At 38.7% G+C, this 288358-nt stretch overlaps 2 protein-coding genes and 2 long non-coding RNA genes across 14 annotated transcripts in view; 1 reads left to right on the forward strand and 3 right to left on the reverse strand.

Annotated features, from left to right (window-relative positions):
* Positions 1-5446: 5446 nt before the first annotated feature.
* LOC111094064 lies at positions 5447-19435 on the reverse strand. Of its 2 annotated transcripts, XR_005384382.1 has the most exons (4): positions 18883-19435; positions 16553-16609; positions 15727-15867; positions 5447-5500 (listed from the first exon to the last, which is right to left on the reverse strand). It is a non-coding gene; the product is annotated as an uncharacterized LOC111094064 (long non-coding RNA). The 2 variants fall into 2 exon arrangements; XR_005384381.1 differs by lacking the exon at positions 18883-19435 and having other exon boundaries at positions 16553-18833.
* Positions 19436-20422: 987 nt separating this feature from the next.
* Positions 20423-129006, reverse strand: LOC119867668. Of its 8 annotated transcripts, XM_038584257.1 has the most exons (7): positions 128904-129006; positions 64554-64640; positions 54310-54399; positions 43471-43570; positions 42904-42954; positions 42678-42827; positions 20425-20974 (listed from the first exon to the last, which is right to left on the reverse strand). In XM_038584257.1, the coding sequence occupies exons 1-7, from the start codon at positions 128957-128959 to the stop codon at positions 20963-20965; spliced, it is 546 nt and encodes a 181-aa protein (XP_038440185.1). In that variant the 5' UTR covers positions 128960-129006; the 3' UTR covers positions 20425-20962. The 8 variants fall into 8 exon arrangements, with proteins under 8 accessions (XP_038440187.1, XP_038440185.1, XP_038440183.1 ...); XM_038584255.1 differs by lacking the exon at positions 42904-42954 and having other exon boundaries at positions 20432-20974; positions 42678-42823; XM_038584254.1 differs by lacking the exon at positions 20425-20974 and having other exon boundaries at positions 42345-42827.
* On the forward strand, positions 27463-28861 carry LOC102156980. Its single transcript, XR_005384384.1, has 3 exons — positions 27463-27712; positions 28500-28556; positions 28660-28861. It is a non-coding gene; the product is annotated as an uncharacterized LOC102156980 (long non-coding RNA).
* A 76225-nt stretch (positions 129007-205231) lies between the features above and the next one.
* MBOAT1 (membrane bound O-acyltransferase domain containing 1) overlaps positions 205232-288358 on the reverse strand; it is a 115026-nt gene continuing 31899 nt past the window's right edge. For all 3 annotated transcript variants that reach the window (XM_038584262.1, XM_038584263.1, XM_038584264.1), the window contains exons 2-13: positions 261846-261991; positions 260536-260613; positions 254813-254908; positions 231823-231878; positions 229807-229861; positions 228146-228329; positions 225679-225871; positions 219763-219866; positions 217412-217476; positions 215293-215425; positions 212767-212918; positions 205232-206557 (exon numbers count right to left, since the gene is read on the reverse strand). In XM_038584262.1, coding sequence (XP_038440190.1) covers positions 206431-206557; positions 212767-212918; positions 215293-215425; positions 217412-217476; positions 219763-219866; positions 225679-225871; positions 228146-228329; positions 229807-229861; positions 231823-231878; positions 254813-254908; positions 260536-260613; positions 261846-261991 — 1389 coding nt within the window. In that variant the 3' untranslated portion in view covers positions 205232-206430. The remainder of the gene's footprint in view (positions 206558-212766; positions 212919-215292; positions 215426-217411; positions 217477-219762; positions 219867-225678; positions 225872-228145; positions 228330-229806; positions 229862-231822; positions 231879-254812; positions 254909-260535; positions 260614-261845; positions 261992-288358) is intronic.

The following is a 288358-nucleotide window of genomic DNA, read 5'->3' on the forward strand; positions in this document are numbered from 1 at the left end:
ATACCCAAAATCAGTTTGCTGGTCCCTTACACCAGCATCCCAGAGCTTTTGTGAAGATGATAAATAATCTAGACACTCACTAATATGTGATCTGAATATGCCAATTCCTTAATCAGGCAAAACTTCACATACTTTACGAGTATAAGATCTCCTTCTACATGTCTCCTTCAACAACTCACAAGGACCACCTCCAGTACGGTGGTTATACTTCGACTCTCTACTGATTGAGATTAAATAGGACAAAAAGATATAACACGTTACATACTCACAAAAGCATCCGTGCCCAGTTTATACTTTATCTGTATCATATCAGTCTACAGAAAACACATGGCGTGCCTATGGAGTCTCAGGTTCCACGTGCAGTGATTCCAATTCTTCCTGGAAGTCTGATACCCACAGGCCAAGAACTATTAATACAGGATGCACATACCTGCAGAGCTGCTGCATGCTCTGTACAACTAAAGCAAAAATATGCTGTGACAGCAGTAAAATTAAACTTCTCTCAGAAATTCTGTGGTTTGAAACGCCATGGTCCACCTTCAAGATCCCAAGCCTTAACCAGGGTGTGCTAGGCCCACTGGGGATGGCAATGCTTCATCTCTCACCATGGGATGCAAATAATGCAAGCCTCCTTGATTAATGGACATGACCAGCTTTAAAAAAAAAAATTGAATATGGTAAATTATTAGGAGGTCACAGTGATGTTAACCTGACATGAACTCAGCATGTCAACTTGGTTTCAATTTGGCTCATATTATCAGTGTTTCTAGGCAGCCTAATTTGGTTTAGATGTTTATTTTTAATTTGGTTCTGTAAAGCACTGGGGGATGAACATATTTCCCAAAAGGAAACAAATAAAGTTAATTCCAAGGGACTTTACACTTAGCAGCAAAGCATTCTCCAGAACAGGAGAGATGATAAAGGAAGCTGAAAATTTGTGTTCCATTTGCTTTGCTACCCTGTTAAAAAAAAAAAAAAAAACTCTCTGTGAAATATGCTTCAGGTTCTTTGCTCTGGGAGGTCTGGTTCCTGTTTGTCTCTCTCTTACTCTCTTACATTTCCCAGTGTGCTCTGCCTTCCTCATATACTCTTGCTACTCTGTTCTTCTTTCACCCCCTTATGTATACAATGTTCCCTCCTACCTCAGGACCTTTGCACATACTCTTCATTTTATTTGGAATGTACTCTCTTCTCCTTTTCACTCTGTTAGTACCTACCTCTCCCTGAGACTCAACTCAAAAGCATTCATTCTCTAGGAAATTTTCTCCAATGTCCCTGTTGTCACAAAAAAAAAAAAAAAATTGTGTGTGTGTGTCTGCAGGGCTTGGGGGTGAAAAAGCAAGGGAAAAGATATAACTTCTCCTGGTATCCATGTCTCTTACCCTCTTTGCACTTTTCACAGTTTCTATTTTACAATCATTTGTGTAGTTATACTATTTATATGTGTCCCCCACTAAATTCCAAGTTCTATAAGGACACAAACCAGGTCTCTATTTGTTCAGTATTTTTTCCCCAACATGTGAGACACTGTCCAGAACATAGAACAGCCTCAAGAAGGGGCATGGCCTCATTTGTTGAATGAATGAAACATGTGTTATTATTTGCTCTATGCTGAAAATCATAATCAATAGAGGGAAACGGAAGAAGTGGTACTGAGCGCTCCTGACATTGCTGGGGGCGACGTGGTATGAGGCAGGTGGGGTTGAAAGCCAGGCCACGACTCGGGTATTTCCCAGCAATGCCAACTCTAGCAAATACATTTAACCTCTCTGAGCTTTGGCTTTCCCTCCTGCAAATTGTAATAATAATGTCTACTTCAAAATATTGTTGTGAAGGTTTAATAAGATGTATATAAGATAAAAAGTGATTGGTTTCTCTCAATTGTATTATTTTCTTACATTTTGCTTTGCAAAGACAAAAGTGCGAAATTCGGCTGTGCAATATCATGTCCCCAAAGGGACCAATCTAGCTGGTCAGCCTCTGGGGAACCCCCAATTCACGTTCTACTTCTTTCGGCAGAATAGACAGATTTTCAATACGGGAGGACACAGAATGAGACTTCTTAAGACAGAAGCTTCAGGAGTTAGAGACCACGTGCAGACCACTCCCTGAATTTAAAGACACTTTGAAACTGGGAGCCCTTTGTACGGAGGGACTACGGAGGGACTTCAACAGCATGTCTTCAAGTACCTCCCGGTTCCTCTCTTTCCAAATTCATGTGTCATTTTGGAAAAAGCTTCAAAATAGCTTTGGAAACAACTTTAAAATAGCATCAGCGATTCCATTTATTTTAAGTACACACACAGGCTAATCTAAGCTGTCGGAAGTGGGGGCAGTGGTGACTCTTGGGGGAGGGGCCATGACCAGAAGGGAGAATAAAGGGCACTGGAAGGTTCTGTTTACTGATCTGAGCGCTGGTTACCCAGGTGTGTTCCCCTTGTGAAAACTCATAGCGCTGTTCTCACAAGACGTGCACATTTTTCCATACATGCTATGTTTCATTTAGGCTCTGTGGAAACTGTTGAGACTTGAAATTGCCCTGTACCTCTGCTATGATGGCTGTCATTTAAATAGTAGGGTCTGGAAGTCAGTTTGTGATATTCTCTCCCTCCATCCCTCCTTCGCCCTCCCTCTCCGACCCCCACACCCCTGCAGAAGCATGCACACATACGTATGTGCACACACAGACGTCTTGGTCACTCACCTTGAGGACCCATTTGCCACTTAGATCCACAACAGACCCTACCTGTTTCTAGTTCTAACTCACCAAGACCCAGACTCTAGAATATTGTCCTGTCCTTAGTAAAAGGGATTTATTATAAAAGTTTAAGTAACTTAGTATCTCAGACCTTTAGCATCCCCTCCTGCCCCACCTAGCCCACACATACCTATCCACACCATACATACATATCCACCTTCATCCACACCGAGCAGCCAACAGATAGTTCCAAAATGTCAAGTCACCCCTCATTACAGAGGAAATGTCAGCGTCTCCCCAGATTCATATGCTGAAGCCCTGACTTCCAGTGTGATGCTGTTTAGAGGTAGGGCCTTTGGGAGGCAATGAGATTTAGATGAGGTCATGAAGGTGGAGCCCCCATGATGAGGCTGGTGTCCTTATAAAAGGAAAAGAGACCAGGGCTCTCCCCTAACACCAGCATGAGGGCATAGGAGGAGGGCAGCCATCCGTAAGCAAGTCAGAGGGGCCTCACCAGAACCCAACCACGTTTACCTGACCAGGGATTTTTAGCCTCCAGAACCATGAGAAATAACTTTCCACTCCTGTAGAACCATTCTCAGTACCAAAAACCATCCTCTTTCCTAAACTTTCACATGTCTTTCCATTTTGCCTTAGAATAAAATTCAAATCCCTTGTCATGTCCTACAGACTCCATGAGGTCTGGCTCCTGCCCCCTTCTTCAGCCTCATCTTGGAACACAGACCTGTGTCACGGTCCTCCTCCTACCTCTCTCTCCTGTCAGTTCCTCACTGGGCCTTGTCCTTTCCTCCACCTGGGCCTCGTCATTTCCTCGGCCTGGACCTCACAACTTCACACACATGGCCATGTTCTATCCTTCCAGTCACAACACAGAAGGTTCTGCTCCTGCTTGACCTTCCTTGGCCACCCAATGGTCCCTCTCATTATCCAGCATTACTTCCTTAACAGCACTCACCTCTGTCTGATATTTTTCTTCCCCTTTTTTTCCCAGCTTTATTGGGGGGTATGATTAACAAATAGAAGCTGTCTACATTTCAGGTACACAATTAGATGTTTGATACATCTGGTATTTCCCAAATTATTGACATATTTACTTTTCTATCTTATGCTCTCTCTTGCTAGAATGTGGGGGTCCATGAAGTCCAGAATCTTGCTTTTCTGATTGCCTTTCCCCACCCTTCTGGTCTAGTAACATGCCTGGCACATCTGGTCCACAGCTGAAATGTATGGAACGAGAGAAGGACTGAATAAACATCAAATCCTGTTTTACTCTTGCCTCTGTTTTTTATCTGTGATCAAGTCCCCACCCTGTACCCAGCTTCTTATCTGACACTGCCATGTCTGGGTCTCTGCCCTAAAAATCCTGCCCCCTCTTCTATTCTCCCAAACTGGTCCTCGTCTCACTCCTGCCAGGCCCCGCCCAGGAGGCCCTCCCATCTGCTGCCAGTTCCCCAGGGAGCTAATCCCACTCACCCCCCCCCCCTTCCTGTGCTCTACCCCACCCACCTCAGCCCTGCCTCTTCCCCACGCCCACCACCTGCCCGTGCTTCCACATGCCACCTGCTTCGTATCTCCACCCCAGGGGCCCCACCCATCGTCCTGCGTGCTCCCCACAGCCTGGCACTGGCAGGTGGGGCCCGCAGTTTGGCCTGCTGAGTCCTGACCCAGCAACCCAAAGGACTCAAAACTCCAAGTTGACCAGTACCATCTGCTAAATGTCACCCACTTCACCTAGCTTCCTCTTGCCCCACTGTCCCTGCTTTCATGGAGGCTCCATCATTTCTCCTAAACTCTGGCAATAGCCTCTTTACAGGACTCACTTCTCCTGTTCCCCAGTTTCTCAACTAATCTTTGAATTACTTTCAAAATTAGAAAAATAATCTATGAAAGCATTTATTGAGCATATATTTTGTATGATGTCTATTGCTAGGCACTAGAAAGGGTGCAAGGAGGGTACAAGATATGACCCTTGCCATTCTGGGCTTCACAGTCTAATAGGGGTGGATTAAACCAGCCTTAAGGAGCTGGTTGCAAGGAAAAGATGGCAAGCAGCATAAGAAGGGAAGTAAGCTAGACCTGCAAACATGAGAAAACAGGGGTTGGAAAGGGGTAGCAGGGACGAAAAGAAGAAGAGCAGATTGTGAGTTCCAGCATGGCGAAGACCAGGGCTTCCCATTGCTTCCCTCCAAGTAGGTGCTCAGTTAATGCATGGAAATGAATGAGTAACTCTAGTACAAACCCTTTTATTTTATGCATTAAAAGAGTCCTGAGGTCCCCAGAGTTAAATTACTTGTTAAAAAGTCATAAAACTGATTAATATATGACCAAAGCCCAAATCTACCTCCCAGTCAGGGCTCTGTCATCTGCACAGCACAGCTGACCTCAGCGCCTTCTTCTCTGAGCTGAGGCCAATTTATTTTTCATCTCAATGTCATCTTCATATCCCTTTAAACATCTTCTGCAATAGAAGAACAGTTTGGATCATCCTTGGCACTAAAAATAAACTTTTCCCATGTTCAAAAAGTTGATTATAAAAACACAGGGTATCATGCTGTCATTTAGCACGTGGCTTTGGTATGTGAGTATTAAATATAAAATAAATTCAACTGGACGTGGTGCCACTTTGCTAGAAAGAACTTACACACTTTGGGGATCCCTGGGTGGCTCAGCGGTTTAGCTCAGGGTGCGATCCTGGAGTCTGGGGATCGAGTCCCACATCGGGCTCCCGGCATGGAGCCTACTTCTCCTTCCTCCTGTGTCTCTGCCTCTCTCTCTCTATGTCTATCATAAATAAATAAATAAATAAATAAATAAATAAATAAATAAATAAATAAATAAATAAATAAAAAAAGAACTTACACACTTTAATGTCCCCCCACCCCCATACCAACTTCTATCCTTTTGACAGGGTGTTTTTCCAGAAGGGGCCTACATCACTGTAATATACTACTTAATCTGCATATCATGAGCTTTCAAAGCACACCTACTAACATACCTGTGTGTTGTTTATTTTTATTGTGGTAAAATATACTTGACATAAAACTTACCATTTTAGCCATTTGTAAGTGCACAGTTCAGCGGCATTAAATGCATTGACAAAATTGTGCAATCATCACCACTGTCCATCTCCAGAACTTTTTCATCTTCTCAAGTAGAAACTCTGAACCCATTAAGCAGTAACTCCCCCACCTCCCATAGCCTCCAGGTAACCCACCATTCCACCTTCTGTTTCTTGAGGAGTTTGACCATTCCTGGGACCTCAGATAGGTAAAATCATACAATATTCATCCTTCCGTACCTGGCTTATTTCACTTAGCACAATGTCCCCAAGCTTCATCTATGTTGTAGCAGGTGTCAGCATTTCCTTCCTTTTGAAGGCTGAATAATATCCCCTTATTTATACATATACATCACATTTTGTTTATCCTTTTATCTGTTAATAGTTAATTTGTTTCCGTCTTTTGGCTATTGAGAATAAAGTTGCTATAAACATTGGTGTACAGGCGTCTATTTGAGTCCCTGCTTTCAGTTCCTTTGGGTATATACCCAGAAGTGGAATTGCTGGATCATATGGGAATTCTATGTTTAACTTTTTGAGGAACCTCCATGTTACTTTGCACAGCAGCTGCACCATTTTACATTCCCCCACCAAGGCATAAGGGGTCCACTTTATCCACATCCTCATCAACATTGGTCATCTTCCTTTTTTTTTTTTTTTAATAATTACCATCCTAGTGGGTATGAAGTAGTATCTCATTAGTTTTGATTGCCTGAGTGTTTCTGTGTGTGTGTGTGTGTGTGTGTGTGTGTGTCGTATGTGCATACAAAGATAGAGATAGCTAAAGATAGAGATAGGAAGAGAGCAGCTGACTCTCTTGAGGCTGGAAAAGACCTCTGTTATTAGATCTGGAGCCCCATCCTCTCAGTAAGGCCAGGACAACAGTCCCCAGAGAAAGGACATAGCTTTTGATCTTGACCCAGGGGCCGTGAGCAAGTCCACAGAGCTTCCAGAAGCATGTTAGGCTGAGAAGCTGGCATCTTTCCATGCCTTTTCAAAACTCACTTCCTGAAGATTGTTCAGAACCTTGGGGTGAGAAGGAGAAGGGAAGAGGAGACAGAGGATTAGGAAGCATGTCAGAACCCAACATGGCCACGCAGAGGGTCATGCAGGCCCATGAGTATCTTCATTAGGGGAAGGGACTGGGCTTCTCAGTTGCCAAAGCTAATCATACAACAGCCAGGGTCCAGCTTGGACTCAGAGACAGAATCAAATACTAACAGGGAAAAATTCAAAATCTGGATAAAGTTACTCTGGAGGTCAGAATCTCAGAGATTAGGATCTAGAGGGAAGAAGGGGCAAAGTAACAGGAAACAAGGTCAAAAAGCTAAAAAACCCAGTTTGTGTTTCTAAATTGAGATCAGTGACACAGGAAATGAAAGAAAAATTGAGGCAGGATGGTTCAAGTTCACTAAGACCTGTGATGTAGAGAGAAGCAGATCAGGACATGTTGATGGAATCCCCAACACCTCTGGCTAGGCCTGGTGGCGTGCCTTCTCTCCAGCTGACAGCCATTCCTACTCTTGCCCTGGAGGATAATAATACCCTCGAAGTCTTTCTGAATTGCTCTTAGGCAAACCGTAACATTTATTTCCCATTTTTTCAGTGGAGTGAGCAAACAGATCAACCAAGGGTTCTACCTCTGTCCAAAATGAGTCTGCCCCCACTGCCAAACTAAAAGGAGAAAAAATTTTAGACTGCTTATAGGAGGCAATGGACCCTAGAGAGAAGTTAGTAGGGAATTTGGAGACATGGCATGGTACGTGAGATGCCCACCTCCTAATGTGCGCACCCTGTATAATCCCTTCTCCTTGAGGATGGGCGGGGTCTGGGAATATGAAGGGATCTCATCCTCACACAAAAGGGGGACAATCCTGGGTGGGCCTGACCTAATCAGAGGAGCACTTAAAAGCAGCAGTATTAGAGAGCATTCTGCTAACCACGTTGTGAACTGCGGATAGAGGCCACATGACAAGGAACGGTGGTCATCCCCTGGAACCTGGCGGCCTTCCTCTGCCAAAAGCCAGCAAGAAAACCAACACCTCGGGCTTAAACCACAGGGTGGTGTATTCTGTTAAAGACCTATGAGCTTGGAGAAGGACCTGAGCCCCAGATGAGGGCCCAGCTCCTGCTGATACTTTGACTTCAGCTTCAGAGACCCTGGGTGGAAGATCCAGCTACCTAAAGGTAGGCTTCTGACCCATGGAAACTAAGTTTGTGGTAATCTGTTATGCAGAAAAGGAAAAAAAAAAAGCCCCCAGAAAACGAATGCACCTTGCCAACTGGGATGAAAGACACAAGCAGCAGGTAAACCTGAATCTTGAGCTTCTTTGATTTGCTCTTTGTGATGTAGAACAATAGATCAATCCCCACTTCATAGATCCGTAGATCCACGTGAGACCTTAGAGAGCATCTCATCCACCCCTCGGAGAGGTTTAAGTGGCGCGCTCAAGGCCACGCTGCTAATGAGTGGCAAACACAGTGGTCAAACTTAAACATGCCCATATTTGGAAGGAGTTCTGCGGCAAAATGGGTCAAGGATGTAGAGACTTAGAAACTGCAGGAGTCCTAAATATCATCCTCTTGAAGCTCCTCTGTTTCAGGCAGGAAGAAACTGAGGCATAGGCGATGAGGGGATCTGCAGCGTCCCCTCCAGGTAACAAACCCAGGTCAAAGCACCAGGTGCGGCTGCATAACCACCCCATGCACGCAACTGCCCTTCCAAACAGAGATCAGTGTGTGCCTCACCGTTGATCCCCAAATAAATAAGCAGCAAGTAAGATGCAGAAGAGATACACCGGCTCCTCGACAGCCAACCGGGTTGTTTCCAGCTCACGTGGGACAGAGTTACAGGGCCACCAAAATGGCCAGGGCTTTATCCTTTGCAGGAAGGCTCAGCTGCATCGAAGGACAAAGTGGGGAGGGCTGGGAGGTGCAGGGAGGGGCAGGCTTGTGAGGCTTTTTTTTTTTTCTTTCTAGAAGCTTAGAAACAAAAGAAAATATTGCAGCTTTGCTAGTCAAGGACCTTTTGTGGAGGTTGATAGGCGTCGGTCAGATTTGGGGTGTGTGTGTGTGCATGTGTGTGTGTGTGTGACCGAATAGCTTGTCAGAGCCTCATTTTCCACGATGCAAGTCTCCCCGAACTGATAACACTCTAAATAACAGGTGAGTGACTCCTGGCAGGAAGGAGATTGTCTGACCTCATTGTTTGCCTTTTCCCCCCTCTTTGTTCTTCACAAATAAAGGTTTTTTAATAAACTGAAAGGTCCTCCGCTCTTGCCTGATGATAAAATGAAAGGAACCAGTGAGGTATGGTACAACGTGGCAGCAAAAAAGGAGAAGCTCATCAGAAAATAACAAAGGTGCAAGGTAAAGATAAGGCAGCTGTCAGAGATTAATCCTGCCCGCCTGATTGTTTTCTTTAATACCAAAGCCTGCAATAGCAAGCGATAAGTTTGCTGAGTAATTTGGTTTTTGGTGAGGAAATAAAATTCAGGTAGGCCCCATAATTGATTTCCCTTTCTTTAGTTTTCTAAACATTAAACAACAACAACCACCACAGAAAAGCCCTGCTCCGGCGACTCTCGCTTCTCCCCGGCGGCACTGCCCCCGCTGCCCTCTCGACCCAGCCCACCTTCTCCATCAGCCTTGAGCTTCTAGAAGGCGGGTAGGAGTGAGCAAGGAGAGGTCCCCCCTCTCGTGGCCACCTTCGACCTTCAGTGCCGTTTCTATCCAATCCCGGAATCCAGGTGTGTTATGGACTGAATGGTGCCCTTTCCCCCACAATTTTGGAATCCTTACCCCCAGTCCCTTGGAATATGACCTTATTTGGAAATAGGATCTTTGCAGGGGTAGGTATCAAGTTAAAACGAGGTGGGTTCTGGTCTACTAGGACTGGTGTCCCAGACACGTGTGCACGGGGCAGGGAAGAGAGGGGTCGTGGGGACATCCGGGCACACCCCAAGACAGAAGGGCCAGATTGCCAAGAAACCACCAGAAGCTGGGAGAGAGGCACGGGACAGGTTCTCCCTCGGAATCTCCAGGAGGAACCAACTCTGCCAAAGCCTTGATCTTGGACTCCAGCCTCCTGAACTGCGGGACAATACATTTGAGGCAAAATGCTGAATCTCTGACTCCCCATCTCCTGAATTTGCGAGATCCTCGTGAGCGCTTATAGACCAGCGCTCTCCAAATTTGAGTGTGCGTAGGAATGAATCACCTGGAATCTTGGTAACAGGCCCACTGACTCAGTCTGGGGTGGAGCTGCAGAGGCTACAGTCCTCACTAGCACCCAGGGGAGGCAGAAGCGGCTGGTGTCTGGGCCACACCCGAGGAGCACCTTAGATCATTGCAGAGCGGAGGTGTCAGTAAGGAGGCTTGGGAGAGCGGGACCCTGTGGTTGCCCAGAAGCAAAGCTGAATGGGGCTGCACAACTCAGCCAATTCAGAGGTCTTTAGGCTGCAAAAATCTTCAGCAGGGTCAGAGGGAAAAAACACAACAGGCAACATCTGTAGGGGTGAAGCTGGGGAGCTCTCAAATGAGAAAGTGTGGCGTGTGCACGCGCACCCAGATGCACACTCACAGCAGCAGAAGCCTTATTTATTGTGACAAAATGAACAGCCCCCAGGTTGCTCATCCAGCAGCTAATTTCTCATCTTATCTATTATGTGAATGAGATGGGAAAACAGTTTCCTGTTTCTCAGATATCACTGACATGAAAGATACTGAACGAATTCCCTGGAAAGCTGTGCAGTCGCCTCCATCCGCAGGCTCACTGGTTTTAATAGGAGGCACTGATGTAGCCAGGGCTGCTCCCAGATGGAGAAACGAGGACCGAAGCTTCTTTGCAGATGCCCCATGTTGAAACCACCTTGGAAGATGGCTGAGAGGATGGTAGGTGTTTTTTGGTGGTAATACTCCACAGCAGATACTTCTTGAGGCCAAATGATTGGCCTGGGAGTGGTTTGAGACCGAGGTCCTACATGGCCCACCTCCAAGCTGGCTGTGTGATGGGGTGAAGGATCCTCATCAGGAAGGAGGGCCAGCTAGCAGCCGCCACTTCCTCCTCCACCCTGCCCTCCCACCCGTTCAACAAGCCCAAACAGCTCCCCATACACTCTTCCCAAGGCCCCAGTGATCACAAAACTCCTCCAAGAAGGATGATGCCTCTGCTCTGGTCCAACTTAGCATGCCTTGGGCAATCGTACCTCTTCACGAGCATTTGGTTCAGTTCTCTCTTATTAATGATGAAGAGACTGAGGTCCAGAGTGGTAGAGAGATTTGCCCAAGGACATCTAGCAGGTAAGTGGCTGAGCCTTTGGGGTCCACGCAGTGGTCAAGGTCTGCCACAAAGGCAAGTCAGAGATAGAGAACAGCATCACGGGGGGTGAGAGGGTTGTCTAAAGAAGACAGGACAGCCAGAAAAATCCTCCTGACTCAAGAGGCTCCAGGTTTTGACCCAGAAACATAACCTATCTGAGAACAGATGACGATGTGGAGAGAGAGCAGGCAATCCCACAGGAAAGACTCCTGGCTTGGGCTGCTCACTGCAATCATCTGAGTGGGTTTTTTTGAAAGCTGATGCCCGGGCTCCACCCAGATAAAATTCATCTCAATTTGTCAGGCCTCATGGCTGGTGAACCTGTGAGAAAGACAGACTCTCAGGCCCCACCCAGTCCAACTGAATCAGAATCTGGGTGATCCCCAGGTGTGCTAAATTTTGAGAAGCGCTACATGGACCTCATACTTAAACTACAAGATGCCCAGGTGTGAAATTGTGATTTATAATAAGAAATGTCTTTGGTCTCCCTCCCCAGTTCTGGCAGAGAGCCCCTAAAATCTTTGGAATTTCCTAGGCGATCAGAGTGATAAAGTTGTCTTTTGTTATGTTAGTGAGGCAACTTCAATATCGCATCTAAGGATGGGAGCTCGTTGCCAGGGGCCCCAGGTGCATAAGTAGAGGGCTGGAACTCTCAGGGGAGGCTAGAGGGGCTTGATAAATGGATCAACCATGACCAAGTAGTGAAGCCACCATAAAACCCCAAAAGAACGGGGTTCAGAGAGCTAGAACTAATATCTGATGACTCGATGTTCATTTCGAACCAGGGTAAGAACAGAGAAATAGCTCGGAAGTCCCAGCATATACCAGGTAAAGGTCATGAAGCAGCTGCTAGAATCAAAACCAGGTTCTACTAGTTTCTGCAGCAGCTGTAGGACACTGGGCAAATTATTTACCCTGTAAGCCTCAGTTTGCTTATCTGTAAAATGGAGAGAACTCGTGGAGTCCTGGCAACCTGTCAGGAGAGCTAAATGCGTAATAAAGCTCTTGACAGAGTTTCTGGTACGGATGCTGAAAAACAGTAGTTTTCTCATTGGTGATTCAATGAGTGATTCAATTTCAACCCCATGGTCTTTCTGGGGAAGATTTTGAGCAGAAAACAGACAAGATGTGAACAATAACCCGTTCGCAGAGTATAAACACTAATGTCGCCGTTTATAAATAACTCTGGTGGCCGTGGAGGACTATTTGTCTCCTCAGGGCAAGCCTCCCTTAATCCACCACGCTGGCTTGCTACAAATGTAAAAAGAAGAACAATGACAAGGAATATTACAAGAAAACATAGGGAGGCATGAAAATCAAAAAGGCCTTAAGTGATAGGAAAAAGGAACAGGAACTAGGTTAATATTATGCAGAAGACCCTCTAGATAAATACCAGAGTGAAAAGACAGCTAATTGAAGAATGAGAGAGTTTTCTTAACCAGTGCTAGCTGAGTAAAAATATAATTATCTTTGATTCATGAAGATTGCTACAATATGACTCATTTACCAAAACAGTTACTAGCAGAATTACATTTGTTACTGCGGGGAGGCCACGTGGGAGCTAGGGCTGTAGTAAACACCAAATCTGTTTGTACTTTCACTGAGGCACCTTGAAAGAGACTTTTGTTTCTCCTGAGCAGTTTTCTGTGCTGCTGCTGGGGCTCTCAGGTGATTATCAGGAACGCAGGGGCCTTCCGGGGAGGTGGGAAATGCTAATGCCACTGCTCCCAGCTGGGTCCTGGGAGGACTGGGTCTGCTTTCCTGGCCCGGGCAAGGCCCTGTCTGCATCTCCAGCTTCTTGCCTTCTGCAAGTGAAGTCACAGCTTCTCAGCAGCTGTGCCCTTGGCTTTCATGCATATCCAGTTGATGTCTCTCTCCTCAGAGATTACACACAAACCTAGAAACTGGGAGACACTCCTTTTTGTTTATTAGTTGTCTGAGTGCTCTAAGAAGAAGAAAACTAGCCTCTGCTGTTCAGATGTTAACCGTGGTGGGCTGGGTGCTCATCTGTGTAGCCCAGAGCCATTTAAAGATCGAAGCCCTCAACAATCAGTGCGTAGATGATGACTGCCAGGTCAATGCCCTCCAACAGGTGGGAACATGCTGGGCAGAGGGAATCTCAAAGGTACAGGGGGTCTTAGAGGTGTTCTGGCCCCACCTCCCAAGGCTGGGGGTGGTTCCAGGGGAGTGATGAGTGTGTAAGTGATGAGGAGACCCGTACGATTTATAAAAATAGAATGAATGGCACAGGAAGAAATAAAAAGTTGCATTTCTGACACAGTACAAGAGCGCTGCAGGGAGAATGGTCCAGAAAAAGGCAGCGGCAAACAGTTCTGCATGTACAAGAGTAATGAAAATAAATACAGCTTACAAGCCTAATGACGACCATTTCAGAGCAGGTTGGGACCCTAACTGATACAAATGAGGATCATTATCATCCCTGAGCTCTCCTGTGCAGTGTAGGACAAGAACAGAGCAAATAGAAGGAAATGACCAGGGCTATCGTGGTAGAATGATAACCCCACACCAGACCTGGGTCTCTTAATAAGAAAAGCCATTTTCATCTCCAATCCCAAAGCCACATGAGGCCCCAAAGACCATCAGTATAAATGCTGCTTAGCTTGTCCTCATCCTAGGGTAATTAATGTTTTAAGAACCACCCACATCTCTTTGCTTCCAATATGCATGAGTACGGAAGTATTTCCTTTCGGCCTAGGAGCTGAAGATGATTCCACAGATGATTCTCTCTTCGGCTGAGACTGACCCAGGTGCTAGGCAACACCTTAAGTACTTTAAATACATTATTTCACTAATTCCAAAGCACAGGCCTAAGAGGCAGGTGTTACCAATATCCCCATTTTATAGAAAAGGCTATATGAGGCTCAGAGAGGTCGAGTAACTTGCCTAAGGCCAAACAGTAAGTGACAAGTCAGAGATTAAATCAGCTCTGATAGGCTGTTTTTAGGGTCAGCCTCTGTGAGGAGGTGACAAAGACTTAAAGCAGCAGCTATGTCAGAGCAGACAGGAAGGGAAGAATCATTCTATGCAGATAGAGGACCTATGCAAAGGCCCAGGAGTAGAAAGGAGTTTGGAAGGTATGAGGACCATTCAGGCGGCTATCACTGAATATCAACCCACTCTAAAACTGGGGCTTAAGACAACAGCACTCGTGCACTTGCTCCGAGTTTTTCAGTTTGGGCAGGGCTCATAGGGACAACTTATTACTGTGCCATGTACTGTCAGTCATGACAACACAACTGGAGCTGCAGCATCCACTTGTTTTAAATTATTTTTTAATTAAATTCAATTTAGCTAACATATAGTGCATTATTAGTTTCAAAGGTAGAATTTAATGATTCATCAGTTTGCATACTACACCCAGTGCTCATCACTCACTTGCACTGCTTAAGGCCCATCACCCAATTACCCCATCCCCCCTATTCCCCTCTAGCAACCCTCAGATTGTTCCCCAGAGTTAAGAGTCTCTTATGGTTTCCCTCTCTCTTTTGTTTCTTTTTTTTTTAAGATTATTTATTTATTTATTTATTTGAGACAGAGGCAGAGACACAGGCAGAGGGAGAAGAAGTCTCCCCATGGGGAGCTCCATGCGGGACTCAATCCCAGGACCCTGGGATCACAACCTGAGCTGAAAGCAGATGCTCAACCACTGAGCCACCCAAGTGCCCCTGTTTTTATCTTATTTTTCCTTCCCTTCCCCTGTGTTCATCTGTTTTGTTTCTTAAATTCCACATATGAGTGAAATCATATGGTATTTGTCTTTCCCTGACTGGCTTATTTTGCTTAGCATAGTGCCCTCCAGTTCCAACCATGTCATTGCAAATGGCAAGATTTCATTCTTTTTAATGTCTGCATAAGTTTCCATTGTATATCTCTACCACATCTTCTTTATCCAATCATTTGTGGGTGGACATCTGGGCTCTTTCCATATTTGGGCTATTGTAGACATGGCTGCTATAAACATTAGGGTGCATGTGTCCCTTCAAATCACTATTTCTGTATCCCTCAAATAACTAGTAGTGGAGCATCCACTTCTAATGTTGCTTACTCTTGTGGCAAGAAAGTTGGTGCTGGGGGCCTTGCTTCTCCTTCACCCGGCCTCTTCACATGGCTGCTTGAGCCTCCTTCTGCATGGCAGCTGAATTCCCAGAGGGAAAAGATAGAAGCTGCCACTTCTTTCAAAGGCAGGGCTTGCAACTGGTAAAGTGTTATTTCTACCATGTTCTACTGGTCACCTCAGTCACAAGCCCAGCCCCGATTCAGTGGGAGGAATGACACAGTGAAGGGGAGCATAGTTGACTAGGGGTGGAGGAGCAGGGAAGGGGTGGGTCCTGGAACATGACAATGAGGGAGAGATTTTGCAAGGCTTTATTGGCCATGTGAAGGAGTCTTGATCTCACTGTAAGTTTAGTAAGAAACCTTGCTTCCTTCTAGGCCCTTGCTATTATCTCAACTTTAGTAGAAGACTAACAAAGTAAGTACTCAAGGGATTTCAATTTAAGGCCATAGAGCAAATCTGTATGCACATAAGATGCATTTAGTTCAGGCATTAATGAATATCAGGCATTGGTACACTGTCATCCTCACATACTAGCTCCCCTCAAATTTTACCTGTTGCTGAGTGACCCAGATGACACATCAGGTTTCCAGGATGCAGAAACAATGTCAGTATGCCTCACCAGATACCATAGTAGGTCACACCACCTTCTCGTGGAGAAATGACTGCTGCACATTTCCTTGTCCACACACCACCTTTAAATATGTTATACTCCTGAAAACCAAATTCAGTGCCTCCAGTTTTGTCAGCCATCTGTATACAAGCATCCCTTTGAGGTCAGGAAGCTTGGCTGTGCCCATGCAATTTAACCCTCAGATCCAACATGACCCCTCAATGTCTCAGTATCTTCAGGGTTTGAGAAGTAGGTCCATTTGTTCCAGTTAGAGTCATTAGATGAGAGAGAAAGAGGAATTGTTGTTGTTTTTTTTTAAGATTTTATTTATTCATGAGAGAGAGAGAGAGAGAGAGGCAGAGACATGCAGAGGGAGAAGCAGGCTCCATGCAGGCAGTCCAACGTGGGACTTGATCCTGGGTTTCCAGGATCATGCCCTAGGCTAAAGGCCATGCTAAACCACTGAGCCACCTGGGCTGCCGAGGAGTTGTTTTTCTTTGTTGATTGGGACCTGAACTTTTCTGAATACCAGGGGGTATAGATGTTAGGATACTATGGAGACCAGAATGATGCTACTCACCCAGTATTAAATATCTTTTGCACTGAGATAAGTTATACAGAGATAAATTAGATACCACCCAAGTTCTTGAGCTGCTAAGTACAGTGAAAGCAACTACCCATAAATAGAATTTTTCAATATAGTGTAGCAAATGTAGCAGCAGAGGCTTTCAAAGGATACAATGAGAGCAGAGAAGTGGGAGACCTACCTTAACTTTTTGGGAGTAATGAGGCTGGAGACACTTTCTGGAGAAGGTGATTTGGGCCTGAATTTAAAAGGAGGAATAGTGGTTAGGAAAAATTGTTGAGGCAGAAATAAAACTGAGAAAGTGGCTCACTAGTGTGAGACATCAGGCATATGTGTGTTTAGAGGAAAGGGATGCATGGCAAAGCAACAAAACTAAAAAACTTTAATGCAGATCATGGCAGGGGAATGGAGAAGGCTGATCACAGAGGGTAGTGCATGCCATGTTAATGAACTTAGCATTTATTCTGTAAAGATCAGTGATTTCTTAGATCTGATTTTTGTTTTAGATAAATTATTCTGGCAGAAAAAGGAGGAAAGACAATATTGAGGCAAAAGTGAAGGAGGGGGGGGAACCAATAGGAAGTACTAACTGAATTCAAAAGAGAAGGATCTATGGCGATGGGGGGAATGGAAAATATGATATAGATCTGAGAAACATTTATGAGGTTGAATGATCAGAATTTAGCAATAGATTTGATACAAGGGGAGACGGAGAAACTCCGGAGACTCCTGGACTTGAGAAAATTAAAAAAAAAAAAAAAATGAGAAGAATGCACAGGGAAGGAGTTGTGTCTAGACTAACACATTGAATCTGAGGCATCTGATGGTATTTCAAATTGGAGATGGCCAACATTCATTTGGGTGATGAGTTCAAGGTTGAAAGTAGATGTTGAAACTAGAAAAGTAGGGATGCGTGCTCTCATCATATAGGATGGTTGAGACTCTCTAGACCCAGAAGACTAGTGACCATAGAATGGAATCCTGGAGCTCATCAAATTTTAAGGGAGTGGCCAAGAGGAGAAAAGGTCATAGAAGCAGCAGAAGAATCCTCACAATCCAGCATAATTAAACCCAAGGAATTCAAGATTCAAAAAGGTAATTGGGGTGATCAACAGAACAGAATATACCAGAAAAGTCTAGTGAAGCAAACAGTCGATGTAAAAGTGACCACTGGATATATGGCCTGATGGAATTAGAAAACAGATTTTAAAGGTTGAATAATAAGCATGAGATGAAGATGTTAAGATGAAACAGCATAGGATAGACTTGAAAGAAATTGGGCTGTGAAGGGGAAGAGAATACTAGTGAAATGGGAGTGGGGTAGTCAATTGAATTTTTTGCTTGTTTTTTGTTTGTTTCTTAAGGCTAGGAGAGACTTCCTCATTAATGAGATGAGGGAAATTAGCCACAGAAATGGGAGACATTTTATGATGCAAGATCCAGAAATGATATGAAAAGTTGGAAGCAGAGGGTAGGCTTAAAGAGCCTTCTGAAGAGCACCCTGTCCTCTGAGGCAGGAGAATAATGGGTTCAGATCTACTTCAGCCATGAAGCAGAGGAAGCTCCTACCTGGTGGCATCCCACCCCTCGCATTTTCTGAGCCCAGGGCAAGAGTACAAAGAGATGCTCACATATCTATGTCCAGATATCTAAAAATTAGAAATCAAGCCCCAAACTTAAATGAAACTTGTTTGATAGATAAGATGCATATGCTCAATAGAACACTCCTATCTTGATAGAAATGCCTTCTTTAACACTTAGGAATTCAAGTTCTAATTTAGGATCTTGTACTCCTCTCAACTCCAAACTGAAATGTGAAGGCAGATGGGAGCCACCACCAGCCTATGGAGCCATGTCTCTGTTCCCACCACTGTCCAGCCCAAGGGGCCACTTCTCTGTTCCCACCATAGGCCCCACTGTACAGGGCAAGGGAGCTGACAAGTACATGTGAGGACACCCAAGGCTATGTGCCCAGGGTCTGTCCACATACTTGGATCTGTCCATTCCTTGGCCACTGCTTGGGCCTAGAGCTTCATCCACAGTGTGTTCATCTATCTTGAGGAGAAAGGATTTGGGGAAGAAGCCCGCACAGGCCATGGAAGCAGGCTCATGGCAACCTGTGCAAATCACTCTGGGTCCTGTGAACTTATCCCATGTGGGAAGAATGCACCGGGAAGTGAGGGGTGGCCCTGGGTGAGCATGTCCCCTTAGCTCTACACACTCCTTGCTCTATAGGGAAGAGCCCAGGTGACAGAGGCCAGAATGATGCTCTCTAAAGCACAGGACACAGGCCAGGGGCCCCTCTTGCCTGGGCTCAGGGGTGGTACAGACTGAGAGCCTCATTTTCTTGATGAAACAAAAAAGCTAAGACTCTGGTGGGACCAAAGTTGGGTGGGAATCCTTCCAGAGGTATCAACACCACCTTGCAGATTTGGTTCTCTTAACTCTTGAGAAATGGTATGCAAGCTGTTTGCCATGAGAATTTGTTTAACTTGAAGTAGACCCACATACCAGGCAAGCAAATGTTGATTGGAATCTTTGAGATACTACAACTTGTAGGCATTTGCTTGGAAGACCTTTCTATCTTCCTTGCCAACTTGAATGGGCATGTAAGGTTTGCTTTGTGACAAACATGTAAACTGAAAGAAAAAAAAAAAAAAAAAGGTGCCTCACATACTCCACTTCAAAGCCAGAGGGCTATTAAACCTGATTTTGGCTCAGGAGTCCCCAGGCAGTGTTGAAAGCAGGTCACCTTCAGAAAGAGATCTGAGGGGTGCCTCGGGGACTCATTGAGTTAAGCATCTATTTCAGCTCAGGTCATGATCTCAGGGTTGTGAGATTGAGCCCCATGTGGGGCTCTGCACTGGGCATGGAACTGCTTAAGATTTTCTCTCTCCCTCTCCCTTTGCCCTTCCCTGCCTTCTAAAAGAGAGAGAGAGAGAGAATGAGAAAGAGAGAAACAGAGATCTGGTCATCCTGAAGGCTGCAGGAGAGTCTTCTCTGAGTTCAGACGACACCAATGGCCTGCAGAGACAGGGACCAACAGAAGATGGGATGTCCAGAGAGCATTTGTTTTTAAATCTCAAAACAATATTAACTTTCTTACAAAGAAAATGAAATTGTTTGAAAAGAAAGACAATGGCATAAATTGAATAGTGCAGAAATGACAAAACGTTTAAAATATCTTCATATATTTATAAAATTTTCATAATGTTTCTTTAAGGATATTTTATCTCCCTGTATAATTATACCTGAACACTGACCAAATGATGCTTTTTAAAAAATATTAGTTTTCAAAGATCTGTTCAACCATTAATTTCCTGTAACAGCTGCTGAAATCTTATAATCTGCATTTTATTGCTCTGAAAACTAAAATATGAAGCAGTTAAGTGACTACCCAGTGAACAAGTGGCAGAATTGGAAATAGTACCCAATATGTCATCCTCCCTATTAAATCATGCTTCTTGCTAACCTACAGGTGCCTCTTCCCACTCTAATGTACTTTCGAGTCATGACTACTAAATGTGTAAGCCTACTAGGAACCTACAACCACGCTGTATCTAGCTATATGTTAGATGCTGCTAAACAGCTTCATCGCAAGAGTCAGAGGATAGAATTTGAGACTTTTTCTTTAAGGACAAAGTAATTTAAGACATGTCATCCAATGTGCCACATGTCAATAAAAGGGAGTCCTGGTTTAGGATAAAGACAGTAAGGATTTAGATAAATTAATGTACAATGCAGGCACCTGGGTGGCTCAGTGGTTGGGCGCCTGCCTTTGGTCCAGGGCATGATCCCGGGGTCCTGGGATCGAGTCCCACATCGGGCTCCCTGCATGGAGCCTGCTTCTCCCTCTGCCTGTGTCTCTGCCTCTCTCTGTGTGTCTCTCATAAATAAATAAATAAATCTTTAACAAAATTAATGTACAATGCGTTTACAATATACGGCTTCATATCAAACATCTGTGTTGTCTGAATACCACTCCCCAACTTTAATTTGCCCCTCTCACAGCAATTATTATCAACTACCTCATATGTAAGTCTATTTATGCACATTTTATTTTCCCTACTAAATCCTAAAGGCAGGGATTGTGTGTCATATCCTTGTGGGTCCTTCACAGTACACAACAATGCCTTTCTCATGATGGCCGTTCAGTAGGATGTGCCTGAATGACAGCAACAATAGAATGACTATTTTGGATCACATCACTAGTCATTTGAAATTGATAGCACACAGACCCAGTCCTCCTGATCACCTCAATCTTGGGATCCCTGTCAAAGACAGAGCACTGGGTAGGATGAATGGCAAGTCAAAACCAATAGCAATTCTCATGCTCTTGAACCACAAGCCCAAGGAAGGGTTTTGCATTACAGAGATACTACTGTTGAGATTTCAACAGTCAACCAAATGAATACACATCCCTCACTTTCATTTCCGCGCTGACTCATCAGGCCAAAAAAGACGACTAACATAAGAAATAAAAAGCTTAAGTGAAAGATATTTATTTCAACTATATGGGGAACTCCTTACTGGTGAACTTGTAGTCAGGGAAAATCTGTTTATTGTGAAGTAAAAGGAAAGTCCCAGATCATTAGGAAGCATCCTGCAAACCCAAAGAAAGGAAGTCAATAGCAATGTTCCAGTGTGTGTTGTATCTAAACTAAACTACAAAAGTAGCTTTTTACCATTGCATGTAAATGATGTCTGGAAAATAGCCTCGTTTACATAATTGCACAGCTGTGGACAGTCTGGCTTCCAAAATTCAGGATGCATATTGATAGCATGTGTCAGACCCATAAAAGGGTTAATTTTGAAAACAGCCACTTTCATATACAGATGGAGACAGAGTGCCATCATCAATGTTTAATCAATCAATAGGCATTTATTCCTATGATATAAAGTTTACATTATCCTCCATCTGGAGCAAGTGGAGGAATAAGGAAGAGAATCTGTCAAAAGCAAAATTACTTCTTGTTAGCTTCGCCCCTGTAATTTCAGTTCAGCTTAGTACATGTTAATCTTTTTTATGACTTAAATAAGGCAATGAAAATGATTATACTTTAACCCTCTTGTGACTTTCTCAAACACTTTAATTGAAACCCAACATTTAGATCAGGCTCTGGGATAAGCTGTCAGACCTCCGTCTCATATCATGATCAGATAATTGGCCATTTACTTGGTAGGTTCCATTTCTTTACCAGTTTGGTTAAGCTCTGTAGTTCTAGATTTCTCAACCCCTCTCTTTCTGCACAAACTCTGCTCTCTGTTTAACTTCTAAGGCTGGGAGACACTGTCGTAGAGTACATGAGTGTTCATGTTAGGTTAAAATAAACCCATGTTTAAATTCCAATTCCATAGAACTGCCTGTGTGAGTCCCTAAATAACATTCCAGCCTCCCTAAGATTGTTTCTTGATCTGTGGAATCTGTAGAATGGCTACACAAGTGCCTGCCTCATGAAGTTGTTGAGATTAAATGAAATCGCATATATGAAATGCCTGACACATGCAGACTACTTAATTCATGACAATCTTTCCCCTACCCTCAAATGGAACCACTTGTTTTCTCTGCATGTGGAGTAGCATTTTGTCAGTCTTGTTGTTTGTTTGTTTCATTTGCTAGACTGTGGCTCATTAATTCACATGGTCAAAGCACAGTGTAGAAGAAGCACATTTGTGTCTTTCATTTGTGAAAAGACTAATTAGTAAAAGGGGGGGAAGGATCAACCATGCAAATGTGGTTAGTTGATCACCAGGGAGGATAATTATTTATTATTATGTTGATATATTGTTTAAATTATTATTTATTGTTATATAAGTTTGATAATTGCATTACTGGGAATTGAGTTGGGGTGAAGGGAGGTTAGTGAAAGTCTGTACCCTCCAGACAGGGTAAATAATACAGAGAAAGGCATATTGCCTAAATGCATGTATCATAGAATACACGTGCTATTCTCCATCGTATCTTAGCACCTAAAATTCTTAGTAAAGAATCAAGTGGATAAGAATTTATAAATTCTCACTGTGGCCACTAGGATTTCTCCATTCATGCGTAGAGTATTAAAGACTCCCAGAGGAAAGGTCTCGAAACACCCTGTACTTTCAGTGACAATCGTCTATGATGTGCAGAGAATCTCCAGGAGGAACATAGAGAGCTCCCGCCATTGTGTTTAAGCTCCCAGATCAACACGGGCAGTTTAAGATAAGACAAAAACCTAACTCTCATTCTAGCAATTTGTGTGTGGTTCAGGGCAACGTGGGCAGCCACTGCAGTGCAGCATAAAATCAGGAGGTACTAATGAATAATGAATAAAGGTGCACTCCCAAACCAGACCATCAAATGGCAAGTCTAACTTGATTTCACAACCCAAACCATTGTTCACCCACATGGTCTGCTTCTTACGATCTCTACGCCCTACTTCTCTGTTCACCACCTGCTAAACCACTAAGCCAGCTGATCACAACAGATTCAACCTGTTTCTTTCCTCAAACCTAGACTTTGCATCACAATCAGGAATTCTACAGTAGGAATCCAGAGTGCAGGTTCTTAATATTTGCTAATTCTGATGCTCCGAGGGTCCCACGAGGTCATCCACTGGGCATTGCTCACAATGCAAAATCAAACGTGTTGAGGTGGAGTGGCTGTAGTTTTATTTCTGAACACCCCACCCACCCCTGAGAGATGCACCGACTGAACAGAGTGTAGCCCATAACCAATCCCCCAGGACAGAGAGCGCATGAAATAATTGCATTTCCTCATTTTTCTTTTAGTCAGCCTAAGTCAAATTCTAAGCTCTAGCCCCGTGATGAGTAGAAAAGTGGAATTCAGTCATTATGAATGAATTCAGTTGGACCACACAAAAGTCACTGGATCTTAAGTAGGACAGAACCTTATTGAGGCCCCACTGATCATGAGACATTGAAGGACACAGGATATGGTGGGGTCTCCATGGTTCTAGCCCTTTGGGATACAGCAGTTCACTTGCTCTGCTCCACTCATGGGACTCAGAAAATCTTTGATGTACTGGAAGCCCCATGCTTCCTGATGAGTGTTCCAGGCAGACATCTCTCTGAGTGGTACCCCTCCTTTTGGCGACTGCCCCTGCTCCCCGCCACTATTGAAACCCATCAGCCTCCAATCTGCTTCCAGTCCTTGGTGGAAGATCTCTCACCTCCCCTCTCAATACTCTCAAAAGCACTCTGGCTCTCCCCTCCTTCTCTGGAGATATCTGATCTCCTCTGAGCGTAGGCATTTACAAAAATCAGGAAGAGCTTCCACTTCTGAGGCAAGAGAGGGCAAACCCTGAATTTCTGTTAGAAAATTCTAGGAAGGGTGGAAATGACCCCATAAAAGGAAGTAAAGCTAAAATCTTAGAAAATTCTCCTGTGCCACTGGTCCCATAAGCAAGCAGGCGATAAGTGTTGTCCTTGACTTTTTGGCCTGGGAGCTGGCTAGGACCAAATGTTCCCAACGGAGAGATAGGAGCCACAGTTAAATGTCTCAGCTCCAGGGATGCTGGCTGTGTGAGAACCGAGAAACAATCACGGGTGTTTCAGGGCAGTGCCCCTGTGCGCCTTCCCACCCATCCCTCAAGTGATTCTGGGGAGAGGTTCAGATGGGTTGGAGTGGGAGTGGATTGCATGGAAGAGGGAAGATGAAATAAAAGAGTCGTAATACAAAGAGCATGGCAGGAATCTCCAAACACAAGCCATCCTGGGATGCTTGGAGCCTGAAATCCATCAGGATATTTGGAAGGGCCAAAGGGATGACCAGATAGATGTCTGCCAGCAGGGGGCTCTGAGAAGGAAGAGAGAAGCCTTGCCACGGAATACTGTTACTGCGCAGAGCTAGCCTGGAGCCAGAAAAAATCATGTTTCCCTGGAGCTACACAGAACCATGCAACAGATACACGGAGGACAAACAGCAAAGGAAGACCACAAGGCATGGATCAAGAGGACAGGTGAGGCAGACACACTCATCACTCAGAGACTCCATCAGGAAACTGGGGCTTCCGTATCCTGGGACCCATTTACAGAAGGTTCTGGAAGAGTCCACATCGACTGCCATTTGCCAATGCAGAGACTTCTGACGCTGCCCTGTCAGTCTGGTATTGTTGAAAACACACTGCACTCGATGCTTCTCAAACACAAAAACCTCTTAATACTATAAGAAAATAGTTAATCTTCTTAAATGACAAAGTATCTCAGCCTGGTGCTGATGTGATTTGACAGAGATTGAACTTAAGCAAATGTTTACGGGAACAGGAAGCAACGATTAACAAATTCATTAATTCAATTACAGCACAGGGTAGCTCCTCAATAAATGTTTGTTGTCGCTGCTGCTGATAATTAAAATCCTGTTTATAGATGGGTTGTGATGTATAATCATTTCATAGCTATCTAAGTCCTTATGCCTTGATGAGAACTATCATTATGTGTAAATATTGACTAAGGCTGAGCCTCACACATGCCATTGAAATTCAAGTTTTTAATCTCCTACTAACCAACAATAATGAACTAAACTGGGACCTCAGTCCAAACAAACAACAAGCTGGGCTGGTGGTGGAAGTGCAGACATGATCCTGAGTCAGTGTATCTTGTGGTCATTGCTCCATATTCTACAGACAATCTGGACTTGTCTGACAGAAATTTTACATGAAGAAATACTTCTGGTATTTCTTTGTCATTTAGTGGCTTTGGGGATTTCTCGTGGTGAAGTTCTCTCTCCAGTTGGGCTCCCCCACAAAGTACCAGGAGGAGGTTGTGAGGCTCCAATGGGCGGCTGGTAGTCCCACTGCCACCAGCTGGAATCTCCTTAGAGGTAAAGAGGAGCAGTAGGTTTTTCTTTAGGAGACTGTCTTGGGCTCAGCAGGACCCAAAAAATTAGTTTCTAAATGCCAGCCCAAACTGGTGAGAATCTAAGTAGCCAAGTTTGGTTCCTTCAAGCATCCACACATTTCCTAATTTTGAGCAGCAAGTTGTAGATCACATGGATAGAAATGGGTCCCCTTTAGACGCGCACGTAAACTGGTTAATAATTCACTGGATAGAAATGATTTACAGGCCACCATTTGTAAGGGACCTAGAATAAGGCAGGCAGCAACTTTAAAAATCAATAAACTCAAGCCCAGACTCACAATATGCCACAGGTTACCCTTCAATGTCATCCACCCCTGAGAAATGAGCTGAGGTATTTGCACCACCAGGTCTACCAGAAAGGAGTAGCTGCATTTCCTCTGCAGAGAGTTTGGGGGAAGGGGGATGGTCTCTTTTACAGGCATGAATGAGATTAGTATGAAGGGGGCACTAAATATTAATGTGCTTTTCTCTTCTGCGTTTCTGTACACATACCTTCTCTCATTTGGAAGTACTTATTGAAGGGAAAGGGTAGGGTAGAAAGCATTAGGATTATTCGAACAGAAATTCTAAGAGAAATAAAAGTGTTTGTATTTAGCTTTTGGCATTCAAAGCTGAGAAACACAATAGGTTGAAAAACAGATTTTGTAGTGAGGGGAGAGAAAGAAAGCACACTTTCTGATTTCCTTTAGTATATCAGAAACCAAGCCTAAGGGCTCAGATCTTAGATTTTTTTTCCTTCCATAATGCAGAGAAAATTCCCTTTCTGCTAACACGTGTTGCCCTCACAAAGAAAGAGGATGTGTCATAGAGGAAGACATAGAGATGGAAGATTCTGAGCATCTAAGAAAAATTTAGAAGTTGCCTTTTCTAGGAGGGAATTATGAGAAGAGCCGAGAGAGGCCAAGAAAGCAAGTACCAACATCAAGATTCTCATGGCCTACTCCTTATCCTCGGGGTGACATAAAATTTGTGAAATAGCCAGAAAAAGTACGGGAGATCCAGCAAACTCTGGGCTAGTGGCATATTCCCAGGGTATAGTAGGGAGTGACAACAAGTCTTCCCCTTGGCCCTGCAGAATGAATAATCCCATCAGTGGAAATGGTATGATGGGTTCTCTGACTTCCCCCTTCCTATTAATGTGCAAGGGGACTCAAGAGGAACTTTTTGCTTCATGCAAGTATTCAGAGGGGACTGACAGCCCTGGTGGCTCAGCAGTTTAGTGCAGCCTTCAGCCCAGGGTGTGATCCTGGAGACCCAGGATCAAGTCCCACGTCAGGCTCCCTGCATGGAGCCGGCTTCTCCCTTTGCCTGTGTCTCAGCCTCTCTCTCTCTCTCTCTCTCTCTCTCTCTCTCTCTCTCTCTCTCTCTCTCCCCCTCTGTCTCTCATGAATAAATAAATTTTAAAAAAATTCAGAGGGGGACCAACAGAGGTGGGTTGAAGTAATAAGGCTCTCAGATGAGGGCTTTAAGAGAAGGGGCAAATGGCCCAAACCAGTTGTAGACACTAGTACACCAGCACCCCGGGAGCTGGATGTACCCAGCTACACCTCAGTGGTCACCAAACCCATAAGACAGGAAAGGCAATCACTCCATCTTGGAAGACAGTAGAGATACAGAAGACCTCACCTCCAGGAGGCCATATGCCATCTGGGGGACAAGCAGAGCCACAGATGGGAAATCTGAGAGACCCAAAGAGGCAGAGGCTTAACCTATTCATCAGGCAAGCTTAATGGAACTTTACTACAAGGTGGGGTCCCCTGCCCTCCCACACTACCTAGTAGACTAGGGTTTGTGATAGGTAAGAATAGTAAAGAGGTCATGTTTTCTGTGGGCAGAGGAGGGTAGCATGAGCAAATTTGCAACTTAGGTCAGGAGCTTCAGGAAAAGTCTAAATCAGTTATATGTCTAGCTGGAAGATTCTGAGCCTTGGGAAGAGTCAATGTTACTGATTTCAAGAACATAAAATCCCATTCTTTTCATTCATTTAATAAAAGTAGCATTTTATATTGTCGTATTGGTTTTACAGTATATTATAATCTATGTATAACCCATAAGTTTTTAAGATCTAAATTTTTTCCAGTTGATGAGCAAAGGTGCCAGGACATTTCTTCTCCTCCTCTTCCTTCATGCCATGACTGGGCTGTCCCATACAAACACCTCCTCTGGGGCAGATCAGAACTCTCCCCGTCTACCCAGGGATGAAACAGGAATGGAATAATTGGCCACGTGGTAATGTGGGGCCAAGGAGAGGAAAAGGGACCTCAAGAGTCTGTAGCAAAGAAATAAAGGGAGAGGATACCCTCAGGATGAGAACTCCCAAGGTCCAAGGGAGAGGTGGCCGTGCAGGTGGCTGGGAGAAGAAAGAGGGAAGGCTCCCAAGTGCAACATGTGGAGTGGCTGGAGCCATCTGAACAGGTTGAGAAGCCACTTCCTACTCTCTAGCCAATGGGAATTAGGAGTTACAATGGGGATTTTTGAGCCAGAGGTAAGGAGCTGTATTGTACATCTACACATCCTCCTGGAAACTTTGTGTGTGTGTGTGTGTGTGTGTGTGTGTGTGTGTGTGAGAGAGAGAGAGAGAGAGAGAGAGAGAGAGAGAGATTGAGTACAGTAAAACTGGCCAAGTAAGACATTTCCTGGGAATAGCCATAGTGTCGCTCCTTCCAATATGAAGAACAGGGTCACGAGTTATACAACACAGAGAATCACTCCAAATACATTTAAAAATGGTCATCTTATTTTTTGTTGTTGCTATAATTTGGAGCAATTTCCATAGCTAAATAATATTTAACTCCAACTTTCTTTTCAAACCAGGAAAGCAGTATATATATATATTGCTGGTCAGAAACAAAGTCATACAATTTTTAAAGTTACTTTAAACCAGATCCATTGATGTATCTGGATGTGTGTGTTTATAGTTACCGTGCTTTCCAAAAATTAAAATATATTGAAGAAGAATGGAGAGTGGAGGTAGCAGAGATGTTGTAAGGTGGGGTGGAGAAGAACACATCAACATTCCCAATTCCTGGATCAGTGCTCCCCAACTGCTAGTGAGATGTTGGACTGTGTGCAGGATTCCAAATGTTCATGCCTGGACACCCTGTCCATTGTTTTATTTTACTACCTCAGTTCAAACAAAGGTCTTCACACTTTTCTGGTTTGCTCCTGAATCTCTATCGCAGGAACAAATATTAAGAGACAGGCAAGCAGTCCAATAGAGCAAAGAGTGATTACTGCAAAGAATGATCTTGAGGTTCACTTGGGTTTTTCAGAAAGCAAGAAATGGTTCGTGGGGCTGTGAGCCGGCATCTGACTTAACTGCTATAAACGTAAGTGGCTCTTCACCCAGACACACTCTCCAAAAAAACACCCCTTTTCTGGTGCATGGGACATACGAGGAACCACCTAAACTGTCATATAAATTTATTTCAGCATCAACCCATTCCAGCATGAAAACCTTGACAATTTAAATCTGCTCTCCAGGGAGAAAGAGGAGAGAGAGAGAAACAATGTTCTTCCCTTTAATTTGGTGAGAATAAGCAGCAAGTATGATGTGAGGAACCTCCTGTTTTGTGCTGTGCCTTTGAAGAAAGAACAAAACACAATGTCCAGAGATAAATTGTCCTGTTCTGAAGCTACAGTTTTCTTACAGATTCTTGAGGAAATGTTGCCACCTTCTGGACAAAAGCGCAATAAGCAGTCATCACAACCTTGACATCCAGCCTGTTTATAAACGCATTTACTGGGTTAAAGAAGGATTTTGCTTTGGCTTTCCTTCTCTTCTGTCATTATGCCTGCACAACATTGATATACCAAAAAAAAAAAAAAAGTCCCTATAAAAGCACTGATCATACGCATAATAGAACAGAAAGCCCATTTCACAAATTAAGCAGATTCTTCAAAGGAATAATCAATCACGCTGACAAAGTTTACAAGATTTTTAAAATATCCTTTGCAGACTTCTTAACTCTTACAGGACTTGGAGAAGGGTAGATAGATTCTCATCCAGATTTTCTCTTTGGTTTTCTTTTATTCATTCTTTCTATCTTCCGAAAATGGGTTTAAGTCGGCCTAACTACATGGTCTTGAACTTGATTTTTTGAAAATCTATTTTACTTTTTTAAAGTCATCAGTACAGTAATATCTTGAGCATCAAAAAAAAAAAAAAAAAAAGAAAGAAAGAAAGAAATGCCGGTAGTCATATCTTGATCAGTTGTAAAATATTTATGTCTCCTTTGCCCTTTCAGTGGGTCCCCTTGCATTAGTCAATCTCGAATGTGAAGAAGTCCACAAGTCTAGCACCTTTCTTTCTCAGCTGAATGAGCACAGGATAGAGGACCTGCATCCCTGCTCCTCTCATCCTCTCAGCATGTAGGGCCCTATCCTCCCTCATTCAGAACCTGGCAGGGAAGGTGGCCTCATCCTTCTGAGAAGTTTACTCTTGTCTGTGAGGCCACAGTGGGTGGTGATTGACAGCTCCGTGCACCTGCAGAAGCACTGTGCCTACTTATACCAGGGGAGGGCCCATGCTGGGGTCCATGCTCACTCCCTGCCCCGTGTCCCTGAAGCTGTGGATGGATCGTCCTTGCTCCCTAAACTGGGGGGGGGGGGCACAGGCATCCAGAGGCCTGTCACCCCATCCCAGAGGAACAATTCTGCCCTAGAACCTGCCCCTCCCCCCCGATTTCTTCTATGCTGGTCTCCTGGCTGAAAGGCAGCAGGAAGTTTCACAGCATCCTTGTGAATGAGGTAAGTGGACAGGAAGGAGGGGAGGCAAATTTCTTCCACCAAGTGGCAGGCAGTTCTTTTTGTCGTCCACCAGACACTCGCAGAGATAACTACATCAAATATCACCTGAGAGGCCAATGCTCGGATTGCATGTCAGGACAGATTCCCTGGAGTATGGCGGGATCCTGCAAGGGGGTGGGGGTGCTTAGCATGCCTGCCTCCACATAAATCTCAAATTGCTAGCTGCAGTGCTGACTTTAAAAGCACAACCGCAAAGGCCGACTAGCAGGCTTCCAGTGTTGTAGCATCGCATGGGAGGTTTGAGTGACTGCTCGGAAAAGCACAAAGAGAAGGAAAGGGGGAAATAGGGGGGAAAAACGTGTCCTTTTTAGAAATATTCTTGTTTTGAATTGGGAAGTCCCTGGTACAGAAACATCTTTGGTGCTGGTGATTATCTGGACCTGCAAGTGCTAAATTGATTCACTGTCCTGCAGACACCCAGGGGCTGAATATCAAGGAACAAATGCATTAATCACGGCAGAGCCTGTGTGCCAACGTGCATAAAGACCACTGCTCCCAGCCGCGGCGATAGCGTGAACATTTCCACAGACCACACGCTCCGAAGTAGCTCTCTGAAGTCTCATTACTGAGTGTGTGGGTTTGGGGCAGGGGGTGAACTTGACTTTCTCTGAAACATGCATTTAGAAATAAGTGTATTTACATTTAGGCTTGTGTTTAAAAAAGAGAGAGAGAGAGAGACTCTTTGGACCAGAGTCATTACAGATGAAACAAACACACGGACATACACGCGCGCGCGCACACACACACACACACACACAAAGTGCACGCGCACAAAAGCTTTCAGGGAGATACAGAAAATAATGTTTAGCAATTACAGTCCACAGCTGCTGCAGCTCCAATATGCGCGTGCTACACAGGTGCGGCCATTATAACAATGAATAGCACACATTAAAGGTGCCATCCATAGGGGTAATAATACTAGGGTTGAAAAGGTATTTTCATTTGCAGCCTGATGTTAGGCAGAAAATAAAATAAGGTGTTTCACAGCCAGCCTGATGGCTCAGCTGCCACATGGGAGGCCCAAGCCTGAGATTAATCTAGGACTCTTATGTGTGTGTCTGATGGTGGGAATCTGGCAATGGTTACCTGGAGAGCCCACCAGATCTTCTCTTCTGGGGTGGGGGGGGAAGCTGCTGATTGGGGAAACTGAGGCACCTCCTCACAGGTCATAGAGTTAGTAGCATCAGCCAATATGACCTCTATCCCTGCCTAGTACCTCCTAGTCTCTGAATACTAGAAATATTGTTGGGAAAGCAATATCATTTTAAAAAAGCAAAATAGGGTCCCAATGGATGGGGAAGGGAGGCTAAGAAAGGCTACCTCACTCCTCCTCAGGCTTTGTCTCTGGATGGTGCCATCACTGTGCCCACTTCCTATCACAAAAGTGCCCTTCCCAGGGTCTGGCTTTGAAGGTTTGACCAGCCTGCTTTGCTCACCTCTCCCTTTAAAGGCCCAGAAGCTGATGGACATAGTGTCTCCTTGGACTCACTGGCCAGAGCTTCTCATATCACTAAACTCTTCAAACACGGTGGGAAAATAAATTTAAAGCAACCCACACATTCTTGCAGATCGACAGCTTTAGAATCCGAAGACAAAGGACCAGGTCTCTGAGCTCCTACGTGCCACATCGGTGACCTCAAGCAAACTGCTTAAGCACTTTGAGCCTCTGCAAAATGGGGACAATTGTGTCTGCTGCAGAGGGTTGTACTGAGGTTCAGATGAGACCCAAGTATATAAAAATGCTTGACACTGAGCGTGGCACGTGGTACACACAAAGTAAATGGTAGACATAATTTCAGTAGCTTCCATTTATCTGTATTTATCTTCCTGAATAACCTATAAGTGATGCTAGGCAAGAACGTGGAAATTGTTTTATCAAAGAAGAAAAAGCGCACTCTGCATGTTTTCAGTGCCATAGAATCTACTTCCGACAAAAGCAGACTGTAAAAAAAATTTTAAGCACAGCAGGATAACTATTTTCATATTGTCTACTTTTAACAAGAGCTGAAAGCAAAAGATAAATAATTGTGTTGTGGGGTGAGTTCTGAAAGCGGAGGTCCGTCAGGCGCAGGTGGCCGTGGGTCTGGCTGCTGTGGACTGGCCTTCTTTCCCAGGGCCCAGGTGGAGAGCTGCCCACAGCTTGGAAGTCTGGAAGCTGGCCTGGCACGGAGAGGCCCCGGGAGGCAGAGGCACGCAGCCCTCGCCAGGCTGAAAGCTGTCCTAGGGAATGGGATAGGCCCCAGCTTACCAACGAAGGTGGGAACACCACCTCTTTATAGAGGCCTTAAAAGTGAGGAGAGGATTAAAATTAATTTGAAACTTCCCAGGAAGCCTGCATAATGAAAACAAAACTCGATTGCGGTGCTGGCTGGCACACTCTGGATCTGGAAGGGCTCACAGCAGAGCCCTAGTCGGTGGAAGCCTGCTGGGGAGATAAACAACAGCAGCACAACTGTGGGGAAGGTGATGAGGATGAGGAGCGTGGGCAGGGCAAAAAGTCTTGGTCGGGCTCCAGTGGGCCGCAGATCCTTGAGGCGCTCTCGTATGTTCATTCATTCATTCAACAAAAAGTATTGGCCATATAGTATGAACAGGCACTACCACCCCAAGCCCATTAATATGACCTCGGGCTCCGTGTTTAAGAAGCAGGGTCTGAAAGCAGAGGCAGGCATATCAACACATGATTATAGGATTGTCTGTTAAAGTGACCGGAGAAAGGGGTTCTGAAGAACACTTAAGAGGGGTACCTAATGCAGACTGGGGCTTGAGGAGAGGCTTTTAAGAGGCAATTGCACCTGGACTAGGGAGGGGAGATCTTTGAACCAAAGTCGCTGTAGATAAAACACACACTAACGTGCATGTGCATGCACACGTGTGTGCAGTAGTAACAGATTCTAAGATGGCCAGCAATGATCCCCACCTCCTGGTATGCACACTCTTATGCAATCTCCGCCCATACAGTCTTGGAATTGGTCCATATGATCAGTAGAATATTCCTGAAGTAATGGCATGTGCCCTCTAAGATGAGGTTATAAACGATATTGCAGCTTTGCTGTCTCTGTCCCCTCATACTTGGTGAAACCAGCTGTGGTGTCTGGAAGCAACCCTGTGCAGATACCACATGCAACATCTGAGGCTTCGTGGGTTTAGAAGCAAATCTTCTGCCCCGGTCAACTTTCTGATGCCTCCAGCCCTGGCTGGCATCCTCACTGTACTCTCACGACAGACCCTGAGCTGGAACCCCAGCGAAGGGGTGCTTCTGACCCTCAGATACTGTGTGAGGAAACAAATGCTTATTGTTTTAAGCTGCTAAGTTTTGGGCTAATTTGTTACATGGCAATGGATAGCTGATACACCTAATTATATGAAACAAAAACATACATTGTTATGTGTAAAAGCAAGTTATAAAGAAAAACCTATGCCAGTTAGGACCCTACTTTTTATACATAATAGACTGGTGTGTTTCATTGATCATGATGAAGTTTCTTTTTTATTCATCTCTCTATCAAATTAAACATAAAAGTAATTTTTTGACCTAAATCTCCATGATAATATAAATTAAAGTTCATAAATAGCATTAAAAATTGGATCACCAGAAGCATTTTACAACTATAAGGTAATGCTTTGCAGTGTTGTTAAGCTACAGAGGAGGCCTGCTTCCTCCATGTGCTGGGTCTTGGTTGCAAGTGGGAGGCTGGGGGCAGAGAGGAAACCGCTTTTTCAACAGGGAAGAATAGTAACCAGAAGAAGCAGGAAAAGAGTGCTAGAGCCGGATAATTCCCAAGGCCATTTTTGGGAGCAGAGAGGCAGGGCAGACACCAGGAAAGGACCGCATTATTTCAGAGAAAGTGAGAAGGGGCATTGTTGGCAAAGGAGGAAAGCAGACCTGTTCAAGGATTCCCAAAGCTGAGAGAAAGGCAGCCCTTACCTGCTGGCCTCAGCAAGAAGAGCCAGCAGTCCCAGTAGCTATGAAAGCACATGCTCCTGTGTCACAGAAATGCCCCTCAAGGTGGGTCTGAAGATGGTTCAGCATGCCAACCTCTCAGATGTCGCTCAAAAGCTGTTAGCCTACATACCCTTTCTACCACATTGGACACAACATCCCTTAGTTGTCAATTGATTAAAATGTTAAGTAAGGGTTTCCTTGGCATCTCCATATCTTTTCTCCTGAACACTTTTGTCATCTATGGAACTTTTTTTTTTTTGTAAAGATTTTATTTATTTATTAGTGAGAGACAGACAGGAGCAGAGGGACAAGCAGGCTCCATGCAAGGAGCCCGATGTGGGACTCGATCCCACGACCCCAGGACCATGCCCTGGGCTGAAGTCAGGCGCTAAACCGCTGAGCTACCCAGGGATCCCTATGGAAGACTTTAGATGTTATAGAAGTGGTGTTTGGGGCTCCAGGGTTGCTCAGTCGGTTAAGCAGTGACTCTTGGTTCTGGCTCAGGTCATGATCTCAGGGTCTTGGGCTCTGTGCTCAGCAGGGAGTCTGCTTGGAGATTCTCTCTCCCCTTCCCCCTTGCCCCTCTCCCCACTCATGCGCGTGTGTGTGGGCCTCCACTCTTTTTCTCCCCACTCCTTTCTCTCAAATCTTTAGAATATAAGCTGGTATTAGTGCTGACAGACATTTTTTTTTTAAAGTGGTGTTTAAGTTCATACTAGCTCTTCCTTTTTTTGGGGGGGGGGGCGGGAAGGAGGTTCTTAAAGTGTATTATTGGCCACAGAGATTTGAGAAACTCTCCCCAGCTGGGCCTCTGAGTGAAGATGTCCTGGTCTCAGGGCATTGGGGTGATGGATCCTCCTCTGAGCCCCAAAGCCCTGAGAGTAGAACAAACTATATTTAGCAGAGAGGACGTTGCCACAGTGGGTGGGCTGCTGTCATTCCCCACCACCACCCCCTGCCTGAGCAAACTGGGGAAAAGTGAAGCCCTACTCTGGTCCCAGTTTAGAAAGCCCACTGGCCAGCAGATGCCAAAGTCTTTGTTAGGGTTTCAAGTGTGATTGTGAATGACAGTGTCCACAAAGGAAAGGTGGAGAAGACATTAATTACATGGATATTAAATAAATCATGGGCATATATGCCAGGAGAAGACTTTATTAAGTTTTTAGCTATTGTGCTTAGAACAAAGCCATGTTTTTCAAATTAACTTTGAATCCATCCTTAGCTTCAATAGCTTTTGCCCTAAAGACCAGGCTTTAGAAATATGTGCCTAATCCTTTCTCACTAAATAGAACTCTATTTTCTAGAGTAAATATCAGATTTATTTTTACTTGGGATAGAGATATCATTAATCTCAGGTCATGCCATCATGCCTTCTACAAGGTACTGGGAAAGCCCTCAGTCCCCACAGTCCGAAGTGTGTACCTACAAAATTGCTGTTTTCCTTAAAGGGAAGAGTTCCTTTGGTCTGATACCTTACATTAAAACAGCACAAATATAGTGAAACCTAGTTAAATCACACAAAACTTTAGTAACTACCCAAGCAAATACTACTGTCAACATAAAAGACCATTAAGAGAAAAAGGAGGTCCTTAACAGTGATGGTTCATATTGGTTATGGACTTAATGACCACTTTAAATGAAAAAAATATATATTTTTCCTTACTATGACTATACCATTCTTTGTCATCGTTCTCCGATATACATACTTGCATCATGTCATTCAAAAGGACCACAGAATGAGAGAATTTTGTATTCTTTTTCCCCAAGTGTGATAGGCTTCCAAATGTCTTTCTCTTTAAAAATGCCTGAAAGGAGTTTATATAAAGTATAGTGAGTCTGTTAAATGAAGAGGGACAAATTTTGCTTCATTCTATATATAGGCCAGTGGTAGAAGCTCGCCTCTCTCAGATGGCTTTGTTGTCATTTGGTGGTGATCAAGATTGTGGTGGGAAGAGGGGTTTTTCGCCAGATATCTTGACTTTCAAATTTGGCTTACATTGAAAATTCAGCATGTTTGTGGTACATGGCGATGTCTTTTCTCTTTCTCACCTATGCCTTTGTTTCATTTGTATAAATATGCAGTTCTCACTATTATTGGTAGGAATGTTAGTGATAAATCACAAAATCTATGGTCTCTTAACCTAATGTGACATTAGAGCTACTAAAATCCCTTTAAGAAGCAAAACCCAAAAACCTAACTTTGCTTTGAAATAGATTCAACCCAGATGGTGATGAAAAATGTCAGCATTTGAAAGACCTGGCTGGAATGAGTAAAGTCTTTGCTTCTTGGATGTTGCCTGTTTCTGGGAAGAAGTGTGAAAGCTGAGCTTGGGGCTGCCAGTAGAGAGGACAGGGTATGGTGACACTGTGGAGCTTCAAAGCTGCTAACCAAACACTAATGTCCTGTTTAACCAAGTTCTCAGGGGCACCTGGGACTTACTGCCTTCTTGTTGTAAGGTCCATCACAGGTTATTAAATATTAAATTAAATTTCAGCTTACACAGTTTATGAAAATCCTGCCTATAAAGCAGCTTTAGCAGTAAGCTGATACTTTTCCCACCTAGCAGAGCCCACTAGGGAAGTGGCATTGTTTCTTGGCCATTGGGACATACTCTCTGTGGGAAGCTGCTTAGCCACTTAGGATTGATTTATGGCCTTAGTGTGATAGGCTTATGTTTTTTTCATTTCACAGATATTGAGACTTAATTCACTAAAGTTTATTCTAAGTGAGATGGGGATATTTGCTTCTATACTTTTTAAGATATCCTGTATTTTAGCAGCTTCAAGGGTAATGCCTCAGTTTCCCCTGAATGTGGCAAATAAAGTTGTATGTGAATAAGCACAAAAATCTTGGTGACAAAATAAATTACTGGTGCATGAGAAAGAACAGGAGCTTCTGAGTCTGGTAGACCTGGTTTTTAAATCCCAGGTATCCCACGTGTCTTCTCCGGGCCTCAGCTTTCTGATCTATATGATGAGGATGGAGCCCTTCTTTATGCCTCTGGGGCTATCTCCATGATGCTCCTTATAATACATGCTACTTTGGATGAATTCTTAGGACCAGAGATGATTTGGATATTTCTAGCACAGACCAGGCATAAAGTAAGAGTTCGAAATGTTTGCTGATTTGAATTAAACTGTTGGGCCACTGGGAGGCTGTGAGTTCATTTTCTCCCTATTTAAGTGCTGGTGACAGATTTTCCTGCCAAATAGAGTTATGACAAATAGGACTCCATGCTCCCACCAGTAAAACAGAGGAATAATGGCTCCAGAGAGGGTCCTCGGGTCCCCCAAAAGTCATTCCAAATTTCTAGTGGCAGCATGAAACAGTAGGTTGGTTTGTTTACATAAACCTTTGCCAAGTGTGAATTTAACACCCAGAAACAAATAAACAAAATAATGGCTACATGTATCTGGACCAAAGCTCCACTCCTCTAAGGGTTTTGGCACCACAATCAGAAGCAGGGAAGTTCACAGGGTCTGTGTCCTGACCAGGGTATCAAAACCCAAGATTTAAGTTTTGGTTTTAGCTCTTGGATCAACAACTATGGGACCAAGGGAAGGCTATGTAATCATGGCAAAGGTAAGTGACCAGAGAGGCATCTCTGTGTCAGTGGATTAAAGATTATCACCCTCACTTTCAAAATGAAAAAATGCCAGGTCGTTATGCAGTTATTTACCATGCTCAGAATCTCTTCTCAAAAAGGAATATAGGTCTTGGGTGCCTTAAAGATAAGGCAACTATCTTAAAAAATTAATTCTCAAGTAATACATTCACAGTTTTTAAAGCTATAGATATAGATAATAGACACTTCACCAAGGATATAAGAAATAAGAATGGCAAAGGACCTAAAAATGGCAAATAAGCACCTCATAGTCCACAAGGAAAATTCAAATTAAAACCAAAATGACCTATTAAAAATGCTAAAATTTGAAGTAACTGACCATACTAAGCACTGTTGAGGATGTGAAGCAACTGGAATGTTCATACATCATTGGAGGGAATGGAAAAAAGGACAGCTATTTTGGAAGAGAGTTTGCCAGTCTCTTTAAATGTTTATATACACTTGCCACACCACCTAGCAACTCAACTTCTGGGTTTTTACCCTACAGAAATGAAAACCCATTCCTACAAGAACACCTATGTACATGTTTATAGCAGCTTCATTCACAATTGCCAAAAATGGAAATAAGCCAAACAAACATCTTTCAACAGGTGAATGGATAAACTATGGAACATCTCATGAAATAACTACTCAGTAACAAATAGGACATACTGTTTATACACACAACAGCTTGAATCTCAAAGGCCTCCTACTAATAAAATAGTTGTCTATATTTCTGCTGTCTCAGAAGATTATGTGTAATATTCCATTTATAAGATATTCTCAAAGACAAAACTATAGTGATGGATAACTGATCAGTAGTTGCCAGTTGTTGGGGGCACTGAGTGAAACTACAGAGGAAATTCTGAGAGAGGATAAAACTATTCTGTATCCTTACTATGGTGGTAGTTTCATGATGATCCCATGTATTAAAATTCATGGACCGGGACACCTGGGTGGCTCAGCAGTTGCACGTCTGCCATCTGCTCAGGTTATTATACTGGGGTCCTGGGATCGAGTCCTACATCCAGCTCCCTGCATGGAGCCTGCTTCTCCCTCCACCTATGTCTCTGCCTCACTGTGTGTGTGTGTGTGTGTGTGTGTGTGTGTGTGTGTGTGTGTCTCATGAATAAGTAAAAAAAATTTTTTTTAAATAAATAAATAAAATCCATGGACCTATATACCCCAAGAGTCAACTTTACAGTCTGTTAACTTTTATTTATTATTTTAAATATTTATTTATTTATTCATGAGAGACACAGACTGAGAGACAGAGGCAGCGACATAGGCAGAGGGAGAAGCAGGCTCCTCACAGGGAGCCCAATGCGGGACTCGATTCTGGATCCTGGGATCATGACCTGAGCTGAAGGCAGGTGCCCAACCCCTGAGCCACCCAGGTGTCCCCGGTCTGTTAACTTTTAAGTAAAACTTTGAAGTACAAAAAAAAAAAAAAAAAAAGAATGAAAAACATTCTCACCTTTTTTTTTCTTTAATTGAAGTATAGTTGAGTGTTTCTCTTCTTTAACCTCTGCCTAATTCCACATTATCACCCAGAGAAACCTACCAGTTTTTCTCTCAAAATCTTTATACCTGTGCAATCAGAAAATTTCTTTCCTCCTTCTTTTAACACAAAAGGTAGTTTACAATACATTCTGTTCTGAACTTTGCATTTTCACTTAATGTATCTCAAAGACCTTTTCATATCAGTACATAAAAGAACATTCTCCTTTTTTTTGTAACTGTATAATAGTTTGTTGTATGGATGTACCATAATTTATTTAATCTCTTAATGGTAGACATCTGGCTTGTTTCTAATCTTTTGCTACTAAAAGCATTAATATAATGAATAACTTTGTATATATATAATTTCACATATGTGCACATTTATCTATAGAATAACTCCCCAAAATGCAATTGTTGAATCAAAAAGGTAAATGCATTCATAAATTGTAATAGATAGGGCTAAATTGCCCTCCATAGAGGTTGTATGAATTTACACTCCCACCAGTGACATTTATAATCCGAGAAGCCATTTTTGAGAACTAAGAACAAAGAGGAAATGAAAAACCATGGAATAAATTACATTTGGAAAAGTATTTGTTACAGAAATTAAATGCTAAGTAACCTTTCCTTCAATAAATTGTAACAAGTATCCACTGTATTCTTTTTTTAAATTTTTTTATTTATTCATGAGAGACAGAGGCAGAGACACAGGCAGAGGGAGAATCAGGCTCCTTGTGGGAAGCCTGATGTAGGACTCGATCCCAGGACCCCAGGATTATGACCTGAGCCAAAGGCAGACACTCAACCACTAAGCCACCCAGGTGTCCCTAGTGTCCACCTTATTCTTTAGCAGAGGGCTTACTTCAGATGAGATGCAGTAAGAAAGGTAAGAAACCATCCTATCCCTCAATTTATAGTGTAGGAAAGCAACAAGATACTACAGAAAGCTATTGGTAGTTCAGAACATATTCAGTCACTCACCGCCTCCAGAAAACTCTCTCTGACCAGGTCTCTTTGTTGTGCTCTTCTAGCAAAGTCTTTTAACTCATCATACTTTAAATTATCTAGAAGCTTCTGAAGTCAGGGACCAATTCTTTTGCATCACCACATCTTTTGGGGAACATTTCTGGTTATAAATATGTGTAAGTAATACAGCACTGTAACACCTGGCACAGTGCCTGGCATGTACTAGGAACTCAATGTTTATCCAATTTCAACATTGGATGGAACGAGGAGGAAGGAATTTGAAAGCCTAGAATTCTGTCACAGTGATAACTAAAGTTTGGATTTTGCAACCTCCAAATAATGCATGAAAATTTCATAGTATCCATCAGTTGCCAAAGTTCCTGCTCACCCATTGTTGCAGCATCTTCTCCTCTTCCCCTTCCCAAAAAAATGCATAAATTTCAAGCACCCCCAGAACCGCTGGACAAACAAAATGTCACATGACATGGAAATCTGTTAATGATAACAATGGTCCTTGTTTTTTGAAATACTAGGAAGAGTCTTTTTGTTCTACTTGCCATTCCTATGAAATCATAGACTGCTATTACTTTTTTACAAGGTACCCAGATTAAGAACTCATAAAACCCAGTATCCTAGACCCTGGGAGCTTCTGATTACTCTTTATTCTCCATACTGCTTCCACCTTAAAGAGATTCCTCTAGAGCTACTTAAAACAGTGCAAAATCTTACCTTTTAACTTAATGACAATCTTACAAATGCTTTGGCAGTTTCAGAACCTGGTTTCTGGTGGTGGTGATGGTGGTGGTGGTGGTATGAGCTTTGGCAGTATCCATATTGGCAGCTAAAAGCCCCTGATTCATAATCCTGTGCTTTATTTGCCAAGTGTAGACACAACCCAAATGCTAAAAGAGCCCAAAGGAAGGGGGCTGGTCCCTTCAGCATTGTGTGCTTTGCAGAGAGGAAATGAGTGCCCATGAGGCCAGCTTCTTCCCCTCACCCTATCTCCTGAATGCAGTTTTTCCAATAATTTAATAACATTCACAGGGATATTAGATTAATTGGATTTTAATTCCAAATGACTGTGAAAGCAGAAAAATGAGTCACCAGCTCATACTAATGAGAAGATCTATTAAGGGCTCTTCTCTGATAGACACATACAGCAGGGTTATAAATATTTCATATCCAATTAATTGAATTTTGCCCCCTATATATGACACTGCCCCGAAACATCAATCAAATCGGCCCAGAGAAAGAACGGAGGGATAGAAGAAAAACCAAGAACTTCTTTGGAATAGCAAATACATGATGATCAGCCTTCCCCACCCCCAGCCCCTGAAATGCCCCCCCATCTAGAGAACCCCTGCCATTCACACAGGGCCTGCAGAGAGAAGCTGGAAGCGTTCACACCAACTGCAGCTGGTTCCATACGGCGGGGAAATTAATGTTAATTAATCAGACAGCAGTTTTATACAGAGCTATGTGCAGAAGGTTATTCAAGTCCTGCTGCAAATAGATTTATAGGTGTAATTGCCATGTTGAATGACCCTCTGTAAATAGGCTCATTAAACTGGCCATCAGTCAAAAAGTCTAATTGAAGCCATGCAGTAGCCTGCAATCGAGAACATGCGGCTCTCGATAAACAGAGCTCGCCCATGGCAGCCTGCACTCTGGATGGTTTAGATAGGACTGCTGGCCATTCTTCAGATGGCCCCAGCTTCTCCTGCCTCCTCCAGTTCATTATCTCATAGGAAGGCAGAAGCATGCCTCCTGCATAGCCTTACCCTCTTGCCTCCCTGTCAGCAACCAAGAGAGCCCATAGAAGTCTAGTATGACAAGGACAGAGTGGAAACCCCGTGTGTGGCAGGCAAACAGCATTTTCTGAAAGGCATGAATGATCACCACCTCATGCTCCATTATCTTGCCAGTGTGGTAGTGGTTGGGCAGGGACAAGTGGTGGGATGTGTACAGGCCCCATTTCTGTGCATCCCCACAGCCATTTACAAATTCCTTGTCAAATTCCTATTCATTCTACTCCCAAACTCTCATGTATGAAGAATAAATGCAAATTACTTTTCTCGGTAATATAACAAGCTATTGGGAATCAGAAAGCTTTTGGGGGGGGTGAACTGTGTGTATTAAAATCCTCTTCATTGATGTTCATCACAGCATTTCGTATAAAAGCGAAAAATTGGAAACAACCTAAATGTCCATCAATAGGAAACTGGGTATTCAAATTGTGGTATTTATAGACCATGAAATAATAAACAAATATTAAAAATGACTTCTAGGGAGAACTATATTTATTAGTCCAGAAAGCTGTCCGTGATATATGTTTGTATGGAAAAATCCAAGACAACAGAACATTAATAGTGTGACCACACATAATAAATCTTTATCTGTGACTGAAGATGCTGAGAAAATGTAAATTTTATTTTCTTAGCATTTATCTATTCCCTCCATCTAGTCAGTGGGATGAAAAGAAAAAAATTAAATCTCCAATATTGATTAAATATAATCCAATCTGATCATGTAAATAGCCCCTTCAGCTAATATTCTATCTCTTTTAGGAGAACTTCTGTTTCTTGATGGCTCCCTGTGATATAGCTAATTTTATGTGCTACCTTGATGGGGCCACAGGGCACCCAGAGATTTGGTGAAACATTATTCTTGGTGTGTCTGTGAGGGTGTTTCTGGATGAGATTACGATCTCGTCGGTAGACTGGGGAGAGCAGATTTCTGGGGAGGCCTCGTCCAATCCAATAAATACCTGACTGGAACAAAAAGACTGGATAAGAGAAAATTTGCACTCTCTCTGCCTCTTTGAGCAGGACATCAGTCTTCTCTTACCTTCAGAATCAGAACTACACCATTGGCTCTCCTGGGTCTCCAGCTAGCTAACTGTAGATAGCAGGAAGAGAGACTAAGAGAGACACAGATACACAGAGAGAGCTATCTCCTACTAGTTCTGTTTATCTAGAGGACCCTAACTAATAGGTCCCCTTTGCCCACTTCCCTTCCTCAGGCATATGAGCTGAGGGCTCTGTATTATAGTACAGAGAAGAGTCAGGTCTTTAAAGGTCTTTTGAGTCTGGTCTCTGGTGCATTGTCTCCTTGCCCCCCACCCACATCCTTAGCTAGCTCTGGTGGATGCTGATCTATTTCTCCATTTACTCAGAGGTTGGATCTCCTTCCTGGATGACTTGGGCTTTCATAGTCCTCAGACACCTGCAAAGGCCTCCAACCACTCTCCAGGCCCAGGGACCCATCCTAACCTCTGCAGCTGAGTACTTCAATTCTCCTTGCAAAAACTCCCAAAGCAGGTTCTCTGGACCTCCATCCAGGATCCACCTCACATGGGAGTTCAGAGGGATCAGGAAACAAACCTCAGGCCTCCCTTGGCTTGACTGCACTCACCTCCCAAATGGCACAGCTGTCTCTAGGCTGAGTAGGCCTTACTGAGAGGGAGCCTCTTCGCACAGTCCTACATAAGGAGTCAGGACAAGGGCTACCTTCCCTTATGAAAAAAAATGAACATTTCAGGGACTAGTTTCAGGGACATCAGGACAAGATGGTCAGAGTGTTACATATCTCATTAATTACCCTCGAAGAAGAGCTTCATTAGCTGTGCATGTGTCTCTCCCCTACCTATATGCCACTCTTTAATGCATTTGCTCCTGTCATTTATTTAGGACAGTGAAGCATAAAAAACTAAACCACATGTTCATAAGCACACAAAGGTGGGAGAAATGATGTCTGAATCCCAGTTTACAACTCTAGACTGCCCCATTGTTTACCACAACTAGAGGTGAAGGATGCTTTTAACCAGTTATACAAGAATAACTTGTTTATTATTTTAAAAATGTTTTATGACATCTGCCCATTGTAAATAATTCCAAACAAACAAAACAAAAGTATATTTTCTTTTGGTTACAGGTAATGTATCAATTTCAAACTCATTGAAATAAAAAAAAGACGGAAGGGATGGAAAACTAGAAGAGAAATTAAAATTCCTGGGGTTAAGCTCCTATAGTCCAAGAGCAGGAAGGAAAGATGGTCTCCCAAAAGAACTGGGTCAACCAAAATCTCAGCAAAGAATAAAAGAAGTAGTATAGATGTCCAATTTTTCAGGAAGGGAGTTGGTTGCCTATATTCATTGATTCAGTCAACGTTGATTGAGGGCATCTCTGTGCCAGACATTGGGAACACAAAGACAATGGTGTTGTGTTTTCATGGTCCTTGCTCTTAGAAATTTCACCGTCTGAGATCTAGGTCCCTCTGGAGCTGTGCCCTTCTTTCTTTGGGACTTCATGTAGGTTGATGACTGAGCAGGCTGCAAACACCACCTAGACCACACCCATTCCAGAAATTGGGCCTCCTTGCTCTCCCTACTAACCCACTCCTCTGAGATGTAGGGCCTTCCGGTTATAAACTAAGTCACAGAGATGAAAAGTACCCCATAGGAGTATAGTCAATAACATTCTAATAACTTTCTATAGTGACTTCACTTATGGTGAATACTGTATATATAGAATTGTCAGATCAATAGGTTGTACATCTGAAATATTATGTTAACTATGCTTTAATAAAATAATGGCAAAAAAGTGTACTTAGAGAGTGATGTGAGAAAGCGATCCGGTTTCATACTTTTCAGGTAGTTGTTCAGGTTTTCTACCACCATATTATGAAAAGGCTGTCTTTTCCCTTCATATATTCTCCCCTCCTTTGTCATAGATTACTATATAGTTGTGGATTTTTAGCATCTTGAATATATCATGCCACTCTCTTGGGCTTGCAAATTTTCTGCGGAATAATCACCTGATAACCTTATGGGCTTTCCCTACCATGGAAGCCAAGATATGTAATGTTTTTCTATTCTGTGGCTACTTTTCAAATTTTCTTTTTATCAATTTTTTGCCTTTTTAATTTTTTATGTATATTGATATGGACCTCCTTGGATTCATCTTGTTTGGGCTACTTTGTAATTCCTGGGCTTCAACATTTCTTTCCCCAGATTTGGGAAGTTTTCAGCTGTTATCTCTTCAAATAGGATTTCTGTACTCCACCTCTTTGTCCTCTGGGATCTCTATAAGGCAAATGTTATTACATTTGATGATGTCACTGAGTTCCCTTATCTTATTCTCATTTTTTATTTTTCCTTTTGCTACTGAGCTTTGTTGCTTTTCATTACTTTGAATTCTTTATCAGGCATATAGTTTATCTCCATTTCATTTAGCTCTGTTATTGTGATTTAGTCTTGTTCTTTCATCTAGGACATATTCTTTTATCTCATTTTATCTAACTCCCTGTGCTTGTTTCTGTATATTAGGTAGGTCATCTACATCTCCTGGTCTTGAAAGTAGTGGCATTGTGTAAAAGAGATTCTATGGTGCCCCCATAGCACAATCCCTCTATAGTCATCAGAACCAGGCATTTCAGGGCTGTCCCCTGTGTGGGCTCCACGTGCCCTGCTTTAAGTCAGACAGGTTGGTTGGGATGAGTTATCATCCAACACTGAAGCAGGGCAAGCAGTGCTAGCAAGGCACATGAAGGGTGTTACTGATGGCTCCTATAAGTGCCCAGCTATCTGGGTAAAAAGGAAAAATGATATCTACCAACACTTTTGTTTTAGGAGAAATCTCCTGAAGATCACTGCTCCTTTAGCACATGTTCTTAAATTAGTCAATAAATCTCTACAGACACTCCAGGTACTTTAACTACTGCTTCTGTGCTGTGCCTCTGGCCAACTTATTGATTATGCTGGCTCTTCAAGGATAGAAATTCAGTTTTCTATTACCCTCCAGCACTTCCAGAGTTAAGCCTGCTGATTTTTAAAGTTCCCAAAGATAATCCCCACTGATTTTCAAAAACCAGTTATGAGGATGTGTCTTTCCAGATCTTCTAGCTTCTTAGTTAAATTTATTCTTAAGTATTTTATTGTTGATGCTTTGTAAAGAGGATCTTTTAAAAAATTTTTTTTAGATAACTCATTTTTACTATATAAAACCACTACCGATTTGTAGGCAATTTTATATTTTAATTTTTTTTAATTTTGTTCTACAACTTTACTGAATTTGTCAATTAGATCTAACAGCTTTTTTGGTGGAGATGTGAAGATTTTCTATATATAAAATTATATTACCTGTAAATAGAGATAATTTTACTTCTTCCTTTCCAATTATAATGCCTTTTCTTTATTTTTCTTGCTTGATTGTTGTGTCTGGGACTTCCAGTACTATGTTGAATAAGAGTGGTGAGAGTGAGTTCATTTTTCTTGGTCTTGTTTTTATAGAAAGAGCTTTCCACCTTTAACCTTTAAGTATGTTAGCTTTGGGTTTGTCCTATATGGCATCTATTGTGTTAAGAAGTGTTCTTTCTATACCTAATCTGTTAAAACATATTGCCATAAGTAGATGTTAAATTTTGACAATATTTTTGGCATCTGTTGCCATGGTTTTTTCTTCTTTCATCCTGTTAATGTGATGTATCATGTTGATTAATTTGTGTCCTTGCATTCTGTGGATAAATCCCACTTGATTTTGGCAAATGATCCTTTTAACATGCTGCTGAATTCAGTTAACTAACACTTTGTTGAGAATATTTGCATTGATATTCATTAGGAATATTGACCTATAGTATTTTTTTCTGGCTTTGGTTAGGGTAGTGCTGGTCATGGAAAATGAGTCCTGAAGCTTTTTCTAATTTTTGTTATTTTTTGTGAAGACTTTGAGAAGGATTAGCGGTGAATTCACCAGTGAAGCCATGTGGTTCTGGACTTTTCTTCCTTGGGAGATTTTATATGATAAATTCAATCTCCTTACTATTAATGATTTGCTGAGATTTTCTGCTTATTTCTGATTTAGTTTTGGAGGTTGTATATTTTGAAGAATATTTGTACTTCTTTTAAGTTGTCCAGTGTGTTGACATAGAGTTGTTCATGTTATCTTTTTAAATCTGTGGTATCAGTTGTCATGTCTTTTGTTTGTTTGTTTGTTTGTTTCATTTATAATTGTTGATTTGGGACCTGTTTTTAGTTTAGCTAAAATTTTGTCAGTTATGTCTTCAAAGAATTAACTGTTACTTTGGTTAATCTTTTCTATTATTTCCCTCTATTTCTACTCTCCTGTTTATTATTCCTCTCCTTCTGCTAACTTTGGATTCAATTTATCTTTTTTCCTGATTCCTTGAGGTATAGAGTTACTTTATTTGAGATCTTTCTTGTTTCTTAATGTAGGTATCTATTGCTGTGAAATTCCATCTTAAGACTGCTTTTGCTGCAACCCAGTAGATTTGGTTTGTTTTGTTTCCATTTTGGTTTGTCTCAAGACCCTCTAACACCTCTTCAACTTCATCTTTGATCTATTGGTTGTTCAGGAGGGTGTTAATTTCCATGTCTGTATGAAATTTTTACAATTTTCTTCCTGTTATTGATTTCAAGTTTCATACTATTCTGTTCAGAGAAGAATTTGGTATCATTTAATCTTTTTAAATTGCTAAGCCTTGTTTTGTGGCATAACATATGGTCTATTCTAGGACATATTCCATGTGCTGGTGTCAGTGAGTTTCTGCATAGGCCTCTTAGGTTCATTTGATTTATAGTATTATTCACATCTGCTGTTATTTCATTGATTCCCTGTCTGGGTAATCTATTAATTGTTGGGGACTTTAATATCCCATTCTCAATTATTATGGTATTGCTATTTATTTCTCCTATTAACTCTTAGTTTTTACCTTATATATTTAACTGGATGCATAAATATTTACAGTTGTTCTATATTCTTGATAAGTTGACCCATATGCTATCATGACCTTTACAATTTTACAACTTTATTGCTTTTAAAGTCTATTCTGCTTGCTATAATTGTAACTACCCATACTTTTTTGGTTACCATTTCCGTGAAATCTCTTTTTCTATTCCTTTACTCTCAGTATATATATCTCTTTAAAGCTGAAGTAGGTAACATATTGCTTTTTTTAATCCATTCAGCCATGTCCTTTGAAGAATTTAATCCATTTGTCTTTAAAGTAATTACAGATAGGTAAAAAGTTACTATTGCATTTTTAATTGTTTTCTGGCCATTTTGTAGATTACTTGTTCTTTGTTTCACATCCAACTGTCTCTGTGTTTTGATGTCTTCTGGTATTGATAGGCTTTACTTCTTTATTAGGTTTTGTGTAATCACTACATGTTTTTTCTTTTGTGGTTATTGGAATGATTCTAAGACCCAATTATAAACATCTACCAAGAAGTTCTCTGTGACATCAGCCGAGAATCCTACAATTTAAATCAATTCTGACACTACCTACCTAGAGATAGTGTCAAGTCCCACAAGTTAAAGTCTCAGTCCCATGAAAGTTCTCCAGGGCCTCTTGAGATGTTAGTTGCTACTGCAGGCCCCAGGTTTCCTAGAACTACTGTCCAAGTTGGCTATCAATTAGGGGCTCCCATGATCCCTCCCCTAGTTTGATTAATCAGCCAGAGCAGCTCACAGAAACTCAAGGAAATACATTTATCAGTTTATTAAATGATAAATCAAGGGACTCCTGGGTGGCTCAGTGGTTGAGCATCTTCCTTTAGCTCAGGGTGTGATTCTGGGGTCCCACGATTGAGCTCTGCATCAGGCTCCCCACAGGGAGCCTGCTTCTCCCTCTGTCTATGTCTTTGCCTCTCTCTGTGTATCTTTCATGAATAAATAAAATCTCCTTTTTGTTAAAAAAAAAAGGATAAATCAAAGGATACATGTGAGGCTGTATCATCATATCCTCATAATCAGCCAGTTGAGGATATATGTAGGACAAAATCTGTGGGAGTCACTAGCACAGGGGCTTCTGTCCTTGTGCAGTTAGGGTGAATCACCTGCTTGGAGTGGATGTGTTCACCAAACTAAAGCTCTTTGCTTTCCATTATATCCAATTTTTTTATGGAAACTGTATCATATAAGCATGATTGATCATTAACTTCATTTATAGGCTTTCTCCCTTCTCAAGATAATTGAAGTAGAGAGAACAGGACTAAAAATACCTAGCTCCTAATCTTGGCTTGTTTTCTCCAGTGACCAACCATTATCTGGGACTCATCCAGAAACCCACCCAAAGTTTTCTCAGTAGAACAAAAAACATTCCTATCACCTAGGAAATTATAAGAGTTCAGAACCTCTCTGTCAGGACCTGGGCTGGGGTCACAGACCAAATATTAGAACAAAAAATGCCCCTAGTGCTGTTATCACTCAGGGTATTATAAGGGTTTGGAAGCTCTGTGTCAGGAACCTGGAATACAGATCAATATATGTTTTCTGTTCTCATAATTATCATCAAGTTCATATAAAATATATTCAAAGTATAATACCATATTTTAAATAACAAGTGAAAAATCATTTTTAAACTTGACACTTCTCCCCCTCACATTTTAGATTATTGATGTTACAGCTTGCAATTTTTTAATATTGTGTATTTAATAACAGCTTATTGTTATAGTTATTTTTGCTGCATTGGTTAAGCTACAGTGGTAAGTGACTTAATTCACAACACCATTACTATATTATAGAATCTAACTCTGCTTATATCTACCATTACCAAGTTTTACAAAATCTTACTGTGTTTTTACGATGTTAATTATCATCCTTTTACTACCACTTAAAAATTGACTTTTTGTGGGTGCCTGGGTGACTCAATCAGTTGAGTATCTGCCTTTGGCTAAGGTCATGATCCTGGGGCCCCAAGATCAAGCCCCATATCATGCTCTCTCTGTCTCTCTCAATTTCTCTCTCTCTCTCTCAAATAAATAAAATCTTAAACCCTTCACTCTTGAAATTCTGATAATGCAGGTCTACAGGTGATAAACTCCCTCTGCTTTTGTTTGTTCATAGAAGGTTTTATCTCTCCTTTATTTCTGAAGGGCTGCTTCACCAGGCATAGAATTAACAGTCGACTATTATTTTTCCTTTCAATATTTTAAATATATCATTCCATTCCCTTCTGACCTGAAAAGTTTTGTTGAGAAATTCACCAGTGTCCTATGGGAATTCTTGTGTTTGCAACTTCTCTCTTTTGTTGCTTTCAGAATTGTCTTTGCCTCTTAACAATTTAATTATATTATGCCTCAGTGTAGCCCTAATCAGGCTCACCCTATTTGAAATCAGTTAAACCTCTTGGATTAGGATATTTATTCCTCCCAAATTTTGGGAGGTTTTCAAACATTATCGCTTTATTTTTTATATATATAAATTTATTTTTTATTGGTGTTCAATTTGCCAACATATAGAATAACACCCAGTGCTCATCCCATCAAGCACCCCCAGTGCCCACCACCCTGCCACCCCCACCCCCGGCCCACCTCCCCCTCCACCACCCCCAGCCCATCTCCCAGAGTTAGGAGTCTCCCATGATCAGGGAGGGACACAGAACATGGGAGACATTATTGCTTTAAAAATACTTTCTGGGATGCCTGGATGGCTCAGCAGTTGAGTGTCTGCCTTCAGCTCAGGGTGTGATCCTGGTGTCCCAGGATCAAGTCCTGCATCGGGCTCCCTGCATGGAGCCTACTTATCCCTCTGCCTATGTCTCTGCCTATCTCTCTCTGTGTCTCTCATTAATAAATAAATAAAATCTTTAAAAAATACTTTGTTCTTTCTTTTTTCCTTTGGAATTTTCATAATATGCATACTGTTTCTTTTCATTCTGTCTCATAAGTCCAATAGGCTTTTTTCATTCTTGTTGTTTTTGCTCCTATGATAATTTCAAATATTCTATCTTATAGATCATTGATTCTTCTACACAGAGAAGCCTGTTTTGAAGTTCTCCATTGAATTCTTCAGTCAATGTACTTTTTAAGTCTAGGACCCCTGTTTTCTTTTTGTTCTTTTGTTTTTGGTAGTTTCCATTTCTTTGTTTAACTTATCATTTTCTCATGCATGATTTTCCTAATTTCATTTAGTTGTCTGTGTGCTCTTGTAGCTCACTAAATTTCTTTTAAAAGATTACTCTAAATTCTTTGACCATCTTATAGATCTTCATCTCAGTTATTAGAGTTTTATTAGTTTTCTTTGGTGGTGTCATGTTACCAGATTTTTTCATGATCTTTGATTCCTTATGATGGTGTCTACACATTTGAATAAGCAATCTCCTCTTTCAGAATTCACAGTTTTGCTTTCGTGGACAGTTCTGAGCAGTCATCTCAGTTTGGATTTCTGAATATGTCAGAAGATAACATCTTTGAGTGGGTGGAGCTTGCTAAATGGGTTTATTTTTGGATAGGGCCACTGCTTGAGTTGAGGTGAAGGGAGTCTGCCAGTGGCTAAGAAAAACTGAATAGAACTGCTGGCTTGGTGCCCTTCCCAAGCACGCTTTAGGATAGGCTTCACAGTTGCCTGGGTTTTTTTGGTCAGATTTACTAGATGGTAAGGACTGAGTACTAAACTCAGCATTGTGTGGGTCCATGAATGATCTTCCTTGCCCTTGTAGATCAGCAGGACAGGCCCCAGAGTCAGCATGGCCCATTGTTTGAAGCTCCTGAATCAGGAAAGACTGCACTGAATACCATGGCCAGATGGGGCCATTGGTTTTGCTCTCCAGACAGGGCTGTGAACTCTGTTCACAATGCCACAAGCAGGGCTCTTTGTTTCCTGTTTAAGTTCCCTGGTTGGGCAAGGCTGAAGGCTATATTCAGTATAGGCAGGACTACTAAATAGTCTCCATGCTGGGGAGGAATGGAAAAACTGTAGGCCAGGCCAGAAAGACTCTTTATTTGTGGTCTTGACATCCCAAGTTCCCAGAGTGAACAGTGCCACTGGCTTTTCTCTGCAGACAATCAGATCTAAGTGCTGTTCTCTCTGCTTAAGCCTTGTTGAGCTACATAGCTTTCAGGTGATCTAGCCAAGCTTTCTGATCAGGAGGGATTAAGAGCTACACCAAACAGTGAAGTTGTTAATTAGCTTCCCTGTGTATATGAAGCTGGAGAACCAATTCCAAGCCTACAAAAGGTCTTTCTTCATGATCTTCACTCAAGACCTGCTCCCCCAAGTTCTCTGGCCAAATGAAGCCATGGGTTTTTGCTCTGTGGATGATTAGTCTGCATCGTAGAGTGATGCTGTGCTACATAGATTTCAGGTGTTCTGGCCAGAATTTCTTATCAGTCAGGACATTCTGAATTAGCTTCCCTGTCTAGGTGGAATGAGGGAACTCACTCCGAGTACCTTTCTGAGTGTTTCTGGTCAGGTAGGAACTGGAAACTAAACTCATTAGTAGGTGGGTTGTGGCTATGAATTAGCTTCCCTGACTGGATAGAGTAGAGGAATCACTCAAAGCCTGGAAAGGCTCTTTGTGGTCTTTACTTAGGATGAACTATTTCTCAGGTTTCCTTGCTGCATGGTGCCAATGGCATTACACTACAGACAATTATCTCCACTTGCAATACTCTGTGCTCCAGTGTTGCTGAGCTATCTAGTTTTTAAGTGTTCTGAATAGCCTTTCTGGTCAGGTAGGGCTGGGAACTCCCAAAAAGTGACCCACAATGATGGGGGAGTTAAATGTCCACTCTAGGCTCTCTTCTCCCACTTGTAGGAACCATAAGCTCAATGGAGACTTCCCCGTGAGGTGCTGCATCAGCATGGGGTGGGGGAAATGTGGTCAGATAAGTAGCTGCTTATCTAGATCTTCTAATGGAATCTGTCTTGGTCTCCATGGTTCAAGGGATGCTTTGACCTCACCCCATGTTCTAAAATTTTCTTATTTGTGTCTTTTTCATTAATAGTTGTTTATTCTTCTTATAGGGGGAGGTGAAATCAGTAATGACCTATGTTGCCATGTTGGTACCATCACTATGAATAAGGTTTTTAGTTTGTTATAGACCATTTACTGATTTTTGCTTTCATTGTTTGTGCTTTGGGTATCATATTCAAGAAACCATTACCCAGACCAATGTCAAAGAACTTCTTCCAGGAATTTTACAGTATTAGGTCTGATGTTTTAGCCTTTAATCCATGAGTTAACTTATGTGAGTGGTGTAATTAGGTGTCCAATTTAATCTTTTTGCATATATTCTCTAGTTTTCCAAACATCATATGTTGAAGAGACTATCATTTCCCCTTTGAATGTCCTTGGTTCCTTTGTCAAATATTAGTTGATTGTGAATGCATGGGTTTATTTCCAAGCTCTCCATTCTGTTCTATTGATTTATGTGTTGATTTTTATGCCAGTAACATACTGGCTTTTTTAAAAAAAATTGAAGTATAGTTGACATACAGTATTACATTAATTTCACATGTACAACATAGCGATTTAACATTTATATTATGAAACAATTGCCAGTTTAGTTATTATCTATTACCATACAAAATTATTACAATAATATTGACTATATGTCCATTGTACTTTACATCCCCAGGACTTATTTATTTTTATATCTACAATATTGTGCATCTTAATCCCCTTTACTTATCTTGCCCATACCACACCCCCACCCTCTGACAACCTGACAACCACAAGAGGTCTCTGTATTATGATACTGTTTCTGTTTTGTTCATTTGTTTTGGTTTTTAGATTTTATATACAAGGGAAATCTTATGGTCTTTGTCTTTCTCTGACTTATTTAGTATAACACACTATAGGTCCATCCATATGTGGCAAATGCCAACACTTCATTTTTGTGGCTGAGCAATATTCCATTTGGTGTATATATATATATATATACCACCTCTTTAATCATTCATCTGTCAATGGACATTTATGTTGCTTTTGTATCGTGGCTGTTGTAAATAATGCTTCAATAAACATATGGATGCACAGGTATTTTGGAACCAGGGCTTCCATTTTCCTTGGATAAATACCCAGAAGTGGAATTAACTCAGTCATTAGGTATTTCTATTTTTAATTTTTTGAAGAATTTTCACACAGTTTTCATAGGGACTGAACCAATTTATATTCCTATCAATAGTGCAATAGGGTTCACTTTTGTGTGCATCCTCAGAATTACTGGTTATTTCTTATGTATTTGATACTAGCTATTCTGAAAGCAGTGAGGATATTTCATTATTATTTTGATTTGCATTTCCTTGACAATTACAGATGTCAAGTATTTTTTCATGTGCCTATTGGCATATCCACATATCTTTGTAAAAAATGTTTATTCATGTCCTCTGCTGATTTTAAAATCAGTTTATTTGTCTTTCGGTGGTATTGTGTGAATTCTTTATATATTTTGGAAATTCACCCCTTATCTGATATATCATTTGCAAATATCTTTTCCTGGATAGTACTTGCCTTTTCAATTTGTTGATGGTTTCCTTCACTGTGAAAAGACTTTTTTTTTTATGTAGTCTCAGTTGTTTATTTTTGCTTTTATTCCTTTGCCTGTAAAAAACATATTCAAAAAATATTGCTAAGATTTATGTTCAAGAATTTACAGCCTATATTTTCATGTAGGAATTTTATAAAATCTTAGTTAGTTCTTTAATCCATTTTGAGTTTATTTTTGTATATGGTATGAGAAAGTGATCTATTTTCATTTGTGGGCATATAACTGTCCAGGTTTCCTAACACCATTTATTGAAGAAACTGTATTTTGCCTATTGTATATTCTTGCCTTATTTGTCCTAGATTAAATCAACAGATATGTGAGTTTACTTCTGGGCTCTTTGTTTCACTGATCTGTGTGTCTATTTTTGTACCAGTACCATGCTGTTTTGAGTACTAAAACTGTAGTTTAGCTTGAGTTCTGTGATACTTCATTTATTTTTTTATTTCTCAAGATTACTTTGGTTATTCAGGCTCTTTTGTGTGTACATACAAAATTTGGAATATTCCAATTCTATGAAAAATGCTGTTGGGAAAAAATGCTATTGGTATTTGGATAGGAATTGGAATAGACAATGCAATATGGACAGAATAAGTATATTCTAATTCAGGTTCATGGCGTACCTCTCAATTTATTTATGTCATCTTCAATTTCATTCATGAGTGTTTTATCATTAATTTACAGGTCTCTCACTTACTGGTTAAATACTCCTACGTATTTTACTCTTAAAACAATGATAAATTGGATTGTTTCTTCATGTTAGTTTCTCCTAGTTTGTTATAGTATAAAAATATAACTGATTTCTGTATATTAACTTTGTATCTCCAACTTTACTAAATGCATTTTTTCTAATAAGTTTTTTTGTGTGTGTGTGAAGTCTTAGGGTTTTCTGTATGTGGAACTATGTAATCTGAAGATTGTGACAGATTTACTTCTTCCTTACTAATTTGGATGACTTTTATTTCTGTTTTTTGTCTGATGCTGTGACTAAGAGTTCCAATATTGTGTTGAGTAAAAGTGGTGATAATGGACATCCTTGTCTTGTTCCCATATTAAATAAAAAGCTTTTGGCTTTTCGCTATTGTCTGGTGTTATATTTCGGTTTGTTATATTGGCCTTTAACATTTTAAAGTATGTTTCCTCTGTACTCTTTTCACTGAGAGGTTGTTTTTTGTTTGTTTTTCTACCATGAATAGATCTTGAATTTCGTCAAATGCTTTTGTTTCATCTGTTGATATGATCACATGGCTATTACCCTTCATTTTGTTAATGTGGTATATCATGTGGATTGATTTGATGATATTAAACCATCCTTGTATATCCCTGGAATAAATCCTACTTGATTACAGTAAATGACTGTTTTCAAGTATTGTTGAACTCAGTTTGCTAATTTTTGCATGTATGTTTATCAGAAATATTGGTCTGTAATTTTCTTGCTTTTTTTTGGTAATGTGCTTTTCTGGTTTTGGTATCAGGATAATGCTAGCCTTGTAGAATGAATTTTGGGAGTATTCCTTCACCTATTTTTTTTTGAAAAGTTTGAGAAGAATAATTATTTATTCTTGCCTAAATATTTGGTAGAATACACCAAAATCTATTACTCTGGAGTTTTCTTTGTTCAAAGAATTTTGATTACTGATTCAGCTTTGTTACAAGAAATCAATCTGCTCATATTTTTTATTTCTTCCTGATTCAGTTTATAATATTGTATGTTTCTAGGAATATATTGATTTCTTCTAGGTTATCCAATTTGTTAGCATATAATTTCTTGAATGATATCTCATAAAGCTTTGTATTTCTTTCTCTTATTTTCTATTTTTTATTTTTAAATATTTTATTTATTTATTCATGCACACACACACACACACACACACACACACACACACACAGAAAGAGGCAGAGACACAGGCAGAGGGAGAAGCAGGGTCCATGCCGGGAGCCCAAAGTGGGACTTGATCCCGAGTCTCCAGGATCACACCCTGGGCTGAAGGCGGTGCTAAACTGCCGAGCTACCCAAGCTATCCTCTTATTTTCTATTTTAATTCCAGTATAGTTAACATACAGTGTTATATTAGTTTAAGGTATACAATATAGTGATTCAAAAATTCTATATGTTTCTCAATGCTGACCATGATAAGTGCATCCTCTAATCTCCATCACATATTTCACCCATTACCCCCACCACCACCTCCCTTCTGGTGACCATCAGTTTGTTCTCTGTAGTTCAGAGTCTGTTTCTTGGTTTGTCTCTTTTTTGTTGTTTGCTCAATATTTTTGTTGTTTCTTAAATTCCATATACGAGTGAAGCCATATGGGATTTGTCTTTCTCTGACAGATTTATTTTGCTTAGCATTACACACTCTGGCTCCATCCATGTTGTTGAAAATGATAAGATTCATTCTTTTTTGACTAAATAACATGCCATTCTTTATAGGTACCATCTCTTTTTTATCTGTTCATCTATTGATGGACATGGGCTGTTTCAGTATTTTGGCTACTGTAAATAATACTGCTAAACGTAGGGGTGCATGTATCCCTTCAAATTAGTGTTTTTGTATTTTGGAGGTAAACTTCCAGTAGTACAATTATTGAATTATACGGTAGTTCTATTTCTAACTTCTTAAAAAAATTACATACTGTTGTCAGAGTGGTTAGACCAATTTGTATTCCCACTAACAGTGCACAGAGGTTTCTCTTTCTCCACATTCTCACCAAAAGTCATTTCTTTTTTTTGTATATTTTTATTGGATTTTGATTTGCCAATATATATAACACCCAGTACTCATCCCATCAAGTGCCCCCCTCAGTGCCCATCACCCAGTTACCCCTATCCCCCCACCCACCCACCTCCCCTTCTACTACCTCTTGTTCATTTCCCAGAGTTAGGAATCACTCATGTTCTGTCACCCTCTCTGATATTTCCCACTCATTATCTCTCCTTTCCCCTTAATCCCTTTCACTATTTTTTATATTCCCTGAATGAATGAAACCTCTCTGATTGACTTAGTTCATTCAGCATAATACCATCCAGTTCTACCCACTTTGAAGCAAATGGTGAGTATCCGTCCTTTCTGATGTGTGAGTAATATTCCATTGTATATATAAACCACATATTTATACATTTATCTTTCAATGGACATTGAGGCTCCTTCCACAGTTGAGCTATTGTGGACATTGCTGCTATAAACATCGAGGTGAAGGTGTCCCAGCGTTTCACTGCATCTGTATCTTTGGGGTAAATCCCCAGCAGTGCAATTGCTGGGTCATAGGGTAACTCTATTTTTAACTCTTTGAAGAACCTCCACACAGTTTTCCAGAGTGGCTGCACCATTTCACATTCCCACCAGCAGTGCAAGAGGGTTCCCCTTCTCCACATCCTCTCCAACATTTGTGGTTTCCTGCCTTGTTAATTTTCCCCATTCTCACTGGTGTGAGGTGGTATCTCATTGTGGTTTTGATTCGTATTTCCCTAATGGCAAGTGATGTGGAGCATTCTCTCATCTGATTGTTGGCCATGTCTATGTCTTCCTCTGTGAGATTTCTGTTCATGCCTTCTGTCCATTTCATGACTGGATTGTTTCTTGGGTGCTGAGTTTAATATGTTCTTTATAGATCTTGGATACTAGCCCTTTATCTGATACATCATTTGCAAATATCTTCTCCCCTTGTAGGTTGTCTTTTAGTTTTGTTGACTGTTTCTTTTGCTGTGCAGAAGCTTTTTATCTTTTTTTTTCTTCTTCTTCCACATTGTTGTTTTATTTATTTTTTTTTATTGGTGTTCAATTTACTAACATACAGAATAACCCCCAGTGATCGTCTTGATGAAGTCCCAATAATTCGTTTTTGCTTTTGTTTCCTTGCCTTCATAGATGTATCTTGCAAGAAGTTGTTGTGGCCAGGTTCAAAAAGGGTGTTGCCTGTGTTCTCCTCTAGGATTCTGATGGATTCTTGTCTCACATTAAGATCTTTCCACCATTTTGAGTTTATCTTTGTGTGTCTGGTGTAAGAGAATGGTCTAGTTTCATTCATCTGCATGTAGATGTCCAATTTTCCCAGCACCATTTATTGAAGATACTGTTCTTTGTCCAGTGGATAAAGAACACTTTATGTTCTTTCCTGCTTTGTCAAATATTAGTTGACCATACAGTTGAGGGTCATTTCTGGGTTCTCTATTCTGTTCCATTGATCTATGTGTCTGTTTTTCATGCCAGTACCACACTGCCTTGATGATCACAGCTTTGTAGTCCAACTTGAAATCCGGCATTTTGATGCCCCCGACTCTGGTTTTCTTTTTCAATATTCCCCTAGCTATTCAGGGTCTTTTCTGATTCCACACAAATCTTAAGATTATTTGTTCCAATTCTCTGAAGAAAGTCCATGATATTGTGATAGGGGTTGCATTAAATGTGTAAACTGAAAAACAAAAAACAAAAAAACCATGTAAACTGTCCCAGATAGATAGCATTGACATTTTCACAATATTAATTCTTCCAGTCCATGAGCACAGAATATTTTTCCATCTCTTTGTGTCTTCCTCATTTCCTTTAGAAGTGTCCTGTAGTTTTTAGGGTATAGATCCTTTATCTCTTTAGTTAGGTTTATTCCTAGGTATCTCAAGCTTTTGGGTGCAATTGTAAATGGGATTGACTCCTTAATTTCTCTTTCTTCAGTCTCTTTGTTAGTGTATAGAAATGCCACTGATTTTTGGGTATTGATTTTGTATCCTGCCACACTGCGGAATTGCTGCATGAGTTCTAACAATCTTGGAGTGGAGTCTTTTGGGTTTTCTATGTACAGTATCATGTCATCTGCAAAGAGGGAGAGTTTGACTTCTTCTTTGTCAATTTGAATGCCTCTTATTTCTTTTTGTTGCCTGATTGCTGAGGCTAGGACTTCTAGTACTATGCTGAATAGCAGTGGTGAGAGTGGACATCCCTGTTGTATTCCTTATCTTAGGGGAAAGACCCTCAGTATTTCCCCACTGAGAATGATATTTGCGGTGGGCTTTTCGTAGATGACTTTTAAGATGCTGAGGAATGTTCCCTCTATCCCTACACTCTGAAGAGTTTTGATCAGGAATGGATGCTGTATTTTGTCAAATGCTTTCTCTGAATCTATTGAGAGGATCATATCATTCTTGTTTTTTCTCTTGTTGATATGATCTATCACGTTGATTGTTTTATGAGTGTTGAACCAGCCTTGCATCCTGGGGATAAATCCCACTTGGTCATGGTGAGTAATCTTATTAATGTACTGTTGGATCCTCTTGGCTAGTATCTTGTTGAGAATTTTTGCATCTGTGTTCATCAGGGATATTGGTCTATAATTCCCCTTTTTGGTGGGGTCTTTGGTTTTGGAATTAAGGTGATGCTGGTCTCATAAAACGAGTTTGGAAGTATTCCATTCCTTTCTATCTTTTGGAACCAGCTTTAGTAGAATAGGTATTGTTTCTTCTTTAAACTTTTGATAGAATTCCCTTGGGAAGTCATCTGGCCCTGGACTTTTGTGTCTTGGGAGGTTTTTGATGACTGCTTCAATTTCCTCCCTGGTAATTGGCCTGTTCAGGTTTTCTATTTCTTCCTGTTCCAGTTTTGGTAGTTTGTGGTTTTCCAGGAATGTGCCCATTTCTTCTATATTGCCTAATTTATTGGTGTATAGCTGCTCATAATACGTTTTTATAATCATTTGTATTTCCTCGGTATCAGTTGTGATCTCTCCTTTTTCATTCGTAATTTTATTAATTTGAGTCTTTCTTCTTTTTAATAAAGAAATAAATACCTGATAAATAACTGATTTGTGACCCAGTATGTGGTCTATTCTGGAGAAAGTTCCATGCAGACTTGAGAAGAATGTGTATTCAGTTGCGTTCAGATGGACAGTTCTGCATATATCTGTGAAATCCATCTGATCCAATGTATCATTTAAAGCTCTTGTTTCTTTGGTAATATTGTGCTTAGAATATATGTCATTTGCAGAAAGTGCCGTGTCGAAGTCTCCTACTATTAGTGTATTATTATCTAAGTATCTCTTTACTTTGATTATTAATTGATTGATATAGTTGGCAGCTCCCACATTAGGGGCATAAATATTCATGATTGTTAGGTCCCCTTGTTGGATAGACCCTTTAAGTATGATATACTGTCCTTCTTCATCTCTTACTACAGTCTTTGGGATAAACTCTAATTTATCTGATATGAGGATTGCTACCCCAGCTTGCTTTCATTTTCAGGCTGTAGGTGTCCTTAGGTCTAAAATGAGTCTCTTGTAGACAGCAAATAGATGGGTCTTGCTTTTTTATCCAGTCTGAAACCCTGCGTCTTTTGATGGGATCATTTAGCCTATTCACATTCAGAGTAACTATTAAAAGATATGAATTTAGTGTCATCATAATACCTATTCAGTCCCTGTTTTTGTGGATTATTTCTTTGGGCTTCCTCTTTCTTTTACAGGGTCCCCCTTAATATTTCTTGCAGAGCTGGTTTGGAGGTCACATATTCTTTCAGTTTCTGCCTATCTTGGAAGCTCTTTATCTCTCCTCATATTCTGAATGAGAGCCTTGCTAGATAGAGTATTCTTAGCTGCATGTTCTTCTCATTTAGGACCCTGAATATATCCTGCCAACCCTTTCTGGCCTGCCAGGTCTCTGTGGAGAGGTCTTCTGTTAATCTAATATTTCTCTCCATATAAGTTAGGGATCTCTTGTCTCTTGTTACTTTAAGGATTTTCTCTTTATCTTTGAAATTTGCAAGTTTTACTATTAAATGTTGAGGTATTTGTCGGTTTTTATTGATTTTGGTGGGGGGAACCTCTCTATCTCCTGGATCTGAATGCCTGTTTCCATCCCCAAATTAGGGAAGTTCTCAGCTATGATTTGTTCAAATCACGCTTTCTGGTCCTCTCTCCCTCTCAGCACCCTCTGGAACCCCAATTATATGCAGATTTTCCCTTCTGAGACTATTATTTATTTCCCTTAACCTTTCCTCATGGTCTTTTAATTGTTTTTCTCTTTTTTCCTCAGCTTCCTTCCTTGCCATCAACTTGTCTTATATGTCACTCACTTTCTTCTACCTCATTAACCCTCATCATTAGGACCTCCAGTTTGGATTGCATCTCATTTAACTGATTTTTTATTTCAGCCTGATTAGATTTAAATTCTGCAGTCATAAAGTCTCTTGAATCCTTTATGCTTTTTTCCAGAGCCACGAGTAGCTTTATAATTGTGCTTCTGAATTGGCTTTCTGACATCGAATTGTAATCCAAATTCTGTAGCTCTGTGGGAGAGAGGACTATTTCTGATTCTTTCTTTTGTGGTGAGTTCTTCCTTCTAGTCATTTTGCTCAGTGCAGAGTGGCTGTATGAGTGGGCTGAGTCAAGAATATCAACCATGACCTAAGTAAATTTCACCCTAGGTGATTCTGATGAGGTCAGAGACCAGAAATTGAAAACAAAGATCAGAATGAGATAAAACAAAAGGACCACTAAAGTGAAAATAAAATTTTAAAACAAAGTAGAAAACAATAAAAGGTCACGAATCCCAAAAAAGTAGGGAAAAAAAAGAAAAGAGAGAGAAAAAAAGCAAAATAAAGAGAATAAAAGAGAAGAAAAAAAGAGAGGAGGACTAAGAGATGTGGTGGTGATGAAGCTGTAGTGGAGGGAGAATATAGTCTACCTAACAATAGTTTATTTGTGCTTTTGTTTTTCTTGCCTTGGGAGACATAGCTAGAAAAATATTGCAACAACCTATGTGAGAGATATTACTGTCTACACTCTCCTCTGGGATTCTTATGGTTTCAGGTCTCACTTTCAAGTCTTTAATTCACTTTTGAGTGTATTTCTGTGTATGATGTAAGAAAGCTGTCCAGTTTCATTCTTTTGCATGTTGCTGTACAGTTTTCCTGTTGGATATTGAAGAGACTATATTTTTCCCATTGGATATTCTTTCCTACTTTGTCAAAAATTAATTGGCCATATAATTTTGAGTTTATGCCTGGGTTTCTAATTCTGCTCCATTGATCAGTGTCTGTTTTTGTGCCAGTACCATATTGTCTTGATCACTACAGCTTTGTGCTGTAACTTGAAGTCTGGAATTATAATACTTGCGGTTATGCTTTTCTTTTTCTTTTTTTAAAGATTTTATTTATTTATTCATGAGAGACACAGAGAGAGAGGCAGAGACACAGGCAGAGGGAGAAGCAGGACTCCATGCAAGGATCCCAGTGTGGGACTCAAACCCAGGAATCTGGGATCAGGACCCTGAGCCAAAGACAGGCGCTTAACTGCTGAGCCACTCAGGTGTCCCTGCTCTTCTTTTTCAGAATTGTTTTGGCTATTCAGGATTTTTTATAGTTCCATATAAAATTTAGGGTTGTTTGCCCTAGTTGTGTGAAAAATGCTGTTGGTATTTTGATAGACAATTTATTAAATCTGTAGATTGATTTGGGTAGGATAGACATTTTAACAATACAATCCATGAGCATGGAATGTCTTTCTATATCTTTGTGTTATCTTTAATTTCTTTCATCAGTGTTTTATAGTTTTCAGAATGCAGGTCTTTCACTTCTTTGGTTAGGTTTATTACTAGATATCTTATTATTTTGGGTGTAATTGTAAATGATATTTTTAAAAATTTCTTTTGCTGTTTAATTATTAGTGTGTAGAAACATAACAGATTTATGCATGTTGATTTTGTATCCCATGATTTTACTAAATTTATTTTTGTCAGTTCTAATAGTTTTTTGGTGGATTCTTTAGAATTTATACAAGTATGTCATCTGCCAGTAGTGAAAGTTTTACTTCTTCCTTACGAATTTGGATTCCTTTTATTTCTTTTGTTGTCTAATTGCTATGACTAGGACTTCCAGTACTATGTTGAATAAAAATGATGAGAATGGACATCTTTGTATTGTTCCTAACCTTATGGGAGAAGATTTCAAGTTTTTCCCCATTAAGTATGATGTTTGTTATGAGTTTTTCATATGTGGTTTTTATTACGTTGAGGTTACCTCTAAGCCTACTTGTTGAGGGTTTTTATCAGGAATGGATGTTGTACTTCATCAAATACTTTTTCTGTGTCTATTTAAATGATCCTACAATTTTTGTCTTTTATTGGTGTGATATATAATGTTGATTGACTGGCAAATATTATCTTTTTGATGGCAGCCATTCTAAGAAGTAAGCAGATATCTCGTTGTGATTTTGATTTGCAAATCCCTAAGAAGTGATGCTAAGGTAACTGTTCCAGTACCTGTTGGCTGAGAAAACAAGTCTAATTAGTTCCTCTGCCTAATTTTTCAATTGGATTTTTTTGTCATAGTATATGACTTCTTTATATATTTTGAATATTAGAGGGTGTCTGAGTGGCTCAGTTGGTTAAGCTTCTACCTTTGGCTCAGGTCGTGATCTCAGGGTCCTGGGATCAGGCTCCCTGCTCAGTGGTGAGTCTGCTTCTCCCTCTCCCTCTGCCCCTCACCTCCTTGTGCTCTAACTCTCTCTCTTTCAAATAATAAAATGAATAAAATAAAAATAAATAATCTTTTAAAAAATAAAATATATTTTGAATATTAACCCCTTATCACATGTATGATTTGTATGTATTTCCTTCATTTAATAGGTTGCCCTTTCCTTTTTGAGGATGATTTCCATTGCTGTGCAGAAACTTTTCTAGTTTGATGTAGTCCCACTTGTGTATTTTTGCTTTTGATGCCTTTGATTTTAGTGTTCTAGAAGGAGTTTTAAAATTTCAAATCTTTTATTCAGGTCTTTAATTTTGAATTTATTTCTGTGCATAGTGATAGGCAGGTGTCTAATTTCATCCTTCAGCATATGGCTGTCCAGTTTTTCCAGCACCATCTACTTAAGAGATTATCCTCTATCATTGTTCTTGGCTTATTTGTCATCAATTAATTGACCATACATGAATGGATTCTTTATGGGTTGTTAATGTGTCTGATTCTATGTTTTGATAAGTATACTTCTGTAATATAGTCTGAAATCAGGAGGTGTGATGCTTCTACTTCTTTCTCAAGACTGCTCTGGCTGATAGTTGGGGTCTTTTGTAAATCTATACAAATTTAAGGATTGTTTGTTTTATTTCTGAGAAAAAGTTATTGGAATTTTGATAGAGATTGCATTGAATCTGTGGATGACTTTGGATTTTGTGGACATTTTAACAATATTAATTCTCCCAACCTATGAACACAGAATATCTTACCATTTATTTGTGTCTCCAATTCTTTTGTAATTAATGTCAGTTTTCATCCATACAGATATTTCCTCTTTGGTTAAATGAGAAATATACCTGGAAATAAATTTATTTTAAATGAAATTTTTATTGAGATATAATTCACATATAACATTTTATTGCTTTCAGGTGTACAACATAATAATTCAAAGTGTGTATACAGTGTGAAATAATAATCATAATAAATCTAGTTATTTATCAGTCTGCATAGCTATAACTCATTTTTCTTGTGATGAACGTTTAAGGTCTATCTCTTTACCATTCTGTATGTTATATATCCTGTTACTTCTTTTATAACTGGAAGTTTTTACCTTTTGAAATTCACCTATTATTCCCATTCCCAATCCCTGCCTCTAATAGCCACCAATTTGTTCTCTATATCTATGAGTTTATTTTTGTTTTTTTAAGAGTCCATATATTATTGAGGTTATATGATATATTTCTTTTTCTGTCTGAATTATTTCACTTAGCATAATGCCCTCAATATTCATTCATGTTGTTACAAATAAAGAGATTTCCTCCTTTATGTGATTGAATAATATTTTATGTGTGTATGTATATATGTATGTGTGTGAGTATGTATATGTATATATACATATGCACCGTTTCTTTTTTCCACTCATCTTTGGATAGACCTTGCTTTCTTGTCTTGAATATTGTTAGGTAATGCTGCAATCAACATGCAGCTGCATTTATCTTTCAGAGTTGGTGGGGTTTTTTTTATTTTTGTGGGTAAATACTCAGAACTGCTACATTACATAATTCTATTTCCTTAAGGAAACTTCATAACAATTTCCATAGTGGCTGCACTAATTTGTATTTCTACCAACAAGTCACAAGTGTTTCCTTCTTGCCACATTCCTGCCAACACTAGTTCTCTCTCGTCTTTTTTTTTTTTTTTTAGATTTTATTTATTTATTCATGAGAGACACAAAGAAGAACAGACACAGGCAGAGAGAGAGAAGCAGGCTCCATGCAGGGAGCCTGAGGTGGACTCGATCCCTGGTCTCCAGGATCACACCCTGGGCTGAAGGTGGCGCCAAAGCGCTGAGCCACCCAGGCTGCCCTCTCCTGTCTTTTTGATAATAGTCACTCTAACATGTATGAGGTGATATCTCATGTGGATTTGATTCACATTTCCCTGATGATGAGTGATATGAGCACATTTTAATGTACCCATTGGCCATTTGTATGTCTTCTTTGGGAAAATGCCTATTCAGTATCTCTGTCCATTTTTATTCAGATTGTGTTTTTGCTATTGCATTGAATGTGTTTTGTTTTTTGTCCTTTTAGATATTAACTCTTTATAGGATATGTTGTTTGCAAACATTTTCTCCAATTGTATGTTGCCTTTTCATGTTTTTGATTATTTCTTTTACTGTGCAAATTTTTTAGTTTGACATAGCCCCAATTTATTTTTGTTTTTGTTGTCTTGCTTGTTGTTGTCAAATCAAATAATCATTACCAAAGCCGATGTCAAGGTTACCCCCCTAAAACTTTTATGAGTATTTTGGTTTCAGACCTTATATTCAATCTTTAATAGATTTTGAGTTAATTTTTGTGTATAATATGTAACAGCCATTCTTTCCCAAGTGTCTGTTGAGTTATCCCAGCACCATTTATTGAAGAGACTGTCACTTCCCCCATTGTATATTCTTGACCTTCTGTCTTAAGTTTGTTGACTCTGTATGAGTATGTTTATTTTAGGGACTCTCTATTCTGTCTCATTAATTTATGCATCTATTTTTATGCCAATACCATTTTCTTTTGATAAATACAGTTCTGTAATATAGTTTGAAATCAGGAAGTGTGCTGCCTCTAGCAGCACACTTGTTCTTAAGGTTGCTTTGGCTACTTGGGTTCTTTTTTTGCTCCATTCAAATGTTATGACTGTTCTATTTCTGTGAGAAATGCCACTGACACATTGATAGGGATTGCACTGAATCTGTGCATTGTTTTCAATAATATGCACATTTTCACAATCTTTTAACAGGTGAGCATAGAATATCTTTCCATTTATTTGTGTCATCTTCGGTTTCATTAATGTCTTTAAAAAAATATTTTATTTATTTATTTGAGAGAGAGCACGAGCAGGGGGAGAGGCAGAAGGAGAAGCAGCAGGAGCCTGATGCAGGCTCCCTCCCAGGACCCTGGGATCATGACCTGAGCTAAAGGCAGATGCTTAACTGACTGAGCCACCCAGGGGCCCCTCATTAATGTCTTTTAGTAGCCCGTGGACTTGTTTTTCACCTCAGTTAAATTTATTACTAGTATTTTACCTTGGATGCAATTGTAAAGGAGAAAGTTTTTATAAATGTATTCCCTGGTCATTCATTATTATTGTATAGAAATGCCTTTTTTTGCATATTCTGTAACCTGCAACTCTACTAAATTTCTTAGTTCTAACAGGGTTTTGGGGTGTGTATTTGGATTCATATATGATATCATGTCACTTACAAACTTTAATAGTTTTACTAATTTAGTATCTTGTATTTCCTAACTCTTTGTTGCACCTAGGCCTTCTAGTATTATGTTGAATAACTATGGTGAGAGTGGACATTTTTGTCTTGTTCCTAGGAACTCATGATTTTGTTTTTTCCACCAATAAGCATGATGTTAGCTGTAGGTTTTTCACGTATAACCTTTATTATGTTGATATAAAGCCAACTTGTTGAGGGTTGTTATCAGGAATGGATGTTGTATTTGTCTCATGCTTTTTCTGTACCTATTGAGATAATCAAATGGATTTTATTCTTCTTGTTAGTGTGATGTATCACATTAATTTATGGATATTGACCCATTCTTACATCACTGAAATAAAACACACTCAATTGTGGTGAATAATTTTTCTAATGTATTGTTTAATTTGGTTGACTAATATTTTTTTTTTTTTTTTTTTTTTTATTGGTGTTCAATTTACTAACATACAGAATAACACCCAGTGCCCGTCACCCATTCACTCCCACCCCCCGCCCTCCTCCCCTTCTACCACCCCTAGTTCGTTTCCCAGAGTTAGCAGTCTTTACGTTCTGTCTCCCTTTCTGATATTTCCCACACATTTCTTCTCCCTTCCCTTATTTTCCCTTTCACTATTATTTATATTCCCCAAATGAATGAGAACATATAATGTTTGTCCTTCTCCGACTGACTTACTTCACTCAGCATAATACCCTCCAGTTCCATCCACGTTGAAGCAAATGGTGGGTATTTGTCATTTCTAATAGCTGAGTAATATTCCATTGTATACATAAACCACATCTTCTTTATCCATTCATCTTTCGTTGGACACCGAGGCTTCTTCCACAGTTTGGCTATCGTGGCCATTGCTGCTAGAAACATCGGGGTGCAGGTGTCCCGGCGTTTCATTGCATTTGTCTCTTTGGGGAAAATCCCCAACAGTGCAATTGCTGGGTCGTAGGGCAGGTATATTTTTAACTGTTTGAGGAACCTCCACACAGTTTTCCAGAGTGGCTGCACCAGTTCACATTCCCACCAACAGTGTAAGAGGGTTCCCTTTTCTCCGCATCCTCTCCAACATTTGTTGTTTCCTGCCTTGTTAATTTTCCCCATTCTCACTGGTGTGAGGTGGTATCTCATTGTAGTTTTGATTTGTATTTCCCTGATGGCAAGTGATGCAGAGCATTTTCTCATGTGCATGTTGGCCATGTCTATGTCTTCCTCTGTGAGGTTTCTGTTCATGTCTTTTGCCCATTTCATGATTGGATTGTTTGTTTCTTTGGTGTTGAGTTTAATAAGTTCTTTATAGATCTTGGAAACTAGCCCTTTATCTGATATGTCATTTGCAAATATCTTCTGGCACAAAAACAGACACATAGATCAGTGGAACAGAATAGAGAATCCAGAAGTGGACCCTGAACTTTATGGGCAACTAATATTCGATAAAGGAGGAAAGACTATCCATTGGAAGAAAGACAGTCTCTTCAATAAATGGTGCTGGGAAAATTGGACATCCACATGCAGAAGAATGAAACTAGACCACTCTCTTTCACCATACACAAAGATAAACTCAAAATGGATGAAAGATCTAAATGTGAGACAAGATTCCATCAAAATCCTAGAGAAGAACACAGGCAACACCCTTTTTGAACTCGGCCATAGTAACTTCTTGCAAGATACATCCACGAAGGCAAAAGAAACAAAAGCAAAAATGAACTATTGGGACTTCATCAAGATAAGAAGCTTTTGCACAGCAAAGGATACAGTCAACAAAACTCAAAGACAACCTACAGAATGGTTGACTAATATTTTATTGAGAATTTTTGTACCTATGTTTTCTCGGGATTTTGGTCTACAATTTTCTTCTTCCTTGTCTGATTTTGATATCAAAATAATGCTGATGTCATAAAATAAGTTTGGAAGTGTTTCTTCCTCCTCAATTTTTTTGAAAAGTTTCAAAACAGTTGACATTAGTTTTTTGTTTTGTTTTATCTTTTACAAATGGTAGAATTCACCAGTAAAACCATCTGTTCCCGGACTATTTTTTGTTGAGAGGTATTTGACTACCAGTTTAATCCCCTTAGTAGTGGTTAATCTGTTCAAATTTTCTATTTCTTCATAATTTAGTCTTGGTAGGTTGCATGTTTCCAGGAATTTGTTTCATTTAGGTTGTCCAATTTGTTAGCATATGATTGTTGGTAGTAGTGCCAAGGCTTTTTAAAATCATGAGTAGATATTGAATATTTTAAATTGCATTTTATGCATCTGTTAAAATGATCAGTACAATTTTCCTTCTTTAGTCTATAAGCATATTAATCATACTGGCTAATTTCTGAATACTAGACCATGCTGGCATTCTCAAACCAATAAGAGCAAGATTTATTATCCTTTTCCTATATTGCCCAATTTACTTTGATAATACTTTGTTTAGAAATTTTGAGATTCAACCATTGTTTTTCTTAAAATATTTGTCACATTTTGGCATCAAGAGTATTTAGGTATTGGGAATTTTCTTTTTAAATTTCCAATTTTCTGAAAGAGTTGTTCAATTTAGCATTAATTCTGTCTTAAATGTTTGTAAGAACTCATGAGTGAGAAGTCTGAGCCTAAAGTTTTCTCTATAGGAAGGTTGTTAATTACTAATTCACTTTATTTAATATTATTCTGATTTTTCTTTTTTTTAATTTGCTTTTTTAAATTTATTTTTTGTACATTATTTTATTGGAGTTCAATTTGCCAGCATATAGTATAACATCCAGTGCTCATCCAGTCAAGTGCCTCCCTCAGTGCCTGTTACCCAGTCACCCCATCCCCCCTCCCGCCTCCCCTTCCACTACCCCTTGTTTGTTTCCCAGAGTTAGGAGTCTCATGTTGTTTTGTCACCCTCTCTGATATTTCCCACTACTTTTCTCTCCTTTCTGCTTTAATCCCTTTCACTATTTTTTATATTCCCCAAATGAATGAAACCATATAATGTTTGACCTTCTCTGATTAACTTACTTCACTCAGCATAATACCCTCCAGTTCTATCCACATTGAAGCAAATGGTGGGTATTCGTTGTTTTTAAAGGCTGAGTAATATTCCATTGTATATATAGACCACATCTTCTGAGTTTTCTATTTCTTCTTGTATCAGTTAATGTCAGTCACCACTGACATTTTAGAGGAATGTATCAATTTCATCTAATTCATCATACTTATGATACCTAAAATGTTTATGGCAGGAACTGTAGAGCTGTCTCCTTTTATAATATGAATATTAGTTATTTGTGTTTCTACCTGTTTTGTTTCAATTGTCTATTTTAGATTTTATTAACTTTATTAGTCCTTTCCTAAGAACCTACATTTAGTTTTATTGATCATCTTCCTTGAGTATTCTGTTTATTCTCTTACTTCTGCTATTTCCTTCTTTCTAATCTTTGGTGAAGTTTAACTACTTTTTCTTATTCTAACTTGCTTAGATAGATGCTTAGCTCATTCATTTTCAGATCGTGTTGTTTAGAAACATAAATTTAAGGTTGTAAACTATACTCTGTGCATGGCTGTAACCGTTATTTCACTGATCTGTCTTATTAGTGGTGGTAGTATCTTTGTGTCTTTGTATGTATAAACCTATATTTCTTCAGGTAAAAATCCAGCAGTGGAGTTACCAGATTGTATGCTATTTCTATTTTTAATTTTTTGAGGAACCTCAATATCCTAATCCACATTGGCTGTACTAATACACATTCTCACTGAGAGTACATGAAGATTCCCTTTCTCAGCCTTCTCACCAATAAGTATTTCTTCTTTTTTTGATACTAACCATTCTGACTGGGAGAGGTGATAGGTCAGTGTGGTTTTGATTTGCATTTTCCTGATGATTAATGATGTTGAGCATTTTCTCATGTCTGTTGGCCATCTGTATGTTGTCTTTGGAAAAATGTCTATTCAGGTCCTCTGCTCATTTTCATTGGATTATGTGTCTTTTTGGTGTTGAGAAGTATGACTTGACTTTATATATTTTGGAGATTAACTACTCATCAAATAGATCACTTACACAAAAATTCTCCTATTCAATAGGTTGCCTTTTTGTTTTATTGATGGTTGCTTTAACTGTGTCTTTTTTCCTACATTTTGGCTTCCTTTGTCTTAGATTTGGTGACAGATAAAAGTGTCTGGTTTATTTCTGGGCTCTCTATTTAATTCCATTGATTTATGTGTCAGTTCTGTGCCAATTTCATCCTTTTTGTTTAGTTTGAAATCTATTATTGTGCTACCTATAGCTTTGGGACTTTTTATTTTCAAGATGGCTATGGCTATTCAGGATTTTTTGTGGCTCCACAGAATTTGGGGGATTATTCTATCTCTATAAAGTGCTGTCAGGATTTTGATAAGGATCATGTTAAATCCGTAGATTGCTTAGTGTAATATGGAAATGTTCACAATATTCTTCTAATCAATGATTGCAAAATATCTTTCCATTTATTTGTTTCATCTTCAGTTTCTTTCATTAATGTCTTTTAGTAGTCAGTATAAGGGTTTTTCACTTCCTTGGTTAAATTTATTACTAGTATTCTTTATGATGCAGTTGTAAATGAGATTTTTGAATTTTTCTCTTTGATCTTTATTATTATTGTATAGAAATGCAACTTTTTGTATATTGATTTTTTTTTATCCTACAACTGTACTGGATTCATTTATTAATCCAAAAAATTTTTGGTGGTTTCTTTAGTGTCTGTATATAATATCATGTCATTTACAAATTGTGACAGATTTACTTCTTCCTTACTAATTTGGATGTCTTTTTTCTTGTTTGATTACTGCAGGAAGGATTTCCAGTACTATGCTTAATAAAAGTGGTGAGAGTTAACATCCGTGTCTTGTTCTTGATCTCAGAGGGAAAGCCTTTGTTTTTCACCATTGAGTATGATGTTAGCGGTGGGTTTTTCATTTATAGCCTTTATTATGTTGATGTGCATATCAACTGTAAAGCCATCTTATTGAGAGTTTTTACAGGAACAGATATTTTATTTTGTTTAATACATTTTCTGCACCTACCAAGATGATCATATGACTTTTATCCTTCCTCTTGTTAATGTGATGCATGACGTTCATTGACTTGTAGATACTGAGCTATCCTGGCATCACTGGAATAAAACATAGATTGTAGTGAATAATTTTTCTGATGTTAAATTTGGTTTGCTAATACTTTATTGAGAATTTTTACATCTATGTTTACCTGGATATTGACCTATAGGTTTGTTTTTGTTTGTTTTAGTGTTTTTGTGTGAGGCTAGCATCACAGAATGAGTTTAAATTTTTTTCTTCCTATTCTATTTTTTTAGAATAGCTTAAGAGTAGGTATTCTATAAATGTTTGTTGAATTCCTGTGAACCCATCTGATGCTGCACTTTATTTTGTTGGGAGTTTTTTGATTACCAACTCAATTTCCTTACCATTAATTGATCTATTCACATTTTCAATCTCTTTCTGATTCAGTTTTGAAATATTGTGTATTTCTAGGAATTTATCCATTTGTAGGTTGTCCAATTCATTGGCATATATTTTTACACTATTAAGACACTTTACATTTCTGTTAGTCATTATTTCTCCTTTTAACTTATGATTTTATTGACTTCTTAAACAAACTGGCTCTTGGTTTGATTCATCTTTTGTGTTATTTCCTTTCTTTTAACTTTCAGTTTTGTTTACTCTGTTTTTATAGTTTCCTTAGATGTAAGTTTAGATTGTTTATTTGAAACTTTTCTGGTTTCTAAAAGTAGGCCTGTATCAGTATAAATTTCCCTCTTAGAATTGCTTCTGCTGGGTTTCCCATTGCTGTGTTTTGAGCGACTATGTTTCTATTTTCATTTGTCTCCATGTATTTTGTATTTGTCCCTAGATTTTATCATTGACTCACTTTTTTTAGTAACATGTTTTTACCCTCCACATTTTTTTTGTGTTTCCAACTTTTTTCGTTTTTTTTTTTTTAATATTTGTTTATTTTAGAGAGAGAAGGCATGCTTGCAAAAGAAGGGGCAGAGGGAGAGAAGCAGAGTCTCCACTGAGCACAGAACCTGACACTGGGCTCAGTCTCACAACCCTGAGATCATGACCTGACCCAGAATTAAGAGTCAGATGCTAGGGCAGCCCGGGTGGCTCAGTGGTTTAGTGCCGCCTGCAGCCCAGGGTGTGATCCGGGAGACCCGGGATGGAGTCCCACGTCGGTCTCCCTGCATGGAGCCTGCTTCTCCCTCTGCCTGTGTCTCTGCCTCTCTTTCTCTGTGTGTGTCTCACGCATAAATAAATAAAATCTTAAAAAAAAAAAGAGTCAGATGCTAACCAACTGAGCTACCCAGGTACCCATCAAGTTTTTTCTTGTAATTAATTTCTAGTTTCATTCTGGTTTGGTCAGAAAATTATAGGACTGCAAAGTTCTTAAATTTATTGAGACTTGTTTTACTTCCTAACATGTGATCTATCCTGGAGAATGTTCTATGTGTACTTGAAAAGAAAGTGTATTCTGCTACTTTGGAGTGGAATGTTCAATATATGTTAAGCTTCTCTGGTCTAAGGTGTCATTCAAAGTCAATTTCCTCATTAATTTTTTTGTCTGGATTATCTATCCATTGATGTGAGTGAAGTCTGAAAGTTCCCTACTATTATATTATTATCAAGTTCTCCCTTCAGGTCTGTTAATTTTTACTTTGTTATATTTGCATGCCTCTAAATTGGGTGCATAGATATTTACAATTGTTGTATTATCTTGTTGGATTGATCTCTTTATCACTATGTAGTACTTTTCTTTGTTTCTTGCTACATTTTCTTTAAAGTCTATTTTTTCTAAATAATTGTAATTATTCTCTGTTCTATTCTTCTTTTGTTTCTCTTATACTTATGGTTTGATTTTTTTTTATTTAGTGTTATGCTTGAATTCCTTCCTTTTCCTTTTTGTGTACCTGTTTTAGATTTATGGTTAGATTATGGCTACATTGATTCTATATACAACATGTGTATAGCAGTCCACATTAATTGTTGATAGTCACTTAAACTCCAACACATTCTAAAAGTATAAATTTTGACCCCCTTTCCATGTTTTATATATATAGTATCATATTTGCATTTTTAATTTATGTATCCCTTTAATAATTTTATTATACATTGCAATGGATGGAGATGGCTGTCCTCTGTTCACTTTGGGAGAGGTGGACCCCAGGAGTGCAGGTCCAGTAGCTTAGGGCCCTCCATTCAAGGGCACCAAAGCGGACAAAGTCAGCTATCCTCTATCCCCTTTGGGAGAGGCAGACCCTGGGAGGGGACAGGACAGAGAGAACTCTACTTCTGCTGGGCACCCTTCAATTAGGACAGATCAGTACCCGTTCCTGCCCCCAGGAGCATCTAGGCCAGAGTGGACTAAGAAACTGGTTAGTTACTCACAGGGAGCTCTTGGACCAGAGCTGGGGATCTGGCCTATGCCATTTTTTTCCTCTTCTATTTGCCTTTCACCTGGGAGAGACAGGGCCTCTAGGGAACAAAGGCCTCCCAGGATAAACAGCTCATACTAAGCCTGGCACCTGACAAGGGCAGGGCATCTCCTCCCAAGCACAGACACCTAAGAATCAGTGCAGTACATTCTCAGAAGAACTGCTGGAGAAAAAAGGAAAGAACAAGTTTACTGAACAGCACTGGAAAGCTCCAGGACTGAGGAAAAAATAGTATATAGAACTAGAGGGGTTCTTTTCATTATGGCTCATTTTTCTTTCAGGTTAAACATTTCCAATATTTTTTCTCTTTTCCTGCCTTAAGGATAATATTTTACCAACTCTTTCTAAGTTTTTTCCTTTTTGACTTTCATAGTTCTATAATTACATGTCTTGGATATATTTTTCATTTTTGGATCCCCTTAAACATACTCAATATAATTTTGGTAGATATACGAGTTATGAGTTTTTGTTTTTTGTTTTCTTCTGTCTCCTTTTGTTTTATAATGGTAGAACTTAGACCTTCTAACACATGGACCAAAATACACCGAGAACCAAGTGGAACACCATGTTGGTTCATTCTGTGAGACTATATTCTCTCTTCCTTCCCATTCTGCCTCCCTCTGTTATCTTGTTTATGTTTTTGTGATCCATGTTGGGGCTTTAAATATGTTTTTCTGGTTTATATAAATTTAGAATTGAGCATCTTCTAACATATAGAACAAAATACACTGAAAACCAAGAGGATCACCCTATAGGTTGTCCTCTCTCCACCACCATTTTTCACCACCAACAACCCTCTTTTTTTTAATCTTCTTCTTCTTCTGTGTGTGTGTGTGTGTGTGTGTGTGTGTGTTTTATTCTTACATTTTGTTTTAAAATTTGTTTTTCACTTTAGTGGTGCTTTTGTTTTATTTCGTTCTGTTCTTTTTCTTTTATTTTCTCTGACCTCTTCAGAATCATCTAGGGTGTATTATACTAAGGTTGTGATTGATATTTTTGACAGCTCACTCATACAGCCACTCTACACTGGACAAAATGAGTAGAAGGAAGAATTCACCACAAAAGAAAGAATCAGAAGCAATTCTCTCTGCCACATAATTGCTGAACATGGATTTAAATACAATGTCAGAAAGGCAATTCAGAAGTACAATTATAAAGCTACTGGTGGCTCTGGAATAAAAGCATAAAGGACTCGACAGACTCTTACTGCAGAATTGATATCTAATCAGGCTGAAATTAAAAATGCTTTAATTGAGATGCAATCTAAACTGGATGCTCTAACTGCTAGGGTTAATGAGGTGTAAAAGAGAATGAGTGACATGGAAGACAAGTTGATGGAAAGTAAGGAAGCTGAGGAAAAAAAGAAAAACAATTAACAACCCACAAGGAAAGGCTTAGAGAAATAAATGATAGCTTCAGAAGGAAGAATATTCCTCTTATTGGGATTCCAGAAGAGGCTGAGAGAGAAGACCACAAAGTATATTTGAACAATCATAGCTGAGACTTCCCTAATCTGGGGAGGGAAACAGGCATTCAGATCTAGGAGGTAAAGATGACCCTCCAAAATCAATAAAAATCATTCAACACCTCGGCATTTAATAATGAAAATTGCAAGCTTCAAAGATAAAGAGAAAATTCTTTAAGCAGCTCGAGACAAGAGATTCTTAACTTATATTGGGACAAATATCAGATTAATAGCTTACCTCTCCACAGAGACCTGGCAGGCCAGAAAGGGACTGGCAAGATATATTCAGGGACCTAAATGAGAATAACATGCAGCCAAAAATACTTTATCCAGCAAGGCTCTCATTCAGAATAGAAGGAGAGATAAAGAGCTTCCAGGATAGACAGAAACTGAAAGAATATGTGACCACCAAACTGGCTCTGCAGGAAATATTAAGGGGGACCCAATAAAAGAAAGAAGGTGTCCAAAGAAACAACCCACAAAAACAGGGACTGTTGGGATCCCTGTGTGGCTCAGAGGTTTAGTGTCTGCCTTCCGCCCAGGGCATGAACCTGGAGTCCCAGGATTGAGTCCCACATTGAGCTCCATTCATGGAGCCTGCTTCTCCCTCTGCCTGTGTCTCTGTCTCTGTATCTCTCTCTCTCTCTCTCTCTCTCTCTGACTCTCATGAATAAATAAATAAATAATCTTAAAAAAACGGGAACTGTACACGTAATACCATGACATGAAATTCGTATCTTTCAATAGTTACTCTGAATGTGAATGGGCTAAATGAGCCCATCAAAAGACTCAGTGTATTGGACTGGATAAAAAAGCAAGACCCATCTATTTGCTGTCTACAAGAGACTCATTTACATCTAGGGACACCTCCAGCCTGAAAATGAAGGGGAGAAGAACCATTTACCATTAAAATGGTCCTACAAAGAAAACTGGGGTAGCAATCCTCATTTCAGATAAATTATAGTTCATCACAAAGACTGTAGTAACAGATGAAGAGGGACACTATATCATACTTAAAGGGTCCACCAACAAGTAGACCTAACAATCATGAATATTTATGCCCTTAATGTGGGAGCTGCCAAGTATATCAATCAATTAATAACGAAAATAAAGATATACATAGATATAGATAATAATGCACTAATAATACACTGTTGAAAGAGACTTCAACATGGCACTCTCAGCAAAAGACAGATACTAAGCAGAACATCACCAAAAAATCAAGGACCTTGAATGATACACTGGACCAAAGAGATTCCACAGATATATACAGAATATTCCATCAGAATGCAATGGAATACACATTCTTCTCAAGTGCACATGGAACTTTCTCCAGAATAGACCACATACTGGGTCACAAATCAGGTCTCAACTGATACCAAAAGATTGGGATCGTCCCCTGCATATTTTCAGACCACAATGTTTTGAAACTAGAATACAATCACAAGAAGAAATTTGGAAGAAACTCAAACATATGGAGGTTAAAGAGCATCCTACTAAAAGATGAATGGGTCAACCAGGAAATTCGAGAATAATTTAAAAGATTCATGGAAACTAATGAAAATGAAGATACAACCATTCGAAATCTTTGGGATACAGCAAAGCAGCCCTAAGAGGGAAATACATCGCAATACAAGCATCCCTTGGAAAATTGGGAAAAACTCAAATACACAAGGTAATCTCATACCTAAAGAAATTGGAGAAAGAACAGCAAGTAAAGCCTACACCAAACAGAAGAAGAGAATAATAAAGATTCAAGCAGAACTCAATGAAATAGAGACCAGAAGAACTATAGAACATATAAACAAAACCAGGAGCTGGTTCTTTGAAAGAATTAATAACATAGATAAACCCATAACCAGCCTTATTAAAAATAAAGGAGAAAAGACTCAAATTAATAAAATCATGAACAAAAGAGGAGAGTTCACAACCAATACCAGGGAAATACAAAAGATTTTAAAAACATATTATGAGCAGCCACATGCCAACAAATTTGGTAATCTGGAAGAAATGAATGCATTTCTGGAAACCAAAAATTACCAAAAAAGGAACAGGAAGAAATAGAAAACCTGAACAGGCCAATAACCAGGGAGGAAATTGAAGCAGTCATCAAAAACCTCCCAAGACACAAAGTCCAGGGCCAGATGGCTTCCCAGGGGGAATTCTATCAAACGTTTAAAGAAAAAAACAAAAAAACAAAAAAACCTTATTCTCCAAAAGCTGTTTGGAAGGATAGAAAGGCAGGAAATACTTCAAAACTCTTTGAGGAGACCAGCATTACCTTGATCCCAAAACCAGACAAAGATCCCATCAAAAAAGAGAATTATAGACCAATATCTCTGGTGAACACGGACTCAAAAAATCTCACCAAGACACTAGCCAATAGGATCCAACAGTATATGAAGAGGTTTATTCCCATGACCAGGTGGGATTTATCCCCAGGATGCAAGGGTGGTTCAACATTTGTAAAACAATCAACGTGACAGATCACATCAACAAGAGAAAAAACAAGAACCATATGATCCTCTTAATAGATGCAGAGAAAGCATTTGACAAAATACAGCATCCATTCCTGATCAAAACCCTTCAAAGTGTAGGGATGGAGGGAACATTCCTCAATATCATAAAAGCCATTTATGAAAAACCCACGGTGAATATCATTCTCTCAATGGGAAAAAACTGAGAGCCTTTCCCCTAAGATCAGGAACACTACAGGGATGTTCACTCTCACCACTGTTATTCAACATAGTACTAGAAGTCCTAGCCTCAGCAAACAGGCAACAGAAAGAAATAAAAGGCATTCATAAGAAGTCAAACTCTCCCTCTTTGCAGATGACATGATACTGTACATAGAAAACCCAAAAGACTCCACCCCAAGATTGCTAGAACTCATACAGCCATTCAGCAATGTGGCAGAAAATCAATGCACAGAAATAAATGCCATTTCCGTACACTAACAAAGAGACTGAAGAAAGAGAAATTAAGGAGTCAATCCCATTTACAATTGCACTCCAAACCATAAGATATCTAGGAATAAACCTAACCAAAGAGGTAAATGATTTATACTCTAAAAACTATAGAACACTTCTGAAATTGAGGAAGATATGAAGAGATGGGGAAAATATTTCATGCTGATGGATTGGAAGAATATTTTGAAAATGTCAATGCTGCCCAGGGCAATTTACATGTTCATTGCAATCCCTATCAGAATACCATGGATTTTCTTCAGAGAGTTGGAACAAATAATCTTAAGATTTGTGTGGAATCAGAAAAGACTCCAAATAGCCAGAATAATGCTGAAAAAGAAAACCAATGCCGAGGGCATCACAATGCCGGATTTCAAGCTGTGTTACAAAGCTGTGATCATCAAGACAGTATGGTACTGGCACAAAAACAGACATAGGTCAATGGAACAGAATAGAGAACCCAGAAATGGGCCCTCAACTCTATGGCCAACTAATATTCAACAAAGCAGGAAAGATTATCCATTGGAAAAAGGACAGTCTCTTCAATAAATGGTGCTGGGAAAATTGGACATCCGCATGCAGATGAATGAAACTAGACCATTCTCTTACACCAGACACAAAGATAAACTCAAAATGGTGGAAAGGTCTAAATGTGAGACAAGAATCCATCAAAATCCTAGAGGAGAACACGGGCAACACCCTTTTTGAACTTGGCCACAACTTCTTGCAAGATACATCTATGAAGGAAAGGAAAACAAAAGCAAAAATGAACTATTGGGACTTCATCAAGATAAAAAGCTTCTGCACAGCAAAAGAAACAGTCAATAAAACTAAAAGACAACCTACATTATGGGAGAAGATATTTGCAAATGACCTATCAGATAAAGGGCTAGTATCCAAGATCTATAAAGAACATATTAAACTCAGCACCCAAGAAACAATCCAGTCATGAAATGGGCAGAAGACCTGAGCAGACATCTCTCCAAACAGGACATGCAAATGGCCAATAAGCACATGAAAAAATGCTCCACATCACTTGCCATTAGGGAAATACATCAAAACCACAATAAGATATCACCTCACACCATTTAGAATGGCTAAATGACAGGAACCAACAAGTGTTGGAGAGGATGTAGAGAAAGGGGCACCCTCTTGCACTGTCGGTGGGATTGCAAGCTGGTGCAGCCACTCTGGAAAACATGTGGATGTTCCTCAAGAAGTTAAAAATAGAGCTACTCTATGACCCAGCAATTGCACTACTGGGGATTTACCCAAAGATACAGATGTAGTGAAACGTCGGGACACCTGCACCCCAATGTTCATAGCAGCAATGTCCACAATAGCCAAACTGTGAAAGGAGCCACGATATCCTTAAACTGAATGGATAACGAAGATGTGGTCTATATACACAATGGAGTATCATTCAGCCATCAGAAAAGACAAATACTCACCATTTGCCTCGATGTGGATGGAACTGGATGGTATTATACTGAGTGAAATAAGTCAATCAGAGAAGGACAATCATCATATGGGTTCACTTATATGGAGAATATAAGAAATAGAGAAAAGGATGTTAAGGGAAAGGAGTGGAACTGAGTGGGAAAATTAGAGAGGGAGACAAACTGAGAGACTCCTAACTCTGGGAAACAAACAAAGGGTTGTGGAAGGGGAGGTAGGCAGGGGGTTGGGGTAACTGGGTGATGGGCACTGAGTTGGGCACTTGACAGGATGAACACTGGCTATCATACTATATGTTGGCAAATTGAATTTAAAATTTAAAAACTTTATTACATATAATTGAATTTATTCTGTTTTAGCCACTGTGCTTTATGATTATTCTAACCTTTGCTGTATGTTTACTTTCACCAGTGAAATTTGTTCCTTTCATAATGTTCTTACTTCTAGTTATGACTTTACATTTTACACTTTAAAAGTCCTTTTAACGTTTTTTATAAGGACATTTTGGTAGTGGTAAACTCCTTTAACTTTTGTTTGTCTGGAAAAATCTTTATCTTTCCTTTAATTCTGAATGATAACCTTGCTGGGTAGACTATTCTTGGTTGTAACTTTTTTCTCTCGGGACTTGAACTATATCCTGCTACTCTCTTCTGTCCTTCACAGTTTCTGCTGAAGTATGAGCTAATGGCCCTATGGTGTTTCAATTATACGTAACTATTTTCTTTTCTCTTGCTGCTTTTAAGATTTTCTTTTCTTTTTTTTTTTCATTCATTTATTACAATAGTGTAGACCTTCTTGGGTTTATCTTGCTGGAGATCTTTGTGATTCCTGGATTTGGATGTCTGTTACCTTCCCTAGATTAGGGGACTTCTCAACTATTATTTCTTCAAATAAATTTTCTGCCTTTTTTCCTGTCATTTTTTTCCTTCTGGGATCCCTATAATATGAATGCCATTGCACTTGTAGATGATCAGTCTATCCTCATTAATTTTTTCTTTTTCCTTTCAGTTTGGTTGCTTTCCATCACCCTGTCTTCCAAATTGCCAATATTTTCTACATCTTCTAATCTCCTGTTGATTCCCTCTACTCTACTTTTCATTACAGTTTTTATATTCTTCAGCTCTAAGTGGTTTTTTTTGTGTATTTTCTATCTCTTTGTTGAAGTTCTCACAGAATTCATACACTCTTCTCTCAAGTCCAGTGAGCATTTTTATGACCATTATTTTGAATTCTTTATCAAGCATATTACTTATCTCCATTTTGTTTAACTTTTCCTGTGATTTAATCTTGTTCTGTTATTTGGAACATGTTTCACTATGTCCTCATTTTGTCTCTATGGTTGTTTTTATGTATTAAGTCAGCAACACCACTTTGTCTTGGAAGTAGTGGCCTTGTTTAAGGGGGTCCTGTGGTGACCTGTAGCACAATGCCCCTGGTCACCAGGGTGCTCTGGGGGTGTCCCCTGTGCAGGCTGCATGCACCATCTTGAGTGGTAAAGTATAGTTGTTGTAATAACACTGATGAGTAGGGCTGGCCTTCTAACTGACTGCAAAGGCCTGTTTCATCTTCTGAACTTCTGGGAAGACCTGTTTCATCTTCTGAACATCTGGGAGACACTACTGCAGCTGCTGCAGACAACCTTATGGGTGACGTTGGCCATCATCAGCCTTGCTGGCTGTGATTATCTACTGCTGAGCAGTAGGCACACTGATGGACAGGATTTGCTTCCTGAACAGCCAGCTGAGAGGCATTTTCTGCAAGAACAGCGGGAGCACTAGTGTGTAGGGTTAGCTTTTCTTTTCCCCAGGCAGGAGTCACTTTGTAATGGCACTGGTCCTGTCCAGCACTGCCTGCTGGGTTTAGTAGTATAGGAACCTACTTTTGATTGTTTCATGCAGGGTATGTTCACAGGCGAACACAGAGACAGAGGACGTGCTACTAGCAAGGTAGATGGAGATTATTACATTTGGTTCCCACAAGTGTCTGGCTGTTTCATCTGTGGGAGGGATAGAAAAATGACACCAGGAGGTTCCTCAAAGAGTTAAAAATAGATCTGCCCTATGACCTAGCAATTGCACTGTGTGGGGATTTACCCCAAAGATACTGATGCAGTGAAACACCGGGACACCTGCACCCCGATGTTTATAGCAGCAATATACACAATAGCCAAACTGTGGAAGGAGCCTCTGTGTCCATTGAAAGATGAATGAATAAAGAAGATGTGGTTTATGTATACAATGGAATATTACTCAGCCATTAGAAACGATAAATACCCACCATTTGCTTCAACATGGATGGAACTGGAGGGTATTAAGCTGAGTGAAATAAGTCAATCGGAGAAGGACAAACATTATATGGTCTCATTCATTTGGGGAATACAAAAATAATGAAAAGGAATAAAGGGGAAAGGAGAAAAAATGAGTGGGAAATATCAGAAAGGGAGACAGAACATGAGAGACTCCTAACTCTGGGAAACGAACTAGGGGTGGTGGAAAGGGAGGTGGGCGGGAGGGGGGGGTTGGGGGTTACTGGGTGACGGACACTGAGGGGGGGGCACTTGATGGGATGAGCACTGGGTGTTATTCTATATGTTGGCAAATTGAACACCAATAAAAAATAAATTTATAAAAAAATAAAATAATAAAATAATCTTTTAAATGAAAAAAAAAAAAGAAAGAAAGAAAGAAACATGACACCAGTACTTTTGTTCCTGGAGAAATCTACAGTTCCCTACCCCCAGGCACATGTGATAAATTAGTCAATAAATCTCCTTTATGTATACTCTAGGTACTTTTCAAACTACTGCTTCTATGCTGTGTCTCGTGCAGTTATTTAGCATGCTGGCTCTTCACGAGAAGAGACTTGCTTTCCTATAACCTCTTCAGCTCTTCCAGAGTTAAGCTCTGCTGATTTTCAAAGCCAGACATGGGGACTCATCTTTCGTACAGGTCCCCAGGGTCAGGGGTGCCCAGTGTGGTGTCTGGTCCCTTTGTTCTTCTGTGCTTGTGATGTCTCTTCTATTTATGATTAGTCAATCTGGGAATTTGCTACATGTCCAGATATCTGCCCCTCCTACCCTTTTTTAGGAGTCTTTCTCTCTATAATTATCGGTAGAAGATTTGTTCTGACAGGATTCAAATCATTTTCAGAGTGAGTTGTAATACATGTTGTTGCCTTGGTGTGTCTGTGGGATGAGATGATTTCAGGATTCCCTTACTCTGTGATTCTCCCTCTCCCTCAGCTCTTCTGTAGTTTGGTAGAATTTATTTACCTATGAAGCCATCTGGTCCTAGACTTTTGTTTCTTCAGAACTTTTTAAAATTACAATTCAGTTTTGTAATCAGTCTGTTCATATTTCTTCTTTATTTCTGATGTAGCCTTGGAGGATTGTATGATTCTAGAAATCTATCCATTAGTTACCTTGTGTGTTTGCATATAATTTTTTATAGTATTAGAATCATTTTCATTCTATGCTAGGTTGTAACTTCTTAATTTCTCATTTTATTTGAGCTTTCTCTTTTTATTTTGTTTATATTTTTTCTTGAAGTATAATTAATGGAATATTTTATTAGTTTCAGGTGTACAACATATTTATTCAACATCCTATACATTACTCAGCACTCACCTTAATAAATGAAGCTACTATCTTTCACCAAGCAATGTTATTACAATATTAGAGATTATATTCACAGTGTTTTACTTTTCAATTAGTCTTTCATCTTCAATTTATTTTGTCAGTGCTTTATAGCTTTCAGAGTATAGATCTTTCATCCTCTTCATTAAGTTTATTGCTAGGGGGATCCCTGGGTGGCGCAGCGGTTTGGCGCCTGCCTTTGGCCCAGGGCACGATCCTGGAGACCCGGGATCGAATCCCACGTCAGGCTCTCGGTGCATGGAGCCTGCTTCTCCCTCTGCCTGTGTCTCTGCCTCTCTCTCTCTCTCTCTCTGTGTGTGTGACCGTCATAAATAAATAAAAAAATATCAAAAAAAAGTTTATTGCTAGGTATTCTATTCTTTTTGGTGTAATTTTAAGTGGAATTGTATTTTTAATTTCTCTTTCTGCTGCTTTGTTTTTAGTATATAGAAATACAACATATTTCTTCAATTTTGTATCCTGAAACTTTACTAAGGTTATTTATTAGTTCTAATAGTTTTTGGTGGAATATTTAGGGTTTTTATACCTATTATGCTGTAATCTGCAGCTAGTGATGCTTTTACTTTTTCTCTACCAATTTGGATGCCTTCTAGTCTGATTGTTGCAGGAGGACTTTTGGTAATAGGCTGAATTAAAGTGGTAGGGGTGCACATTCTGTCTTGCTCCTAATTTTAGAGAAACCAAGCTTTCCATTTTTCACCATTGAGTGTGATACTAGCTGTAAAGTTTTCGTATACGTTCTTCATTATATTGAGGTTTGTTCATTCTAAACCCACTTCATTGAGAGTTTTTATTATGAATGGATGTTGTATTTTGTTGAATGCATTTTCTGCATCTAAAGATGATCATAACAAGGTTTTTTAATCCTTCCTCTTGTTAATTTGATATATCACATTGATTGACTTGCAAATTTTAAACCATACTTGAATCCCTGGAATCTTACTTGATTGTGGTGAATAGTTTTTTAATATGTTGTTGAATTTAGTTTGCTAATGTTTTGTTCAGGTTTTTTGCAACTATAGCTTCATAGATATCAGCCTATATATTTTTTATTGTGTTTTTTTTTTCTGGTTTTTGGTAGGATGGTAATGCTGGCCTTGTAAAATGAATTTAGACTTTTTCCTTCCACTCCTATATTTTGGAATAGTTTGAGAATAAAAAATGTATTAACTCTTTACATGTTTGGTATAATTAACTTGTGAAGTTGTCTGATCCTGAACCTTTCCATTTTGGGGGAGTTTTATTAGTGATTCTAATTCATTACTAGTAATTGGTCTGTTCAAATTGTTATTTCTTCCTGGTTTAGTTTTAGAAACACTGTTTCTAGAATAGAGAATTCAGAAGTGAGCCCTCAACTTTATGGCCAACTAACATTCGACAAAGCAGGAAAGACTATCCACTGGAAAAAAGACGGTCTCTTCAATAAATGGTGCTGGGAAAATTGGACATCCATGGGCAGAAGAATGAAATTCAACCATTCTCTTACACCACACACAAAGATAAACTCAAAATGGATGAAAGATCTAAATGTGAGACAAGAATCCATCAAAATCCTAGAGGAGAATACAGGCAACACCCTTTTTGAACTTGGCCACAGCAACTTCTTGCAAGATACATCCATGAAGGCAAGGAAAACAAAAGCGAAAATGAACTCTTGGGACTTCATCAAGATAAAAAGCTTCTACACAGTAAAAGAAACAGTCAACAAAACTAAAAGACAACCTACAGAATGGGAGAAGATATTTGCAAATGACATATCAGATAAAAGGCTAGTATCCAAGATCTATAAAGAACTTATTAAACTCAACATCCAAGACACAAACAATCTAATCATGAAATAGGCAAAAGACATGAACAGATGAGCAGAAATCTCACAGAGGAAGACATAGACATAGCCAACAAACACATGAGAAAATGCTCTGCATCACTTGCCATCAGGGAAATACAAATCAAAACCACAATGAGATACCACTTCACACAAGTGAGAATGGTGAACATTAACCATACGGGAAACAACAAATGTTGGAGAGGATGCGGAGAAAGGGGAACCCTCTTGCACTGTTGGTGGGAATGTGAACTGGTGCGGCCACTCTGGAAAACTGTGTAGAGGTTCCTCAAAGAGTTAAAAATAGATCTGCCCTACGACCCAGCAATTGCACTGCTGGAGATTTACCCCAAAGATGCAGATGCTTGAAATGCCAGGACACCTGCACCCCAATGTTTATAGCAGCAATGTCCACAATAGCCAAACTGTGGAAGGAGCCTCGGTGTCCATCACAAGATGAATGGATAAAGATGTGGTCTATGTATACAATGGAATATTACTCAGCTGTTAGGAACAACAAATACCCACCCCATTTGCCTCGACATGGATGGAACTGGAGGGTATTATGCTGAATGAAAAAAGTCAATCGGAAAAGGACAAACATTGTATGGTCTCATTCATTTGGGGAATATAAAAAATAGTGAAAGGGAATAAAGGGAATGAAGAGAAAATGAGTGAAAATATCAGTGAGGGTGACATGAGAAACTGCTAACTCTGGGAAATGAACAAGGGGTAGTGGAAAGGGGGGTGGGCAGGGGGTTGGGGTGACTGGGTGATGGGCACTGAGGGGGGGGGCACTTGGTGGGATGAGCACTGGGTGTTATGTTAAATGTTGGCAAATTGAACTCCAATAAAAAAAGTTAAAAAAATAAAAATAAAAATCCTGTTTCAAGAAATGGGGGGAAAAAAAGAAACACTGTTTCTTCAGGGTTGTCCAATCTGTTGAGACATAATTTTTCATAATATTCTCTTCTAATCCTTTCTAGTTCTTTGTTGGTTATTTCTCCTTTTAATTTCTAACTTTATTTGAGCCTTCTCTTTTTTTCTTGATGAGTCTAATGAAGTATCAATTTAAAAGAAAAAGAAAAAAGAAAAAAACAGCTCTTCCTTTTAATAATCTTTTCTATTGTTTTTTAGTCTCGATTTATTTCTGCTCTAGTTATTATTTTTTCCTTTCTATCTTTAGTCTTTGTTCTTTTTTCTACTTCCTTTAGGTGTAAGGCTAGGTTGCTTGAGGTTCTTCTTATTTCTTGAGATATGCCTGTATTGCTATAAATGTCTCTTTTAAAGCTGCTTTTGCTATGTCCCAAAGATTTTGAACCATTGCCTTTCATTTTCATTTGTCTCCATGTTTTTTTTCTCACTCATTTCTTGGTTGAACCATTTATTGTTTCGTAGCTTGTTGTTTAGCCTCCATGTATGTGTGTTCTTTCCAAATTTTTTTCTTGTAACTGATGTCTACTTTCAAGCCATTCTGATGAAAAAAAAGATTATAGACTCCACATTTATGTTTTCAATTTTTTTCATGTAACTTATTTCTAGTTTTATACAATTGTGGCCAGAAGATATGCTAATATGATTTCAATGTTCTGAAGTTTATTGAGTCTTGTTTTATTGCCTAATATGTAATCTATCCTGTAAAACTTTCCATGTGCACTTGAAAAGAGTACATATTCTGTTTTTGGATGCAGTGTTCTGTATACATCTTAAGACCATCTGGTCTAGTGTGTCATTCAAAGGCACTGTTGATTTTTCTGTTGGGTGATATCTCCATTGATATAAGTGGGAAGTGAAAGTCCCCCCTATTATTGTATTACTATCAATTTCTCCCTTTATGTCTGTTTATATTTGCTTTATATATGTATATGCCCCTATGTTGGGCATATAGGCATTTACACTTCTTATATCATCTTGTTGGATTAATCCCTTTATCAGTATGTAATGCCATTCTTTGTCTCTTGCTACATTTTTTGTTTTAAATTTTATTTTGTCTAATATGTAAGTATTACTTCAGTTTGTTTTGTTTTGTTTCTTGCTTTGACTTGCATGGTATATATTTATCCAACCCTCACTTCAGTCTGTATGTGTCTTTAGATCTGAAGTAAATCGCCTGTAGGCAACCAGTAGATGGATTTTTGTTTTTCCATGCATTTAATCACCCTATGAATTCTGATTGGAGCATTTAGTCCATTTACATTTAAACTAATTATTAATAGGTATTTATTTAGTGTCATTTTTTTCATTGTTTTCTGGTTGTTGGGGTTTTTTTTGTTGTTATTTGATTCATTCCCTTTTATTTACCACTTTTCAAAATAATGCGTTAAGTTTTTATTTAAATTCCAGTTAGTTAGGATCCCTGGGTGGAGCAGCGGTTTGGTGCCTGCCTTTGGCCCAGGGCGCGATCCTGGAGACCTGGGATGGAATCCCACGTCGGGCTCCCGGTGCATGGAGCCTGCTTCTCCCTCTGTCTATGTCTCTGCCTCTCTCTCTCTCTCTGTGTGTGACTATCATAAATAAAAAAAAAAAATTTTTTTTAAATAAAATAAATTCCAGTTAGTTAATATTAGTGTAATATTAGTTTCAGATGTATAATACAGTAATTAAGTACTTCAATAAAACAACCAGAGCTCATCAGAATAAGTGCCCTCCTTCATCCCCATCACCTATTTATCCCATTCTCCCACCCACCTCCATTCTGGTAACCATCAGTTTGTTCTCTATACTTCAGAGTCTGCCTCTCTCTACTTTGTTCCCTTTGCTCATTTGTTTCTTAAATTCCATATATGAGATAATATATTTATCTTTCTCTGACTGACTTATTTTGCCTAGCATAATACTCTGTAGCTCAGCAATTGCACTTCCTTTGTGATTGGATGTCTTTATTTTCTGTTAAATTTGATGTCTTTATTTAGTGCTGTATCCCTTACTTTTTTGTGTATGTATCCTACGTTTTTGTTTTTGGTTACCATTGGGTTCATATATAACACTCTATGTGTATAGCAGTCTATATTAAGTTGACAGGGAAGGTCCCTGGGTGGCTCAGCGGTTTAGTGCCTGCCTTCTGCCCAGGACGTGATCCTGGAGTCTTGGGATCAAGTCCCACACTGGGCTCCCTGCATGGAGCCTGTTTCTTTCTCCCTCTGCCTGTGTCTCTGCCTCTCTCTCTCTCTCTCTCTCTCTGTCTCTCATGAATAAATAAAATCTTAAAAAAAATAAATTGCTGGTTACGGTAATTCTATGCTTAAATTAAAAAATTAAAATAAAAACTTTTTTACAGCTGACAGTTGCTTAAGTTTAAACACATTCTACGTATACAAATTTTTGCCTCCTCTCTTTACATTTTATGTATAGGATGTCGTGTTATTCATTTTTTTAATTCTATGTATCCCTTGAATAGTTATTGTAGGTATGAATAATTTTACTACTCTTGTGTTTTAATCTGTATTCTATCCTTGTAAGTGATTAATCTACTATCTTTACTATATGTAAGCCTTTGCTGTAATTTTTTCTATTTATTTATTTATTTATTTATTTATTTATTTATTTGGTTATGACATTTTCTTCCCACTCAAAGAATTCTTTTTGGCATTTCTGGTGAGGCTAATTTACTGATGAATTTCCTTACCTTTTATTTATCTGAAAATTTTTTATCTCTCCAATTCTGAATGATAACCTTATTGAGTGTTCTTGGTTTCAGGATTTGTTTGGTTTTTTTTCAGTACTTCGAATAGATTATGCCATTTTTCTGGCCCACAAAGTTTCTGTTAAAGATCAGCAGGAAGAAGCCTTATGAGGTTTTCCTTTTGTGCAACTGTTTTCTTCTCTCTTGCTTTTAGGTTTCTCTCTTTATCTCTGATTTTTGCCATTTTAATTATTATGCGCCTTGATATGGAACTTCTTATATTTATCTTACTTTGTACTCTGTTCTTTCTGGACCAGGATGCCTTTCTTCCTCAGAATTTGAAAGTTTTCAACTGTTATTTCTTCAAATAAGATTTCTGCCCCCATACCTTTTTCTTCTTCTGGGATCCTTATATTGCAAATGTTATTATACTTCATGATTTCACTGAGTTCCCTTAACCTATTCTCATTTTTTATTATTTTTTTTTTCTGTTTAGCTTGGCTGCTTTTCATTACCCTAATTTCCAGATCACTGACCTGTTTTTTTGTATCCTCTAATCTGCTACTTATCCTCTCTACTGTATTTTTTATTTCAGCTATTGAATCTGATCTCTGATTCTTTATATTTTCTATCTCTTTGTTGGAATTCTTAGTTCTTATTGGAGGTCTTCCACTTCTTTCTCAAGTTCAGTGAGAAAAGTAATGGTCATATGACCAAGTAATGGTTATAAGGATATCTGATAACTATATCTTTATGACCATTACTTGAATTTTTTGTCAGGCATATTTCTATCTCCATTTCATTGAGCTCTTTTGCTGTGACTTTGTCATGTTCCTATATTTGGGACATATTCATCTGTCTTCTCATTTTGTTTAACTCTGTTTGTTTGTTTCTATGTATTCAGGAAGTCAACTATGCCTCTTAGTCATAAAAGTAGTGCCCTTATGTAAAACAAATCTTCTGATGCTCTGATCACCAGAACAAGGCACTTCAGGGGTGTCATCTGTACAGGTTGTGTGTGCCTTCCTATTGTAGCTGAGGCTGTATTTTTCTTCAGCTCAGTCAACTACAGTGACCTGCATTGCCTGCTGTGGATCCACTGGGCAGGGTTTGGTGTCTGTACTGTTGATGGGCCTTCTGATGCCACAGAAGGTTTGTAGGTATGTGGGGTCAGGTCTCAGTCTAGTTGTATGCAGTCAGCCTATGTGCAACAGTTTTGTGGCAAAACAAACAGCAGATCTTTCTCCCCATGAGGCCAACTGAGAGGTATTTGTTGCAGGGCAGGGCTGACAGAGTAGATGTCTGTAGTTACCTCTCTATCACAGATGCATGCACACCAAGTGGTAGAGCTTTTTTTTCCTGCACAGCCAGCAAAAGGCTCTGCTTCTGTAACCAGGTGTGTTAGTACGGGGGAGTATCTCCCTCTTTCTTCAGGGTGGAGCTACTTGGAGTAGCACTGATCCCTGCCAGGGTTGCTTATATGGTGTGATGAGGAAGTAGTCACTTTGAAGGGATGTCTAATGAGACAGGTAGGTTGGATGTGTTAGGCTTGCAGAGGAATGTGGGATCAGGGCATGTGGTGCTAGCAAGATAGTGTTCATGCTGGCTCCCACAAGTGTCTGGCTATCTAAGCTTGGAAGGGGAAGAGAAATGGTCCCTGATAGAATTTTTGTTATTAGAACAATCTCCTGAATATACTTGGCCCTTCATAAACATTCTGAGCTTATAAATAAATCTTCATGCATACCCAAGGTGCTTTTCAAGCTACTGCTTCTGTGCTGTGTCTTCAGCCCAGTTATTTATACTGGCCTGTTATGGGTGAGGACTTTGTTTCTTATTGCCCTCCAGTTGTCCCAGAGTTAAGCCCACTGATTATTAATGTATTTGGAATTAAGCCCCACTGGTTTTTAAAGTGCCTGGAGAGAATATCTTTCCAGTGTGGGCCCCATCACCTTGGGTGCCTCTCACTTTTCTGTGCTTGGAGCATCCCTCACATTTATTAGTCTTGGCAGAGGTTTGGTTTCCAACCACACCTCCATGCCTCCTCCCCTTTTTGATGTGGCCTCTGTCTCAATTAACTGTGGATGGTTTATTATGCCAATTTTCAGGCCATTCTTAGTGTTAGTTGCAGAGCATAGAGTAGCTGTTTTAACAGTGTCTGTGAGACAGGATTAACTCAGGATGCTCCCACTCAAATATGTTGCCTGAACCTCTTTAATTTTTTCTTGATTTTGCTCTGAGGAAGATGTTTTCCCACTTTTAATGAGTTATAATTCGTTTACAGCACCAAAGTTTAAGGTGTATATTATGATTTGACTTACATATATTGTGAGGTAATTATAACAAACGTAGTTAACATCCATCATCTCATATAGATACAAAAAAAAAAAAGAAAACTTTTTTTTTTCCCCCTTGTTGTTAGAACTCTGAGCGGGGGGGGGGGGGGGCGGGGAGGTATTCCCTTAACCATTTCCAAATATACCATATAGCAGCGTTAATTATTCATCATGTCCTACAATACATCTTTAATACTTGTATTTTACCTTCTGACCACCTTCATCCAATTCTCCCTCCTATAATTTTTCACTTCTGTTAACCATAGATCTGAATTCTTTTTTTATTATTTTGGCTTTCAAGTTTTTTGTTTGCTTTTTTATTATTTTTCTAGTGGAAGAGCATTTATTTTTGTTTTTATTTAAGTTTTAGTAAAAATACAGTATGGAAGACATACAGATAGCCAACAAACACACAAAAAGGTGTTAACATTACTCATCATCAGGGAAATGCAAATACAATCAGATATCACCTCATACCTCTCAGAATGGCTAGAATAAAAAACAAGAAACAATAGGTGTTGATGAGGATGTGGAGAAGGGGGAATCCTCTTGAACTATTGGTGGGAATGCTAACTGGTGCAGCCACTCTGGAAAACAGTATGGAGGTTGTTCAAAAAGTTAAAAATAGAACTACCCTGTGAGCCAGCAGTTACACTACTAGGTATTTACCCAAAGGATACAAAAATACTAACTCAAAGGGATACATGCACCCCAATGTTTATAGCAGCATTATCTACAATAGGCAAATTAGGGAAACAGCCCAAGTGTCTGTCGACTGATGCTTGTTTTTTTTTTTTATGCTTGTTTTTTAGATTGCACATATAAGTGAGATCATACTGTATTTGTCTACCTCTAACTTATTTGCCTTAACACAATGTCTTTATAGTTCATTCATGTTTTCATAAAGGTCAGATTTCCTTCTTTCTGACCGAGTAATAGTCCATTACATGTATGATTGTGTGTGTGTGTGTGTTTGTATCACAACTTATTTATCTATTCATCTGTTGATGAACACTTGGTTGTTCCAGTGTCTTGACTATCATAAATAATGCTGCTCAGGACATGGGAGTGTGGATATGTTCTCAACATAGTATGTTTCCTTCAGATATATTCCCAGAAGTTAAATTGAGAAATCATATAGTGAGTCCATTTTTAATTTCTTGAGGAACTTCCATATTGTTTCCCACAGTGGCAGTATCAATTTATAATCTTACCAACAGTGTACAAGAATTTTCTTTTTCTACATCTTCACCAGCATGTGATAGCTATGGTCTTTAATAATGGCCATTCTAAGAGTCATGAGATGACATCATTGTAGTTTTGATTTGGATTTCCTTATTGATCAGTGATGTTGAGTACCTTTTCATATACCCATTGGCCACTTTATATGTTTTTTGGGAAAATTATTATTCAGGTTTTTTGCCTATTTTTAAGTTGCACTATTTGTTATATTGCTATTAAATTGTATGTCTTTATAGATATTAACCCCTCATCAAATATATGGCCTACAAATATTTTCCCATTTCATTAAGTAGTTTTTTTTTCATTTTGTTGATTATTTCTATTTCTGTACAGCAGCTTTTTAGTTTGATGTAGTCCCACTTGTTTATTGTTTTTGTTGTTTGTGCTTTGAATGTCATCCAAAAAATCATTTCCAAGACCAGATTAAGGAACATTTTTTCCTGATTTCCTCAACGATATTTATGGCTTCCTGTCTATAAAGTCTTTAATTCATTTTGAGTTAATTTTTATGAGTGGTATGAACTAAGGGTCTTTAATTCTTTTAAATGTGAGTATCTGATTTTCTCAGCACCATTCAGAAGAGACTCTCCTTTTCCATTGAGTATGTTGGGCTCCCTTGTCAAATGTTAGTTTACCATGTATACATGGGAATATTTCTGGGTTCTCTATTCTGTTCCATTGGTCATTATTTAATTTTATGCCAGTGCTCTACTGTTTTAAATACTATAACCTTATACTATAGGCTAAATCAGGATGTGTTATACCTCCAGCTTTGTTCTTTCTCAGGATTGTTTTGGTTATGTGTGTCTTTTGTGACTCCATATACATTTTAGGAATTTTTTTCTACTTCTGTAAAAAAAAATTGGGATCTTGATAGGGATTGCATTGAATGTATTGGCTTTGGATATAATGTACATTTTAAGAATAATAAATCTTCTAATCTATGAAAATAGATACCTCTTTGTGTCTTTGATTTCTTTCACTAATGTTTTGTACTTTTACAATGTTTTGTACTTTTATTTCTACCTCCTTGGTTAAAATTATTCCTAAGTATTTTATTATTTTTGAATAATAATAATATTGTAAATGGAATATTTTCCTTTATTTTTCAGAAAATTTATTGTTAGTACATTAATTCTGTTATTTAATTTGTATGTAAATTTTGTTAATTTTGTCATCCAATTTCAATAGAGTTTGTTGATTTAACAATTTTTTGTGGAGAGTAGAATATTTTATATATAAAATCATGTCATTTACAAATAGAGAAAACATTTTCCTCCTTCCCAATTCTGATGCCTTTTATTTATTTCTTTTCTTGCCAGATCAGTCTAGCAGGGACTTCCTGTACTATGTTGAATCACCCTGGCCAGAGTTCTCTCTTGTTCTATTCTTTAAAAAAAATCATTTTTTCACCATTGAATGTGATATTTGCTGTGGATTAGTTATATATGGTTTGTATTATGTGAGTTTCTATATCTAATTTGTTAAGAGTTTTTATCATAAAGTGATTTTCAATCTTGTCAGATGCTTTTTCTTCAACTCTTGGGATAAATACATGAATTTCTCTTTCATTCTGCTAATGTGATATATCATGTTGACTTTGTGCACGTTGAACAATTCTTGTCTCTCAGGGATAAATCCCACTTCATCATGGTGAATGATTGATCTCTGTAACATGCTGTTGAATTCAGTTTGGTATTCACTATAGATATTAGCCTGTAATGTACTTTACTTTTGGTGACCTTTCTCAGCTTTGATATCAATACTGCTGGTTTTGTAAAATGAGTTTGCAAGTTTTTCCTTCTGCATGATTTTTGAAGAGTTTAACAAAGATTGGTGTTTATTCTTCTTTAAATATTAGAGAAGGTTCACAATTTTATCCTAGGCTTTTCTTTATTGAGAAATTTTTAATTACTGATTCCATCTGATTACTATTAGTAGTCTGTTCAGATTTTCTATTTTTTTCCTGATTCAGTCATGGAGGTTGTATTTCTAAGAATTTTTCCAATTCATTTAGGTTGTCCAGTTTGTTGGCATAGTTGTTCATATTGGATTTTTATTTCTGTAGAATCAGTTGTAATGTCTCCTGTTTCATTTATAATTGTTGATTTGGGTTCTTTCTTTTTTTTCTATTTGGTTTAGCTAACATTTTGTCATTCTGTTCATCCTTGCAAAAATGAACTGTTTGGTTAATTTTTATTGTTTCTGTATTTCATTTTTTTCTACTCCAATCTTTAGTTTTTTGCTAACTTTGGCCTCAGTTTGTCTTTTTTCTGTTTCCTTGAGGTATAGAGTTACTATGTTTGACTTCTCATTTCTTAATGTAGATGTTTATTGCTGTAAACTTCTTAGAGACTTTTGCCACATCCTGTTAGATTTGTTGTGTTTTATTTCCTATTTTGTTTTGTCTCAAGTTATTTTTAAATGACACTTTAATGTCTTCTTTGATCCATTGATTGTTTAGGAGATGTTTAATTTCCATGTGTATATGAATTTTCACATTTTTCCTTCTTGCTTTCAAATTTCATACCATTGTGATCAGAGAAGGTACTTGATATGATTTAATCTTTTTAAAATTGCTAAGACTTGTTATGTGGTATAACATATGGTCTATCCTAGAAAGTATTCCCTGTGTACTAGAAAAAATGTATATTCTGTTGGTGTCAGGGAATGTTTTGTAAATGTCTCTTAGGTTCATTTTGTCTACAGTATTGTTCATATCTGCTGTTACCTTATTCTCTGTCCCATGTTTCCTGTAAATGCTGTGTGACTTGACTACAAGTTCCCATTGCTAACATCTCAGGTTTGCTTAATATGCTAGAATAGCTCCTAGAACTCAGGAGAACACTTATATTTACCAGGTTATTAAAGGATAACTTAAAGGGTACAGATGAACAGCCAGATGAAGGGTTACAAAGGGTGAGATCCTGAAGAATCTTAAGCACAGAAGCTTCTGTGATTGATTATTAACTTCATTTTCATACCTTATCCCTTCTCAAGAGAAAAGAATGAGGGATAGGGGAGGAAAATAAAATTCCTAGCTTCTAACCATGGCTTTTTATTCCAGTGACCAGCCCTCATGCAAAAGTTATCCAGGAGCCCACCCAAAATTGCCTCTGTACAACAGAAAATAGGAAGTAAGAAGGGTTTCATGATCTCTGTGCCAGGAACCAGAGGTAGACACCAAATGTTTTATCTCACAGTTACCTGTGAGGTTTATATAACATTATAATATCTTATTTTAAACAACCTCAAAAGCATTCATAACCTTTAGATTTCTCCTTCTCCTCACATTTTATTGATGTTACAAGTCACAATTTGTTTTTATATTGTATATCCTATAACAGATTAATGTGTTGTGGTTATTTTTGCTACATTTGTTTTTTTTTTTAATTTTACATGGAGAGATGTAAGCATGCAGCAATTATCATAATTAAAGAATTTAATTTTTACAGCAAATGCACAATACCAGGAAGTTTTCACTACTATCTTATGCTTTTATGATGCTATTGTCCTTTCTTTCTTTTTTGTATTTTTCTTATTGGAGTTCGATTTGCCAAATATAGTATAACACTCAGCGCTCATCCTGTCAAGTGCCCCCTCAGTGCCCACCACCCAGTCACCCCATCCCACGGCCCATCACCCCTTCCACTACCCCTTCTTCGTTTCCCAGAGTTAGGAGTCTCTCATATTCTGTCACCCTTTCTGATATTTCCCACTATTTTCTCTCCTTTCCCCTTTATTCCTTTCCCTATTTTTTTATATTCCCTGAATGAATGAAACCCTATAATGTTTGTCCTTCTCCAATTGACTTACTTCACTCATCATAATATCCTCCAGTTATACATATTATATATATATTATATATGACATCTTCTCTATCCATTCATCTTTTGTTGGACACCGAGGCTCCTTCCACAGTTTGTCTATTGTGGACATTGCTGCTATAAACATCGGGGTGCAGGTGTCTCGGTCTTTTACTACATCTGTATCTTTGGGGTAATTCCCCAGCAGTGCAATTGCTGGGTCATAGGGTAGCTCTGTTTTTAACTGTTTGAGGAACCTCCACACAGTTTTCCAGAGTGGCTGCACTAGTTCACATTCCCACTACAGTGCAAGAGGGTTCCCCTTTCTCCACATCCTCTCCAACATTTGTGGTTTCCCATCTTGTTAATGTTCACCATTCTTACTGGTGTGAGGTGGTATCTTATTGTGCTATTGATCTGTATTTCCCTGATGGCAAGGGACGTGGAGCATTTTCTCATGTGCTTGTTGGCCATGTCTATGTCTTCCTCTGTGAAATTTCTGTTCATGTCTTTTGCCCATTTCATGATTGGATTGTTTGTGTCTTGGATGTTGAGTTTAATAAGTTTGTTATAGATCTTGGATACTAACCTTTTATCTGATATGTCATTTGCAAATATCTTCTCCCATTCTGTAGGTTGTCTTTTAGTTTTGTTGACTGTTTCTTTTACTGTGTAGAAGCTTTTTATCTTGATGAAGTCCCAAGAGTTCGTTTTTTGCTTTTGTTTCCCTTTGCTTTCATAGATGTATCTTGCAAGAAGTTTCTGTGGCCAAGTTCAAAAAGGGTGTTGCCTGTGTTCTCCTCTAGGATTTTGATGGATTCTTGTCTCACATTTTCCCAACACCATTTATTGAATAGACCGTCCTTTGTCCAGTGGATATTCTTTCCCGCTTTGTCAAATGTTAGTTGACCACAGACTTGAGGGTCCATTGCTGGATTCTCTATTCTGTTCCATTGATCTATGTGTCTGTTTTTGTGCCAGTACCACTTTCTTGATGATCACAGCTTTGTAATACAGCTTGAAATCCAGCATTGTGATGCCCCCAGCATTGGTTTTCTTCTTCAATATTCCTCTTGCTATCTGGGGTCTTTTCTGATTCAGTACAGATCTTGAGATTATTTGCTCCAATTCTGTGAAGAAAGTCCGTGGCATTTTGGTAGAGATTGCACTGAACGTGTAAATTGCCCTGGGCAGCATAGACATTTTCACAATATTTATTCTTCAAATCCATGAGAATGGAATGATTTTCCCATCTCTTTACATCTTCCTCAATTTCATTCAGAAGTGTTCTGTAGTTTTGAGAGTGTAGATCATTTACCTCTTTGGTTAGGTTTAATCCTAGGTATCTTATGGTTTTGGGTGCAGTTGTAAATGGGATTGATTCCTTAATTTCTCTTTCTTCAGTCTCTTTGTTAGCATATGGAAATGCCACTGATTTCTGGGCATTGCTTTTGTATCCTGAAACATTGCCGAATTGTTTTTGAGTTCTCGCAATCTTGGGATGGAGTATTTTGGGCTTTCTATGTACAGTATCATGTCATCTGCAAAGAGGGAGAGTTTGACTTCTTCTTTGCCAATATGAATGCCTTTTATTTCTTTTTGTTGTCTGATTGCTGAGGCTAGGACTTCTAGTACAATAGTGAATAACTGTGGTGAGAGTGGACATCCCTGTCGTGTTCCTGATCTTAGGGGAAAGGCTCTCAGTTTTTCTCCATTGGGAATGATATTTGCTGTGGTCTTTTCGTAGATGGCTTTTAGGATGCTGAGGAATGTTCCCTCTATCCCTACACTTTGAAAAGTTTTTATCAGGAATGGATGCTGTCTTTTGTCAAATGCATTCTCTGTATCTATTGAGAGGATCATATGGTTCTTGTTTTTTCTCTTATTGATGAGATCTATCACGTTGATTGTTTTACAAATATTGAACCTCCCTTGCATCCCATGGATAAATCCTACTTGGTCATGGTGAATAATTTTCTTAATGTATTGTTGGATCCTGATGGCTAGTATATTGGTGAGAATTTTTGCATCTGTGTACATCAACGGTATTGGACTATAATTCTCTTTTTTGGTAGGGTCTTTGGTTTTGGAGTCAAGCTGATGCTGGCCTCCTCAACAAGTTTGGAAGTATTCCATCCCTTTCTATCCTTTGAAATAGTTTTAGTAGTATAGGTATTATTTTTTATTTGAACTTTTGATAGAATTCACCTGGGAAGCCATCTGGCCCTGGATTTTTGTGTCTTGAGAGGTTTTTGATGACTGCTTCAATTTCCTCCCTGGTTATTGGCCTGTTCAGGTTTTCTATTTCTTCCTGTTCCTTTTTTGGTAATTTTTGGTTTCCAGAAATGCATTCATTTCTTCTACATAACCGAATTTGTTGGCATGTGGCTGCTCATACTACGTTTTAAAATCTTTTTTATTCCCCTTGGTATTGGTTGCAATCTCTCCTCTTTTGTTCATGATTTTATTAATTTGAGTCTTTTCTCCTTTATTTTTAATAAGGCTGGCTATGGGTTTATCTATGTTATTAATTCTTTCAAAGAACCAGCTCCTAGTTTTGTTGATCTGTTCTACAGTTCTCTGGTCTCTATTTCATTGAGTTCTACTTGAATATTTATTATCTCTCTTCTTCTGCTTGGTGTAGGCTTTACTTGCTGTTCTTTCTCCAATTTCTTTAGGTACGAAATTACTTTGTGTATATGAGTTTTTCCCAATTTTCTGAGGGATGCTTGTATTGCGATGTATCTCCCTCTTAGGGATGCTTTTGCTGTATCCCAAAGATTTTGAATGGTTGTATCTTCATTTTCATTAGTTTCCATGAATCTTTTTAATTCTTCTCGAATTTCCTGGTTGACCCATTCATTTTTTTAAAAATTTTTATTTATTTATGATAGTCACACACAGAGAGAGAGAGAGAGAGAGAGAGAGGCAGAGACACAGGCAGAGGGAGAAGCAGGCTCCATGCACCGGGAGCCCGACGTGGGATTCGATCCTGGGTCTTCAGGATCGTGCCCTGGGCCAAAGGCAGGCGCCAAACCGCTGCACCACCCAGGGATCCCCCATTCATCTTTTAGTAGGATGCTCTTTAACCTCCACATGTTTGAGTTTCTTCCAAATTTCTTCTTGTGATTGCGTTCTAGTTTCAAAGCATTGTGGTCTGAAAATATGCAGGGGACAATCCCAATCTTTTGGTATCGGTTGAGACTTGATTTGTGACTCAGCATGTGGTCTATTCTGGAGAAAGTTCCATGTGCACTTGAGAAGAATACACATTCAGTTGCATTTGGATGGAATGTTCTGTATATATCTGTGGATTCTATATAGTCCAGTGTATCATTCAAGACCTTTGTTTCTTTGTTAATGTTCTGCTTAGTATCTGTCTTTTGCTGAGAGTGTCGTGTTGAAGTGTCCTACTATTAGTGAATTATTATCTAAGTATCTCTTTACTTTGTTTATTAATTGATATACTTGGCAGATCCCACATTAAGGTCATAAATATTCATGACTGTTAGATCTTCTTGTGTGGATAGAGCCTTTAACTATGATATACTGTCCCTCTTCATCTCTTACTACAGTCTTTGGTATAAACTCTAATTTATCTGATGAGGATTGCTACCCCAGCTTTCTTTATAGGACCATTTTAATGATAAGTGGTTCTCCTCCCCTTCATTTTCAGGCTGGAGGTTTCCCTAGGTATAAAATGAGTCTCTTGTAGATAGCATATAGATGGGTCTTGCTTTTTCATCCAGTCCAATATCCTCTGTCTTTTGATGGGCTCATTTAGCCCATTCACATTCAGAGTAACTATTGAAAGATATGAATTTAGTGTCATGGTATTACCTACACAGTCCATGTTTTTGTGAATTGTTTTTTGTGTGTGTGTGTGCCTTCTTTCTTTTACAGGGTCCCTCTTAATATTTCTTGCAGAGCTGGTTTGGTGGTCACATATTCTTTCAGTTTCTATCTATCCTGAAAGCTCTTTATCTCTCTTTCTATTCTGAGTGACAGCATTGCTGGATGAAGTATTCTTGGCTGCATGTTCTTCTCATTTAGTACCCTGAATATATCCTGCCAAACCTTTCTGGCCTGCCAGGTCTCTGTGGAGAGGTCTAATGGTAAATCTGATGTTTCTCCCACTATAAGTTAAGAATCTCTTGTCTCGAGCTGCTTAAAGAATTTTCTCTTTATCTTTGAAATTTGCAAGTTTCAAATTGCAAATTTGCTGTTAAATGGTTTTGACTGATTTTGGGGGGGATTGTCTCTATCTCTTGGATCTGAATGCCTGTTTCCTTCTCCTGATTTGGCAAGTTCTCAGCTATGATTTGTTCAAATATACTTTGTTGTCCTTTCTCTCTCTTAGCCTCTTCTGGAATCCCAATTAGATGTATCTTCTTCCTTCTCAGGCTATCATTTATTTCTCTAAGCCTTTCCTCATGGGCTCTTAATTGTTTTCCTCTTTTTTCCTCAGCTTCCTTCCTTACCATCAACTTGTCTTCTATGTCACTCACACTCTTCCATCCCATTAACCCTAGCAATTAGAACATCCAGTTTGGATTACATCTCATTTAATCTATTTTTAATTTTGGCCTTATTAGATCTCAATTCTGCAGTAGCAAAGTCTCTAGAGTCCTTTATGCTTTTTTCCAGAGCCACCAATACCTTTAAAATTGTACTTCTGAATTTAATTTCTGACATTGTATTTAAATCCAAATTCTGTAACACTCTGGCAGACAGTGTTGCTTCTGGTTCTTTCTTTTGTGGTGAATTCTTCTTCTAGTCATTTTGTCCAGTGTAGAGTGGCTGTATGAGTAGGCTGAGTCAAAAATATCAATTACGACCTAAGTAATTGGTCACCTTAGATGATTCTAAGGAGGTCAGAGACCAGAAAATAAAAGAAGAAAAAAAAAAGAACAGAACAAAATAAAACAAAAGGACCACTGAAGTGAAAAACAAATTTTAAAACAAAGTAGTACAAATAAAAATCCAAAAACCAAAAAGAAAGAAGAAGAAACAAAGGGGGGGAAAAAGTAAAGAGTAGGAAAATGGGGGGGGGGGGGGATTGTGAGGAAGTGGTAGTGGAGAGAGAATGTAGTCTACATGAGAGGTCCTAAAGGGTGATTCTCTTGATTCTGAGTGCATTTTGTTCTGTATGTTAGAAGATGCTCAAACCCAGATTTATATAAACCAGCTATACTTAAAGTCCCAACATTGACCACCAAAACATTAACAAGACAAAAGAGGGAGAGGGCAGGATGAGAAGGAAGAGAGAATATAATCTCACAGAATGAGCCAACACAGTGTTCCACTTGGTTCCAGGTGTATGTTGTTGGTGTGTTAGAAAGTACTAACTTCCACCATTGTAAAATAAAATGAGACAGAAAAAAACAAAAACAAAAACCCATATCTCATATATCTACCAAAATTAAATTGAATATGTTGAAGGGAATCCAGAAGTGTAAAATATATCTAAGACATGAAATTGTAGAAATATGAAAGTCAAAAAGGAAAAAACTTAAAAATGAAGAGTTGGTAAAATATTATAGTTAAGGTGGGAAAAGAGAAAAATATTGGAAATTTTTTGTCTGATATAAAAATGAGTCATAATGGAAAAAGAAGAAAAAAGGTCCCTTTAGTTCAATATACTATTTTCCCTCAGTCCTGGAGCTTTCAGTGCTGCTGGTAGTAAACTTGCTGTTCCCTTGTACTTCTGGCAGTTCTTCTGGGGGAGGGGTCTGCTGCACTGATTCTCAGGTGTGTGTAACTGGGCAGAGATGCCCTACCCCCCTGCCAGGTGCAGGACTCAGTGTGAGCTGTTTATCCTGTGAGGCCTTTGTTCCCTAGAGGCCCCACCTCTCCCAGGCACAAGGTGGAACAAGGAGGGGGTGAAAATGGCAACAGCCAGATTTTCAGCTCGGGAGTTGAGCTAATCACATTCTCCCAGTCCACACTGGCCTAGATGCTCCTGGGGGCAGGCGTGGGTGCACTGATCTGCGCAGCTTGTGGGGAGCCCCAGGGCAGGAGAGTTCTCACTTTCCTGTGCCCTCCCCACTTCCACCTGTCCCACAGGGAACACAGGATCCCCAGCTTTGTCCGCTTGGGAGCCCTGAGATCCAGGACCCTGTGCTACTTGACCCGTGTTCCCGGGGACCACCTCCCCCAAAGGGAATGGAAAACGGCCACCTCCATCCATTGCCAGCCTCTGGGATAAAGGCAGCTCTGCAGCTGGCCCACCTAACTGACTGGTTTCTCCCAAATGCCCCGGAGGGTTGCAGTGCTCTAGCCAGTTGCTGATATCAGACCTTGGTTTGCGGTGTGCTTTTCCCTCTTCTAATAGTGACCCCCGGAATCTTGAGGCTTCACTGCCTCTCCTGTGATTCTGCCCAATTTCCTGGCTAAGCACTTTTCAATCAGGGAAAACTCTGGAGCAGATTTTAAAGTTCCTGCTTCTCAGGGCTGGGCTTTCCTGTCCCGGAGGCTTTAGCTCTGCTAGTCACAGTTCCCCTCCCTCACTTTATTCTTTTTTATTTTTATTTTTTTCTCCTTCCTACCTTGTTAGAAGCAAAAAATTTTCTCTATAGCATTCCAGCTGTTCTCTCTTTAAGTCTCAGGTCGAATTTGTAGGTCTTCAGGATGTTTTGAAAGTTATCTAGGTAAGTTTGTGGTGCCAGATGAGTCGAGGACCCCTACTCTTCTGCCATCCTGCCCCTCCCTCTCCAACCATAATTGCTTTGAAAATACTTTTTTTTGTCTCCTTTTCTCTTCTAGAATTCCCATAACGAGAATATTGGTTTTCTAAAAAATATTGTCCTATAAGTCACATAGACTTTGCTCTTTTTCATTATTTTTTCCTTTTGCTCCTGGATATTTTCAAATGTCTTGTAGTTCATTGATTCTTTCTTCTAAATAGACAAGTTTTATTTTCAAAGCTTTATACTGAATTCTTCAGTATTTTTTTATCTCTAGGATTTTTTTATGCTTTCCATTTTTTGGTCGAAATTCTCTTTTTTTTTTTTTCTCTTACTTACTTAGTTGTCTGTGTTCTTGCAGTTCACTAAACTTCTTTAAAGGGATTATTCTTAATTCTTTGTCTAATAGCTTGTAGATGTCCATTTCTTGGGATCAGCTGTTTAAGCTTTATTAGTTTTCTTTGATTGTGTCAAGTTTACCAGATTTTTCATGATCCTTGATGACTTACATTGTTATCTATGCATTATAGTAGGTGATGTCCTCTCCCAGATTTAACAGTTTTACTTTGGTAGAGACAGTTTTTCACCAGTCAGCTCAGCTTGTATTGCTGAACATGTCTGATGTAAAATGTTTAGCAGGTAAGTCTTGCTATCAAGGATTATTTTGGGGTGAGGCCATTGCCTGAGCTCTGAGATAAAGAGAGGTTCACTAGCTGAAAACAACTGAACAGAACTGCTGGCTTGATTGTCTGCCCAACCAACTTTTAGGATGAGCTTCCCAATCACCTGGATTTTCATTAGATGATCAGGACTAGGTACTACACTCAGCAGGAGGTGGGACTATGAATGAGCTTCCTTTCCCTGGTGAAGCAGCAGGACAAGTCCCCAAACCTGCATGGCTCCTAGTTTGTAGATCTGAATCAGGCAAGAGTGTGCACTAAATTCCATGGCCAGATAGGGCCATTTGTCTTGATCTGCAGACAGAGAAAGCCATGGTCTGTGTTCTCTATTCAAGTGACACTGTAAGTAGAGCTGTTGGATGAGCTTTACAGCTTCCTATGTGTCCTGTTTAAGCTCCCTGGTTGGCCAAATTGAAGACTATATTCACCATGGGCAATACTACTAATTAATTTTTTTTGCCCAGGAGTAATGAGAAAACTGACTGCAAGGGCAGAAAAGGTCTTTATCTGTGTTCTTGACTCAAAGTTAACAATGCCCCAAGTTCCCTGGTTGAACAGTGTCAATGGCTATACTCTGCAGATGATCAGATCTACCGGCTGTCCTCTCTGCTCAATTATTATTGGATTAAGAAGTTCCAGGTGATCTTTCTAGCTTTTCTGGTTGGGAGAAAGTAGGAATTACACCGAACAGTTGGGTGGGGTTATGAATTGTCTCCCTTGCATGAGCAGAGCTGGGGGATAAACCCAAGTGCAAGAAGTCTTTGTTCATGGTCTTGACTCAAGCCAATCTTCTTCCTGAGTTCCCTGGCCAAATGGTACCAGTGGCTTTGCTCTGCAGATGATCAATTCTGCTTTATGTAGTCTCTGTCAAGTGTACTGGGTTTGGGTGTTCTGGCCAGGCATTGGGCAGAATGGGAGGTCCAGCTCCAAGCAGGCTAGTAGGTGTTCCCAGCCAAGCTTCCTCTTTAAGAGGGCACAGAAACTAAACTCATCAATGGATTGGGCTATCAGCTACCCTGCCTGTATGGAATGGAGTAATCACTCCAAACCTAAGGGTCTTTGTCCATGGTCTTGACTCAAACTGACCCAGTCCCCAAGTTCCCTTTCCAAATGGTGCTACCTGTGTTACTCCACATGTACTCATCTCTGACTGCTCAGTGTTTCTAAGCTGTCCAGCTTTTTAGATGTTCCGGACAGCTTTCCTGTCTGATCAGGTGAGGCTGGGAGCTATACTCAACAATGAGCCAGTCTGCCTTAGTGCGAGCAGGCCATATTCCAGGAACAGAAAATCTCCTAATTTAAGGACCAGAATCAGCCATATATGTACTCCACTAGGTTCCCAGGTCAGACCACACCACCATTTTTATTCTACAGATGAGCAAAGATGCTGGTTGTGAATATTACTTAGGCAGTGCAGGTTGAAACTTGGTCAGCTAAGATCTGAGTACTGGTGGTTGCAAGGCCTTTGCCCATTCTCCATCACAGTAGCATTAATGAGCACTGGATGTTATATGCAAATGATGATCACTGAACTCTACCTCTGAAACTAATAATATACTATTTGTTAACTACTGAATTTAAATTAAATTTTTTTTTAAATCAATAACATTCCCAGTGGTAAATCCTACATATTCCTGCATAATCTCATTGGAGCAAGACTGGAGTGGGGGCTCCCAATAAATGACCTACAATGCTGGTGGAGCTGGATGCCCAACATGAGCTTTTTTTCTCTCACTGTAGGAACCATAGGCCCAGGGGAAACCTCTCAGTGGAGTGCTATGCCAGCCTGGGGTGTGGAAATGTGGTCCTCAAGTAGCAGTTTCTGTTTATTTTCTAATGCCCATTTCTGGTCTCCGTGGTTCAAGAGGGTGTTTCAACCTTACCCCCATATTTAAGGATTTTCTCAGTGGTATCGTGTCCATTGATAGTTGCTTGGTTTGTTGAGTTGAGTATATATATGTTGAGTATATGAAAACAAAGTCAAGAATGACTTCCATTTGTGTGATGGTGATGTCATGAATAAGCTTTTTAGTTTGATATACTCCAATTTATTGATTTTTGCTCTTGTTGTTTGTGCTTTTAGTGCGACATTTTTTTCATGTTTTTTTAAAATTTTTTATTGGTGTTCAATTTACTAACATACAGAATAACCCCCAGTGCCCGTCACCCATTCACTCCCACCCCCAGCCCTCCTCCCCTTCCACCACCCCTAGTTCGTTTCCCAGAGTTAGCAGTCTTTACGTTCTGTCTCCCTTTCTGATATTTCCCACACATTTCTTCTCCCTTCCCTTATAGTGCCACATTTTTTTAATTGTCCAGACCAATGTCAAGAAATTCCTCCTCTTGGTATTTCTCTAGGATTTTTATGGTATCAGGACTTATTTCAGTCTTTAATCCATTTGAATTAATTTCTGTGAAAGGTATAAATTGAGGCTTCAATTTCATTTTTCTCCATGTGTTCTCCAGTTTTCCAAACACCATTTGTTGAACACACTATCCTTTCTCCATTGAGTGTCCTTGGCTCCTTTCTCAGATATTAGTTGATTGTCCATGCATTGATTCATTTTGGGGCTATTCTATTCCATTGGTCCATGTGTCTACCTTTATACCAGTAAGATACTGTTTTATTTTTAATCAAAGTATTGTTGACTTATGATATACTAATAAATTATAATTATATCATAATTAATAATTATAAGACTATGTCAATTAATTTGTTGTTACAATATATTAAATAATCATATATATTAATTTATAATATAATTAATTTGTGATATATTAATATATTTATTGTAATATATCAATATAATATGTGTACAACATAATGATTCAACATTTATATACATCAAAAATGATCACCAAAATCAGTTTAGTTACTGATAATCATCCAAAATTATTATAATATTGATTATACTGTCATTGCTGAACTTTCTATCCCATGACTTACAATATGACTTAAAGATTGTACCTCAAGTCCCTTCACCTATTTTGCTCACCCCTCAACTCTCTCCTTTCTGGTCACAACAAGTTTGATCTTTGTTTAATAAGTCTGCTTCTAATTTTTGGTCATTTCTTTTATTTTTAAAATTCTATATATAAAGGAAATCTTATGGTATTTGTATTACTTCCTCTAACTTATTTCATTTAGCATCATAACCCTTAGATATATCCATGTCAGAAATGCTATAATTTCATTTTTATGACTAATATTCCACTGTACATTTATACTGTGACTTCATATCCATTCATCTATTGAAGATACTTGGGTTTGCTACCATATCTTGGCTATTGTAAATGATGCTGCAATAAACATAGAGGTGCACCTGTCTTTTCAAATTAGTGTTTATGTTTTCTTTGGGTAAATTCCCAGGAGAGGAATTACCGGATCACAATGTATTTCTATTTTTAATGTTTCCAGGAATTTCCATTCAATTTTCTATAGTGGCTTCACCAAAATTACATTGTAACCAGCAGTGTGTGGGGATTTGCTTTTCTTTACATCCCTACATACCATTGCTATTTCTTGTCTTTTTTATACTAGCCATTCTGATAGAAATGAGGCAATATTTTATTGTGGTTTTGGTTTGCCTTTCCTGATGGTAATTGATGTTGAACATCGTTTCATGTGTCTGTTGGCCATCATATGTCATTTTGGAAAAAAAAAAGTCTATTCATGTCCTCTGCCCATTTTTTTAATCAAATTATTTGCTTTGTGGATTTTATTGGTATTGAGGTATATGAATTTTTAAAAATATATTTTTCATATCAATGCCTTATAAGAAATATATCACTTGTAAATTCTTCTGCCATTCAGTAGGCTGCCTTTTAGGTTTGTTGATATTTTCCTTTGTTGTGCAAAAGCTTTTTACCTTGACTAGTCCCAATTGTTTATTTTATTTTTGTTGTTCTTGGCTTAGGTGAAAGATACCAAAAAATATTGCTAAAATTTATGTCTAAGAGTATAAAACCTGTTTCTTTTAGGAGTTTTATGATTTCAAATCTTACATTCAGGTTTTTAGTCCATTTTGAGTTCATTTTTGCATATGGTGTAAGCAAGTGGCTTACTTTCTTTCTTTTGCATATAGCTGTCCAGATTTCCCAAGACCATTCATTGAAGAGATTATCTTTTTCCCATTGTATATTCTTGCCTCTTTTGTCATGGATTATTCATCATATAAATGTGATTTATTTCTGGGCTCTCTCTTTAATCTGCTGATCTGTATGCCTATTTTTAAGCCAGTACCATACTATTTTGATTACTATAGCTTGGGAGCTTAGTTTGAACTTTGTGTGTGGATACCTCCAGCTCTGCTCTCCTTTCTCCAGATTATTTTTTGGGCTAATGGACTAATTTTTGCTTTCATACAATTTTTTTGCATTATTTTTTCTAGTTCTGTGAAAAATGTTACTGATATTTTGACAGGGATTACATTGAACCTGTAGATTGTTTTGAGTGGCATGAACATTTTAACAATATTCTTCCAATCCAGGAGCATGGCATATCTTTTCATTTATTTGTATCACCTTGAATTTCTTTCATCAATATCTTAGAGGCTTATTGTGAAGATCTCTCACTCCCTTGGTTAAATTTCTTGCTAGGGAATATAAAAAATAGTGAAAGGGAATAAAGGGGAAAGGAGAAAAAATGAGTAGGAAATATAAAAGGGAGACAGAACATGAGAGACTCCTAACTCTGGGAAACGAACAAGGGGTGGTGGAAAGGGAGGTGGGCGGGGGGTGGAGGTGACTGGGCGACGGGCACTGAGGGGGCACTTGATGGGATGAGCACTGGGTGTTATGCTATATGTTGGCAAATTGAACTCCAATTAAAAAATTATGTAATAAAAATTTTTTTAATCATAAAAATATAAATTTCTTCCTAGACATTTTATTTTTTGATGCAATTATAAATGGGATTGTTTTCTTAGTGTCAATTTCTTTTTTTTTTAATTTTTATTTATTTATTTATGATAGTCACAGAGAGAGAGAGAGAGAGAGGCAGAGACACAGGCAGAGGGAGAAGCAGGCTCCATGCACTGGGAGCCCGACGTGGGACTCGCTCTCCGGTCTCCAGGATCGCGCTCTGGGCCAAAGGCAGGCGCCAAACTGCTGTGCCACCCAGGGATCCCTCTTAGTGTCAATTTCTATAAGTTTATTATTATTCAAGTTTATCTGTATAAATTACTATACTTTTATCTGTATAAAAATTACAAGTTTGTATAAGAGCACAGAGACTTCTGTATATTAACTTTGTATCCTCCAACTTTACTAAATTTATTAGTTCTAATAGTTATTTCATGAAGATTTTCTAGATATTGTATCATTTCACTTGCAATTAGTGACAATTTAAGATTTTCTAGATATTGTATCATTTCACTTGCAATTAGTGACAATTTTACTTACCTTATTTCTTCTCATCTAATTGCCATGTCTAAGATTTCTGGTACTATGTTCCATAAAAATGGTGACAGTGGACATTCTTGTTTTATTCCTGATCTTAGAGAAAAGCTTTCAGCTTTTTATCATTGAATATGATGTTAGCTGTGGGTTTGTCATATATGTCTTTGTTATTTGAGGAATGTTCCCTCTATACCCGTATTTAAGAGTTTTTATCATGAATGGATATTGAATTTGTCAAATGCTTTTACTGCATTTATTAAGATAATTATATGATTTTTCCCTTTATTTTCTTAATGTTGTGTATGATGTTGATTAATTTTTAGACATTGAACCATTTTTACAACCCTGGAATAAATCCCACCTGACTGTTGTGTATCATTCTTTTAATATATTGTTGAATTCGGTTTGTAATTTTTTTTTTTTTTTTACAGATTTTTGCACCTATGTTCCTCAGGGATATTGATCTGCAAGTTTCATTTTTGTGGTGTCCCTATATGGTTTTGGTATCAAGGTAATATTGGTCTTCCATAATGATTTTTTTCAAGATTTTAGAGACATAGAGACATATAGAGAGAGGCAGAGACACAGGCAGAGGCATAGGGAGAAGCAGGCTCCTCACAGGGAGCCCAATGCAGAACTCAATCCCAGGACCACAGGATCACACCTTGAGCCAAAGGCAGACACTCAACTGCTGAGCCCCCCAGGCATCCCTCTAGAATGAATTTGGAAGGATTTTTTCCTCTTCTGTTTTTGGAATAGTTTGGAATGATATAGGTATTAAGTCTTCTTGAAATATTTGGTATAATTCATCTGTAAAGCCATTGGCTCTTATTTTTTAGAGAATTTTTTAATTACTAATTCAATTACATTACTAATAGTCTTTTTAGACTTTCTATTTCTTCCTGATTCACTCTCAAATGGTTGTATGTTTCTGAATGTATATATTCTTATAAGTTATCCAATTTTGTTGGTGGATAATTTTTTTATTTTGTCTCTTATAAGCCTTTGTGTTTCTGTGGTGTACTACACTAGGATGTATTTTAGTTGTAACTTCTCCTGCATTTCTGATTTTAATTATTTGAGTTCTCTATCTTGCTTTCTGCACAAGTTTTACTAAATGTTCATTAATAGTTTTCATATTTTGAAAGGAACAGCTCTTAGTTTAATTGATTTATTTTTAGCCTTTATTTCATTTATTGTGCTCCGATCTTTATTATTTTCTTCCTTTTTCTAACAGCTTTGTGGGCTTTTTTTCTTTTTAGTTGTTTTAGGTATTAACATACATTCTTTAATTGACATATTTCTTTTCTGGATATAAGCTGGTATCACTATAATTTTCCCTCTTAAAATTGCTCTTGTTGCATCCTGAGGATTCTGAAATGCTCTGTGTCCATTTTCATTTGCCTCAAGGTACTTTCTCTTTGATTTCTTCATTCACCCATTTGTTATTGAGGAGCAAGCTGTTTATCCTCCACATATTTTTTTTCCATTTTTTTTCTTGTAATTAATTCCTAGTTTTATACCACAGTGGTCAAAAATGATTGCTTCATAGGATTTCAGTCTTAAATTTATTAAGACTTGTTTTGTGGTTTAACATGTAATCTATCTTGAAGAGTTCTCCATGTGCAATTGAAAAGAACATGTATTCTTCTCTATGGAGTTGGAATATTCTGTGTATGTCTGTTAAGTCCATCTGATCTAATGTTATGGAATGCCTATTTCCTTATTGATTATATTTCTGTATGATCTATCCATTGATGTAAGTGGGATGTTAAAATTACCTATTGTAAAAGAATACATTTAAAAATACAATAAAATACTGTATTGTTTTACTGATAATTTCTCCTCTTTTAAAATTTTATTTATTCATGGGAGACACAGAAAGAGAGGCAGAGACACAAGCAGATGGAGAAGCAGGCTTCCTACAGGGAGCCTGATGCAGGACTCGATCCCAGGACCCCAGGATCATGGCATGAGCTGAAGGCAAATGCTCAACCACTGAGCCACTCAGGCGTCCCTAATTTCTCCTTTTATAGCTACTAATATTTTCTGTAAGTATCAATTTGCATCTATGTTGGATGAATAGATATTTACAATTGTTGTATCATCTTGTTGGATTGAAAGCTCTACCATTAGGTAACATCCTTCTTTGTCTCTTGTTATAGCCTTTGTGGCGTTTTTTTAAGATTTTATTTATTTATTCCTGAGAGACACAGAGAAAGAGGCAGAGAGACAGGCAGAGGGAGAAGCAGGCTCCCCACAGGGAGCCCGAGTGGGACTTAATCCCTGGACCAGGATCACGCCCTGAGCCAAACGCAGATGCTCAACTGCTGAGCCACTCAGGCATCCCCAGCCTTTGTGTTGAAGTCTATTATGTCTAATATAAGTATTGCTACTCAGATTATTTTCGTTTCCATTTTCATGGAATATTTCATTCAGGTTTTTTTTTTTTTAATTTCCAGTCTGTATGTGTCTTTAGGTCTATAACAAGTCTCTTGTAAGCAGTATATCAATGGCTCTGGTTGTTGTTGTTGTTGTTGTTGTTGTTGTTGTTGTTGTTATGGTTCTGTCATGCTACATCTTTTGATTGGATTTATTTCCTCCACTTACATTTAAACTAATAATTGGTAGGTATGTACTTATTGCCTTTTGTTAGTTACTTTTAGGCTGTTTTTGTAGTTTGTCCTTCTCTTGCTCTTTCCCCTGTAATTTGATGGCTTCATTTAGTGATATATATTGATTCCTTTCCTTTTTATTATTTGTGTATCTATTACACCTTTATGACTTGTGTTCAATGTTCATATATAACACCCTCTATGTATGGCAGTTTATATTAAAGTTGATGGTCATTTATGTTCAAACACATTGTAAAAGAACTACATTTTTACTCCTATGTATTTAGTGTATTTGACATCTTTTTATTTTGCGCATCCCTTAACTAATTATTGTAGATAGAATTGATTTTTTAACCACTTTTGTCTTGTATACTGCAATAAAATAGGAGTGCATCTATCTTTTTGAATTATTGTTTTAATTTTCTATGGGTAAATACCCAGGAGGGGAATTTCTGGATCATAAGGTATTGCTGTTTTTTAATTTTTGAGGAAATATAATAGTTTTCCATAAGGGCTAACACCAATTTACATTATGACCATCAATTCATGAGAGTTTCCTTTTCTGCACATCTTTGCAAAGACTATTTGATACTACTCATTCTGACAGGAATGAAGTGATAGTCTATTGTGATTTTGATTTACATTTCCCCGATGATTAGTGATGTGGATACCTTATCACGTTGTCTATAGCCATCTAGATCCCATTTTTTTTAAATTAGAGTATTTGTTTTGATGTTAAGCTGCATGAGTTTTTATATATTTTGTATATTAATATCTTATCAGTAATATTATTTGCAAATATCTTTTCCTATTCAGTATGTTGTCTTTTATTCTTGATAGTTTCCTTTGCTGTACAAAAGCATTTTATTTTGATATAGTTTCAATTTCTTATTTTTCTTTTGTTGTTCTTGCCAGAAGAAACTGACGCAAAAAATTGCTAAGACCACTGTCCAAGAGTTTAAAACCTCTTTTCTTTCATGAGTTTTATGGCCTCACATCTTACACTTAGGTCTTTAATCCATTTTGGTCTTGCACATGTTATAAGAAAGTTGTCTACTTTCATTCTTTTGCATATAGCTTGTCCAATTTCCCATCATCATTTTTTTTGAAAAGACTATCTTTTCCCCATTGTATATTCTTGCCTTTTGTCATAGATTAATTCACCATATATTTGCAGATTTATTTCTGGGCTCCCTTTTACAATCCATTGATCTATGTGTGTATTTTTGTGCCAGTACCGTATTATTTTGATTGGTATCACTTTTAGTTTAAGTTGAACTCAAAAGGGTGATACCATCAAATTAACTCCTCAGAATATTTTAGTTATCTGGGCTATTTTTGGTTTCATACAAATTTTATTAGTATTCTAGTTCTGTGAAAAATAATAGGGATTGCATTGAATCTGTAGATTGCTTCTGGTAGTATGGACATTTTAGCAGTATTAATCCTTCCAATCCAAGAAGCACAGTATATCTCTTCATTTGTGTCATTTTTAAAAGATTTTATTTATTTATTTATTTATTTATTTGAGAGGAAGAGAAAGACAGAGAGCATGTACAAGCAGGGGGAGTGGTAGAGGGAGAAATAGTCTCCCTGCTGAGCAAGGAGTCCAATGTGGGTTTCAATCTCAGGATCATGGGATCATGACTTGAACCAAAGTCCACTTAACCAACTTAGCCACTAAGAAACCCCATCATCTATGTCATTTTTAAATTTCTAGTCAGTATCTTATTGTATTCATTCTACAAGTCTTTCATTTCCTTAATTAAATTTATTCCTAGGTATTTTTGATGCAATTATAAATGGGAGAATTAATGTCAGTACCTAACATTCATAGTTAGTATATATAACAGATTTCTATATATTTTGCATTCTCCAATATTACTAAATTTAATAGTTCTGATAGTTTTTTGGTAAAGACTTTAGGATTTTCTATGTATAGCATCATTTGACCTAAAAATAGTGACAGTTTTACTTCTTCCTTAGCAATTATGGTGCATTTTATTTCTTATCTGACTGTTGCAGGTATGACTTCAGTACTATATTAAAGTGGTGACTGTAGACATCATTGTCTTGTTCCTATCTTGGAAGAAAAGCTTCTTACCAGTGATATGATGCTAGCTAGCTCTGTGGGTTTGTCATATATCCCTTTATTGTTTGGAGATATTTTTCCTCTATATACACTTTGTTAAGAATTTTTTATCATGTATGGGCATTAAATTTGTCAAATGTTTTTCTACATTCATTGAGATGATTATATAGTGTTAATCTTTCAGTTTGTTAATGCGGTATATCATTTGATTGATTTGCAGATATTGAACCATCCTTGCATCATTGCTATAAATCCCATTTGATTGTGGTACATGATTGTTTTACTGTATTGTTGAATTCAAATTGCTAATTTTTTATTGTGGATATTTTCATCTCTGTTCCTCAGGGGAATTGCTTTTTAATTTTTTTTTTGTAGTGTCCTTGCATGCTTTCAGTATCAGGGTGATGATGGTATAGTAAATGAATTTGGAAGCATTCCTTCATTTTTGAAATAGTTTGAGAATGATGGATTTTAACTCTTTTTTAAGTATTTAATAGAATTCACCTATAAAGTCATCTGGCATTGACTTATATATGTGTTTTTTATTAATAATTAAACTTTATTCTGGTGATTAATCTGTTCATATTTTTTATTTCTTCCCAATTGACTCTTGGAATATTATATATTTCTAGGAATTTATAAATTTCTTTTAGGTTGTCTGATTGGTTGGTATAAGGTTTATTTATTTTTTTGGTATATAATTTATTGTGTAGTCTTTTATAACCTGTTATATTTCTTTAGTCTTGGTTATAACTTTTCTTCTTTCTGATTTAATTGACTTCTCTCTCTCCTACTTTCGTAATGAATCCAGCATCCTGCTCTGTGTCCATTTTTATTTGCTTTAAGGTATTTTTTTACTTCCTCTTCAATTTCTTTCTTCACCAATTCATTGTATATGAGTTTAGCCTCCATGTGTTTGTACCATTGCCAGTTTTTTGTGTGTGATTGATTTCTAGTTTTATACTGTAGTAAAAAATAATGCTTAATATGATTTCAGTTTTCTTAAGTTTATTGAGACTTATTTTATGGCCCCAACATGTAATTTATATTGAAGAGCTCTCCATGTGCACTTGAAAAGAATGTGTATTCTGCTGGTTTTGGATGGAATGTTCTATATACACTTGTTAAATCCATCTGATCTAATGTGTTTAGATGTATCTAATCTGTTAGATCCATCTGATCAAAACTGCAGTTTCCTTATTTATCTTTCTGAATGATCTATCCATTGATAAAATTAGGCTATGACAGCCTTGTACAGCCACCTGGGCTGCCCCCAGCTTTTTTTTTAATTCCCATTTATATGGAATATTTTTTCCATTCCTTTATTTTCAATCTGTATCTTTAGTTCTAAAATAATCCCAGTATATAGATGGGTCTTTTATGTTTATCTATTCAGGCCTGCCATGGCTTTTGATTAGAGTATTTACATTTAAAGTAATTATTAGGAGCAGCCTGGGTGGCTCAGCTGTTTAGCACCAGCTTCTACCCAGGGTATTATCCTGGAGACCCAAGATTGAGTCCCACGTTGGACTCCCTGCATGGAGCCTGCTTCTCCCTCTGCCTGTGTCTCAGCCTCTCTCTCTCTCTCTCTCTCATGAATATTTAAATCTTTTTTAAAAAATAAAGTAATTAGGGGATCCCTGGGTGGCGCAGCGGTTTGGCGCCTGCCTTTGGCCCAGGGCGCAATCCTGGAGACCCGGGATCGAATCCCACATCGGGCTCCCGGTGCATGGAGCCTGCTTCTCCCTCTGCCTGTGTCTCTGCGCCTCTCTCTCTCTCTCTGTGACTATCATAAATAATAAAAATTTAAAAAAAATTAAAAAATAAAGTAATTATTAGTAGATATGTACTTACTGACTTCTAGTTAATTACTTTTTGGTTGTTTTGTAGCTTTTTATTCTTCTCCTCTTGCTCCCTCCATTTAATTTCATGACCTCCTTCAGTGCTATGCTTTTTAAAATTTATTACATATCTATTGTAGACTTTTTATTTCTAATTACCATGAAGCTCTTATATAACACCCTATATATATAGCAGTCTATATTAAGTTGATGGTCTGTAAGTTCAAACCCATTCTAAAAGCACTATATTTTTACTTCCTCCAGTGTATTTTATGTATTTGATATTTTATTTTACATTTTTATTTCACATATCCCCCTATTATTATTGTAAATATAATTACTTTAAATAAATTGATTTTACTACTTTTGTCATCTAGCCTTCAAATTTGCTTTATAAACGATTGATCTACTACCATTTTTAAAAAGATTTTATTTATTCATGAGAGACACAGAGAGAGAGACAGAGACATAGGCAGACAGAAAAGCAGACTCCCTATGAGGAGCCTGATATGACACTCAATCCCAGGACTCTGGGATCCCAATCTGAGCCAAAAGCAGATACTCAACCACTGAGCCACCCAGGAGACCCTGATCTACTACCATTACTATATATTTGCTTCTACCAATGATTTTTTTTAAAAAATAATTTTCTTTTACTATGACTTTATCTTTATCTTCTGCTTAAAGAAGTCTTTCCTTAAGATTTATTTATTTATTTTAGAGAGAGAGCATGTGAGCAGGGTGAGGAGAAAAGGGAGAAGGACAGAATCTCAAGCAGAGTCCTCACCTAGTATGGAGCCCAATAGAGGGCTCCATCTCACAATTCTGAGATTATGACCTGAGCTGAAATTGAGTCAGATGCTTAACTAACTGAGCCACCCAGGTGCCCCTAAAGAAGTCTTTTAACATTCTTGTAAAGCCAGTTTAGTGGTGATGAACTTCTTTAACTTTGATTGTCTGGGAAGTTCTATCTCTCCAATCTGAATCATAAACTTGCCAAGTCCATATTCTTAGTCATAGGTGTTTTCCTTTCAGCACTTTGAATATATTAGGCCACTCCCTTCTGGCCTAGAAAAATTCTGCTGAAAAATCAGCTGATAACTTTATGAATTTCCCTTGTATATAACAATTTACTTTTCTCTTGCTGCTTTTTTGTTGCTGTTACATTATGCTGTGCTCACTAGTTACCACATTTCATCATACAATACTATTACAGTACCAGTGACTCTATTCCCTATGCAATACCATTTATCTCATAAATTATTCATTTCATGGCTAGAAGCCTGAATCTCTCACTCCCCTTCTCTAATTTTCCCCATCCCTCTACCACCCCCCACTCTCTGGCAAACATCGTTCTCTGTATTTATGGTTCAGCTTTTGCTTTTTGTTCATTGGTTCTTGTTTTCTTTTTCACATATAAGTGAAATCATATGATATATGTCTTTCCCTGACTTATTTCACTTAGCAAAAACCCCTGAAGGTTAAAATATGTTGTCACAAAAGGCAATCTTTTATTTTCTATTATGGCTGAATAATATTCCATTTTAGATATAAAATGTGTGTGTATATTGTATATATACCCTACATATTCTTTATCCATTTATCTATTGATGGATTCTTTTGCTGCTTTTAAGATTTTCTTTATTTTTAATTTTTGACATTTTAGTTATTATGTGTCTTGGATGAAGATCTCTGGGTGCATCCTTTTTTGTGTGTTTCTGAGCTTCCTAGACTTAAATGTTCTGTTTCCCTCCCCAGGTTAGAGAAATTTTCAACTATTATTTCTTCAAATAAGTTTTCTGCCCCTGTGTCTGTTTTCCTTTGGGGTAACCTAAAATGTGAATATTAATATAGTTGATATTGTCTCAGAGGTCTCTTAACATATCCTCATTTTTAAAAATTCTCTTTTCTTTTGTCAGCTTGATGATGTACACTACCCTGTCCTCCAGATCACATTTCTTCCACGTCATCTAATCTGTTGATTCCCTCTTGTGTATTTTTTATTTCAATTATTGTATTCATTAGCTCTGAATTTTAAAAAATATTTTCCATATCTTTGAAGTTTTCATTGAGCTTATTCACTCTTCTCTCAAGACTGCTGGATATCTTTATCAGTACTTTGAACTTATTACCACATAGAATGCTTTTGTCCATTTTGTTTAGTTTTTTTCTGGAGTTTAACCTTATTTCATTTGGAAAATATTTCTCTCCCTTGTTGTCTGACTATTTTTATTTACTAGATAGATCTCCTATTCTTGAAGGGTATGGCTTTACATAGAAGGTGTCCTGTTGGGTCCAATAGTGTAATCCCTGATGGTCACCAGGGTCAGCCTCTATGGGTGTCTCCTGCATGGGCTGCATGCACCTTCCTTTTGTAACTGGGCCATAACTGCTGCTGGCACACAGTTGGGTGGGGCTGGACCCTGGCCCAGCTGACTGAAATGCCTGGCCACAACTACTGTGTGCATGCTGGTGTGTGGGCTTGCCTCTGGCACATCTAGATGAGAGGCTCAGCTGTACCTTCTGTGGGAGTGCTTCTGGCTGGGATTGTCATCCTCCCAGTACGGCTGGCTTCAAGACTCAGCTGTGATTATTATAAACATGCTGGTGGGCAGGATTGGTCCCCTCCTAACTATAGCAGGAGTGAATTTAAAAGGGCACCAGTCCCTATCAATGCTATTCACCATGTGTGGCAAGGCAGGAGCTGTGTTGGAGGAGTTTCTGCTAGGGCAGGTGGGTGAACAAGGTTGGTCCACAGGAGAATGCCAGGGCAGAGTGAGTGGTGCTAACAAGTTAGATGAAAAGCATCAGAATTGGCTCCTACTAGCATCAGGGCACCTATGCAGGATGAAGAGCAATAAAAATTCCACCAAACAGTTATTCTGTTCCCAGAGAAATTTCCTACAGATCCCTGCCCATCCAGCACATGCCCTAAAATTAGTAAACAAATACCCTTATGTATAGGCCTGGTGCTTTGCAAAATTCTTCTTCTGTGCTCTTTCTAAGAGAAAGTGATATTGTGCAGGGACCCATTTTCCTCCTGTTATTGATTTCTCATTTCATTGCATTGTGGTCTGAAAAAGATACTTGGTGTGATTTCAACCTTCTTACATTTGCTAGGACATATTTCATGACCCATCATGTAAACTGTACTGGAGGATGTCCCTGTGTGCTTGAGAATGGATACTGTTGCTATTGGGTAGAAATATGGGCACATACATATCTCTTAGGTCTATTTAGTCTAAAATGTCATCCAACTCCATTATTTCCTTATTGATTTTCTACCTGAATAATATCCATTCTTGGAAGTAGTGTGTTGAAATCCCTTGCTATTATTGCATTGCTATTTTTTGCTTCACATCTGTTAACAATTTTTAAATATATTTAGGTGCTTATATGTTTAGAATCATTTTATCTTCCTGATGAATTGATCCCTTTATCAATATGTAATGACTTTCTTTCTTGTCATACATTTTGACTTAAAGTCTATTTTGTCTGATATGAGTAGAGCTACCCCTGTGTTCTTTTGGTTTCCATATGGCTGAAATATCTTTTTTTAATCCCTTAACTTTCAGCCCGTGAGTGTCTTTAAACTTAAAAGAATCTCTTGTAGGCAGCATATAGTTGTATTTTGTTTCTTTTTCATTCATTCAGCCACTCGGTGTCTGAATTTAATTATAGAATTAAAACATTTACATTTAAAGTACTTATGTTAAGAATTTACTATTACCATTTTACTGTTTTCTTATATCTTGTAGTTTCTTATTTCCTTCTATTCTTGCTACCTTTCTTTGTGAATTGATGATATTTATTGTAGTGGTATGCCTTGGTTCTTTCTGTTGTTTCTGTACATATTATAGATTTTTGCTCTGTGGTTATCATGAGGCTTTTATAATATGTCTTATAGATATAACTTCTATTTTAAACTAATAACACTTTCTATTGCATAAGTGATTTCTATACATTACTTTTAACCTTCCCACAACATGGTGATTTCTGAATTTACATTTTCATATTGTGTGCCCATTAACTAATAATATAGTAGCTCTTATACTTATTTTCGACATTTTTGTCTCAACCTTCTATTTTGATTTCAGATTGATTTAAATGCTGCCAATGACAGTATTAAACTATTTTGAACTTGACTACATATTTGCCTTTACCAGTGAATTTTACACTTCTATATATTTTCACTTTACTGATTATTATACTTTTGTATTTGCTTGAAGATTTCCCTTTAACAATCCTCATGGTGCAGGTCTAGTGGTAATAAATTTCCTCAACTTTTGTTTATCTGGGAAGGTCTTTATTTTTCTGTCATTTCTGAATGACTACTTTGCTAGGTAAAATATACTTTGTTGACTTTTCTAAAAAATTTGTTCATTTTGAATATATTATACTACTCTCTCCTGTCCTTCAAGGTATTTGCTGAGAAATCTGCTTTATAGCCTTATTGGGATTCTCTTGTATAAAATATTTTTTTATTTTGCTCCTTTCAAACTTCTTTGTCTTTTGATTTCTGAGAACTTGATTATAATGTGTCTCCGTGAAGATCTCTTGGGTTGAATCTGAGGATCTTTTAGCTTCCTGTACCTAGATGGCCATATCCCTTCTAAGATTTGGGAAAATTCCAGCTGTTCTTTCTTTGAATGAATTTTCCTTCCCTTTCTTCCTCATTTCTATTTCTGGGACTCTCATAATATAAAATCTCTATTTCTTTGGGATCATTTACTGGAATATTATTTTGTTTCTTTGCTCATATCATGTTTCCTTGACTTTTTCTTTTCTAATGGCTTTGTATTTGATGTCTGCACATCTAAGGGTGCATTCACCTCTCTCAGTATCTTTTCTTTTTAATTTTATTTATTTATTTATGATAGTCACACACAGAAAGAGAGAGAGAGAGAGAGAGGCAGAGACACAGGCAGAGGGAGAAGCAGGCTCCATGCACCGGGAGCCTGACGTGGGATTCGATCCCGGGTCTCCAGGATCGCGCCCTGGGCCAAAGGCAGGCACTAAACCGCTGCGCCACCCAGGGATCCCAACCCAGTATCTTTAGCCTGGCTGCAGTGAGTAAAGACTTTCACCTAGCAATGGCCATAAGAGCACCACTTTCATGTCTTTAGTTCCTGAGAAGGCACAGTGGCAGATTCTCCATTCCACTCTATCAGCTGAGGTTGATGTTTGTCTGAATGTAAAGCTTTTCTGTATTTACGACTACAGAGGATCTGTAGATGGTAGTAGCAGGTAGAGCTATTGAGATCTTCAGAGTAACAATGGCTGTATACTTTCTGTTCCTTTTTTTTTTTTTTTTCTGCCCCTGTGGACAGAATTTCTAGCCAGGCAGATCTTTCATGGTACCTGGTGTGTAGTGTGCTGGCATTGAGAGGGCTCACAACAGTATTGGAGCCAGGATTCTAGAATCTGGCACACATGGAACTACCATAGCACCTGGGTCCTGGAGCACAAGTCTTTTGCTGAAGTTGTGGTACTGGTGTCTAGTGTTTAGATATCCCAATGGTACCAATACTTGGATATCAGCAGCTCACTACTGATACCCAGTGACTCTGGCAAGGGGAAGGAAAGATAGAGCAAAGGCCTGGGCCCTGGGAGGACAAAGTACAGTGGAGTTCAGCTTAGAAGGCACAGTACAATAGCACAGCCTGGGATTTGGGGTCAAAGTCTCATTTCTGATCCCAGGAGACAGTCACAAAATAGCAGCATGACTCCAATGACATCCAATGATCCAATGATCATCATCACAGTGATGTGATGGAACCTGGAATACTGGGAAGAGAATAGCAGGGCAAAGCCCTGGAAGTATATTCAGTGCTGTGAACTGGGACCCAAGGGACAACTCTGGCACAGGATGGAGCTTAAGGCATCATTATCACCCCCCACTCTAATCAGATGAGCCAGAGCCTTGATGTGGGATGGAGGGCAAATTTCAGGGCAGCAGCAGTAGTTGTCCAAGTTCCTCTGTGAGCTTGGAAAAAGTTGTCAGTTATTTTTTCTAAATAATTTACCTTCCTATTTCTTCTGAAATCTCCTTTTTTTCTAGTATTTGTTCTTCTATTGGAATCTGTAGATTACAGAGATGGTTTTTTCCATTCTTTCTCATTCTTTTTATTTGTTCTCCTTTGGGTTACTTCAAACGTCTTATTTTCTGACTCACTTATTTTATCTTTCATTTGCTCTAGTCTGCTGCAGATTCTATCTATTGAATTTTATATTTCATTCATTAAATTCTTTAGCTCCAGAATTTGTTTGGTTCTTTTTAACAAATATATCTCTTTGACAAATACATCATTTTATTCATTTTTTCTGATTTCAGTGAATTGTCTGCCTGAGTTTCCTTGTAGTTCATTGAATTTTCACAAAAGCATTCTGATTTCCTTATCAACTAAATCACATAATTCCATGTCCCTGAACTTGATCATTTAATTATTGCTATCTTTTGGTAATGACAAGTTTCCTTGATTTTATTGATTTCTTTTTTTACTGTTTTTCATAGTTTTCTGTTGCTGCATTTACATTTGAAGTACTAGACACCTTTTAAATCTTTACTAGATGCTTTCAGATTGAATATACTTCTAATTGATATTGTATATCTTGAATTTTCTCAACCTTCTTGGTTTTCTAGAAGGGAGTGATATGGCTAAAGTTTGTGATTTCTCTATTATCCATGGATATTGTGTCTTTCTGACAGCATTCAGTACACCAGACTTGCTCCCACTGCAGTGGGTGGTGCACACAAGAAATTGGCCATGGAGGTATGGGTTTAGCTCTTGGGCCATCGGGAGTTCCTGTGAACTCACTGGGGAGTTCCTTGGGTGTGGTACTCCCAGAGGCCCATGAGTGTAGTCTGTGCTGAAGTCCTAACTGCAATCAACAGGAACTGTACCTTTTAAAATATCCTTTGATATTCTAATCTTTCCCAAACTTCTACCCACCCCTACTCAGTCATAGAGGTTCCACCTTAGTGTTCTGGGTGCTGCTAGAGAGAGATCGGTTTTTCCAACATGGGTCACACAACTAGGTAGCTAGGTACTCATTTAGTTCTCTCCTTTTCCCTGTGGGAGAGATCACCTCTGATAGGTCAGCCTCGTGCAATGTTCACTTGATGGAGGTGGCAGTACAGGGAAAATCCTCTTACCATTTCTACTATATCCAAACTCATTCATAGATACAGATATAAATAAAAATAAATATAAATATAAATATGAATACACACAGATAGAAAACACATGGGGGTACATATATAATCTTAGGAAGGCCACACTTCTATAAATTCTGTCTTGTTTGTAGGTATCTGCCCAGGTCAGCACACTCCAGGTCTTTCCCCAACATGCCAAAGGGGACTAGAGCTGGTTAGCTTGCTCTGTTTGATCTACAGCTGGTGCCAAGGTCTGTCTACTTGTTACCAGATTTATATGTAGGTAAGACTATTCTCAGGTCCCTTGGCATATGATGCTAGATCCTACAACATGCATAAATATGCTTGTTTACAGATAGATGTCTCATTGTTTAAAATGGTGCACCAAAAGAAAGAACATCTTACACCACCATGATGCTGATGTCACTCTTGATCACCATTTAAACTTAAAGTATTTTTTCAATTTCATGTCCTGGTCCAGAATAATATAGTGAGAAAATTATGTACCAAGTAAGAGCTTCAGAACCCATTTGTGTGTCCAACTCCCACCCCCACCCCAAGATCTAGTATCAGAAACTGAACTCTGCTTTCAGAGTGGCCAAGAGCAAAGATCAGCAAAAGAAGACTGTCATAGCTCTCCAAATCAGGTCTAAAGTCCCACACAGTCACCCATGGTCTCTGTCCAGTCTCATTGATCCCAGCCACTGCATAGCCTGAATATCTCATAGCCTTCTTTTACTCAATGAATCTTTTTTGTTATAACTCTTATTACTTGTTACTGAGTCTGTTTCCAGGGTTCACAGGTCTAAATCCCATGAGAGTTTAAACTAGATTGCCTTTTACAGTGACACCATTTTTACTTCAAAGGGCTTTGCAAATTAGAGACGGAGGAATTAGCCCTATTCCAAGCACAAGCTCAACTTTTTGAAGACACTTGGGCCCAAATCTTTTATGGCAGATTCTTAGAAAATAAGACTATAACTGGTCCTGCATCTATATACTACAACATTTCTCTATAATGCCTTGCAGATGTTCCACATTAAGTAGCCATAAGTGTGAGGGTCCCAGTCCTCATGTTCTGACTTGATCCAGTGTTAGAAATATCGAAAACTACTATCACTGAGTATCAAGCAGGGAATGTTTACTATGAATACTAATGCAGAAACTATGCCATAAGTCAGTCCTCCCCTGACTCTGTTGGTTACCATACCATTAATGTTTTATGTTCTCCTCTTAATTCTGTGATCATTATTTCCTAGTTTTTCATTTTCCCCCAAATAAAGTGTGTTCCCAAGGTTAAGACCTTAGAAACAGAAGTTTTCTGGTTCTGGAGTTAGAAAGAACTTGATTATGAAAAATATCTTAGGCATTGCTCCTTTTTGCAATAGAAAGTAGATTCTTAGTGGGCTTTACAGTTCTGTTGTTATGGTCAACCTAAGTTATAATTGGTAATTTTAATTTTGCTAGAAAATTATCTATTTTCTCTACATTTTCAAATCTCTCATGAAATTGCATATAATGGTTTTTAGTCTGTGTATGCTTGTGGCTGCATCTCTGTTTCATCTCAAATGCAAATATATTTGTTTTCCTTTCCACCCAACCTTTATATGTTGGGCTTTTCTCTTCCACTTGCCTTTTTAGAAGACCTCACCCATACTCATTGTTTTAGTTTATCTTCAGTCCTAATCTCTTCCTTGAGCTCTAAAACTGCAAATCTTCACTGCCTAACCTAACTTTCCTTATGGACCTTCCAAAGGCACCTCATATATGTTGTACAAATGAAACTCATCACTTCCTGTTAGCCTAGATATCTCTACTCATTTATTTCAGTGAATGGCATAATCATCTGTAAGCCCTATATTCTCATTAAATCCTGTTTGTTGTATATCCTAAATACAGCTTAATTCTATCTACATTATCTACATTATCTCTATTGCCACCACTACTGAGTTACCAGAATTGCTTTCTTGAATGTCGATACTGCCTGGTACATGGGCTCCATACATTTCTTTTGTCATCTCACTAATGGATTCTCTTTATATAGCCTAAGCAATATCTTTTTTATTTTAATTTTGAAATAAATTCAGACTTATAGAAAAATTGCATAGATATTTAAAGTTATATCTTCTTGATTTCTTTAACATTATGTTTTTATCTTTTTGTCACTTTTTTATCATTTTAGTTTAAAGTCTCTTTTGTGTGACACAGTTACCTTTTGTTGAGTTTGGGTGGTGGTTTGCTTGAAATATTTTTTTGATCCCTTCACTCTCAGTCAATAGGAATCTTGGCTTTTTCAATCCATTGAGCCATTCTATGTTTTTTGATTGGAGAATTTAATCTATTTACATTTAAAGTAATTATTGATATGTAAAGACTCCATATTGCCATTTTTATTGCTTTCAGTTTTGTAGATCCACTATTCTTTGTTTCTTGTCCTGCTGTGTCTTTTGTGTGTTTTGATATGCTATAAATATGCTTTGATTTTTGTAGCATACAGATACAAAATCTGTGGAATAACTACAGATTTTGTCCTGAGCTAACATGAAACTTACAGAAGATATGTTGAAATTATAACATTCTATTTAAACAGAGTGAAACCACAATTTCAATGGAATTCTTATGCTATCTCCTACTCTCACATTTTAGATTTTTGATGTTATAATTTACATGTAATATATTTTATACTGTATAACTAGCACAGATTATTATAGTTATGATTATTTTTCCTACCTTTGCTTTTAAAACTAGAGTTGTAATTGAAATATGCACAACCATTAACATATTACAGAATTTAACTTTACACATTTGCTGTTACCAGGGAGGTTTGCACTGTCATCTTATGTTTTTACGTTGTTAATTGATGTCTTTATTTCCACTCAAATAACTGTTTTTAGCATGTCTTATAAAACATGCCTCATGGTAATGAATTCCCTCAGCTTTTGTTTATTCAGGAAAATCTCAATCTCTTTTTCATTTCTGAAGGACAGCTTCCTTGGGTAGAGTATTCTTGGTTGATTTTTTTTTCAATATTTTGAATATCTTATCCCATTCTCTTCTAGATTGAAAAGTTTCTATTGAGATATCCACTGTTAATTATGAGGGGTTCTTTGTATTTAACTTACGTCTTTTATCTTGCTACTTTCACAATTCTTTGTCATTGATTTTTCACAACTATTATTATTATTATAGATAATAATGCTATCTATACGCCCATTCTGGTTCAATCTATAAAGTTACTTTGGGCCTCTTGGATCTGAATGTCCATTTCTCTCCCCAGGTACATTTCAGCCATTATTGATTTAAATATACTATCTTTCCCTCTCTCTCATTTTTTTGGAATTCCTGTAATGCAAATAATGTTCTTTTCATTCTGTCCCATAAGTCCCACAGGCTTTCATTCTTGTTCATTCTTCTTTTTTCTTTTTTGCTCCTCTGACCAGTGTCAATCAAGTGTCCTGTCTTCCAGATTGCTCTTCTGCCCCATAAGTTCCACAGGCTTTCTTCACTCTTGTTCATTCTTTTTTTTTTTTTCCTTTTTGCTCCTCTGACCAATTCCAATCAAGTGTCCTGTCTTCTAGATTGCTGATTCTTCTATCAAGTCAGCTTTTGAGTCCCTTATTAAGTTTTTTAGTTCAGTTATTGTATTTTTTTAAGCTCTAGGATGGCTCGGTATGTTTTTTTATGGTTCCTGTTTTTTCTTAAACTTCTTGATTTGTTCATGCATTTTTCCCTAAATTCATTTAGTTATCTGTGTGTTCTTGTAATTCATGTGAATTATTTAAATAGAGGATTATTCTGAATTCTTTGTTCTTAAATATCCACATTTTGGGGGTCAGTTATTAGAATTTTATTAGTTTCCTTTAGTGTTATCATACTTACTTGATTTTTCATGATCCTTGATTCCTCACAATTATAACTATGCATTTGAGTAAGTGGTCTCCTCTTTCAGAATTTTCAGATTTGTTTTCACAGAGATAGTTCTTCACCAGTCACCTCTGTTTGGGTTTCTGGATATGCCATCCTTGTACAGTTGGGGCCTACTATTAAGGTATATTTTCATACAAGAAAAATTGTTTGATCTCTGAGGCTAGGGATGGAGAGGTGGGGAGGTATGCCCCTCTCTGAGAACAATTGTATAAAACTACAAGCTTTGCTCCTGCTCAAGTGAGGCTCAGGAATGGGCTTCAAACTTTCCTGGATTTTCTCAAGTTTTCCATATGATCAGGACTGATATTACACTCAGCAGTAAGTCAGACTATAAATTAACTTCCATGCCCTAATAGGGCAGCACATCAGGTTCTAGGGGCTGCATGGCTTATTGTTTGGGAACCCAAGACAGGCAAGACTGTTTACTGAATGTCCTAGTCAGGTGAGGCCATTGTTTTAGCTCTACAGACAGGGAAAACCATGGACTATACTTTCTAAGTTCCACTCTAAGCATGACTGTTTGATAGGTGATGCAGCTTCCCATGTATTCTGTAAGGTCCCTGGTGGTGAGTTAAATTCTGTATTCAGCATAAGTGGAGCTATGGATTAGTTTTCCTGCCTAATTACAGCAGGAGAAGCAGCTTCTGAGGACACTAAGGCTCCTTGTTTGGGGTCTTGATTTAAGCTGACCCATGCCACTGGCTGAGCACGGTCACTGGCTTGGCTCTGGGGATGATCAGATCTGCCCACATGACTCTTGCCTGGTTTAAGCATTTCTGGGTTATGTACCAGTTTCCAGGTGTTTTCATTGGCCTTTCCTGTCAGATGGGGCTGGGAGCCATGTTCCACAGTGGGTGAGGCTATTAATTAATGCCACTGCCTGAACATAAAAGGGAAACCCTCTATGCCAAGAACTAAATTTTCTCTGAGGACAGTCAGTTCTGCCCACCATCCTTTCAGTTCAAACATTGTTAACTTAAAAGCTTCTGGGGGTATATGCCAGCCCTTCATGTCAGATGGAACTGGGGCAATGCTCTGTAGCAAATGGGGCTATGACTTAGTTCTCCCTGCCTGGGTGAACCTGGGAGGACCCACTTGAGGCAACTCCCAAATTTCTAAAAAAGATCTTCAGGGGCAGAGAAGGAGGAGTCATGCTTACTCCCCAGTGGTTATACCCATGACTAGCTCTTCTGCACTGACATGGGTACACCATGCTCTAGAACTAGTAAAACTCTCTGAGGATCTGCAGGAGGCTGTACCCCATGAGTTTCCTGGTCAGACTGTTCCACTGATTTAGTTCTTTAGGTGAGAAAAGACACAAGTTGGGACTACTACTGGGCTCTGTAGGTACGGACTCAGTTTGCCAAGATCTGAGTGGCAGTGTTTGCAAGACCCTCCTGTCTCCTCCATCAGGGATTCCCAGTGGCTGAGCCTGGCAGATTCCTCTGTTATTCCCACGGGGCAAACTGGAATAGGGGCTCCCATGAAATGACCTACAATACTTGGGGAATGTTTTTACATTGGATTCTCTTTTCCCACCAGGGGAACTATGGATTCCAGGAAGATCCCTTAGCTACTGGCATCTTGGAGAGTCAATGCAGTCGGCTTGTAACCATTCCTCTTACCCTTCTATTGTTATTAGGTCTTCGTGGTGGAGGGGTTGCTTCAGCCTCACTCTCATGCTCTAGGATTCTCTCACTGATGTCTTGTCCATGAGTAGTTGTTAGTTGTTCTTTTGAGAGGAAATGATGTCATAAACAGTCTACATTGCCATCTTTGTGACATCATTCCTGGCACTCTCTTCTTCTGTGTCCATGTTAGGCTTGTTCGTTTTTGTATTGTTGTAGCCTTATGTTTTCAACATAATTTGGTAGTAGAATTATATGGTGATAAATTAATGTTTGTTTATTTTCTTATATTGCATTCCAATAATTGAATGTTTCTGAAGCAAAAACTATGTATATATATATATATGTAATATTATAAATTATGTTTATAGAAACCATCGCTTAATAAACTGATGTATCTGGCTTTTTAATTTTATTATTTTAAGTTTTAACATGCATGAACATAAGTGGACAAAACGTTGTAAACATATAGCTCAACCATCACAAAGTGAACATTTGTGTAACCTCCATCTAGATCAGGAAGTAGAGTATTGCCAGCATGTTAGAAGGACTTCTAATGCCTCTTCTCTGTTTCTTAAAAGTAACTACCATGACTTTTAATAATATACTTTGGGTTTTTCTGTTTCTTGAACTTTATATAAATATAATCTTATAATATATACTTATTTTTGTCTAGCTATTTTTGTTTGCTTTCTGGTTTTTTTGTTATAGAAAACCTTTTGTATATAGACCTTGTATTTAATGACCTTACTAAGCTTATTTATTGATCCTGATATTTATCTGTATGTATTTACTACAGAGTTTACTATTTATAAAATTATGGCATTTGCATTTAATAAAAAATTTATTTCTGCTTTTCCTACCCTTGTATCTTTTTATTGCCTAATTTCAATTACTAGGAATTCTAGTACATATTTTTTATCTTCAATTTCAAGAGGAAAGACTTCAACATTTAACTTTGAAGCCCAATTACTACAGATTTTTGTATATGTTGATTAAAGGAAGCTGCTTTCTATTTCTAATCTTCTAAGGCTCTTTTGTTCTTGTTGGGGTGGGGTACTTGGAGTCAGATACTTAATTTTTTTTCTAGTTGTACTGAGATATAATTCACATATAACATTGTATTAGTTTAATAATGTATTAATAATGATTTGATATTTGTATATATTATAAAATGATTACCTCAATAAGTCTAGTTAAATCCAATAACTCGCAGTTACATTTTTTCTTCTGATGCAAACTTTTAAGATCTATTCTCTTAACTTTGAAATATAAAATACACTATTATTAACTATAGTCAGCATGTTGAACACTACATCCCCAAAACTTGTTTATCTTATAACTAGCGGTTTGTATCTTTTGACCACCTTTACCTATTTCCCCACCACTCAGCACCTATATCTAGCAACCACTAATCTGTTCTCTATTTCTATGTTTGGCTTTAGATTCTGCATATAAGTGAGATTGTACACTATTTATGTTTCTCTGTCTGACATTTTTATTTAGCATAATAACCTCAAGGTCCAACCATGTTGTCACAAATGAAAGGATTTCTTTTCTTCTTTAATACCTGAATAATATTCTACTTTGTATGTGTGTATACACATAGAGACACAACATAGTACATCTCCTTTGTCTATTCATCTGTCAATAACACACTGTTTCCATGCCTTGGCTCTTGTAAATAATGCTGCAATGACCATGGGGTTGCAGATACATCTTTGAATAATGATTTAATATCCATTGAGTATATGTACACAAAAGAGGATTTCCTGGATCATATGGAAGCTCTACTTTTAATTTTTTATAGTACCTCCATACTGTTTCCCATAATGGTTGAATGAATGAACATGTCCATACACAATGCAGAAGTGTTCCCTTTTTCCACATTATAGACAACTATTATTATTTGATGACAGCTCTTTTAACAGATAAATACATGTCTCACTGTGGTTTTAATTTGCATTTCTCAGATGAAAAATGATGTTTAATACTGACTCTAGTACTTATTACTTTTGGGAACAAGTCTATTTAGTTCCTATGCCAATGCCTTATTAGGTTTGCTTGGTATATTTATTTTTTTGCTATTGAGTGTATGACTTTATATATTTTGTATATTAAATCCTTATCAGATATATCATTTATAAACATATTCTCTCATTCAATAGTGTGACTTTTCCTTTTGTTGAGTATTTCATTCACTATGTAGAAGCTTTTTAGTTTGATACAGTTATGCATGCTTATTTTTACTTTTGTTGCATTTGATTTTGTATGCTAAAAGGAGTTTTAAAGTTTCAATTTCTACATATATTTTGAGTTCATTTTTGTGTATGGTGATATAGGTCTAATTCAATTCTTTTGCACATGGCTGTCCAGTTTCCAACACCATTTGTTGAATAGATGGTCCTTTCCTCATGGTATATTCTTTGACACTTTATCATAAATTTATTGACCATATATGCATGAGTTTATTTGAAGGCTGTCTTTCTGTTTCATTAATATGTGTGTGTGCATTTATGCCAATTCCATACTGTTTTGATGAGTGTATTTTTAAATGTACTTTGAAATGATGAAGTGTGATGCATCTAGCTTTTTTCTATCTTGAGTGTTTGAGGTCTTTTGTGGATCTACATATTTTAAGATTGTTTTATTTCTATGAAAAAAATGCCATTTGAACTTTGATATGGATTGTGTTGAATCTGTCAATCACTTTGGGTACTGTGGACATTTTAATAGTATTTATTTTCCCAATCCATGAGCTCAGAATATCTTTCCATTTTATTGTCTTCATTTTTTCCATTCATGTCACAGTTTTCAGTGTACAGATATTTCACCTCCTTGAGATTATTAAATTTATTCTTAGGCACTTTATTCTTTTCTCAATTTTAAATGGGATTTTTAATTCAGATATAACTGACATAATATTTTGTTACTTTCAAGTATACATAATGATTCAATATTTGTGTATATATTGTGAAATAATAACCACAAGAAGTCTAGTTTATATTTGTCACCATGTTCAGTTACATTTTTCCTTGGGATGAAATTTTAAGATCTATCTCAGCAACTTTCAAATATACAATACAGTATATGAGCTATAATCACCATGTTTTGCCTTATATATCCTGTGACTTATTTTATAACTGGAAGTTTTTACCTTTTGAGCCCCTTTACCCATTACACACACTCCACACCCCAGCCTCTGACAACCACGAATTTCAACCTATGACTTCATGGGTTTTTTTCTTTAATATTAGAGAGATTATATGGTATTTTTCTTCCTCTGTCTGAATTATTTCACCTAGCATAATGCCCTCATGGTCCATTCAAGTTATTACAAATGGAGAGATTTCCTTCTTTTTGTGGCTGAATAATATTCTTTGGGTTGTGTGTGTGTGTGTGTGTGTGTGAGAGAGAGAGAGAGAGAGAGAGAGAGAGAGAGAGAGAGAAGACTATATATATACCACATTTTCTTTATCCACTCATCCTTTGATAGATACTTACATAGCCTCCTTGTCTTGGCTATCATAAATAATACTTCAATGAACATGCAGGTGCATATATCCTTTTGAGTTAGTGTTTTTGTTTCTTTTGGATAATTACCCAGAGGTGGAATTACAATATCACATGGTAGTTCTACTTTTTATTTTTTGAGAAAATTCCATACTGTTTTCCATAGTGGCTCCACCAATTTATATTCCCACCAACAGGGCACAAATACTCCCTTTTCTTCACACTATTGCTAGTACTTGTTATCTCCTGTCTTTTTTATGATAGCCATTCTAACATGTATGAAGTGATATCTAAATGTGGTTTTGATTTGCATTTTTCTGATTAGCAATGTAAAGCATATTTTCATGTACCTATTGGTCATTTCTGTGTTTTCTTTGGAACAATGTCTTTTCATCTTCTCTGCCCATTTTTATTCAAATTGTTGGTCTAGGTGGGGTTTTTTGCTATTGTCTTAGGTTTTAAAAATATGGGATCCCTGGGTGGCGCAGCGGTTTGGCGCCTGCCTTTGTCCCAGGGCGCGATCCTGGAGACCCGGGATCGAATCCCACGTCGGGCTCCCGGTGCACGGAGCCTGCTTCTCCCTCTGCCTGTGTCTCTGCCTCTCTCTCTCTATCTGTGTGTGACTATCATAAATAAATTAAAAAATTAAAAAAAATATTAACATCTTATTAGATATGTGGTTTGCACATATTTTATCAAATTATGTTGATTGTTTCTGCTGTTGGTGGTGGTGGCTTCTTTTATTGTGCAGATTTTTAGTTTTGTTTATGTTTATGTTTACATTTGTTGCTTTTTGGTGTCAAATTCAAATAATCAACACCAAGGCTGATGTCAAGGAGCACACCTCTTAAAACTCCTTCTAGGTGTTATGATTTTAGTAGTTACATTCAATCTTTAATGAATTTTGAGTTGACTTTTGGGTGTGGTGTATAATAGCCATTCTTTCGCATGTGACTGTCCAGTTTTCCAAGCACCACCTTTATCAGACTATCATCTTCTCATTGTATAGTTTTGACTTTTCATCATAAATACATTGACTATGTGTGTTTATTTTGAACTTCTATTCATTAATGTATATGTCTGCTTTTATGTCACTATCATACTCTTTTGATCAGTAGAACTTTGTAATGTAGTTTGACATCAGGAAGTATGACACCTCCAGTTTTGTTCTTTCTCTAAACCACTTGAACTTTGTAGGGTCTTTGTGGCTCCATATAAATTTTAGGACTGTTTTTTCTATTTCTGCCAGTAGAATTTTGGTAAAGGTTGCATTGAATCTGTACCTTACTTTGTTAATAAACACATTTTCACAGTATTTTTCCAATAATCACAGAACATCTTTCCATTTATTTGTGCAATCTTCAATTTCTTTCATTAATGTCTTTTAGTAGTCCCTGTACAAATATTTTACCTCTTTGGTTATATTTATGATTAGTATTATATTCTTTTGATACAGTTATAAGTAGAAGTGTTTTTGTAATTTCTCTGATTATTATTATTGTATAGAAATACAACTATTTGTGTATTGATTTTGTATTATGCAACTCTACTGAATTCATTTATAAGTTATGTTTTTTGTGGTCTGTATATATCATCCACAAATTCTGACAGTTTTACTTCTTCCTTACAAATCCGAATATACTTTATTTCTTTTTCTTGTCTTATTGCTGCAGTGGGTACTTCCAGTACTGTGTTGGATGAAGGTGGTGAGTACACATCCTTGTCTTAATCTTGATCTTAGAGGGAGAACTTTCCTTTTTTTTTTTTTTTTTTTTTTACCAGTAACAGTGTGTTTTTCAAATATAGTCTATTATGTTGAGGTATATTTTCTTAACCCAATTTGTTGAGAGTTTTTTTTCACAAACAGATGTTGTATTTTGTTTAATGCTTTTTCTGAACCTATTGAGATGATCATATGACATTTATTCTTCCTCTTATTAATGTGATGTGTCATGCTGATTGATTTGACTATATTGAACCATCCTTGCACAGCTGAGATAAATCATACTGTATTATGATGAATAATTTTTTAATGTATTGTTGAAATAGATTTGCTAATATTTGGTGAGAATATTCACATCTGTGTTTCATCAGAGTTTGTGGCCTGCAATGTTCTTTTCTTGTAATTTCTTTGGTTTTGATCATGGTAATTCTGACCTCACAAAATGCATTTGGAAGTATTTCCTCATGGATTGAAAATTTGGAAAAAGATTGGTATTAATTTTTATTTAATATTTGATAGAATTCACCAGTGAAACCATCTGTTTGTAGGGAGGTTTGTAGGGAAGTTCTTATGACTGATATGTTCTCCTTAGTAGTAACTGTCTATTCAGATTTCCTATTTCTTCCTGGTTCAATCTTGATAGGTTAAATATTTCTAGGAATTTATCCGTTTTGTTTACATTGTCTCATATATTGGCATATAATTGTTTGGAGTGTCATATCCTTTATATTTGTGTGGTATTGCCAAGGACTTTAAAAATCATGAGTAGATATTGAATGTCTTTAATTGCACTTTATGTATCTGTTAAAATGATCATTGTAACTGTCCTCCTTTACTACATAAGCATGTTGATTACACTGATTGGCTTTTGGGTACCAAACCAAGCTGGCATTCCCAAAATAAACCAATAAAACCAAGATTTATTGTCCTTTTTACATATCCCCAATTTTGATATTTTAAGATTTTTGAAATTCAACTGTTATTTTCCTTATAATATTACATTTTCGTATCAAGATTAATTAGGTGCTGAGGATTATCTCTATAAGTTCCTATTTTCTGAAGAGTTATAAAATTTAGCATTAATTCTTGGAAGATAGCATTAGTGAGACTTCTGAGCCTTAAGTTTTCTTTATAGAAAGGTTGTTGATTATAAATACAATTTATTTAATATAATTCTGATTTTTCATTTCTGTGTCAGTTAAGATCAATCATCATTGACATTTTTGTGAAATGTGTCAATTTTGTCTAGCTTACCAAACACTCTTTATTTAAAACATATTTATTTTAAACCTTTTAAATGTTTGCAATGGGATATATATTGTTGTCTCCTTTTATAACCCTAACATTAGTTATTTGTGGTTTCTACCTATTCCCTTTTAATGAGTCTATTCTGGATTTAATAGACTTATTATTCCTTTCTAAGAACTAACTCTTAGCTTTATTGAATTTCTTTCTTGATTGTTATTATTTCATTAACCTTTTCTCTTACCTTTACTCTTTCTATTTGGGAGAGGGACTTTCAATTACTTTATCTTATTCTAACTTCTTGAGATGAATGCTTAATTATTTTCAGATCTTATTCTTTACAGATATATTAATAAGGATATAAACTGAAGCATAGCTTTATCTGCTTCTCATTGATCTATTTGATTAGTAGTAATATTACTTTTGTATATTTGTATGCATAGGCCTGTATTTTATCACTTAAAATAATATTACATGTACTTTTATTTACCTTATAAGCCTTTTAACTATTTTATTTTAAAATTTATGTCATATTAATTTGATAAAAATGGCAAGGGGGTACTTTCAACTTCCCACTGAGGAAGACAGATCAAAAAGATGTCCACACTTATTCCTTTTTGTTTTGTTTTGTTTTCAATTTTATTAGTTTCAGGTATAAAACAGTGATATGACAATTATATGAATCACAAAATGATCACCACAATAATTGCAGTTAGCATAGTCACCATACAAAATTATTATAATATTATTGACTATATTCCCTATGTGACTTATTTATTTTATAACTGGAAGTTTGTACCTTTTAATACCCTTTGCCTATTTTGCCCATTCTCTCACCGACATCCCACTGGCAACCACAAGTTTCTTCTCTGTATTTTGAATTTGTTTCTGTTTCTTTTGTTTCTCTCTTGATCATTTATTTTCTTATTTAGATTCCATATATATGTGAAATCATTTGAGATTTATCTTTGTCAGACTTTTTTCACATAGTATAATATTTTCTAGGTCCATCCATGTTGTTTCAATGGCCAGATTTCATTCCTTTTTATGTCTGAGTAATATTCCATAGTGTATGTGTACCACATCTTTATCTATTCATATACCAATGAATAACTAAGGTTGCTTTTATATCTTGGCTATTGTAAACAAAGCTACATAGTGGTGCATCTGTTTTTCAAATTAGTGTTTTCATTATCTTCAGGTAAATATCCAGGAGTGGATATATTAGATTTTATGCTATTTCTATTTTTAATTTTTTGAAGAACCCCATAGAGTTTTCTATAGTGTTTATGCAAATTTACATTCCCATAAACAGTGCAGATTCTTGGCAACACTTATTTTTTCTTTTTCCTACACTAACTGTTCTGACCAACGAGGTAATATATCATTGTAATTTTCATTTGCATTTTCTCAATGATTAGTAATATTGAGCATCTTTTCATGTGTCTGTTGGCCATCTGTATGCTTTCTTTGTAAAAATAATTTTTCATCTCCTCTGCCCATTTTTAGATTATTTGTCTTTTTGGTGTTGAATTGTATGATTTGACTTCTTTATATATTTTGGATATTAACACCTTATGAGATAGATTTTTTGCAAATAAACTCTCTCATACAGTAGGTTGTATTTTCATTTTGTTGATGGTCTTTCTATTGTGCAAAAACTTAATGTAGTTCAATTGTTTATTTTTGAATTCATTCATTTATTCATTTATTTATTTATTGCTCTCAACTGGAGACACAGATCCAAAGAAGTGTTCCTAAGGCCAATGTCCAAGAGTTTATTACCCATGTTTTCTTTTATGAGTTTTATGACTTCAGGTCTTACATTTAAGTCCTTAATCTAATTTGAGTTTGTCTTCGTGTATGGTGTAAGGGGTCCAATTTCTTTTTCTTGCATGTGCCTGTTCAATTTTCCCAATACCATTTTATTGAAATACTATCTTTTCCCCTATATTACATTCTTGCCTCCTTTGTTGAGATTATTTGACCATATAAGCATAGATTTATTTCTGAGATCTCTGTTCTGTTATGCTGATCTATCTATTTATTTTTGTACCAGTATCATACTGGTTTGATTCCTATAGCTTTGTAGCATAGAATAAAGCATGGGATTATGATATGTCTAGCTTTGTTCCACTTTTTCAAAATGGTTTTGGCTATTTGGGGTCTTTTGTGGTTTCATAGAAATTTTAGGATTATTTGTTCTAGTTCTGTGAAAAATACTTTTGGTGCTTTCATGGAGATTGCATTTTTTTTCTGTAGATTCCTTTGGGTAATGTGGATATTTTAACAATATTAATTCTTCCAATGCATGCATGTATATTTTTCCGTTTAATTTGTATCCTCTTAAAATGTATTTCTTCAATGTCTTCAGTTTTCAGAGTACAGATCTTTTGTTTTTCAGTTAAAATTGTTCCTAAATAATTTTTCTCCTTTCAAATGCCATTTTAAATGGGATTTTTTCTTAATTTCTCTTTCACTAGTTTTTGTTACTCTATAAAAACAAGACATATTTTTGTATTTTTTATTTTATACACTGCAACTTTACTGAATTCATCTATTCTAATAGTGTTTTAGTGAAGTCTTTATGGCTTTCTATATGTAGTATCATGTACCCCACAAATAGTGTCAGTTTTACTTCTTTGCTATCAATCTGAATACATTTTATTTCTTTATCATTGCCTTGGCTAGAACATCCAATATTGTGTTGACTATAAGTGGTGAAAGTAAACATCTTTGTCTTCCTCCTGAATCTTAGAAGATAAGGAGATAGGAGTTCCACCATTAAGCATTATGTTAGCTGTGAGTGCCCTTTATTATGTTGAGGTGAGCTTCCTCTAAACCCACTTTATTTAAGGGTTTTTATTGTGAACAGATTTGTATTTTATTAAATGCTTTTTCTGGATCTATAAGATGATTATATTTTATCCTTCCTCTTGTCAATGCATCACACTGACTGATTTGTGGCTATTAAACTATTCTTGCATCTCTAGAATAAATCCCACTTGATCATTAGTGATGATCCTTTATTTTTTTAGGTATGATTCTTTAAATGTATTGTTGAATTCAGTTTTCTAATATTTTGATGAAGACTTCTGCATCTAAATTCATCAGGAATATTGGCCTATAGTTTTCTTTTTTGTAGTGTCTTTGGTTTGGGGATCAGAGTAGTGCTGGTCTCATAGAATGAGTTGGGAATTTTTCTTACCTATTTTTAAAAATAATTTGAGACTAGGTAATAACTCGTCAAGTGTTTGGTAGAATTCCTGCGAACCCAACTGTTGCTTCACTTTTGATTTTGGGGAGAGTGTTTTTATTACCAATTCATTTATCTTACTACTAATTGATCTGTTCAAATTTACTAATTTCCTGATTCACTTTTAGAAGATTTTATGCTTCTTGAAATTTATCCATCCCTGGGCTGTCTCATTTGTTGGCATATGATTTTTATCATATTCTCCCATAATCTTTTCTATTTCTGTTGGTCATCATTTCTCTCTTTCGTTTCTGCTTCTATTTAATTGAGTCTTCTGTCTTTTTTTCTTGATGAGTTTGGTTAAAGGTTTAACTTTCCAAAGAACCACCTGTTGGTTCCATCGATCATTGCTATTGTCTTTAGTGTCTATCTCACTTATTTCCACTCCACAATTTATTATTTCCTTCCCTCTACTAAATTTGAGCTTTGTTCATTCTTTTTTTCCTAGCTCCTTTAGGTGTAGGGTTAGGTTCTTTATTAGATATTTTTCTTTTCTTACTTCTTGTGGTAGGCCTGTGTTGTTATAAACTTCCCACTATGTAACATCCCTCTTAGAACTGCTCTTGCTGCATCCCAGAGGTTTTGGACCATTGTGTTTCATTTTTATTTGTTTCCTGTACTTTTTAATTTCTTATTTCCTGTTGACCCATTAATTGTTTAGTTGCATGTTATTTTCCTCCACAGATTTGCATTCTTACCAGACTTTTTCTTGTGGTTGATTTCTAATTTCACAGTGTTGTAATCAGAAAATATGCATAATATAATTTCCATCTTTCTTAATTTATTGACACTTTTTTGTGATCCAATATGTGATCTCTCCTGGAGAAAGTTCCATGTGCACTTAAAGTTGTTCTCACCTGTGTTTTGGATGGAACGTTCTGAATTTATCAATTACATCCATCTGGTCCAATGTATCATTAAAGGCCACTGCTTCTTTTTGATTTTGTATTTGGGTGATCTGTCTATTGATGTAACTGAAGTGTTAAGTTCCTCTACTACTGTATTACTATCGACTTAGTATGATGTTAATGAGCATATTTTTATATTTTTATTCAGAAATTACCTATGTTGCCATCTTTGTGACATCACTATTGGCATTACTTCTGTATCAGTATTTGGTTTGTACATTCTTATTGTGTCCTTATTTTTTTGACATACTTTGGTAGAATCATGTAGTGATAAATTAATTGGTTTTGTTCTATTGCATTCAAATAATTGATTATTTCTGAAACCAAAATTATGTATATTGTAAATTATGTTTATAGGCACCATTGCTTTTACTTATTTTTTTAAAGATTTTATTTATTTATCCATGAGAGACACACAGAAAGAGAGAGGCAGAGACACAGGCAGAGGGAGAAGCAGGATCCGTGCATGGAACCTGATGTGGGACTCGATCCCGGGACTGCAGGATCATGCCCTGGGCCGAAGGCAGGCGCCAAATGGCTGAGCCACCCAGGGATCCCGGCACCATTGCTTTTAAATTGACTTATACGGTTTTATAATTTTATTATATTAAATTTTAAAATTCAGATAAGTATACAAAATATTACAGCTCAACTGTCACAAAGTAAATATTTGTAAAAACCTCCATTTAGATAAAAAAATAGAGCATTGCCAGCATTCTAGAAGGACCCTAATGCCCCATCCCTGTTTCTCAAAAGTAAGTACCATGACTTTTATTTATTTTTTTTTTTTTGTACCATGACTTTTAATAACATACTTTGTTTTCCTGGTTTTTGAACTTTATGTAAAATAGGATCCTATGATATATATTAATTTGTGTCTAGATAATTTCCTTTGCTTTCTGTTTATTTGTATAGAAATACTTTTTTAAAAAGATTTTTATTTATTTATTTATTTAATTGAGACATAGAGAGGCAGAGACATAGGCAGAGGGAGAAGCAGACTCCCTGTGGGGACTCCGATGTGGGGTTCAATCCCAGGACCCCAGGATCACAACCTGAGCCAAAGGACAGATGCTCAACCACTGAGCAACTCAGGTGCCCCAGTATAGAATTACTTTTGTATCTAAACCTTGTATTTCATGATTTCACTAAGCATATTTTTATCTCAAAATGTATCTATATATTTACTACTGGATTTACTATTTATAAAATTACAGCATTTGCATTTAATATTTAGTTCTTCCTTTTCAACACTGTATCTTTTTTCTTTTTCTTGCCTTATTACATTGACAAGGAATTCTAGTACGTATTTTCTTATCCCTAATTTCACTATCAAGTAAAACAGTTGCTATGGTTTTTTTGTATGTGTTGATTAGATCAAGGGAACTTCTTTCTATTCCTAATTTTCCAAGGCTTCTTTTGGTTGGGGTGGGGTGCCAGAGTGACATAAGTCATTTTTTTTCCAGTTTATTGAGCTATAATTCATATAATATTGTATTGATTTAAGGTATACAACATAATGATTAGATATATGTATATATTATAAAATGACTACTTCAATAAGTCTAGTTAAATCTAACACCTCATGTACTTATAATTTTTTTCTTGTGATGCAAACTTATAAGTCTTAACTTTGAAATATAGATTATACTATTATTAACTATAGTTACCACATTGCCCATTATATTCCCAGAACTTATTTACCTGGAAATTTGTATCTTCTGACCACCTTCAACTTTGTCCCCATTACCCACCACACACATCTGGCAAACAACAGTCTGTTTTCTGTCTCTGTGAATTTGGCTTTTTTATAATCCATTTATAAGTGAGATCATACAATATTTGTCTTTCTGTCTTCTTGCTCTTAGCATAATACTCTCATGGTCCATCCAGGTTGTTGCAAATGGTATGATTACCCTTTTTTATATGCCTGAATAATATTCCACTGTGTGTATGTGTGTAGGTGTTTGTGTGTGTGTGCACATGTGTGTGTATATGCCATCTTCATCCATTTATCTGTCAACAACACTTAGGTTTGCTATATGCCTTAGCAGTTATAAATAATCTTGCAATAAATATGGGGATGCAGATATCTATTTGGAATAATAATTTCATATCTTTTGAATGTATATCCAGAAGAAGATTTGGTGGATCTTATGGTAGCTCTATTTTTTAATTTTTGAAGAACTTCCACACTGTTTTCCATAATGCTTGAATCAATTTATGTTCCCACTTACAGGGCAGGGCTGCCTTTTCTCCACATTCTCAACAACACTTGGTATCTATCTTTTTGATTACAACAATTCTAACAGATAAAGAGATATGTCATTGTGATTTTGATTTGCATTTCTCTCATGATAAGTAATGTTGAGCACTTGTTCAAGTACTTGTTGGCCTTGAAAAAAAAAGTCCATTTAGTTCCTTTGCCTATGTATTAATTGGATAGTTTGTTGTTGTTGCTGCTATTGAGTGTATGACTTCTTTATATATCTTAAATAGTAAGCCCTTATTAGATATATGATTTGATAATATATTCTCTAATTCAATAGGTTAGCTACCTTTTGTTGATCATTTTATTTGTGGTGCAGAAGCATGTTAGCTTGATGTTGTCCCACTTGTTCACTTTTGCTTTTATTGCCTTTGATTTTGGTGTTCTAGATGAGTTTTATGGTTTCAGATCTTATATGAAGTCTTTAATAAATTTAGAGTTATTTTTGTGTATGTGTGATAGAAAGTGTTCTAATTTAATTATTTTGCATGAGGCTGTCAAGTTTTTCCAGCATTGTTTATTGAAGGGATTGTCCTTTCCCCACTACATGTTTTTGGAAAGTTTATCATAAATTTAATCACCATATATCCATAGGTTTATTTGTGGGCTCTCTTTTCTGTTTTATTACTCTATGTGTCTTTTTTTTATGCCAGCACCATACCATTTTGACAAGTACACTTTTGCAATGTACTTTGAAATCTGGAACTGTGCTGCCTACCTCCAACTTTCTTCTCTCTCAAGAGACTGTGACCATTTGGGGTCTTTTGTAAATCCATATAAAGTTTAGGATTTTGCTGTGAGAAATGCTATTAGGATTTTGGTAGGGATGGTGTTTAACCTGTAGTTAGTGGTAGTGTTGACAGTTTATTTTTTTAAGATTTATTTATTTATTTGAGAGAGTGACAACGAGTGAGGAGAGAGGCAGAGGGAAAGAATCTTCAAGCAGGCCCCCCACTGAGCATGGAGCATCATGTAGGGCTCGATCTCACAAACCATGAGAATTATGACCTGAGCTGAAAGCAAGAGTCAGATGCCTAACCAGCTGAGCCCACAGGTGCCCCAGTGTTCACATTTTAATATTAATTGTGCCATTTAATGAGCATGCATATCTTTCCATTTAATTGTATGGTCTTCAGTTTCTTTTTAATGTCTTTTCAGTACTCAGTGACAGGTTTTTTACCCACTTGGTTAAATTTATTACTGGTATTTTGTTCTTTTTTATTCAATTGGAAATGGACATTTTCTTAATTTCTCTAATTATTCATTATTATTGTATAGAAGTGCAACTGTTTGTATATTGATTTCATATCCTTCAGCTCTACTGAATTTATTTATCACTTCTAACAGTTTTGGGGATGGTATCTTTAGTTTCTGTATATAATGTCATTTATGATTTGGACAGTTTTATTTCTTCTTTACCAATTTGAATATTTTTTATTTCTTGATGCAACTAGTATTTCCATTACTATTTTGGACAAGTGGTGAGAATGCATACCCTTGTTCTTGATCTTATAGGAAATGCTTTTAGTTTTTCACCATTAAGTATGCTGTTAGCTATAGGTTTTTCTTGTATTTCCTTTAGTGTATTAAGGTATGCTCCCTCTAACTCTGCCTAATGGAGTTTTTATCATGAACAGGTATTGTATGTTGTCAAATGCTTTTTCTGTACCTATTGAGATGATCATATGAGTTTTATTCTTCCTCCTGTTAATTTGATGTATCACACTAATGGATTTTAGGCTATTGAACCATATTTGCACAGCTGAAATAAGGAACACTGGGTCATGGTGGATAATTTTTCTAATGTGTTGTTGAAATTGCTTTGCTAATATTTTGTTGAAGATATTTGCATATATGTTTTATCAGGGATATTGGCTTGCAATTTTTTTTCTTGCAGTTTCCTTGTCTAGTTTTGTTATCAGGGTAATACTGACCTCATAAAATGTGAAGTGTTTACTCCTCAATTATTTGGAAAAGTTTGAAAAGTGTTAATATTTTTAAAATATTTGTTAGAATTCACCAGTGAAACCATCTATTCCTAGACTAGTGTTTGTAGGGAGGTTTTTATTACCAATTCATTCCTGAGCAATAATTGATCTATTCACATTTCCTATTTCTTCATGATTCAACTTAATAGATTTTATGTTTCTAGGAATTTATTCATTTTTTAGGTTGCCCAATTTGTTGGCCTAAAATGTTTTATTGTAGTGTCTTATAATCCTTTGTATTTGGTGGCATTGCCAAGGCTTTTTAAAGCTGTGGGTAGATATTAAATGTTTTAAATTTTATGCCTCTGTTAAAATGATCATTATAATTTTTCCTCTTTATTTAGCAAGCGTGTTAATCACATTGGTTACTTTGAATACTAATCCAAGTTGATATTCTCAGAATAAACCAATAAAAGCAAGATTTATTATCTTTTTCACATTTTCCCCAATTCACTTTGATAATATTTAGGATTTTTGAGATTGAGATTGAAACTTATTTTATATTTTTCACATTTTGGTGTCAAGTGTCCTTAGGCACTGGAGATCATATTTTTAAGTTTCCTAATCTCTAAAGAGTTGTAAAATTTAGCTTTAGTTCTATAAAAAGTTTGAAAGAACTAATGAGTGGGACTTCTGAGTCTGAAATTTTCTTTCTGAGAAGGTTGTTATAAATCCAATGTATTTAATATTATTTTGAGTTTTATATTTCTTCTTGTGACATTTAAAGTCAGTCACCCCTGACATTTTTTAGGAACATGTCAATTTCATCTACCTTATCAAACACTGCTTAAACTGCTCATAATATTTTATAATTTTTTTAGTGAATGCAGCAGAATCTCCAATGTTTTCTCTTTTTTTTATTCCTCATGTTAGTTATTTGTGTTTTCTACCTGTATTCACTTAATCAGTCTATCCTGGATTTAATAAAGTTTACTAATCCTTTCCAAGAACCAACATTTATTTAATTTCATTATCTTTCTTATTTTGTATTGTTAATTTTTTCTTTTACCTTACTATATCCTTCTTTCTAATTTGGGGGGAGTTTAACTTCCTTATCTAACTCTAACTTATTAAGGAGAATCCTCAGCTGATTTATTTTTAGATTTTATTCTTTATAAATACATAAATTTAAGGCTATAAACTTTAAGCATGGCTTTAACTCCTCCTCACTGACTGTTTTATTAGTAGCAGTAGTGCCTTTGTATTTTTGAATGCATAGGCCTACATTTTACCACTTACTTGAAAAATAATTATTACATCTACTTTTATTTATATACCATTATAAGCCTCTGAACTATATTTTTATCTTAAGCTATATAGAGCTTAAGCTATATAGAGCCAGATATCAGGAGGTGATTTGTACTCCTATGCTATAGCAATAATATAGATAGCAACATGAGCTTAAGACCAAAAAAAAAAAACCCACAACAACTTAGAACTATAGTTCCCCAATGATCAGGTAAAAAGGCATACCTTCTAGTGAAGACCTCAGAAAAAGAAAATATATATATATATAGAAGATTTTATATATATATATATATATATATATATATATATATTCTCTCTATGACCTTTTGCATATGTTCTGCTTTAAATTCAACATTCTGTAGACCCAGTATTTCTTATTCTTGAGGAATAGGGTGACTCTAGCTACTTCCTGTTGGAAAAGGATATAGGTCAGGATTTGAGAAATGAAACTGCCTTGCATTCAATTGCAGATATTCCCTAATACTATGTTGAGCCCCCGTCCTTTTTAGAGCCATTATTTTGGAAATCTCACATGTACGTAGTCTTAATATTTTATTTCACACTCCATAGCAAAGTAAATTAGGTCAATTCAGTTAAACAATTGTCTCATTTTAAGAGGCAGTTCTACAGGTTAGCTTGCAAAGTCAAGCCTATACTGTGTAAGCAGTGGATAGAAATTAGTCAGATATGCAAGGAATCCATACAGATTTGTGATCTAGTGCAGTTTTATAAGTAAACAACAAGCATTCAAGAACAATTCATCAGTACTGGAATCTAACACCCCTAAATGTGTGTTACTGAAAAATAGTTTTTTTCTCTAAACTAATACTATTTCCATCAAAGATAGCCAAATTAAAACTAATTTGTAAAACAAGTTCAGTTGATTTTAACCCCTTATTGGTTATATCGTTTGTAAATGTCCTCCCATTCAGTAGAGTGCCTTTTATTTTGCCTTTCCTTTTGGTAGTTTCCTTTGTTGTGCAAAAGTTTTTCATTTTGGTGTAGTGCCAATAGTTTAATTTTGCTTATATTTCTCTTGCCTGAGGAGGCCTATCTAGAAAAATATTACTAAGGCTGATGTCAAAAACATTATTGCCTGTTTTCTTCTGGGAGGTTTATGATTTCAGGTCTCATATTTAGGTCCTTAATCAATTTTGATTTCATTTTTGTGTATGGTGTGAGAAATGGTCCAGTTTAATTCTTTTGCACATAGCTGTCCAGTATTTTTCATTGTATATTTTTGTTTCCTTTGTATTAGATTAATTGACCACATAAGTGAGGAATGGGGGGAGAACTCTATTCTATTCCATTGATCCGTGCCCATTTTTATGCCAGCACTATACATTTTGATTACTACATCTTTGTACTACATCTTGAAATCTGGGACTGATACCTCCAGCTTTGTTCTTTCTCAAGATTGCTTGGGCTTTCAGGGTCTTTGTAATTCCATACAAATTTTAGGACTGTCTGTTCTAGTTCTATGAGAAATGCTGTTGGTATTTTGATATGGGTTGCATTGAATCTGAATATTTCTTTGGGTAGCATGGATATTTTAATAATATTTCTTTTAGTCCATGAACATAGAATATCTTTCCATTTTTTTGTGTCATGATTGATTTCTTTTATCAGTGTTTTATAGTTGTCAGAGTACATGTCTCTCACCTCTTTGGTTATGTTTATTTCTAGGTATTTTATTCTTTTTGGTGCAATAGTAAATCGAATTGTTTTCTTAATTTCTTTTTCTGCCACTTTATTATTAGCATTTAGAAATGCAACAGATTTCTGTATATTAATTTTCTATTCTGCAACTTTACTGAATTCATTTATCAGTTCTAACAGTTTTCTAGTGAAGTTTTTTGGGTTTTCTATGTATAGTTTCATGTCATCTTGAAATACTGAAAGTTTTACTTTGTTACCAATTTTAAGGCCTGTTATTTGTTTCTCTTGCCTGATCTGCAGCTAGGATTTCCGGTACTATGTTAATAAAATTAGTGCGTGAACATCTTTGTCTTGTTCTTGATCTTAGCAGAAAAGGATTGTTTTTCTTCATTCAGCATGAATGTTTGCTGTGGTTTTTAATATAAAGCCTTTATTTTTTTAAGGTATGTTCTCTCTAAACTCACTTTATTGATAGTTTTTAATCATGAATAGATATACTATCTTGTCACATGTTTTTCTGCAACTATTTAAATGATCATATAGTTTTTATCCCTTCTCTTCTTAATGTGATACAGCACATTGATCAATTTGTGAATATTGAATCACACTTGCATTCCTGGAATAAATTCTACTTGATTGTGATAAATGATGTTCTCATGCATTTTTGGTATTGATTTGCTAATATTTTGTTGAGAAATTTAGCCTCTAAGTTTATCAGAGATATTGCCCTACAGTTTTCTCTTTTGTGTGTGTCTTTAGGTTTTGTATGAGTTATGTTGACCTCAAAGAATAAATTTTGAATTTTTCCTTCCTCTTCTATATTTTGGAATAGTTTGAAATGGATAGGTATTAATACTTCTTTAAATGCTTGTGGTATTCATCTGTGAAGCCATCTGGTCCTGGACTTTTGTTTGGAGTTTTTTTCGTTACCCACTCAATGTGATTACTGGCAACTAGTTTGTTCAAATTTTCTTTCTTCCTGATTCAGTTTTGGATAATTATGTTTCTAGGAATTTACCCATTTCTTCTGTATTGTCCTGTTTGTTGGCATATAATTTTTCATAATAGTTTCTTATAATCCTCTGTTTCCTTTTTTGTTGGTTCTTATTTCTCATTTCTTATTTTACTTTGGTCCTCTTTTTTTCTTGATGAGTCTGGGTAAATGTTTATCAATTTTGTTTATCTTTTTAAAGAATGAGTTCTTGGTTACATGATTTGTTTTATTCGTTTTAGTCTATATTTCATTTATTTCTGCTCTAATATTTAGTATTTACTTTCACTACCTGTAGGCTTTGGTTTTTCTTCTTTTTCTAGTTCTTTTAAATGTAAAGTTAGATTGTTTATTTGAGGTTTCTCTTATTTATTGAAGCAGGCCTGTATCACTTAAACTTCCCTCTTATAACTGCTTTAGGTGTATCCCAAAGACTTTGAACCATTATGTCTACTTTGTCTCCGTTTTTTATATTTGACTTCTTACTTAACCCTCTTATTTTTTTAGTAGCATTTTATTTTGTTTCCATGTTTTGTGTTCCTTTCAGATCTTTTCTTATAATTCATTTCTATTGTGGTCAGAAAAGATGCATGATATTTCAAAAATAATAGTAAATACATTGAGACTTGTTTGTTTGAGGCCTCATATGATCTATCCTGGAGAATGTTCCATGTGAACCTGAAAATAATGTGTATTCTGCTATTTTTATATGGAATACCCTGTATATAGCTTTTAGGTCCATCTTGTTGGTGTTGTTCAAAACCCCTTTTTCTCAATGATTTTCTGTCTGGGTTACTTCTCCATTGATGTAGTTAGAGTATTGAAGCCCCCTTTTATTATTTATTATCATACATATCTTCATTTATGTCTATTAACATTTGCTTTATATATTTAGGTACTCCTAAGTGGAGTGTATAGATATTTACAATTGTTATATTCTTTGTTGGATGATCTTTTTATCGTAATGCAATGCCCTTCCTTGTCTCTTGCTATAGTCTTTGTTTTAAAGTCTATCTTGTCTAAGTACTGATACTCTGGCTTGTTATTGCTTTTGCTTCCATTTGCATGGTGTGTTTGTCCAGCCCTTGATTTTCAGTCTGTATGTGCTTTAGGACTGAATTGAGGTCCTTATAGTCAGCATGTAGATGAGTCTTGTTCTTTATGCAGTAAGATACCCTATGTCTTTTGATTGGAGCATTTAATTCATTTACATTTAAAAGTAATTATTGATAGGTATAAATGTATTGCCATTTTTTGTTTTCTGGTGTTTTCGTAGTTTTGTAGTTTCTCTCTGTTCCTTTCTTCTTTTTCACTCTATTCCTTTGTAGTTTGATAACTTTCTTTAGTGTTACACTTGTATTATGTTTGATGACATTAGTTTGCTTAACATATTTTCATTTTTTATTCTTTTTTTCTGTTTAGCTTAGTTGCTTTCATTACATGTCTTCCTAATTTGTTCTTTTGCATTCTATAATCTGATGTTGAGTCCCTCTAGTGTATTTTTTATTTTGGTTATTGAATTATTCATGTCTAACTCATTTTTTTATTAAAGATTTTATTTATTTTTTCATGAGAGAGAGAGAGAGAGAGGCAGAGACACAGACAGAGGGAGAAGCAGGCTCCATGCAGGGAGCCCAATGCAGGACTCTATCCTGGGACCCCAGGATCACACCCTGAGCCAAAGGCAGATGCTCAACCGCTAAGCCACCCAGGCATCCCCATCTCTAATTCATTTTTTAAAAAATATTTTTTATCACTTTGTTGAAGTACTCAGAGTTCTTCTATTTTTTCTCAAGTCCAGTGAGTATCTTTATTACTATTACTTGAGTTATTAGGCATATTGCTTATCTCCATCTCATTTAAGTCTCTTGCTGTGATTTTATCATGTTCCTCATTTCCTGTGTTTGCTCTATTTGTCTGATTCTCTGTGTATGTTCCTGTGTATTAGGGAGGTCAGCTACATCTTCTGGTGGTGAAAGTCGCGGCCTATGTGGCGTCCTACTTTACCATCTTCCCTGAACCACTTCATCTGTTTCATTGTTTCTTTTTAGAGGAGGGGTGTTGGAGAAGCAGAGGGAGAGAGGGACTATTAAGCAGGCTCCATGCCAACCACAAAACCCAACACTAGGCTTGATCTCACAACCCAAAGATCATGACCTGAGCTGAAATCAAGAATTGGATGCTTAACCAACTGAGGAACCCAGGCACCACTGTTTTAATTTTTCTTATGCTGTGAAGGAATTTTTTTGTATTTTTTTTCAGTTTTAATAAGATATAATTTTATAGTGTAATACAAGTTTAAGATGTACAGCATGCTTTGACTTAAATATATTGTGAAGTAATCGCTACAAATTCAGTTAATATCCATCATCTCCTATAGACAAAAGAAAAAAAAAACATTTACGCACACATGCACGTATGACAAAGAAAACCTCCTTTTTACTTTGTGATGAGAATTCTTAGGAGGTATTCTCATAACAATAGTGTATGGTATGTTTGGAAGTTGTTAAGATCAGTCATCAAGTTGTACATTACTTATTTACCTTATAACTGAAAGGTTATGCCTTTTGACTAGCTTTATCCAACTTTCCTTCCCACAACGTTCCACCTCTATTAGCCACAAACCTAATCTGGAATTGTTTGTTTGTTTTTGGAGGGGGCATTGTTTGTTTTTAGGCTCTATGTATATGTGTGATCATAAAGTATTTATCTCTGCCTGATTTATTTCACTTAGCATAATGTCCTCAAAGTCCATCCATGTTGTGATAAATGTCAAGATTCCTTATTTATGAGTGATAATATTCCATTGTGTGTGTGTGTATGTGTGAGTGTATACACCCAACTTATGTATCTATTCATCTGTTGTTGGATACAGGCTGTTACCATGTCTTGGATATTGTAAATAATGCTAATATATATAATGCCGATATCTTCTCAACATTGTGTTTTTGTTTCCTTTAGATACAATCGCAGAAGTGGAATTGCTGAATTATATGGTAGGTCTATTTTTAACTTTTTGAGAAATTTCAATACTGATTTCCATGGTGGCTCTACCACTGTACAGTCATACTAACAATTTCCAATGATTCCCTTTATTTTACATCCTCACCAGCATTTAATATGTCACATCTTTTTGATAATGGCCATTCTAACAGACATGAGGTGATATCATTGTGGTTTGAATTTTCATTTCCCTCGTGTTACTGATGTTCAGCACCTTTTTATTTACCACTTGTCTGTATGATATATCTTCTTTGAAAAAATGCCTAGTCAGGATTTTTACCCATTTTTAAATTTGATTGTTTTATTGCTATTGAGCTACATGACTTTGTTGTGTCTTTTAGGTATTAACCCCTGATCAGATATATTCCCTATTCCATAGGTAGTCTTTTTATTTTGTTGATCATTTCTTTTGTTGTGCAGAAGGTTTATAATTTCATGTAGTCCCACTTGTTTGTTTTATTGCTTGTGCATTAGGAGTCCTCAAAAAAAGTCTTTGCCAAGACCATGCTAAGGAGCTTTTCTTTTCTAGTAGGATTTATATGATTTCCAGTCTTATACATGAATCTTTAATCCATTTTGAATTAACTTTTGTGAGTTGTGTAAAATAGGGATAATGTTTTTTTTTCTTTTACATGTGATTGTCCAATTTTTCCACCACTATTTAGAAGAGGATGTTGTTTTCCATGAACTATTCCAGGCTTCCCTGTCAAATATTAGTTGACCATGTATGCATGGGTATACTTCTGAATTCTCTATTCTGTTCTTCAGTCGGTGTTTGATTTCATGCACTTACCATATTGTTTTGATTACTATACCATTACTATACCATTTCTCAGGATTTGGGGTTATTTGGGGTCTTTAATGGTTTCCTGTGTATTTTAGAATCATGTTTTGTACTTGTCTAAAAAATCCCATTAGAATCTTGATAGGGATGGCATTGAATCTATAGATGGCTTTGGATACTATGGACATCTTAACCAAATTAATTTTTCTAATCTCTGAACATGGGATGCCTTTCTTTTTGAGTCTTTGACTTTGTTCACCAGGGTCTTATAGTTTTGAGAGTAGAGATCTTTCTGTCTCCTTGGTTAAATTTATTTCTACATATTTTATTGCTTTGATGCTGTTACAAATGGATCTTTTATTTGTATCTTTTTCATATAACTTATTGCTAATGATATAACTCTACTGATTTTGTAGTTACTTTTGTATGTTAATATTGCATTGTTAATTTCGTTGTGCAACTTTACTGAATTTGTTTATTAGATCTAACAGTTGCTTAGTGGAGACTAGGATTTCCTATATATGAAATCATGTCATCTTCAAATAGAGACAATTTTATTTCTTTTTTTAAGGTTTTATTTATTTATTTATTTATTTATTTATTTATTTATTTATTCATGAGAGAGGCAGAGACACAGGCAGAGGGAGAAACAGGCTCCCCACAAGGAGCCCAATGCAGAACTCGATCCCAGGACCCTGGGATCATGACCTGAGCCAAAGGCAGACACTCAACCACTAAGCCACCCAGGTGTCCTGAGACAATTTTATTTCTTCTTTCCAATCATGATGGCTTTGATATTCTTTTTCTTGCCTGATGGCTCTGGCTAGGTCTCCCAGTGCTGTGTTGAATAAGGGTAGTGAGAGTGAGATCCCTTGTCTTGTTCTGATCTTATAGGAGGAGATTTCTATCTCTCACCAATGAGTATGCCATTAGCTATTATCATATATGGTTTTTATTATCTTGAGATACATACCTTCTATATCTAACTGATTAAAATTTTTTAACATAGAGGGTTGTTAATTTTGTCAGTTGCTTTTTCTGTACTGAGATAAATGTGATTTTTTTCTTTCATTTTATTAATGTGATGTATCATGTTAACTGATTTGTGCATGTTGAACTATCTTTGCATCCTTGAGATAAATCCCACTTGATGATGGTAAATGATTCTTTTGATATGCTACTTCACTCAGTTAACTGGTATATTATTGAGAATATCTGCATTTATATTCATTAGGGATATTGGTCCCCAGCAGTTTGTGTGTCTTTGGGTTTTTTGTTTTGGTTTGATTTTAGTTGTTTTTGTTTGTTTGTTTGTTTTTTGTTTGTTTGTTTACTTATAGTGTCCTTTTCTGTCCTTGGTACCAGAGTAATGCTAGTCTATGAATGAGTTTGGGAATTTTTTCTCTTCTGATTTCTTGAAGGGTTTAAGAAAAATTAGCATTTATCCTTCTTTAAGCATTTGATAAAATTCACCACTAAAGGCATCTGATTCTAGGCTCTACTTCACTGGGAGATTTTTGATTACTGATTGAATCTACTTGCTATTAATGACCTGTTCAAATTTTCTCTCTTGATTCAGTTTTGGAGATTGTATGTTTCTAAGAATTTTTTTTTAGATTATCCAGTTTGTTCACGTATAGTCACTTATTTTTTTTTAAGATTTTATTTTTATTTATTCATGAGAAACACAGAGAGGAGAGAGAGAGAGAGGCAGAGACACAGGCAGAGGGAGAAGCAGGCTCCATGCAGGGAGCCTGATGTGGGACTCGATCCCGGGTCCTCAGGATCATGCCCTGGGCTGAAGGCGGCGCTAAACCGCTGAGCCACCCGGGCTGCCCCCATATAGTCACTTATAATCATCTTTCATTTCTGTGGTGTAAGTCTCTTTTTTCATTTATAATTTTTTATTTTGATCCTCTATTTTCTCCTTTGTTGGTTTAGCTGAAGTTTTGTAATTTCACTTATTTTTTCAAAGAATCAATTTAGTTAAACTTTTCTTTTGTTTTCCTCTATTTTCTTCTTTCTACTCTTTATTATCTCTTTCCTTCTGCTAACTCTGGGCCAGATTTGTCTATTTTATCTGGTTCCCAGAGGCTTAGGGTGATATTGTTTCAGATCTTGTTTCTTAATATAGGTGTTTATTGCTATGAACTTCCATTTTAGAACTGCTTTTGCTGCATCCCATAAGTTTCACTGTTTCCACTTTGGTTTCTCTCAAGGTATTTTTTAATTTCCCTTTTAATTTCTTCTTTAATCCATCAGTTCTTCAGGAGAGTGGTGGTTAATTGCCACATATATAAATTTTCCAGTTTTCCTCAATGATTTCTAGTTTTATACCATTGTGGTCAAAGAAAATACTTAGTATGATTTCAATCTTCATGAGTTTGCTAAGACTTGTTTTGTGGCATAGCATATGGTATATCCCAGAATATGCTCCATGTGCACTTGAGAGGAATGTGTATGCTGCTGTTGTTGGAGGATTTCCTGTATATGTCTATTAGGTCCATTTGTTCTGTAGTGTTCAAATTCATTATTAGCTTATTGATTATTTTCCCAGATAATTTATTGTTAATAATGGGGCATTCAAGTCCCCAATTACTACTGTATTTTTTTCCTTTTAGCTTGTTAATTTTTGCTTTATGTGTTTAGCTGCATCTGTATTGGATGCATAAACATGTACAATTATTATACATTCTTGACATATTGGCCTATTTATCATTACTTAATGGCCTTTTTAATTCTTCTTATCATTTGTAGCTTAAAGTCTATCTTGTTTGATATAAGTAATTACTCATGCTTTTTTTGTTGTTACTATTTCCTTGCAATATCTTTTTCCATCCCTTCATTCTATGTATGAGTCTTTAAGGCAAAGTAGATCTCTTACAGGCAACATATTGTTAGATTTTGTTTTTTTCACACATTCAGCCACTGTGTCTTTGATTAAAGAATAAAATACATTTACATTTATTTTTTTCATTTACATTTAATGTAATTATTGATAAATTATAACGTACTTTTACATTTTGTTAATTGAAAAGTGTTGTTAGGAAATCTACCAATAGGGCAGCCCCGGTGGTGCAGGGGTTTGGCGCCGCCTGCAGCCTGGGGTGTGATCCTGAAGACCCAGGATCGAGTCCGGCATCGGGCTCCCTGTGTGGAGCCTGCTTCTCCCTCTGCCTGTGTCTCTGCCTCTCTCTCTCTGTGTCTATGAATAAATAAATAAAATCTTTTAAAAAAAAAATGAAATCTACCAATAGGGCAGCCCAGGTGGCTCAGCAATTTAGCGCCACCTTCAGCCCAGGGTGTGATCCTAGAGTCCTGGGATAGAGTCTCACGTCCGGCTCCCTGTATGGAGCCTGCTTCTCCCTCTGGCCTGTCTCTGCCTCTCTCTCTCTCTGTCTCTCTCTGTCTCTCATGAATGAATAAATAAATAAAATCTTAAAAAAAAAGGAAATCTACCAATAGTCTTAGGGAGATTCCCTCGTATATAACTTCTATCTTTTCTCTTGCTGATTTCAAAATTATTTCTTTGACTGATTTTTGACAATTGTAATGTGCCATCAAGATGTGGCTCTAGGGATCCCTGGGTGGCGCAGCTGTTTGGCGCCTGCCTTTGGCACAGGGCGCGATCCTGGAGACCCGGGATCGATTCCCACGTCAGGCTCCCGGTGCATGGAGCCTGCTTCTCTCTCTGCCTGTGTCTCTGCCTCTCTTTCTCTCTCTGTGACTATCATAAATAAATAAAAAAAAAATTAAAAAAAAATTATTAAAAAAAAAAAAAAAAGATGTGGCTCTAATTGAGTTCAACACACTGAAGATCCTGTAGGCCTCTTGGATCTGGACATCTGTGTCTCCCAATGTCTGGGGTGTTTTCAACCATTATTGTTTTAAAAATATTTTTGTCCCTTTTTTCCTTATTCTGGATTTCTCATTATGTAAATGTTGCTTTGTCTCATTATGTCCCATTAGTCCATTAGACTTTCTTAACTCTTTTTCATACTGTGTTTGGATAACTACAAATGTCTTATAGGTCATTGATTCGTTTTTTAATAAATTAATTTTTTATTGGTGTTCAATTTACCAACATACAGAATAACACCCAGTGCTCATCCCGTCAAAATCCCCCTCAGTGCCCGTCACCCATTCACCCCCACCCCCCGCCCTCCTCCCCTTCTACCACCCCTAGTTTGTTTCCCAGAGTTAGGAGTCTTTAGGTTCTGTCTCCCTTTCTGATATTTCCCACACATTTCTTCTCCCTTCCCTTATATTCCCTTTCATTATTATTTATATTCCCCAAATGAAGGAGAACATACACTGTTTGTCCTTCTCCGATTGACTTACTTCACTCAGCATAATACCCTCCAGTTCCATCCACGTTGCAGCAAATGGTGGGTATTTGTCATTTCTAATGGCTGAGGAATATTCCATTGTATACATAAACCACATCTTTTTTATCCATTCATCTTTCGATGGACGCCGAGGCTCCTTCCACAGTTTGGCTATTGTGGACATTGCTGCTAAAACATAGGGGTGCATGTGTCCCGGCGTTTCATTGCATCTGAATCTTTGGGGTAAATCCCCAACAGTGCAATTGCTGGGTCGTAGGGCAGGTCTATTTTTAACTCTTTGAGGAACCTCCACACAGTTTTCCAGAGTGGCTGCACCAGTTCACATTCCCACCAACATTGTAAGAGGGTTCCCTTTTCTCCGCATCCTCTCCAACATTTGTTGTTTCCTGTCTTGTTAATTTGCCCCATTCTCACTGGTGTGAGGTGGTATCTCATTGTGGTTTTGATTTATATTTCCCTGATGGCCAGTGATACAGAGCATTTTCTCATGTGCTTGTTGGCCATGTCTATGTCTTCGTCTGTGAGATTTCTCTTCATGTCTTTTGCCCATTTCGTGAGTGGATTGTTTGTTTCTTTGGTGTTGAGTTTAATAAGTTCTTCATAGATCTTGGAAACTAGCCCTTTATCTGATACGTCATTTGCAAATATCTTCTCCCATTCTTTAGGTTGTCTTTTAGTTCTGTTGACTGTATCCTTTGCTGTGCAAAAGCTTCTTATCTTGATGAAGTCCCAATAGTTCATTTTTGCTTTTGTTTCTTTTGCCTTCATGGATGTATCTTGCAAGAAGTTACTGTGGCCAAGTTCAAAAAGGGTGTTGCCTGTGTTCTCCTCCTAGGATTTTGATGGAATCTTGTCTCACATTTAGATCTTTCATCCATTTTGAGTTTATCTTTGTGTATGGTGAAAGAGAGTGGTGTAGTTTCATTCTTCTGCATGTGGATGTCCAATTTTCCCAGCACCATTTATTGAAGAGACTTTCTTCCAATGGATAGTCTTTCCTCCTTTATCGAATATTAGTTGACCATAAAGTTCAGGGTCCACTTCTGGGTTCTCTATTCTGTTCCATTGATCTATGTGTCTGTTTTTGAGCCAGTACCACACTGTCTTAATGACCACAGCTTTGTAGTACAACCTGAAATCTGGCATTGTGATGCCCCCAGCTATGGTTTTCTTTTTTAATATTCCCCTGACTATTCGGGGTGTTTTCTGATTCCACACAAATCTTAAAATAATTTGTTCCAACTCTCTGAAGAAAGTCCATGGTATTTTGATAGGGATTGCATTAAACGTGTATATTGCCCTGGGTAACATTGACATTTTCACAATATTAATTCTGCCAATCCATGAGCATGGAATATTTTTCCATCTCTTTGTGTCTTCCTCAATTTCTTTCAGAAGAGTTCTATAGTTTTTAGGGTATAGATCCTTTACCTCTTTGGTTAGGTTTATTCCTAGGTATCTTATGCTTTTGGATGCAACTGTAAATGGGATTCACTCCTTAATTTCTCTTTCTTCAGTCTCATTGTTAGTATAGAAATGACATTGATTTCTGGGCATTGATTTTGTATCCTGCCACGCTACCAAATTGCTGTATGAGTTCTAGCAATCTTGCGGTGGAGGCTTTTGGGTTTTCTATGTAGAGTATCAGTCATCGGTGAAGAGGGAGAGTTTGACTTCTATTTGCCAATTTGAATGCCTTTAATGTCTTTTTGTTGTCTGATTGCTGAGGCTAGGACTTCCAATACTATGTTGAATAGCAGTGGTGAGAGTGGACATCCCTGTCTTGTTCCTGATCTTAGGGGAAAGGCTCCCAGTGCTTCCCCATTGAGAATGATATTTGCTGTGGGCTTTTCGTAGATGGCTTTTAAGATGTTGAGGAAAGTTCCCTCTATCCCTACACTTTGAAGAGTTTTGATCAGGAATGGATGCTGTATTTTGTCAAATGCTTTCTCTGCATCTAATGAGAGGATCATAAGATTCTTGGTTTTTCTCTTGCTGATATGATGAATCACATTGATTGTTTTACGAGTGTTGAACCAGCCTTGTGTCCCTGGGGATAAATCCTACTTGGTCTTGGTGAATAATTTTCTTAATGTACTGTTGGATCCTATTGGCCAGTATCTTGTTGAGAATTTTTGCATCCATATTCATCAGGGATATTGGTCTGTAATTCTCCTTTTTGGTGGGGTCTTTGTCTGGTTTTGGAATTAAGGTGATGCTGGCCTCATAGAATGAATTTGGAAGTACTCCATCTCTTTCTATCTTTCCAAAGAGCTTTAGTAGAATAGGTATGATTTCTTCTTTAAACGTTTGATAGAATTCCCCTGGGAAGCCATCTGGCCCTGGACTCTTGTGTCTTGGGAGGTTTTTGATGACTGCTTCAATTTCCTCCCTGGTTATTGGCCTGTTCAGGTTTTCTGTTTCTTCCTATTCCAGTTTTGGTAGTTTGTGGCTTTCCAGGAATGCATCTATTTCTTCTAGATTGCCTAATTTATTGGTGTATAGCTGTTCATAATATGTTTTTAAAATCGTTTGTATTTCCTTGGTGTTGGTAGTGATCTCTCCTTTCTCATTCATGATTTTATTAATTTGAGTCTTCTCTCTCTTCTTTTAATAAGGTTGGCTAATGGTTTATCTATCTTATTAATTCTTTCAATGAACCAACTCCTGGTTCTGTTGATCTGTTCCACAGTTCTTCTGGTCTCGATTTCGTTGAGTTCTGCTCAAATTTTAATTAACTCTCTTCTTCTGCTGGGTGTAGGGTCCATCTGCTGTTTTTTCTCTAGCTCCTTTATGTGTAAGGTTAGCTTTTGTATTTGAGTTCTTTCCAGTTTTTGAATGGATGCTTGTATTGTGATGAATTTCCCCCTTAGGACTGCTTTTGCTGCATCCCAAAGATTTTGAACCGGTTGTATCTTCATTCTCATTAGTTTCCATGAATCTTTTTAATTCTTCCTTAATTTCCTGGTTGACCCTTTCATCTTTTAGCAGGATGGTCCTTAACCTCCACGTGTTTGAGGTCCTTCCAAACTTCTTGTTGTGATTTAGTTCTAATTTCAAGGCATTATGGTCTGAGAATATGCAGGGGACGATCCCAATCTTTTGGTATCGGTTCAGACCCGATTTGTGACCCAGTATGTGGTCTATTCTGGAGAAAGTTCCACGTGAACTTGAGAAGAATGTGTATTCAGTTGAGTTTGGATGTAAAGTTCTGTAGATATCTGTGAAATCCATCTGGTCCAGTGTATCATTTAAAGCTCTCATTTCTTTGGAGATGTTGTGCTTAGAAGACCTATCGAGGGTAGAAAGAGCTAGATTGAAGTCACCAAGTATAAGTGTATTATTATCTAAGCATTTCTTCACTTTGGTTATTAATTGGTTTAAATATTTGGCAGCTCCCACATTCGGGGCATATATATTGAGGATTGTTAAGTCCTCTTGTTGGATAGATCCTTTAAGTATGAGATAGTGTCCCTCTTCATCTCTCACTACAGTCTTTGGGGTAAATCTTAGTTTATCTTATATAAGGATGGCTACCCCTGCTTTCTTTTGAGGACCATTTGAATGGTAAATGGTTCTCCAACCTTTTATTTTCAGGTTGTAGGTGTCCTTCTGTCTAAAATGAGTCTCTTGTAGACAGCAAATAGATGGGTCCTGCTTTTTTATCCAGTCTGAAACCCTGTGCCTTTTGATGGGGTCATTAAGCCCGTTCACGTTCAGAGTTACTATTGACAGATATGAGTTTAGTGTCATCATGATATCTATTCAGTCCTTGTTTTTGTGGATTGTTCCACTGAACTTCTTCTTAAAGGGGAATTTTAAGAGTCCCCCTTAAATTTCTTGCAGAGCTGGTTTGGAGGTCACATATTTTTTCAGTGCCTGCCTGTCTTGGAAGCTCTTTATCTCTCCTTCCATTTTGAATGAGAGCCTTGCTGGATAAAGTATTCTTGGTTGCATGTTCTTCTCATTTAGGACCCTGAATATATCCTGCCAGCCCTTTCTGGCCTGCCAGGTCTCTGTGGAGAGGTCTGTGTTACCCTAATACTCCTCCCCATAAAAGTCAGGGATTTCTTGTCTCTTGCTGCTTTAAGGATCTTCTCTTTATCTTTGGAATTTGCAAGCTTAACTATTAGATGTCGAGGTGTTGAACGGTTTTTATTGATTTGGGGGGGGGGGATCTCTCTATTTCCTGGATCTGAATGCCTGTTTCCCTTCCCAGATTAGGAAAGTTTTCAGCTACGATTTGTTCAAATACATATTCTGGCCCTCTGTCCCTTTCGGCGCCCTCGGGAACCCCAATTAAATGTAGGTTTTTCTTCCTCAGGCTGTCGTTTATTTCCCTTAATCTGTCTTCATGGTCTTTTAATTGTCTGTCTCTTTTTTCCTCAGTTCCCCTCTTTGCCATCAACTTGTCTTCTATGTCACTCACTCGTTCTTCCACCTCGTTAACCCTCGTCGTTAGGACTTCTAGTTTGGATTGCATCTCATTCAATTGATTTTTAATTTATGCCTGATTGGATCTAAATTCTGCAGTCATGAAGTCTCTTGAGTCCTTTATGCTTTTTTCTAGAGCCACCAGTAGCTGTATAATAGTGCTTCTGAATTGGCTTTCTGACATTGAATTGTAATCCAGATTTTGTAACTCTGTGGGAGAGACGACTGTTTCTGATTCTTTCTTTTGAGGTGAGGTTTTCCTTCTAGTCATTTTGCTCAGTGCAGAGTGGCCAAAAACAAGTTGTATTGGGAAAAGGAGAAAAAGAGAGAGAAAGAAGGAAAGAAAAGAGAAAAAGAAAAAAGGAAAAAAAGGAAAAAAGAGAAGAAAAAGAGAAAGAAAAAGAAAGAAAGGGGGAAAAAAGGGTGGGGGAAATAATCAGAAATCAAAAAGAAAAAAAAAAAAACCACGGAGGAGTATCTTCTGATTCTGTATACTTTAAGTCCCTTGACTTCCCCTGGAACTTGTCCGTCTAGCTGGTCTTCTGGGGGAGGGGCCTGTTGTGCTGATTTTCAGGTGTGAGCACTTGGGGGAGCTGCTCTGCCCCTGCCTGGTGCAGGGCTCAGTGCGGGTTGTTTACCCCGTGAGGCCCCAGGAGGAACAACCCCAGTGGCTCTAGAGCCCTGGATTCAGCCCCCGCAGGAACTCCGGAGCTCTCCGTCTGCAGGGCCTGGAGGCTCCGGGGCGGGGCCGCTGATGTGCTCAGCTGGGGCAGGAGCGTCCTTGCTGTCCTGGGCCCTCCCCACCTCTGCCTGTCCCTGGGGAGGCCGGATCCTGGGCTGTGTCCCGGCGCCCTGTGCTCCGGAGCCTGCGCTGGTGGATTCGCGCTCCCGCCCCGCAGCCCCCTCCGCGGAGCCGCCCCCGAGCCCCCCCAGCTGCTCCGGGTCCCGCCGCCCGCGCTGCAGCCCTTAGGGAGCTCAGCGCACTCTCCCGGGGCGCAGGTGTCTGTTAATGTCCCCGGGAGCCCAAGGGCATCCCCGCCCTCCCAGGTCCTGCTCCACCTCCCTGCGGGCCCCTTTCCCTCGGGAAGGTCGGTGCAGCTCCTGCTCCTCCGGGACGGGGCTCTCCTGTCCTGGGGACACTCGCCCCGGCCTCAGCCCGGCTCCTCGCGGGCCCCTCCCCCTCGGAGGCCTTTTATTTCTTTATGTCTTTTTCCCCGTCTTCCTACCTGGATAGAAGCGTGAACTCTTCTCACTGTAGCGTTCCAGCTGTTCTCTCTTTAACTCTCAGGCCGAATTCATAGATTTTCAGGATAATCTGAAGGTTATCTAGGTTATCTAGGTAATTTGGTGGGGACAGGTGATTTGGAGACCCTGCTCTTCCGTCATCTTGCCCCTCCTCCAGTCATTGATTCTTTTGATGGACAAGTCTGCTTGCTCTTTTTAAATTAAATTGAATTAAATTTTTTAAATTTTTATGTAAATTCTAGTTAGTTAATACACAGTACAATATTTGTTTCAGGAGTAGAATTCAGTGATACATCAATTAAATACAATACCCAGTGCTCTTCATACCAGTACACTCCTTAATACCAATCATCTATCTAGACTGTCCCTCACCCACCTCCGTCCACCAACCCTCAGTTTGTGGTCTATCATTAAGAGTCTTTTATAGTTTGTGGGGAGCCTTAACAATTGGTTAAGGATCCAACTCTTGGTTTTAGCTCAGGTCATAATTTCAGGGTTGTGAGATCAAGCCCCACATTGGGCTCCACGCTTAGGGCAAAGTCCGCTTGGGATTCTTTTCACCTGTCCCTCTGCCCCTCTCACTTGCGCTTGCTCTCTCTCTCAATAAATAAATAAACCTTCAAAAAGAAAAGGTTCTCTTATGGTTTGTTTCCCTCCTTTTCTCCCTTCCCATATGTTCATCTATTTTGTTTCTTAAATTCTTAGATGAATTCTAAATTCACTCTTAAATATGATTGAAATCATATGGTATTTGTCTTTCTCTGAATGATTTCACTTAGCATAATACACTCTAGCTCAATCCACTTCATTGCAAATGGCAAGATTTCACTCTTTTTGATGGCTGAGTAATATCCCATTGGAGTAATATCCCATTGTATGCATATATACCATCTCTTCTTTATCCATTCATCAGTTGATGGATACTTGGGCTCTTTCCTTAGTTTGACTACTGTTGATAATGCTGCTATAAACATCAGGGTGCATGTAACCCTTCAGTCTACATTTTTGTATCCTTTGGGTAAATGTCTGTGCAATTGCTGGATCATAGGATATTTCTATTTTTAAGTTTTTGAGGAATCTTCATACTGTTTTTCAGAGTAGCTGCACCAGTTTGTATTCCCACCAACACTGTAAGAGTTCCCCTTTCTCACCATCTTCACCAACATCTCTTGTTTTCTGCATTGTTAATTTTAGCCATTTTTTTAACACTCTACATGCTCTTTATTACAAGACTACTGAGCATACATGGAAAATTCATCATCCAGGAACTACATCTAAAGCACAAATATTTGAAAAAAGAGAAGAAAACAGATTCATTAAATTATATGATTAAATCATTGGCCAAACAGAAAATTTATATAATAAAGCCAGAAAAAAAGCTGTAAAATATAGTTTTCAATAATTATTCACATTCAAGGCTGTATATCAATGCATACAACAACATGGCCCCAAACATGAATTCAATCCAAATAATTCATATATTAGATTTTAAATAACACAGACTGAACTAGAGGCCAACAACAGCTGGCAAATAACCTTATATAAGAATAAAAATACAAAAGTGTATATCTTAATATCATTGCATCATTTGTTTTCATAAGTTTTAAAGGTGTGAGGTGGTAGGTGTGACGTGGTATCCCATTGTGGTTTTAATTTGTACTTCCCTGATGATGAGTGATGCTGAGCATCTTTTCATATGTCTGTTAGCCTTCTGGACATTGTCTTTGGAGAAGTCTATTCATGTCTTCTGCCCATTTCTTAACTGGATTATTTGTTTTTTGGGTATTCAGTCTGATAAGTTGTTGTTGTTTTTTTTTTAAGTAGGCTCCACACCCAGCATGCAACCCAGTATGGGGTGAGATCAAGATCTGAGCTGAGATCAAGAGTCAGATGCTTAACTGACTGAGCCACCCAGGCACCCCAACAGGGTTTTTTACACATTTTGGATGCTTATCCTTTATCAGATATATCATTTGCAAATATTTTCTCCCATTTCATAGGCTGCCTTTTAGTTTTACTGATTGTTTCCTTTGCTGTGCAGAAGTTTTTGTGTTTGATGAAGTCCCACTAGTTTATTTTTGCTTTTGTTTCCCTTTCCTATGGTGATGTGTCTAGTAAGAAGCTGCTATGGCCAAGATCAAAGATGTTGCTTCTTGTGTTGTTCCTGAAGGGTTTTCATGGTTTCCTGTCTCACATTTAGGTCTTTCATCCATTTTGAATTTATTTTTGTGTGTGATATAAGAGAGTGGTCCAGTTTCATTCTTTTGCATGTTGCTGTCTAGTTTTCCCAAAACTGTTTGTTGAAGGGACTTTTTACCCTTGGATATTCTTTCCTCCTTTTTTTGGAGATTAGTTAACCATATAGTTGTGGGTCCTTTTCTGGGTTTTCTATTCTGTTCCATTGATCTATGTGTCTGTGTTTGTGCCAATACCACACTGGCATGTAAACTGGATGGTTATAGCTTTGTACCGTAGCTTGAAGTCCAAAATCATGATGCCTCCAGATTTGGTTTTCTTTTTCAGAATTGTTTTCTCTATTCAGTGTCTTTTATGGTCTGCTTTTAAAGCACTGTATTTGGGATGCCTGGGTGACTCAGTGATTTAGCACCTGCCTTTGGCCCAGGGCGTGATCCTGGAGTCCCGGGATCAAGTCCCACGTCGGGCTCCCTGCATGGAGCCTGCTTCTCCCTCCGCCTGTGTCTCTGCCTCTCTCTCTCTCTGTCTCTCCTGAATAAATAACTAAAATCTTTTTTTTTAAAGCTGTCTATTTAATTCTTCAGTTCAATGTCTGTTAGGTCTATTTAGTCTAAATGTCATTCAACTCGATTAATTCCTTACTGATATGTGGTCTCAATAATTTGCACTGTAAGTCATGTATTGAAGTCCCCTACTATTATTGCTTTGATGTCTATTGTTTTTGCTTCAGATCTGTTAATAATAATTTAATATATTAGGTAGTTCAATTTGGGCACTTATATGTTTAGAATCATTATATTTCCCTTATGAATTTACTCCCTTATCAATATATAATGACTTCCTTTCTCTCTTGGTACACTCTGACTGAAAGTCTATTTTGTCTGACATAAGTATAAGTTACCTCTGTGCTCTTTGGGTTTCCATCTGGCTGAAGTATCCCTTCATTTTCAGTCTGTAAGTGTCCTTAAAGCTTAAGAGAGTCTCTTGCAGGCAGCATATAGTTTTGCTATTTCATCACTCAGCAACTCTGTCTTTTAATGGCAAAATGTAAGCATTAACATTTAATGTGATTATTGATAAAAAATTACTATCACCATTTTATTGTTATCTGATTGTTTTGTATTTATTTTGTCTTTTCCTTTCTTACTATCTTTCTTTGTAAGTTGATGATTTTTATGCCATGGTATGCTTTGGTTCTTCTTACTTTATCACTTTTATGCGTATTACAGGTTTTTGTTTTGTGGTTACCATGAGGATTTCATAGTATATTTAATAGCTGTCTGTTTTTACCTGAATACAACTTCAATTGCATAAGTAATTTCTATCCATTTATGTTTCAACCAGCCCCTGTGATTTATGCTGATGTCTCAAATTACATCTTTTATTTTATGTGTCCGTTAATTAATAATAATGTAGGTATTATAGTTATTTTCAATATTTTTGTCTCTCAAGCTTTTCTTCAAAGTGATTTACAAACCACATTGCAGAAGTAGACTATTTCTAATTTGACTATGTATTTATTTTTACCAGTGAATTTTATACTTTCCCTATGTTTTCATGTTACGAATTACCATCCTTTTGTTTTACCCTTTGTTTTACCTTGAAGAACTCACTTAAGCATTCCTTATAGTGCAGGTCTAGTGGTGATAAATTCCTTCAAGTTTTGTTTGGGAAAGTCTTTAATCTTCCTGTCATTTCTGAACGAGAGCTTTCTGGGCAAGATATTCTTGGTTGACTTTTTTTCTTCGAGCATTTTTAATATTTCCTACTATTATTTCCTGGACTGCAAGGTTTCTGCTGAGAATAAGCTTATAGCCTTATTAGGATTCACTTCTATAAGATGATACTATTTTCTCTTGCTTCTGCCAAAATTCTATCCTTGTCTTTGATTTTTGAGAGCTTGATTATAATGTATCTCATTGAAGATCTCTTTGGGTTAAATATGAGGATCTTTTAGCTTTCTGTACCTGGATGGCCATATCACTCTTCAGATTAGGGAAGTTTCCAGCCATTATTTCTTTAAATAGGTTTCTCTCCCTTTCTCCCTCTCTTCTACTTCTAGCACTGTCATTACTTCTTTGAATTGTGTCTTACAGGTTCATGGTTTTTCTCCACTCTTTTTCATTCTGATTTCTTTATTCTCCTCAAACTGAATATCAACAGATGTGTGTTCAAGCTCATTGACTCTTTTTTTCTGCTGGAATGAACCTGTCTTTGAAGCTATCTGTTGCATTTTTTATTTCACTTATTATATTTCTTATTTTCAGAATTTGTTTCTTATTACTTATTTCTTTTTTTCTGTTTTTTAAAAGATGTATTTATTTGAGAGAAAGCATGCATGAGTGGGGGTGAGGGGCAGAGGGAGAAGCAGACTCCCTGCTGAGCGTGGAGCATCTCAGGGCTTCATCCCAGGACTCTGAGATCATGACCTGAGCCCACACCAAATGCTTAACTGGCTGAGCCACGAAGGGGTCTTTGACTTCTATTTCTTTGTTGAACTTCTTGGTTCGTTCATTTATTGCTTTCCTGAGTCCATTCACTTGTTTGTGTTCTTTTGAATCTCACAAAGCTTCCTCAAAATAACTATTTTAAATCCCTTTTCAGATAACTCACAAATCTCTCTTTCTCTGTGGGTCATTTACTGAGATATTATTGTTTTCCTCTGGTGATATCATGTTTCTTTGCCTTTTTGTGTTTTTGATTGCTTTGTGTTGATACCTATATATCTGAGGGTTCAGTGACCTCTCCTACTCTTTTCAGCCTGGCTTCACCTAGAAATTTCTATAAGGGCACCAGTTTAGTGGAATGTACCATCTTTTGTTGCTCAAAAGGCACAATGTTGTAGTCTCCATTCCACTCCATCAGCTAAGGTTGATGCTTATCTCACTGAAGGGATTTTCTGTATCTATGACTTCAGAGGACCTGTGTCAGTGACAGGTAGAGCTAATTGGGATCTTCAGAGGTGAGGCCTGGTGGATGTTTCTCTTCTTTTTTCCAATGGGCAAAAGTTCCAGTCAGGGGGATTCTTCTTGGAACCTGCTCTGGTGTGCTGGCACTCAGAGCACTCATAATAGTGTTGGGACCAGGAGCCTAGGATCAGCATACATGGAACTACCATAGCACCTGGGGCCTAGAGCACAGGCCACTTGCTGAGGCCACTTGTGGAATGTGTAGAAATCCCATGGTACTAGGTCTTGAGGGCTTACCCCTGTGACTCTGGCTGGTGGGCAGAAGGAGTAACGCAGCAGTGGCATAGGCCCTGGGATGGCAAGATGGAGAGGTATCTTGGGACCATGCACAGGGTGCAATAGTCGCACAGCCTGGGGATATTGGGTCAAAGTCTCAATTCTGGATCTAGGGCACAGTCACAGGATAGCAGCATGATTCCAGTGGTGGTCTATTACACCCCCATGAGGAACCCAGAGTGTTTGGCTCTGAATAGCACCCTCATGGCCCTGGCAATATTCAGTGCTGTGATTTTTAGACCTATGGAGTTGACTTGGCCCCAGTGACTTGCAGAACCCAACATGCATGCCAAGTGGGGCTTAGGGCAGTAGTACCACCCTCAGCAATAACAATTTAGAGCATGGATCTAGGGGAGGGGATGGTTTTTAGGGTAGTAACAACCCAGTTCTAAAAGTGATGGACTCAAACCGCCAATGTGGGGATAGTGCTTTGGGCAGTTGCAGTGCCCTTTGCAATGACAATTCAGACCTATGACTTGAAACCCAGTGGTGGGGCCCAGGATGACAAAAGCAACCAAAATGGCAGCCAAAGCATGACTTGAGGTCCTGGATGTGGAGGTTAGGGCAAAGGAGTTGTCCCAGTAATGGTGGGGGACCAGAGGTGGGACCAGAGGTGGGTCCCTGATCTTACATATGGTGAGAAGCCGTGTGTGGTACCCAACCCCTGAATACAGGGTACAGTAGCAACTGTGGCTGCCCAGGACATGTCTCACTTTAGTGACAGCTCCAGCCTCTGGAAGTAGATGCAGAGGGCATTTCAGGCCACTCTCACTAGGGTGAGTGTTGGTGAACACTGTGGGTAACCTCTATAGCACGGGCTGTGAACTTCTACAGTGGTGGGGCTTGCTTCTGCTGCTCTCCTTTTTCTCTGTGGGGTGTACATTCTCTGAGGGAATCTATACCTTTCACCCCCACCCCTGCCCAGGGTGACTTCTGACTAGGGGATGGAGAGACACAGAAAAAGTACTTCCTGTCTGTTCTATGCTGCCATCCTTAATTTTAGAGCTCAAATGGCTTTTGCTTGTTCTGTGTAGTCCAGAGCTTTCCCCAAGCTCTTTCTTCAGTCTATATTTATTTACTATCCTTAATGTTTTGTGCATGTGAAGAGGAGACAAGAATTGGGACCTCGTAACCTTTCATCTTGCTGATGTCACTCTGGTTCCCTTTATCCTTTTCTTCTATGAACCTGTCCTAGGTTTTTGCTTTGTAGTTACTATGAGGGTTATGTAATACATCTTATAGATAAAATAGTTTAATTTAACTCAACTTTGATCACCTACCAAAGCTGTACCCTTTCTTTCTCCCTCTTATATTTTTGATGTCATAACAAATCATGGTAACTATAATTATTTAATACTCTTCTTTAAACTTTATAGTATAATTAAGTGATTCATACACCGTCATGTTTCAGAATTAGTTTTCTGAGTCTGACCATATATTTATCTTTATCAATGTGTTGTGTGTTTGCATATGTTTTCATGTTGCTGATTTGAGGTAACAGATACCACATTTGAAGTAACAGACACCACTTTAATTTCATCTTTTAATTTCAGCCTGAAGAATTCCTTTCAGCATTTCTTGCAAGGTAGATCTGATCACGATGAATTCCCTCATCTTTTCTTTGAAGGAGAAGTCTTTATTTCTCCTTCATATGTGAAGGATAACTATGCCAAAGAGCATATTCTTCATTGGCAGATTTTTTTCCAATTTATTAGATATGTCAGTCTACTCTTTCCTGATCTGTAGGGCTTCTGCTAAGAAATCTGGTGACACATGACCAAGTAGGATATATCCCCGGGATGCAAGGCTGGTTCAACACTCATAAAACAATCAATGTGATTCATCATATCAGCAAGAGAAAAAACAAGAACTATATGATCCTCTCAATTGATGCAGAGAAAGCATTTGACAAAATACAGCATCCATTCCTGATCAAAATCCTTCAGAGTGTAGGGATAGAGGAAACATTCCTCAACATTTAAAAGCCATCTATGAAAAGCCCACAGCAAATATCATTCTCAATGGGGAAGCACTGGGAGCCTTTCCCCTAAGATCAGGAAGAAGACAGGGATGTCCACTCTCACCACTGCTATTCAACATAGTACTGGAAGTCCTAGCCTCAGCAATCAGACAACAAAAAGAAATAAAAGGCATTTAAATTGGCAAAGGAGAAGTCAAACTCTCCCTCTTCACCGATGACATGATACTCTACATAGAAAACCCAAGATTGCTAGAACTCATACAGCAATTTGGCAGTGTGGCAGGATGCGAAATCAATGCCCAGAAGTCAGTGGCATTTCTATACACTAACAATGAGACTGAAGAAAGAGAAATTAAGGAGTCAATCCCATTTACAATTGCACCCAAAAGCATAAGATACCTAGGAATAAACCTAACCAAAGAGGTAAAGGATCTATACCCTAAAAACTACAGAACAATTCTGAAAGAAATTGAGGAAGACACAAAGAGATGGAAAAATATTCCATGCTCATGGATTGGCAGAATTAATATTGTGAAAATGTCAATGTTACCCAGGGCAATTTACACGTTTAATGCAATCCCTATCAAAATACCATGGACTTTCTTCAGAGAGTTGGAACAAATTATTTTAAGATTTGTGTGGAATCAGAAAAGACCCTGAATAGCCAGGGGAATTTTAAAAAAGAAAACCATAGCTGGGGGCTTCACAATGCCAGATTTCAGGTTGTACTACAAAGCTGTGGTCATCAAGACAGTGTGGTACTGGCACAAAAACAGACACATAGATCAATGGAACAGAATAGAGAATCCAGAAGTGGACCCTCAATTTTATGGTCAACTAATATTCAACAAAGCAGGAAAGACTATCCACTGGAAAAAAGACAGTCTCTTCAATAAATGGTGCTGGGAAAATTGGACATCCACATGCAGAAGAATGAAACTAGACCACTCTCTTGCATCAAACACAAAGATAAACTCAAAATGGATGAAAGGTCTCAATGTGAGACAAGATTCCATCAAAATCCTGGAGGAGAACACAGGCAACACCCTTTTTGAACTTGGCCACAGTAACTTCTTGCAAGATACATCCATGAAGGCAAGAGAAACAAAAGCAAAAAATGAACTATTAGGACTTCATCAAGAAGGTTTTGCAGAGCAAAAGATACCGTCAACAAACTCAAAGACAACCTACAGAATGGGAGAAGATATTTACAAATGATGTATCAGATAAAGGGCGAGTTTCCAAGATCTATACAGAACTCATTAAACTCAACAGCAAAGAAACAAACAATCCAATCATGAAATGGGCAAAAGACATGAACAGAAATCTCACAGAGGAAGACATAGACATGGCCAACAAGCACATGAGAAAATGATCCGCATCACTTACCATCAGCGAAATACAAATCAAAACCACAATGAGATCCCACCTCACACCAGTGAGAATGAGGAAAATTAACAAGGCAGGAAACCACAAATGTTGGAGAGGATGTGGAGAAAGGGGAACCCTCCTGCACTGTTGGTGGGAATGTGAACTGGTGCAGCCACTCTGGAAAACTGTGTGGAGGTTCCTCAAAGAGTTAAAAATAGACCTGCCCTATGACCCGCAATTGCACTGCTGGGGATTTACCCCAAAGATACAGATGCAGTGAAACGCCAGGACACCTGCACCCCAATGTTTATAGCAGCAATGTCCACAATAGCCAAACTGTGGAAGGAGCCTCGGTGTCCATCGAAAGATGAATGGATAAAGAAGATGTGGTCTATGTATACAATGGAATATTACTCAGCCATTAGAAATGACAAATACCCACCATTTGCTTCGATGTGGATGGAACTGGAGGGTATTATGCTGAGTGAAATAAGTCAAGTGGAGAAGGACAAACATTATATGGTGTCATTCATTTGAGGAATATAAAAAAATAGTGACAGGTAGTAAAGGGGAAAGGAGAAAAATGAGTGGGAAATATCAGAAAGGGAGACAGAACATGAGAGACTCCTAACTCTGGGATACGAACTAGGGGTGGTGGGAGGGGAGGTGGGCGGGGGGTGGGGGTGACTGGGTATGGGCACTGAGGTGGGCACTTGATGGAATGAGCACTGGGTGTTATTCTATATGTTGGCAAATTGAACACCAATAAAAAATAAATTTATAGAATAAATAAATAAATAAAAATAAAAATAAAAAAGAAATCTGGTGACAGCCTAATGGGAATTCTTTGTTGGTTACAGTCTTTTTTCCCTTGGTTGCTTTTAGGATCCTCTCTTTATCTTCATTTTTCACAATGTCATTATAATGTCTCTTTGAAAAGATCATTTTGCATTTAGAGAGGAGTAATCTCTTAGCTTTGTGAACTAGGTCCTTTCCCAGGTTTATTAAGATATCAGTTATTATTTTTTAAATAAAGTTCCTCCCCTCTTGTCCTTTCTGGAATCTCAATTGTCCTAATATTTCTTTTGATGGGGTCCATAGATCACATAAGCTTTTTCTACTTTTTCATTCTTTTTTCATTGTTCTGCTTTGACTTAGTTGCTTCAAATTTCCCATATTCTAGTTTACTTATTTTATCTTCCATTTGTTCTACTCTGTTGCAATGCTTCTTGTTGCATTTTTTTTTCATTTCATTCATTAAATTCTTCACCTATAGAATTTTCTTGGTTCTTTTTTAATGATTTCTGTCTCTTTGACAAATATCTCATTTTGTTGATGTTGTTTCTCACATGATTTATTGAACTGAGTTTTCTGTAGCTCATTGAGTTTTATCAAAAGTATTTTCATTTCTTTGTCAGCTAAATCACATGATTCCATGCCACTGAGTTTGTTTATTAGAGAATTATTGTCATCTTTTGGTAATGACAAGTTTCTTTTTTAAAAATTTTATTTGTTTATGAGAGAGAGAGAATGAATGGGGGAAGGTAAGAAGGAGAAGTAGACTTCCTGCAGAGTGGGGACCCCAATACAGGGCTTGATCCCAGGATCCTGGATCATGACCTGGGCCAAAGGCAGACGTTCAACCAACTCAGCCACCCAGGCACCCCAGTAATGACCAGTTTCTTTGATTTTTTTTTATGCTCTTTATAGTTTTGCATTGCTACTTTCATATTTGAAGTAAAAGATACCACTTAAATCTTTAATAGTTGCCTCCATGGTGAATACTTTTCACTAATGCTGTTATGCCTGGGATTTCTTTCACATTTTGGGTTTTACAGAGGAAGTACTATAGCTCATGTTTGTGAGCATGTTTCTTCCCCCCTTGCCCATAAATCATGGTCTATTTTTCAGATATCATTCCCTTTACTAGGCTTGCTTCCACCACCACACTAGGAAGTACACACAAGGAGCTGACAACAGAGTAAGGAGAAGTGTAGGTTTAGAACTTGGGGCATTTGGGGTGCCTGTGGACCTAGTGGGAAGATCTTTGGTCGAGATACTCCCAGAGACTCATGACTGCACTCCCTGCTAAAGTCATGGGTATAATCAGAAAGAACTGCACCCGTTTAACCCTTAGATATTCCCACCAGGGGAATATCAGTACTCTGGGGTCTGCTGGAGAGAAATAGGTTTGTTCAACCATGTCCCACACAAATCACTGTCTGTTTTTTTCCACTATGGGAGAGGTCTTCACTATTGGATAGTTCTGCTTCATGCAGTGTTTCCTTGGGGGAGGTGGTAGTGCTGGAAAAATTCCTCTTACTATCTCTACTATGACCAAACTTTAAAAAAAATATGTATATATACATGTATATGTGTATATATGGAGGTTGTAAATATATATTTGTATAGATTATCAATACAAGTATATATTTCTATAGATTATAAATATATACACTTTTTTTCTTTTTGCTACAATGGCTTTCTGGATCTCCAATTGGGAAAGATGGACTCCTGCAAATTCTTTCTTGTCTGTGAGTATCTGCCTAGGTCAGCATCCTTCAGGTCTTTTACTAACCATGGCAAGAGGAGTTAGGGCATATTTCTAGCTCTGCTTATTCCACATCCAGGTTTATCTGCCTATTATCAGATGTATAGGTTAATGAGACTTCCTTGGCCTATGATGTTGGATCCTACTACAACCACAAGTTACCTTTGTTCATGAGTAGATGTCTTATTCATTGTTTAAAATGGTGGACAAAAAGGAGTGTCTTATACCACCATGATGCTAATGTCACTCAACCACCTCTGAGAACTTAATAATATGAACTTAAAACAGTTTCCAGTTTTATGTCCTGGTCCAGAATGATACTATGAGAAAAGCATGTACCAAACAAGACGGGCTCCAGGACCCATATTTGTTTCCAACCCCCACCCCCACCCCAAGATCTAGTATCAGAAACTGACCTCTGCTCTCAGAGAGGCCAAGACCAAAGATTACCTGGGAGAGACTCTCACAGCTCTCCAAATCACGTCTACAGTCCCACACAGTCACCCAGTGTCTCTACTCAGCCACACTGATCTCAGCTGTTTCACAGTCTGCAAATCTCATTGCTGTCTTTCCTCAACCAACCTCCTTTGCTAGCACCTTGCTTATTTGTTACTGTGGTCTGTTTCCAGGGCTTCCAAAATAGGTTTCCAAGTTCTCCATCCAATGAGAGTTCAAACTATGTCACCTTATACAATAACACCATTTTTATTTTGTCAGACTTCGCAAATAAGAGAGAGGGGAATCAACCCAACTCCAAACACAAGCTCAACTCTTTGAAGATACTTGGACCCAAATATTTTATAAAGGATTTCTAGAAAATAAGATTTTAATGGTCTTGAATTTATGTACTACAGCATCCCTCTATAATGCCTTGCAGATGTTCCACACTGTGTAATTAGCTACAAATGTGAAGGTCCCAATGCTCATGTTCTGACTTGATCCAGAGTTAGAAATACTGAAAACTACTACCACTGGGTATCAAGCAGGGAATGTTTACTATGAATACTCATGCAGAAACTAGGCCATGAGTCCGTCTTCCCCTGACTCTGTTGGTTACCATACCATTAACATTTTATGCTCTCTTCTAGATTCCCTAGTTTTTCATTTGCCAAGTTAGGTGCATTTCCAAGGTAAAGACCTGAGAGACCAAAGTTTTCAGTTCTTGAAAGGTTAGAAAGAACTCAATTATAAAGAATATCTGTGTATGGCTTCTTTTTTCAGGGATAAGTAGATCTTTAGTCGCTTTAACAATCTGTTCTGTTGTTATGGCCTGTTCATGTTTTATAATTGCTAATTTCTATTTTTCTAGAAAATTTTCCATTTCCTCTACATTTTCAAATAGCTCATGTAATTGTAGATAACCCTTTATAATTATTTTCACCATCCATACCTCTGGCTGGATCCTTGTTTCCACTTCTAATGCCATATGTTTGTTTTTCTTTCCTTTCCACCGAACCTCAATATGTTGGGCTTCCTTAGTTCTCTTCTCTATGCCACTTGGTTTCTTCGGAAACCTCACCTGTAGTCATGGCTTCAGCTACCACCCATGTTCTAAACAGTTTCAAAATTTATCTTCAGGCCCAAACTCTTCCCTGAGCTCTAGAACCTCACTGCCAAACCTAACTCTCTTCATGGACATTTCAAAGGCATCTCATATATGTTGTATAAAATGGAACTCATCATTCTGTCTAAGCCTGGGTATTCTACTATTTCTTATTTCAGTGAATGGCATCACTGTCACCTATCAGCCCTTTCGGCTTATTAATTCCAATCTGCTGCATGTCCTAAATACCTCTTGATTCCATCAACTCTTCTCCATCACTGCCACCATCAAGTTATAAGAAGCACTCTCTTGGTGGATGACTATACTGTCTGCTAAGTGGGCTCCACATACTACCTTTTGTCTTCTCTCTAATGGATTCTCTTTCTGTGACCAAAGCTATCATTTTTTATTTTAATTTTGAACTCATTTGCAAAATGCTCTCCCATTCAGTAGGCTGCCTTTTAGTTTTGTTGATGGTTTCCTTAAATATGGGAAAACTTTTTAGCCTGATTCAGTCCCTATTGTTCATATTTGATTTGTTTTTTCATTTGCTAGAGGAGAGAGGCTAAGTAAAATTTTGCTAAGACTCATGTCCAACAGTTTACTACCTATGTTTTTTTCTAGGAATTTTAATGCTTCATGTTTTACATTTAGATCTTTAATCCAATTTGAGTATGTTTTTGAGTATGGGATAAATGGCCCAGTTTCATTTTTTTTCCATGCAACTGTCCAGTTTTCCCAATAACATTTTTTAAAGATTTTATTTATTTATTTATTTATTTATTTATTTATTTATTTGAGAGAGAGAGAGAGAGAGAGAGAGAGCAAGAGTGGAGGGGAGGGGCAGACAGAAGGAGAAGCAGGCTCCCTGCTAAGGTGGGAGCTCAAGGCAGGGCTTGATCCCAGGACTCTGGGATCATGACAGGAGTCAAAGGCAGATGCTTAACTAACTGAACAACCCAGGTGCCCCGACAGCATTTGTTGAAGAGGTTATCTTTCCCCATTGTGCATTCTTGCCTCCTTTGTCATAGATTAATTGACCATTTAAGTGTGGGTTTATTTCGACTCTGTTACATTCTATTGGTCTATGTATCTATTTTTATGCCATTATTATACCATTTGATTCCTGTAATTTTTAGTATAGTTTGGAATCTGGGAACATGGTATGTCCACCTTTGTGCTTCTTTCTCAAGATGGCTTTGGCTATCTTGCTTTTTTGCTCAACAGAGGTCCTTTTTTGCTCAACAGAAAATTTATGATTATTGATTCTAATTCTGTGAAAAATACTGTTGGTATTTTCATGAAGATTGCATTGAATCTGTAGGATGCTTTGATAACATGAACATTTTGAGAATATTAATTCTTCCAATTCATGCACAGTATATCTTTCCATTTATTTGTATCATCTTAAATTTCTTTCTTCAATGTCTCACAGTTTTCAGAGTATAGTTATTTACCCTCAGTTAAATTTATTCTTAAGTATTTTATTTATTTTATTTATTCATTCATCCAGTAGGTTGCATGCCAAATGTGGGGCTCAAACTCATGACTTCAAGGTCAAGACTCACATGTTCTACTTAATGAGTCAGCCAGGTGCTTCTGTTTCCAAGTATTTTATTCTTTTTGATGCAATTGTAAATAGGATTTTTTTTCTTATTTTCTCTTTCTGCCAATTTGTTTTTAGTGTACAGAAATACAACGTATTTCTTTGTGTTGATTTTATATCCTGGAACTTTACTGAATTCATCTACTAGTTCTAATAGTGTTATAGTGGCATCTTCAGGGGTTTCTATATACAGTATCATGTCATCTGTGAATAGTGGTAATTTTACTTCTTTGTTAACAATTTAAAGGATTTTTATTTCTTGTGTGATTGCTGTGACTAGGATTTCTAATATTGTGTTGAATAAAAGTGGTGAGACTATACATCCTAGTCTTGTTCCTTTTCTAGAACAAAAACTTTTCAGTTTTTTACCATTGGGTTTGTCATGCCTGTAATACATTTCCTGTATTACACTGAGGTATGTTCCCACCAAAATCACTTTGTTGGGAATTTTTAGCATGAACACATGTTGCATTTTAAAATGCCTTTCTGTCTCTATTAAGATAATCACACGATCTTTCATCCTTTCTCTTGTTAATTAGATGTCTTTTCTAGTCCTTGAGATATAACTTTAAATGGTTTATTTGAGATTTTTCTTATCTCCTGAGATAGTTCTGTATTGCTATAAACTTCCCTCTTAGAACTGCTTTTTCTGGGTCCCAAAGATTTTGAAGCATGTGTTTGCATTTTCAATTCCCTCCAGGGATTTTTTAAATTTACTCTTTGATTTCTTCACTAAACCATTGAATTTTAGTGCATGTTTTTAGCTTCTGCCTGTTCGTGTTTTTTTTTTTTTTTCTTGTAATTGGTATCTATTTTTATACCATTGTGGTCAGAAAAAAATGCTTGATGTTTTTTTAATATTCTTAAATTTATTAAGACTTGTTTTGCGGCCTACCATGTGATCTTAGAGAACATCCTATGAGTACCTGAAAAAAATGTGTATTTTGCTGTTTGGAGATGAAATGCTCTCTATATATCTGTTAGGTCCATGTAGTCTGATGTGTTTTCAAAGCCTATTTCCTTGTTGATTTCCTATCTGAATAACCTATCAATTGATGCAAGTAGGGTGTTAAAGTCCCATAGTATTATTGTATTACTGTCAATTTCTCTCTTTATATCTATTAATATTTGCTTTATATATTTAAGTACTCCCATGTTGAGCGCATAGATATTTACAATTGTTATGTCCTCTTGTTCGATAGATTCTTTTATTATTATGTATGCTTTTCTTTGTCTCTTGCTACAATCTTTATTTTAATAACTATTTTGTCTGATACGGTATTGCTACCCTCACTTTTTTTCTTCTTCCATTAGAATATCTTTTGGAGAATATCTTTTTCCATCCTTCACTTTAAATCTATATGTGTTTTTAGGCCTGAAATGTCTGATATGCAGCATATAGATGGGTCTTTTTTTTTTTTCAATCCATTCAGTCATCTTATGTCTTTTGATTGAAGCATTTAAGTCCATTTACATTTAAGGTAATCATTGACAGGTATGTACTTATTATCATTTTTGTTAACCATTTTCTGCTTGTTTTGTCATTTTTCTGTTTCTTTTTTCTTTTCTTCTCTTGTAGTTTTATGTCTTTCCCTGGTGTTTTGCTTTGTTTTTTTTTCCTCTTTATTTTTCATGTATCTATTAAAGGGTTTTTATTTTTTGTTATCATGGGTTTTATATGTGTACAGCAGTCTATATTCAGTTGATGGTCACCTAAATTCAAACACATTCTAAAAATACTAGAGTTTTACCCCTCCACATTTTATGTTTACAGTGTCATATTTCACTTTTTTATTATTTGTATCCCATAATTATGTAACCATAATTAACCTTTTAAAAATATTTATCTATTTATTTGACAGAGAGAGAAGAGAGCACATGCAGGGGGAGTGGTAGACAGAGGGAAAGGGATAAGCAGGTTCCCTGCTGTGCAGGGGAGCCTATGTGAAGCTCAATCCCAGGACCTTGGGATCATGACCTGAGCCAATGTCAGATGCTTAACCACCTGAGACACCCAGGCACCCCTTTCCTTGACTAAATTTTGTAGATATAATTGAGTTTATTACTTTCATTTCTTCACTCCCATACTCACTTTATAAATGATTAATCTACTATCTTTATGTTTGCTTTTACATATTAATATTTTCCCTACCATAATTTTATTCTAGTTATGGCCTTTTCTTTCTAGTCCTAGAATTTCCTAGAATTTAACATTTTTATCAAGCTGATTTAGTGGTGATGAACTCCTTTAACTTTTGTTGTCTGTGAAGCTCTTTATCTCCTCTTCAATTCTGAAAGATAATCTTGGAGGGTAGAATATTTTGGGGTGCAGTTTTTTTTCTCTCAGGACTTTGAATATATCATGCCACTCCCTTTTGGCCTGAAACATTTTTGCTGAAAAACCAGCCTTTAACTTTATGGGATTTCCCTTATTTGTAAATGTTTTCTTTTCTCTTACAGCTTTTAAGATTATTTATCTTTAATTTTTTCATGTTAATTTTGTCTTGCTATAGACTTCCTTGTTTTTATCGTATTTGGGGACTTTGGGACTTTCTAGACCTAGAATGTCTATTTCCTTTGCCAGATTAGGAAAGTATTCATCTATTATTTATTCAAATAAACTTTCTGCCCCCTTCTTCCTTTTCTTCTGGGATCCCTATAATGTAAATGTTATTACACTGAATGATGTTACAGAGATCCCTTAACCTGTTCTCATTTTTTCCATTTCTTTTTCTTTTTTGCTCTTCAACTTGTTTACTTTCCATTACTCTGTCTTCCAGATTGCCAAGCTGGGATTTGTCGGGTTGTTTTTCTTTGTTTGTTTGTTTGTTTTGCATCCTTTAATGTGCTAGTGATTCTCTCTGGTGTATTTTTTATTACAGTTACTGTATTTTTCAGCTCTCACTGGTTCTTTACTATTTTCTATTTCTTTGTTTGAAGTTCTCACTGAGTTCATCCACTCTTCTCTCAGGTCTGGTGAATTTTTTTATGACCATTACAATGAACTCTTTATCACATATATTGCTCTTCTTCATTTTGTTAAATTCTTTTTCTATGGTTTTGTCTTCTTTCACCTGGGACAAATTTCTCCATCTCCTCATTTGTCTCTCTATGTTTTTCCATATATTAGGCAGGTCACCTATGTCTCCTAGTGTTGAAACGAGTAGAATTGTGTAGAAGGGTCCTGTGGTCACTGTAACCAGGTACTCTAGGGTTGCCCCTGTTTTGGCTCCCTTGTGGTGGATGCTGGCCTTCAATCCAGCTAGCTGTAATGACATGCTTCACCTTCTAGGGAGCACTATTAGGCAGAGTTTTCTCCCCTCTTTGCTGAGAGGCACTGCTGCAGCATGTTCCTGGAAGGGATCAGCTCATAGCCTAGCTGTCTACAGTTAGTCACTGTGACAGTTGTGAGTGCACTGAAGGGCAGGACTTGTTCCCTGCACACCCAGCTGGAAGGCCTGTCTGTAGGAACAGTAGGAGTACTGCTGTGTGGGGTGGGTTAGCTTCCCTCCTCCCCGGGACTGGAGTCCCTTTGGAGTGGTGCTGGTCTTGGCCAACATTACTACCTGCTGGGTGTAACAGGATAGAAGCCACTTTGGAGGAGTCCCTTCCAGGGCAAGTGGGTTGGGTAGAGTGGATTTGCAGAGAAACACTAGAGCAGGGTGCATGATGCTAGCAAGGTCTTTGGAGAACAGTAGAACCAGCTCTCATAAGCATCTGGCTATTTAGGCTGGGAGAAGGCAAGAAAAACCACCCTACCAGCATATTTGTTCCTGAAGAAATCTGGTGGAGTTCTCTGCTCCTGTGGCACTTGTCCCAACATTAGTAAGTAAATCTGCAGGTATATCCCAGGCACTTTTCCCACTGTGCTTCTGGGCTGTGTCTCATGCTGTTATTAGCACACTATCTCTTTAAGGGCAAGAGACTTGGCTTCCTACAGTCCTCCAGTTCACCTGGAGTTAAGCCCTGCTGGTTTTCAAAGCTACACATTATGTGGGCTCATCTTTCTAATGCAGGTCACCAAGTCCACAGGTGCCCAGTCTGGGGTCTGATCCCCTCACTCTTCTGTGCTTGTGATGTCTCTCTGGTTTGTGGTTAGTCAGTCTGGGGATTTGATTCCTGACTGTATCACCACTCCTACTCTTTTTGATGTGGCCTTCTCTCTACACTTACCTTCTCTCTACACTTACCTTCTCTCTACACTTACCTTACACTTACACTTACACTTACACTTACCATCCAACTTGATTTCAGATCAGGTGATGATCTCAGTCATGAGATCGAGCCCTGTATTGGGCTCCCTGCTGGATGTGGACACTGCTTAGGATTCTCTCTCTCTCTTTCTGTCCCTCCCCACCCTCACTTGATCTGTTCTGGTAGTCTTCAGATTATTTTCAGAGTGACATGTAATACACGCCGTTCTTGTTTTAGTGCATCTGGGACAAGGAGAGCTTAGGATCCTCCTATTCTGCCATTTTCTTTCTTTCTTTCTTTCTTTCTTTCTTTCTTTCTTTCTTTCTTTCTTTCTTTCTTTTCTTTCTTTCTTTTCTTCTTTCTTTCTTTCTTCTTTCTTTTCTGATTTTATTTATTTATTTAAGAGAGAGCAAGAGCACAGAGGGAGAGGGAGAAGCAGACTCCTTGCTGAGCAGGGAGCCCGATGTGGGGCTGAAGGCAGGGCCCTGAGATCATGATGTGAGCTGAAGACAGGTGCTTAATTGCCTAAACCATCTGGGTGCCTCCTTCCCTCTCTTTCAACTCTTATTTAAATATTTGGTCAGGGGCACCTGGGTGGCTCAGTTGGTTAAACATCCAACTTGATTTCAGATCAGGTGATGATCTCAGTCATGAGATCGAGCCCTGTATTGGGCTCCCTGCTGGATGTGGACACTGCTTAGGATTCTCTCTCTCTCTTTCTGTCCCTCCCCACCCTCACTTGAACACATGTATACACAGTCTCTGAATGAATGAATGAATGAATGAATGAATGGAGTGAATGGTCAGAATTTACCTATGAAGACATCTGGTCCTGGATTTTCATTTCTTGGGAGATTTTTGACTGATTCAATTTTGTTACTAGGAATCAGTCTGCTCATATTTTGTATTTCTTTTTTATTTAGTCTTGAAAGATTGTGTATTTCTAGGATTTTATCCATTTCAATTTTTCATTCTATTGTCTTATAATCCTTTGAATGTTTGTGGTCAGTTGTAACTTTTGTTTCATTTCTGATTTTGTTAAGAGTTCTCTCTCTCTTTTTTATGAGTCTGGCTAAAGATTCAATTTTGTTAATTTTTTTCAAAAACCAGCTCTTAGTTTCAGTTATTTTTATTTTATCTTTTTAGTCTCTTATTCATTGCCACTCTAATCTTTATTATTTTTTTCTACTGATTTTGGGCTTTGCTCTTCTTTTTCTAGTTTCTTTAGATGTAAGGTTAGATCATCTGAGATTTTTCTTGTTTCTTGAAATAGTTCTGCATATAAATTTCTCTCTCAGAACTGCCTTTCCTGCATCCTAAGGGTTTTGAGCCATTATTTTTCCATTTTATTTTGTCTCCAGGGATTTTCTTACTTCCCCTTTTTTTCATTAACCCATTAGTTATTTAATAGAATATTGTTTAGCTTCCATGTGTTTGTGGGGTTTTTTTCCCAGTTTTTTTCTTGTAATTGCTTTCCACTTTAAAATAGTTGTGATCAGAAAAGATAATTGATATAATATCAGTATTCTTAAATTTATTGAGATTTGTTTTGTGGCCTAAGTACTGATATATCCTGAGAAATTTTCCATGTGTACCTTCCTATACTTTTTTTTTCAATCTCTCCTCCCCTCTTCACTCTCTTTGCCCAAATCCCATCATTCCTTAGAGTTCTTCCTCAGAAAGGTTTTCTGATAACTCTCTTCTCTGAACCTACAGGGTTTGATATCTCCTTTACTCATTTTGACACTAAGTAATAAACTTCATGTTACTTTTATTCAAGTGTGTATGAATTCTTGATTAGCCTATTTTGATATGTAGAGATCCTGTATCTTTAAATTTATTTTATGTCTCTCATCATGTTGTATGGTGCCAGACATGTGAATCACAGTGGTAATGATATCAGATATAGGAAGAGCAGGTGTATCTGTGTGGGGATATAGCAACTGCCCACCCATTTCCTCTCAGCACTCAACTCCCTTGTGCATGCAGAAGCTTCTAATGGAAATCCCCTATGAGCATGCCCAGGACACTATGCGGCTATTAATCATGCCTTGCCTGCTTGCAGGACATGCTATGGTGTTGGCAAATTGTCTCAACGATAAAAGAGATTTTGTCCATCAATACTCCAGCCTCCTCTATTCTCATGTGGCATAACTCTGGGATGTGCTTTACATGGTCTCCCAGGGATCCCAGCAGACTGTGTCCCACTTACCCACAGAGGTAATCTACTAATCACAATGCACTCTGTCTTATTTGCCAACCTGTCCCTGTCTCCCACATTCCAGATCCTTCCTCTATCACTTCCCAAACAAATTTCTTCCCCTTAAAGTGAAATCCCCATCACAACTGTGCTTCTTAGGAGATTAAACTCATGACCATTTATGGACATTTCTGTGTTCTTAAAAGGATCATTCTTCATCTAGAAATTAATAAGGCTTAAAAAGAACAAGTCCCAACTATACTTTATTCAAACTAATAGCACAAGAAGAGTTTCTGATAGAATTCTCAAAATTAACTTACATAGTTTGGCAATACCAGACTTCAGTCCAAGAGATCAGCCCGATGATGCAAAGCTGACACTATCACTCACTGATTGTCCATGGGAAAGCTGATCAACTTCTTCAGATATCAGGTTCCTAACTTAAAAATGGATAGTGACACCTTGTTTTTTCTAAGGTAGAGAGAGGACAGTGCAGAATTTGACCCTACAGGAACACAGTCATCAAACCTTTGCTCCAATAGACTGTCATTTGCTGTTTAAGTGTTAAGAGTGTGAATGAATGAACTAATAAACCTACCAAGGAAGGAACAGTGGGCGGAAAAAAATGAATGAAAACTTGGCTTTATAATGCAATATGAGTTGCCTGCAATTACTGTAAATGTCCACAAGATGTCATTACTTTCCACCAATTCAGAAAAACCATCCACTTTTAAGTCCAGACAGAGATCTTTGGACAGAGATAATTTATGATTTATAATTGAAAGAGGTGTCACTTCTAATGCCTTTGACTGCCTCCTTGCTTTATCTTAAATCTCTCTCAAGAAATACTATAAAACCTAGACTTTAAATAAAGTTTGAGACTCAATGCTTTCCTGTTGGGAAACATTAAGAGGACACCCACTCATGGGGTCCCTATATGACAGCAAAAATAATGGAAGCACTGGAGACCTTGCTTTAAGCTTTTAACCTACTCAGTTACAAAGCTTCTCTCAGCCCTTTCTTGTAATTCTAGCATCCTCCCTGCTTCAGACTCTTGGGAGACAGTGATTCTGCAACATCCAAAAAGCAACACACTGGAATTTTCCCTCTTCAAATACTTGTCACACTTTTGCTCACCAGGACTGATGTTCAAATGACTGCAGTGAGTTTATGTGTGGTATGTATGCCTTTATCCAGTTCAGAGCAGTTCTATGCCTACTGGGTTTTTTTCCCCAGCATAATTAGCATCTAGTTTGCAAATTATTATTATTATTACGAGTTTTTACACATTTTAAGAATACCAAAATTATGTTAACCAGGGTCAATATTTTAACTTCAGCTATATTTAGTATTGACATACCTTAGGTTTAATTTAAATACCTTATTCATACAAGATCTAATGCAAAATATGCTTACAGATTGAAGACTTTTAAAGGTCTCAGATAGCTTTGAGGTTTTGTGTACTTTATTACTCTTCTCTACTGAGATTCTTTCTCCTAATCTTTTTTATTGACATTAGGATAAATTATCTTTATTAATAGCAATTCAAATCCGGTGAGCCAGAGAAGGCCGTGAACTCATTCAGTCATAAAAAGATGCTTCTTTGCAGGTTTTTAAAAGATCATTCAACTTTATGGACGAAAGAGTGGCTTTGCTTTAAAGGACCATATTTCCTTTACAAACACACCCCACTTACCAAGAAGCTAAATCAAGTCCCTTAGCAGTGGACACGTTAAATGAGGCCTCAGAGAAGCAGACTTCAGCCTCATTTTCTGATGGATTCTGAGATATCTAAAACATTTCTAATATGTTTATTATTTTTTTTAATTATTTATGATAGTCACACACAGAGAGAGAGAGAGAGAGAGAGAGAGAGAGAGAGAGGCAGAGACACAGGCAGAGGGAGAAGCAGGCTCATGCACCGGGAGCCCGACGTGGGATTCGATCCCGGGTCTCCAGGATCGCGCCCTGGGCCAAAGGCAGGCGCCAAACCGCTGCGCCACCCAGGGATCCCATATGTTCATTATTGAAGTAAAATTGGTATGCAGTTATATTAGTTTCAGGTATACAACCCATTTGACAATTCTGTATGTTTCTCAGCACTCACCAAGTATAGTCACCATCTATCACCATATAGTTACAATATTATTGACTACATCCCCTATCCTGTACTTTTCATCTCTGTGAGTTATTTATAACTAAATGTTTATAGCTCTAAATCCCCTTCACCTAGTTCATTTATCCCCCAATCCACGTTCCTTTTGGCCACCACCAGTTTGTTCTCTAGGAGTCTGTTTCTATTTTCTTTGTTCATTTGTTTTGGTTTTTAGATTTTACATGTACACGAAATCATATGATACTTGTCCTTCTGTCTCTGAATTATGTGACTTTGCAAAATACCCTCTAGGTCTATCTATGTTGTTGCAAATGACAAGATTTCATATTTTATATGGCTGAATAAAATTCCATTGTGTGAACATGAAAAGCAACTTTAATGGGATTTTTAACTTATTTTTCTGCTTCATTAGTGTAATGAAATGCATCAGAATTTTGTATATTAATTTTGTATCCTGCCACTTTACGGAGTTCATTTATCAATTCTAATAGTTTTTTTGGTGGCATCTAGGAATTTATCTGTTTCTTCTAGGTTGTCTAATTTGTTGGCATATAGTTTTTCATATTTTATAACCCTTTGTATTTACATAATGTTGGTTGTTATTTCTCCTTCGTTTCTCACTTTGAGTTATTTCTCTCTTTCTTGATGGGTCTGGCCAAAGGTTTATCAATTTTATTTTTCAAAGAACCAGCTCTTGGTTTCATTGACCTTTTGCATTTATTTATTTACGTGTTCGGTCATTTATTTCATTTTATTTTATAGAGAAATAGAGAGCATGAGTTGGGGGAGGAGTACAGAAGGAGGGAGAATTCCAAGAAGACTCCACATGGACCATGGAGCCCAACACAGGACTCAATCCCAGGACCCTGAGAGCATGACCTGAGCCAAAATCAAGGGTCGGATGCTTAACTGACTGAGCCAGCCAGGTGCCTCTTGTATGCATTTAGTTTCTATTTTATTTATTTATGGTCTAGTCTTTATTATTGCCTTCCTTCTATAACTTTGAGCTTTGTTTGTTCTTCTTTTCTAGTTTCTTTGGTGTAAGGTTGGATTATTTATTAGATTTTTTTCTTCTTTCTTGAAGTAGGTAGCCCTGTATCACTATAAACATCCTTTTTAGAATTGCTTTTGCTGCATTCCAAAGATCTTGTATCATTGTGTTTCTATTTTTGTCTTCATGTATTTTTTTATTTCCTCTTTGATTTCTTCATTTAGCCATTGGTTGTTTAGTAGAATATTGTTTAGCTTCCATGTGTTTGGATTCTTTTCTAGGTTATTTTTTTCCTTGTAATTGATTTCTAGTCTCATATCATTGTGGTCAGAAAAAATACTTGACATGATTTCAGTCTTCTAAAAGTTCTTGAGACTTGTTTTGTGGCCTAACATGATCTCTTCTGGAAAATGTTCCATGTATACTAGAAAAGAATGTGTATTCTAGTTTTGGGGGGAATGGAATATTCTGTATTTATCTATTAGGTCCATCAGGTCTAATGTGTCATTCAAAGCCTGTTTCCTTGTTGATTTTCTGTCAAAATGGTCTATCCATTGATGTACATGGGGTATTAAAGTCTACTATTAATATCAATTTCTCCTCTTATATCTATTAATATTTGCTTTATGCATTTAGATGCTCCAATGTTGTATGCATAGATTTTTTTTAAAGATCTTTTTTACTAATGCATGAGAGACACAGAGAGAGGCAGAGGCAGAGGGAAAGCAGGCTCCCCGCGGGGAGCCCAATATGGGACTCAATCCCAGGACCCTGGGATCATGACCTGAGCCAAAGGCAGATGCTTAACCACTGAGCCATCCAAGTGCCCAGGTGCATAGATATTTGTAATTACTATATTCTCTTGATTGGTCCCTTTTTCATCCTGGAATGCTTTTCTTGGTCTCTTGATTCAGTCTTTGTTTTCGTTTTTTGTTTGTTTTTTTAAAGATTTTATTTATTTATTCATGAGAGACACAGAGCGAGAGAAAAGCAGAGACACAGGCAGAGGGAGAACCAGGCTCCACCCAGGAAGCCCAACACAGGACTTGATCACAACCTGGGCCGAAGGTGGCACTAAACCACTGAGCCACCAGGCTGCCCTCAGTCATTGTTTTAAAGCATTTTTTTCTCTGATGGAAGTATAACTTCCCTGGCTTCCCCAACCCCGCCAACTTTTACTTATATGGAATATCTTTTTTCCATCCCTTCAACCACAGTCTGTATGTGCTTTAAGTTAAAGCGAGTCTCTTGTAGGAAGTATGTAGATGGGTCCTGTTTCTTCATCCTCTTCAGTCACCCTATGTGCTTTGATTGGAGCACTTAGTCCATTTACATTTAATGTAATCACTGGTAAATATTTATTGGTATTGTTTTTTATTTTTTCTGATTGTTTTTGTAGTTCTTAGTTTTTTTCTTCTCACTGTCTTCCCTTGTGGTTTAATGTCTATTTGTGGTTCCCTTGTGGTTTAATGTCTATGTTGCAATGCTTGCATTACTTTCTCTTTATTTTTTACATATCAATTATAGCTTTTTGTTTGTGGTCATCATTGGGTTCATATATAACATCCTATGTGTTTGGAGAATATATTAAGTTCATATATATTCTAAAAGCATTATATTTTATTCACTTCCATGCTTTATGTATATAGTGTCATATTTTACATCTCTTTATTATTCATATCCCTTCACTAATTTTTGTAAATGTAATGATTTTATTACTTTTGTGTTTTGATCTTCATACTAGTTCTGTAAGTGATTAAATTGCCTTAATTATATGTTTGCTTTTAACAGTGGAATTTTTTACTTTGATAGGTTTATTCTAATTATGATCTTTTCTTTCCATGTAATTCCCTTTAACATTTCTTGTAAGCTGGCTGAATGGTGATGAACTCTGTTAACTTCTATCTGGGAAACTCTTCATCTCTCCTTCAATTCTGAACAATAACCTTGCCTGGTAGAGTATTCTTGGTTGCAGGTTTTTTTCCTTGCAGCAATTTAAATATATCATTCCACTCCCTTATGGTTCACAATTTTTTTTGCTGAAAAATTATCTAGTAACCTTATGAAACTTTCCATGTATATAACTGTTTTTCTTTTCTCTTACAGCTTTTAAGATTCTATCTTTAATTTTTTTCATTATCATTATTATGTGATTTGCTGTGGACCTCCTTGAGTTTATATTGTTAGGAGCTCTCTGCTTCCTACACCTGGGTGTTTGTTTCTTCCACAGATGGAAGTTTTCAGTTGTTATTTCTCCAAATAATTTTCTGTACCCTTGTTTCTTTTTCTCCTTCCAGTATCACTATAATGTGAATGTTATGCTCAATGACATCATTGTAGTTCCTAAACCTATTTTCATTTTTTATTATTTTTTTCTTTTTTGCTCTTCAGTTTGGGTGCTTCCATACCATTGATCTGTTCTTTTGCCACCTCTAGTTTACTAGTGTTATTGTGTTCCTCAGCTCTGACTGGTTGGTTTTTTGGGGGGTTTGTTTCGTTTTATTTTTTAGAGAGTGGTTTTTTAGAGGGGAAGGGAAGAGGGAGGGAGGGAGAGAGAGAGGGAGAATTTTAAGCAGTCTCCACACCCAGCATGAAGCCCTACACAGGGCTCAATCTCATGACTCTGAGATCATGAGTCAGATGCCACCCAAGTGCCCTGAATGGTTGTTTTTTTTATATTTTCTATATCTTTGTTTTTTATATTTTCTACATCTTTGTTGAAATTCTGAGTTTGTCTACTCTTTTCTTTAGTCCAATGAGTATCTTAATAACATTACTTCAAAGTGTTTATCAAGGATATTTTAATCTCTATTTTGTTTAGCTCTTTTTCTATGATTTTGCCTTGTTCTTTCATTTGAGACATATTTTATGCCTCATTTTGTCTATTTCTCTCTCTCTTTTTTTCTCTATATTAGGTAGGTTATCAGAAACTCCTGGTCTTCAAAGTAGTGGTCTTTTAAAGAGAGGGTCCTGTGGTGTCTTATAGTGCAATCCCCTGGTCTCTAGGACCAGATATCTAAGGGTATTCTATATGTGGACTCTGTGCCCTCTACTGTTGTGGCTGAGCCACAGTTTCCATGGACACACTAGTGGATAGTTCTGGCCTTCAGCCCAATTGGTTGCTATGACCCACTTCATCTTCTATGGGCACATTGGCATGATTTGCTTCTCATAATGTGAGGCCTGGCTATGATCACCATGGGCTCACTGTTAGGTGCCTGGGATCCAGCTTAGTTGTTTGCGCTTAGCCTCTGTGAGGGCTGCGTGTATATCACAGGGCAAGAGTTTCTCCTTGTAGAGCCAGCTAAGAGGCTCTGCTGCAGGAACTGAATGCCTGCTGGTGTGTGGTATTATTACCCTACCTCCTCAGTGCAGGACTTACTTTGAAGTGATGCTGATCCTAGTTGAGGCTACCTGCCTTGGAGGGATGACTGGCTGGAGTAGGAACTGCTTTGGAGGGATGCCTGCCCCAGTGAGTGTGTTGGGTTGGGACAGGTCTGCAGGGGAATGCCAGGGTGGGTCATGCAGTGCCAAAAACTTAGATGGAGAGTGTTAGAATTGGCTCCTGCAAGTAACTGACTATCTGAGCTAGGTGGTGAGGCAAGAAAAATGTCATCTACTAGCACTTTTGTTCCCAGAGAAATCTTCTGCAGATCCCCGCCCCTCCAGCACATGCCTTAATATTACTCAATAAATCTTTCATATAAACCCCCAGGGTCTTTTCAAACTACTGCTCTATGTTGTGTCTCCCACCAAGTTATTTATCATGCTGGTTCTTCAAGGATGCAGACTTAGTTTCCTATCACCTCCAATTCCCCTGGGGTTAAGCCCTAATGATTTCTAAAGTCCCAAAAGTAAGTCCCACTGATTTTCAAAGCCAGAGTTATGGGGATTTGTTTTCCCAATGAGTATCCCCACAGCCAAGGGAACCTAATGTGCATTCTGATCCTCTACTTCCTCTGTGTTTGTGGTGTCCCTCCTATTTGTGGTTAGTTGTGCTGAGGGTTTGGATCTCAATGGCATCTCCACTTCTCCTACCCTTTATGATGTGGTCATTTCTCTATGACTAGCTGTGGAAGATCCATTCTGCCAGTCTTCACATTGTTTTCCGAGTTTGTTGCATAAATGTAACTGTTGCCTCAGGGGGTCAGCTTACCATGGGACAAGGTAAGCTCAAGCTCCTCCTAGTCTGCCATGATCCCTCTCTCCTGTCAAAGTGTCTTCTTACTGATAGTAATTTTAAAAGACAAAGTTGGCAATTGATTTATCTTTTAAATGTTTTTAAAATTATAGACCGTGTTCAAGCCAACCCCCATCGTGGCCTCACTAGTTTTCATTCCTTGATGTGTTCACTGGAACAGAAGAGAAAGGGATGGAAGATTTTGATCACTTGGGGTATACTCAACTGTAAAGTTAAATAAGAAAAAAAAAAAAACCAAACTCTCTAGTAAGTATTAGACTTTTGTAAAAATCAGTGCCTATAGAAAGAATAACTAAAGGGGCACTTGTGTGGCTTAGTCGGTTAAGCATCCAACTCTTGATCTCAGCTCAGGTCTTGATCTCAGGGTCATGGGTTCAAGTGCCATGTTGGGCTTCATGCTGGGCACGGAGCCTACTTGAAAAAAAAAGGAAGAACAACTAGAAAAGTTCTTAAACTGCAAAAGAAAAACTAGAAATACAATAAAATGTCAACAGTTTCTGGGATTATGGGTGCCTTGTTCTTTTCATGAATTTAAAACTTTTCTAAAAGGAGTTTTTCAAAAAAAATAAAAATAAAATAAAAGGAGTTTTTCATTACTGAAGCAATAATCAATGCCCAATAATTAGGGGGATGTTTTCAAAACTATGGCACATTTATTCATAGACTAGTACACACAGCTATTAAAAACAACTTTTAGGAAGTTTATATAATAACATGGGAAATGCTTATATTTCTGAAAAGCCATATGCAGGGTATAGAATTTCTCTGAAAGACTGCAAAAAAAAAAAAAAAAAAAAAAAAAAAAAGATAAAGATAATAGTGGCTTTCTCCAGGGAATGGGACAAGAGAACTGAGGATAGATGTAGGTGGTAGAATTACTTTTCTCTGTATATTTTTTTTTAACACCGATCAGATTGGCAAAAACAAAAATATAATTATACCAAGTACCAGTGAGAATGTGAACAAATACCTACTCTACATTGCAGGGCAGGAGGTAAATTCCTATAACCATTTGGAGAGCAATCACATGTAGACAAGCTCAAAAATCAATTCCTTTATACCGAGATCCTGTGATTCTACTTCCCCATATTTATCTTATTACCCCATGTGTGTACAAAGAAATCCAAAAGGGTGTCTTCATGGCTTAATACCATGGAAACAGTAAGAACAGCCTAACAGTCCATTGTGGATGGAATCATGTGCCCCCAAAATTGTTTTGTTGGAGGTCTTAAATCTCGGTACCTCAGAATGTGACTATATTTAGCAATAGGGCCTTTAAAGAGGTAAGTTAAAATGAAGTCATTGAGGTGAGCTCTAATCCAATATGTGTCCTTATAAGAAGAGATTAGGACACAGACATGTAGTGAAAGAAAACCATGTGAAGATAAAGGAAGATGGCGATCTACAAGCCAACAAGAGAGAAGAAAGAGAAGAAATCAACCCTGGGATGCCTGGGTGGCTCAGTTGTTTGTCTAATTCAACAACTTCTTAATTTTGGCTCAGGTCATGATCTCAGGGTCATGAGATCGAGCCCCAAGTCAGGCTTCATTCTGAGTGTGGAGCCTGCTTAAGATTCTCTCTTCCTCTTCTTCTACCCCTCCCTGCCCCTACTTGTGCTCTCTTACTCTGTCTTAAAAAAAATTTTTTTAAAGTAATCAACCCTGCCAACACCTTAATCTCAGACTTCTAGCTTTCAGAACTGTAAGACAATAACTTTCTGTTGTTGAGGCCATCCAGTCTGTGATACTTTGCTATGGTAGCCTGAGTAGATGAATGCAAAATCCATCAGTAGAAGATGGATAAATAAAGCCATGGTTATGCAAAGTCCCACTGACTACCAAAAGTTGTAAAAGATGAGAGTCTCAGAAATATGGAATCCCATGAGTAGATAACCCCCAGGAATTTAGTTCAAGTATGTTGATCCTATATCCCACCTGAACCCCAGTGGCCAGAAGTTTGATCTAACACCATATTCAAGGGAAAGCCTGGATGTTAAAGCTCAAAGAAACATCGTGCCTTTGGTCATTACTAAGGCCATTTATAGGGTTGTTCTCTAAAAATAGAGGACAGATGCCCAAAGCCAGCTTGCTTCCTTAGGATTCCTCCTCTCCCTCACCCCAGAGAAAGAACCCTGTTAGGGTGAATGGAATTCAATCCTTCAATCATTTGTTCAATCAACACTGACGCCAGTACCCCTTTGGGTCCAGAGTCTTGTTAGGTATGAAGATATAAAACACCTGTCAGGCAGCTGGCAGTCTGGCTGGGGAGAGACAAATGAAATCAAGTCGTGGCACAAAGTATTACTGGGGATCTGTGAGCAGAACTGAGGTGAGTGGAGAAAGACATCACAGTGAAAACAGCATCTTGCACTTTGTATTTTCTCTGCCAGAAAGGCCTTTTTTACTTTGGGAAACATCTGCTCAAAAAAGGAAGGTCTTTCAGGCTGCAGCAATAAAAGATAACAAGGGCATAGAGTCACAAATGCCCCAGGCAGCTGGGGCAGGGCTCTAAGTGGGGCAGCTGCATTGCCTGGTGGGAGGGGTGGGAACCAGGCTGGTCAGGGTCAGAGGCGAAAAGGTAGGTTTTAAGTTGCAGACGGTAGGAGTGGACAGAATTTTTTATGAAGACTGGCCTGATGGGCTGTCCAGGATGATTCTCTGGCAGTAGCTTGCAAAAGGACCAGAGGGAGACAGGACTGGTAGCCAGGCAGAAAACCTGTCCCAGCATCCAGGGCTTTTCCAGGCCGGTGCACACAGAGCTAGTTGTGACTCGAGACTGCAGCTGAAAATGCTGAAAGGTCATTTTGCCTCTGAAACACAAGGCAAAAGACAGAAAAAAAGGCCTGGAAAGAATGGATGATTGTAGCTGGCAACTGCTTAGCCTGTGTACATTTTAATGTCAAAAGTGCTTATTCTGTGTGAATTTTCTTTGAGAACAAAAGGGGCCATTTGATCCCCAGGGCTATGTGGATCCAGAAAGCCATAGAGAAAAGTGCTGTGCTATCCAGAAAAGTGCTCCCGATCTGCCTCCACTGGTTGTATCAGCATTTCAGGAAAAACTGAGAGGCTGATATTATGCCATGGCACGTAGAAGCCAGCTGGTACCCAGGGAAGGCAGGTGTCCAGGTCACTGAAACACCCAACTGCTCACCTGTGCCCCCATTTTCAGGCCTTAGAAGGGCATGCTCATCTATCATAGAAATTATAGGAAATTTAGGAGGCTCATCCCAAACCCATTTTCCCATGAGATGCACTCTGCTGGGTCAAAGAATTTGCTTCTATCCTCAATTCTGCTACAGAAGAACTCTGTGATACAATGAACCTCATCAGATTCCCTGGGCCTCCGTTTCCTCAGATGTTAAAAACACGAGAGGAAACCAGTCATGCCCACATCTGGCTGCACATCAGAATTCTGTGGGGAGTGAGTTAAGAATACTAATTCCTAGGCATAACTACCTACAGATATCAGGTATCTGGGAAAGGGGACCCTGGAGATCGTAACCAAGTATCTGTTAGCTGCCGATCCCCAAGGTCTTATCCAAGGGTGATCTATATTCAGTATATAAGATATAAGTTCACTTTATCAGATATCCTTGTACTTACAAATTCAAATTATAGAAAGCATAGCACCACCTCCAACCCTATGGTCAATATTTTGGCTAGAATTCTGGACGGTTCTCACAAGAGGCTTAGATATATCCTGCTCCATTCTCTAGCACTTACTGAATTCTCCATCACACTGGGTCTGTCCCCTTCTCCCTCCCAATGCCAGCCAAACTGGAACCAAATCTACCTTCTTTAAGATTAAAAGTATCTCCAGCCATGGAGGTAAGAGATGAATATTCCATAATAATCCAGAATTCTATCACATCCAATTCTTCAAGGTCACTCTGACCAATCCACCTACGGGGATTTCCCCTTCTCAGGCCTTGTCACTTCCGGCCGGGACATTCTGCTGCTGCAGAGCAGTGTGTGCCTAATTTCCTCCAAGTTCTGTCCATTTCTCCCCTGTAGCAGTTTGCTCCACACAACCTACATCAGGTATTGAAACTAGGCCAAACTCTGCATATTTCAAAATGCACTAAAGATCCTCTTAAAAAGTCTTTGAGGACCACAAACACTGACAGAAGCTTCAAAACACCTTCTCTTGAATGGAATCAAATGATATAGTTTGACTCTCACCTCACCGGTTTGCTCCTTCCCCTAACTAGCAGAGTAAGAGAAGATGGAAATAAGGGCAGTTGGCACTTTCAACAGTGAATCTATTTCCCCACTCCTTGCATATGTTTAATAACTCCCCCAAGTGGCAGGACCAGGCAGTCTGCTGCTAAAATTATTTTGTCCCTCTGAAAACATAAGTGCCTCTGCACCAAGGGGAAGATGGATTTTGGAGTTGCCCAGACTAGGACTTGAACCCCAGCTCCTCCACTAACCGGGCAGGCGACCTTGGGAAGTTATTTAAAATCTCTGAGCCTTGGTTGCATTATACTTTTGCTTTCCTATAAGTACGGAGCTACCTCATTTCATGGTGCCTGATGGTGGCCAAGCACAGCAACATTACTGTGTTCCAGCCTCATGTACAGGACTCTTGTCCTGTCCTTTGGAATCAAGCTTGCCCTTGTGCTCTTCCACATCTGAAAAAAAAAAAAAAAAAAAGATAACACCAAGTTCACAAAACTATATGAGGTAACATTAGATATGATGGGAAATGTCAGTAAAAGCTAGCTTTCATCTTCTAGCATCCGGTAGGCAACCTTGAATAAGTTTAGGGAATTTGACAAAGCTCATGTGGGATGAGCTTTCTGCAAATACCTCTTCCCCTGGGCCTCATAAAGTCATTCACTGAGCATGGGACCTTTACAAACATCCTCCTGGAGGAAGATTAGATGCCCCACTATGACTACAGGCAAGTATGAAAGTACAGTCTGCTCCTTTGGGTGGCCACTGCATTAACAGGTAATGATATGTTGCAATGCCAACATCTAATTTCAGGACAAGGGCAAGCTTGATTCCAAAGGACAGGACAAGAGTCCTGTACATGAAGCTAGAAAACAGTAATGTTGCTGTGCTGGGCCACCATCAGGCACCATGAAATGAGGTAGCTCCGCACTTACAGGAAAGTAAGAGTATAATGCAACCAATCACTGAATAATTCTGAAATCCAGGGTTGTCCTGGGCACACACCTAGATCATGTCTTTTTAGTCACAGCTCTTTGAGCACAGAGAATGGGTCTTCAGCATCTTTTACCTGCAGTATCTAACAGAGTATCAGGCTCATGCCAGACCTAACAACATTTAAGAAGTGAATGCATCTGTTAATGTCCATTGATGGCCAGATGAGGGAGTTTCAGACTACTTAAACTGACTGCCCAAGTGAATATTTTACATAACGGGCTTTCAGGATCCCCTGAAAACACAAGCCTTTATTTCAAAAACTAGTTCTGAAAACCAGAAAATATTTCGCAGTTCAAAAGTGACTTAAACAGAACCTTCTAGTGCAATGATGCATTAAACTAATTCATTCAATCCCTCATTCATTCAACAAACACTTACTAAATCATTACATGCCAGGCACTATGCCAAGTTCTGGAGACAAAATAAATAAAATGTGGTCCCTTGAGAGGGGTTGCACATTGGTCAATATTTTTAAACTTCCCATGTGGTTCTGTGCAGCCAAAGTGGAGAGGCTGCCCAGGATGACTGTGTTCTCAGAGCCTGCATAGTAAAGCAGGGTGCACCCATACCAGTTCTGGAGACCACCTGCCATGCCCTCTGTTCTCCTCCCAATTTCCTACTTTCTGCCTTCTTTTCCCTTCAAATATATATAAAAAAAACTCACCAAATTATTGCTTTTGCAACTATTGAATAATGTTCCTTGTTGTTACCTTAAAGAGGAAAAGAAAACCCCCCCAAATAAAATATTTTAGATTTGGCTTTTTCAAAAACAAACTATGAAATCTAGTTCTTTCATTTTTTTCCTTTTAATTCCAGCGCAGTTAACATATAGTGTTATATTTGTTTCAGATGTACAGTCTAATGATTCAACAATTCCATATATTACTCAGTGCTCATCATGGTAAATGTGCTTTTAATCCCCTTCACCCATCCCCCAACTCCCCCTCCCCTCTGGTAACCATCTGTTTGTTCTCTATAGTCAAGTTTGTTTTTTGGTTTGTCTCTTTTTCCATTGTTCATTTGTTTTACTTAATTCCACATGAGTAAAATCATAGGGTATCTGTCCTTCTCTGATTTATTTCACTTAGCATAATGCCCTCTAGCTCCATCTATGTCATTGCAAATGGCAATATTTCATTCTTTTTATGGCTAATATTCCATTGTGTGTGTGTGTATACTATATCTTCTTTAACCATTCATCATCAAATTGATGGACATTTGGGCTACTTCCATAATTTGGCTATTGTAAATAATGCTGCTATAAACATTGGAATGCACGTATCCCTTTGAATCGGTGTTCTTATATTTTTTGGGTAAATACCCACTAGTGCAATTCCCGGATTGTAAGGTACTTCTATTTTTTATTTTTTTGAGAGCCATCCATACAGTTTTCCACAGTGGCTGCACCAGTTTTCATTCTCACCAACAGTGCAGGAGGGTTCCTTTTTCTCCACATCCTCATCAACTCTTTTCCTGTGGTTTTTATTTTAGCCATTCTGACAGGTATGAAGTGATATCTTGTGGTTTTGATTTACATTTCCCTGATAATGAGTGATGCTGAGCATCTTTTCATGTGTCTGTTGGTCATCTGTATGTTTTCTTTGAAGAAATATCTGTTCATGCCTTCTCATTTTTAAATTGGATTGTTTATTTTTTGGGTGTTGAGTGTATCAGTTTTTTATATATTTTGGATATTAACCTTTTATTGGATATGTCATTTGCAAACATCTTCCATTCAGTAGGTTGTCTTTAGTTTTGTTGATTGTTTCTTTTCCTCTGCAGAAACTTTTATTTTGATGTAGTCGGAAAAGATTATTTTTGCTTTTGTTTCTCTGGCCTCAGGAGACCTGTTTATTTTATTTTATTTTTTTAATTTTTATTTATTTATGATAGTCTCACAGAGAGAGAGAGAGAGGCAGAGACACAGGCAGAGGGAGAAGCAGGCTCCATGCACCGGGAGCCCGACGTGGGATTCGATCCCGGGTCTCCAGGATCGCGCCCTGGGCCAAAGGCAGGCGCCAAACCGCTGCGCCACCCAAGGATCCCAGGAGACCTGTTTAGAAGGATGTTACAGCCAATGTCAGAAATCACTGTCTGTGTTCTCTTCTAGGATTTTTATGGTTTCAGGTTGCAAAAACAAAGCTGGAAGTATCATAATTCCAAATTTCAAGTTATATTACAAAGCTATAGTAACTGAAATAATATGGTACTGGCACAAAAATAGACAGATAGATCACTGAAAGAGTATAGAAAGCGCAGAAATAAGTCAACAATTATATATCCAATTAATCTTTGACTAAGGAGGCAAGAATATACAATGGGAAAAAGTGTCTTCAAGAAATGGTGCTGGGCGTTCAATGCAATCCCTATCAAAATACCATGGACTTTCTTCAGAGAGTTAGAACAAATTATTTTAAGATTTGTGTGGAATCAGAAAAGACCCCGAATAGCCAGGGGAATTTTAAAAAAGAAAACCATATCTGGGGGCATCACAATGCCAGATTTCAGGTTGTACTACAAAGCTGTGGTCATCAAGACAGTGTGGTACTGGCACAAAAACAGACACATAGATCAGTGGAACAGAATAGAGAATCCAGAAGTGGACCCTGAACTTTATGGGCAACTAATATTCGATAAAGGAGGAAAGACTATCCATTGGAAGAAAGACAGTCTCTTCAATAAATGGTGCTGGGAAAATTGGACATCCACATGCAGAAGAATGAAACTAGACCACTCTCTTTCACCACACACAAAGATAAACTCAAAATGGATGAAAGATCTAAATGTGAGACAAGATTCCATCAAAATCCTAGAGAAGAACACAGGCAACACCCTTTTTGAACTCGGCCATAGTAACTTCTTGCAAGATACATCCACGAAGGCAAAAGAAACAAAAGCAAAAATGAACTATTGGGACTTCATCAAGATAAGAAGCTTTTGCACAGCAAAGGATACAGTCAACAAAACTCAAAGACAACCTACAGAATGGGAGAAGATATTTGCAAATGACATATCAGATAAAGGGCTAGTTTCCAAGATCTATAAAGAACTTATTAAACTCAACAGCAAAGAAACAAACAATCCAATCATGAAATGGGCAAAAGACATGAACAGAAATCTCACAGAGGAAGACATAGACATGGCCAACATGCATATGAGAAAATGCTCTGCATCACTTGCCATCAGGGAAATACAAATCAAAACTACAATGAGATACCACCTCACACCAGTGAGAATGGGGAAAATTAACAAGGCAGGAAACAACAAATGTTGGAGAGGATGCGGAGAAAAGGGAACCCTCTTACACTGTTGGTGGGAATGTGAACTGGTGCAGCCACTCTGGAAAACTGTGTGGAGGTTCCTCAAACAGTTAAAAATATACCTGCCCTACGACCCAGCAATTGCACTGTTGGGGATTTACCCCAAAGATACAAATGCAATGAAACGCCGGGACACCTGCACCCCGATGTTTCTAGCAGCAATGGCCACTATAGCCAAACTGTGGAAGGAGCCTCGGTGTCCAACGAAAGATGAATGGATAAAGAAGATGTGGTTTATGTATACAATGGAATATTACTCAGCTATTAGAAATGACAAATACCCACCATTTGCTTCAACGTGGATGGAACTGGAGGGTATTATGCTGAGTGAAGTAAGTCAGTCGGAGAAGGACAAACATTATATGTTCTCATTCATTTGGGGAATATAAATAATAGTGAAAGGGAAAATAAGGGAAGGGAGAAGAAATGTGTGGGAAATATCAGAAAGGGAGACAGAACGTAAAGACTGCTAACTCTGGGAAACGAACTAGGGGTGGTAGAAGGGGAGGAGGGCGGGGGGTGGGAGTGAATGGGTGACGGGCACTGGGTGTTATTCTGTATGTTAGTAAATTGAACACCAATAAAAAAAAAAAAAAAAAAAAAAAGAAATGGTGCTGGGAAAACTGGACAGTGACATACAGAAGAATGAAACCGGACCACTTTCTTACATTTCATTTTGAGTCTGTTTTGTGTATGGTGTATTTCTTTTAAACCAAAAGCTCACTGACCCAAAACTGTTTAATCAATGTATATTTAGGACAGTGTTGAACTCTACAAATTTCAGTATTTTTTCTAGTTCTGTGAGAAATGCTATTGGTATTTTGTAGAGATTTGGGTAGTATAGACATTTAAATAATATTAATTCTTCCAATCCATGGACATGGTATATCTTTTTATTTTCTTGATCATCTTTAATTTCTTTCATCTATGTTTTATAGTGTTCAGAGTATAGATCTTTCACCTCCTTGGTTATGTTTCTTCCTAGGTATTTTATTCTTCTGGAACCATTGTAAATGGGATTGTTTTCTCAATTTCCCTTTCTGCTACTTCATTATTAGTGTAATGAAATGCAACAGATGTTTATGTTAATTTTGTAACCTGCAACATTACTGAATTCACTTATTCTGATAGTTTTCAGAATCTTTAGGGTTTTCTATGTATACTATCATGCCATCTGCATATAGTGACAATTTAACTTTTTTCTTATTAATTTGGATGTCTTTTATTTCCTTTTCATCTCTGATTGCTGTGACTAGGACTATGTTGAATAAAAGTATTGAAAGTAGATATCTTTGTCTCTCAGCTTTTCACCAGTGTGATAATAGATGTGGTTTTCTCATATATGGCCTTTATTATGTTGAGGTATGTTCCCTCTAAACCTCTATTCAGGCTTTTGATCATGAATGGATGTTGTATTTTGTTAAATGCTTTCTCTATTGACATATTTTTATTCTTCATTTTATTAATGTTGTGTATCACATCTTGCTAATATTGAGTCATTTTTGCATCCCAAGAATAGAGCCCGCCTGATAAGTGGTGAATAATTCTTTTATTGTCAAATGTGGTTTGCTAATGTTTTGTTAAGAATTTTTGCATCTATATTCATAAAGGATATTGGCCTATAATTCTCTTTTTTGGTTGTATTTGTGTCTTTATCAGGGTGATGGGCCTCAGAGAGTGTATTTAAAAGCTTTCTTCCATCTTCTATCTTTTAGAATAGTTTTAGAATAGGTATTAAGTCTTCTTTAAATACTTGATAGAATTCACCTGTGATACCTTCTGGTCCTAGAATTTTGTTTGCTGGGAGGTTTTAGATTACTGATTCACTTTTGTTACTACTAATTGGTCTGTTCCAATTTTCTATTTCTCCCTGATTCAGTTTCGGAAGATTGTATGTTTCTAGAAATTTATCTATTTGTTCTAGGTTTTTCAATTTGTTGGCATATCACTTTTCTTAGTAGTTTAAAAAAATCCTTTGCATTTCTGTGTTATTGGTTGTCAGTTCTCTTTTGTTTCAAATTTTATTTGAGTTCTCTCCCTCACTTTTGTTTTCTTGATGAGTCTGGCTAAACGTTTATCGACTTTATCTTTTGAAATAATCAGATTTTGGTTTCATTGATCTTTTGTGGGTTTTTAAAAATCTTTATTTCCTTCCTTCAACTAACCTTTGGGTTTGTTTGTTTGTTTTCTGGTCCCTTTAGGTGTTAGGTGGATTGTTTGACATTTTTCTTTTTTCTTGAGGTAGACCTGTATAAATTTCCTTTTTTAAAAAAATTTTTTTTTATTTATTAGAGACACAGAAAGAGAGACACAGGCAGAGGGAGAAGCAGGCTCCATGCAGGGAGCCCGACTCGATCCAGGGTCTCCAGGATCACGCCCTGGGCTGGAGGCGGTGCTAAACAGCTCAGTCACCAGGGCTGCCCTAAATTTCCTTTTAAAGACTTTTATTTTAGAGAGATAAGAATGAATGAATGAATGAATGAATGAATGAGAGAGAGAAAGAAAGAAAGAAAGAAAGAGAGAAAGAAGAAGAAAGAAAGAAAGAAAGAAAGAACCCATCCCCCTCCCGACGAACCAGAACCAGCCAGAAAACGCAGCCCGACCTCATACGCACGCACACCCCCCAAGCCCCCAGACGACCCACATCACATCCCTCCCTACCCAAGGCAGTTGGTTCGTGGCATAGGGAGAAAGAAACAGCAGGGGGAGAGAATCCTACAGTAGACTCCACCTGAGTGTGGAGCCCAATTTGGGGCTCAATCCCAGGATCCTGAGATCATGACCTGAGCTGAAATCAAGAGCAGGACACTCTACTGACTGAGCCACACAAGTGCCCCTAAATTACTCTTTTAAAACTGCTTTGGTTGTGTCCCAAAGATTTTGGCCATTATGTTTTCATTTCCATTTGTCTCTATTTTTTTTTTACTTCCTCTTTGATTTCATTGGCCCATTGGACATTAGTAGCATGTTGTTTAGATTCGTGATTGTATTATTTCCAGTTTTATTTTCATGATTGATTTCTAGTTTCAACCCATTGTGATCAGAAAAAAATGAATATAATTTCAACCTTTTCAAATTTATTAAGACTTCCTTTGTAGCCTAACATGTGATCTATCCTGGAGAATGTTGCATATGCACTTGAATGTGTATTCTGTTGGTTTTGTATGGAATGTTCTGCATATATCTGTTAAGTCCATGTGGTCTAATATTTCATTCAAAGATACTATTTCCTTTTCCTTTTCTGCCTGGATGATCTAACCATTGATTCAAGTGAGGTGTTAACTGTCCCTTACTGTCAGTTTCTCCCTTTATGTCTATTAATATTTGTTTTATGTATGTAGGTGCTCCCATGTTGGGTGCATGAATATTCACATTGTTATATCCTCTTGTTGGATTGATCCTTGTATCATTATGTAATGTCCTTCATGGTCACTCATTAGAGTATGTATGTACGTATGTATGTATGTATGTATGTATTTATGAGAGACAGAGAGAGGCAGAGACATAGAGAGAGAAGCAGGCTCCCTGCAGGGAACTCAACACAGGACTCGATCCCCGGACCCCAGGATCACAATCTGAGCTGAAGGCAGATACTCTACTGCTGAGCCACCCAGGTGTCCCCAGTCTTTGTTTTAAAATCCATATTTTCTGATATAAGGATTGCACATTGTGGGTTTTTTTCTTCCATTTGCATGGAATTTTTTTTTTTTTTTGTGGGGAGGGCTTTCCTTTCAGTCTGTATGTGTCTTTAGAAGTGAAGTGAGGCTCTTATTGGCAGCATATGGATGTGTCTTGGTTTTTTTTTTAATCTTTCAACCACCCTTTGTCTTTTAAGTGGACCATTTACATTTAAAGTAATTATTAAATAAATATAAATAAATAAATAAATAAATAAATAAATAAATAAAGTATTTATTGATAGGTATGTGCTTATTGCCATTTGGTCATTGTTTTCTGGTCATTTTTTGCAGTTTTCCTGTTTCTTGTTCTCTTTCATTATGATTGGTGACTTTATAGAGTGTTATACTTCTACTTCTTTATTTTTTGTATATATATATATATATATATATATATATATATATATATTATAGGTTTTGGGTTTGTGGTTACTATGTGGTTCACATGTAACAGCCTAAGTATATAGCACTTTATATTAAGTTGATGGTCACTATTAAGTTTGAACACATTCTAAAAGAACTTTTTTATTCCCCTTTTCACATTTTATGTATATGTTGTAAAATATGTATATATTTTACATGTTTTTAGTTATATTTTCCACTTTAACTGTTCTCGTAGGCCAGTTTCGTGGTGATGAACATTTTAAATTCTTGTATATGAAATTCTGTCCTTCAATTCTGAATAACCTTGCCAGGTAGAATATTCTTGGTTGTAGAGGTTTTTTTTTTTTTTTTTTTCTTTTTCCTTTCAGATGGGCCTGGATTGTTCCGTGGTGCTTTGTGTCTGTGTCACCTTGGTGAGAAGGCTAAAGCTGTAGTGAGTGCCAATCAGGGGTGTCCTGGTGTGTGCTATGCAATCATGTTTTGAAAGGAATCTTTTTTCCTGAGCTATAGGTCTCAACAGTGGGCTTAAAATGTTCAGGAAACCATGCTGTGAATATGTGCTGTCATCCAGGCTCTGTTGTTCTGTTTATAGAGCACAGGCAGGGTAGATCTAGCATCATTCTTAAGGGCCCTAGGACTTTCAGAATGGTAAATGAGCATTGGCTACAAGTAAGTCAGCAGCTTCATCAGCCCCTAACAGGAGAGTCAGCCTGTCCTTTGAAGGCAGACATTAACTTCTCCTTTGCAGTTATGAAAATCCTGGATGGTATCTTCTTCCAATAGAAGGGTGTTTCAACTAAATTGAAAATCTGTTGTTTAGGGAAGCCACCTTCATGAGCTCTCTCAGCTAGGTCTTCTGGAAAACTTGCTCCAGCTTCTACATCAGCACTTGCTGCTTTACTCTGCCCTTTTCTGTTATGGAGACAGCTGCTTTCCTTAAACCTCAAGAACCAATGTCTATTAGCTTCAGACTTTCCCTCTGTAGCTTCCTCACCTCTCTCAGCCTTTACAGAATTGAAGAGAGCTAGGACCTTGCTCTGGATTAGGCTTTGGCTTAAGTGGAAGCTATGGTTGATTTGATTTCTCCAGACCACTAAAACTGTCTCCAGACCACTAAAACTGTCTCCATAACAGCAGTAAGACTTTTGCTTTCTTATCTTGTTCACTAGAATAGCACTTTTCATTTCCTTCAAGAACTTGTCGTTTGCATTCAAGTTGGCTGTTTGGTGCAAGAGGCCTAGCTTTCAGCCTATCTCAGTTTTCAGCATGCCTTCCTCGCTGAGCTTAATCATTCCTAGCTTTTGATTTACAGTGATAGATGTGTGATTATTACTCTTACTTGAATGCTTGGAGGCCCTTGTAGGGTGATTAATGGGCCTAGTCTCAGTATTTTTGTGTCTTGGGAAATAAGGAGGCCTGAGGAGAGGGAGAGAGAGATGGAGAACAGCTGGTTGGAACAGTCAGAACACACACACTTCTCAGCTAAGTTCCTTGTCTTATCTGGGTGAGCTTCATGGCATCCTAAAATAATTAAAAAGTCTGAAATACTGTGAGAATTACCTGAAATCTGACAGACATAAGTAAAAAATGGTGTCGGAAAAATGGTGCCGGTAGACTTGCTTGACATATGGTTGCCATGAACCTTTGATTTGTAACAAATGCAGTACCTGCAAAGCACAACAAAGTGAAGTGCACAAAAAGAAGCACGCCTGCACTGAATAAAACCCTGCAATAAGAAAAATGTGCTAAGGGCCCAGCATTGTCTGACATATAACATCTATAAGCCCAGAATGCAAAGGCTTCACTTTGACTCCATTCTGTAATGAATTCTTAGCAGACACTAAAGGGATCTATGGTCCATGTTTCTCAGGACTGAAAAGTAGAGTCAGCAGAGTCATTAGCATGACAGGACAGTTGATCACCCTAGTGATAACCTCTCTTAGTGATAATCTCTACCAAAATTCTTCTCTCAGAAATGAAGATGTTTAGCAGCATCTGGGTGGCTCAATCATTTTAAGCGTTTGCCTTCAGTTCAGGTCATGATCCCAGGGACCTGGGATCAAGCCCCATGTGGGGCTCTCTGCTCAGTGGGGAGTCTGTTTCTCCCTCTCCCTCTGCTTGCCACTCCCCCTGCTTGTGCTCACACACTGTCAAATAAATAAATCTTTTAAAAAAATGAAGATATTTAAGTACAGTGAAGCCTGATTATAAATCATATTGCAAGTTCAAAGATTTCACTATAACATGGATTACTCAATATTCTTTGTGCTCCTGGTGATATGTACCATTCTTACTAGCATGCATTTTTCTTGGTCTTGAGCCTCGAAATGTTCCTGTTGGAAAAAGACCCAGACAGATTTTAAGCACCTATATCTCCTCTCCCATAACATCCCTCATGGACCAGACAGGTAGGATTGCCCCCAAGGTTACCTTGTTAAATTGGGGTGAGCCTCAAACACTGGCCAAAATGTGCTACTTTTTAACTTCCATTACCTTACATAAGGCCTAGAGTTCAGATTCTGGTATTCTTCTCTAGCATCATAAAACTCTTCAAGGGACAAGCACATCACTTCACATTTTTTTGTCCTAAGAGAAGCAGCAGCAGGATACCTCATGGAAATACCAACTGCCAACAGCTCTCTTGGGACTACCGTGGATTTTAATCTCTGCTTTTTCACTTACTTTGGGACTGTGGGGACAGTTAGCAAACATCCCACTGATTTTCTGTTTCCTCATCTGTAAAAGGGGGTTTAAGCCTACCTGTAAAGTTGGGAATGAAGATAGGAAATCAAACCAAAAACCAAAACCATTCAAGTGCCTGACAGGAGAAGGATAAATTGAAAATGTTATAAATGCTCAAATTTTAAACAAAGTTTGTTAAAACCTAGAGAAACACACAAATATACACATGTGCTTCATAATTCCAAGTCTCTACTCACAGAAACAAAAAAACTAATTCGTCTGTTCAGAAATATTTCCTTTATAGAGAAACATTCATTCAGTATTCATTCAATATGAAACCAAGTTTTGACCATCTGATTTGAACAAATTCTCTCCTCCCAAGGCATTTATTTGAGGGCACACCATTGTAACATATAATTTATTATCAGCATCATCATTATTATCTTGCATATTTAATACCATGTTTCTTTCTCCCACATAGAATATTAACCAATAGAAGTCCCTGAAAGGAACCACAGCACATTCATAACAAAGATAGAAGATGGTTTTCAATTTCTGCTTTCCAATATGATGATTCAACTAAAACAGTCAGATTTAATCAGCTGCAAAATCAGAAAAGTGAAAATCTGCCCACATGCGCATCATAGCCATGATCATTAACACTTCTATGGAATGAGGGGAGCAAAGAGAAAAATGCCTATTGCTTCTTATCAGGCTTCTATATAACTTTAAATTACTTTTTTTTTTTTAATGGCTTATTTAAAAGACATTCTGCTGCCTTTGATGATGCAAACATTTGGGTGTTTTCTCAGGGTCATCCCTGGGCAAGCAGATGGAGCATGTGGAATGGAAAATAGTAGGCTTTCCTAGACTCCTGGTGTCTGTGTACAGGAGACTTTCTGATTTCCAATCTTGGCTCAGTTCAAAGAAAAAAGGGAAGAGTTCTATCCCTGGAAAAAAAAAATCCAGCCTACTTTAGGGCATGCCTGACCTTCAATCCATTCAAGTGTTCACAGCAAGTCCTCCTGGCTCCTCTTTGCAGGATCCCTCTCCTCCATGGTCTTCCACATAGTTACTGTGGTCAAAGTTCTGAGGCTTCCCAAGGAAAAACTGTATCTGGGTATGTTCTGGAAGACAAACCCCGTCAGCAACAACCTTCTGCCTTTTGGAGCAGATGCACAGGTTCCAGAGGCTGGAAATCATGCTAGAAAAGCAAGGACCCAGCAGCCCAGAATGGACTGTCTTTGCAGCACTGGCTCATTCTCCACACACCTCCATGCCATTCAAATATCCTAGGAAATATTAAATCAACTGGACGTGGCTGACTTCATCCTATAAAAGGCCTTATAAAATACTCCCTGCACTTAAAAAAAAAATGCATGTAAACATCACTTCTAAGTCCCTGGCAAACCTTTGAGCCTTTGATCTCATCTTTCTGACATTTTGCAGTTTTACTTGCTCAGCTTCCTTGGAGGTATCAGTCTTTTTTTTTCTTATTAACGGAGTTCAGAGTCTGAGGCTGCCTCTGAATATGAGCATGTGGTTTGATTGGCAGAAATAGTATTATCAGGAGACTTATGATATGTAAATAAAAGTACATGGACCTGGAATAAAACATACACAAAAATTATATTTCACACAAGGATACCAATAGGAAATGTTTCATGGATGTGATTATATCATCTACAGTCCAGCAACTAAAGGCACTGCTTTTGGCAGAAGCAGATGTGTTTTTACTCAGGCTTGCCTCAGTCCACCCCACAGACACCCCCAGGAGGTGAGCAGGCCAGAGATAGACTAAAACCACAGGACTGGGTAGAGTAAACCCATCAGCCCATCTGCAGATAGACACACAGTACTGCCATAAGCAGACTGAGAACATTAATCCCATGAGAGCCAGAAACTCCTACTATTCAAAATGTAAGGACACATAGGAAAATCCAAACCTTATACTCTGTTCCCTAGATACATATGCAACTTTAGCCAATGTACTCAAGTATAAGGGGTTCTTCTTGTGTGTGTTAGGAGCCAGAAGAATTCAGATTTTCAAAACCTACTCCACAACTCTGAAAACAGCTTTCATCCAAATTAATAAGAAACAAGTGTTGCTTTTGAGTCTGTGGACTTTTATTGCGTAAATGTGGTATTCAACATACTGAGCACAATGTAGACAATAAATACTAGGCATATCTGGAAATGCAAGTAATTAGAAACAGCTCACATTTGTACAATTGTTCTGTATCCTTTTGGAAAGGCTGGACTTAAACTTTCTCCAATGCTCTTTGAAGATCAAAGGAAAATAATGTTAAGAGGAGGAAAAAAAACCACAATGGATTCATGTATCATTCTCAGCTTCTGTGATCACGTCAGACACATTAGAATCAGATAATTTTCATATCCCCTAAACGTCCCTGAACATGTCTACAGAATAGTCAAGACTTCTAACAGCAACAAACACATTTTCATTCATTCTTTCAGTAAGTATTTACTGCTTAGGTTGTACAAAGCATTAAACTGGGATTTACAAAAAGGCAAAGCCTCCATCTCTTTTTTCAGGGGAATGGGAAACAAGACAAGTATACAGGAGTAAGGGTACGTGTCCTCCACCCCTTGGCTGTAGGGCATGTTCCAAAACCTGCAAGTGGATGTCTGAAACTGCAGATAATACCGAGCCCAATATATGCTGTTTTTTCCTCTATATACCTATCTATGATATAGTTTATAAACTAGGCACAGTAAGAGATTAACAATAAATAATACAACAATTATAACCATATTAACCACTGTAATAAGTTATGAGAATGTGGTCTCTTCTCTCTCAAAATACAGTCCAACAGTACTATCCCCACCCTTCTTGTGATGATGGGAGATGATTACACTAGAAGCATTAGACTACTACTGGCCTTCTGACCATATACATCAGAAGGAGGATCATCTGTTTCTGGAGAGCAACTGAGTGTGTGTAACTGAAACCATGGAAGGTAAAACTGGGGATAGGGAACCCCTATAATTTACCCAGCCCCAGGCAAGTGAGCAACTCATTTATTGTCAAAACCAGAACACTTGAGCATGAAAGAGTTCTACAGACAGAAACACCAGCTCAGGCAGCTCAGGCAGCCCGGGTGGCTCAGTGGTTTAGCACCACCTTCAGCCCAGGGTGTGATCCTGGAGACCGGGGATTGAGTCCCACGTCAGGCTTCCTGCATGGAGCCTGCTTCTGCCTCTGCCTCTCTGTTTCTCGAATAAATAAATCTTTAAAAAAAAAATACCAGCTCAAGGTGTAAACTAGGGTTCTCAACAGGCACCCCAGCCAAAGATTTTAAAAGCTGTACACCTAAAATATACTTTGTCTTGCATTTGCCATAACCTTTGAAAGATGGCCATATTTACACTGGAACAATTATGTGGATTAAAACCAAATATTTTGGGAGTCAAGGGAAAAATATTTCAATCCCCTGGCAAAGTTTAGAAAGCTATTCTGACATGCCACATTTTCTAAAATTTTAACAACTATTTCATTTTTCTATTATGGAAAAACTCAACATTTATTGAGCACACTGGGTACCCTGGATACATAGATGAATGAGGCATAGTTCCTACTCTCAAGGACTTTGTTCAAATTCTAACATCCTTGGGATCCCTGGGTGGCTTAGTGGTTTAGCACCTGCCTTTGGCCCAGGGCATGATTCTGGAGTCCCGAGATTGAGTCCCGCATCAGGCTCCCTGTGTGGAGCCTGCTTCTCCCTCTGCCTGTGTCTCTGCCTGCCTTTCTCTCTCTCTCTCTCTCTCTCTCTCTCGATCTGTGTCTCTCATGTATAAATAAATAAAATCTTAAAAACAAAAAAGGGTCATCTATTTAAAGACAAATTGGGATCCCTGGGTGGCGCAGCGGTTTAGCGCCTGCCTTTGGCCCAGGGCGCGATCCTGGAGACCCGGGATCGAATCCCACGTCGGGCTCCTGGTGCATGGAGCCTGCTTCTCCCTCTGCCTGTGTCTCTGCCTCTCTCTCTCTCTCTGTGACTATCATAAATAAATAAAAATTAAAAAAAAAAAAAGACAAATTAACACATATGGATTTGCTTTTCAAAATGAGTTCACAGAAAGGTTCTGCTATGGACTACATTTGTACCCCAACCCCCAATTCATGTGTTGAAGCCCTAACTTCCCACATGATGGAATTTGAAGAAGTGGAGCTTTGGTAGGTAATCTGGTTGGGGTGGGGTCCCCATGATGAGATTAGTGCCTTTATAAGAAGATAAAGAGAAAACAGAGTGGGAGCTGTCCCTCTGTCTCTGTCTCTCCTATATTCTCCTATATATGTCTCTATCTCTCTGCCAGGTGAAGAAACTGCAAGAAGGCAGTCTTCCGTAAACCAAGAAGAGAACTTTCACCAAAAACCAAATCTGCTGGCATCTTGATCATGGACTTCCCAGCCTCAACTGTGAGAAATGTCTGTTGTTGAACTCACTCAGTCTGTACTCAGTCCTAGCATCCTGAGCTAAGACAAATTCTTTCATTTTTCACTTGGGACTCATTTACAACTTAAAGAAGATTAGACAGGAATTTATTTTTTAAAAGATTTTATTTATTTATTCATGAGAGACACACAGAGAGAGAGAGAGAGAGAGGCAGAGTCCCTGTGTGGAGCCTGACATGGGACTCGATCCCGGGACTCAAGGATCATGCCCTAGGCCGAAGGCAGGCGCTAAACCACTGAGCCACCCAGGGATCCCCCTAGACAGGAATTTAAAGTTAGGAAGTCTCACTGTAGATGGAAAACTGACTACACTTAAAAATAAACCATGTCTGAAATTTAAACGTTAAGCAGTGAAGGATGTGCTGAGAAGTGGATTTGCACACACCTGCCATTCATTTCCAGTTACAGAAAGTAGCCCCAAGTGAGGAACAGATCTAGAATATAACCAGACCCATCTCCATTAAAAGAGGATTCAATTCTCATTTCTTTCATCAGATTCAGTGAATCTCTTAAGAGATACTAAAAACACCTTTTGAGATGCAATGTAGGATTCACCTTTGGCAACATGTGACTCTTAAAATTCAAATTGATTAAAAATTGATAAAATTAAATTGACGAAAAATTCAATTGAATAAATTGATAAAATTAAAAATTCAGTTCCTTAGTCACACTAGCCACATTTCAAATGCTCCATGGCCACATGTGCTGATGGCTAACACAACTGGATGGCATTCCTGTCATGGCAAACACTTCTACTGGACAGAGCTGATCTGGATAGGGAATGATTGTGTTTGAAATGAAATGGAAATCTACTTGGGTAATCTGGGTTGGTAAATCTAATAGTTACCAGAGTGTAGGGATCAGCATACTTTAGTCAGTTAAATGCATGTTATCTTAAACAAATCACTATTTAGCATGATCCTCCACCAGTAACATTCTTCCTAAGTAGCTTCTCCTAAAGAAATGTTTAGTGACTGCATTACTGTTCTTGCTGTAAAGGAATTCTGGGTCCGAAAGTCAGGTCTAGCTGTGTGAGTTTTGTTCAATTAGCCTCTCTGAGCTTCCACTTCATCATATGATAAATGGGGATACTGATACCTACTTCTTTCTCTCCTCAGCCCACTGCTATCTACCACAGGTTCTACGTTCTGCAACACTCATTACTTGGGGCTTCAGTGCACAGACCTCCTCGTAGCCCAGGGGGCCTTTTCTATGCTGTTTCCTGTGTCTGGAGCACAGTTCAGAATGCCCCACCTTGCCCACCACCCTCCATCCTCACACACACTATGCCTGTTTCACTCCCCCACTACAGCTTCCACATCCTAGCCCAGAGGCCACTCTCACCCAAAAGCTGCCCTGAATGTCCAGTATGAGTCAGATTCCTGCTACCTGCTCTCATAAGTCTTTGTACCATTCACTCAGAGTACGATCTCAGTGCACATATTTATAAATTTGCCCATTAACACCTGTCTCCTCCAACAAGCTATCCCTTCCAGAGTACCAGGACTGATTTCCATATTTTTTTCCATATTTTTCTTACCATCTTATCCCCAGCTTCTAGGACAGTACCCAGCAAATGGAAGGTATTAAGTGGTTTTGAGTTGAATGCAGGCATTTCTGATATAATGTGATACATACATTCTTGGTGGTGGGGGAATCTGGCATTTGGCAGTATCATGCATTTAAAATACTGGGGCATACGGAGGTATTGGGGGGGGTTCATGTCAGAAGCAGACAACTCATAACCTGTGAGACTGTAACAAAAACAATTAGCACCTAAGCCAGGCACAGTAGCTTACTGTGAGTAATATAAAAGACCAGAAGGGGCAAATATTGGCCCAGAGAGAAGGGGAAAGAAGGCACTGTGTGCAGGTGGGCCTGCCCTGAGGCTGGACAAGGTGGAGGGAAACCAGCTAAGGAGGGAAAGCAGCAATCCAGGAATCCAGGGCGGAGCAGGTGGGGGAAGAGGGAGGGGGCGCCTTTCAGAAGAGGGAGCTCGGGGAAGGGGCACTCAATTTCAGTACTCTTACTCTAGAACTTAACAGGTCTGTGCTCCTAGGACTGTAGGACCTGCACTGAGGATTCTTCTGCTGAAGATTCTAATTCTTTCCCACTATTCTGGCAACCCACATCTAGAAACATTGGTATATAAACCAGCTCAACTTCCATGCTATACTGACAGAACACCTATGACCTAACAGGTAGTACAGAAACTGACTTCACAGGTATCACACACTTCCCTCCACTTCTTTTCCTATGACCCTATGACCCACAGGGTGGTTGGTGGGGGGAGGGGGGTGCAGAAAGGGGGAGGGGATCTCTCTACTTATAGACCTTGCTATCTGTGTATTGAGTAGTAAAAGCTACTTTGATCATTTGACCAGTGCAACAACTACCCAGAAATCCCCACTTAAAATGGGACATGTTTGCATTTATTTTGAAGTCTGAGCTATGCTCCAAAATCAATCTACCAAAACCTGTGCAAGCACTGAACAATACCAAGTCAGCCTTTATTAAGTACAGATTATATGCCAGGCATAAGGCTAAGCCCTTTGCACATTTATTTCATTCCAATCCAAAAAACAGTCTTTTGTGATAGAGTATATTCTTAAACTTCACTTACAGGTGAGAAAAGCCAGTTAAGAGAGGTTAATTATTTGCCCCAGGTCACAAACCAGTTGACAACAGTAGAAAAATACTAAATCAATCTGGGTGAAATAATAAAAGTTAAGCAAGAATCGGTTTAGAGTTCATCAGGACCACTGGGGGTTGAATACAAAAGCCGGACACTCCTTCCTTAAAGGTCTCTTGTTTCTGGTGTGAGCCATCTTTTTCCTCCATCCCGCAGCTCAAACCATCAATCCCCCATGTGCACCACCAGTGCTACCATCCCACTAGCACCCCAGGCTCCCCCTGCAGACCCCTCAGGTCATCCCACCCAGCTCCTGCCCATTTCTGTCCTGCTGTCAGAATGCTCCCCAAGACTCCAACATAACCCCACATTCATCCTCTGAGTTGATATCCCAGACAGATTGCTGCAAACTTCACGGTCACAGCATCCCTTAATTACATTAGGGATGTCTGAAAGGCTTCCTGTCAATTTTGCTCAGATGTATGGTTATATGTTTGTTGGGATCCCTAGGATAACCATTTCCTCCCAGAGCTTTCTATGGGCTGTATTTAGAAATTCTTAATACTGAGTGACTCACAGTTTACATATCGAAGCTGTATTTAGAAATTCTTAATACTGAGTGACTCAGTTTACCAACTCCTGAGTCAAACACAGAGAAAACAGACCAGTTTACAAAACAGCAATTGAGAACAATGGAAACTTACTTGTATAAGCTGATGGTTGGCTCAACTGCCAACAGGACAAAGGGTGCAACTGTGTAAGAGACAGCCAGCTGAGTGACTGCCCAGGTGACCACATCATACACAACCTTGAGGGCTCTGGAGGAAAGGAAGCAATGTCTGTAGTTGTTCCTCACCTGCGAGCAAAGGAAGGCAAAGCCAGGGGCAGGAGAAAGTATGAAAAATAAAAACAACTTTTATTCTGTGCATGCAGGCAGTATACTTCAGGAATATCAATGATTAAAAGTACCATTGTGGTTTTTATTATTATAAAGATATATATTTATGTTCACTGTAGACAAATGTTCAAAGAACAAAGAACTAAGCAAAGAAAGAATTTATTTTTTGACATCTCCCAGACAAAGGGAGAGGTTTATAAACTTGGTACATATCCTTCCTAGCCTTTCTCTATTCATACATAACCATATTCATATTTTCACTGATGGCATGGATTTATTTTCTAGACTGTTTTTGTCATTTAGTAATGCATCAAAAATCTTATTCCAGTGATTTTTTGCCAGTAAATATTAACCTGATATAATTTTAAGTTAATTATGAAAAAGTTAGCTTTTCCATAATTAATTTGTAGGCCTTTTGTCATACTGGGACTAGATTTGCCTCCAGAAAGACACCCAATTCCCAGCTCCAAGAAACAAAGGCACAGCTGAAACAGTGGCTTGCTTAGAGGTAGGTGAGCCCCAAAGCAGGTTAGGCTTCCCAAGGCTGCCTTGGTATGCTAAAAACACCTTCTGGGCCTTGAGTTCAAGGGTGAGCCAGAGCTCCATCCAATGGAGGAACTTGAGTGGTATCAGAAAACCCATAAGGTATTTCATTACCGAGTTCATTCTCCTGGGAACACTGTTCTACTAAAGAAAGGCTTTATATAAATCAGTGGTTTTATACCAGCTGAGATCACAGAGCTAAAGACATTTTAAGGAATAATACTCTGGATATTTTAAGAAACAAAATTCTGGTCTTTGTCTTAGTTTGTCCTGGCCATTTGTTCTTTACTTTTCTTTTCTAATCTAAGTAGGAATATGAATGGGAGAAAAGAAAATGTGTTATTTTCCATATATAATATATACTTTACTTTAAAAGTATACTAAGCAGTATGAGTAGTGATCAATTATCATTCTTGTTCACACATATATTCCAACAAACATTCACCTAACTAAAACAGATTCTGTGGGGAAGGGACTCCTATTCACTGTGGTATCCCAATGACTAGAACACAAACTGGCACATAAGGAGGGCTCCTGAAATATTCATGGAATACATGAATTAAAGAATGAGTGGAAAAAAAAAAGAATGAGTGAATAGCTCTGTTGGGGCTCCTAAGTTTACATCCAAAATACTGTTTGGCAAATACCAGAAAAAATTCCTGGCACCTGAATAACAAAGGCCCCAATCGTTATCAAAGACTGCAATTAAATCAAATACCAAACTCCATCTGACAATCAGAGCATGCTAAATTGCAATTATTTACATACATGTTCATCTCACTCATTAAGGACAGGCATATTTTTTCTTTCTTTATCATCCTGCTCTACAACCAGGAACACTTGAAGACAAACTGAAGTCTACCCCAAAAACCTAGAGAACCAAATTTCTTTAAAAAAATTTTTTTTCTATTTATTCATTCATGAGTCATACAGAGAGAGAGGCAGAGACACAGACAGAAGGAGAAGCAGGCTCCTCACAGGGAGCCTGATGCCAAGACTCAGTCCCCAGACCCAGGATCATGCCCTGAGCTGAAGGCAGTCACTTAACCACTGAGCCACCCAGGTGTCCCGAGAACCAAATTTCTAAAATTCACAGAGAATTTTACACAGACTAATTTACCAGATCAGGCATGAGAACATGAAAAGTTAGAGCAGTCTCTAACCCCACAGTTTCTGTGACTGCAATTTTACTGGCTGCACAGACTTTGTGAATTATTTCTAAACTTAGGATAATGAAATGAGAAATTGAATATAAGCAGAATGAAGCCTATGAGCCTCAATTAGTCAATTACTCATCTGTATTGGTAGACTCTCTGTGTAATGATTAAACATGTTTTCAGCCGCAGAGATGGGGTGCCTGGGGCTCAGTCAGTTGAGCATTTGACTCTTGGTTTGGGCTCAGGTCTTGATCTCAGGGTCAAGGGATCAAGCCCCCACATATTTGGCCTCTGTGCTCAGCAGGGAGTCTGCTTTCCCTCTGCCCCTTCCCCCATTCATGTATGTACTCTCTCTCTAAAATAAATCTTTAAAAAGTTTTACTCTTCTAAAGTATTCAATGTTCATTACTCCTAAAATTTCTTTTGTTTTGCCAAAACATCTGTAAATAACATGAAAATAGCTCATCATTTTATGGCTCAAAATTGCTATATATTGAAGTATTTCTCTAATAGGAAGACTTCTGTTGGATTTTTCACTCCCAACTCCACCACCTCCTAATAGGATCAGAACACAACAAACATAGAGGCATCAGATTATAAAGGAAAAGATCCTACAACCAAAGGAAGCTTACTGTTCTGGCTGCTACTGTGACAAGGATTCCAGTTAAGAAAGTAAAATAGTATCCAGGGTAGACACCATGCCACAAGGCAGACAGGAAGAAGGTTAGCACCGTGGGGTACCATGGAACCCGTTCATAGCATACTCTGTGAAGAGAGGAAGATGCAATGAGTCACAGGTGAAACATAGCAGAAACGTTTACCTACACTTGTGTCTTCAGACCATGCAAAAATCATCTCATCAATTCCCTATCAGGGACTTTGAATGCAACCCTAGCTGCCTAAACTCCATGTCCTGAATGCTACCAGACAGGCAATTCACAGTCATCTGGGGAGAAGGATATGAAGTTTTAACCTGCATGGAATGAAATGATCTAGACCCCATCATACTACATCTAAAAAAGTCCAAGTGGTCACTCTATGCAGTAATAGTTCCTGCCTTGGAGAAGCTTACTCCACCAATACCCTAATTTACCAGAAAATTTATGGATAGGTGCCACTGGCACTACAAATTTTAATATTAAGATAGCATCTTTAGAAGCAGATATCCTCATTTAGTCAAAAGTAATTCTTTCCAACATGGCCCCTATGCCACCTGACTAGCCAACGCTGCAAACCCTTTCATCTATTGTGGCAATGACTCCAGTGCAAAATCAGTGTGTCAACTATATGAATTTTCAGCTTTTACGGTGTCCGTTGGATTTCATTCCATGAATTTGCTTGAAAAACTGATATTGTAAGGATGTAGCAATTGTCCTCAAATACCTTGGAGATCTTTGACTCTTGTTGTTTTACTAAATTCAATCTACAAATCACCAGTGGCACTATAAGGAAGCCACTATGTGGTTTACTAAACAAGAGGACCCAAATAAAAAGATAGGAATTCAAATAGTTAACGCTAATCTAGCTCTGCATAGGTTGTCAAAAGTAATGGATCTGAACCCAAACTAAGGATTATGGCTCCCATTTCATACAAAGAAAGAGAATGCATTCGGGGAGAGAAAGACAGGACTGGGATGCCACTTGGCAATGTTTCTTTGAAATGGGGTAGTTTGCCCGGGTATTTGTTTCTTAGTGTCTGTGTCTATCTTTTTGTACAAATAAGAGATTTCATTTTCTAAAATGATATTTTAAAATATTTTTTCATTTCTTAAGTGCTCATATATGTTCAGTCATCTTAGAACATAAACTCCTAATGGAGATAGTAGGATTTTTGATCCATTGGGACTACCCAATATAGAGAAATAGAGTTTTATGCTAAAATTATTGATCAGATTAATAGCAAAAATAAGTGCAAGTTTTCTAAAACTGCATGTTCAGATCAACTTTCAGACAACAGTGCATGAGCTTACTTTGGAGGTGTTACAATACATTGTCTCTTACCCCAATGTTGTGGCCGATGAAAAATGCTATGGGTCAAAAACAGAATCTACAGCCTGATAGAATCATACTCTCCCTGCATTCATATGATAGGAATATTCACTAGCTAGAATTTGTTGCTTCAAAGATAGCATATTATTAGTTCCATATTAAGTAATGTTTCCGGTTTTGCAATGTGTAGGGAAACAAAAGGATAGAGAAATACGAACAAAAAACACAAAGTTTAAAAGCATAAAGGTCTAGGGTACCATAAAGCTCTTAATGCTAGGGATAAATGGAGATCGTCAGTGATTCGATGCTGATACTGACCTTCCTTGACATTGAGCAATGTATTCTCTAGGTAAGAGGTGGCACAACACAGAGGTTTAAGAACCTGGCTCTTGAGACAGTCTATTGGGATTCATGATAAGCATTAGCTGTGTGACTTTGGACAAGTGACATAACCTCTCTGTGCTCACTTTCCTCATCTGTAAAATAGGGATAACTACCAACATCTCATGGGATTGATATGAAAGCTAAATGAGTGGCTGCTGCACAGGAATGGCACTATTCAGTGATACACTAAAATATGGTACATAGTGACCTTCTCACATCACTGTATTTCTACTTTTCCATTTACAGGGCATAGATGTTAATACAAAACAACAGTGTCAGATGACACATTACTACTGGCAGACTTGCGGCTCATCTGGTGACTCCCATCTAAACATATCCAAGTGCCATGAGTAATGAGGTCATTCTTATTTTTCTTACCGCTTTAGCCAAGTAGCTGTCTGAATATTCCAGTTTTCTAAGTACATTTTGAAACTTGTGGCAGTCTAGAAAGAAGAAAATAACACCTATCATTAGCTTTAAAAATACCCCAAGTAATGGAAAGTCGTCCCCAGAATTTCCCTGGCGGCAGATGAGATGTGCTATTTCAATAGGGACTACTCCATCAAGAGTAGATCAGCTGTTCCAACCTACACAGTAAAATTTTCTGGTATTTATAAGATTTACTTTGCACTAAGACTTGGCTTACAAAGTCTTCATTTCCCTCAAGATTTATTTTCAAATGATAGGAAAATTGAGGGAATGTCTTGTAGGTTTTTCTTCTACTCTGGTTAAAAAAAAAAACTTAAGTCATCTGAATTTTAAAACTAAACACTCTAAAAAGGGGTTTGCCACAGGAAAAGTTTAATCATGTCAATTTAGGGCCTTTCTGGATTCAGCCTAAATTTGTCATCGTTCACTATGTGGCCATCTATAAACTAGGTCAGTCTTGTGGAGTTATGCTACAAATAGCTGCTCAGGTTCAAATGCTTCCAGTTGTATTTAGAATAGTGAGAGATTTCATGCATGAAGGGGTCTCAATACAAAAAAGAAAACAGACATCACCCAACTGGCAATGACACCGGTACTATGGAAGAGAGATTCTAAATTAAGCCATCAATTGGGTTTTCTCATTAAAAAAAAAAAAAAAAAAAAGTCTTATCAAAGGCTGGTAGTAGAAAGCATGAAGCAAACATTCAAGAGCCAGAATTCCTAACAAAGGTGAAAGTACCACTTTTTTTCTATTTTAACCATAAGAAAATCTCAGGCCATACACTAGTACATTTGGAGGGAAGGAGAGAGATAATAGAGAGATGGATAGAGGGATGGATAGAGGGATGGATGGAGCTATAAATAGAAGATAGATATTGTATTATGACTTTTTATTTCAAAACCCTAAGGGGTTTTATTTATGTTCTCTATGGCTAATAAAATGCTATATGCACAGCTTCAATGTACCTTAACTAAGTCAGATGTCCTTGGTTTTCTTTAGTTCTTTGCTATCAACTCTACTGAATATCCAAACTCCCTCTTTCTGGTTTTCTTTGATAATAAAGATATAACTTAATAACTTAGCCCTTCACGCTGGCCACAAACTCAGTGAAAGGACTAGGTCTTGGTGTACTGGTGGGCAGCCAAACGGAAGGGGAGCCACTCTAAAGGACATGTGCCCACAGTGCTCTGAAGCAGCTAACAGTGGTCCATGACTTTTGAGGAAGAAAATTTGAGTGGGAAAAGGGAGCAAAGTTATAACACATTTTAACTCTTTTGGATTATCATCTGTATAGACATGAGAACCTTGTAGATGATCCACACTGCTTTCTAAAATTGAGAAAAGTGGCTCTGGAGGCTATAGTTTATCCATTTAAGATGAAGAGAAGTCTCAGGGATCAAGAAGGTGGAGAACATCTGCCATGTCTCCTTTTGGCCTACTGTCCACCTAACGGGAAGCAGGTGGTCAGTCTCCACATCCCTTGTTTCTTGCTCTACATGCATATTTCCTTCACTTGCTCTCCATTGGCACCCTGCCTGCCCTGTGGTGGGTGGGAAACCACAGCCAACAGCAAATATGAGTCACCTGGCTAGAGAACCAACCCTTCTGTATATTGAGAACCATGACTTTACTCCCAGCAGCAAGGAGGAAAGGGTCGAAGACTGGGCCTTCCTATGAGTTCCGAGTGCTAATGATATAAGGAAACCAAGAATGATGTGGCCCCAAAGAGACCACCTCTGAAGATGAGGACATCTTGAGAGCTGTGGTCCAAGAACAAAGCCAGTGGAAGACAAACAGCCACACTGATTCTAGTGGTCTAAAAGCTCTATGTCGTGACAGTTCTTCTTAAAGTAAGATGGATTAGAAATGTTTCAAAAGGATGACAGAGGGCTTGCAATATTAAAATCTCAATACAGGAGCCTCCCCGTCTGTATTCCTGATTGAAGAAAGGAGAATGTGAAACAAGAGAAAATGGCATCTGGACTTTCTAGTTGAGAGAACAGGAATATAAACAACAAAAACGATTTTCCTGGCTCTTTTTCAGATTTCTACATGTCATTTCTTGAACCATTACAACTGTCAAGAAAGTAGGTATCTTTAAAAAAAAAAAAAAAAAAAAACAGGAAAAATTCCAAGATGCAAAATGTCCAGGAGGCTGCTGGACCTGGCATTCCCTGATGGCTGTCCCTCAGACACTCTGAGGAAGAGCTTCCAGGGATACTGCACTCAAAGCACACTATTTGCTTTATTCACCATTATTCAATAATGGAGGCTTGATTCAAAAACATAGTAGACTCACCTCAATTTTCCAGATGTTTAGGTTAGAAAGCAGATCCCAACAGAAATTTCCATTCTTATCCACTCCACTGAACCCAAAGCCAGCTGCATTATTCACTGCATCAGCTATGGTTTTTAAAACAACATATTAGGATATGGAACAAAAGTCACATTGCTGTTTTAAAAGATATTAAATGTCTGTCTTGCTTTAAGATTGAGAGACAGGGAGTAGTTTCTCCTTGGAAAAGAAACCAAAACAACTAAAAGGATCCGGTACCATTATAAATCAGAGAAACCTTTTGAGCTCTTTGGTAGCCTTAATTTTTATTCATTTTTTATCTATTAACTAGCATTTAGTGAGCACCTGCTAAGGAAGAAGGCACTAGATGCTCCTAAAATGCAAAATGAAAATAAAAGAAAAATGAACTGGGACAAACAATAGGATTTAGTGACCAACTTCATGTAAGAAGAGAAAGGAAGAAGGTAAACATACATCTCAGCTCAGAAGCAGAGGCCAGAAGAAACAGGGGAACCAGGTGACTTGGACAGGTCCAGGAGCTGCCATTAAAGATGGCACAACATGAATGGACAGCATTAGGTCAGGAGGAGAACCAGCTCTGAAAGAGAAATTGGAGCTCATTCTGGACATATTAAGCATGACATGCCAGTAGGTATCAGCTGGGGCTGCCAAGATATAGTTAGAAAAGTTTAGAACACAAGACAAAAGACAGAGCTAGGGATGTGAATGTGGGGCCAGCCACCACGGAGACCACACGTGGACCCAATTACCAAAGCATCCTACCCATAAAGTCAGTTTGAGAAAGGTCAGGTTTCCATCTTTATTCCACTTCACTGAACTATAAGATGTCCTCCTACATTGAGTATAACATTTCTAATTCCTCAATTATGTGATTCTGTAACCAAATAGAGACCTGATGAAATCAACATACTTTTATTATGATGACCAAAAGGCTAATTCTCTCTCCACTTAGTTCAATTCTGTCAGAATATTTTCTTAAAAAAAAAAAAAAAAACTTCAACACCCACAAAACAAATAATCCAATTAAAAAATGGGCAGAAGACATGACAGACATTGCTCCAAAGAAGACATACAGATGGCCAACAGACACATGAAAAGATGCTCAATATCACTCATCATCAGGAAAATGCAAATCAAATCACAATGAGGTATCACCTCACACTGTCAGAATGGCTAAAAAAAAAAAAAAAAATCCAAGAAACAAGAGGTGTTGGCAAGGATGTGGAGAAAGGGAAACGCTCCTACACTTTTGGTGGGAATATAAACTGGTGCAACCATTCTGGAGAACGGTATGGAGGTTCCTCAAAAAATTACAAATAGAACTACCCTATGATCCAGTAATCGCACTATGGGTGTTTACCCCCAAAATACAAAAATACTAATTCAGAGGGCTATTTGCACCCGTATGTTTATAGCAGCACTATCTACAATAGCCAAACTATGGAAACAGCTGAAGTAGTCCATCAATAGATGAGTGGATAAAGAGGTGGCATGTATCTACAATGGAATATTACTCAGCCATAAAAAATGAAATCTTGCCATTTACAGTAACATGAGTGGATCTAGAGAACTGTAATGCGAAGTGATATAAGTCAGAAAGACAAACACCATATGTCTCACTCGTATGTGGAATTTGAGAAACAAGACAAAAGAAAAAAAGAGACAAGCCAAGAAACAAACTCTGAACTAGAGAACACGCTGATGGTTCCCACTGGTGGGGGTGGGGATAGGTGAAATAGATGATACGGATGAAGGAGGGCATGAGTACCAGGTGATGAGTACCAGGTGATGCACAGAAGTGTTGAATCAGTATATTATATACCTAAACTAATAACATTGTATATTAACTATACTGGAATCAAAATAAGAAGTAAACTAAACCACAACACGGTAAGGTCTTAGATCTAGGGAGATCTTAGAGAAGTCTGTCTTGAGGCTTCATTCGTTTTTCTCCATAGACATTCAGGTCCAGCTCCAGAGTGACTTCTGAAGAGTTACTCTCAAGAAAAACAATCTATGTTTGTCTCCTTTCCTTTTGGCATAGTTGGGGTGATTTAACACTGCTTATCTTATGCTTGGCTTCACTGGGAAATGATCTGGTTTCTTTTAGAAGGATGAGAAGTTCTGAGTGCTGCTAGGTCATTCTCCCTAGCCGACGGGATGGAAACTCCATGGAAAAGGAAAAAAGCAACTTAGCAGGGGTGTGCCAGTTAGGAAACAAAGTTGTTTGTTTGTTTTTTAAGATTATTTATTTATTTATTTATTTTTAAAAGATTTTATTTATTTATTCATGAGAGACACAGAGAGAGATAGAGAGAGAGAGAGAGAGAGAGAGAGAGAGAGAGGGGCAGAGACACAGGCAGAGGGAGAAGCAGGCTTGACATAGGACTCGATCTCGGGTCTCCAGGATCATGCCCTGGGCTGAAGGCGGTGCTAAACCGCTGAGCCACCTGGGCTGCCCAAGATTATTTATTTAACAGAGAGAGAGTGAGGATGCACAAACGCATACCCAAGCAGAGGGGGCAGCAGGCAGAGGCAGAGGGAGAAGCAGGCTTGGCCCCAGGATCCCAGGATCATGACCTGAGTTGAAGGCAGATGGTTGAATGACTGAGCCACCCTGGTGCCCCAAGAAATGAAGTTTTAAATGTGTGGGAAGACACTGAATGACAAGATGAGCTGAACCAGAAGGAGAGGAGCCCTTCGGGGTCTGTGTTGGAAACTAAAACTAGGCTGGTGGATGGTATGAGACCAGGAACCCTGCAATTGCTTCTCCTACCTCCAGCCTCATTTAAAAAGCAGAATAGCAACAACTTCTCTGTTTGGTGCCTGCAATCTTTCTAGGATTTTACAAAGCACTCTACAGGTATTCTCTTCCAGTGCTCCCAGCGGTGTGAATATGGTGGGTCAGGGCGGGCTCTAGAGGCAGAGCCCCTGGCTTCCCATGTCCACTGAGCAACATACAGAACGTACAGCCTCGAGAGAGTGTCTAACATCTAGAAATCCATTCCGTTGAGAAGAAAATGGAGATATGAACGGTACCTATCCTAAAGCCACATTGAAAAAATTAGATGAAATGTGAGTAGAGCTCATGGCACAGTGCCTAGCCCAAGTCAGCACTCAAGAAATGTTAGCTGCTGTCCCCATCTTCCCAAGGCTTAGCGATGCTAACATTCTGATCACTCAGGTGGTAAACAGTGCCAGGCTCCAAATGCTAGAAAGAATTCTGATCCCACTACCTGAGTGTCTGGGAGCCACTATGAAAGACAAAGGAAGGACCAGAATAGTGGCTCTCAGATGCTGCATCCAGAGCCTGGCTACTCAGCCTGTACCCCCTTGTCCTTCCACCACCGTTTATCCAAGACATGTTTTTTGCCTCCGAGCAGTGAGAGGTTCTAAGTTCGCCAACCCCAAACTGGCTTTACTTGTATTGTCTATTGTATTATTACAGATAAATGAGCTTGGACACCCATATTTTGGAGGTTGTGATCCTTGGAACACAGCCTGGGTTGAAGTTGAGTCTCACTAATTAGTACTAATTAGTAATGAGAAAAACAACCAGAATTGTACACTACATCCAAAGAAAATTGCTTTTATTATTTTACTATAAACAGTAAGGAGAGCAAGGCGAACACCATGCGGATCGGCTGAGATTCATGAAGAGGCCAGCTTTAAGGATTAAATTTATAATCATGTATAATTAGTGCATCAAGTATATGCAAATGATGTTCTAAGGAGCTGGATAAAACAATCATTCGGTTAAGCAGTTTAAATATTCCCCGTTATGCTATTCATTGCTTCTTTATTCATAAATAATACAAAGGTTAATTTCAGACCAGCCTATGCAATCTACACCGTAACAAAGTTCAAATTGAGGCCATACAAATTAATGAAGTGTGTCTCTCCTGAAGCTACCCAAAAAAAGATAAAGGGAAGGACGTACAGAAAAGAGCCAAGTCCACGGAGAAAGCTACCCACAGAAAAGGACACTCCCAAAATTTGGGGCAGTCCCAAAAGGGCAGACCGATGCCAGACGCCCCCTTGTTGCCTAGAACCGCCCCTCCTCACCCCCACCTCCGCCAGCACAACCCACCTCGTGTTAGACTTTCCCTAGGAGGCCACGCATGGCCTTGCTTCCCTCCTAAAGCAGGAGCTGATTTAGTCCAGAAGCCAGCCCTGAAGCCCTAGGACACAGAACATGGGAGTGGGAAAGGTAGGGAGAAGGGAGAGAAAAGGAAGGGTAAGTAAAGAAGTAGAAGGTAGAAAGGAGAGGGAGATGTTCTCTCTTCCTCTCACTCTCTCATTTGCAAACACACACAGGTTAGAGCAAGGTGAAAATAATAAGTATCTCATGTAGAAAAGTAAGCCTGGTGTTCTAAACAGATTTCCAACCATAGCACGTATCATGCCTACCTACCGAAGATATTAGCATTCTTAATAAAGCCACTGCAGAAAGAGTTAGAATAAGGCTTTTGCAGCCTTCCAAAACAACGGGTCTCTATTCAGCATCCCTTTCGGTATTCCTGGCATTGAGACAGCTCTCCATGGTGGGCACACACATCTCTATGCCCACAGACCAGAACAGTCTTGACGGCAGAGAAGAGGCCTTATTCACCTTTGCATTCCTCCTAGCTCAGAACCTTCCTATCAGCAAACACTCCCTGCATTAAACCAAAGGTGGCCAAATTTCCCACACTGCAAATTTTTTAAAAGCTGATCTTTCTGGCCAAGTGTTACATAAACACTGCACTGGACTGAATTTCTCCCTGAACATGTCAACTTTTAAAAATAATCTGGACCAGGACTTGAGGAGAGAGAGGAATGAGGAGTTATTACTTTTTTCTTAATGGGTACAGCGCTCCTGTTTGGGGTGATGGGAAAAGTTCTGGAGATGGATGGTGGTGATGGTTGCACAACACTGTGAATGAACTTGATGCCATTAATTTGTCCACTAGAGATGGCTAAAATGACAAATTCTATGTTATATTTTATCACAATAAAAAAAATAAAAATCATTTAGCAGCTACAAGCTTTAATTTAGGGATTAAAAACTTGGAGCATGAAATGAAGGAAACAGAACTCAGTGAAGTGCTATGCCTTCACTCATGGAACATGGGCTAAGCATTAGGCACTGAGTTTAATCATCTGTTTGACTTAATAAACCAAATCAGTGCTTTCTGACATCAAGACCCAGATCACCTTCAGCTAAGAAGTTAAATTTCCATTCCTGTAAGGGCTCCAAATATGAAGTAGATAGGGCTGCCGTGCCTTATCAAAATTCCTTACCATTCCTGGTAAGTAAATAGGAGGACTTACTGCTCACTCCAGCAAAGCTTTAAACTTTTCCAGTCTAAACTTGTTTGAAAGGAAAGAGGAAAAAAGCAAATAAAGTTGAACTTTCTACCTTAAAAAAATATTTATCACTTGAAGTCAGTTTCTAAGGCATAAAGCTTAACCAACAAATTTTTTTAACCAACTCTTTCTTTAAAAGTGCAACCTAAATCAGCATGTGTGTTGGTAAATTTATTCAAGCGTGTACCCTCTATTATGTACCACCCAGAAAAATCACAATACAGCCAGATCATTCTAGAATTTTCCCTTAACTTTCCACTGTACTAATGGAGCTTCAATTGGTGGAGGAAGCTTCCAAGTTTGGACATCTGTTAATAACATTGAGCTGAAATGACAGCCAAGATTGCTTTTCTCTTATCACAGATAATTGAATTTATGGATGGTGGGACATAGGAGTGCTAGCTGGAGAGTACAAAATGATATTGGCTCAGCTGCCTCCATCATGTATTAATTTTTTTTTGATTAGGTGATCCAAAATGCTGTTCTGGGTAAGCCATCCAAGGAGTATCACTCTCCCTCATTCATTCAGGGCCATTCCATCAAACGTACCTAACGTCCAGGCAAAGTAATACTTGGGCTTCGAGGCTTGCATGACAATATATAAGTAGCAGAGCCGAGTCAGAAAGTTTGCTTTGTGAACAAACCAATCATCAACCAGGCAGGTGACCGGGAAGGTCTTGGTGAGTGTCAAAAACAGGAGGAGAGACACCAAGGTCATACACAACTTGTGTATCACAGCTCCCTGAAATGTGGGGGAAAAAAAAAATCAGTGTAACCATTCAGGCCTCTGGTATGAGGAAAACAATTTCAGCAAGGGCACATTTTGAACAAAGCTGTTCCAATAGCTGCTCTGGTAATATTCTCTAGATGGAACACCACCAGTAGGCATTCTTAGGACACAAATTGGATGCTGGGCATATGGGCTAAATGTAAATGAAGAATACACCTCTGACACTTGAGGTCTAAATACATCTAAAATGGAAGAAAATGATCACCAGCACATTCTACCAACAAAAAGAAGGTAGTTTTTTTTTTTTTTTAAAGATTTTGAGAGAGTGAGAAAGAGCATAAGTGGGGGGGAGGGGCAGAGGGAGAAGGAAAAGCAGACTCCCTGCTGAGCAGGGAGCCCAGTGTGGGGCTCCATCCCAGGACCCTGAGATCATGACCTGAGCCAAAAGCTTAACCAACTGACCCATCCAGGTGCCCCAAAAGGAAGGTAGATTTATAACCCAAAACATAAGAGAAAGAGCATTATAGGGTGGCAGTCTTCCATTAGAAAGAAATAACCAATCGCCTTCCACTTCTGTCACCAGCAGAGTCAAGGAAATGGGTTTGAATTACCAAAAGGAGGACAGAGGCTTAGCTAGGAAGGATTCTGTACAAGTTTTTAAATACCTGAATCAAGACATGAGCAGGTAATGGAAAGCTTTAGAAAGCCTTCCAAGGTGGTCTACATGTAGTCTGCTCTAGTATTAAGATGCATTGGCATTTTAAATGCCTCTAGACCAAGCGATTTTGCCCACTTTCTCTGACATTCCAGGGAATGTCATATAACATCAATAGAACTATAGTGCCCAACTTATTAAAACAGGCCACTTACTGGGGTGCCTGGATGGCTCAGTCAATTAAGCACCAACTTTTGATTTTGGCTCAAGTCATGATCTCATGGGTCATGAGATCAAGCCGAGTCTCAGGCTCTGCATTCATTGCCAAGTTGGCTTAAGATTTTCTCTCTCCCTCACTCCCACCCCAACTCATGCTTGCATTCTCCATCGTGTGTTCTCTCTCAAATAAATCTTTAAAAAAAGGGGGGGGCACTTTTTTTGTAATAAGGGGATAGCTACAGCACCTCTCTCAGAGTGGCTTGAGGTTCAGGTGAATGAATATTTGCAAGGTACCAAGAATAGCATCTGGCTCCCAGTCAAGTGCTCACCATGTTTAGCCATGATTATGACAACACACTGGGGAAGCATCAGCCTGTGAGTTCCAGCTACCTCCCACTGATGTGTCCTTAGCCAAAATACCACCTGACCACTTCACTTTTTGCACAAAAATGCAAGAGTCTCCTTGGAGAGTGATACTAAGACTCTGTGATCATAGTCTCTAAATGAGAGCATGTGAAACACAAAAGCACGACTCTGGTAGATTCAGCCAAGAAACACCTGTGAGGACTTTGATGTCTCATGGCCATGGCGACCTTACTCCTGCACTGTTTCAATAACACAGTAAGAGCTGAGACAATTGACAAGCCATAAGCTGCCGAAGACCTGACTGTGTCAAAACTACCTGAAAATTCATGCTGAATAAATTACTTAAGTTTTCAAATAATTAATTTTGCACAGAGTTTAGCATTTACAAATATTTAACTCAATTATCCTGATTTTCTCCTTTTTCCAATTTTCCCTGTTCTTTCAAATAATTAGACTTCCCTTAAATATGGGATATTTGATCTGAATAAATTTAGGATATTTGTAAAGTTCAATAAGTCATCCTAATGTCGACTAATTCGAAATTAATAAAATTCAGGTTAAAATTAAAATATTATTTCCAAAAAAACATCTTAAACACTCAGTCAATAAAACCAATCTTTAAGCATGCCAACATAACACTGGTTTCCCATTCAAGAAACAGGCTCTGCAATAAGAATCACATTGGTTCTGGTTCCCACTCTCTCCCCATCCCCCTTTCATGACATTGTCCTTTGGCTGGATATGAATTTCTATTCATAAGGACAAAAAAAAAAAAAACTCATCAATCCGAATACACTAACTAGCACAGTGCTGAGCACATTATAAGCATTAAATATTGTCCAGTTGCAGAATGGATCGATTGCTTTAATTATTCCAGCCAATAAGCTCCTCTGTGAGGTAAATGAGGGTGACAGCGAGTTATTGGCCAAGCTTTCTAGTAAACTACTTGGCTTTTTAATTAGAACAATTACTAGTGAGACTCAGCCCTGGCAGCAGAACTCTATTTTCGTAGAGCTCTGGGTAAATGCTTGGCACTAAAATCTTACGGTAGGAGAAGGTTCTGGCAGGTTGTGGAAACCTCTCTGCTTCCAGTTCACTTCCAGCAACTTCGCATGTATATGTCTCCCTTCGATAAAGGCTATATAATCCTTGAAATTGTTGCAAGGGCCAGCTATGACACTCATGAAGTTGAGAAGGTAGCTTAAGTATTCCAAAAACGAGGGTTTTACTCTGTGAAAATAGAAAAAAAAAATTGAAAAACCTTCAGTCTTGGATTTTTCTCGAATATCTGCGAGTAAGCCACTCCTAAACACAGGTGTTGTCTTTATGGATGATGAACCATGACATGGGTGTCTTTGTTTCTCTGAAAACCCATCTAAGCTAGAAACCTTGTGGAAAGGACAAGTTAATAGAGGCAGGTGGCTCAGAGAAGGCAGGTGGCTCAGGGAAGGCACAGCGCTCCGTCGCGCCCTCTGCTGGTCGACTGCAGCTATAGACACGGAGGGAGAGGTCCAGGGCAACTCTGAGGCTGAGATGTGCTCTTTCTCAGCAGCCTTAGCTGTCTGCAAGAGAAAATGGAGGTAAGAAACACGAGGTGGGGTGGGAACCTGACCTAATGTGAGTTGACTGAGATGCTGTGAAATGGGAAAGCCCCCTTCCGGCTGCCAAAATAAACACAAAACAGATGATGGGTGGAATCAGTTTCCATTTGAAGAGGACACACAGAACTCCCTCTGTAACTACCTCTTGTCTGCTTTGGCATCCAGGCACGAGGTCCTGAACAACAGACAAAAGTAGTGGCAGGGGAAAAATTCTGTAGAGACCAGTTCTGGGTAGTGTTTTAATGGCATTTAAAGGGGCCGGAGAGTATTGTGGGGAAAGGCTCCCTAAAATGCCATTGCTAACCGGTCACTGGAATTATGCCCTACCAACTAGACTTGGGTACAAAGACATTTAGCAACTCGCCCCAGTTTGCCCTGGACTTTCCCAAGTTGGGCCCTGAAGGTCTCATGTCCTGGGAAACTACTCTGTTCTGGATAAACCAGGACAGTTTGTTACCCTAAAAAGACTCCATCTTTGGTATAAAATGACACCGTTCCCTACAGAATGACTAAATTGTTAAGTATGAACTAGGAATACCCAGGGTCAAATGCCCAGCATTTATACCCCCATAACACTGAGCAAAGAATCTGATTCATTAGTCGTTTGCAGTGGGTCTCCATTGCTTCCAAGTCCTACCCAATCTTATACTGCGAAAACGAGGCACTCGATTCCATCCTACATTCCCAGCCCTACTTCCTACCCGTCTTCATCGAGGCATTTAATCATTCTGATGCGCGCTGATAATTGTTTCTTGAGGACCCTCAGACACATGGGCCAATAAAAATAACTCTGTAACGGACATAACTACAGTGGTGAAGGAGAATCTCATAAAACTAACAAAATCACAGATCCATTTACTCTCTGGCCCAGTAATCCCACTTCTGGAAACCTATCCCCCACTGCTATGCCCAAACCTCTTTAAAATGACCTGAGAACAGGGTTTGTAAAAGCCAAAGAGTGGCAGACAACCCAAGTATCCATCAACAACATATTCATTAAATAAATAATAATACATCCATCTAATAGGGTTCATATCTATTGAGAAATGAGAAAGATTTCTAGACACTGATATACAAAGGGTTCAAGAATATATTGTTTAACTTACTTTACAGCAAGACGCTGTTGCTCAGCAGAGAGGTCTTCAGCTCTTCGACCTAATCCTACAAAATAAAAAAAATGTAGAAATAAGATGTTTGAAGTAGATAATTCTAAATGAGGCTTCTAAAAGTCATTTGAAAAAAGTGCTTTATTTCACACATCATAAAATCATTTTCTTTTCTGACAGTCTCTACAGGCTCTTGTGAAGAGGGGAGAAAGCAGGGGTTACTCCTATTTAAATTGCATGGGACATGGATCTCAGGGAACTCCCTACATCTCCTGCACTCCTTACCAAAGTACGTATGTTTTCATTGCTACATGAGAGAAAAAAGCCTGCCTTTGCAGCCTGCTCCACCTTAAAGACCTCCCTGATTATGCTGGCTGCAGACACCTGGCACCAGCTGAAAGCATGGGTGTGGAATGGGGAAAGGAACAGGGGACTTTCCTCTTCTAAAAAACAGGAAATATAATCCTGAATGCAGGGAAAACATAAAAGATTTATCAGGTGATTCTTCTTCTTTTAAAGTTCATCCATGTCAGAAAAGGGGGAGGGAACCAAATCACATTTGTGCTTCTCGTAAAATGTATATGTTAACTTATAGTCAAAAAATCCGACATGTCATCTAAAAGCTACAGAGCTTGACTACAAAGCTGTATGTATATTCAGCTAAAAGTGATGATGGTCACCAATCAAAAAGGCAATTCAGAAAATATGTATAAAGGAAGACAGTGTTTCTGGAATTTACTTGCTCCTACTGCACATGAGAAAAAAAGAAATGGCAAATAAACACCTTGCTGCATGTAAGGGTTTTTCCAGAAAATCAGGTAAACTGAGAATGCTTTAAAAAGTAAATTTAGGCAAAAAGCCTATTAAAAAAAAAAGAAGCAGTGTTAAAAAAAATCACACTTTTTTCTAAGATGTCAACCATACATCTCTGGCAGTCCTAAAAATTAAATTGATTTTAGCTATTGGTTTATGTGCTAACGTTAGACTATAACGACTACCAACTAGACTTGGGTACAAAGACATTTAGCAACTCGCCTCAGTTTGCCCTGGACTTTCCCAAGTTAGGCCCTAAAGGTCTTATGTCCTGGGAAACTACTCTGTTCTGGAGAAACCAGGACACTTGGTTACCCTAGAAAGGCTCTATCCTTGATACAAAATGACCCTGTTCTCTGAAGAATGACTAAATCGTCAAGTATGAACTAGGAATATCCAGGGTCAGAATGAAATTAAATCAAATCCCAAGCTTTAAAGAAAAATAAGACTAGCTAGCAGAGATCATAAATCTTCTCAATCTGGTAGCACATAAAGGAGCTTCAACAGTCAGAAAGCGTTTGCCAGAGCAGTACAAATCTGCAAAATATACTTTTACTAATTGAACCTGACATCTCTTCCACCCACTTTGAAATCTTCCACCAGGCTGAAAGTGCCGTCCTCCTTCCCTGGAACCAGGTCTTAATCGTGTAAATCACACTTTCTGGTCATTTGCAGGAAAGGCATGAGCAAAGAAAATGTTCAATTGTATACAAACAGAAGATCCTTCCTTCTTCCAAGGAGAAGGGCCAGGCTAATCTCATTAGATAATCTTCCAAGCCAAACAAAACAAAAACACTAAACAAAATAAAACTAGCATTAAAAATGGTTAACCAGCCAATACTTTTTTTTTATTATTACCTTATGAGCTTCTCATATTAAACCAAAGAAAAAGAATGCCATTTCTTCTCAGCAGATTTGGAAATGAAGGGCAGTGAGTACCATAAATTTAAAATATTACATAAGTAAACAGAAAGCCAACTGTTCTCAGGGTAAATACTTCAGCAAATTTAGACTACAGATTCAGCAGGGAAGTGGTACATAATAGTTGAGAAGAGTTTTGATTAAAGAAGCTTGCAAATTTTTGACAAGTTATAGAAGAACTGCCAGAACTTGGCTAAACTCTGGACTATGGGTAGAGTCCAAACAAAGAGCTCTGAATGTCAGTCTCGCTTTCAGCACCAACAGGCGAGTCATTTTTCTCACCATCATGAACTTGGAATGCCAAGGTCGTGATCTTCTGTGTGACAATCATCAGAGGCCTAAAAGGAAGATAGAAGATAATCGATTGGCAGAAGGACCACTAGAAGAAACATTTATTCTATTTCCCTGCATGGTAGTTTTTTCATCTTAAAGGCCATTCAATACAAAGCAAAAACAAAAACAAAAACAAAACAAAAAAACACTAAATTCAATAAACTCCCATAAAATCATTTTAAATAAGTAGATATAACAACACTGAACGAGATCATATCAGAAGGCCCCTCTTGCACTGTTACTCAAAGTGTAAGTTCCAGAACCAGCACCATCAGCATGCTCTGGGGCTCATTAAAAATGCAGACTCTCGGGCAGCCCAGGTGGCTCAGCGGTTTAGGGCCGCCTTCAGCCCAGGGCCTGATCCTGGAGACCCAGTATGGAGTCCCACGTTGGGCTCCCTGCATGGAGCCTGCTTCTCCCTCTGCCTATGTCTCTGCCTCTCTCTCTCTCTCTCTTTCTCTGTGTCTCTCATGAATAAATAAATAAAATCTTAAAAAAATGCCGACTCTTGCACACTCCATTCCAGAGCCAGAAAATGGGAATCTGCATTTGAACAAGATCTCTAGAGAACTCAGATGCACATTAAAGTATGACCACCCCTAGTTTGGGGGATACCTAATCCAGTGCCCCAGTTCCACTTGGACGAGATATAATATTCTGGCTTCTTTATCCTAATATGTCCTAAATGCATTGCTCTATTAAAGGCAATTCTTCCATGCACACATAGCAAAAGATACTTTTGTAAAATACTGTCAATAAACCATTTAGTGACCAAAAAATAACACCCATCCTAATTTGAAAAAAGACATCAAATAAAAACTTGCCTATGAAGTGGCACCCATGCCAAGAAAGGTGCCAAGATAATTCAACAGAAGCAAGGACAGCTTTTTGTTTTTATTATTTTTTAAAGATTTTATTTATTTATTCATGAGAGACAGAGAGAGAAAAAGAGAGAGAGGCAGAGACACAGGCAGAGGGAGAAGCAGGCTCCATGCAGGGAGCCTGACGTGGGACTCGATCCCTGGTCTCCAGGATCACGCCCTAGGCTGAAGGCGGCACTAAACCGCTGAGCCACTCAGGCTGCCCAAGAACAGCTTTTTAAAATAGTGATGATGCAACCAGATAGCCACATAAAAATATAAAAGTAATTAAAAATGCATCAAAGATCTAAATGTAAGAGCAAAAACTATAAAACTCTTCAAAGAAAGCATAGGCACATATCTTCATGGCCTTAGCTTTGGTGATGGTGTCATAAATGTAACACCAAAAGCATAAGTAATGAAAGAAAAATATAGGTTAAATGGGTAGCATTTAAAACCTAAAATTCCGTGCTTCAAATGACACATACCATCAGAAAAGTGAAAAGACATTTCACAGAATATATGAATATATGTGCAAATTATATGTCTGATAAGGGACTTGGTATTAGAATATATAAAGAACTCTTACAATTCAAGAAGAATAAGACAATCACCCAATTCAAAAATAGCCAAAGGACTGGAATGGATGTTCTCGGAAAAAGACATATGAATGGTAAATAAGCAGGTGAAAAGATGCTCAGCAATAATCAGCCATCAGAGAAATGCAAACCAAATCATATACCACTTCACAAGCACAAGGATGACTAGAATCAAAAAGATAACAAGTATTGGTCAGGAGGTGGAGAACTGGAACCCTCAAACATTGTTGGTGGGAACATTAAAAGGTCCAGCTACTTCAGAAAGTCTGGCAATTTCTTAAAACATTAAACATAGAGTTACTGTATTACCAAGCAGTTCCACTCCTAGGTATATACCCATGAGAAATAAAAATGTATCTATACAAAAACTTGTACACACCTGTTCAGAAAAACATCATTATAGCCCAAAAGGAAATAACCCAAGTGAAATGTGGTATGTCTATACATTAGACTATTATTCAACAATAAACACAGTGAAGTACTGACCCATGCTATAATATGGATGGACCTTGAAAACATTATACTAAGTGAAAGAAACCAGACACAAAAGTCATATATTGTATGATTCCATTTGTACGAAATAGCAGAATAGGCAAATCCATAGAGACAGGAAATAAATTGCTGGTTGCCTCAGGTTGGAGCAATTGGGAGGGAAATGAGGACTATGGCTAATGCATACAGGTTTCTCTAGGGGGTGGTGAAAATGTTGTATGATTAATTATGCTAATGGTTACACTGCAGAAGGGAAGGATAGCCATGCTCTTCCAGGACTGGTGAGAAGCAGGTGTGGCAAAATAGGGAGCCATCAAGGTGATCATTCTAGTACTGTAGGACATGCTCATAGCTAGCACTGATTGTGACTATGCTCATTTAGATTGAAAAAAAAGAATTGCTCTTCCAGAGCACAGAGGTTTGGATCCCAGAATAAGAGCTGTGTTGAAGCTTTCTACAACAATGTGGTCTTAAAGACCAATATAATTTTGCATCTCACATTCCTGATATTCAACAAGACCTTGGACCCAGAACGTATAACAGATGCCTTATAACGTATAAGTATGTTATAACCTTATGTAACCTTATAACGTATAAGTATGTTAAGAACTTTTTTTTAACATAACTTTGAAAACACGATAGTTTCTTTACAAAGCCTTTTGGACTTTTTTTTTCCTACTAGATCAAAAGTCCTAGGAATCAGTAATAGGACCTAACTCTCAACTTTCCATACACAAAGCCCAGTACAACATTTTTTAAACTTTGAGGCACACATTCTGATAACTATGCAATTTGCAAACCAAGTAAGTTTGTACATTCCATTTAATCCATAGCTTCATTTTTTAAAGGGTTTAAAAAATAGATATATCAAAAAAGAAAATGTTATGGAATTAGCCTAACTTTCTGTCTCTATAGAAATATAACATTTGTTTTCCTCTATCTGGCATTACATTTAATGTATTCCATAATAAGGCTCATGTTCAAAAATACAGTAAATAGTCTTATATATGCAATTGCCATGAGCAGAAGTCACTCAAAACTATGAGCTTTGAGGGAGGGAGCTATGATTAGCCACCGCTGCTGCCAATTCTATCTCCAACTTCATGCTGAGGTCATGCCCCCTCGAGCTGCTCCAGCCAATGACACAGCCCAGTGACAGAGTGCGGCAGGTACCAAGGCAGACCCCTGCAAATGAGGTGTGGTACTCTCCCCAGGGCAAGTTTTGCTAGAAGACCACTTACTGAACTTGATGAAATTGTCTTAGACCTGCACTGCGGTCTTCCTTTCTTCCTTGCCTCTCTCATCTCAGGGGTCAGACATGCATTTCAATCTGATGGTTATTCCAGCCTCCCTAGTTTCCCTCACAGGCATTTTACATGGCAAATCTCTTATGCTGCTATTCCCATCTTGGCATCCCCCTCAGAGAACCTGGACAAATACAATACATAATACTGAATTTCTAGATAATGGTCAATAAATATTCAATATGAGGTCAGCACTATTGGGTCTGTGTAAAAATTGTATTGTCATCTTTATTTTGGGGAAACAATGTCTCTTTTGGAGAGAAAAAAAGCTGTGGACCAAATTTAGTTACTTGTCATCTAGACTACTTTCAACAATATATTGCTTCCATTTTAAACATCTCAAGAAGTTTCTAGCAACTTAAGAAACAATTCACACATGTGACCATGGGTTTATTAAACACAATACACTACTAACTTGTGAAAAAGCAGATCTAAAATCTGCAAGCTAGAACTAGAACCTGTTCACAAAGAGGAAATGGAGTTAGAATCCTCCTACTTACTCACTTTTCTATGGATGTAAGGAGTGCCATATGCTCTTGCTCAGAAGACTTCCTCTCTCAACACTTTTTCATTGATCAATTTACTTACACTTATGAGTAGATCAGATGCCAAATTTAGAATGCCCAAGTTATGAAATTTGAGAGTGAAATCCAGAAAGTTACTGACTTAAAAGATGAAACTCAAGTATCATCCATGTTGTATTTCAGTCAAAACCTAAAATAATCCAAGACGTGTTTGATGGTTTGTGATTAGAATTCATGCGAACTTTTGCAAAAATTCAAAATCCAAGGTACATGAACACATACTACAAGTACAAGAAGGACACAAAAAAGTCTCCTTGGTGTAGCCAAAGAACTTCCTCAGAACAATGAGGCCTTGACACTTGAATTGTACTCAGACTTTCCACCCCCTGAGAAGTGTGCCTTGTCCATGGATTTGTATACATTCACTAGTAGTAGACACTGGACTTGAATCCATGGGAACCATCCAATCATCTTAAATCAAGGTTTGGGTCCAGCATGGTTGAGGTAGGGCCATTTCTCTTGTCTTACAAATTTTTTTCAATGAATAAAAAACAAAACAAAAAAAAATATCATCAGGTCAACTTCTAGGGAAGATGGTAAAGTAGGAAGATCCTAAGCTCACCTTGTCCACAGATACAGCTAGAAAATAGCTAGTGTAAATAACCCCCAAAAATGTCCTGAAGACTGGCAGAACAGACTTGCCACAGCTAAGCATAGAGAAAAGGCCACCTTGAAAAGAGTAGGAAGAGTGGAGACATGGTTGTGAACCAAACTGACCCATGAGACTGTCTGTAGGTGACACTGCAATCATGGACAGGAGCAGACACCTGTTCCTGCTCAGGTACCTCAAGCCCTGGGGACCCAGAGTGGGAAAATGAACCCCCATCACATTTGGCTTTGAAAACCAAAGGGGCTAAACTTTGCCACTTCTTAGAACCAGCAAGGCTTAACAACTAGAATGTTAAAAATCAGCAGGCTCAGCTCTGGGACAGCTGGAGGGTGATGGGAAACTGAGTCCTGAACCCTAAAGAGACAGCATAACAAATAGCTCTGCTGAGATATAGCACAGAAGCAACAGTTTGAGAAATACCTGGGGTATACTGTGGTATATAGATGTATTTACTAATCTCAGAATGTGTGCTTGAGGGGCAAGTAATCTTTAAGAATCTTCTCCAAAAACAAAAGGAGCCATTTCTCTCCCCCCACAACCCTGCCTCTTTCACCTGCAAGAACAAGCTCACTCTCCAACTAGCTTGCTAATACTGTACAACCCCCACTCCCCTGCCCTGTCCAATCTGTGCTTGGCAAGAATCCATTCAGAACAGCATCACAAGCTGGCACTGTGAAAGCAGCTGCAACAGGGACCAACAGCACTCCAAGTGACTCCTGGCTGGGGGAGAGGGGACAATAACCACACACACCATTTAGATTGTGGCCCTAGCAGTGGACTGGGACAGAAATCTGGTCTGACTGAAGGTCCTATCCACCAACTCGACTCTGTCAGGAAAAGCACTCTGTAGTTCAATGTGACCACAGCTCTGGAAAATGCCTGGTCTGAACAAATTCAAGCCGAAGGCAGCCCAACTGGTCCATTAGCAGTAAAGGGACCAAATCCTGCCCACAACAGGCAAAGAGAGCCATTGCAGACAACTGGAATAAAGACAAATGCAGTTCAACCACAATAGTAGGGTGCACTCAACACACATAGGAAAACAACCACAGGGACGCCTAGGTGGCTCAGCGGTTGAGCATCTGCCTTCAGCTCAGATCATGATCCTGGAGTTCTGGGATCGAGTCCCACATCAGGCTCCCCACATGGAGCCTGCTTCTCCCTCAGCCTGTGTCTCTACCTCTCTCTGTGTCTCTCATGAATAAATAAATAAAATCTTTTAAAGAAGAAAGAAAAAAGAAAAAAAAAGAAAACAACTCCAAAGCACCAGGTTCTGATGAACAGGGGACACTGCACGACAGGACGTCTTCTTCATAAAGCCACTACTCTGAAGAACAGGAAACATAGCTGATTGTCCCAACACAGAGAAACAGAGAGTAAGACAATATTAGGAGACAGAGGACTATGTCCTAAATGAAAGAACAGGATAAAATCAGAGCAAGAGACCTAAATGAAACAGAATAAGTAATATTCCAGAAAGGAATAAATAGTAGATAGAGGAAGCAGAAGAATGGATCAGCAACTGGGAGGACAGAGTAATGGAAAACAATCAAGATGAATGGGAGAAAGAAAAAATAATAATAAATGAGAAGAGATTAAGGTAACTCAGTGACATCATAAAATGTAACAACATTTACATGACAGGGGTCCCAGAAGAAGAAAGACAAGAGTGGGCAGAAAATTTATTTCAGGAAATAACAGGTGAAATCTTCCCTAATCTGGGAAAGGAAACAGAGATCCAAATCTAGGAGGCACAGAGAGCTCCCATCCCTCCCCCCAATAAAATCAACCCAAGGAAGTCCACGCTAAGACATAAGAAATTAAATTGTCAAAATGCAGTGACAAAGAGAAAATTTTAAAAACAGCAAAAGAAAGAAAGAAAATGGTTACATACAAGGGAAACCCCATAAGACTCTCCACTGATTTTTTCAGCAGAATGTCTGTAGGACAATTGGAAGAAGTAGGATATTTTCAAGTGCTGAAAAGAAAAAATCTGCAGCCAAAAATGCCCTATCCAGCAAGGCTATCATTTAGGATAGAAGGAGAGATGAAGAATTTCTCAGATAGGATCAACAAAATTGATAAACCTTTAGCCAGACTCTTAAAAAAAAAAAAAAAAAAAGAACTCAAATAAGCAAAATCAGAAATGAAAGAGGAGGAGAAAGAACAACCAACACCACAAAAATACAAAGGACTATAAGAGAATATGAAAAATTATATGCCAACAAAATGGGACAACTTTGAAGAAACAGATAAATTCCCAGAAGCACAGAACTTCTCAAAAATTAATCAGGAAGAAATAGAAATTTTTAAAAGACCAATGACCAGCAATGAAATTGAATCTAAAGTCCAGGACCAGACAGCCTCACAGGCAATTTCTACCAAACATCTAAAAAAAGAGTCAATACCTACCCTTTTCAAATAATCCAAAAAAAAAAAAAACTGAAGAGGAAAGGGGATCCCTGGGTGGCTCAGTGGTTTGGTGCCTGCCTTTGGCCCAGAGAGTGATCCTGGAGTCCCAGGATCAAGTCCCACATCAGGCTTCCTGCTTGGAGCCTGCTTCTCCCTCTGCCTGTGTCTCTGCCTCTCTGTGTGTGTCTCTCATGAATAAATAAATAAAATCTTTTAAAAAAATGTTTAGAAAAACTGAAGAGGAAGGAAAACTTCCAAATTTATTCTATGAGGCCCCATTACCTTGATACCAAAATCAGAGAAAGCCATTACAAAAAAAAATTTTTTTAGAGACACTACAAAAAAAAAAGAGAACTGCAGGCCAATATTTCTGATGAGCACAGACGCAAAAATCCTCAACAAAATATTAGCAAACCAAATCCAACAATACATTTAAAAACACATTCACCACAATAAAATGGCATTTATTCCAAGAATGCAAGGGTAGCTCAATATTCACAAATCCATCAATGTGATACCTCATATCAGTAAGAGAAAGGATAAAAACCATGTGATTATTTCAAGATGCAGAAAAAACATTTCACAAAGTACAATATCCATTTATGATAAAAAACTCAACAAGTAGGCTAAGAGAGAATATACCTCAGCATAATAAAAGGCCATATATAAACAATCCACACTAACATCATAATCACTGGTAAAAACTGAAAGTCTCCCCATAAGATTGGGAACAAGACAAGGATGTCTCCTCTCACCACTTTTATACAACATATTACTAAAGGTCATAGCGCAGAAATAAGACAAGTAAAAAGGAATAAATGGCATTCAAATTGGTAATGAAGAAGTAAAACTTTCACAGATGACATAACACATATAGAAAACTTTTTAAACTGGTAAGGGAATTCAATAAGATCACAAGATACAAAAATCAATGTAGAGAAATTAACTGCATTTCTATACATTAATAATGAAGTAGCAAAAAGAGAAATTAAGAAAATATTCCCATTTACAGTTGCATGAAAAAGAATAAAATACCTAGGAAGAAACATAACCAAGGAAGTGAAATGTGCACTTTATAAACTATAAAGCACTAGCATGGAAGAAATTGAAGATGACACAAACAAATGGAAAACTCTTCCATCCTAATGGATTGAATGAACAAATATTGTTAAAATGTCTATACTATCCAACGCAATCTATAGATCTAAAGCAAGCCTATCATAATACCAACAGTTTTCATAAAACTAGAACAAATTATCCTTAAATTTGTGTGGAACCACAAAGGACTTCAAATAGCCAAAGAAATCTTGAAAAAGAAAAACAAAGCTAGAAATATCATAATTCCAGATTTCAAGTTATGTTACCAAGCTGTAGTGATCAAAACAGTATGGTACTGTTACAAAAATAGACACATGTTTCAATAGAACACAAAATAGTCCAGAAACAAACTTACAATTATATGTTCAATTAATCTTTGACAAAAGAGGAAAAAATATGCAATGGGCAAAAGTCTCTTCAGCAAATGGTCTTGGGAAAACTGGACAGCTACACCTAAAAGAATGAAACTAGACCACTTTCTCACATGAGACAAAAATAAACTCAAAATGGATTAAAGACCTAAATGTGAGACCTGAAACCATCAAAATCCTAGCAGAGAGCACAAACAAAATGTCTCTGACATCAGCCGTAACACCATCCTTCTAGATATGTCTCCTAAGCAAAGGAAACAAAAGTGAAAATAAAACTATTGAAACTACATCAAAATAAAAAGCTTCTGCCCAGGGAAGAAAACCATCAACAAAACTGAAAGTTAACCTACAGAATGGGAGGAAATATTTGCAAATGGCATAGCCAATAAAGAGTTAGTATCCAAAATATATAAAGAACTCCTACAATTCAACACCCAAAAAACAAATAGTTGTGAATGGATCTAAAGAATATTATGCTAAGTGAAATAAGTCAGTCAGAGAAAGACAAATATTATATGATTTCACTCATATTTGGAATTTAAGAAACAAAACAAATGAACAGAGGGAAAAAAGAGAGACAACCCAAGAAAAAGACTTAACTGTAGAGAACAAACTCATGGTTATTCAAGGGGGGTGGGGTGGGTGGAGAGATGAGTGAAATAGATGATGGGGATTAAAGAATAAACTTATCATGAATGAGCACTGAGTAGTATCTAGAATTTTTTATCTGGGGGAAAATATAGAGTTTCCCAGACAAACAAAAGTTAAAGGAATCCATTACCACAAAACCTATCTTACAAGAAATGTTAAAGGAGATTCTTTGAGTGGAAATGGAAGATCATAAGCGGAACAAAGTAAGAAGCACAAAAGCAGTAAAATTAAGTATATCCACAAAAATCTGTCAAGAGATTCAGAAAATAAAAGGATATAAAGAATGACATCATATATCTAAAATGTAGGGAGGAGGAGAATAAAACTTTAGTTTTACAATGGATTCAAACATATATGACCATCAACTTAATATAGACTGCTATATGCATAAGATGTTATATATAAACCTAATGATAATCACAAACAGAAAGCCAGTAATGCATAGCAAAAAAGAGAGAGAGAGAGAAAGGAAGCCATGTATATCACTAAATAAGTCAGCCAATCTAATAGGAAGAATCAAAGGATCAAAGAAGAACTATAAAAACAGCTGTAAAATAAGTAACAAAATGGCAATAAACACATACTTGTCAATAATTACTATGAATGCAAATAAGCTAAATGTTCCAATCAAAAGACACAGGATGGCAGAATGGATAAAAAAGCAAGACCCATGTATATGGTGCCTAAAAAAGACCAATTGCAGACCTAAAGACATCTGCAGATTGAAAGTGATGGAAAGGGAAAACATTTATCATGCAAATGGAGGTCAAAAGAAAGTAAGAGTCACAATACTTAGACAAAATAGACTTTGAAATAAAGACCTGTAACAAGAGACAAAGGAAACTACATAATCATTAAGGGAACAATTCAATAAGAAGACAGAACAACTGTAAATATTTATGTAACCAAGGGGAAGTAGGAAATAGATGGGGTAATTGGGTAATGGGCGTTAAGGAGGCCTCGTGATATGATGAGCACTGGGTGTTATATGCAACTGATAAATTACTGAACACTACATCTGAAACTAATGATGTACTATATGTTGGATAATTGAATTTAAATAAAAAATATTTATGCAACAAATATAGGGGCACTCCAATACATTGAACAGTTACTTAAAAACATAAAGGAAGTTATTGATACTAATACAAAAATAGTAGGGGAGTTTAACACCCCACTTACATCAATGGATAGATCATCCAAACAGAGAATCACCAAGGAAGCAGTAGCTTTGAACAACACATTGGACAAGATGGACCTAACATATATTCAAAATATTCCATCCTAAAACAACAGAATACACATTCTTTTCAGTGTAAAGGGAACATTCTCTAGAAGAGACCACATGTTATACCACAAAACAAGTCTCAGCAAATTCAGAAGACTTAAGTCACACCATGCATCTTTTCTGACCACAACACCAAGAAACTAGAAGTCAGCCACAAGAAAAAAATCTGGAAAGAACACAAATACATGGAAGTTAAATAACATGCTACTAAACAATGAATAGATCAACCTAGATATCAAAGAGAAAATTTTAAAAATGGACATAGAGACAAATGAAAATGAAAACACACTGATCTAAATTATTTGGGATGCAGCAAAAGTGGTTCTAAGAGGGAAATGTATAGCAATAGGCCCACCTCAAGAAGCAAGAAAAAAACAAAGAACCTAATCTTATACCTAAATGAGCTAGAAAAAGAAAAACAAACAAAACCACAAACCAGGAGAAGCAAGGAAATAATAAAGATTAAGGCAGAAATGAACAAAATAGAAACTAAAAAACAATAGAACAGATCAATGAAACCATGGGCGGGTTCCTTGAAAAGATCAACAAATTCTGACAAACTTTTAGCCAAATTGATCCAAAAGAGAGAGAGGGAGAGAGGACTCGAACAAAATCAGAAATGAAAGGGGAGAAATACCCCCCAATACCACAGAAATACATAGGATTGTAAGAGAATATTATGAAAAATTATATGCCATTATACTGGACTACCCAGAATATTCCTGGAAACATAACCTCCCAAAACGGAATCGGGGAGAAACAGAAAATGGAACAGACCAAACACCAGCAATGAAATTCAAACAACAATAATAATAATAATAATAATAATAATAACAATAATAATAATAATAACAACTCATAACAAACAAAAGCCCAGGACCAGACAGCTTCACAGATAAATCCTACCAAACATTTAAAGGAGAGTTAACACCTACTATTCTACTATTCCAAAAAACAGAAGAGGAATGAAAACTGCCCAATTCAACCAGAGAAAGACACTACAAATAGAGCTGTAAGCCAATATATCTGATGAACACAGATGCAAAAATCCTCAACAAAATATTAGCAAACTGAATCAAACATTACATTAAAACAATCCTTCACCACAATCAAGTGGGATTTAATCCCAAGATGCAAAGGTAGTTTAATATTCACAATCATCAATGTGATACATCATATCAATAAGAAAAATGATAAAAACCATATGATCATTTCAATGGATGGAGAAAAAGCACTTGACAAAGTACATTCATTCATGAGAAAACCCCTCAGCAAAGCATTTTTAGAGGGAACATACCTCAACATAATTAGGCCGTATACAGAAAAATTACAGCTAAATCATACTGAATGGTGAAAAACTGAGGGCTTTCCCCTAAGATCAGAAAGAGGACAAGGATGTCCACCCTCAGCACTTTTATTCAGCATAGTACAAGAAGTCCTAGCCACAGCAATCAGACAAGAAAAAGGAACAAAAGGTATCCAAATTGGTAAGGAAGAGGTAAAACTTTCACTATATGCAGGTGACAGGATACTAAATATAGAAAACCTGAAACATTCCAAGGGGCTCCTGGGTGGCTCAGTTGGTTAAGTGGCCAACTCTTGATTTCAGTTCAGGTCAGGATTTCATGGTCCTGAGATCAAGTCCCACATCAGGCTCTATGCTCTGTGGGGAGACTGCTTCAAGATTCTCAATTTCTTCCTGCCCCTTTCTTCTCTCTCTCTTTCAAATAAAAGAAAAATCTTAAAGGAGAGAGAGAGAGAGACAAAAAGAGAGAGAAAAAGAGAATGAAAACCCAAAAGACTCCATCGAGAAACTACTAGAACTGATTAGGGAATTTAATAAGACCACAAGATACAAAATCAATGTATAGAAATCTGTTGCATTTCTAGACACTAATAATGAAATAGCAGAAAGAAGTTAAGAAAACAATTCCAGGGAAGCCTGAGTGGCTCAGTCAGTTAAGCATCAGCCTTTGGCTCAGGTCATGATCCCCAGGTCCTGGGATCAAGCCCCAAGGCTGGCTCCCTGCTCAGCAGGGAGTCTGCTTCTACCTCTCCCTCTGCCCTCCTCCCCAGCTCATGCACACACACCCACTCTCTCTCAAATTAAAAAAAAAAAATTCCATTTATAATTGCACCAAGAAGAATAAAATACTTAGGAAGAAACTTAAACAAGTAGGTGAAAGACCTATACTCTGTAAACTATAAAACATTAATTAAAGAAACTGAAGAAGACACAAATGGAAAGATATTATCCCATGTTCATGGATTAAACATACTATTAAAATATCTGTACTACCCAAAGTAATCTACATATTTAATGCGATCCCTAGCAAAATACCAGCAGCATTTTTCTTTTCTTTTCTTTTCTTTTTTTTTTAAAAGATTTTAGTTAGAGAGAGAGGGAAAGGGAGCGAGCACATGAGCTGGTAGGAAGGGGGAGAGCAAGAGGGAAAGAGAAAATCTCAAGCATACTCTGCACTGACCATGGAGCCCAATGTGGGGCTCAAACTCGGGACCCTGAGATCATGACCTGGGCCGAAATCAAAAGTCCAACACTTCACCAACTCAGTCACCTAGGCACCCTCCAATTGCATTTTTCAAAGAACAAATAATCCTAAACTTTGTACAAAACCCATAAATGACCTTGGAGAGCCAATGTAAACTTCAAAAAGAAGAATAAAACTGGAGGTATCCCAAGCCCAGATTTCAAGATATACTACAAAGCTGTAGTATCCATGGAACACAATAGGGAGCCCAGAAATAAACCCACAACAATATATGGTCAATTAATCTTTGACAAAAGAGGAAAAAATATGCAATGGGCAAAAGTCTCTTCAGCAAATGGTCTTAGGAAAACTGGACAGCTACAAAAGAATGAAACTGGACATTTTCTCACCCCAGACACAAAAATAAACTCAAAATGGATTAAAGACCTAAATGTGAGGGATGCCTGGGTGGCTCAATGGTTGAGCGTTGGCCTTCGGCTCAGGGTGTGGTCCTGAAGTGCTGGGATCAAGTCCCACATTGGGCTCCCCTTGAGGAGCCTGAGTCTCCCTCTGTCTATGTCTTTGTCTCCCTCTGTGTGTCTCTCATGAATAAATAAATAAAATCTTAAAAAAAAAAAAAGGCCTAAATGTGAGACCTGAAAACATCAAAATCCTAAAGAAAGCACAGGCAAAATGTCTCTGACATTGGCAGTTGCAACATCTTTCTAGATATGTCTCCTAGGAAAAGGACACAAAAACAAAAATAAAACTATGGGAACTACACCAAAGTAAAAGCTTCTGCCCAGGGAAAGAAACCATCAACAAAACTCAAAGGCCACCTACAGAATGGGAGGAAATATTTGCAAATGACATACCCAAAAAGAGTTAGTAACCAAAATATATAAAGAACTCATACAACTCAACACCCAAAAAAGCAATCCAATTAAAAAATGGGCAAAAGACATGAACAGACATTTCTCCAAGGAGGACATGCAGATGCCCAACTGACACAGGAAAAGGAGCTCAACATCATTCATCACCAGGGAAATGCAAACCAAATTACGATGAAATATCACCTAACACTTGTCAGAATGGCTAAAATCCAAAACAAAAGAAACAGGTATTGATGAGTACGTGGAATAAAGGAACCCTCTTGCACTGATGGTGGGAATGCAAACAGGTGTAGCTACTATGGAAAATGGTGTGGAGGTTCCTCAAAGTGTTAAAAAAAGGATTACCACATGATCCAGTGATTCCACTAAATTTATTTACCCAAGAAATACAAAATCACTAAATCAAAGGGATACATGCACCTCTATGTTTATTGCAGAATTATTTACAATAGCCAAAATATGAAAGCAGCCCAAGTGTCCATGGACATGTAAATGGATAAAGATGATGTAATATACACAAACAATGGAATATTATTCAGCCATAAGAAAGAATGAAATCCTCCTATATGCAACAACATGAATGGATCTAGAGTATAACGCTAAGTGAAATGAGTCAATCAGAGAAAAGACAAATACCATATGATTTCACTTATATTTGGAATTTAAGAAACAAAACAAATGAGGGGTGCCTGGGCAGCTCAGTCTGTTAAGCATCTGCTTTTGGCTCAGGTCATGATCTCTGGGTCCTAGGACTGAGCCCTGCACCAGGCATCCTGCTCAGTAGGAAATCTGCTTCTCTCTCTCTCTTTCTCTCTCTCTCTCTCTTTCTCTCCCTCTGCCCTTCCCTACCTCTCTCTGTCTCTCTCTCTCTATCTCAAATAAATAAAATCTTTAAAAAAAAAAGAAAAGAAACAAAACAAATGAACACAAAAAAAGAGAGACAAACAAAAGACAGACTCTTTTAAGTATAGAGAACAAACTGATGGTCACCAGAGGAGAGGGAGGGGGTGATGGCGATTAAGGAGGGCCTTTGCTGTGGTGAGCACCAGGTGATGATGGAAATATTGAATCACGATATTGTACACCTGAATCTAATATAACACTCTTTGTTGATTATACATAAATTTAAAAATGAGTAATTCAATAAAAGAAGAAAATTTATACACACACACACACAAAGAAAAGCACTTTTTTCTTCCTGACCCTAACATTATTATTCTTTATTTTTAAGATTTTATTTATTCACTCATCAGAGACACAGAGAAAGAGGCAGAGACATAGGCAGAGGGAGAAGCAGGCTCCCGCCCCCCCACCCCCCGATGCGGAACTCGATCCCAGGACCCCAGAATCATGACCTGAGCCAAAAGCAGATGCTCAACCACTGAGCCGCCCAGGTGCCCCTAACACTATTATTCTAATTGGGATAAAAAAAATACAGGGGGAAAATGAATAAGGAAAAACAGGCAGATAGATATGTGATTAGAGCAGAAAGACAAAAAAATGCCACTCCCCCCAATACGTACATATGTACGTACACACACACACACACACACACACACACACACACACAGAAAATCAATGCCTTCCAACAGACTCTGGGCAATTTACCAGAAGTGGTATCCATTCTATCTGCTTCTCATATCAACTCCCAACAATAAAGAACCTATCTTTAAAACATTAAACAAAATCTCAATTTTTAACACTATTCCAATAAAACTTCCCTTACTCTCTGGACCTAGGGTGGTTAAGTTCTCTGTCCTGATAAAACTGGGATGGAGCAATAATATTATGCAGTCCTCAGTTAGAGGTTAAAGAGCCAGCTGATCATACAGCTGGCTGGCCAGCATCAAGCCAGATCTGATATTTAGGGATCTTATTTTCCTGAAAAGGTAATTTTAGATCCCAAAAGCTATGCTTTGTATTTTTATTACTTCTTTCTTTCTAATGGAAGTCCCCTTATAATAGTAATACATTAGGAAAGCGAAGAGTCAGGCAAGCATTGCTTTGACAGGATGGGAGAATAGGACCATAACAAACTTGCAATCAGGAGCAACATCGGCTGGGCCTGCCATCTTGCACAACAACCAGGAGAGCCAAATGCAACATGAACTGTGCAAATAGGAGCCTCGGCCCAATAGACACAGGAGGTTCAGATGGTACTTTCTCACCTCCCTATCACTTCCTGCCTTACCGGTTACCCCCTGCTCCCTGGATTACTGAAGAGGGAGGTGATGATATTACAATTTTAGTGGAATGCTCCCAAACTCCTTTCAACTGTGCCAGCATCAGCGAAGAAAACACAGGACTCCAGGACCCACAGCAAACAAAATACATTGTCCCATCAGGCTCCCTAGGACTACAACTGAAAGTAGGGGAAACTCCTCTCATTTCAAAGTTCGCCTGGTATCTTCTGGGAACCATCCACCAGTCAAGCAGAGAAGAATGGGCTTTTTTACCCTTCCTATTAATTTTCCAAAGATATAATCTCCCTTCTTTGGCATTTAATGATCACAACAAAATACCAGTTCTCCATTTTAATAGGAACTTACCAAATATACTTGGTAGAACTTAAACTCATGCCCTTGGACTTCAACACCAAGTGACTAAGCTAAGTTAACAAGAAGCTGCCAAAATCCTAAAGAATAAACATGAAATAAGCAAATCGTGAAAACTCCCTACAAATATCACTTCTTTGTCCATATTATAGTAGAACCCAATTACTCGCACATATTGGGTTGGCCAGGTAGAAGGGACAGGATGTTGTAAACCAACAGAGGAAAGCACATTTCTGTGGACAGTTAGGCAAATGATCACTTCCACCTAGCAAGGGGTACAGACAAGTAATATTTCCATTATTTCTATCAACCTCAATAAGGTAACAGGGAACACAGAGGGCTATTGGTCCATTCCTACAGGCTATAATTCAGCATGCACAGGATATGCATTCATAATGTACTTGCAAATAGTTTTAAATAACATTTAGGATGTCTCATTATAATCATAAAAAAGAAACAATTATTAAAATAGCCAATAAAGACACCCCCCAACAGAACCACTGTCTTAGCATTTTGATTACCTCCTTCCAGCCTTTCTGACACATGTCCATATTCATAAAAAAATGGGAGTCTTAAGTGGATTAGCTTTGCAATTTTGATATTCCATTCTACTGGAAGCATTTTCCAGTGTCATTAAACATTCTTCGAAATCATTTTCAGTAGACACACAGTAGTACCATAATTTAATCATTTGCCTCTTTTTGGACCATGTAGGATGTTTCCAATTCTTCACTACCATTGACAGTAGTTGAACACGCTTATGAATAAATTTGATTTCCTTAAGGTAATTCAATTCCTAGGAATTTTTTTTTAATTCCTAGGAATTTATCCTATCACACAATATGATCTTTTAAAGACGACATTTATTTATTTGACAGAGAGAGAGAGAGAGCACATGCATGCAGGTACACGTAGGGGGAGGGGCAGAGGGAGAGAATCTCAAGCAGACTCCCTGCTGAGCACAGAGCCTGAAGCAAGGCTTGATCTCGTGACCCTGAGATCGAGACCTGAGCCGAAATCAAGAGTCAGATGCTTAACCAACTGAGCCACCCAAGAACCCCTAGAATATGATTCTTTTCAAATGCAAAAATTCTTGCTTGAAATTTTATTGCCTTCTAGAATGGTTGTACCAATTTATACTCCCACTCTAAGTGTGTAAGAGTTCTCATTTCAGACCGTTTTCGAAAACACACAGGCAATTCAAATTGCCAACATCATAGGAGAGCAATTATCTGCCTGAATCTGGCCTAGCTTGCAAAGAGGAAATAAAGGTTCTTTTTGCTGCTTCCCTCATAAAACTCAATTTGTACCCTTCTGTGAGCAGAAAAGAAGAATCTGTTCACTATCTCAAACTTAAAAGGAATCAAGTACCAGGTTTATTACAAGCAATTGTTGAGCTTCCCCCAGGAGAACAGTAAATGTTCTGGTATTTTTAATAGCCCACATTCACAGAGAAAACACAAAGGATCTACCACTACACGTATTGATATAAACTGTATTAGCAACACCAATAAAACGTATCTTGTGTGTGATTCTCACCATTAATGCCAGTCCAGCCCATGAAAACTTGATTGCTTTCAGAATGATAAAATTTCAAGCCCCAGAATAATCTAAAGCATGAGTTTATGTGCTCCCCCAAATTAAAAACATATATATGTTGTTTGACACAAATACTTATCTCAACTAATCCCATTCAATTCCTTTCTGGGCTCTTATTCTAAAGATATAATAAAGCATACTAAGCACTTAGATTTGGATGCATGCTCCAGAGAGAATAGCTCTCTCATCAGGCTGCTTTAAAACACCAGGTTCAACATCAAAACACTACTTTATTCCTCAGCAAAATAAGATTTTAAAACTGAATCCAATGGCAGTGCTAAACAAATTACATTCTGAAGGGGAGCTGGGGGGTTGCCTACATGTTCATCATTATAGAGCAGACATTGGTAAAGAATCTCTAACTGACAATTTGAGATTTAAAACATCTTGTCAATTTCAGGTTGGTCTGTATCTCTCCATTTGTTTATCCCAGAAGATGGATTTATGTCAGTGAGGCCCTTATGCATTTACGGTGGGAGTGGAAAAATAATGCTGCTTAACAATGTTCTGTAACTTAAAAATTTAAAAAAAAGGTACCCTCAAGAGCCAAACAGCATAACCACTGAGAGCTACAGGTAATAGACCTACCTTCTTTGTATCCTTTCCCACAGAGTCCCTTCTAGTTCAAATATTGTCAAAGATTTTATTTATTTAGAGAGAAAGTATATAAGCAGGAGGAGGAGGACAGGCAGAGGGAGAAAGAATCTTGAGCAGACCTCAAGCTGAGCATGGAGCCTGACATGGGGCTCAGTCTCACAACCCTGAGATCATGACCTGAACGGAGATCAAGAGTCAAAGCCTTCCTGACTAAGCCACCCAGGCATTCCCAAACATTCTATGGTTTTGTGTGTAATGTTAGCGACTTCTTAATACAAGGAGAGCAAAAAAAAGATGCCCAAGCACAAACATCACTTGAGGAAATGTGTCATGACCATGCTGCTGGAAGTCAAGCTGACAGTGATGGGTTTCCATTGTCCCCTGTTATCAAAGTCCCCAAATCCACCACATTTCACAAGCACACTGCTGTTTTCCACGAACGCCCTTTATGTTTTCCTACTGATAACTTCTGCCAGGTCTGGTTATACTAAAAACGATGTAATAATCATTCAAGAGTTTGCGGCTTTATGGATAGAACCTACAGAGAAGGAGGCGTGATCAGAAGGGGGAGAAATGGGGACAGTGAGGACACTCTTACCCTGCATGATCAGAAGCAGGGCACACCTGTTAGCCCATCAAAAGGCAAGCAGTCATAAAACACTGTGCACTGATGTCTGAGAGAGCTGCCATAACTGATTACCACAATTTGGGTGGCTTTAAACCAGAACATGATGGTCTCACTGTTTTCTGGAGGCCAGAAGTCTGAAATCAAGGTGTTGGCAGGGCTGGTTCCTTCTGGAGGCCAAGGAGGCCATGCTTTACTCCAGCTGCTGGTGGCTTCCGGCAGTCCTTGGAGCTCCCTAGCCTACAGCTACCTCACCCTTATCTCTGCCTATGTCTTCACCTGGCCTTCTCCCCACTATGCATCCCTGGCATCTGTGTCTCCTATGGCCTTAGAAGGACCCAACCAGCCATAATGAATTGAGGGCCTACCCTAATCTAGTATGTCCTCATCTTAACTAGTTATACCTACAAAGATCCTATCTCCAAGAAGAATGTGTTCTGAGACTGAGTTCAACCCAGTTCATAATGATATGCTCATGTGTGAATTCCCCATACAGACTTATAGTTCGTAAGTAAGTACCTGCCACAGCCTTTGCTCGTCCCTCCCTCCTGTGACCCGGCCTGGCATGCTCAGGGTTCTCCATCAGCATCTGCCAAGTGATAAATGAATGCACCTCTTGATTCAGCACCAAAGCCTCTCCTTGGAGCTTGGGTCAGCTGAGTGATAGATTCTCCCTTACATGAGCCCCTGCGTGCCACCTCCAGAGTCACTGCCTCTGATGTGGACTGAGAAGGTAAAACAAAGTCAAGATGCGCACACTGCAGAGTGACCTGAGAACAGAATCCTGCCCAGCTCTAGTCCTCCCCCATTCCCTTCCAGACTCTTACCCACTTTACATTCAGCACCCACTACTTGTAACACACCCAACTTGCCTTAGTCCCTTTCCAAAGGACCCAGCCAAGATTTAGAGAAACTACTCTCTCTCCTTTCACATCCACATATAATCAGTTCTACTCAAGTTCAAACCGGAATAAGTCAGTTTGGGAATAAAACATATATGACACTAGACAAGCATATAGATCAATTGGTGAAAGCAGAAGCACCCCTGCCCTCTAACTCCAAACATTGTGCACTGGGATCTCAGGGGGTCGGATTTACAGGTGACAGGCGGCACCAGCCATGAAAGCCACATGAGAGCCCTCCTCCCAGGCAGGGTCCAAAATGCAATGACCAACAGGAGGAAGAAGAAGGGGATGGGGGAAGGAGCAGGTGGCAATCAGGGAAAGCTTTGTAAAGCAGCGATTTTGAGCTGGGTTGTAGAAAGTGCAGTAAGAGATTTCCACACAGACAAGGGTAAAAATGGGCCTTCTAACCAGAGGAATGAGCAAGGCATACACACAGAGACATGAACCAGCCCAGCGTGCGTGCAGGCCGTAAGCTCTCCTGCAATGCTGCCATATGCAGTACACAGCAGGAGAAGACCACAGGAGAATCGGGTCCAGATCATCATCTGCTTTGATATTTTAGAGCTCGCTCTGGTTGGTATAGACAGCACAGACCGGACAAGGGGTAGGGTGAAATGAGAGGCCAGTTGGGAAAGATGCAGACATGCGGTGGTCCAAAGTGGTGGCAGAGGACACACAGACAGCAGTGTCTGGAGCCTAGTGACGGCCAGGCTGCCTGCCTGATAGGACCTGGGGACAGAGGAATGTGGGAGGTAAAGGAGAGCAAGGCAGGTTTCTGGGACCTCGATAGGCACCTGTCACAATTCTGTGCTCTTGTATTGCTGCTTCCTCTGCCTGAAGCACCCTTCCTCCTACCTAAGTGATGGTGCCTTCCACACCTGGCACTGTGCCTAGCAAAGTGGGGTCTCAAAAACTCTTGCAGAAGTAAATGAATGAATATATGTTTCATGCCCCTCAAAAGAAAAGATGATATGGGTGAGAAACAGGTAATAATCTACTTGGGGTTGAAGTCAAAGCTTTTTGTTCACTATCTCAACTCAGTATAGCTGGAGGAGCTCCTTAACTGCAGCTCCTGCAGCACTGGAAAAAGAACTGACAAATTAACTCCAGTATTTCACAGAGTCATTTACCAAACACCTAATAAGTCAGGAGCTCTTCTAAGGGTGTGTGTGTGTGTGTGTGTGTGTGTGTGTGTGTGTGTGTGTATGTGTGGAGGTCGAGGGTGGGGGGTGTTACAGTTTGGGGGTAAAACCAAAAAATGAAGTTTGTTGACCAAACACTAGGGTTAGTTAAGTTATAATCACTGTTTAAAGATTCTTTTTAATGCTGTAACTTCCTGGCTTGTTGTCTTTGGTGCTAACATGATTTTTCCAAGACACATTATGAGAAAGTAAAATGTGAATCTGGACACCTGGGTGGCTCAGTTAAGCGTTAAGCGTCTGCCTTCAGCTCAGGTCATGATCTCAGGGTCCTGGGATCAAGCCCGCATCAGGCTCCCTGCTCAGCGGGAGTTTGTTTCTCCCTCCTCCCTGCGCCTGACCCCTGCTCATGCTCTCTTTCTCTCTCTCAAATAAATAAATAAAATCTCTTTTAAAAAAGAGTTTGTGAATTCGTCTCAGAAAGACTGAACAACTGCACCCCGCAACTATGGGGAGGGGAATGCAGAAAGGAGACTAGCCAAAGAGAAATGTCAGATCTCAGAAGCCCAAGACTGAGAGAACTGATGCCTGAAAGAGGAAACCACAAACACAGAAAACTTAAGGACAACCAACAGTCCTGGTGCCTCAAAGCAACACCTCTGCCTTCTGGAGCCTCTTCATGGTGGAACCGTGGAGCTGCATGAGCAGCAAGGTTTACAGAAACAAGCTGTGAGTTGCAACCCCTTTATTTTATTACCCATTCTCCAAGAACTCATGGAATGAAGCCCAATCCAACCTGAGTGGAGAAAACAGGCTTTCCCTGACCTCGGATTGCTGCAGAAAACAGGCCCGAGCTCCTGGGGAAGTAACATGGCTATCAGACAATGTGTTATGAGAGGTCTCTCTGCATACTGTCCACTCCTCAAGATTCATAAAACGCTGTTCCTACACAAAGAGCAACAGAGCACAAAATTTTCACTTCTCTCTCTACAGTCTTCACCACGTGACCATCAGGAGAGGGTTGGTCCACTAGATCAAGGCCATGGTGACAGAAAGAAGTTTTTACAACTGGTATGGAGACCCTTGCTGTGCTATGGTATTACCTTCTAGTTGCCAGAAGTCTAGGGAATCTGGGGGAGGGGCCAGGGCAGCCAGGGGACATGCTCAAGGGGGTCTGTTCATCAGCTAGTTTGAGATTTTTTTTTTTATTATTATTCATGATAGACAGACAGAGAGAGAGAGAGAGAGAGGCAGAGACACAGGCAGAGGGAGAAGCAGGCTCCATGCCGGAAGCCCGACGCGGGACTCGACCCCGGACTCCAGGATCGCACCCTGGGCCAAAGGCAGGTGCCAAACCACTGAGCCACCCAGGGATCCCCTCATCAGCTAGTTTGGAAGAATTTCCATATTATTAAAAATTAGGATGAGATAAACACCCTGTGTGAGGAGCCTTAGGATAGGGCTTGGAAAAACTTTTCTGTAAAGAGCAAGACAGTAAATCTTTTAAGCTTTGTGGGTCATATGGTTTTGTCACAACTACACAAGTCTTACCACTGTAAGCCAGAGACAGCACATAAATGAGTCCGTGCCTTGCTGTGTTCCAACGTAACTACAAAAAACAGGCAGCAGGAGAGATACAGCACAGGGGCCATATGCAACATGTATGCAACCCCTACCTTGCAACACGGCAGAGCTAGTGGTCCCGCAGACCAATCAAATCTTCTACCCCAACCTCATCAGTCTTACCAACTGATTTAACCAACCACCAAGGAGTCTCCTGTGTAGGCTTGATCTTTACAGACCCCAAGAGAGTAAGTCAGAGTCTGCAGGCAAAGGACCCCCCCCCCCAGCCAAATTAAGATACTCACCCAGAAAAATCTGTAGTGAGGATTCCATAGTGGAAGATGTATATTCGGCTGATGTGGCATATGGTCAGGTATCCCATTGCTACCAAAAAGGTGTATCTGAAACCAAAAGCAGGGAGGATCAGATGATGACACAAGGGAATGACAATTTTCTCCATCCTCTCCTTCACTCCCCATATGCAATCCATCACAAAGTCCTCTCTGCTCTATCTGCAAGCCTGTCCATGCACTCCCCTCACTTTTGCATTCGTTGCCTGGAACCCTTCATCCTTTGTCACGGGGACCATGACAGGACAATGGAGTCACCCAGGAAGCTTTACAAACTGCAGATGCCTTGGGACTCGCCCTCAATATTCAGGCTTAATTGGTACAAGTTACACCCAGCAGGTGTAATTCCATTGTGCAGCCGGAGCTGGGAAGCACTGACCTGGAAGGTCTTGCACTCAGATTCTCCTCTTCACAACCATCGCATTTACACAAGATCTTTGTAAAATACAGACCAGTATTACACTGCTGACCACTCCCTTCATGAAACACTTTGTTTTCTTGGCTTCTATTCTTCTTATCTGCTTCCTACTTCTCTAGTTAATTCCTCCATGGCTCTGCTCAGCTTATCTTACTCCGGTTACTCCTTAGGTGTTAGCATTCCCAGTGCTCTGCTCGGGGGACCCTCCCTGCCCAAGCCTGAGGCTTCAGTTACCACAGACTCGGATCGTTCTGTGGCTTCCTTCAGAGACCAGCCCTGAACATGGTACAAACCAGCAACATGCACGCATACCCATACACATGCATGGGCACCATTCAGAATATTCATCAATCTGTAATCATACATAAATGTATGACATTAAAGGACAAAAATGCAACTGAGTCAAACTTGAAGATGTAATTATCTTTATTAAGTGATGTGTTGATCTAGTACCAGCACCCCATCTAGGAAGTAGAGGGGAGCTCCAAGGAGTGGTACAAAATGGAAGATTTCTACAGGAAGAAGAGTAGAATGAGGAAGTGACCAAGAAAAGAGAAGAAGGAGTTGTTTCAGGCAAGGCCACTTTCCCTTAAAGGGAAGTGTCTTACTGTGCAGATGGCCTCCCCTTCCCTTTGGGGGACGGGGAGGGCCCACGTGACGGAGCCTCCTTGGTGCTAGCCAGATAATTCCTGGCTGACCGGTGAAGACATATTTCTGGGAGTTAAAACTGCAGGGAGGTTAGGTATTAAGCCCCTGTTTGGTGAGTTGGCCTAAGTGACTCCATGTGGGTCTATGGGTTTTTGTTTTTGTTTTTAAACAGATTGTATTTATTTATTTGACAGAGAGATAGAGACAGAGAACACAAGCAGGGGGAGGCAGTGGGAGGAGAAGCGGGCTCCCTGCTCAGGACACCAGGCTCAATCTCAGGATCACAACTCAAGTCAAAGGCCCAACCAATGAGCCACCCAGGTGCCCCTAAGGTTTTCTTTTTAACAGTGATAATCTAATTAACCATTGTCTCCCCTACTAGATCAAAAGCCCCATGAAAGCAAGAATGTTTTGCGTGTTTCATTCACAAGAACAGACTACTGCATACTGCATGCACCAACAACTAAATGTTACCAGTCTTAAAAGCCTGTGATGGGTCCCACTGTCCAGTCACATCAAAAATCCTAAATGCAGGGCAGCCCCGGTGGCCCAGCAGTTTAGCACCGCCTTCAACCCCAGGTGTGATCCTGGAGACCCGGGATTGAGTCCCACGTCAGGCTCCCTGCATGGAGCCTGCTTCTCTCTCTCTCTCTCTCTCTCTCTCTCTCTCTCTCTCTCTGTGTATGTGTGTGTGTGTGTGTGTGTGTCTGTCCTGAATAAATAAATAAATAAAATCTTAAAAAAAAAAACTCTTGAATGCAGCCTGTGATGTGCTTCACACACTAAGCTCTACCTTTCCCTTCTACAGTCATCTCCTGCCACACTCCACAAACACCTTACGTTCAAACTCCACTGGCTGCTCACTCTCCACAATTACAGACTCCATTTTCAGGCCAAATGCCTTCCACATGCCCCTTCCCCTGCCTGCAACCCCATTCCCCATCCTCTAGCCCACCTGCGAACTGCCTAATTAAGGTAAGGCTCAGCTCCCAGTCAGGCCCCTGGCGCTGGCTTGCCCCATCCCTTCCACCCCACCTCCAGCACAATTCATTGCTCCACTGCCAGTATTTCTCTAGCACTGCATGCAACATACATAATTATAATGCTGCAATTATATGCACGTGTCTGTTATGCCAACTCACTGTGACCTTGAGCATCCCAACTCTTGACCATAGAAGGGGTTCATGCACTATTAGTTAACATGAACTGAAATGAGTACATTCAACATTTTAAATGGCTCAGGAACTCCTCAGAAATAGACATAAATGCAGAAGGTATAACATTTTTAAACATGGGTCATAAAACAGGGGAGATATATATTCTCGTATCAAATTATTATTGAACTTCACAAATCCTCATTAAAATAACTCGTGAAGACCAGCGTAACCTACGGAATAGTGAAATAGGAATAATAAAAATTCATTTGGTAGCAAGGGAGAACCAGACAGTGAGCGTGAAGGAGTTCTGTAAACTCTGAAGCACTATGTGACTTTATGTTCTTTTTACTGTTATTTACAAAGATGTTATGACACACACACACAAAAAAAGACTTGCCCTGCCTCAGGTTCATCCTTAACCCTTTCCAAGACAAGACAGGAAGATGGTGAACAAAGGAACTGACTAACAGAAAGCAACTCTCTGAAGAGCTGAGCAGAAATAGAATGTAATTAGGCCTTTCTGCCTCCAGCCTCTGTTTCTTTCTCCAGCCAGTTCGTGAGGGTCAAGGCAAAAGCAAAAAGCCAAATCAGAAGATAAATTCTCGCAGGGCCCTTTTGAATGCAACCATGCCTGAGTCCTCTTTCTCCTCAACATGAACTATACCCATACCTTCCTCTGCCCCTTCACCCAGAGGGAAAAGCAAGTTCAACTCACTTCTTATAAAAAGAGCTATCTATCAAGGATGGTGCCAAGTACTATGGCCCAATACAACAGGGCAATGTATTCATCCTCTACACAAACCTGAAAAATCTAAGGAATCCAGGAGTGGTAGAGAGAGTACATATTCTGGAGACAGACCAACATGATTTCAAATCCCAACCATGGCCAAACTCATGTGAGAAGTCCAGAGAGTAGTTATTTTAGGAAGAAGGGGTGTGGTAGAGATTGGGACTGAGCGATGATAATATTTCCCTACTGACCTGGGTGATGATAACATGGATATATTCAGTTTGTGAAAATTCATTGATCTGTATACCTATTACTTCTCTGAGCTTTCATTTCCTCACCTTGGCGGGCAGGGGAGGAGGCGAGTGAGGACCTAAATCCCATAGGACTGTCCTAGAAAGAATATATTTGCAATAATGATATGAAATATTAAATATATTAAATGATACACTAAATAAGACTTTAGATATTAAAAATAATGAAAACTATTTAAAGGAGCTTGGCTTAGTTAGCACTGGGCATAAAGCAGTACCCCCTACAACTGGTCACATTATCACATTCCGTGTCAGTCTTGGGAGATACAAACTATATATTCTGTTCCAGTTGATTCAGATATGATAAATTAACACCTATGATTTCTGTCCAATATAGTGGCTTTGGAAGGAAACAGACCTGGTGCCCCAAGAATTCTCTAGACAAAGACAGATAGGATATGTTCAGAAATGGGTTAACTCCCCATAGCAGCAAAGACTGACCTTCCCCAGCCATATGACAGAACTCTTATAATTCAGCAAGGGGAAGGAAACAATTCACAAAGAATCATGAAATCCTGATCCTGAAGAAAACTAAAGTTCAAGCCCTTCATTTTATGGGAAATCTAATGTGCAGAGAAGCTGTGTGAACTTTCTGAACTCATGCTGCTAGAAAGAGCCAGATTTCCAGTCTAATGCTCTTTCCTTGCATCAATAGGAAGCAACTTCTCTTCGTCATGAATGATGAACCACTCCCTACTTTTGCTGTCTTGGCAACTACACAAGCAAAGAAAGAAGGGAAGAACTCGTTCTGGCGTCCTTTCTGGTCTTATGACACGGCCCTCTGCTACCACAATATTATTATGGTGAAACACTCATAGCCTGTCAGTAAACCACTTGCTTGGCCAAGGCTGGAGTGTTCCATTCCTGGCCAGAGACCAACACTGGGCCCAGCCTGGAACAAGTGTGAGTGCAGGCTCCTGACCCTCCGAAAAATGGTCCACACCCCATCAGCATCCCACAAGTGTGGCCAGAGCTGACAAATCACAATTTGCAAAGCAGTTAAAAATGTGCTATAGAGATGCAACAACATTTTTATCAACTGTTGAATTGCTCTGAAACTCAAGTTGGGGAAAAGCCAGACATTTTCACCCTCCGCTAAAAACAGCATTTTGTCATAATATGAAGCATTCCCAAAACCTAGGCTTAGAAATGTGGATTTCCTATTTCCCTTCTGAAGGAGTGACACTATCCCCTTCAAGGAAGGCATTCAGAAGAGAGGTGATTACCATCCAGTTTTTCAGAGCTCATCTGGACAAAAGTTGGGTGAAAACACAATTCAAAATCATGCAAATATATTTTTCCTTGAAAACCAGAAATTTATTTTGAGTACTTTACACAATTATACACTAAAAAGTTAAATTCCAACAATTTTCAAAAGGAAAACCATCATGCTAACAGCCTTATTAATCAGAGAGCCTTCTGAAGCTGATGTAAGGCACCCGCTTTTTCAGAGAAGCCATCAGAAAAGAAGTCATAACGGTAAATGTCTTTTCAAAGATATTCAGTCATTCATTCCATAAATATTGAGTCTCTACTTGTGCCAGGTATTGTTCTAGGCTCTGAGGATACAACTGTGAACTTTGTTTCCATAGAGCTTACATTCCAGCATTACTGAAAGGCAGTATTAATACTGAGGTTTTTTACAGACCATGGGAAACAGAGACAAAGCTAAATAGATGATACCCAGGTGTCTGAATCAATAATCCAAGCATGTTGCCTTCAAGGCAGAATTAAGTTACTTTTGTACTTTTGAATGAAAGTAAGAATTAAGTTACTTTTGTACTTTTGAATGAAAGTATCATGGTAAGAATACTTCTGCTCTTAACATTTTATTGTACATATTTTAAGTACAGAAAGTTTCGACATAGGTACACTGCTGGAAAACCACAGCCAAATTCAAGGTAACATATCCATCACCCCCATGCTTCTTCCTGCCTCTCTGATTACTTCCACGTCTCTCTGTACCGTCCCACCCAGGTAAGCTCTGATCTGCTCTCTATCACTACAGGTAAGTTTGCATTTTCAAGAACAGAATTTGTGTGGCTTCCTTCTTCCTGCATATTTATTTCAAGGATTCATCCATGTGATTGTGTGTTATCAGTCATTCATTCCTTTCTATTGCTGTGTAGTATCCCACTGTGGTGGCCATTTGGACTGTTTCCAGTTCGTGGCTACCACAGGGCTGCTTCTACTTTGACACCTGAGACTTCCCACCACTTTTGCAAAGCTTCCTCTGAATACTTCCAGTGTTTAAGGGCCCCCCTCTCTCTTTCTGATATCCCAGAGATATGGGATATTCCACTTAGGATATGCCACTGTGGCAGGCAAATAGGGAAGGTGCCCCTTTATCCTGGAAACACATTTCAGAGGTCATGAAAAACCTCACCTTGCCTGGTTCACTCCCAGAATCTTACCTGTGAATACTGGATACACTTGCAGTGACCATGATCCCGTAGCACATTAACACCAGCACAAAAAGATGTACAGAGTACCTTTAAAACATTATGGAGAGAAGGGGGAACACTGAATACACTCGGAATTAGCATACCTACTGGATACCCATGCTCCTGCTCAGCACCCCCCCCCCCCCGGCAAAAAGCATGTGATCCATTACCTCGTGTTTATGTAAGAGAAAATAAATCAAGTATTTTTGCTCTGTGTAATTAAGGTACTACATCTTGAAATGACAGGAGGAAGTCATGGCATGGTCTGCCAACTGCAGTGCTAGTGATGTCAAGAGCCCATAAATGGAATGCTGATGCTTTTGCACACATACAGCTGAGAATGCAGAAGAGTTCTTTTCTCAAAACTTATTGTTATTGTTGTTTTGCTTTTAAAACACCAGGACCCTAAAATCTTTAAAAAGGTGGTGGGGGGGGGGGCAGCCTGGGTGGCTCAGCAGTTTAGCGCCACCTTCAGCCCAGGGTCTGATCTTGGAGACCCGGGATCGAGTCCCACTTCGGGCTTCTTGCATGGAGCCTGCTTCTCCCCCTGCCTGTGTCTCTGCCTCTCTCTCTCTCTGTGGGTCTCTCATGAATAAATAAATAAAATCTTAAAAAAAAAAAATCAGGACTCAAACTGACCTTTCCCAGATATCAAGATTTTCACCTGACAGCTGATTCAAAATATGTATCATCCTTTCTCAAATTTTTATTGAAGAGTAGTATTCTAGTATTCTGAATGAATTCACAAATTTAGGTTGTATGTTGTATGTCTAGAAATGTTGGTTCCTAAAATTTTTTCCCTGAGAAGTGTCACTCCCACGGTAACCGGTCCATTTATGTAGTGGAGAAGTGTCATCTATGGGCTCTCTCTGTTGAGCTATGACTCGCATTTCCTCAAACCAGCACTAAAACTATTATTCTACTCCAGGCATAGGACTAACACCGATTAGCTCTAGCAGTAATGCAAGAAAAACACCATCAATATCTACAACAGATAGGAAAGGTCCCTCACCCAGAAAATGAAACCTTGATCCATTTACATGACCCAGGGTGAAATCAATAGAAGCATAACTTATAGAAAAATTCACTGAACTGACTTCTAACGGGTAGTTTATTGGTTCTAGGTTCTTACCGCTAATGGACATTCCTGGAACATCTCCATTAGTTTATAATAACAGTAAATATATTTCTTTCCTTGGTGCCTGGGAAATGCCAAGGGTATTGCCACAAAGAGTATTACCCAAAGGATAAAGATTAGTATTCCTGAGGCTCATACTCACCAGCCAAAACAAAAGATGACAAAATAGATGCCAAAAATGGTGACAAGTGCGTGCCGGACATCGGGACTGGTTTTACCAGGACTTAAGTAGATGCGGAACCAGAAAGCAGCAAACAAAGCAAAGAGCTGGCATGCCACAAAATTCACCTGTACAGGGGAAAAAAGAGAGAGAGAGAGAGAGAGAGAGAGAGAGAGTCAAAACCTTTACCCTTTTACCTGTGTAAGTTCTCTTTACTCTTTTCAGATTTCCAGAGCAAAGGGCCTCTAAGACTTGGCCTTGGATTTTTTTCTCAGCAGCGTGTTCATTTGGAAAAGGTTTAGGGGCTAAAAATTAACCATGCCTTCATCTGGTGTAAGAAGTGAGGAACCTGAGTTATGTTTCCAATCCTTTAAAACTAGCCAAGGTTGCTTTTCCACCCATACAAAGAGGGCTTTTTAATGTAAAAGGACCTCAGTGATGGTGAGGTCAGTTTACTGGGTCTCTTTTGCCCCACCCCATGCTCACACACAGCATGATCTTAAAATAAAGCACGTGTTCCCTTAGGGACACAAATGAATCAAATCCATGACGCTGTCTTCATTTAATACCTAAGAAACTAAATCCGTCTCTCCAAAGTAATCATCAGCTGTTTTGACTCTAGTTTTTCTCATTTTTTTAAGATTGTATCTGTTTATTTGAGAGAGAGAGTATGGGCATAACTTGAGGGGAGGGGAGGGAGAAGGAGAAGCAGACTCCCTGATGAGCAGGGAGTCTGACACGGGGCTTGATCCCCAGACCCCGGGATCATGACCTGAGCCTAGGGCAGACTTAACCTACTGAGCCCACCCAGGTGCCCCTAATTTTTCTCATTTTAAATTAACACCAAATCAACAAGACCATTGGTCAAGTCCAAGGGGTAGCGTTAAAAATCCATATATAAAACAAAAGAACCTCGGGGTGCCTGGGGGCTCAATCAGTTAACCACCATCTGCCTTCAGCTTAGGTCATTATCCCAGGGCCCTAGGATGGAGCCCCAGGTCGGGCTCCCTACTCAGCGGGGAGCCTGCTTCTCCCTCTCCCTCTGCCCCTCCACCCTTGTTTATGCTCTCCCTCCTTCTCAAATAAAGTCTCAAAAAAAAAAAAAAAGAAGAAGAAATTAGCCTCCCTTTAAACTTCCTGCCAATTATGCAAAACAGGCAACAAATTCCCTAGAAAAATCCCATTGATTTCTCTGTCAAAAATATTAGACCTAAAGGAATATATAAAATAATTCCCTGATACCCATGGGAAAGATCAGCTGATCTTTCAAGTGATGTAACCATCAGCGACAACCGGAAAAGTGGATCAACCTTCTCAAGAGTATTCAGAATGAAAACTTCACTTTTAGAAGACACTTAACATAAAAGGGAGCAAGGATATAGATATCTATATAGAGCCTCAAATTTAGTCTCCACAGTCCCTTACACTACAGAAAACTGTGGCTGTTGGTGAAATTCATTAGGGCTGTCGCCGCGGTGGGGCTGGAGGGGGCAACATCGGTGCCCCCTGAGTTCATTTTGTTTTCCCAGTAAAAATCAAGGCTACTATGGACTCCTGATAATCCACAGAAATGCTTTTGAAGAATATTTTGTTTCATTTATTTATTTATTTTATTATTACCATTTTATTAGGCTCCATGTCCAGTACGGAGCCCAACTCGGAGCCTGAACTCACAACTCTGAGATCAAGACCCGAGCCAAAATCAAGAGTCAGCTGCTTAACCGAGTCATCCAGGCAGCCCTTCTGTGTCGTTTTTAAAAATTGTGAATTCCCACCGCCCTCTATTAGAAGATCATTCTTCACTGAAGTTTCCAAAAACTATACCCGCTCTTGCCTGCCATCGCTTTCTTGTTTTTTCAAATATTTTATTTATTTTTTTCATGAAAGACACAGAAAGAGAGGGAGAGACATAGGCAGAGGGAGAAGCAGACTCCCTGCAGGGAGCCCGATGTGAGACTCGATCCCAGGACCCAGGGATCACACCCTGAGCCAAAGACAGAAGCTAAACCACTGAGCCACCCAGGTGCCTCTGCCACCACTTTTTATCCTGAAAGCCAGAGAGGAGGTGAATTGTGATCCGAGCCTACGTTACGGTCATACCTTTTTTTTTTTTTTAACTTAAATGCAATTGCCAACATACAGTACATCATTAGTTTCAGATTTAGAGTTCAATAATTCATTCATCAGTTGTGGATAAAACCCAGTGTTCATCACATCACGTGCCTAGCTTAATGCCCACCACCCAAGTATCCCATCTCCCCAAGAAGTCCTACCTTTTTATGTTGCCTAAATACACCAACAGCAACCCTCTCTCACACACACACACCCAATGGAGAGAAAAATAACCATCTTAGCAAGGTTCAAAATATAAAGGAATTGGCAACCATAAAGTTGAAGTTAGGATCATCTGTAGGTGATCAATCAAATATTCTTTCATTCTCTCAGCCACAGAGGAACATAGTCATTTAGGAGAGCATCCAAGGGGAAATCTGTTCCATAACTTTGGGTTGGCCAGTAATTACTGAGTGCCCCTGCACATGAGGAATGATCCAAAGGGTAGAGTAGTGCTTTCTCAAGTGTAGTCCCCAGACCAGCAGCATCAGCATCACGTGGATAACTGTCAGAAATGCAAATTCTTATGTCCCACCTGAGACCTACTAAATTAGACGTTCTCAAGGTGGGCTGCTTTAAAGGCCCCCCAAGGGATGGTGATGCACAGTTACTTTGAGACGCAGTGAGATAGAGGAGAAAGGAGCCACCGCCCTTACCTTCAGGAGCTTATACTCTGAGAAAGGAGGGTAACAACCTACAAGTGATCATAAAGTAACAATAACATTGTGTGAACTTACTACATTATCATTCTCTTATATTATGTGCCCTTTAGATCCAAAGTAAGTAACAAGAAGTTTCATGGCTAAGGAAGGAGGAGACTCAGGCTAATAATCAGGAGGAAAAAAATGTTTAGGTAAGAACTGGAAGGCAAAGGGGGAGGTGGTGGTTAAGGACATTAAAAATACTGCTGCTGGGGTCCCGTCCCCAGGCCTTCTGATATAACTGGCCTGGCATCAGGACTTTCTGATGCATCCAGATGGTTCTGGTAAGCAGGCAAGATAGAGAACACCTGCTTTAGCAGACTAAAAGATAGAGACCCCCCCCACACACACACACACAGAGGTACCCAGGAGGAACTAGGCTTTCCCAGAAAGAAGAAAGGCACAAGTAGAGGATGGGAGGATGGGACCATAAAGGCTGCAGGGCAGGGATGAGATGGAACAGATTTAAGCTTGGTGGCTGTCACTCAGCTGGCCCAGACTTCCTCAGCCCCCCGACAGTCATCAGCTGGGTTGTCTTAAAGAAAGTGGGTCCCTGCTGCCCTCCAAGGAAGAATAAGGCTCACCGTGCAAAAATTCCATCTCATCTTGTCATTCCAGCGATCGATAAAGAAATGAAGAAGTGAAGACTGCTTGGGTCACTGACGCTATCTGCCATCTTTCAGCCACCATAATCTCACCTGGACCTGACTGAATGCCCTAGTTCTGACTCTCAGGTATCAGCTGGGCAGCCTTAGGTAATTCCTTGAATAATTCTACAAACATTCACAGGTTGACTCTACATGCCAGGTACTGGGGATAGCGGGCAAGAAACTGTCACTACCACCAAGTCAAGAAGACTGACACGCTCTGGGTTTCAGTTTTTTTGGAGGGGGTTGCCAAACGTGATTTGGTAGACCTGGTCTCTAATGTCTTTTCTGGCTCTAATGGCCCCTGATGCTAATCTAACCTGAATCCTTTAACTGTTAGTAGTTCATGTTTAAATGCAATACTTCGCTAGGGACTGCAAGCTTCCTCCTCCACACAGACACAACCCACTCCCTCATCCTCTTCCCGGGAGTGAGTCATGGACGGCTATCTGAATGTTCCCTGGCAAACTGTTCCAAGGCAAAAGTGGAAACACAGCAGCACTGCTTAGTTCTACAGGAGGCTTCTAACAGAACTGCTTTTCCACTATCAGATGTATATCTTAAAAGGCACAAATTGAACCAGTTAGACACCACTTCGCACCCATTAGAATGGCTATTATTTAAAAAAAGAAATACATGTTGGCAAGGATGAGGACATTAGAACACTTCTGCATTGCAAGTAGGAATGTAGGATGGTGCAGCCACTGTGGCGGTTCTCCAAAAAATTAAACCTACCATTATACATTATATATATGATCTGGCAAATCCACTTCTGGGTATTTACTCAAAAGAACTGAAAGTGGGATCTTGAAGATATATTTCTTCACCCATGTTTGTAACAGCTCTATTCACAATAGCCAAAAGGTGGAATCAACCCAAGCATCTATCAACGGATGAATGGATAAACAAAATGTGGTATAACAGGAGATCCCTGGGTGGCTCAGCGGTTTAGCGCCTGCCTTTGGTGCAGAGCATGATCCTGGAGTCCCGGGATCAAGCCCCACATCGGGCTCCCTGCATGGAGTCTGCTTCTCCCTCTGACTGTGTCTCTGCCTCTCTCTCTCTCTCTGTGTCTCTCATGAATAAATAAATAAAATCTTTTTTTTAAATGTGGTCTAATACACAATGGAATATTATTCAGCCTTGAGATGGGAGAAATTCTGACATATGCCACAACATGGATAAACTTTGAGGGCATTAAGCTAAGTGAATAATGCAGTCACAAAAGGAAAACTATTGTATGACTCCACTTAAATGAAGCACCTAGAATACAGCAGTTAAATTCATTGAGACTGAGAGTAGAAAGGTGATTCATAGTAGACAGACTGAGGGGTGGGGGGAATGGGGTTATTATTTAACAGATACAGAGTTTCAGTTTTGCAAGATAAAAAGAATTCTGGAGATGGGTGGTGGTGATGGTTGCATAACAATGGGAATGTGCTTAATGCCACTGAGCTGCACTGTATGCTTACAAATAGTTAAAATGGAAGGTTTTATATTTTGTCTATTTTACCACAAAATTTTTTTTTAAACTATAGGCTGAAGCATGATACCAATTTCTTTGCATTTGCTACTTCATATCAACTCTAGTAGCTGGAATGAACTATGACCATCTCTGCAGCCGATGGGGGCAGGCTGCCATGACACTAATTCATATAGGAACAGAATGAGATCATTACTTCTTTCCTCTATATATATAGGACCAATAAAATTGGAGGCATTGTTTTTCAGAAACACAACTCAAAATGTGTTTTGATTTAATGTATAGGATCTGCTTCCAAATAATCTTGAAGGGATGGGGAGAGTGGAGGGAGTACAAATCAGTGGTTCTCAGGGGAAGACTTGCTCCCTAGGCAACATTTTTGGTTGTCATAACCAGAAGAAATGCTACTGGTATTTAGTGGGTAGAGGATAATATCTGAAGAGGCACAGGACAGCCCCCCACAACAAAGAATATTTTGACCCAACAGGTCAGGAGAGCCAGTGTTAACAAATCATGGTATAGATGAAACAAGATTGGCCATGAGCTGAAAAGTGAGTGCTGAGCATAAGAACGCTGATCCTACTAACTTCTCCACTTCTGTGTGTGTTTGAGCTTTCCCATAACAAACAGGTTTTAAAAATTACACAACTCTGGCAAGCAAATCACTGGCCTGAGATGATAGATACTAAACTCTGGTGACTACCAGAAGTTGAAACTACCCAAATTGGAGAAACACCTAAGTTAGTGAGGTAATAGATATACGTAAGTACAGAAACAAATCAAAGTGATAAAGGGATCCTGTCTTCTTAAATAGTAAAAACAATAATAACAAAAGCCTTTTATGAAATGATCAAACTTCCAGAAGAAGCATGTCAAATTACCATTACAAAAGAAATAGATCTACCTTCAATAATAACCACATGAAGGGCTCATGACCCCGCATCCCACAACCAACAATAGATCCAGGTGTTGCAAGAATTGACCTAGAGCCGAATATCTGGCTTCAAAACCAGGATCCACCATTTACTGACTGAAGAGCTACAAGAGCTTGCTGCGCTTCGACTCTTAGTTCATTTGATGGGGGTAATAGTGGTGGTACCACTTCACAGGCTTGTTGGAACTAAATACGTAAGATTACTTCAAACAGTGCCTGGTGCTGACAAGCACCTGCTATTAATATTATTCTAATTAACATTAATAAATATCACTCTACACTCACTATGATAACGAATTATGTGTAGAATAACTCAATACACAGTAACTATTATTGAGCTATTACGAACTGGCTCCCCAGTGCCTGGTGCTGACAGGCACCTGCTATTAATATTATTCTACACCCACTATGATAACATAACGAATTAAGTGTAGAGTAACTCAACACACAGTAACTACTGTTGAGCTATTACGATCTGGCTTCCCCAGCCTCCTCCCTGCTGCCCCTGTATTGGTTCCCTTTCCCACCACATGTTCAGGCAGCAGCCAGAATTTTCCATGTGTCCTTTCTTCCACAGGGAGAGGCAATGCAGTCTACGACAAAGAGTCAATCTCTGGGTTTTCCAACTCCCAAGTTGGGTTTCGTAAACCTAAAGCAGAGAGAAATCTGAAAAAGTCTAAGCAGTCTCTACAAATATAGGAAAGAAGTCTGGAGGAATGATACAAGTATTTCCATAGGACACTGGTTGCCTGGCTTCTCAGAACGCAGCCCCAGGCGATGCCAGCAGTGCTTCCAAGAGGCTCAGAAGGTGATGAAGTACACAAACCAGAGGCATCACTCAGGCCCCTCTCCCAGGCTCCAGGAGCAGCTGAGAGACCGGCAGAGGGCTGACAGGCCTGAGAAGGTCTTGGGGTTGCACTGATGTGGATGCTAAGTGTGAACCTGCCCCCAGGAGCCACGGGAGACACTGCACGGTACAGGGGACAAAGCAGCAAAGAGAGGCCAACCCTCAAAACCAAATTGAGAGGCTCCACTCCAGCAGAGGCCAGCCAGCAAGGCCCCAGTGGCACAAGGACCTGAGGCCCTCACCATGGCTCCAAAGGTATGTGGACCCTTCAGGCTTAGCTTATTCCTAGGGGCAGGGGCAGACAAAACTTTAGGGAGCTGCTTATAACTGGCAATTTTGCTTGAAAGCTAAATAAAGTGCAGCAGGGAGGAATTTCAAAGTTACATTTTTTTGCATAGCTAGCCATGGCTGTAAATTTTCAACCAATCATCATCGCCGCTATTAGAAATGTGCACAAAATTTTACACAAAAATTTTTACCTCCGTATTATTTCCAGTCCCAAGAAGGAGGGACCTAAAAGTTCAACAACTAGTAAAGACACTGGTTAACATATGAAACAGCTCAAGGATGCACCTTGAGTTACAATCCTTCTTGAAAGCACTGTGCTGGTATTTGCTATAAGCTGCACATTCAACCAATTCCTGGAAATCCATCTGTTGGATAACAGAAGGTGAAATGTTGAGAAAATGTGAAGGTATTACTTATAAAACAAAATAAAGGAAGATCTACCTTTTAAACACAGGACACAGAGGATAGTAATTAGTGCGTAGACCTATGCAGTGTAACAGTATTAAAACTGGGCATGCAAAGTGCCTATAATCAGATGAAAAGCATTTGTTATAACTAATTAAAAAACACAGAGTATAAAATTGTATGTATGCTTACAACTATGTCAAAAAAAAAAAAAACTAATAGTGGCATTAGGAAAAAAGGCAAACGTACCACACAAAGTGGAAGTTGGCTATTTTGTCAGGTGACAGGAAACAAAGCAAATTTTCTGTAAATTTTTTTTTTACAATTTATAGTTGTAAACTCCATGTAGATTTTCACACACACACACACACACACACACACCATCAAGGCAATCTAGGAAACTTAAAAATCTGCATTTAGGGGTGCCTGGGTGGCTCAGTGGTTGAGTGTCTGCCTTTGGCTCAGATCAGGATTCTGGGGTCCTGGAATCGAGTCCTGCATCGGGCTCCCCACAGGAAGCCTGCTTCTCCCTCTGCCTATGTCTCTGCCTCTCTCTTGTGTCTTTCATGAGTAAATAAATAAAATCTTTAAAAAAAAATCTGCATTAAAATCCCTAAGCCTCAAGGTTGCATTTATTAGCACCAACTGCAGATAAAGTTCAGGGAAGAATTAGGCATAAGTAAAAAAAAACAACCTGTAACAAGTTTGCTCTTAAAGAAAAACACGTTCTATACGTGGCAAAATGTCAAGGGTAACAGCGTGGACGGCCAGAAAGAATAAAATCTGTACCATGATGCTCTTGAATAAACTTCACAGTTAAAAGGAACATGTGCAACGTCTCTACTTTTGTGCTGACACACCCCCTCCGGAGCAGAAAAGAAAGCTGCGCTTTCATTTGTGATATTCAACAATACGCTCTGCACAATTAAAGTATTGTGTGGGTCCTTATGCACAAGGAAACAGGAGAGCACAGCTGTTTTGGTCAGTCTCTTCCACACACGCAAGCCTGACATACCTCAGATTCAACAGGAGCTCAATTTCCACGGCTCTTACAAGATTTCAAAGTCATTGCAAGAAAATAAAACACAAGCCCAAGGGTTTGACTCCCTATTTCACCAAAACACAAGCAAACTGTGCTGCAATTTTCTAATGTATGTCTTAAATCTTAAATCTTTCAGCAGTTATGTGCTGCTACAAAGGCATTATTTGGGGATTTCTGTTCCATGGCCTTCATATTCTTCCAACAAGAAACGAACTTTGCCAGGAGCAAAAAACATTGCCTTCTTCCTAATGAAGAGATGCAAGCAATCTATTTTTAACAAACAGCAAATATTACAGTGCAAAATTATTTCCTCTACCATGGTGGCTCACCAATGAGGCCCAGGCGACCATCCAGGCCTGGAATGTTTCTCTCCAGCAACACTGCCTTATATGCTCCCAGACAAAACCAATCTAATTAAACAATTCCTTATTTAAAGGCCAGCCATTCCTCCTCCACAAACAGTACTCTCTTGCATTGCCTCCTACAAATAAATGTGGCTGGGGAAGATGACAAGAAATCCTATTCCCTTCTGCAGCACAGAACAAAAAGTGTTTGTACCATACTCTTCTGCTACTTTGCACTTTCAAAGAGATCCTTGTGACGCTTTTGTTCCAACGCCTTGGAACCTCAGCAAGAAGTCCTTTTAAATGTGTAACGAGCTGATTTTTTTCGAAGCTTGTCGATAAGCAAATATCATTTAAAGTTGATCATCCACGTGTGTGGTTTAAAACGAAATGGGCTTTTAGTGACCCACCATAACCATACATGCCATTCATCCAGTGCTCACCACGTGTCGGGTGCAGTGCTAAACCCCATGTAAACGATTTAAGCTTTGTAAAAACTTTTTGAAGTAGCTTCCTCCCTATTTCACACGTGAGGAGGATGAAAACCAAAACGGTTATGTACAGTGGCTGGATTCACAAAGGGTTAGGATTTCAACATCTGGATTTGGTGGGGGACCACGATTCAACCCCATCATACCGCTCAGTAAAAATCCTTTACTCAAACTGCTGGAATGAAACACACTTCATTTCCCTTGCACCCACGTGTGGAAAGTGAGCAAGCCCCAAAGGCAAGGCTGTGAGGAGCTGTGAGTCTTGGCATATGTGGAAGCCTCCTACACCCCAGAAGGGTCTCTCGGCCCACCCACAGGAGAGGGGTGTCCCTGCCCCCTGCCTCCCTGACCCCACAGCTATCAACAGCTCATTGGCAGGGGCGCCTGGGTGGCTCAATTGGTTAAGCATCTACCTTCAGCTCAGGTCATGATCCCAGGGTCCTGGGATCAGGCCCCACATCAGGCTCCCTGCTCAGGAGGGAGTCTGCTTCTCTAGCTCCCTCTGCCCTCTTCCTTCTGCTCCTGCTCTCAGGCACTCTCTCTCTCAAATAAATAAATACTTAAAAAAAAAAAAAGCTCATTGGCCTACAATGGCTTTACACAACCCGCAGGCTTTGTTTAAAACACACAAGTTTTAAGTAATAACAATAGGCATTTATTGGGCATGTACATTTACTGAGCTCAACAAATGTTGGCTGTGATACTAAGTGCTTCACACCCATTACCTGACTTAACCTTGTTGGCAAGCCTCAATGTCCTACCGAGGATCTCAGACACAACATAAAGGACTCCAAAGCTCCTCCACCACAGAGCAACATCAGGACTTAAACTGACATGCTTAGCCACTGCCTGCGATTGCCTCTCAAGATCTCCATTTAGTAGGGTGAGGAGGTGGGGCTCAAAGCCAGTTCCAACAACTCATCTCGGAGACTTCCACAGACTTTCTCTTTGGAGTTTGTATACTCACATCAGAAGCCTCCTTGCCCCCAGTCCCCAGTTCAGGGTACGTCATCCAGTCCCTCTGGAATGAGATAATCCCTCTCTTACTTCGAAGGGAAAAAAAATCCTGTATTCTTGGCTCATTTACACTGCACAGGAAGACTTGCAGCTTGCCCTATTCTGTAAATATTGTGTCATGTATTAGTTATGATTTAAAATTAAAACACTTTAAAAATGAACTCCAATGGATATAGGGGCAAAAAAATGTTTATGCTGTCTGTTTAGCCATGGCAGAGTAAAACCTGAAAATATGTGCATGACATCTTTTTTTAAGGATCTGTCTCCAGCTTACCTCCCACCCCGATAAATCATATACTTCTAATCCTGGGCCAAGGAGGCAGGAAGACTGAATAGAATTCAGGACCATTTGAGGAGTCCTGTAAACCCTGTCCACAGACAGCCACCTATATATCCTCTGGAGATGTGATCTGCCCACTAGAATGAATTCATTGTTAGCCAGTCGAAAGTGACAACAACAGCAACACGATAATAATAACTAGCAGCAGGGTGTGTACCACATCCCAGGCACTGCTTTAAGTCCTCCTGTGTTACTCCTTCAACATTCACAACTTCTTGAGGCTCTTTGAGGCACAGTAAATTTTAAACAAAAGTAAATTAAGTCACAGAGAAGTTAAAACATTTTCACAAACATCACATACCTAGTCATTGGCAACACTAGAATTTAAACTCAGGGATTCTGGATCCAGAAACAATTTGCTTAGCCACCATGGATGATTCACTTAATTAAACCTTCACCTGTCCTTCCAACATCTCATTTTCCAGGTGAGAGAAGTGAAGCCCAGAGACTGTCAATGACTTGGCCTGGGTCACACAGCTATCGAGTGGCTGTTCTCAGAGCTGAGAACTAAGGTGTCCTGACTCTGGTCCAGTGTACCTGCTTGCAATTCTTTACCAGCCTTGGATGTGGGATGGAAGTAAGATGGGATGCAGGAGGTCTGAGAGGACCGTCTCAGAATAAGGTCTGAGTGAACCCTAAGACTTGAACCCTAAGACTAACAGTGGGAAGAAGGGACAGAAGTACAGAAGGAAGCACCACTTAACTAGGAAGTGTAATGTTTGGGGCAACTTTACCTTACTAAGATCTAACTGACATATAACAAATTAGTTTCAGGTGTACCAAAGAAGATCTGATATTTAATATCAAAACTTAAAATATATATATAATAAAAATATATATAAATATGTAAATATAAATAAATATATTTTTTAAAGTTTTTATTTATTCACTTATTTAAGTAATCTCCACACCCAACTTAGGGCTCGAACTCACGACCCTGAGAACAAGAGTCACATGCTCTTCTGACTGAGCCAGCCAAGTGCCCCTTGATATTTTTGTGCATTATGATATGATCACCACAATAAGCCAATTAACATCCATCACCACACATTGTTACAGTTCTTTTTCTGGTGACAAGAATTTTTAAGATCCATCTCTTAGCAACTATCAAATACACAACACAGTATTGTTAATGACGGTCGCCATGCTGTATATTACATTTCCATGACTGGTTTTCAACTGGAAGTTTGTGCCTTTCAATGCCCTACACCCATTTTGCCCACTCCCCAGCCCCTACCTCTGGCAACCATCAATCTGTTCTCTGTATCTATGAGTTCTGGGATATTTTTTAGATTCCACATATGTGAGCTCATGATATTTGTCTTTCTCTATCTTGTTTCATTAGCATAATGCCCTCAAAGTCCATTAATATTGTCACAAATGGCAATTTTCCTTTTTTATGGCTGAGTAATATTCCATCACACACATACATATGCATATGCACTTTCTTTAACCATTCAAACATCAATGGACACTAAGGTTGTTTCTACATGTTGGCTACTGCAAATAATGCTGCAATGAATATAGGAGTGCAGATATCTTTTCAAGTAAAGAGCTTGCATTTCTTTTGAATAAATACCCAGAAGTGGAATTGCTAGATCATATGGTAGTTCTATTTCTAATTTTTTGAGGAACATGCATACCATCTCCCATAGTGTTTGCACCAAATTACACTCCCACCAATAGCCCATGAGGAGAACTCCCACCATGAGGAGAACTTTACTCCACATCCTCACCAACACATATTATTTCTTATTCTTTTGATAACAGCCGTTCTGACAGGTATGAGGTGATAGCTCACTGTGCTTCTGATTTGCATTCTCTGATGATGAGTGATATCAAACATCTTTTTTCATGTGTCTGTTGGCCATTTTTCTTTGGAAAAATGTTTATTCAGTTCCTCTGCCCAAATTCTAACCAGATTATTTTTTGCTATTGAGTTGTATGAGTTCTTTATATATTTGGGATACTAACCCCTTATCACATATGTGATTTGCAAAATATCTTCTCTGAATCGCTAGGCTGACTTTTGATGCTGTTGATGATTTCCTTTGATGTGTAACTTTTTAGTTTGATGTAGTCCCACTTGTTCACTTTTCGATTGCTTTTGTTTTTCGCCTCAAATCCAAAAGATCATTGCCAAGACCTACATTAAGGAGTTTACTGCTTATGTTTTCTTGTAGGAGTTTTACGGTTTCAGGTCTTACAGTCAAATCTTTAATCCATTTTGTGTATGGTGAAAGATAGTGGTCAAGTTTCATTCTTTTGCATGTGGTTGTACAGTTTTCCCATCATCTACTGGAAAGACTGTACTTCCCCCATTATACATTCCTGGTTCCTTTGTTATAAATTAATAGACCGTTAATTTGTAACATGGTTTATTTCTGGGTTTTCTAGTCTGTTCCATTAAACTGTTTTATACCAATACCACAGTGTTTTGTTACACCTTTGTAGAATACTTTGAAATCAGAAAGCATGATGCCTCTAGCTTTGTTCTTCTTTCTCAAGACTGATTTAGCTATGGTCTTTTGTGACTCTATACAAATTTTAAGATTGTTCTGTTGCTGTGGAAAATGCCATGGAATTTTGATAGGGATTGCATTAAATATGTAGATTGCTTTGGATAGTATGGACATTTTAACAATATTCATTCTTCTAATCCAAGAGCATGGTCTATCTTTTCAATTATTTCTGTCCTCTTCAATCTTTTTCATCAATATCTTATAGTTTTATTTTGTTTTTTAAGATTTTATTTATTTATTCATGAGAGACACAGAGAGAGGCAGAGACATAGGCAAAGGGAGAAGCAGGCTCGCTGCAGGGACCCTGATGCGAAACTCGATTCCAGGACTCCAAGATCACAACCTGGGCCAAAGGCAGACATTCAACCACTGAGACACCCAGGTGCCCCAATATCTTATAGTTTTTAATATACAGGTCTTTCACCTTTTTGGTTAAATTTATTCTGGTATCTTCTTTTTTATTTAATTGTGAGTTATTTTACTTTATCTTTCTGATAGCTAATTATTAGTGAGTAGCAATACAACAGATTTCTGTACATTGATCTCATATCTTGCAACTTACTGAATTAATTTACCAGTTCTAACAGTTTTTTGGTACAGTCTGTAGGGTTTTCTATAGAACATGTCATTTGGAATTAGAGACAGTTCTACTTCTTTCTAATTCTGATGCCTTTTGTTTCTTTTTCTTGCCTAACTGCTCTGGCTAGGATTTACACTACTGTGTTGAATAAAAGTAGTGATAGCAGGCACCCCTGCCTTATTCCTGACTTAAGGAAAGCTTTTACCTTTTCACCACTGAATATGATATCAGCTGTGGTTTTATTATAATGGCCTTTATTATTGTGAGAATTGTTCCCTCTATACCCACTTTGTCAATTTTATAATAAATGGATGCTGAATTTTGTCAAATGCCTCTGCATCTATAGAGATGGCCATATGATTTTATCCTTCATTTTGTTAATGTGGTGTGGTGTATCATGTTGATTGTTTGTAGATGCTGAACCATCCCTGCATCCCTGGGATGAATCCTACTTGATCATGACATCTGAATTTTGTCATATTGTTGAATTTGGTTTGCTAATATTTGTTGAAGACTTTTGCATCTCTGTTTTCCAGAGAGATTAGCCTATAATTTTCTTTTCTAGTGGTGTCTTTGTCTGGCTTTGGTTTCAGAGTAATGCTGGCCTCATAACATTAGTTTGGAAGTATTCTCTCCTCTTCTGTTTTTTGAAAAAGTTTAAGGATTGGTATTAATCCTCCTTTTTAATGTTCAGTAGAATTCACCAGTGAAACCATATGGTCCAGGATTTTTGTTTGTGGAGAGGTTTTGTGTGTTTTTGTAAAGATTAGAGAGAGAGAGAGAGAGAGAGAGAAGGGGCAGAGGGAGAGAATCCTCAAGCAGACTCCCTGCTGAGTACAGAGGGCTCAATCTCACAACCCAAGAGATCACAACCTGTGCTGAAACCAAGAGTCAGACCCTCAACCAAGTGAGAACCACCCCAGTGTCCCTGTGGGAAGGTTTTTGATTACTGGTTTGATTACGGCTTTATAATCTTGACCAGGGCCTGGATGTCAAATTTTACACACAGATAGAGATCACCACCAGAAGCAGGTGTGTGTGTGTGTGTGTGTGTGTGTGTGTGTGACAGGCAGTTTAGCAAGTCCATTTTAGAGTAATTAAAGATTTTAATTCAGTCATAAAATATACAAGAGAATCTTAGACTATTAGCAATTATCTGGAGCAAGCCCCTCATTTGTAGGTAAGGAAAATAGCCCACAGAGGGGAGACTATGGCAGGAGGCTCCTAACTCTACAGACAGATCTGCTTCCACCTTATAAATAGATTCAGATCTCCATGCCCAACATGACCTACAATATCTTTATTAATACTTTGTTGATATACCTGCTGGCTGACTAACTGGCTACATTTTGGCTCCCTGACACTCATCACCCCATCACAGAAGAGCTTTCTTAACTATAGGAAGAGCTACTAAAAAGGTCTAGTGCACTGTACACCCCACTTTTTGTAGAAGGTTTAAAAACAAATTGGAAAACCAATTGATTCATACAGAACAGACAAAAGTCATCCAAAGTAATCAAACTATTATCCTATATTATGAGAACTAAATGAAATATAACAAAAGAATTTCAAGTTTTTCTTCCAGGCATCTAGCAAAACTATACCAAAATGAAGTCAATTGAAAAAAAGTAGTGGTTATTTTTCATTTCATTTTATGTTCCTATAAAAAATTAATAAACACTTATTTTAACAACTGAAAGACACAAAAATGTACAGTGAAAAAACCTATGGTCCCCCCCATTCCCAACCTTCTACACACACCACCCACCATATTTCTTTGCAAACTGGAGTCAATTTTTTAATATTTTTATCTATATCTATAAAAATGTACCCATACATGTTGGTTTTTCCTTTAATATAATCATGGTATTGATTACATGGTAATCATGTAATTCAATGCTTCACTTAATAAAATATCACAGACATCTTTCCAGGTCTACTCACATTGAGCTTGTATGTACTTTTTAAAACTTCATGGTATTCCATAATATGTGTTAGAGTGGGGAATGTTTTAGTTTTCCATAGAATGATTTCCATAAAAATAATTTCCACTCCATTCCCTAGAAGGGAAAATATGAAAGGTATCTAACCTGACCGTCCTCAGTCCTTCCTTTCCTGGGACGGATGTATGACTTAGCCAACTGAATTTGAGAGGAAACACTGAACATGACTAGTTCAGACCTTCTGGGACTTCTCTCTTTAGGGTCAGGTCTGCATTTACAAAGGGCCTTCTCTCTCTATGCTCCCTGCGCTTTGTCCTTCCGAGGGGGTCTTGTGTGGTTGTCCAGCTACCAGTGTTCAGGGTTGAGGGGTAAGTCAGTCTCATTCAAGGGTAAAGAGAAAGGGAACCTACTGTGGTTTTATCATTAATAAAGGTAATCAACTTTATCATTAATAAAGGTAATATTTTGATCTTCCTCTGTCTCTTGGATTTATTTCCAAGTTGGTCCACATCCAGGAGGAAAGAAAAGGGCCTTATTAGTTTTCCAAAATTTCAATATTATGTTTATGACATAATTTACTCAAGTAGTTTCCAACCTCCAAGTGGTTTCCAGGGGTTTTCGGCCACTACAAACAGCACCATAAAAAATCCTTGTTGATATATATCTTTATGCTCTGAAGATTTTTGTCTGTAAGATGAAGTCCTAGGAGTTTAGTCAAATGGTATATATTTTTTTAATTTGATAAGTATGACCAGATACCTTCTCCAAAAGTTGGAAGAAATGTTTTACTCCCACCATCATATATGCCTATGGTCTTCTTTATCCTTCACCTTTGCCAGCACTGTATGCTATGAATCTGCTTAATTTTTTCAATCAGGTAGTAAACATTGGTATTGTAGTAATTCAATTTACATTTTCCTGACTGCTAGTTGATTTATCATTGACCTTTGGCCAATGACTTTATTGGCCACTACATTAACATTTTTAAGTATTTACTATAAAAAGGGAGAGTTATGCAGATGAATTAATAAGCACACAGATTTAACCAATAGTGATGATATCTAGAATAGAGTGAAGAACACAAGCTATGAACTCAGCCTGCTGGAGACAGATCCCATCGTAACTCAACCCCTGGCTGGACAACCTTAGCCAAGTTACTTAACCTGTTTTTCAAATTCTTCCATAACATAAGCATGATAATAGACCTACTCTCACAGAATTAAATGAGTTAATACATGTCAAGTGATTAGCACACTGCTTGTTCAGTACATGCTAGATATTATCTTTTTTTTTTTTTTTCCATCAAGCTGTTTTCCCAACACAGTAGCAAGGAGAAAAGCTCAAGTACTAATTATAGTTGACGAATGTCTCTACACATCCTTTAGTAGAAAGGATATAAATGATGAAACATACCCCCCCAAAAAAAATCCCTGATGGCCTATCAAATGCATAATATTCTCCTGTATAGTCAAATATCTGTCCTATATGAAAACACAATTAATCCATCTTCTTTGCCAAATGAGATGAGCTTGTGACTGTGCTTTTAAAAGGCTACATTCATCCTTTTTTCTAACACTTTTTTTTTTTCAAATCTCATTACTTATTTTAAAATTCTTAGGCATACACATTGGAAATAGAATTAATCGAGAAACAGAAGCCCAACCAGCATGGAGCATGAATTAACTATATGATACCACAGTGTCATCTTTCTTATAAAAAAGTAACACACATGTGTACTCATAGACACACACTGCATTTGGTTATTTCACATCACTAAGGAGGCAGTGAGTACAAATAGCATCACTGTTTTCCCAGAGGATAAAATGCAGAGGTTAAATAAGGTTATTTAACAAGAGGGAAGGAAACAGACTCACAACTTGCCTCTCTCCCCAACAACTTATGTTGCTCCTAAACAAGAAAATCCAATTTGAACAACTTCTTTCCTGGTGGACTTAAGTAAAAACTTTACCTCTCCAAGGAAGATGCCCTCCACTGAACTATACACTTTCCTAACACCCATAATACTACTTGCTGTTGAAGATGATACTCAGTGAGATCTTTGGGGAAACGGAAAATGCAAAACCAGGACTATATTTTCTTATGCAATTCCCTAGGGTGTGACCAATTATCTGAGAGTGTTATGAAATTCTCCAAAGTCTCACCGCAGAATTAATTTTAATTTAGTTTACACTGAAAGTAAAACACACTACCATTTAGCTTTTATCAGAGAGAGACCTTGTGGGGCCAGGTGGGATACAACAGAGATATAACTCCTCCAACAGTGGAGAGACTACTGAAGGGCTGGTAGCCCTTGTATCCTGGCAGATCATTCTAAGAGGAAAATCTGCGATTTTGCTTGGTCCCTAGGAACAAATCTATTTTCAGCTCCTATTATGTAATCACCTTCTCTAGAATATGTGTTTGTAGCAAAAGGGAAATTGTAATGTGGACCAAGAGTCAAAGAAACCGTGCATCCTGTTTTTTTAAAAACAACAACAAAAACACCTTAGCCTATTCAACAGCAAACTATATACAGTTTTCAAAGGTAGGAAACAAATTTCCAACAAAGGTTAAAAATTTGTTTTCAAGTAATAAGCATGCTTTTCTTTGGTACCTATTAATTCTTCCACCTATGCAGTCATAGGGGAAAAGGGAAAGGATGGGATTTTATTCTAAAAACTGAATTCCATGGGACATCTGGGTGGTTCAAGCAGTTGAGCATCTGCCTTTGGCTTAGGCATGGTCCTGGAGTTCTGGGATCGAGTCCCACATCGGGCTCCTGCATGAGCCTGCCTCTCCCTCTGCCTGTGTCTCTGCCTTTCTCTGTGTCTCTCATGAATAAATAAATAAAATCTTAAAAAAAAAACTGAATTCCAAAGAATCCCTAAAATCATACTCCATTTCTCAACCTCCCCTTCATGCCACAAACCATGGCCTATCCCTAATACCCCACAACTGCTCTGCCCAAATCACCACCATATTCTTGCTTGCCAAAGCCAAGGAACCATATCCAGTCTTTGCCTGCCAGGAACATATTTGACACTATACTTGACTCTACGCTCTTTCTTCTTGACTCCCTGATTCCACATTCTCTGTGTTGTCTTTACCTTTCTGATCACTTTTTATCTCTTTCCTTTGAGAGCTGCTCCCCTGTCACCTGCTACCACAGTGCCCTTCTGGAGGCCATCCTAGGCCAGCTTCTCTTCTCATACCACATTATATGCCAAGAGACCTCCCTTACTCCTGTGTCTCAAATATCAGCTGGAGAATCCCAAATCATTTTCTGCAGCCCAGAGGTTCTCCCTTGAATTCCTATACGTATATCCCCATGCCTGCTGGAATCTTTGCTTGGATAAACTACAGACACCTAAATTCCAGTATGTCCCTAACAGAGCTCATAATCTTTGCCTCCCATCTATTCCTCTTTCTGGGTCTCTGCTCAAGGGTGGGGCCCTTCAACCACCTGACTGCTTTCAGGCCAGAAACCAGAGAACTGTGCTTCTCTCTTACATGCCCCCTCCCAAACAGAACCAATCTCACTCTATTAATTCTACCTTCTAAATCTATCTTAAATCTGCATGTTCCCCTCTCCACATCTACCTTAATTCAGGCCACCATTCATTTCAACTCAACAATTTCCAACAGCCACTTGCTAATCTCCCTACCTCTGATCTTGTCCATCCCTCCCTCCCCTCCTCTGCAGTCCTTTGATTGTAGCTTAGAGGTCACCTCCTCTAGGAAGCCTTCCCTTCTCCTGCTCCCACTACACCTTCAGCTTCCACAATCACATCACTTCTTGTGCTCTGTTCTAAAGATCTCATTACCTGGACCAATAGATTCAAGAAGGCAGAGGTAACATCTATCCATCCTGTTGATCAATGTATGCATAGTGCCTGCTGTATATTAGGTTCTCAACAGTACAATGAATGAATGAAAGAAGAATGAATGGTATGCTCAGGAGCTAGGGGGTGAGTGGTCAGAGTGTTAAGAGAATACGAAAAGGTAGATAAAGGCAGGACAGAGAAAAGGTGAGAAAAGCTAAGAAAAGGCTCTGAAGACTATGCTTATTTTTTATTCTATAAGGAACATAGTGTCATACCTCTGCTAAGGCATTCAGAAAATGTTTACTGGAAGGCATTTTTGAGATTACAAGAATGTTTTGGAGCTATGAATGACTTCAAGAAGTGCTTTTCTTTAAGTTCCAAGTGTTAATTCTTCAAATTATTGACTCTTGATTTCAGCTCAGGTCATTATCTTAGGGTTGGAGATCAAGCCCCACATGAGGCTCTGCACAAGGCATGGAGCCTGCTTAAGATCCTCGCTTTCCTTCTCTCTCTGCCCCTCCCCCAACCCCCACTCCCGCAGGCGTGCAGATGTGCATGCTCTTCCTCTCTAAAAAAACAAAAACAAAACAAAACAAAACAAAAAAATACCACAACTTAATGGAAACATGTCATCAGAAATGATTAATGACTAATTTTGGAAAATATCTGAAAGAGTCAAAATACATTTTGCTGTTCATAAACAGGAGGACACAAAAGAGATTTAAAACTGTTTGACTTAGAGACGGACCAGAAATTGGACAACTGTTTAAGTCTGAGTACTACATGCAGAGCTAGGCAGTGCTGGTAAATATTTAGGAATCCTGGGTTTAAAATATAGAGAAATGGGGATCCCTGGGTGGCGCAGCGGTTTGGCGCCCGCCTTTGGCCCAGGGCGCGATCCTGGAGACCTGGGATCGAATCCCACATCGGGGTCCCGGTGCATGGAGCCTGCTTCTCCCTCGGCCTGTGTCTCTGTCTCTCTCTCTCTCTCTCTCTCTCTGTGACTATCATAAATAAATAAAAATTGAAAAAAAAATACTTTAAAATATAGAGAAATGATAAAGACAAAAATGTTGGGGATGGCATATAAATAAGAAGGGAAAAGACAAAAAGTATATGGTAATGGTCGCTTCTTGCCGCATCACTCTAGAACTCAGAATTGACAGCACAAACAATTAAGACTCTTGACAAAATCCGATTGTTTCTCCAATAGTATGTGAGGCTCTCATGGACAGAAACCTATTGGCTTGTTACTTTTTGGATCCCTGGCACCTAGTACAGCGCCTGGCACATAAGAATTTAATCTCTGTAGAATGAATGAATGTACAACTATTTAGATGGAATTAATACAATCCAAACCTAATGGTAAAGAAGAAAAGAGATGTATAGAAGAAAACTGAAATAAATCCAAGGGAAAAAGGGGGGAATATACAGATAGCTACAGCAGGCCTCACTCAATGGCTCCCACTTCTGGTGGTTCCAAAGAAGGACTCCAACTAGTTCTTTTCCCTTCTGTGCTTTCCAGTAGGTCATAGGCTATTTGGGCAAATGCAAAATTATACTCAGGCTTTACTGATTGGAAAACTGCCTGATTTCTTGTTTTTTCTCTAGACCTGAAAAGCAAAGACAGTTCTAACCCGGTGTTCTCACCACTCCACCTACCTCTTCTCAATGCCCAAGGGACAGTCCTGAGCAAACACAGCATGGACCAGGCTGTGGGTGAAGTTCCTGCTTCCCTCATCCCATGGGCCAACCTCCACAGGCTGCCTGTAAGGCCCCAGTAGCCCTCAGCCAGCCACTTACTGGAGCCTCTATGAATTCAAATGAAAAGCAAGACTAATAATAACGGTCAGTTTTCTGTAAAGGTTTATAAATTTTATATAAAATACAGGGTTTGAAGGGACTTAAAAAAATGGTAGCACACTAAACAAGTCTGTGATGGCACTGATTGCAGTTCTTGTGGTGCACTCCAGACCCATCATGGTGCAAGGAATATGTACACATAGGAGCAACATGCATGGAGCAGCAGTGTGCATGGCTATCAACGGGACACCTCTTCCAGGTGGCATCATTGCACTTGCTCTTGTCTCAAAAAATGAGCTTCATGATACAGTGCAGAGCTGTTGGGCATGCCTAGAGAAAAATCTAAGACAACAGAGGGAGAAGTGAGGGGTAAAAGCAGTACTGGGGGCCCAGGTACCCAGGCCACCAATCTATAGAAGCTCCAGGTGGCCACTGCTGGAGTTACACAGCACAATGGCACTGCTGTGTGCAATCCGGTGGGATGCATCAGGGCTCCAGAAGGAAGAACTGCTTCTTGTGAGTAGCTTGAAGAAATCAAGACCTGCAAACAGTTCCACTCATGGAACCCACACCAACTAAAAATAATATCAACTAACCAATTACAGACAATTTTCAAAGCAAAAAGTTACTATTGTCAAAAGTCCTTTAATTTCCATTTTCACATCTGGCATGATGGACCCATGGCAGAACAGAGGTGGTGACATTCATAAGAGGCAAATTAATTCACCTTGGATATATTATTTACTAAGACAGTCAAGAAAGTTACAGTAAAGCCATTTTCTGTTAAGTTCTGAAATGCACAATGAAGACTTCTGTAGGCAAGGAGGGGAAAGAGAGAAAGCATCAAAACACAATTCCTTCCCCAACACCTGATCCCCTTTAAGGGCTCACAACAAATTTTTCTTTAATTAATAAAAATAATATAGGAAGAAAAGCCCAAGGCAAGAAACTATCTTTAGCCCAGTCACTGCTTCCTCTTAAGTGGAGAATTTAAGCTTAGGCTCTTATGTGACATTTTTATTTTCCTCTTCGAGAGAAATTTAAGAAAAAAAAAATATCACGTGTTGTAAGACATAGGCACAATTGCAACACACATCAAGGAGCCCAATAGCATCATAAAGGTTGTTGCAAGAGTTAATTTTGGAGTTTGCCTGCAAGGGCATGTGTTTTTGGGTTTTGTTTATTTTAGAATTAATATGGTGCAGTGTTGTGGTTGAAAGTACAGCCTGGGGTCTCTCCAGATCCAGATTTTGTATCCACCCACTACTTATTAATGTCTTCATTCATAGACATAAGCCCTCCCACTTTAGGATGGTTGCGAGGTTTTAGTGAATTAATATATATGTAAGACATTAATGTCTAGAATAGCACTGGCAAATCCAAGGACTCATTATTATTATCATCATCATAAGTTATTTTTACTTTATAAATAGCTAAGTTTTTTTTAAAGTTGAGAGTTTAAACAGTCAGAAAATAAGACCCAAAGGAGATTAGAGCATTTATGATCAGTTTTTTACTCCATTTCAAAGCCAATAAGGAGGTATGGCCTCACAATTATTAATTTTAAAGATGGGTTGAACTTAGGGGCACCTGGTGGCTCAGTGGTTGAGCATCTGCCTTTGGCTCAGGTCATCATCCCAGGGTCCTGGAATCGAGTCCCACATTGGGTTCCCCACAGGGACCCTGCCTATGTCTCTGTCTCTCTCTCTGTGTCTCTCATGAATAAATAAAATCTTTATTAAAAAAGAAAAAAAGATGGGTTGAACTGGACAGTTGACAAGTGATTTCATACATAGCAAACACTAAAAAATTTTTTACAGCCTAACCTACCATCAAGAATTACCTTCCCATACCTGGATGAAAACACTAATGAAGACCCCAACTGTTGGCGTTTCAACAATTAAAAAGTCACCTTTTGCCAGTTCATTGGGCTTTGGCCTTCAGGAATTTAAATATTTTCTCTCATTTCATTATTTTAAGCAGCAAACGGGGGGGGGGGTGTTCAGATCTGCCTTGGGGATGCTATCATAACAAAGGTAACTATTTTTTAAAAATCCACCAAGCCGTATAGATATATATGGACAATAAAGTGAAGCACAAAGATTTTTCACAAAACTTGGCAAATGTTTCTAATTATCCTAAAATGTTGGCTATCGCTAAAACTTTTTCTCACTTTTGTTTGATTCCCACCAAAGTACTACTTGCCTGCCAGCACCTCTACCACCTCAACTTCCTTATTCCCTCTTTTCTGATATCAGATTCTCTAAGTCCCTGATGGCAGAAGGAATGACAATTGGGCAGATGTGAGCAGGCACTCAGTGTCACTCACGGAACCCATGCCCTGCAAGCTCACAGTTGAGCATTAAAGGTAATCTGTCCCAACATGGAGGGAAAAGTCCTGTGGGTTTTACCTGTAACCCCTCAGTCCTCCAGAGTCTATAATTTAGCTTTTGCAGTGGTATAAACTTTAAAAAGAACTCTACTCACCTTGCAACCCCACTAAGCCAAGATGCCATTTCCTCCTCCTGTGGTGTTTTTTTTCTATTTATGTTTTACTTGTGAATTGGGCCATTTGACAGTATAAGGCAGCAGTTACTGCCTATTGCTGCTAGTTCTCAGGGATATAAAATCTATGGGGAAGAGGAGGCTGAAGGGTACCTGCACATAATGAAACAGGAAGGTTCCTAAAATTCGTACAGAATGTGCACACAGTCACAACTTGTTTATTCAATGAATACACTCCTAGGCCACCCCCAGATGATACCCTTTCCCTCTACAGTGAACGCTGAGCTTGCTATGGCTACCTACTACTAGGAAGAGACCATCACTGCAATCCTTATCAAGTAGCTAATGCCACAAAAACATCCCCGGGTTATAAAAGCATCACAGAATTCTGGGAAATAAGTACTTAAAAATAAATAGGTATCTTAGATTTGATGGCCCTTCCAAGTACATGTGGAATCAGAGTGAGGCTATCCATTCCCTAACCCCAGACAGGACACTGACTAGCTCTGTGACAGGCTAAACGTGGGCTGCAGTCAACGTCTATTATGTATGAAACATCAGGCAACTCAAGTCATCTGAGGGCCTCAGCTTTCTGAGGCCATCAGGAGGTCACATCGATGATCCATGATTTCCTTTCTAACTCAGAAATTCCCATAAATGATTCTAACACTTTTGTTGGGATCAAGTGACTTAGCTTACGGGAGCAGGTGGATTGTCATCTGCCAGCTAATGATTAATTAGTTCACTTCATGTAAAAGCACTGGTAACCACACAGACAGCATGAGAAATAAATACATTGCACTGTCACCAACATAATGAGTGGAGCTAGGCTATCCCACCAGTCACTGTTCCTCAAAGTTCAGCTCACCAAACATACACTGGATGTTCAGCTGGTAACAGGGACTTGCCAAGAGTTAGAGTAAAGAAAAAAAAAAAATCAGGGGCACGTGGGTAGCTCAGTCAGTTAAGCATTCAACTCTTAATCTCAGTTCAGGTCTTGATCTCAGGGTCCTGGCTCAACATGTTTTGTTAAAAAAAAAAAAAAAAAATTCTATAAGAACTAGGGAGAGGCAAACGCTGAGTCTCCCCCTTCCCTCTGGCTCATGTGGGCCAACTGCACCCATCATGTCATGTCTTGTACCTGAAGTATCCATGGACTGGTCCTCTTCACTAGTAGCCTGTGTTCTCCTTCAAGAGAGGAGCCTTACCTGGTTGACCTTAGCATCGCCCAGAAAGCAGACACTCCTTGGGCTCTTTCAATAAACATCTGAGGTAGCTTGATAGCCTCCAACCTGCTTCAGTTTTCCCCTATTCCTCTCCCAATCACATCCAATCACCCTAGCTCTTTCTGGATCTCTTGCCCATCATTCCTCACACAGCTCTGCAATTTATTCACTCTATCAATCTCTCTGAGATGCCCCAGTGCAGACTCTCAGATAGACCTCAAGGGCACTCACTAACCTCTTCTCGTTCTAACAAGCACCACTGGCCATGGACTGTCTACACCCTACTCCCCCACCCATACAGAATCGCTGCTCTGATTTCTTTGCTAACTAAATTCAAGAGTTGTCTGCAGTTGGTGAATCTGCCAACAAAATTCCGCTTTGAGCTGCCCTAAACATTACATGAATTTCTGGCCTTTAAATAGATTTTCTGGCTTTTAAACACGGCACCTACTCTCCCTTCTACCACTTAACAAGTACCAATGATTTGTTACTTTTTTTTCCAAAATAAAAACACACCATGTATCCATGGACAAGTGAATATAAAGAAAACTTCATTTAATAAATGGCATCCCTTCTGTAAACCTGTAAAATATTTTCAAACTAGAGGCACCAAAAGGCTTAATTAGAACTTACTTTTTTTTTTTTTTTTTTGCAGTGAAGAAAGGCAATTTGCTATTTATTTATTTATTGGTATGGCACCACCCAGGAGAATGGGGAGCTAATGATCAAAAGCCCTGAACTCCCTGGTGGGTTGCAGGTGAGAGTTTTTTGTTCTTGTGTTTTCTTTTTGTTTTTATTTTGTTGTGTTGTTGGTGGTGGTTGTTCCTCATCATGGTAAATGTTCTCTTTAATCCCCATCACCTATTTTAGCTATACCCTCACCTACCTCCCTTCTGGTAACCATCAGTTTGTTCTCTATAGTTAAGAGTCAGTTCTTGGTTCGTCTTTCTCTTTTTTTCCTGTTGTTCATTTGTTTTGTTTCTGAAATTTCACATATGAATTATATCATCTGGTATTTATCTTTTACTAACTTAGTTCACTTACATTGCTTAGTATAATACTCTCTCATTCTATTCATGTTGTTGCAAATAGCAAGATTTCATTCTTTTTTATGGCTGAGTAATATTTCACTATATATAGTAGAATATTATATATATTATATATATAGTGGAATATTTTACATAATATATATCTTTATCTTTACCCATTCATCATTTGATGGCTGCTTTCATTGTTTGTCAATTATAAATAATGCCATAAATAATATATTCCTTTGAATTAGTGCTTTTGTATTTTTGGGGTAAATACCTAGTAGTGTGGTTGCTAGATCACAAGGTAGTTCTATTTTTAATTTTTTGAGGAACTTCAATACTGTTTTCCTCAGTAGTTACACCAGTTTGCCTTCCCACCAACAATGCACAAAGTTTCCTTTTTCCTCACA

The sequence above is a fragment of the Canis lupus genome, chromosome 35 (genome assembly GCF_011100685.1).
Source record: "Canis lupus familiaris isolate Mischka breed German Shepherd chromosome 35, alternate assembly UU_Cfam_GSD_1.0, whole genome shotgun sequence".
Taxonomy (NCBI): Eukaryota; Metazoa; Chordata; class Mammalia; order Carnivora; family Canidae; genus Canis; species Canis lupus.

Coding starts and splice junctions, on each gene's coding strand:
- LOC119867668 (XM_038584254.1), bottom strand. CDS start 128,959: ATGAGAGTGAGGCTGAAGCAACCCCTCCACCACGAAGACCTAATAACA. Junction 64,641..128,903: donor GACCTAATAACAATAGAAGG/GTAAGAGGAATG, acceptor ATTTATTTCCAG/GTATATTTCTCATTTAACCA. Junction 54,400..64,553: donor ATTGGAGACACAAATAAATG/GTAAGATATTCT, acceptor TGTTTTTTACAG/GCAAAGGAATAAAAGCAAAA.